The 243,793-nt window shown below is 37.4% G+C and overlaps 2 protein-coding genes, 1 long non-coding RNA gene and 1 pseudogene across 5 annotated transcripts; 2 read left to right on the top strand and 2 right to left on the bottom strand.

Annotated features, from left to right (window-relative positions):
- Positions 1 to 13,856: 13,856 nt before the first annotated feature.
- Positions 13,857 to 27,717, bottom strand: ENY2 (ENY2 transcription and export complex 2 subunit). The gene is made up of 5 exons (XM_020970321.2): positions 27,609 to 27,717; positions 25,171 to 25,247; positions 20,351 to 20,421; positions 17,499 to 17,573; positions 13,857 to 14,139 (listed from the first exon to the last, which is right to left on the bottom strand). The coding sequence occupies exons 2-5, from the start codon at positions 25,236 to 25,238 to the stop codon at positions 14,063 to 14,065; spliced, it is 291 nt and encodes a 96-aa protein (XP_020825980.1). The 5' UTR covers positions 25,239 to 25,247; positions 27,609 to 27,717; the 3' UTR covers positions 13,857 to 14,062.
- A 79-nt stretch (positions 27,718 to 27,796) lies between these two features.
- Positions 27,797 to 136,093, top strand: NUDCD1 (NudC domain containing 1). 3 transcript variants are annotated; one of them, XM_020970303.2, is made up of 10 exons: positions 27,797 to 28,141; positions 43,318 to 43,472; positions 53,213 to 53,398; positions 61,487 to 61,667; positions 64,113 to 64,295; positions 68,793 to 68,997; positions 78,662 to 78,806; positions 111,559 to 111,684; positions 129,437 to 129,596; positions 133,081 to 136,093. In XM_020970303.2, the coding sequence occupies exons 1-10, from the start codon at positions 28,024 to 28,026 to the stop codon at positions 133,371 to 133,373; spliced, it is 1,752 nt and encodes a 583-aa protein (XP_020825962.1). In that variant the 5' UTR covers positions 27,797 to 28,023; the 3' UTR covers positions 133,374 to 136,093. The 3 variants fall into 3 exon arrangements, with proteins under 3 accessions (XP_020825962.1, XP_020825954.1, XP_020825971.1); XM_020970295.2 differs by having other exon boundaries at positions 27,798 to 28,141; positions 68,790 to 68,997; XM_020970312.2 differs by lacking the exon at positions 27,797 to 28,141 and adding an exon at positions 36,166 to 37,045 and having other exon boundaries at positions 68,790 to 68,997.
- Positions 72,047 to 75,380, bottom strand: LOC110195209 (erlin-1 pseudogene; annotated as a pseudogene).
- Positions 136,094 to 196,757: 60,664 nt separating the features above from the next.
- On the top strand, positions 196,758 to 200,377 carry LOC144456716 (uncharacterized). The gene is made up of 2 exons (XR_013485747.1): positions 196,758 to 196,954; positions 199,487 to 200,377. It is a non-coding gene; the product is annotated as an uncharacterized LOC144456716 (long non-coding RNA).
- Positions 200,378 to 243,793: the final 43,416 nt, after the last annotated feature.

Raw genomic sequence — 243,793 nt, 5'->3', positions numbered from 1 at the left:
CTGATGATTTCCTACAGCTCTGTCTCACTTAAATCTAATTCACTTGCAAGTCAAGACATCACCATCCTGATGTCACTGGTCCTCTTCAAGAAGGACAAACAACAATTGGTTCTTCCTTCATTAGATTGTAAACTCCTGGAGGGCAAGGACTGTCTTCCTTTTTTGAATTGTATCTTCAGCACTTAACACTGTGCCTAGCACATAGGAGGCGAGTATAAATGCTTATTGATTTATTGAATGACTTTGCCTTAAGACCTCAAATGAGGGGGAATCCTCTATCTACTTAGGTAACACATTTTACTTTTGAGAAGTTCCAATTGAAAATAAGTGTTTACCTTACACTGAACCTAAATTTGCCTTTCTTCAAATTTCATCCTTTGTTCCCATTTCTGTCCTCTGGGGCCAAACAAAAACCATGTGACAGCCCTTCAAATTTCTGAAGATATCTATCATATCTCTCTTAAGTTTTCTCTTTTCTTCACCAAATATGCTCAACTCCTTCAAATGATATTGAATGTGTTTGAGGCTTTTCACCAACCTGGTTGCTCCCCTCTGTATACTTTCTAGTTTATTAATACACTTTTTAAACTATTGAAGCCCAAATTGATCAATACATCAGGCGTTGTCTGACTATGGCAGAGTGAAGTGAGACTATTATGTCTCTAGTTTTGGATACTATATTTATTTTAATGTAGACTAAGATCTCATTAGATTTCCTGGTTGCCATATCACACTGTTGACTCACTGCACTTGAAGTGCCCTAAAAGATCCAGATCTTGTTCAGACAAATTGCTGCCTATCCATACCGCCTCTATCTTGTAATTATGAAGTTTATTTTTTAACCCAAGTATAAGACTTCGCATTTATCTTGATTACAAGATTTGGTCCAATGTACTTGACCAATTGACATACTTTCAAACATGATTTTGTCATCCAGGTTAGTTATTCCTCATAGATTTATGTCATCTTCAAAGTTGATAAGAATGTCATTTACTTCTCCTACTCCAGCTCATGTGCTACTGAACAGTGCTAGAGGAAGTTTGCCATCCTATTGACTAGATCTACATTCATTGGCTCCATTACCTCTCCTCTCACTTCAACCCTTTGCAATCTGACTTATGACATCATTACTCAATTGAAACTGAACATCTTAGATTCTCTCTCTCTCTCTCTCTCTCTCTCTCTCTCTCTCTCTCTCTCTCTCTCTCTCTCTCTCTCTCTCTCCCTTTTCCTCTCTCTCTGTTTTTTCTTATTGATCTGACCATATCTGACCACTCCTTAGTCATATCATATCTCCTGACTGAGTGATTCCCCAAAGCTCTGTCCTGGGACATCTCTTTTGTTTTTACATTATCTTTCTTGGTTACCCCATCAACTCTCACTAGATCAGTTGTAACCTTTATGAAGATGACTTGCAAATTTATAATGTCCAGTACTATTCTCTCCTGATTTCCAGTTCTACATTACAAATTGCCCGCCAGATATTTTTATTGGATATCTTATAAGCATCTCAAACTCAACATATCAGAAACAGGATTCATTATTTTTTCTTAAAACTCACCCCTTTCCCATATTTCTTTTTTTGTTTGTTGTGAGGCAATTGGGGTTGTGACTTGGCCAGGGTCACACAGCTAGTAAGTGTTAAGTGTCTGAGGTCAGATTTGAACTCAGCTCTTCCTGACTCCAAGGCCAGAGCTCTATCTGCTGCGCCACCCAGCCACCCTACCCTTTCCCATATTTCTGTTGAGAGCAACATAAGATATCAGATACTATATATATATATATATATATATATATATATATATATATACATATAAACTTGTTGAACTTCCTCTCCTCTTTCATGTTTGTTACAAGAGAAGATTTGCTAGGTAGAGAGGAAAGAGAGGTTTATTAATCAATCAATAAGTATTTACTAAGTACTTGCTATGTACTAGGCATGGTACTAAGTGCTCGGGGTCCAAAGAAAGGAAAAAAAACCCCACAGTTCCTTACATCAAGGAGCTTACATTTTAAAAAGGAAGACATCATTTGTATATTTGCATGTACGTATTTTAGGTACACATGTATTCATACATATATGCAGTATGAATGGAAGATAATCTCAGAAGTAAGGGAGTAGCAGAATGAATGGATGGGTTCATTCAAAAATTAGTGTGATTAAAAATAAAACTTTAAAAATGTGATCCAATTGCTTTGAGAATTGTAGAATCTGAGATTTAAAAGGTACCTGAGAAGTAATTTATTCCAACCTGCACTTAGAGCAGGAATTTCCTCTACAATATTTCTAACTAACCTAGTACAGTGGAAAAAGCAGTGAAATCAAAGAAGAATTTATTGTGTGTGTCTTTATAGAAGGGGAATTGGAGCCAGAGAACTTGGCTTCAGATCCCATCTCTGATGCTTACTACCCATATAACCCTGGACAAGTCATCTAACCTCTCTTGACCTCAATTTTCTCAACCCTAAAAATGAAGGCATTGGACCAGATGGCCTCTGAATTCCTTTTTAAGCTCCATACCTATGATCCTATGACTCACTAATGCTTCATCTGAAATCCTCTAGTGATAGGTAGCTCATTATTTCCTAAGGAAACTCATTCTTGTGGACAGCTCCTAATTTTTAGAAAGTTTTTCTTACATTATGGCAAAATCTGAGTCTCTCTAACTTCCAGCTAAGGGACTAGAGGGCGAAGAAGATGTCTAATTATCTTTCACAGAACAACACTTCAACTATTTTAATGCAACACTTCCTAATATATGTCCCCTAAGTCCTTTCTTCTACGTGCTAAACATGACCAGTTCCTGAAACAAATACTCATGGGGCCTGATTTTGTCATTATCATCATTAAGCTTATTAATGCAGGTCATATAGGACAGTAATTTCTGGGGCACTTTTCTGAAGTTTGATCTCATTTTTAAGATCATTCCAGTGAGTTACGCTATGATATGATTTTTTTTGTGACTGGAATTACCTTCCTTCAACCTGTAAGCAAGCACACCAAAATGTCAGGTAGTCAAAGATTACTTGTGCTTCTTGTCAGTCTGTGCTCTAAGCTGACCTAGTTACCATTTTGGCTCCTTTGCTATGACTATCTGTCACACTGACATTGTTTTAGGAAAATATTTGTTGTTACAGTTGCTAACTGAAGATGCAGCTGTGATTTTACAAAAATCAAGAGAACCTTTGTAGTTTACCAAAGCACTTCACCAGCAACTTAAGTCCATAGGAGTTCATAATAACTGACATTTAATTACATAATCTCATTTAAGTCTCATAACCTCATGAGATTACAAATATAGGCATTATCTCCATTTTACAGATGAAGAAACTGAGACTTAGAAAGGTTAAGTCATTTGCACATGGTCACACAGTACCTAGTAAGACCTACTAAGTGTCAACAGCAGAATTTGGATCCAATTGTTCCTGAATCAAGACCAGCACTCAAGTCCAGACCAACTTTCTGCCTTTAGAGTTCAGAGAGATATTAGAGATCACCTAGTTCAACTTTCTGTTTTAATGATGTGGCAACTGAGACCCACAGATGTTAAGTGACTCGCTCAAGGTCATGCAGGTTAGCAAAATACCAGAGATGGAATTCAAATAGATGTCTTCCAGCTGCAAACCCAGCGTTCTTTCTACTTTTGCAGTGTTTATTGATGGAATAGATATAATTGGTAAAATTTTATGAATCTGGGGTTCTCTAACTACACAAAAGCAAACACACTCATACATTCCTATAGAAAAAACACAATGACAACACTTCTTTACTTATGATAAATGTATAATGTAAAATCTGAAAAATGTCAAAGAAACATATCCTAAAGAGAACATTGATTTGTCAGGGAACCCTGCAAGCTTGAATTTTCTATGCTTCGATCTTTCATACTTGAAGATAGCAGTTTTACACTTGAAGAAGCATCTGGGTAATGTAATACATAGGCACTGAACTTGTCATTAGGATGTTCTGAGTTCTGATCCAGACTCAGATATTTACTAGCTGTGTGACCCAGGGCAAGTCACTTAACCTCTTTTCCTCAGTTTTCTCTTCTGTAAAATTGAGATAATAACACCTAAGATCCTGGATTGCTGTGAGGATCAAATGAAATAATATTTACAGAACACTTTGTAAACTTTAGAGTGTTAGTTAAATGCTATGGTGATGATGATGATGACAATATTGTTATTGTTGTTGGTAGTAGTATCTGTGTGTAAGAAGCTAATTGTAAACCTGAGGTATGACTTACAATCCTTTCACCATAAGGAATTATGTGTGTATGTGTGTGTGTGTGTGTGTGTGTGTGTGTGTGTGTGTGTGTGTATCCACCGACTTCCAAAAATCATTTGACAAGACCTACAAAATTAAATGCAATGTAAAAGGAGAAAGTCTTGCGTCTTCCACATACTAGCTGTGTGGCCCTGGGCAAGCTGCTTAACCTTTGAGTGTCACAAGCTACTGTCTCTAAAACTACATGTTGTAGAAAAGTTGTCATGTGATTCGATAGTGAAAATTCCTCACTGGGAGCTCTATATACTGATAAAATCATACTTCCAGTTTAAAAAAAGAGGAAATTCGAAATAAGAACAGCATACACACACACACACACACACACACACACACACACACACGCACGCACACACTCAACAACAACAACCACCAACAGCTAAAAGGAGTGGAAAACAGGTGTTACAAAATAAGCAATGGATTTAACTCTGAGTTTCTTGGCAGCCAAAGCCTAGAGGGAAATGCATTGGGTTACAGAGTCTGATAAAAGACTTTAGCACTAAAATCCAGGCAGAATTTATTGTGTGCCTCTTCATATAAGAGACCCTGAGCAACATAACAGCCAATGATCATTCTGCAAAAGACATAGAGAAGCTTCTCAAATGAACTTTAAAAAATAACAGCCCTCCATAACAGTTGAGGGCATCACATTAAATTTTAATGTAGTTGAAGCTGAGTTCTTGGGAGAGCTGGGATAACATGGGTCGGTCAAATTGCTTTTTGATGATCTAACCATACGAAGAGAAGCTCACAGACTCCAGCTTGGGAGTAACAAGACAAGCTACAAGGGGAAGAAATGCTCCCTATCAGTTCCTTCTGGTGTTTCAGGATAAGTGATCTCCCATCCCAGGCTCAGAGCCAAAAATAGAGATCCATGAAGAGATGTATTTGTGGATGTGGTAGAATCTCCTCTAAGGGATTACATATGCCATTGAGGTAATGTCTTAATAGCATGCACTTAGGGATTTAGGACATGATACATGTCAATTTTCACCTGGTTATCAATTTTTATCTCTTACCTACACATACGCTGTCTTTTCTCCTGCCACCAAAAACTGAGACTCATGGAGTATCTGCAGGATATTCATTAATTGCAAGCTACCACATTGTACTCTACTTAAAATCATTGTTATCTATCATTGATATAGTTGTTTAAGACTTTCAAAGCACTTTACATATGTTAACTAATTTGATCCTCACAACGACCCTAGGAGGTAGGTTCTATTATTATTTCCATTTTACAAATGAGAAAACTGAGGCAGATAGAAGTTCAGTGACTTTACACTGTATGCCAAAGTCATACAACTAGTAAAGATCTGAGGCTGGATTTGAACTCGGATCTACCTAGCTCCAATGCTCTATCCACTGCACCACTTCCATTTGGACTATGAATATCATAAGAAAGGAGACAAAATCTTATTGATTATTATTATCTTTTGGAGTTACTCCTGGGATGACTCCATATCTGAGATAGAATATTTGAAGGAAGAAGGATATAAAATGCGTTGTTTTTATTTTATTAATAATTCACTATTTTTCTCAATAATAATAGCATTTATATAGTGCTTTAAGGTTTGTAAAGTGCTTTACAAATATTATATCATTTGATTCCCACAACAACCCTGGGAGGTTTCTGTTGTTCTGTTGTTTTTCAGTCATGTCTGACTCTTCGTGACCTTGTTTGGGGTTTTCTTGGCAGAAATACTAGAGTGGTTTGCCATTTCCTTCACTAATTTATTTTACAGGTGAGGAAACTGAAGCAAACAAGGTTAAATGACTTGCCCAGGGTCACACAGCTAGTATGTGTCTGAGGCCAGATTTGATCTTAGGAAGAAGAGTCTTCCTGACTCCATGACAGACACTTTATCTACTCTGCTACCTAGCTGCCCATGCTGGGAGGTAGGTGCTATAATTATCTCCATTTTACAGACAAGGAAACTAAGGTAGAGACTGAGGGATTTGCCTAGGGTCACATAACTAATAAATTATCTGAGGTTAGATTTGAACTTGTTTTCTTGACTCCAGGTCCAGCACTGTATGCACTAGGTTGTCCTAAACCAGCAGTCCTAATCATAAAAGGTTAGAATCAAAGGACTTAGCTTAGAGATCACTGGATTCTTTTTAGAGTTGGCACTGTAAAAATAACAACAACAACAAAACATTTCAATAAGCAGCTATTCCATTTAAAGCAACTTACTGACCTAATTTAACAGATCTGGGTGGATTAGTTGAATTACTTTTTTGGGGGGGGGAGCAGGGTCTGGTTAACATAAAGATCAAAATACGTTGCTTAGTCCTCCAAATTTATAGCAAATACGATCAGAAATCCCAAAGTTAGACTTGAATTCAATTACTCCTTCATCTTGAAAGAGGTAATTGAGCAGAACTGAAAAAAGAGGAGTACAATTTGCTTTCCACATATAGCAGCTAGTTCCAGAGGGCAATAAGAAAGGCTCCAGGTGCTCCCTGCTGGCCAATAACAAGAACAGCTAGATGGCCATTTGAATTTTGGAAAAAGCATACATGCTGTCAATTAATCCACATGTTTATTGAGTACTTGGTGAGTTAATAGCTGCAGCTTTGTATTTTGAAGGCTATACAGAACTATGAGATATACTTAAACAGCTTTCTCTCTTGCCTCAGAACTTGTCCTTCTGCTCTGTACCATTTCTATTCACAGTGCTTTTAGTTAAATCTCTTTAGACATGTTTTATGCTATTGTCCATGATCACATGATTAGTATTTGTGAGAAGCAGGCCTTCCTGATACAAGGGCCGGCCCTCTATATGTGACCTTTATCCTATTTGATATTTGTTATCCAATCAACATGATGTCAATTCAACAAACAAATACTAGGTACTTATTATTGCAGGCAACAATTTTATCTTTAACATTTCTGAAATTAAAATTCCAGGAAATGAATTCAACTTAATAAACATTTATTCAGCTCACCTATGTGCTGGTGACTATGCTATGCACAGTAGGTATGAAAAAATAAAAAGTGTAGAGGGATCATGGAGGTTGATGATGAAGGTAATTTCTTTCAGGCAAAATCCCTTTGCTCTCCTAAATTCTAGAAAGTCTATACCCCTTGCCATGAAAGAGGTCTTTCACATATTCATAGATTTTCACAGGATCTCAAGCTAGTAAAGTCCAACCCCTTCATTTATAAATAAGGAAACTGAGGTTCCAAGAGATGATTTGGCTAAGGTCATACAAGTAGTAAACAGCAAGCTGGGATTTGAACCAATCTTCTGACTCTAAATTCAGCTTTCTCTTCTTTATACTACTTTGCCTTTCTCTACTCGAGTTAGCATTTATTAAGCACTTATTATTTGCACAAAGCATATCAGAAACTCCACACTTGCTCTTTTGCCCATTCCAGTCTTAGTCATCTAACATTTCCTGAAAGGAAGATTAACATTATCAGATCCATTTTGCAGATGAAGAAATTAAGGGAGAGGGACTGTATCTTACTTGGCAATTCAGAGATGGGGACTAGAAACTAGAATTTTCTGATGCCTGTAACACAGGAGCTCTACTCCTGGCAGGTTTGCATTAGATTCAGCCAGACCGAAAAATGACATACCACTTTATTCTCGCAGCAGCTGGTCAAGATGAGGTGAGGGAACATCTGCACTCATCAGTCAGTACTCACTTGATATATAGAGAAACAAAGAAGGCAACATGCCAACAAGAAACTTCTAAGTTTACATCATTTATGTGTAAGTAAGGTGAATTTTAGTGTGTATTAAGTGATTTTTTGTTATGCTTTCTTAGAATTTTCTTCCCAGGATCCATAGCCATGACAGTCTTTACTTCCCAAGTGTTAGATATGAGTTCTCATGATCATGATTCAAAACATCTCTACCACGTTTGTGCAGTAGGTATAGGGTTGAAGTGATGTAAAATTGTGAGGCTGTTGCTGGCAATGTGCTTTCTTTGCCTGTTGCCCTCCCTATAAAACAAGTGGGCACTGGTCAGTGACTGGGGACCCCCTTAGTGAATGTGTAGGTCGAGTGCTGCGCATGCCTTAATCGACCTCCATCAGGGCTTGGGAGGAGGAATCTGTGTGTTTGCCTCAACCAGCCCCCATTGAGGTTTGAGGGGACTTAGGGTACAGCACAAGTTGTTCTGGTCTTGACTGATCCCATCAAGATGAGGGGTCGTTGCCTCCCCCCTTCACGCCAGCCCCTGTGAGAAGGGTTGTTAGGGAATGCTGTAGGATTTGGTACCCCATCATCAGCAAACTCCCTTTGAGAAGACTAGACTAGAATAAAGTAAGCTTATTTAATCCCTTATTATGACTCCATTCCTGTCTTCCTGTCTGACCAGATCAAAGCGAACCTGCTAGTGTAAGAGGTGCTAGAAGCCCTCCTGTATCTCTTTCCTAAGAAATGGCATAGTCAGTGTGTTTATTTGCTCAACACTATGGTTACATAATGATGTGTCAGCACAACACAAAATGCACTGTGAGTGTTTACAGGTCACAGATCTTGGCTGCCCATATCAAATTGGATCCATGCCACAACACTGCCCAAGTTCCAAGGCTTTTCTTATTACATTATACAGGACCTTTGGTGGTCATAGAAAGGAATTTTTAGAAGGTAACTCTAGATAACTATTTTTAAAAAGCTAATAAATAGACCCCAGGAAAAACCCTGGAATAGCTGAACCAGAAGAAAGATGGGATACAGCAGACCAGTAGCCCAGGTAGCTTGAGAGACTAATGGCAAAGGCCCCTCTTGCCCTGGATGAAGGGGAGCAGTACAGAACAGGAGGCATCCCAGCAAGCTAGCAGAAAGCCTCACCTAAGCATACCAGGAACAGAGCCTGAAACCCAGGAGGTAGAGCAGGCAAACATCAACACCAGGACCCCCAAGTGCCTCAAGTGAGGGTGGGGGAACCAGTGGAAACCAGCTTGCAAAACACCAGGTGCCTCAGCATTCTACAACAACCAGGTCTCCCAAGTGCCTCAGCAAAACTAAGGGAAGCAGCACTCCAAGGGACTCCAGGCGGATAAACATCCTGCAACATCCTTCTGAAAGGAGTTGAAGAAAGCAAAAGGAAGGAAAGGCCCAGGTGAGCAGGAAATCTCCAGGAGCCACACTACCCGATCCTACCCGTAGAGCTCTAGTGTTGCTGATTCCAGCCCAACACCAGGTAAGCTGCCAGAACCTTACAGCCTCCAACTGCCAGCATCAGAGGCCCCAGCACATAAAGCCAGTGACCAGGCCTTAGGCTCCCAACACAAGAAGCTTGGGTCAGTGCCCTCTGCTCCCCAGCAGAAGAGCTCAACCTCTTGAAAAGCCAGGAAATAAGCAAACATCATGAGCAACAAGAAACATACCATAGATTCTTCTTGTAGGAAGAGTGAAGATCAAGGCACAAATTCTGAAGAGGACAACAAACCCACATGTGGAACCTCAAAAGGGAATATGAACTGGTTTGAAGCCCAAAAAGCCTTCTTAGAAGAGCTCAAGAAGGATTTTAAAAGTCAAATGAGAGAGGTAGAAGAAAAAATGGGAAAAGAAATGAGACGTATGTAAGAGCGAGTCAATAGCTTAGGAAAGGAAGGACAAAAATTAACTGTAGAAAACAAGTCCTTAAAAAGTACAATTGGCCAACTAGAAAAAAGGTGCACTGAAGAAAACAAGTCCCTAAAAAATGCAACTGGCCAAATGGGGAAGGAGGTATAAAATCTAATAGAAGAAAATGATTTGTTAAAAATTAGAATCGGGCAAATGGAAGCTAATGACTATGAGAGAGCAAGAATCAGTCAAACAAAAACAAAAAAATGAAAAAATAGATGAAAATGTAAATTACCTCATTGGTAAAACAATTTACCTGGAAAATCAATCCAGGAGAGACAATTTTAAAATTATTGGTCTAACTGAAAATCATGATGAAAAAAAGAGCCTGGACAGTATCTTTCAGGAAATCATAAAAGAAAACTGCCCTGTGGACCTAGAACCAGAGGGTAAAATAGCCATATGAAGATCATCTCCTGAAAGAGATCCCAAATTGAAAACACCAAGGAATATAGTAGCCAAATTCCAAAATTACCAGGTCAAAGAGAAAATACAGCAGGCTGTGAGAAAGAAACAATTTAAATATCATGGAACCACAGTCAGGATCACACAGGACCTTGCAGCTTCTACATTAAAAGACCGTAGGGTGTGGAACATGATATTCCATAAGGCAAAGGAGCTTGGATTACAACTAAGCATCAACTACCCAGGGAAAATGAGCATGATCTTTCAGGGAGGAGATGGATATTCAACAAAATAGGGGACTTCCAAACCTTCCTGATAAAAAGACCAGAGCTCAACAGAAAAGTTGATCTTCAAATGCTAGACTCAAGAGAGACATAAAAAGGTAAATGGGACAGAAAGAAACAACATGTTATTAATAAGGGCAAACTGTTTAAATCCCTACAAGAGAAGATGACACTTGTAACCCCCGAGAACTGTATTGTTATTACACTATGTTAAAGGAGTATACATAAAGGGGGTGGGTATAAGTTGACTGGGTAAAATGAATCCAAGTAAGTGGATTAATCTGATCTAAGAAAATGTACTAAAAGAAAAGGAAAGAAGGAGGCAGACAAGGGTAAATTACATCACAGGAAAAGGCACAAAAACCTGTTATAGTGGAGGGAAAGAAGGGAGGGAGATGGGCATTGTTTGAACCTTACTCTCATCAGATTTGGCTCAAGAAGGGAATAACATAATCAGTTAAGGTACTAATATTGATAGACTTAACCCTTCTCAGCAATACAAGGATCTATGACATCTTCAAAGGCCTCATGATGGAAAATGCTATCCATATCCAAAGAAAGAACTATGGAGTTTGAATGCAGATTGAAGCATACTATTTGCTATTTTTTTTCCTTCTGTTGTGTTTTGTTTCCCCTTTCTGGTGGTTCCTCCTATTGGTTCTAATTCTTACAACATCACTAATGTGAAAATATGTTTAATAGTAATGTATATGTAGAGCCTATATCAGATTGTGTGCCATCCTGGGGAGGGAAGCAGTGAAGGAGGGAGAGAAAAATTCAAAACTCAAAAGCTTATGGAAGTGACCGTTGATTAAAAAAAAAGGTAATAAATAAACTGGGATCATTTCACAAGTTGGTTGGTGAGCACCTGTAACAATTCTCTTGAATTGGAATGAGGCCATTCACAGTTATGAAAAAAGCAATATCCAATTACCTACCACTCCTCCAAATCATCTGGTCCTTGCTTTGGCATTACTGGATAAAATGATATATTTACTATATCAAAGCAAAGGGACAATTTGAGTAATTTAGTTTGAACTCCTTTTACTCTAAAATACAGAAGTATATAGGAGTTGTAACTACTGCATTTACTTATGCAATAAATAGGAATCATTTTATAATCAGTTTCTAACACAGCTGACAGTCCAGTGGAAATAACATTAGCTCTGGAGTCAGAGGTTCAGCTATCTCTCCCTGGATACAGTGGCAGGACACATGTCAAGATGACCGGGTGGGATGAATGTTAAAAAAAATAGGGGGGCAGCTAGGTGGCACAGTGTATACAGCACTGGCCCTGGAGTCGGGAGGACCTGAGTTCAAATCCGGCCTCAGATACTTGACACTTCATAGCTGTATGACCCTGGGCAAGAAACAACCCAGATTGCCTCACAAAAAAAAAAGTGGGAATTATTGATTTTTAAAAATTGTCTGGATTTCCCTCATTATAATGAAGAATTCAATTTATGGGGAAAAAAAATTAAAGAGAAAAAAAATCAGCAAAATCAACCAACACATTGGAAAAATCTGACATTTTATACAATGTTCCACACCTGTGGACCCTTACTTCTGGAGAGGAGTAGGAGGAGGGGGCTTCTCATGTCTCTTCTTTGGGGACAGTATTCAGCTTCAATTGTTTTGTGGTGGTTGTTTTTTACATTTACATTGCTGTAGTTATTTTGTATGTTGTTTTCCTGGCGCTGCTTAATTTACTTTTCATCACTTCATAGAAATCCTTTTTCTGCATCTTTGAATTCATCATTTCTTACAGTACAGTAATATTCATTATATTCATGTTCCACAATTTATTTAGTCATCCCCCCTCATTAACAGGCATTTACTGTTTTCAGTTCTTTTATACCACAAGGTGCTGCTGTAAATATTTTACTTTATATGGAGCCTTTTTGCTCATGAACTCCTTAAGAGTGTAAGTCTAGCAATGGAAACTAAGTCAAAGAGAACGGACATTTAGTTACTTTTTGTTTGTCTCTAAGATATCTTCCAGCTCCAATGCCTGAGGAGGGCGGTCTCTTACAGGCCTTACCAATCTGTAAAGGAGACCTGGTGACATTACTTTCCTGCCATCTGAGGTTTAACCTGTCTAGATTGCCAAATTGCCACATCAGCAACAGGTAGTGAATTTCTATACCAAAGACCATCTACCAAACAGAAAAACTATTTTTGGGCTTGTTTCTTGATGTGTCAATCAAAGTGGTTCGACTAGATCAGAATATCTTAACCTTTTTTGTGTCAGACCCCTTTGGCTTCTAGTGAAGCCTAAACTACTGCAGTCTGTTGCCTAGATTCATAACTGACGGAAATGTTAATTTCAGTCAGAAGTTAGTGAAAATAAAGATGCAATTTTTTCCCCATTTGTTCAAAGACCACACTGACCCACATTAAGAACTCCTGGATGAGATGATCTCAAAAGTCCCTTCTAGCTTTGAGATCTTCTAAAACATCTATTTCAGTGGACCTTTTGCCCTCAGCGAGCAACACCCTATCATTATGCTTAATGAGTGAAGAGGTGAGCAAATATCTAAACAATTCTCAGTTATACTTGTACTTTACTCAAAAACAGGGACTTAAGGAATTTTACTTCACTTCTAGAGTATGAAAAGGTAATTTTTCTCCCTTCTTTAGATTAAGAACTTCATACAATTTAGCAGTTATCTTGATAGCTGACAAATCAAAGGTTTATAAAGAGTTCATAAAAAGAATGGCCTATGCTTAAAGGAGTACTTTATAGTACTTTACATATGAAAGCACAGCTCTGAAATGCAGAAATTCCTTAGTAGGGCTTAAGTAGGACTAATTAAAATGTGAGTAATTTTAAAATTTAGTAGAAAGATGTCCTATCATATACTAAATTATTACAAGTTTGTAAATGGAATTCCCTATGGGAGAGTACAACAATTATCAGTTGGTTACTTGTTCTCCAAGAAAAAGCTGCCTTCCTCCTAAGGTGTTGGCTGGGCACATATGGTGCTCTTTCATCTCAAGACTAGGGGTCTAGATGAGACAAAGAATACTCCCAGAATCATCTTCTTTGCCAACTTTCTTACTCCTAATAAAAAGGCCTTAAAGTACAGACCAAGGGAAAAGGACGGGATGCTTGGTCTATAAGCTCTCTGGAGTAGAATCTTATATTTAATTTTTAGTACAGTGCTTAATAAGCATATTTATTATTAAAGACATTTTTATAATAAAAGAGAATACCTGGAGAAAGATGACATTTCTAGTCAATGTTAAAAGTTGGAAAGAGAGAACATAAAATAATATAGTGGAAATATGTCATTTTCAAACATTTACATTTATTTTTATTATTAAAATAATCTTCAGGGAAAAAAAATATCAATACAACACATGGATCATTACCAAAACAGGTAAAATTCATCATACAAAAAAAGGACTAATTTAGAAAATGCACTCCAAATGTATGGCATGTTTTTTATGCATTAAAGAAATCAAAGTACAAGGTGGTAATGTTCCAGACCATCTTAAAGGCTAGCGTGCTGGGCAAGGAAAGTTCTTATTCTTTGTAAAAGTTCCTTCTTCACACTGTCAGGTACAAGTGCTGAAAAGAGTGAAACAAACGGTCAGAAATAAAATGGCATGTGGACACGGACTACTTCCAATTCATATACAGTAAAGTTTGCCATATAATTCATGCCTATGAAAAAGGATTCTACAAAGAAGCCAGGTTAACACCGCAAAAGGAGCTAAAAAAGTCTAGATTAAAAGTATGAAAGACATTAAAATACATCTACCAGAGAGCTGAGACTTCCTCAGCATATGTACAAATTCTCTACCTTAGCAGAGGATCTGAATTACTAAAGGTCATCTTTTTGTGGCCAACCTTCTTGCTGATGCTCTTTTATGGCAACCAAACCAACTTGCAATTCTAGGCTACCCTGTTCATCTCCTTTCCTCTTTCCAGGTTGTTGAATATCCCTGGAAAGACCTGTACTAACAACTCACTTTCTCTGCCCTTAGGTAGATCTATAATGCTACCTGGCAATTCATAACTGAAAAACTTTCACTAATTCATTTCCCTAAAGCCTAGAATATGAAATGTAACCTCTTAGCATTAAGGGCTTTCCAAGATCCACCTTCTTTATTTCAAGTCCATGTTTCAGCCAAATTAGATAACTTGCTGTTCTCTGATATTATCTTGTTTTCTCCTGTCTCTATGTATTTGTAGATGTGATTCCTCATGCCTTGGAGCCTCCTTCCTGGTGTTCACCTGTTAAAACGAGTGCTAGTGATACTTCCTCCAAAACTTTCCTTAAGCCTCTTGGCTAAATCTGGAGTTTTCACTCCTAAAATTTTCTTATAATTCTGTTAGACTCTCTCCTTTGCCTTTGTCACAGTCTACTCTGTCATGCTCATTTGTGTACATAGTGTATTTTTAGACTGAAAACTTAAGGGAAGAAACAATGAAGGACTTTGAAAAATTTTACTGATATCTTTTGTTTTTACATCACATTCATTTCCCTTCCTTCCCAACCCAGTGAGCCTTAATAAAAGATTAAAAAAAAAAAGCTTAACAAAACCAACCAATACAGCATGGTAGTGTAAAGAGTAATGGCTCTGGAGTCAGAAGATGTAGGTTCAAATTTCTCCTAACAATTATTCTCTGTGTAAAATGAGGAGTTTTGAGTTGGTCTCTGAGGTTTCTTTCAGCCTCAAGTCTATGCTCAATCATGTATGACAGCAGAGGATATTCTATACCCATAGCCCCCCACCTCTGTGACGAAAGGAGGGAAGGTGTATTTTTTCATCTCCAAAATCAAGCTTGGTCATTACAATCACACAGCATTGAACTTTTTTTTTCATTCAGTTTACATTGTAGTTCACCACACAGATTATTTTCTTAGTTTCACTCTGTATCTTTTTCCTTATTTTTCCTGAATTTCTCATATTTCTCATTTCTTAAGCACAGTACTATTCCATGAGGTTTATGTACGATAATTTGTTTAGCACCATTTTAAGTGATGGGTACATTGATCTCAATTCTTTGTCATCACAAAAAGTGTTATGAATACTTTGGTATATAAGGGACCCTCCTTTGTGTTTTGATTTCTTTGGTATATATAGACACATATACACACACACATATTACAAGATATATCTTTATCAATAATCTCATGATTTGGAATTATACTAAAACTGACTAAAATGTCTATATTCTTGTACCTTGAGATCCCACTTGTGTGTGTGTGTGTGTGTGTGAAATTAATGCTCTTGTCTTTCTACAGACCGTCCAATATTGACTACTCAAATTTCTGTCCTTCTCTGTCAATTTGCTGAGTGTGAGGTGAAATCATCATTTTAATTCACATTTTTTATTAGATATTTGGAGTAATCTTCTATATGGCTGTTAAAATTCTGCAATTCTCTTTCTGAGGACCGTTTATATTCTCTGACCACTTAATAATTGTGGAAAATCTCTTGGTCATTTATATTAATTTAATCTCTCTTCTCACACACCCGTATACATATTTTACACACACACACACACACACACACACACACACACACACACACACACACATATATATATATATATATATGTATATATATATATATACACACATATATATATACACACATATATATACATATATATATACACACATATATATACACACATATATATACATATATATATATATATATATATATATATATATGTAAAACATGTTCTAATGCTATCTCTTTCTCTGAAATCAAAACTTTATCAAAGATATTTGATAAAGAGATTTTTTTTGGGGGGGGGAAGAGGGTGTCATCTAGACCTACAGTTTTGTCCACATGGGAAACTCCAATATGTACAAACTCCTATAGATCAGCAACTACTTAGCAACTTAAAAGTCACCAAGCCAACTGACTAGGGAATGTCTAAACAAACTGTGGTATATGAATGGAATATTATGGTGCTATAAGAAATGATGATTACAAAGAAAACTCATGAACTTAATAGTGAAGTGGTCTAAAAAACAACACGACTACAAAAAAAAAGAAAAACAACAAAACAACAAAACCATTACATCTGAATGCTATAACTAAGCTTGGCCTTGAAGTAGAAATATGAGAATCAACTTCCCCCTGCATCTTTGCAGGCATGAGGCATTATGGGTGTCAAATATTGTATATAATGCCAGAATTTTTTCAAACTCTTCCATTCCCCCACCCCTTCATCTTCCCTCTTCTTTTTTGTTCTTTATTATAAGGCATAGATCTTTGAAAGGGAGAGGGGGGAGGAATACAGAGGGAAATGCAGGAAATACAAAGACAAAAGACATCAATAAAAATTAATTTTTAAAAAGAATCTCCAGTGGAATTGATAAATTAAGTAATCTTACTCATGATCACACAACCATTATGTTACTAAAGGTAACATTCGAACTTGGTCGTCCTAATTCCAAGACAGGCTGCCTCTGAGTCTTAAGGGCTCTGTGACTGCTTAAACATCACAAATAATTTACGCCACACACAAAAGCATAAATGCTATCATGGTATTAACTTCAAGAGAACAACATGACAAGATTTTGGAGATCACTGCTCTCCCATGGCTCCAGAGTTCAGATCAATTAATATTTCTTTCCTTTGAAACTTCTGGGTAAACAAAGCATCAGAGAAGGAGCTATGGATGAGGCCACACTTGCAAACTTTGCAGTCTAGCAGACTGTCATGTAGAATATACAACTGGTCAATTCTTGTCACATTTGGACATGATATAAATCAGGGGCTTGGAATAGACATAGTAAGCAAGGAAAGATATCCCAGAATAATGGCTTAAGAAATGAAGATAGACTGTTTAAGTGTCAAATAATCAATCTAGTCTATTAGACTTACAGTTAATCCAGAGTATTTACTTCTACAGAATTTAGATTCCTAAAAGGAGACTATTTCAAACAACTCATTTCTTACCTCTGCCTTTTGGAGTTATCTCTGCCACCAAGTCATCAACTGTAACGTGTTCTAATCCTTTTTCTTTAATCACATCTTTAAAAGTCCAAAGCAAAACACAAATACCAAAATTTTTAAAAGCCATATAATTAATTATAAGACTATATATTTTGTTGGACTAGACATTGTGATTCATATCAGGGAAAACACAATGGATATAATGCAACCGTGCAAATAAATTTTAAATGTTTACGAGTTCATAAAAAAAGCCTATCCCCTTGTAAAATATATAACTTATACATTTAACAAATACTAATCATAAAGCCCCAAATTAATAAAGTTACCATTTTATTATGATACTTAAATCCAGCATTTGTGAGGAGCTGGAATCTTCTCTCCAGTAAACAGCTTGTCTTAGCATAATCTCAGGTTAGTTCTCAAATACGAGGAAACCAAAATTTATTTTGTCTATGCTTAATTCACTTGGTTTGGCCAAAGTTAACATGTGGTATAACCACTCTGTTGTTAGCCCTGTGTTCCACTTTGGGCTGAAACGGCATTTGCCTACCCAACGTACCTTTAAATGTTGCTTGCTGCCTCTTAGAAGGAATGTACAGAAGGAAAAGGGAAGAAAAAAGAATAAAAACATGTACGTGCACCTACAGTGCCAGGTGCTGACCTAAACCACTTCTCATTTGATAATAAAAAGTAGTTAATGTGCAAGAGTGGGAGGGTAGGGGCAGCTAGGTGGTGCAGTGGACAGAGCACCGGCCCTACAGTCAGGAGGACCTGAATTCAAATCCAACCTCAGACCAAACACTTGACACTTACTAGCTGTGTGACCCTGGGCAAGTTACTTAACCTCAATTTCCTTTAAAAAAAAAAAGAGTGGGAGGGTACATGAGTAGGAGGATTAAAAAATAAGACACACTTGGCTATAGGCCATTCTAGATATATTAAAGCCCATAAGATACTGATATGCTACACAAAATACCTCCAAAAATTAGCATACTTATATACATACGTATCATTACAGGTTTCAGTGCCAACACTTCAAGTGAAGAGAATGAAGTGAATGACACAGCATACCCTATTAATGTGATCATAATGTGTGCAGGGGACATACCAAAAGGTCTTTATTATTGGGTGAGACTATATTGTAATGAGAGGCTGCCATGATGTAGTGCATGAAAACCTGGCTTCAAGTGGCATCCTGGATACACAGTAGTTCTGTGACCCTGGGCAAGTTATTTAATCCCTACTGCTTTAAATCAGTGGTGTCAAACCCAAATAGAAACGGATCCTTGCAGGCACACGTTGAATTAGAAAGCCACAAATTAGCATCATCTATGTTGTATTTTTATTTAATTTGTCAAACATTCTGAAATTACATTTTAATTTGCTTTGGGCCTCCCTGGGGAATTCTGCTGCCAGTACCCCTGAGTTTGACACCTCTGTTCTAGACTATTCGTTGCAGAGAACATGCTAACCTACAGCTGGTATAGGGAGTTTCCTTCTCCAGGCATTCTATCAATGATATCACAGGTACAGTCATTATCCCTATCCTATATTATGGGTTTTTTTGTTTGGTTGGGTTTTTTGGGTAACCAAATCTCATTCAAATTTTCATGCCTGGAACTATCTTCCACCTCATCTCTGCCTCTTGCTTCCTGGGCTTCCTTCAAGTCTCAGCCAAAGTCCCGCCTTCTGTAAAAAACCTTTCTCAGGCTTCCTTAATCTTAGTGCCTTTCCTAGGGGATTACCTCCAATCTATCCTGTCTTTATCTTGCTTTTACATAGCTGTTTGCATGTTGTCTCCCTCATTACAGTGTGAGCTCTCTGAGAGCAGAGACTGTTTATTTTCCTTTTTTTGTATCCCCAGGGCCTTAGCATAGTGCCTGGTACAGTGTAGGATCTTAATAAATGCTTCTTGATTTGACTTTGCTGAAAGGAATCCAAGGAGCACACAAAATGCTAATTTCCTGTTTCATATCTCTTATCTTTCAAGGTTTAGCTCAGGTGCTGCCTCTCTATGAAGACCTCTCTGATCCCTCTGTTGTTAACTCCTTAAATGACTTTCTTTCTTACTCATTTCTGTACATGCTGTAGTCCCTCCAATAAAGCATAATTAACTTAAAGGCAGAGACTTTTGTCTTTGTGATCACAGTGAGAGGTCACAGCTCTGCCTGAATTAAATATTTAGGCATTTCTAGTCCCCAGCAGGTTGACTTACACATAGCAGATACTTAATGAGTATAGGACCTATTGCAAATGATAAAAACTTGAATTGTAATAAATGACCAATCTACTTATTTCATATAGAACTGTTCTCTAAAAGAATTTTTATGTACTACATAACAAAATTCTTATGTTACGTATAAATAATCTGTTAGCTTCAAGAAGCTATGAAACATTTTGTAAATAAAAATGATGAAACTTATCCATTAGATACCCCAAGTCTAGTAGTATGAGCAGTCTTAAGAACCCTTTATATACAGAGAAATCCATTTTGTATATAAGTGAAGATTTTAGGTGAGAACATGATATCTGTTAATCTTTTGTACCATATTAAGTGTCTTATAAGGTTACTTTTAATGTCCTAACTTTCATAGTAAGAACATTTTTCTGAGTTTCTCTTGGAAAATAAGAACTATTTAGGAATGAAAAATCTCACTAGTAGCATTTCTTTGTCTTCTCAATCTGTAGAGAGGGATTGAGAGAGATCTGAGCATTATCAAGTTCCAATCTGCATTCATTTAAAAATAATCAGATAAGGACAAATTATCAAGTATCTCTCTAATAGCCAAAAAAATCAACAGACCTTGGTATAGAAAGACTAGCTTAGATTTCTGACCAAATTAAACACTGATTACCTTTACAATGAGCTTTTAATTGATCTTTCCAACCACATTCAATTAATTTAGCTCTTAGCAACTCTTTAAGTCTGAAAAAAAAAAAAAGAATGTTAAACATTCGCAGTATAGAGTGTTTTAATACAGATTTCATTTGTGAATCTTAGATTTTCCTTCTTTCATGACCACAAGTTCAAACCTCTTCCTTAGTAATCAACTCTGTTGATTAGCTCCACCTACCTTCTCCAAACCAAAGGATTATATAACTCCTATGGATCACACTGTGTTATGGTACATGAAGTTATAGTTCATTTCACATAGTCAAAGAAAGTCTGCTGAATTAAATGGTCACTTTTAAGGATGAGGGAGCTAGGTGGAACAGTGGATAGTGTGCTGAGCTTGGAATCAGGAAGACCTGAGTTCAAATATAACTTCCCAATCACCCCCTGACGTAAAAGTATTACATGAAATGTTTTCATTTTATGGAAGAACAAACTAAAGTTCAGAGAATAAGGTGAGATTTGAACTCAGGTTATACTATACTCCAAATCTATGCTATCAAAATATTGGCTGAACCTTGGTCTATTGATAAATACAGAAATTCTTCTGGAAATTAAAATATTCTCAATTTTTCTTAGTTACAAATGACCTTAATCAAGGAAGAAAAGCTACCTAAAACATACCCAGAGTCCAATTCATTAAATTTGTTAACTCCTTCTTTCCTGCTACCACCTAAAACTTTATATGCTTACCTTTCTAGCCTCAGTACATTTACTCCCTTTAGTATATTCTATCATCCAACCAAATGGACCTCCTTGATATTCCTCAGACACAACTGTCCATTTCCCATCTCCATGTCTTTGCTGTGGCTATCTCCCTGTTCATCTTCACCTCTTAGAATTCCTTGTTTACTTTAAGAGTCAATTCAAGCATTACCTTCTACGTGAAGCCTTTCCCGATCTTCCCTGACCACCTTACATTTATATATACCTTAAATAAGTATACACTTATATATGTATATAATTTTCCCCAGTAAAATATAAGCTCACTGAGGTTGAAGTATGTTTGATTTTTCTCTTTGAATCTCCAGCATCCACTGGCACTGCCTGGTACGTAGTAAGTGCTTAATGAATGCTTGGTGAGTTTTGAAATAATTAAGAGATCATGTAATCAAGTTTCCCATTTTTGCATTATGACAAAATCTAAGTCTCACTGAGGTTAAATGACCCTGCCAGTCTGTGGCAGAACTGTCCCTGCATATACTGTATTGCGTAAGCCTCATGCCTAGAAGATTCGCAAGAGTACGCTCGCTCTCTGACTCCAGAATCCTTAACTGCCTTCAAGGTGCTAACTACTATACAAAAGCCCTTTCAAAGAGGACTCCCAGGCTAGCACCCATCTCTTCATTTCCACTAGCTACACTGCTGTGGTGGACTGGACTTCCATTACGCCCCTAGGAAATTCGTCATCCTGGGAGATTTTATCAACCTTGGTACCCATACCCCATCAGTACCTTCAGTACCCTCTGCCCCTCTGATTTAGGGTTAGAGGGAGGAGCACAGAACTCATCCTAAAACTCCCATTTAAAGAGGACTTCCAGGACAGCCATCTCTTTATTTCTTAACAGTTGAATTCCTGATTCCATCTCTCCTCTACTCTCCTCCCTCCTCATTTCCCCCGTTAGCTTCCTTTTGTGTGCTGCCTTTCCCCGTTAGATTGTAAGCTCCTTGGGGACAAGGACTATTTTTATTTTCTGTATTTGTAAAATCCCTGGTGCTTATAAGGCACAGTGTTTGGCACATCAGGATGTTTATTAAATGTTTACTAAATGACAAGGCTTTTCTCTATACCTTCTATTGCTAATGTTCCCTGATGCCTTACCAAAATTTTGTGCACATTTTATATTGATTCATGTTTTGAATCCCTTGTGCCTTGTACACAGTAAGTGATGAATCAATATTTCAACTGGATAGACCAGATTTCTTAATTCCTTGTCCAGTGTCCTATGTATGTTACATTAATTGGTGATGTTTCCTTCTTTGTCACCTCAAACTCATAAGGTAGCATGCCATAATGGAAAGAGCACCTAAATGGAAATGGATCTATGTTCTACTTCCAGATCAACAACTAAGTAGACTTAACCTTTCTGGGCCTCTAGTTTTTTTTTTTAATCTACAAAATGAAGAAGTGGACTAGATGTCTAATAATTCTTTCCAATCTTTTATTATTTTATTCCTTAGCTTTTCTTCCCAACTACCCTCTTCAATAGACAAACTTAAGTCTGATAATGCTCCTAGATGGAGCTTAATGAATTAAGAACCGAAAGCTTTGGCAGAGGCAGAGATCTAGAAGTTGCATTAAAACGAGAGTAAAAAAACACCCTTTGGAAATTGTACTTTGCTACAGCTTCTCTTAGTGAAATAATTTTCTCAAGAAATCGGAAACAGATAAAAGACAGGCACTGACACACAATAAACATTTCTTTTAAGGAAATTTAACAAACATAAATCAGTCACTATAACAAAGCCCATAAAGGACCTCAAGAAAAAGTAAATACTTTTTCTCCTTGTCAAGCAGACACAGGACAGCACTACTTTAAAATACAAATGCACTTCTAAAAGCCTATGGAAAGGATGATGGATGATTTTGATTACTTATCTTATCACTTCATAAAACACTGACAATGAATGGAAGGCAAAATTTACAGAAAGCTTGGTAGAGACTTAATTAAGCTAGGACATCTAGAAAAAACAATGAAAAAGGAAACTGGATGAAGAAAAATGGGGGGGAAAGCTATCAATATTTCTGTAACAAACTTTTTTCCATCAATAAGTATTGATGATCATATCTGGATGCTAACACTGCAGTCTCCCATATATATTACACGAGGAAAGAGATAGGATGCTAAAGAAAACAAAAGTGGGAAGAGTTGCTGGACTAGATTAAGTACAGAAAGAACAAGGGGCTGTGAAAACAATATAACTTAGGATCCTGAGGGAATCCATTAATCAACAAGCATTCATTAAGTGCCTACTATGTGCCAGGCACTGTATTAGGGCAAGGGGATACAACAAGAATAAAATGGTCCCTGCCCTGAAGAAGCTTACATTCTATCCAAGGAAACAATCAGACGAATATCTAAGTACGTACAGAATAAATAAAAAACAGCACTTGGGGCTTGTGGGGTAGTTCTGCAAAGGCTTCTTGCAGCATTTGAACTGATTTTTGATGTGAATTATGGATTCAATAAGGTGGAGAGGAGAAAAGATTGAATCTTAGGCAAGAAGGGACTGCCTATACAAAGGGGGAAAAACAGTAGTGCTATCTGTGAGGAAAAGCAAGTTCAGTTTGGTACAACTACTAAGTATATGAGAAAGGAAGATACATCCTAGCAAAAGGTGTTTGTCACTGTAATGGAGACTGACACATAAAAGAGGGATTTCTTACAGATGGTGAGATACTTCTGATACAGGGGAGTTTTTTCTTTTTTCTTTTTTTTGATGATATGTATTGATTGCATCCTATATGAGATTCACAATCACCCAGGAGTTTGACATATTTACAAAGGTAAAACCAAATGGATGAAGAATGTTTATGGTCTAGTAGTGAATGGAGAAGCAAAGAGGTGATCCATCAGTATATATCTAACAGATATTGCAGACAGATAATGAATGAATGAATAAAGCACTTATTAAGTAAGCATTTACTACATGCCAAGCACTGAGAATAAAAATAGAAAAGTAAGACAGTCCCTGATCTCAAGAAGCCCATATCCTAATGAGATAGACAACACATTTTGGAAGAAATCAACTGCAGGTCAAATGGAAAATTCCCATGGTCTTTAAAGTGAATTGACAAAGCAGATAGTAATGCCTCTTCTTTAATGTCATTAGTTAATGTCACTATTCTCAGGGTTCAGTGTCCTAGGCTGTTGCTATTAAATGGCTCGGAGAGGAAATAGTGGTCAAGATGGTAGAGGTGTCTTGACTTGCCCGGTACAAGCTGCAGCCTCCTATTTCTCCCTCAGGGTGCCCTGCCTGCCCTTGAATGGCAACTTATTGACAGCTGGTGGGGATGGCTAACCCGTTCTCCACAGGAGTTGTTTTCCTTGATAATGGCTGTGAGGGCTGGGCTAGAAGCTGCTAGTTTGGGTTTGGGAGGAAGGGAGGGGTGACACAGGACTACCACTTCAAGAGCTATTGTGCCTATGCAGTAGGCCTAGAACTGAGTATCTAGAAAAGAATGGGGTGGGGTGTGATACTATGTGGTTGTGAGTCATGGAAGAATTTTCAGGAATCAAAATTCTGGTTCACCCAAAGGAAAAGGGAGAAACACATGGTGGTTATGTGTAGGCTGTAATATGTAACCCACATAGAATTTTATATGAGAAACAGTATAAAATACATCAGAGAGAAGTATGATCAGAAAAGGACTGACTCAGGTCATGTTTCAAAAATGAGGGATAAGCAATGGACAGCCTTTACTTACCACCACTGGTAACCAGGTAATAGTAAGAGAAGGCTCCCAGCATACTGCTTGGGCTCCTTGTAGGAATTTTATAGAAGGAGTGGACAAGAGTAGTACAAGATAAGGTATGGATGTGTTCTGATCTATAGCACCAGAAGGAGTATTTATATTTGATAAGATCCACCCAGGTATTGAAGTAAGATATCTTTAATTAAGTTCCCTTTACAAAAATTAAAAATGAAGTTCATAATTCAATTTTCTACAAACCATTCACATGTGGCCTGCTACTATCCTTGATGATATAAACATTTCTAAAGATTTATGTGTTATAGTAATATAAAAGTGCTTGACCAGTCAAGCAAAATATTACTTACCGTTCTCGTTCACCAGTTTCTATCAGTTTCTGGTTAATAGTTGCTCTCATCTGTGCGTCCTTGTTCATTTTGCCAATCTACATTTAAAAAAAAAAGTATGTTTTTATTTTACAAATCCATTAGGCAGGATCACATCTATTTCATATTTTGCCCACTGCTTGGAATGCTGTTTTAAAGACGATTTTCAACAGTATTTACTTGCAGAATCCCAGGAAGTAACACAGTGATAAACTTTTTAATCTCATCCAAACACTATTTTTTAATCTTTGGTTAACAATTTCAATTCTCGTACTTACATTGTACATTCCATGTTGATATCATAAAGCCAAAGGAAATACTAACCAATCAGCTTACACACAAGAGTGAGGCACCATGCCTGACAGCCAGTGGATTCTGCCAATTTCAGCTAATCACTTCTGGGAGATGTATAAATTACTTTTCTAGCCTAGGTCCTACTTTGACAACAGGGAAGTATATGAAAAAAATTAACTTCAAATTGTGTCCAAATTTTTGAATCTACCTAGAAATCATTTAAAGAATTATCACAGTTGCTGGAAAATTAAATTCAACAAATATAGAAGACTAGTTTAGTGGAAGGACTACTGGATTAGAAATCAAAGGACCTGTATTCAAATTCCAGCTTTGCCACTTAACCTGATGGGATAGTAGAAGTCAGTCATTTAACCTCTGTCTCTTCATCTGTACAACTAAGGAGTTGGGTTCAATGACATTTGAGCTCTCTTCTACATCTAAATCCAAGATACCCTCATATTAGATACTGGGGATACAAAGGCAAAAACTTAACAACCCCACAATTCAAGAAGCAGATAATCTACACTAAGGAAGTATAGTAGAACACACATTTAAACTGAGGAGGTAATTTGAGAAGTATTAACATCTAAAGATATCAGGGAAGGTTAATTACATTTTTAAAGCCATTTTAATATCAATTATACTATTTCTCTACACCTTCTACTTTGTGGTCCTTGTAGATTTTGGATGAAATTTCCTTCTGTTGTACTCAAATGGACTTCCACTAATGAAATGGTTTTTATTTTATCAAGTGGTTATACAGATGTTTCTTCCTGTGTCAGTTTACTGATAAGAAAAACACACAAAAATCCCAACAATTTGTTCCTTTTAAAAGGTTGCAGGACTATGTATAGAGAGAGGTGAGAGGACAGATTTAGATTTCACTTTAAAAATAAGCTGCCTGGCCTAGAGGAAGGCATTTAAAAAAAAACACCACCACCTGCAGAATGACAATAAATGCACTTAAAAAATACCTTTGCTAACTAACAAAATGAAGACACTATTTCTGATCATAGTTCTCATTCTTTTGGAAAATTTTCCAATACAATATATCTAAAATGATAAAAAAAAAATATGAAGCCATAAACCAGAGGATCTTGGCCATTTTTGTGTCATGGTTCCTTGGGTAGTCCAGTGAAAATGCATACAACCTATATCTACATGCTGAAGGCATTCTAAGCAAAGTTTCTGTAGAAAATTTTGGATTGGACTGAATGCTGTTTTCTCTTTAGTGAGAAACAGCTAGACTGAAACAGTGGGAAAAACACTAGCTTCAAACCTGGCTTTGCCACTTATATGCTCTTTGTGTCCCTGAGCAAACAACTTCATGTCTCTACACTTCAATTTCTTTATCTGTAAGAAGAGGAAGAACCCTCTGATCTGTAGACAGCTCTGAACACCCATATTCTTGGATCTACTGGTTTGCTGAGTTAAAACAGTGCAGGATTTCCGACACCGTAGCTCTATGTTTTGAAGGGCTGGGCAGGACAAGCAAAGACATTTATGCTTCCCAGGGGTCGGAGGTTAGCATGGGGGAATGTCTGTAAAGTCACAATATGAGGACGTAAAGTGACCTTAGATCAAGTCATGATGCATTAATTAATAGCCTAGCTACGTGCCACGCATTGTGCTAAGCCCTGCAAATCACCAAGTAATCATCTGATTTCCTTTCACTCCATTCTGGTTTTAACCTAGCCCAACCAGCTCCCTTTACACATGTTCCTTTTTCACTTGAAAGCTCCCCAGTCCAGTGAAGAGTTGACAGTTTCAGAACAGCCCGCGGGGCTGGTCTGTACCAGCCCCCTCATCCTGAAAGCTTAGCCCCGAAATGCTGGTGCAGGAGAAAGAAGAAATTTGGGGCTTCAGAGGATATGAAGTATTGGGGTCGGCATGACAAAGAAATTCAACAAGGAATTGGCTCCGGGCCCACCTCCCTTTCTCAAGCTCCAGCAGTAACACCACCGGCATAGGGTATGGCCGTTCAGCCGGGGGGACAAGGTAGCTCGGGGGTCCCTCTCTTGGTTGGTCCCAGGCCCTCGGCGGGGGGGGAAAGAATGTGCAACATCCTTCCCTATCTCTGTGGAAATAAGGAGGAGATAACCGAATCTAAGTAAACCGCGACCCACCTTACTCTTGCCCGCTTCAGACCTTTCTCGACAAACAACGACCTATACCAGCTGCTAGAGGAAGCGAGAAGAAATGTTTCCGGGGCATAGAGGGTCCTAAGAAACCTCACAGCACTCACGTGGCCGGCTTTCTATTTGCTTAGCCTTCCGGGTGAACGAGTCAACGAGCCAACGGAAGAGTTGCGTTGAGACCTCAAAAAAACTACTCTTCCCAGTGTGCGTTGCGGTTTAAGAACCGCCTTCCCCGTTGGCTTTTGCCTTCTTCGAAAACTACATTTCCCAGAAGCCCACCGACCCGCCGGAGCTCTCTGGGACAGAATAGTGCTACTCTCCAACCCTACAAAGGCAGTAGGAGACGCGGACCTTTTAACCGCTCTTTTAAAGTTGAGACCCGCGCTCAACGTGACGGGGAGTGATGGAGGTGGCGGCTAATTGCTCTTTGCGCGTAAAGCGGCCCCTGTTGGATCCACGCTTCGAGGGCTACAAACTCTCTCTGGAACCTCTGCCCTGTTACCAGCTGGAGCTGGACTCAGGTGAGTGGGTAGGACCCGGAGCCCTCCTCGCTCGCTGCCTTCCCGCGGCTTGGCCTCCCCCGGGACTGCAGTCTCGGCTGCCCGCCCTGCCCGGGAGATAACAGGCCCCTCGGTGCTCCTCCTGCCTTCCTTCCCTCGAATGTCGGGTCGGGGCTGGGCACGAGGCAGCCGGCCCAGAGTCTCCCTAGATACTCTCTCCTCCCTCTCTTCCCCGCCCTTCCCCCCCCGTCTCGCCGTACTCTGGCCTCTCGGCGGTCATTTCTACCCTCCTTGAGACTCCCCTTTGGCCTTTCCATCCCAGCCCCACAAGTTAGCCCAGGACCCCGGCCCAGGAATCCTACCATTAACGAGGCTTCCATAAGAAGCCTGTGTTGTGTTACTCTCACGTTTCCAGACAAACTGCCCTATCCCAGCTATACCTGCCCTCAACGTTTAGTTTCCCTCCTCTGTGCCTTTGCACAAGTATGTGCCCCATTCCTGGCACGCACGACTTCTCCACCTCTTCCTTTAGAACCCCTTATCTTCTTTCAGAGCTCAGTTCAGGGGCTCTTTCCACGCTAGGACCCCCTTTCTCTCCGTCCTCCGTTGGTAGCATTCTCTCGAATTGCCTTCATAGTACTTTGCATCGATCTATTTCAAGACCTAAGCTCCTAGAGGGTAGGGACAGTTTTTCCTTTTTGACTTTAGATCCTCTTCGCCTAATTCAGGGGCAGCCTCGTTCAGTGGTTAGAGATGGTCTAGATGGTTAGATGGTTAGAGTCAGAGAAACCAAGTTTCAGGTCGACAGTGAGTGAGTCACTTAACCTTTCCTGTGTATCCCAGGCAACTCTCACTGGAGTATAAAGGGCCGCTGATCTACTCGGGTAGGAGTTTACTGGATTTCTCCATCTTGATGGGAAGATGAGAGATAGAGAATGGAAATTTCCAGTGCCCTCTCTAAGCCTCAGTGCATACTGAATGCTGGGTTGCCTTGAACTACCTGTGACCTTCGGCCCTCTCCTCACCTCTCTCTTCCCCAGTGTAGTTAGTCATCTACGTTTGCTTGAAGATCAGTGTGCCAAGTTTTTCTTGAATGAAATCAAAACTACTTCCCTGTGTCTTCTGCCCCACTCTTCCTGATTCTGTCCTAGTATAATGGACAAGTTTTATCCTTCTTTCACACTTCTGTCTTTCAAATGCTGTTATATATACTTCCACCCCAAGGCACTAAAGGTCAGTTGTTTTCCTGAGTTTCTTTATTTGAAATTATTAGGAAACACCCACGTTGTTAACAGGCCAGTGACCACTTGCTTTAAAAAAATAAAATTTCCTGTAATAGTCAGTCAGCAAACATTTTATTAAGCTCCTTCACTGTTTGAGGCCCTGTACCAAGCACTAGAGACACAAAGAAAGCAAAAAAAAAATCTTTTAAAGGAGTCACAATCTACTTGAGGCAGCATGCAAATAATTGTGTACAAACAAAATATAATCATTAATAATCTCAGAGGGAACACCCTAAAATTAAGGGGGATGGGGAAAGGCACCCTGCAGAAGGTGGGACTTGGGGAGACTTGAAGGCAGTCAGGAGGCAGAGATGAGGATGGGGAGAGTTCCAGGCATGAGGGATGGTCAGTCAGTGTGAATGCTTGAGGGAGAGTTGTAGTTTGCTATGCCAGTATCACAGGATCCCAGAGTCATTGCAGGCAGTAAGATGTAAGAAAATTGGAAAAGTAGTAACAGGCCAGACTATGAAGTATAAAGATAATACCTTATATTTATTTATATAGTGCTTATTTTCTCACAAGTTCTCTTGAGTTAGGTAGTATAAGTAATAATACCCCCATTTTACTGATGATGAAACACGTTGAGCTGCTTTAATCAGCCAAAATGATTAAAGTGACTGAGCTGGTGACTAGCAGAGAGCAAGTGATCTGTATTCTTTACCTCATGCTATCTCTGAGTAATTATGCTGGTAGTACTGATCCGACATATCAGATTATTGACATATCATATTTTAGGCAAACTTTGTGGACATGTTCTGTTTAATAACAAAATTGATAACATCTGGAAAACTACAGCATTGCATCTCTGCCTCAGTGCTTTTTCATAGAATTGAAGGCTGTGCTCCCATTCCTGCAGTGCAGGCTCAAGTGCCACCTCCAGCAAGAGTTCTTTCCTAGTTTCAAAGTGAGCAGAACACTGGCTTCAAAGGCAGGAAGACTTGAATTCCTTTCCTCTGCCAGATACTTCCTAGCTGTGTGATCTTGGGCAGTTCACGTAACTTTTCTCAACTTCACTCAGTTACTTCATCTATAAAATAAGGATAATGCTCCATGAGGATCAGCCCACCTCACATGAATTGTTCTGAGGCTCAGATGAGTCTTTCTAAACCTTAAAGTGCTATAATAAGTTCACTATTATTATCATAACAAAAATTTATGAGTTAATAAAAGATGTCTGGCTTACTATTGATTTTAGTAAAGTTATTTTATCCATTTTTCTTTTTAAAATGATTAAGGTTTATTTTTAAATTAAAAACATTTTAAAAAATCTGTCCTTCCTCACCCTCCACTGAGCAAATAAAAAGAAAAACAAAAAATAAAACCACCAATACATAGCAGGAATGTCTCCCCAAATAAATTCTCGCATCAGCCTTGTCTGGAAATATATGTCATTTTCTGTATTTTAAGTTAATTACCCTTCTATTAAGAAGTGAATGGGTTTCTGTTAGGAAATGAATGAATGTTTCATTTTTATTCTTTTGGACTCGTGATTCTTTGCTTTGATCAGAGTTAAGTTTTTCTTTAAAATAGTCATATAATAACAGTTTTTGTTGTGCATGAAAAACTGTACTTGTAAATTTTGTGGCTTGATAGTTAATGAAAATTTCCATAACATTTGCTTAAAATGAGATAGATTTTGTCATCTAATAGCTTTGGTCTGAAATAAAAGCCTCTCCAATGGGGGATCTATATATCCTTTAGAAAGTCTTTACGGACAAACTAATTTTAGGCTTGTGTAAAGATCATTCCATCAGGCCTATTATGAGCAATTAGCATAGGGACCTTCCAGTGTAGAAACTCTTTCTACATTAACCCAGCAACAGTTGGTCTTTAACTTACAGTCTTAGAGAATGGCCTGGATTCCTGTAGTCTGAACTTAAATCCAAGTGTTTTTGACTCCAAAATGGACTGTCCTCAGAACCACGCTGCCTCTCAATCCAGTGATATGTCTGTAATAAGGAGAATGTTTAAATTGCTCAGAGATAAGGGTTTTTTTCCTAGTATTTTAGAAACAGCTTGAGAACTAATCCCATTTAATTTGCCATTCAAAACATTTGCTAGGTGGTGCAGTGGTTAGAGTACTGGCCCTGGAGTCTGGAGGACCTGAGTTCAAATGCGGTCTCAGACCAAACACTTGACACTTAACTAGCTGTGTGACACCTGGGCAAGTCACTTAATCCCAATTGCCTAAAAAAAAAATTTTTTTTAATTTGTAAAACATTTGTAAATAGTCTTAAGGAACCTCTCCTAGATAATACTTTGTGGCATTGTGGATATTGTACTGGCCTTGGAGGCAGAAGACCTAGGTTAATACTCCACCTCTGGCATGAATCAGTTAAGTTCTCAGAGCCTCAGTTTTCTCTTCTTTAAAATGAGGGGGTTGGTTTTTAGTTATTTATACATATTGCTTCTAAGCATGTTAGGCCTGTTATATATGTGCGCACTGCCCCTCATGAGGTATGACTATAAAATTAATGAAACTTATTTTTAAAAAATATGCCACATAGAGATGGGTGTTCTTCCAAGTTGTTAACACTGAAATACGGCCAATGTTATTGCCATCTCACGAAAAATGCGTTTGAAATTGTCTTCTGATGCAATGTGAAATATCTTTATCTATCTACCCAGAGCCAGTGTGAGACATAGACACAAACCCTAAAACAACAAAGCCTCCAATATCATTATATTATGGCCACACCTTGTGTTTTTATTCATTTTTTAAAAAATTAAATCAGTTTGCATGAAGTCAGTGATACCTTCACGTCCAACTGGTTCTTTACCTGATCAGGGTGCTTCGACAACAAAACTGGTGCACATCATGTGCATCATGCCACATACTCTGATTTCATATATAACATTTACTGTCATTCACTTTTACATTATGCCCAGCCATTCACAGGTATAGTCAGTAAGTACCTATCAAGAGTCTTTGCTTGATGGGGAGGGAAAAAAGTAAATAGAGAAGAGATTTGAGATGATTAAAGAAGAAACTACATAGAGTGTGATAACTATAGAAAGAATGTTGAATTTTGTCAATGGTGTTTTTGTGTGTCTGGATGAGACTGGGTGAGTTGAGGCAAGTAATTTGACTCCCAGCTTTCTCATCTATATAATGAGGAAATTGTAGAATCTCAGAGGTCAATCTAGTTCAACCCAAAGCTGAGGAAAAGGTCATAACTGACAAGTGGTCATCCAAATTTTGCTTGAATACCTCAAAGAAGGGAGGCTCCACTATCTTCTAAGGCAATCTATATCACATTTGGATAGCTTTGATTTGATCCTCATTCTCCCTCTCTACAGAGTTTATATCCATTGATTTAATTTTTATAGGTGCAGCATGAGAAATCTGATCCTTCTTTCACCTGAAAACACTCCAAGTAGCTCATCCTTAACATTGTAAGCCAGTATAAGGAAGTTGCCAGTGTCCTGTCCAGTTATCCCAGCAAGAGTTAACCCTGGGAATATTCAAAGTTTAGGAACGCTATAAATCAGCCATGTAAGGATAAAGGAGGGTGGCAGAATCCTTTTTCACTGAAGGTTGTGAATACAGCAACACATCATTTATCCTACATTCTCAGGAAATAGTGTCTCAGCCTAGAGAGGTAGTAGCCCTGGTTGTGCTTGGCATAGATCACATCTGAAGTGTTATGTTTAATTCTGGATACCACACTTTTTTCTTAATTTTAAGTTTTTTCTTAAATAAATTTTTTTGGTTATATTTTTGTTATATATTTGTTATATTTTAAGTTACAAAGTCTCTCCTCTCCCCATCCTGCAGTAGAGGCCACCATTTCTCATACATGCACACACACTCTCTCTCACACACACACATATGTTTGTATATGTATGAGTATGTATCTATATGACTGTATGTAAAACTATACTATGCATACTTCTATTTATTAGATCATTCTCTGGAGGTGGATAGCATCTTCCTTCATAGGTCCTTTGTTGTTGATTTGAGTATTTATAATATTCAGAATTTACAGTTGTTCTTTGAACAATATTGCTGTTACTATATACAACTTTAGTTCTCTTTGTTCTGCTCATTTCACTTTTCATTATTTCATGCAAGTTTTTCGACATTTTTTTTTCTGCAATGATATGGCTTATCATTTCTTATAGTATAATAGTATTCCATCACAGTCATTTGCCACAATTTGTTTAGCCATTCTCTGACTGCTGGGCATTACCTCAATTTCCAGTTCTGTGCCACCACAGAGAGAGCTCCTATAAATATTTTGGAACATGTAAGTTCTTTTCCTTTTTTCCCTGATCACCTTGGGAAACAGACCTAATAATGGTATTGCTGGATGGAAGGGTATACACAGTTTTCTAACTCTTTGGTTGTAGTTCCAGATTGTCCTCCAAAATGATTGGATCAGTTCCGCAAACAATGTATTAGTGTCCCAATTTTTCTACACCCCCTCCGACATTTGTCATTTTCCCCTTCTATCATTTTATCCAATCTGATAGGTGTGAAATGATATCACAAAGTTGTTTTAATTGCATTTCTCTAATCAGTAATGATGTAGAGCATTTTTTCATATGACTATATATAGCTTTGATTTCTTCATCCCAAAACTGCCTGTTCATATCCTTTGACCATTTATCAATTGGGGGATGACTTACATGCTTACAAAGTTGACAAAATTCTCTGTATATTTGAGATAAGAGACCTTTATCTGAGAATCTGTCTAAAAACTTTCCCCCAATTTTCTGCTTTTCTTCTAATCTTGGCTATATTGGTTTTATTTGTACAAAAACTTCAAGATTTAGTGTAGTAAAAAAAATAGCCATTTTATATCTCACAATATTCTCTTGTCTCTTGTTTATTCATAAAGTTTTCTCTTATCCATGAGTCTGAGAGGTAATGTGTTCTGTGTTCTTCTAATTATCCCTTTTTATGTCTAGGTAATGCATCCATTTTGACTTTTTCTTGGTAAATGTTTAAGATTTTGTCTATACATGCCCAAAAGTTTGATGATGGAAAATACTATCCACATCCAGAGAAAGAACTGTGGAGTTTGAATGCAGATCAAAGCATACTATTTGCTCTTTTTTTCTTTTATGTTTTGTTTTGTTTCTTCTTTCTTGTGGTTCCTGCTGTTGGTTTTAATTACAACATGACTAATGTGAAAATATGTTTAATAAGAATGTATATGTAGAGCCTATATCAGATTGCATGCCATCTTGGGGAGGGATTCCCGGAGGGAAGGGGAGAAACTTTAAAACTCAAAAGCTTATGGAAGTGAATGTTGAAAACTAAAAGTAAATTAATAATAAAAAAAAATTTGGTCTATACCCAATTTCTGCCAGACTACTTTCCAGTTTTCCCAACAATTTTTTTTTTACTAAGTAGTGAATTCTCATCCCAAAAGCTTAAATCTTTGTTAAATACAAGATTACTATAATAATTTATTACTGTGTACTATATGTCTACTCTGTTTAACTGACCTACCTATTTCTTAGCCACTACCAGATAGTTTTGATAATTACTGCCTTATAATATAGCTTAAGATCTAGTACTGTTAAACTTCCTTTCCATTTTTTTCCATTAATTCCTTTATTCTTGACCATTTGTTCTTCTAAATGAATTTTGTTATTTTTTCTAGTGTAATAATTTTTGGGGGTAATTTAATTGGTTGGTATTGAATAAGTAGAATAGTTGGGGTACAACTGTCATTTTTATAGGCTCTGCCCACCCATGAGCAATTAATATTTCTCCAATTATTTAAATCTGACTTTATTTGTATAGCACATGTTTTATAATTACATTCATATTATTCCTGGGTTTGTCTTGGCAGGTATATTTACTGTTTACAGCTATTATAAATAGAGTATCTCTTACTGTCTCTTCTTGCAGGGTTTTGTTGGTGACATGTAGAAATGCTAATGATTTATATGGATTTATGTCCTGCTACTTTGCTAAAATTATTGTTTCAACTAACTTTTTAGTTGAATCTCTAGGATTTTCCAAATATGTCGTCTGCAAAATAAATGGTTTTTATTACCTTGTTGCTCATTCTAATTCCTTCAGTTTATTTTTTCTTTTATTGCTATTGCTAGCATTTCCAATACAGTACTGAATAATATTGGTGATAGTGGGCATCCTTGTTTCATTCCAGGAAGGCTTCTTAGCTTATTTCCATAACAAATAATGCTTGCTGATGGTTTTAGGTAGGTGCTTTCTTCTAGCTTAAGGAAAAATCCATTTATACCTTTGCTTTCCAGTGTTTTTAATTGTTGTTGTATTTTGTTGGAAGCTTTTTCTGCACCGCTTCATATAATCATGATTTTTGTTGCTTTTGTTATTGATATAATCAATTATGTTAATCATTTTCCTTATCTTAAACCATTCCTGTGTTCTTGGTATAAATCCCACTTGGTCACAATGTATAATCTTTGTGATATAGTGTTGTCTCTAGTTAGCATTTTATTTAGGATTTTTGCATTCCTATTCATTAATGAAATTGGTCTATGATTTTCTTTCTCTGTTTTTGTTCTTCCAGGTTTTAGGTATCAGCACCATATTTGTTTCATAAAAGCAGTTTGGTAATTCTCCTTTGTCTATTATTTCAAATAACTTATTTAATATTAGAATTAGTTGATCTTTAAATGTTTGGTAGAATTCACTTAAATCCATCTGGTCTTGATGCTTTTTTCTTAGGAAGCTCGTTTATGTCCTGTTCAATTTCTTTTTCTAAAATAAGTTAATCTAGGCAGTTTATATTTTTCTAAGTATTCTTCCATTTTACCTAAATTGTTAAATTTTTTGGCATATAATTAGGCGACTCCTGGATGACACTTTTGGAAGGCCATTGATAAGCTTGAGAATGTCCGGGAAAGAGTGATTTGGATCAGGAAGGGTGAGTTCTTGCCATGTGAGGATCAGTTTATGGGAATGGGAATGTTCAATATGTAGGAGAGGTGCTAGGCATGAGAGGAGGGTGTTAATTTTCTTCAGGTTTTTGAAGAGCCATTAGGCTTGTTCTTTTTAACTATGAAGGCAGAATTAGGAGCAATTGGTGGAAGTTGATGAAAGGCAAATTTTGGCTTGGTGTAGGGAAAAACTTCTTAATAATTAGAGCTGTCCCAGATTGGACAGGGCTATGTTGGGAGGTAAGTACAATAAAACTTACTAGGGTACAAGCAAAAGCTAGATGACCACTTGCTAGCAGTGATGTAAGGGGATTCTTTTTCAGACATAAGTGATGGGTGGCCTCTGAGGTTCCTTCTAGTCATGAGATCCTGTTAAATACTTGAATAAAATTGTCATGATCCTCTCAAATCTCCTTTAGCATGATCACCCCATTTCCTTCAACTAATCTTCACATAGCATATAGGCTGTTAGTTTCTAGGTGTACTTCCAACAGTTATGATTCTTGAACATTTGATAATTTCAACACTTTACATTTCTCTACTTCTCTATTTCAAATATTATAAATTGACCAGGGAACACTCCCCCTTCACAATCAGTTTGACTTGGAGTTAATGTTACCCTGGGGCAGTGTTTGTAATTTCCTTTGACAAGGAGAATGGCATGACTGTTGTATGTGGAGGCTTAAGAAGCAAAGGCATCCATCTGAAGCACATGATTGAAGAGATTATTCATTAGGAGTAGAATAGAAGCTTCTTGAAGGTGGGTAGTTTCAGTTTTTTCCTTTGTATTCTTCTTGTCTAGCATTCCACTTAGTCAGTATTTAATATGTGATTGTTAAATTGAGGAGAAGTCATATAAATCATTTGACTAAATCTGTGATCCAGTTGATACAGGTATCACCTCCGTTGATGGAGATTGGTCAAGCTTTGATTCTTGTTTATGTCCTTCCTTATGTATACATCTGCCAAAGAGAGCCAGCCCAATAAACTAGAAAGACTTCCTCTAGGTCTTTTAACAGAAACAAAAAGCAAACTTTTTTTGTCTAGTAATATAGCACTCCTTGTCATCTCTTTTCTTTCACTTACTCTACATGGTAGCTTACCTCCTTTGATCCATGTTTGCTTAATGATATATATTCTTTTTGCCATAGTGTTGTAACACTGCTTTATACTTTGTGCTGTTATGTATGTATTTATAAGTTTCATCCACGCTGTAATGCTGCAGAACAAAGAATCACATTATTGAATGAGGCCTGTCCACAAAAATGTGATTAAATAAATGTTTTTTCTCCCTTGTAAAAGACTGCTTTTTTTGGAACTATTTAAAATGATTTTTTTTCAAGTTATCAAAACTGTTGAAAATTATTATACAGAAAAGATTACCAAATTTAACTATATAGGGTATCCCAAAAATCTTAGTGCATTTTTAGTCTTTAATAGTTTAAAGCTGCACTAAGACTTTTGAGGCACTGTATGTGGAAGTCTGGACATCTGGATAGGAAAGGCTTGGCTCAACCACAAATCAGATCTGTGCACAATACTGATATTGATGGATGCACTGTCAGGTTTAAAGTAATAAATTATATCACTTGTGAAAATTTATAAAGGTAAACAGGTTGAGGATTTAAATAATGAAACTAAGTATAATCAACCCAGCAACAAAAAAATAAAATTACATCTTTTCTTTTCTGCCCCATTAATGAAAAAACAACCTGTAGTGACAACAGTGGCCAGGAGAGGGAGACCTGGTACTATTGTTAAGGTCTCTCTAAATAGTGGTTTGATTTTTATTTATTTTTATTGAAAGCCATGAAATAGGTACTACTTAGTAAAGTAAATGAAAGAAAAAAAAGTTTCAATATCTGTTATATGAGGAAAAACCTTTTGTAATGATTTGTAATACTGGTATACTTTGATGCTATGATATACTGTGTGTTGTGATAAGAATGTTACTTTTCTCCTTGGTATATAGAATTATCACCTCCAGTTGTTTATTGTGATTAGGATGAATGCAAAAAAATACTATAGTTTAGTGTAGGTAGCTGATCCTTCAGTTTGGAGCCAGGGAACATGGGCTCTTGACTCAGCTCTGTGGCTAGTTATTCAATCTTAGGCAAGCCACTTTACCCTCCCGACCTCATTTTCCTTAAGTGTAAAATGAGCTGAGGTGGAGTGGAGGAACAATGGTCAGAGTTGCTGAGTAGATTGAGGGAATATCAGTAAGTATGATGAAGTCTCCTAGTATGAGGGTGTGAGTTGGGGTGGAGGAGAGGCTGTAAGCCAGCCACTGAATTCTTTGAGAAAGCTGAGGAAATGATCTGGATGACCACTAAATGATGGAGGGAATGATGACCACTAAACAGCAAGTCCTTATATTCTAATATTTATAATTTTAGTATTATAAAAGTAAATATTAAGTACCTGTTATATGCCAGGAATTGTAAAGTGCTAGAAATACAAAAAGAGGCAAAAGGCAGTCCCTGTCCTCAAGAAGCCCACAATCTAATAGAGACAACAAGCAAACAAATAATTACAAACTATATAAGGGTAAATAGGAAATAATTAATAGAGGGAAGGCATGAGAATTGAGAGGGATTGGAAAAAACTTCCTGTAAAGATAAGATTTTAGTTGGAACTTAAAGGAAGCCAGAGAAACCATTAGATAGATGAGGAAGGAGAGCGAGCATTCCATTTATAGGGGGCAGCCTGAGAAAATACCCAGAACTGAAGATGGAATGTCTTGTTTGTGGAATGGCCGGGAGGCTGGTGTCATTGGCTTGAAGATTGTATGGCAAGGAGTAAGGTATAAAAAGACTGGAAAGATAGGAGGCGAGTTGGCTAGGTTTTGAAGGGCTTTGAATGCCAAACAGCATTTTGTATTTGATCCTGGAGGTAATAGGGAGCCATTGGTAGTTTATTGAGTAAGGGGGTGACATAACTGGACCTGGATTTTAGGAAAATCACTCTAGTGTTTTTTGTAAGAATTAGAAATTGCCAGAATTTTTACAGTTTGCAAACTCAGTGCTTTCTCATAAATTCTGGTCTGGTGAATGTAAGTTCTTAAAATCAACTAGCAAAGCCTGCTTAAGCCAAATTGCTTAACTTGTGGTATCCTGAGTGCCAAGAAGTGTGGAGGAGAGACTGGACTTGGAATCAGAAGGCTTGGTCGCAAAGTCCCAGCGCTGGTACTTAGGTAATAGAACTGAGAGTTGGAGGTGATCTTAGAGATCATCTAATACAGAGTTTCTTAACCTTTCTTGTGTCATAGAGCTTTTGTAAAGTCTGGAGAAGCCTATATTTTTAGATGCATACTTAATATTACAAAGGAAACCAATTATATTGAATTATAGTTATCAAAATATAAAATTCATGGACCCCACTTTAAAATCTCTGAATCTAACCTGTCTTTTTTTCCACATGAGAAAATTAAACCAAGAGAAACTTAAATGATTTGCCCAAAGTTATAGGTGATAAGTACTAGAGTTAGAGTTTAAACTCAGGTCTTTAGTACCAAAGCCATTTCTTTCCACTGTACCACACTGATGTCTGTCTGAGTGATTTTGGACAGTCACTTTACCTCTCTCTTAGTTTTGTCATCTATAAAATAAAGAGTTTGGATCTGAAGGTCACTAATGTCCCCTTCCAGCTTTGACATTTTGTGATTCTGTAAGGTGAGTGATTTGGTTTAAGATAGGAGCTTCATGAATTAATCTTTTAAAAACTGTTTGGAGGAGGCAGAGCCAAGATGGTAGAGTAAAAGCAGTGACTTGCTTGAGCTGTCCCCCAGATCCCTCCAAATAACCTGTAAAAAATAGCTCTAAACAAATTTTAAAGCAGCAGAACCCACAAAAAGACAGTGAAACAAATTTCCAGCCCAAGACAACCTGGATGGTTGATTGGAAAGGTATTCGGCATGGGTGTGAAGGCAAAACAGGCATCAGAGAACCTGGAGCAGCCCTCAGAGGACTGAATCCCAGGTAGCTGTGGTGGTTTCTAGACTTCTCAACCCATGAACACCAAAGACAACTTTGAAGGTCACTAGGAAAAGTCTGTGACTGCAGCAAGAGAGAAGCTTGGTCCCAGCCCCAATCCCCAAGCGTGGCCCCAGGGCACTGACACAGGTAGCCGTGGTGGTTTCCAGACTTCTCAACCCATGAACACCAGAGACAGCTTTGAAGGTCAGTAGGAAAAGTCTGTGACTGCAGCAAGAGAGAAGCTTGGTCCCAGCCCCAGTCCTCAAGCGTGGCCCCAGGGAAGTGACTGCTTCCAGAGCTACTGGCCCAGAGAAGGGGAATCAAGTGGCATATCAGAGGGGCGGATTGCAGGGATCTCTTCACTGGTGCAGGATTCTCTTGTTTTGCCCGTGCTTGGATCTGGGTCACAGTTCTGGGTGGTGGTACTGGGGTGAGGAGGAGCGCTGGCATGGTGGAGCTTGTAGTGGTGGTGAGAAGAAATCCTCCTCACAGTTCCAAGGCAGAAAAGAGTGCTTGTGGTCACTCATAGACCAGAGCACAGGCCAGGAAAGTAGTAAACACCTTGCCCCTTATCATACCACTTTGGAAGAAATGAAAATGTATAGGTCCCTAGAAGTATCTCTGAAAACAGCTGCATAAAACCTCTGAAGCTTGGGACACTACATTCTCCACACTGGAAGCAGACCCCTACCTTAACAAAGAGTTTATAACTCAAGTAATTGGCTGGGATCATGAGCAAACCTCACAAAAAAAAAAAAAGTCAGACCATAGAATCTTTCTTTGGTGACAAAGAAGATCAAAACATACAACCAGAAGAAAACAACAAAGTCAAAGCTCCTACATCTAAAGCCTCCGAGAAAAATATGAATTGGTCCCAGGCCAAAAAAGATTTTGAGAAACAAGTAAGAAAAGTAGAGGAAAAACTGGGAAGAGAAATGAGAGTGATGTAAGAAAATTGTGAAAAACAAGTCAACAGCTTGCTAAAGGAGACCCAAAAAAATACTGAAGAAAATAACACCTTAAAAAATAGCCTAAGCCAAATGGCAAAAGAGGTCAAAAAGGCAATGAGGAGAAGAATGCCTTAAAAAGAAAAGTTGGGGGGCAGCTAGGTGGCGCAATAGATAGAGCACTGGCCCTGAAGTCAGGAGGACCTGAGTTCAAATCTGGCCTCAGACCAAACACTTTAACGCTTACTAGCTGTGTGACCCTGGGCAAGTTACTTAATCCCAACTGCCTAAAAATTAAAAAAATAAATAAATAAACTGGGAAAAAAAAAAAGAGGCAAAATTGGCCAAATGGAAAAGGAAGTCCAAAAGCTTACTGATGAAAATACTTCCTTAAAAGTTAGAATGGAGCAGTTGAAAGCTAGTGACCTTAAAAATTATTGGACTCTCTGAAAGACATGTTCAAAAAAAGAGCCTAGATATCATCTTTCAAGAAATTATCAAGGAAAACTGCCCTGATATTTTAGAACCAGAGGGCAGAATAGAAATTGAAAGAATCCACTGATCACCTCCTGAAGGAGATCCCCAGAGGAAAACTCCTAGGAATATTGTAGCCAAATTCCAGAGTTCCCAGGTCAGTGAGAAAATATTGGAAGCAGCCAGAAAGAAACAATTCAAGTATTGTGGAAACACAATCAGGGCAACACAAGATTTAGCATCTTCTACATTAAGGGACCGGAGGGGGAAATCCTTCAGGGGAAAAATGGACATTCAGTGAAAAAGATGACTTTCGAGCATTCTTGATGAAAAGACCAGAGCTGAATAGAAAATTTGACTTTCAAATACAAGACCCAAGAGAAACATGAAGAGGTAAACAGGAAAAGAGAAATCATAAGGGACTTACTAAGGTTGAACTGTTTACATTCCTGCATGGAAAGATGATATTTATAACTTATGAGACCTTCGTCAGTATTAGGGTAGTTGGAGGGGGAAAAAATTATATGTGGATGGATGGATGGATGGATAGATAGATAGATAGAGGGCACAGGGTGAGTTGAAGATGAAGGGGTGATATCTGGAGAATAAAATTAAGGGGCAAGAGGATTATACTGGGAGAAGGAGAAAGGGAGAGATAGAATGGGGTAAATTACCTCACATAAAACAGATAAGAAAAGGCTTTTACAGTGGAGGGGAAATGGGGGAAGTTGAGAGGGAATGAGTGAATCTTATTCTCATCAGATTTGGGTTAAGGAGGAAATACCATACACATTCAATTGGGTATGGAAATCTGTCTTACCCTACAGGAAAATGGGGGTAGGGGGAGAAGGACAAGAGCAACAGGGAATATAGAGGGAAGGGGAGATTGGGGGAGGTAATCAGAAGCAAACACTTCTAAGGAGGGACAGGGTCAAAAGAGAGAATAGAATAAAGGGGTGGCAGGATAGGATGAAGGGAAATATACTTAGTTTTTCACAACATGATTACTGTGGAAGTGTTTTACATGACTACCCATGTGTAACCTGTATCAAGTTGCTTGCCTTCTCAGTGAGGGTGGGTGGGGAGGGAGGAAGAAAATTTGCAACCCAAAGTTTTGAAAACAAATGTTAAAAAATATTATTTTCACATGAAACTGGGAAATAAGATATACAGGCAATGGGGTACAGGAATCTATCTTGCCCTATAGAAAAATTGAAGGGGAGGAGAGATATAAAGGAGGGCAGATTAGGGGAAGGGGTATTCAGAATGCGTTCCATTTTGAGGTGAGGGGAGGGTTAAGATGGGAAGAAAATTTAGAACTCAAAATCTTGTGGAAGTGAATGTTGAAAACTAAAAATAAATTCATAAAAAAGAAAAAATTTTGGGGAATTCCATTTTGTTTTCACAGTACAGTCATTTCTCGAAATTTTCATTTCCCTAGTGTTAAATGATAAAACACTTTACAACTACTGCTACTAACTTGGTAAAAGAGTGTACTTCTCAGAATTTCTCTGTCTTTCTTGACTGCACCTTTAGTGGTATGGAAGGCTATGTGCTTTGCTTTTGTCCATTTGGTGATTTCTGTGGCCTTGAAAGGAGTCTACTTACAAACAATTTTTCCTTTCTTTTTTTTCTAGCTGTGGCAGAAGTAAAGCTTAGAGATGATCAGTATACACTGGACCACATGCATGCCTTTGGCATGTTTAATTACCTGCACTGTGATTCATGGAATCAAGATAATATCTACTTTGTTGATCAGCTTGGAAGAATTATGAACTTAACAGTTACACTGGTAAGAATAAAGTCATTGAAAAAGAGAAATTAGACACATTTATATAGTAATCATTCAATAAATGAACATTTATTAAATGCCTACTATGTACCAGGCATTCTCCTATGCACTGGGGATGCAAAAAGAGACAAAAAACAGTCTCTCCCCTCAAGGAGCTTATAATCTATCAACCAGTGGGATTCTGTACTGTTTATAGCCCCTCTAGAATGTTCAAGTATCAAATCTGGTATCAAGCCTTATAAAAATAAGGCCCTGGAAGAAGGGGTATCTCAGATCATGAGGAAGATCTAAGGTCCACTTCCTTAGAGGAGAACATGGACCTTTTATTAAAGTACCATTGGCTCAGAGCTCTGCCTCTGTCTCTTTTATTATAGCTTGGACAGTTTTAATCCTCAGAGAGATACTGGAGTGGTTTGTCATTTCCTTCTTCAGCTCATTTTGCAGATTAGGAGACTGAGGCCAACAGGTTTAGGAGACTTGCTCAGGGTCACCCAGCTTAGTGTCTGAGGCCAGATTTGAACTCAGGTCTTCCTGACTCCAGGCCTTGCAACCTATCTACTGCGTAACTAGCTACTCTATATCTCCAGTACCTAAGAGATATGTCATTATGGACTAAGTCAGTGGGGCTGCCTCTTCAACTGCAGAGAAAGGCACATTAAAACAACTCTGAGGTACCACCTCACACCTATGAGATTGGCTAATATGACTACTTGATTATATTGGCTAATATAAAAAAGGAAAATGTTGGATGTTGGAGGGGATATGAGAAAACTGGAACACTAATGCGCTGTTGGTGGAGTTGTGAACTGATCCAGTCATTCTGGAGAGCAATTTGGAACTATGCCCAGAAGACTATAAAACTGTGCATACTCTTTGATCCAGTAATACTATTGCAAGGTCTATATCCCGAAGACATCCCAAAAAAGAGAAAAGGACCCATTTGTACAAAAATATTTATAGCAGGTTTTTTTTTTGTGGTGGCTAAGAATTGGAAATCAAAGGGATGCCCATCAATTGGGGGATGGCTAAGCAAGCTGTGTGATATGGTTGTAATGGAATATTATTGTGCTATAAGAAATGACAAGCAGGATGTTCTCAGAAAAACCTGGAAAGACTTACATGAACTGATGCATAGTGAAGTGAACAGAACCAGGAGAACTTTGTACTCAGTAGAAGTGATACTGTGTTCAGTGAAGAATTGCGAATGACTTAGCTATTCACTTAGCTATTCTCAGTAATGCAATGATCCCAGACAATCCCAAAGGACTGATAGAGCATACTATCTGCTTCCAGAGAAAGAACTGATATTGATTGAATATAGACTGAAGCATGCCATTTTTCACTTTCTTTCATTTTCTTTTCTTTTATTCTAGTCTTGTACAAAATGGCTAATATGGAAATGTTTTACCTAATTACACATGTATAACCTATATCTGATTGCTTACTGTCTCAGGGAGGGGAAGGAGGGAGGGATAGAATTTGGAACTCAAAACTTTAAATAAAAGTGTTTAGAAATGGGAAAAAAATGAGAAGCAAAAATTTTTTTATAAGAAATTATCCTTTGTAGAAAAATTTTATTGATACATTCATTTTTTCCTACCATTCTTCAATTTAAATATTATTCTATACTCCTATTATAAAAATTCATATTAATTTTAAAACATGTTATTGACACAACAATGTGGAGGTACTGTGTTGTAGAGGTTAAAACCAGCCTCATAGTTAAGAATACCTGGGTTCAAGTCCCACTTCCTGCCTTTTTGTGCTTTTGGGCAAATCACTTAATCTCTTGATGACTCCATTTAATTCTGTTAACACTCTTTTTTAAGCTGCAGAGCAGGTACTGATGTACACTAATAAGGGAAGTTTCATCGCTAGGAATTCCCTGTGCCAGGGAATCATGGGTATGTTTAAAACAAAGCAAATCACACCACTTCCCACCTCATATACATGTACATAATACACACACGTACATATATATACACACACACACAAACGATGGCTATTCAAAAATTGTCCTTAGTTTTAAGATACTAAAAATTGTGTGTGTATGGAGGGATGGCGTATTGTATCATTAGTGGTGTTCTGGTTTCAGACCTTCACCTTTAAGAGCTAAAACTCTTTTCCCCTAGACAAATATTTCTAAAATGTATTAATATTTCACTTCATCCTCAAATAGAGTACAATGGACATAACTCAACCTTTTCTTGATTATTTTGTCTTCCCATTATGGATAGCAGTTACATATAGCATGATACCTTATTGATTTTATTTCAGAAGTTCCTTTTTATATTCAGAACTCTATGATTATCTATGTTGTTGTCATTTTACTATCTTATTCCGGTAAGCTCATATCTAACCCCAAAGTAGAAGCCCATAATATATAATGTAGTCGGATAACTGAGTAGTTATAGATTATGGTTCATCACTGTTTATTTTAGAATTATACCTGTATTTGGACAGCTAGATGTCACTAGTGTTCCTCTAGTAGCTCATATTGTGGGTTTTAATTTGCACAGTAGATTCATATATATTATTGCCCCTTGCCTCTCATAAAATCTCTGTGAAGTAGATAGTAGTATCCTCATTTTATAGATGAAGGACCAGAAGACATCATACCATTTTCAGAAACAGTTAAGGGAAGGGAATTTTCATTATCCCCTATTTTAAGGTTTGGAGGGTAAGGAGATGCTATTAGTTCTTTTTTGAAGTGGACCAAGGAAAGAAAGAAGCCTAGTTTGCGAAGCAACAGTAAACTTATGGTGTATTTAAAAGAAAACAAATGTGGTATAGAATGTCAGTTTTAATTTTATATTGACAGGAGGCCCTAGTACATAAAAGTTCTTCACTCTTCCCTTACCCAGATAAAGCTCCTCTCTTCAGGTTATAGGGACTAACACTGATGATAATGAGTGTTCCATATGTTAGAACTACATCAGAGGAAAGATAAATTCCTAACGTTCCAAGTTGGAACTCTGAATATATTTTCCTCTAGAACACTGTGATTAAGTCCCTTAATATTGTTAGTATAGTGCTGAACTTAATGCAGATCATGAGTGAAATAGGTTTTGTGGTCTATTATGAGGACATAACTGTCATGTATAATATTGTTTCTATGGATTTATTCATTTTCAGTTTCAAACAAATTTGCAAATGTACTTTTGGAATATAACCTATTTGTAAGTAGATGACAACTGATACGGTTGGCATCTTGGGTACAAGGACTTATTTATGATACTGCTAATAACAGACATTTATATGTCAACCTTTAAAGTTTGCAAGGCACTTTACATATGGTTTTACATTTAATACTGTGACCCTGGGGACAGGGTAGTAGAAGAATGATTGTTACCTTTTTTAGCTGAGGAAGCTCAGATAGGTTAAGTGACTAGCCTATGTTCACATAGCTAGAAAGCATCAGAATCTGTAAATGTTTGTTAGTCATCCCGATTAATTTGTACTTTCTAATTTAGATCTAGTTGGTCCCAAAAGGCAGGCTGGAGCTTGTCTTGCATTTATTATCAGTCTGTAGTTTTATAGTTCTTTGTTTCTAATTAAAATGGCACTTAGCTCAAATCAGTTAGTTTTCTTCCCCCCTTAATATAGCTGATCTCATTATACTTGGACTTGCTACATATGAGCCAAACTTTACAATTATTAGGGAAGAATTCAAACCCAACAAACCAAAACCATGTGGTCTTTGTAATCAGCTTGGTCATGAAGTCAAGGACTGCCAGGGTTTGCCAAGGGAAAAACAGGGAGAGCATGATCAGTTTGAAGAAAGTCTTCCTCCTTCAGAAGGAGAGTTTATCTACATTCGGCTAAATGTGCTTCTTGAGTATTTAGAAAGAGGATTAACTATGGCCAGCCTGCCATTTACTTTTGATATTGAGAGGAGCATTGATGACTGGGTTTTCATGTGTTTCTTTGTGGGAAATGATTTCCTTCCACATTTGCCATCTTTAGAGATAAGGGAAGGAGCAATTGACTGTTTACCTAATATATACAAAATTGTGGTACATAAAACAGGGGGTTACCTAAACACTAGATCTAAAATATTAATAGGTAACTGAAGGTTGAAGAGGTCGTCTTGGTGAAGGGCCAGTAATCAGAGACTGCTGTTTTCTTATTAAGCTGCCCAATGCATTTGAAAGACCATATTCTATTTGTATTCTTTTCCTCAGACTTCATAGTTTATATTCACAAGTAGTATAATAGTTAGTAACTGATAGATTTTTTTATACCTCTTTGTAGGTTGTATAATTACAGTTTGAAATCTTAGAAGGGGAATCTGCATAACATTCATCTTAGCCAGGTAGGTCAATTTCCTGACATAGACACTTGTCTTATTAAATAAAAATGTTTATGGTTTTAGTGATTAAAGAGTGTCTGTACTAGGGAAAAGAATAAGTATTTTTATATAGCACCTACTGTGTGCCAGGCACTGTGCTAAATTCAATATTATCTCATTCAGTCCTCACAACATGTGAGGCAGGTGCTATTATTATCCCCATTTTATAGTTGAAGAAACTGAGACAGGTTAAAAGACTTGTCCTGGATCACACAGCTAATAAGTATCTGAAGCTGCATTTGAATTCAGATCTTCTTCACTTCAAGTCCCCATGACCTTCTGTGCACTGCATTGCCTATTTATCCACGACTGTCCCTTTAACTGTGATATTTTGAGGGATTGTTGATTTCGCTGGTGTAAATGATTTCTTTGGCTAATACAGATAAGAAGCCCTTCAGACTTCTTCATTCTATGTGATTTTCATCTTTGTACTTCAGTAAATTATCCTGTTTGCCCAGTGCACAGAATATGACTTTCTCTGATTCTTTTAATATCTTGAACTTCCTAGTGTAGCATATTTGAGTTGTCTTTCCATGGTCTTGCTTAGCTATCTAACTGACCCATCCAGTTTTCTGCATGTCTGATGGTTTTCATTCAGCTTCTGATATGCAGACCTAATAATATGCTGAAGCCATTGGGATCATCTTCAGTGTTGATTTTTTTGAGATTGTGATATTCCATGATTTGCAGCCATATGACATCATTGGGAAAATATTCGTTTTTAAAAGGTGGTCTTTTCTAGTATTGAGGAGCTTAGCATCAGTCAGTTTCATGCAGTTTCCTAAATGTAATCTAGTCCTAAGACCTAAATGATAGGAGCCCAGAGTTTGACTTAGGAAAACTAGGTTCAAATCTTGCTTCACATATTTATTAGCTGTGTGACCTTGAGTAAGTCATTTAACTCTCCATGCCTTAGTTTCCCCATATTTTAAATGAGGGAATTGAACTTAACAACCTCTAGGACCCTTCTTGCTCTAAATCTGTGTTCCTATGATTTCTAGTAGACTCCAAGCTTAATGTAATTCATCACTGTGATCTGTAAGTTAGAAAAGCTGTAATAGTGGATTGAATTGAGAGAGCTGTTTCATTACTGTGTAGTTAGGCAAGTAAATTTACCTTGAATTACAGCATCTAATTCTACATTCTGGCAGTACCATTATATTCCCATTCTTTGTCTTTGGACTGCTGGATTTCAGCTGATTGCCAACAGGTTACAGTTTATTAATGAGGAAAACCAAGGTTGGTGAAGTGGTGTGAAGAGGAGGAGGAAACTAATGTTTTACTTGTAGAGGAGAAAAAAGAAAGGACATAAAAATTCTAGAGATTATGTGCTTTAATTTTTTGTTGATGCCTTTATGTTTCATAAAAAATTATTAAATAAAAATTTTACTCAAGATAAAAATAGATTTCATTAAGCTTCTGAGATTTGTTTTTAAAGGAAAAAAGTATTAATAGTCATACAGCCAAATAAAAGCAGTGAATGTTACTGCTGAGAGCCTTTCCTCAGAACAGATTGCTTGTTTTAAAAGGGCAGAAATGTCTACTTTGATTTACACTTAGTGTAGTTGAGTGTTTTTATTTTTCACTCTGGAGATATATATATATATTTAAATTAACCTAACAAATTAAAGGTGAATGAATCTGCGTAAGGCTCTGCAAATAGAGATAAGCATTAAGATTAAGACTATTTTGTTCAACATTGAAATCTTGTCTAAGCTGCTAAGTAGATCCATCTGTTGAAAAACATTTATAATTGACTTATTAGAATATATTTCTTTATAAATACTGATTTATCACATATTGCTGTTATTGTTAGTTACCTTTATAGTAGTTTTAGTATTTTTCTACACAATTAAAGGCTTTTACATAGTTAAAATTGCTAAAATATGCTCATTTATTATATATTGAATGTAATTGGCCTGCTTGGGGAGAAAAACATTGATGCTTCACTTGAATAGTACAGTTTTTTGTCTTAGAAATATGTCTTTGATACTTTGGATCTGTAATTTTATGACTGTGAATATTCCTTTTATAAAAGTAGGTACATTTTCCAATCCTCAAAAGTCTTTTGATGTATGATTCTTGTTTATATATTCCACTAGCCTTGCATGGGAAAACTTGGTATGTTTTCCAAAGTTCCAGAAACATAAAACAAAAAACCCATTGCTTCTGTTTATTAGAGGAAAGATAGCTGAATCAACTTCTAGAATTTTAAATACCTACAAATCATCTATAGAGAATGCCTCTCAAGATATTAAACTGATTGCAGTGCTGGTTCATTAATTACCCTTAGATAAAGAGAAACTATTTTATGTATTTCATGAATAGAAATGAAAGAGAATGAATAACTATCTTTTGTGGAATATAAAGAAAAGGAGATAAAATTCCTGTCCTATTTTTAAAATCTATCTGTATTAAATAATTTAGGCAGAGATTTCAGTAGCTTAGAGAACCCACAATCACAGATTACTTATCTAGTTTGTTCCTCCATTATTAAGGGGACAGATAGCTTTGCATCTAGTTTATTCAGACGTCTAAAGGAGAATAAAATGATGATTTTGGGTTTATTATGTATATGTATAATATATGTCTATGTATTACATTTATGTATTACATATATCCTATGTATAATGTGTAATGAGACCACCTGATGTTAGTGGATAGAAAGCTGGCCTCAAGATGAGTCGACTGAGGTTCAGGGTCTAGTCACTTAACTTCTTAATGCTCCAAGCAGTTGATAGAAAGGTTGTCTGAGGTGCATTGGTAGAACAAATTTCCTTGCCAGAAGCCTCCTACACCAGTGAAATCACAGCTCTAGGTTAAAAAAAAAAGTACTTAATATATTTTAGAGATATTCTGTCATAAGTGGTTAATTTTTTTTGTTTTAATTAAATGTTGTAATTGGCAAGATTTGGGCATTTAGAAGATTTATTTATATGGAATACCTCCTTCCTTGACACATGGATAAATGAGACATTTTCCTCCCTCCGCAGTGGCAAAGGCAGTGATACTGATTTATGGTTGTATTCATGTCATTGATTCAGGTGTGCCATTAATAGTCAAGCACAGTGAGGTTGCCACGTGTGTCTTTGTTGGTCATTCGTTATGTACTTGAGGGCCAACAAATTGCATAACTCAATGTAGTTAATATTTAGGCATATATGATTAGATTAGTAAAGATTAAAGATGTATTGGGGTGGGAGAAGTAAAAACATGGACCAGTGCTTATACCTGGTGGTTTAGATAACCTGCCAAATTGTATCTTGAACTGAAAGAAATGGTTGATGCTGTTGGATCAATCAACACATGTTTATTAAGCACCTCTTATAGTTTAGGCACTGGATATACAAAGGCAAAAGGTGAACCAGGCCTGGCTCTTTAGGAGCTTATATGCTATGAGGAATGAAGCAGCACGTACCCAGAGGGTGTTTTGGTGTGTTTAAGCTATTAAAGCTTAAAACTTCACCAAGGCTTTTAGGACCTTATGTATATGAGTATATACAGAATAAATGTGATAGTTAAGGAAGTTAAGGGGATGAGGGTGGGGACCAGGGTAAAGTCCAAAATCTTGGTTCCAGTGCATGGAGTGTCTTATGCCACCTTGGTAGCATGCAAAAGCTTGGAAAGGGTAGTGATGATTGGCTATACAGGTTTAGGCCAGGGTGAAAGGCTTTAAAAGCAAAACATGATTTTGCATTTGATCTTAGAGTGATAGGGAGCCACTGGAGTTTATTTAATAGAGCAGTGACATGGTCAGATCATAAGAAAAATCATTTTGTCAGATATGTAGAGTGTGTTTTAGAGTGGAGAGAGAGTTGAGTCAGGGAAACCAATTATAAATTCATTGTAGTAAGCCAAATGAGAGATGCTGAGGTGTTGAGTGAAAGTGGTGGCTATGTATGTAGGGAGAAAGAAAAAGATGCTGAGGTGCTGTGGTGGTACAAACAGCAAGAATTGGTAACTGATTGGGTATGTCTGGTCGGGGAGAGGGAGGAGTTCAGAAAAACACTGAGATTGTGAACCTGAGAGATTAGAGGGGTGACTGTACCCTGAAGAGAAAGGGAAGTTTGAAAGAATGGTTTGGGTTTGGGAGGGTGTGTTTCATGTCTTTCACAATCTTTAAATGATGATTCTTGGTAATAATGTGGACACAGAACACAGTTAGAAGCTTTTAGGAAAAAATACAAAGTGACCAGTAGTTTGAGTGAATTTTCCTTGTAATTCAAATTTGAAAACGTTTTCTGATAATGGCATGGAATGTACAGACACATCCCACTTAACCTTTTGAATTGGTTCTAAGAAAGCATTACTTTAGAAGAAATAGCTTTACTGGGGGCAGTTCTTTCCATGGCAGCTGTATCATAGATGGAAGAAAAAAGTTTCTTGGACAGTCAAGCTTCAGACTATAAAAACTTAAAATGTGCCTTTACAGAAACAAGAGACTCTTAATAACTCTGGTCTGGTTTGGCTTTGTGAATGACAGTAAAGGACATGTGTTTAGAATTTTCACAGTCCCAAAATATGAAGACCTCTTCTGCCAAGGGACCCCCTGAGACTTTTGACTGGACTTAGTGCCAAGGTATGTGTGTGCATTTGCACCTAGGGCTAGCTGACTGAATGACAACAGAGAAGATAGAGGAGGTGGAAAGAGTGAGTAGCTCTGTGTTCCTTAGTTTAGGATTTCGTTTAAAGTGTAAAGTTTTAACCAGGTGACAACTTGCATCTGAGTTCAGATGTGGGAAGCCATGTGTTATAGTAGAAAATGCTGAATTGGGAGTCATAGGACTTGGGTTCAGATGCTTGTTCTTGTGCATACCACCTGTGTACAACCTCTGGGCTTCAGTGCCCCTCATTTATAAAATGAGAGGGCTAGAATGGGTGACTGATTCCTCTTTCTTTCCCTGTCCTTCCTTCACTCTTCTTAAAGTGTTGGAGGATAAGGAGCTTAAACTTTGGATTTTCAGAAGTTGATTTAAAAACCAAAACATTCAGCCTAACCCTTTTTTATGTTTTCTTATGTGTTCTAGAAGCAGCTATATAGAGCAATTAATTAAGACTTCTTTTAGGGTGATGTTCAAAGAGATTCAGCATTGTAGTAGATTATATCAGTAAGCATTCCCGTTGAAAACAGATTAAAACTGGGTAACTAGGCTTAGCTGGGATAGCCTCTTGGGATTAGCTGAAGAACAGCCTGGGCACTTTAGGGTGAGGCTAGTCAGTTAAGTTGTATCAAGCCAACTTTATTTAGGTTAGGATTCTATATAAATGTATAAATTCTTATCCATAAAACTTTAAAATGAAAAATCGAAACATGATTACTTATTCATCTATATATATCTATGAAAGATGTTGATATATAGTATTTCTTTCTTTTTTTTTTTCCTCCTAGGACACTGCCTTAGGAAAACCAAGAGAGGTTTTCAGACTCCCTACAGATTTAGCAGCTTATGACAACCGCCTTTGTGCATCTCTTCATTTTACATCTTCTACATGGGTTACACTGTCAGATGGAACTGGTAGATTGTATCTTATTGGAACAGGGGAACGTGGAAATGGTACTTCTGAAAAATGGGAGGTAAGATGTGAATAAACCACTGTGTCCAAATTAAGATAAATGGAGACTTTAAAAGATAATTTTTTTTTCCTGCAAGGGGAAGCTGTTAGAATATTTTTTATCATATAGTCCACTAAACTAAATAAATAACTTGATCAAGAAATTGTCTTTAGCCTTGACATATTGCTTTGCAGGCATTGGATTGACATTATTGAATCCTGCCTGTGGAAAGAAAGTGCTGACAAAACAAAAACAATGGGTGTATGAAAAGGGGGAAAAGCTTAAGTGTTATTTAATGCATTTTTCTCTCACTGGTACCCAAGTTCCTTTCCTTCTAAAGCACTTTCCTGGCTCTAACATTGTTTCTTACTTTCAGGTATATATAGTAGAGTCCTCTCTGACTCTGCCCCTTTTTGTTCATCCTCGTCTTCTATACTCATTTAAATTGAATATTTTGCAGATTTGGTTTCAAGAAATGTTTATTGGATTTAGCTTAGGTTTTTTCCAACTTTGCATTCCCTTTCCTATACTCACCATTGTTTCGGATAGTGTGGTATAGTAGAAAGAACATTGGATTTGGAGTCAGGGTCTGAATTCAACCCTTGATTACTTGTGAAGTTAAGTATAATAAACTCTGATTTGGGGGTGTTGGTGTTGAAAAATTAAATTTATCACTCTTTGATACCTTAATGTTAATTGTTCCAAGCCAGTCAGACAATACTTATCTGTTGTCTTTGTGTGCTTAAGGAAGTCAGTTAACTTCTCTAGGCCTTGGTTTTCTCAACCATAAGTAAGAGTGTTGAGCTATGTGAATTCCTAAGGTCTTTTCCAGCTCCTGATTTGTGATGCTGTGCTTATCTAGTGTAACATTAGTGAATGATATTTTGGATGCTTATGGTATATAGCTGGAGAAAGGCAGAGAATGAGAGGCATTTGATATCTTAGAACATTTCCAGAGACTTTCATGCCGGGCATAAATTGAAGGTCTCTGTAAGGATGCATGAGGGCAGTGGGTACTTAAGAGAAAGGAGGCTAAAATGAAAGATATAAGACTTTTGACCTTTAGAAGTTTGAAAAGTATTAATATGTCATACTTTAACCATTCTTTTTTTGTTAAGGGTTGTTTGTTTTTTGCATTTACAAATAATGCTTATCTTAACTTTTTAAAAATGATGTTTTCAGAGTAAATTCCAAACATTGAAATTACTGAGTAAAAGGATAGAATTATTTTTTTTAACTTTTGCTATCTACTACTTGATTGTTCTCCAAAAGATTCAAGTAATTTGCCATTTCAGCAGAATCCATCTGAGATACAAGGCAATGAGATGATCCATCAGCACTCAAAGTAGCTTTCTCTCTTTTCTTCTTCCCCCATTTCTGTATCACACAACTTGTATGAGGTGGGAATCACTAGTTCTATTTCTTCTGGTGAGGTCAGTCCTTACCAGTTGCCCTAACACTGCCTCCTAGGGTCTTACAGGAAATAACCTGCTTCTAAGCCTTGCTGACCCCTGGCCCTTGCTATCTACCTTGCAGCTGAAGTTTCTGTTATGTTTATCTTCCTCGATTGAAGGTTGAGCTCCTTTGAGAGCAGAGACTATATTGATTTTTCTGTTTGCAACACAACTCTTAGCTTACTGCTTGGCTGATAGAAAACACTTGGTAAATACTTTTTCATTCATTCAATAACAGTGAATGAGTATACCTTTTCTCTACAATCTCAACCACATTTATTTTAACTATTTTTTACTGCTTGATGGATGTGGGGTGCTGCTGATGAGGTGCTTGGGCCCCAGCCCTAAGATCATGTCTCTGGAAGCCTACCAATTTCTCAGTAGTCCCCTGTCCTGTGAGAAAATTTTCTCTTGTTGCAGAACATATTCTGTTATCAGAACAGAGGGGTGCCTAACTCAAGGATTTTTGTCCCTGGCTGGCCCGAGGACTCTTCCTCCCGCGAAATCCCTAAGGTCCATGTCTCTTGCAACTACGTCATTGTCTGGCATACTCCCTACACTTTCCCATCCATAGCTCCCAAAGACACCTGGACCCTTAGATTTACCTAATTAGTATCCCTGGCATTCCCTTTTCATGCCCTTTTTCCATATAAACCCCAGCACCATCGCAGTCTCTCATAGGTTCCCATAAGGACTCTTGCCCACTTTTGCTAAAGTGTTAAAATAAACTCTTTGCCACTTGATTAAGAGAAGACTTGAGCGTGTGAATTCATTCCAGGTGACTCTTTCTTGGCGTTCTTGGGGTCCCAGCAGCCCCAAAACCTTGTCACTACCTTATCTACTGGCTGCCTCTCTACTGCCCACAAACATGTTCTTCTTTCCTCCATCCTCAAAACATTTTAACTTGATCCATCCATTCCTGCTAGCTATCATTCTACATATTTCCTACATATATTCATGGCTAAATTGAGAAGGCTTTCAGTGTCTTCACTTTGTTTCCTCTCAGTCTCTCATTTAAGGCTCTAGTCTGGCTTCCATAGTCATTATTCAACTAAAACTGGCAGCTCTGAAGTTGCCAGTGATGTTTAATTGCCTAATCTAATGGCCTTTTCTCAATCTTCATCCTTCTTGATTAGTCTCTTACAGTCTCGGACACTTTCAGTCATCCTCTTCTCACTGATACTGTCCTTTCTCTGTATTATTTTACATTGTTCTGTCTTGATTTTCTTCCCACCTGTCTGATTTTCTTCTTACCTGTTTCTTCTTTGTCTAACTGTGAAGGTCCCCCAGAGTTGTGTCCCTGACCCTCTTCTTATCTCCCTTTATTATACTATTTCACTTGTGTATCTTATCAGCTTCCATGGATTCAACTATCATCTCTATGCAGATGATTCACAGATTGAGTTATTCAACCCTAACCTCTTGGCTCTGTGGACAGCTAGGTAGTGAAATGGATAGAAACCTGAGTTCAAGTCTGGAGACCTGAGTTCAAATCTGGCTCATATACTTACTAGCTGTGTGATCCTGGGCAAGTCGATTAATTCTGTTTGCCTCAGTTTCTCATCTGTAAAGTGATCTGAAGAAGAAATGGCAAATCATTTTCAGTGTCTTTGCCAAGAAAACCTCAAATGGGGTCATGAGGGGTCGTACACGACTGAAAGCACTGAACAATTCCAACAAACCTTCTCTCACATCTCCAACTACTTATTAGATATCTTGAATTGGATGTCCTAGAGACATCTTAAACTTAACATGTCCAAAACTGAACTTAGCATCTTTCCCCTGAAACTCTTCCTTCTTCCTGTCCTAAGTCAGAGGGATCACCATTGACATAGTCTCAGCCAGGCTCAACACCTAGGCATCGTCCTTGACTCCTCACTTTCAGTCATTCTCAACATCCAATCATTTGTCAAGTCTTGTCATTTTTACCTTTGTAACATCTCTCGAATATGTTTGTTTCTCTCCTGATACTACAGTAACCCATCTCATGCCTGGACTATTGCAGCAGCCTTCTAATTGATCTCTCTGCCTTACATGTCTTCCCACTCCAGTACATCCTACACTTAGCTGTCAAATTAATCTTAAGAAAATGCAGGTCTAACCATGTCACACCACCCTCCCTCCACTCAATATATGCCAATACCACCCTGTTATATCTCAGATCAAATATAAAATTCTGTTTGCCTTTTAAAACCCTTCATAATCTGTCCCCTTCCTACTTTTCTAGTCATCTTTTTTTTAATTTAATTTTTAATTTGTAGAATAAAACAAGCAGTCTTTCCCAGTCTTCTTAAACCACACTTTCCTCTTTCCTGTCCTTCCTGTACTCTGTGACCCAGTGACCTTGGCATCCTTGCTCTTCCTTTCACAAGACACTCCATCACTCAAATCCATACATATCCATTGTTTCCCATGCCTGGAGCTCTTGCTTTTCTTTCATATTCATCTTCTGGCTTCCTTCAAGACTCAGCTAAAGTCCTGCTTTGATAAGAAGTCATTCCCAACCATCCTTCATCTTAGTGCCTTCCCTCTGATTATATCAATTTACCCTGTATGTACTGTTTGTACATGGTTGTTTGTATGTTGTCTCCCACTTTAGATTGATTTCTTAAGACTAGGGACTGTCTCTTTCCTTTCTTCATATCTTCAGTGTTTAGCTCAGTGCCTGGCACAAGGTGGGCTTTATTCATTGTTTATTGATTTGACTTGACGTGACTTGACTTAGAGGAATCAGTAAAGGCTTTGTGTAGTAGACAGTGGTTGAGCTATCTCTCAGAAGGGTTGAGGTGAAAAAGGAGTAAATTCCAGGCATGAGTGGTAACTAGTACAAAGGCATAGAGATTGGAGATAGCCTATTATGCATGAGTTTCTGAGAGAAGTCCATTTTGCCTGGACAGTAGGGTATGGAAAGGGAAGTATAATGAGTCTGGATGGTATGGACCCAGGTTGTGAAGGGTTTTGGAAGACAGGTGTTTATATTTTATTCTAGAGGAATGATTGGAGTTTGAGTAGAAAGAAGGAAATACTCAGATTTTCACTTAAGGAAAATCACTTCACAGCTATGTGGAAGATGGATTGGAGCTAGGTAGGAAGTCCTGTTTAGGACAGGGAGAATATTTAGGAGGGCATTACAATAGTCTAGGTGAGAGATGATAAGAACCTGGACTTTTAGGCTGTGTGAGTAAAGAGATGGGGGGATATGTTGTTTGATGCGATATGTTGAGTAATAATGAGATTAGGATAATCAGATTGCAAAGGGTTTAAGAATGAGTGGAAGGGAGAGGGAGAGAAGGCAATGAGTGTAGACAGCTTTTCTCTTGGAGCTTTTTTTGACTGACAAAATGGAGTGATATAGTTTAAGAATGGAGAATAGTTTAAGAAAAAAAGACCGTCAGATAGTGAGGATTTTTTAAAGATAGTTGAAACTTGAGTTTCATAATTTAGTCCCTTCCTACTTTTCTAATCATTTTTTTTAATTTAATTTTTAATTTATGGAATAAAACAAGCTTACTTACTAGCTGTGTGACCCTGGGCAAGTCACTTAATTCTGTTTTCCAGATCATGAGAAAATGGCAAATCATTTCAGTATCTTTGCCAAGAAAACCTCTTATTGGGGAGGTTAGAGGGAGGGGTTGAAGCGTAGATAAGGACCGTAGATGTTTAAGAGGATAAGACCTGAGAGGAATTGGTATCCAGTACACATGTAGAGTATTGGCCTTAGTAAGAGGGGCTACCTTATTATCTAAGTCTGGAGGAAAGGAGGAGAAAGCAGGTGAAGATGTCAAAGTGTTTTGAGATAAAGAGAGAGGAAAAGGTCCTCGTTTGAGAATGAGAAGGTAAGTGAGAGGTGTAGAAGGCTTTAAGAAAGAGGAGAATGTTTGGAATAATTTCTGTGGAGTGATTAAGATAAAAATCCATCAGGGAAGAATAAAGACTTCCCTGCGCTGAGGTTCTGGTTAAAGCCGGAAAATTTTCCCGTGGACCCAGTCAACACAGTTATATGATTTCCTCCAATTTCAGTTAGCTGCACATAAATAAGAGTGGAGGAAATGGATGGTGAGAATAATCCAGGTCTTTCATTTAGCTAGGAATGAAAGTTGAAAGTGTTCTTGATTTTAAGGAAGTTGCACTCTACTAGACTCAGGGGGAATAGTATGTACAGTTAAGTAAATAAAGAGTAAATTAAGGGAGGGTGCTGTAACAACTAGGAGGATAGTGGAGGTGGCACCTGGGAGAAGATCAGGATTTGGAGAGGCAGACCTGAGGAGGGTGAATATTTCAGGCATGTAGGATAACTTCTAGGCACAGAGACAAGAGATGGACTTCTGGGCTCTGGGACCAAATAGTTTAGGTGAAACTTAGGATGCAGGAAGAAGAGTACATTAAACATGGCAAAGGTAGATTTTAGAAGTCTTTTAAATGCCAAACAGAAGGTTTTATAATTTACCTTAGAGGCACTTGGGTGTCCTTGGGTTTCCGAGCAGACGAGTGAAATGATTAGACATTTTATTCAGCAACAATATTTTGGCGGTTCCATAGAGGAAGTATTGGTGAGGGGAGAGACTGAAGACAGGGAAATAGGCCAGACAAGGAGTGAGGAATGTTTGAATTAGTGCTATAGCCATGTGAGTAGAGAGAAGGGAACAAATGCCAGAGCTGTTTTGGAGGAAGAATTGTCAGTACTTGGATCCTGGTTGTATATAGGCTATAATGGAGAGGAAAACTGTGAGATCACTGTGGGTACAAACCTGCATATCTGGAGAGGTGATGGTACCATGAACAAAAATACCCACAGAAAAAGTGCTTTGTTCTAGCAAAATCAGTCTATAACATAACTATTCTACACTCTGTTTATGTAATAATTACTGTGTATTTTAAGCAACAGCCAACTAGTTAACAAAAAACAGCTTGATTATGTGCTTTTTTCTATTGTGGACAAGAAGAGGAAAGTTAATGAGATTTTTTTTTTTACCTGAGCCCTTTATTTGAAATAGTGTGGCATGATAGTTCATAGAACTTTGGACTTGGGAATCAAAGAAGTCCTGAGTTCACACCCCGCTTCAGACCACTTTATGGCCCTTGGCAAGTCACTTAACTACTTTCTCAGCCTTAGCTTCTTCATCTTTAAAATGGAGATGATAGTAGCTGCGCATTTAACTCACAGAGTTGTTGTGGGATTCAAGTGAGCTAATGCATGTGAAGTCTTTTCAAACCTTAAAGCATTATAGAATATCAGTAATTATTATTAAAATATCCCAGCCCTATAATTCCAAAGCCAGCCATTGAAACAACATAGAAAAATAAAATCTAAGGACCTAGGACAGACCTGCACAACTCGGCAGTAGGTTAGGGGCCAAAATTAAAACAAGCTAAACTTCTTTGGGCTGCTGATAGGTTAGACTAGAGATAGTAGACTGATGATGATTGGTTGCCATGGGTCACATGACAAGCAGGAGAGAGGGAGCAGTGGCAACCCTACGTTTTTTGTGGACTGCCGGAAATCCTTTGGTGGGCCACAAGCTGCCTGCAGGCCATATGTTGTGCAGGCCTGACCTAGGAGAAAGAATGGTTTGTCTAAAAGATGGAAGAAATGGGAGAAAGGGGTGGGTCCTTAGGCAGCATTATATCTCTCTGCTTCCCATGCCAAGTTCAGAGTTCTTCTTTTCACTTGCTAATTCATATCTAGAGCCTAGTGTCAACTCAGTTTCATATCTGGATCCTGGTATTTAGGAATATGATTTCAAGCAGTGTGCTCATTTGAACATAATCCATTTCCAAGGAGAATTTTAGATGTTGCATCACTTTCATTTCCTCTTATTATTAAATCAAGGATACTTGTTATTGCTTCTGAATTGTCCGTATCTTTATTGTTATTATATCTTATTGTTGTGTCGAGGTTCCCAAACTTATTTGGCCTACCACTACCTTTAAAAAAAATTACTTAGTGTGCCCTGGAGCTCTATTTTCTTTAATTCTTTAATGTTTTTTTTGAAATTTGCATCATTTAAAAAAACATTAAATATATTTTTTAAAAAGATACATCTTAAATTTAATCATTTATTGTAAATTTCTGGTGTTTTTTCCTGCATTGAAATTTTGATGACATATAACATATTGTAAACAAGTCATTACACACACATACTCCTGCTGATGCTTGTTGGACTTCTGACAACAAGCTTGCCTGCCAACACTGTTGACGGACTTGACCACTGATCAGTTATAACTTGCATTTTGTGTGTTTATTTGGAAAATAATGCAGTCACTACTGCATTAATTCTTATTACACAACAGATGAAACGTACAAATGGTTTTTTCAAAATTTTCTCCTTTTCTTTCCTTTTACTTCCACTGCCTCCTTGTTTTTATGCAATGCCTTCCACTTGCACCTGAGGCTACTACCTCCCCCACCCCCCACCCCAGGTGGATCATTCCAGTGCTCCCCAGGGGGTGGTGTCACCCACTTTGGGAGCCTCTGGTTATATCTTTATATTCAAAAGTGTTATTTTGTTCAAAACTAGCAGTTTAAACTGCCAAGTCACAATAGTAGTGGATTGACCTTTTGTGTCATTTCCTTCTGTTGTCAAAATGAACCTTAGCCCATGTGTCAGAATTTGTCACTTAAACATGTTAATTTCTCACTTTATTTTTCTTATAGATTGTGTTTAATGAAGATCTTGGAGATCCATTTATTATACTTCACAGTATTTCCATTATAAAATCTGAGGACCATTCAATAGCTACCATACTTCTTCGAGTTGAGAAAGAAGAATTAGATCGGAAAGGAAGTGGCTTCTATGTTTCTTTGGAGTGGGTTACTCTCAGTAAGATAAATAAAGGTAAAATGAGAAAAGTTTTAAAATGTTTGAATCTCTCTGACATGTGTATTCGTTATATAGTTTAGCATTGTGAACCCTTTCCTATGAATGCCAGTTATTTCTCAGATTTGAGTACCAGCAAACTGGAATTGTTGATTTTTGTTTCTGGGTACATAATTGAGAGAGGCAAGAATAATGCATCTTTCTACATTTGATTTTACTATTTATTTAATAGAATTCTTATTAAAAGGATAGCCTATACTAAAATTCAGTATTTACTCTTGGGTATTAAGAATGATACAATATGGAAAAAAATTAAGTACATTGATATGGACTGTAATCTCCCTTCACTAAACCTTAGCTCTTAGAGATTCAATTAAATATTGCATTTCCTTTCTACTCTCAGTAAAATCTCTTATTCTCACTAACAATGCTTGAAAATGGGCGACCCTTTTTCCTTTTGCCTATATGTTGAGACTCGTTGAATTTGCTACTAGTCATGTTTCAATTCTCCTTGCCTTTTTAACAATATTCTATGAGTGGGTAAGAGTAGTAGTCCATGAGAACAGGGAATATTGTTCTATGTGAAGAGGACTTCTGTCCTCATTTCTTCCAGTATTTTCCTGTTTATAAGACTTTCATAATGGTTCACTACTTTAGAAAAGGTCTTTACTTTAGGTTTTCAAGTTTAACTTACTTTTTTTTTTCTCTTAACAAGTTAACTTTTTTTTTGGGAGGGGGAGCTTTTTTTTTTAAAACCAGAACTATTAAGTTGATTTGTAGTACAGTTATTTTATTTGAGCCCTGTAGGCCCAGCTTCACTTTGCATGATTTATTGATTTTTGGGCTCTGTGTTTGAATCTTTTAGCTCGACGCAATCTGTTGAATATCCAGTTTCCTCTTTCTGGTGGTTCCTCTTACTGGTTCTAATTCTTACTTATAACATCACTAATGTGAAAATGTTTAATAGGAATGTATATATATAGCCTATATCAGATTGTGTGCTGTCTTGGGGAGGGAGGAGGAGAAAAATTTAAAACTCAAAAGCTTATGGAAGTGATTGTTGATAAATCAACATAAATTAATAATAATAAAAAAGATCATGTGGAAGAACAAAAAGTCAGTAATTTCAAAGAAACCAGAGAAAAAAGATGTAAAGAAAGGAAATTCAGCAGCATCAGACCTTAACTTATATTGTAAAGTGAGAGCATTGTTGAAGTGTAAAATGTATAATTTCATTTATTTTAGATTAAAATATTCCTGTATAAATAAAACCAATTTAGCCAATAATAGAAGGAAAGCAAAAAATTGCTCGAAAAAAACCTTTTGTAGCCAGTCTTTCAGATAGGATGTGATTGTGTTGGAATATTGCTGTGGTATAGGAAATGATGAACTTGCTAATTTTGAAAAACATGGAAAGACTTGGACTTATGAAGGAAGATGCTATCCACCTTCAGAGAAAGAGATCACAAGTGGAAATATGCATAGTATATTGTGTATATGTGTATGTTTGTAGATATTTATGTATATGTAAAAAATAAATATCTATTTAGAGGATTTTTTTTTCTGTTAAGGTAAAGAGTCAGTAAAGTTGGCAAAGAACTTTAGGTTCTGGATAAATGCCTTACTTTTGGAAATTATCAGGTAGTATGTCTCTTCTGTACAAATAAATCACATTATTAAAAATGCCTCATTTTAAGTCAGTCATCAGCCATTTATTAAGGGCTTACTACTTACCACTTAATATAAGTTTTATATTTACTCTGGAGGTAATAAGTAGGGGAGCCACTGTAGTTTATTGAGTTGGTGGTGGTGACATGATCAGATCTGTACTTTAGGGAAATCACTTTGGTAGCTGAGTAAAGATGGGCTGGAGTGGAAAGAGACAGGTAGGGAGACCAATCAGCAGGCTTTTATAATAGTCCAAATGTGAGCTGATAAGGGGTAAGAGAGTGAGGAACAGAAGATAACACCTAAGTTTTGAGCCAAATTGACTGGGAAGATGGTGAGGGCCTTGACAATAATTGAAAATCAGAGTTTTTTACATAAAAATAGTTATTAGGTGAACAATTAGCTTTACAAAATCATTTTGGAATTTCTTTAGGAGGATGCCTTAAAACATTTTGAGTATTTGTTGTTGTTCAGTCACTTCTGACTCGTTGTGACTCTGTGGGCCATACTATCCTTGTTTCTTGACAAAGATACTGGAGTGGTTTGCCATTTTATTTCTTCAGGAAGGCTAAAATGTTTAGCCCACATAAATTGATTTACATATAACTGTGAGAAATGCATGTTGACATAAGTGAGGCAAACTTTTTTGTTGTTGTGAGAACACTATCATAATTAACAACTCATTCTTTTAATGTGTATATTCATGTAAAAACCTAGTTTTAAGAAATATTTCCAAAGATTTTTTTTAAAGTTTTTTTATATTTAATTAAAAATTACTTTTTTCTTTTTCTATAGAGATTCAAAAATATGAAATTACTGAGCGTAAAGTGCTCCATGGTAAATCAGTTCCACATTATGCTGCTATTGAGCCTGGTGGCAATGGTCTAATGATTGCTTCCTGCAAATCCTTCAGGTTTGTTCATGATGAGAAGCAAGATGAAGAAAATAAAGATGAGAAACTGACAGATAACAATAAAGGTAATGGTACTTTTAATCTATTTTTGGCAGAACTATTTTGCACTTGGCTAATGTGTATCTTTGTAAATAGAGTCCTTCTGTTTGTGTTTGTTTTTCCTGCTTCCCTAATTAGATTATTAATTCTTATTAGTTCTTTGAGCACAATGGTCTTTTTACTTCCTACATTCTTATGTTATTTATACTTAATGCCTAGTATGATGTTCCACATAGACAATACTTGGTAAACATAGTTTCACTTATTCAAAGTAACTTATAAAATATTCTTAATACATCCATCCAAATCATCAAAGCATATTGGTATAGTAAAAAAAACTACCTTTCTCTTAATATAAAAAAAAAGGTAAAGGAATTTATAGGAGAGAGAGAGAGAAGAGGAAGAAGGATCCAGGGGCATCAGCGTTACATGGGCTGCCTTATGCTGTCCAGTGTCACCTGGGAATTTAGAAGCTTCTCTCTGCTGCTACCAAAATACTCTTCATTTGTCAGCTTTTCTCTGCATTTGCTACCAGCTGCTTTGGTTGGTTTCAACTCCTTTGTCATCCTCATCCATCCCCTAGGGTGTGGGGGTATACCCCTTCTCAATATAAGCTCATCATCAGAAAACTCTTCATTTTGGAGATTGCTTCAGTTTTTCTATTCACATCTACTACCCTTAGTTGCTTCTGCCTCTGAATGGATATCATAAAATACCAAAGTGAAATATGTGATTTCAACCTCAAGCTTTTTTTAACCCTACTTGAATCTGTATAGCTAGAGATTGAGGAAATTTATACCTTTGGTCTTTTTTTAACCTCATTTATTTTTGTTTTTTTAAGGCAGTTGGGGTTAAATTAAATGACTTGCCCAGGGTCACACGGCTAGTAAGTGTCAAGTGTTTGGTGTAAGGCCAGATTTGACCTTAGGTCCCCCTGACTTCAGGGCTGATGCTCTATCCACTGTGTCACCTAGCTGCCCCTAACCTCATGAACTCTGAGCTCTATATGCATTCGTAGCTTCAGAGGTAGAACAGATGCCAAAGGTCTGAGCAAGAATACTTGAACAAGAATCCCCAATACAACATTTCTGGCAAGTATTTGTATAACCTCTGCTTCAAGATCCCTAGTAATAGGAATTGACAGCTTATGAAACTACCTAGCTTGTGCTGATTCTGGGTAGTTATAACTGGTAGGAAATTTTCCTTATAGTCATACTGGCTCTCTTTAGCTTGCATTTATCACTCTTATCCCTGTTTTGTCAGGCCACACAAAACAAGTTTGATTGCTTTGCCATATACAACCTTTAAAGTACTTTACAGTCACAGAATATCAGAGGTGAAAAGGGTATTAGAAGTTTTCCAGTCCAGTCTGTACTTTATGGCACATCCAACAAATGGTTATCTGGCCTATGTTTTACAATTCATTATGTACCGTGACAGCCATTTCTTCTCTTTTCCCTAATTATTCCTTTTTCAGGCTAACCACCCTTAGTTTCCTCTACTCATTTTATTTTGCTAGAGTCCTTTCATTCATATTGGTTTTCTTCCTTGGGACATAGTCAGGTTTATGAGCACCCTTCCTTAACTATGGCACCTGAACACAAACCCTGAATGTGATATGGAAAGCTGGGTTTCGCCAGACTATAATTCCTCATTTTGGCCATTATATATCTCTTAATTCATTCTAAGAACATGTTCACTTTTTTGGTTGCCATATTACCAACATTATAAGTGCCTTTGAGCTGTGATATTCTGAATCAACATTCTTTTTTCTGCTGTTTTAATCAATATTTATTGCAAAACTGAAGTGTTATTAGTTTGATTTTAAAATAGATTTGCAGTGTCATTGTAGCTGGTACTTTCTACGTCGGCACAAATTACATCCCTTCCATTTCTACTCATGTTACATTATTCTTTATATCTTAGATTAAATCTTCACAGGAATCTACAGAGGTCCTTTCTCTAGATCTCTTGACATTACATAGATGCTAGTGCTACATGTCTAGCTTATCATTTTTTAAAAATTGTCTGATTGGTATTGTTGTCAGTTCTTTTATCTGTTTCCTATTTGTTCACTTCAATAGTTTGTTTAAATAAACCTGGAGCTTTTATTACATGTAATATAGTTTCCTTTATTACTTTTTCTGATGTGATATTGAATTTTATCTTTGTTATAACATATCCTGGACCTGACTATATACAGTTGGCTGATCCAGAAATGATTTCCATGTTGATCATCATTCATTTCCTGTGTGTTAGGATATAGCCAGTTTTTAAAGTGTTATATTGTTCTTGCTTTGTCTTGTGCATTCTGATTCCCTTTTTTGAACAAAATATCATTGATTAAAGGGATAAGATCTTCATATAGACCATATGCTTTTAGTATCTCTTATTTCTTATTCCTGAACCATATCTTTCAACATTGTTTTTTCTGTACTGCTGTAGGGGCATTGAAATACCCCATTGAAACCTTTGCATTGGCATCCCCAGATACATCTTGAGTTAAAAAGAAAATCCATATCAATTTCTTCATAAAATTTCTCTGCCTTAACATCCTCTGCCACAGATGTTATGCAGTTATTTTCTTGATGATCTTTTTGGAAATGCTTACTGTAAATACTGTGACATGAAATGACAATGAAATTATATTTCCTGTTGCCTTTTGGTGAGTGATAAAATTGAGTATGCCGATTCCAGTGAGAACTTGGAGGTCATTTGTCCATTTAACTTCACTTTCCTTTTGTCTTGTTGTTTCATTTATAGTGAAAATGTTGAGGTTGATGAGATGCACTTCCTTCCATATTATTTGTCTATTCATTGAACACTAGCCAGGATCTCAGCAGTAGTTAAGGTGATAGTTAAGTTTATAGACAATCTAAAAATTGTGTGATTCATAACAACTTACATGTCATTTTTTTCCACTGTCACTGTCGAAATGGAAGTTCTCTTGGAACTGAGTGACATTTTGAATTTTTCTGTTTCATATGTTGTCATGGTTGTACCGCTCATGACCTGATGGCCATCCTACTGGTGTAGAACTTTTCCTTAATTAGCTAAGTTGGTCTAAGCAAGAGAGCAGTTTGTCTAGTCCAATGCTTTGGCACATAGCAGTAACTCAGCAAATGTTTGTTGATTGATTGATTACTCAAAAAGGATCTTTGGGTTTTACTGGCTTCCTACAAGTAGCTCACTATGAGTGAACAGTGTAATGTGGCAGCCCCTCCACCCCACCTCCCACCCCCCAAAAAATAGGTGATCTTAGCTTGCATTCATTTCATAAGGATCTCAGATGGATGTGGCCCAGAAAAGGTAAGTGACGTACTAAAGATCATAGTACACAGTGGCAGAAGCAGCATTTGAACACAGATCTCACTTCAAATCCAGTGCTCTTTCAACTGCCCTACCTGCCTTAGAAGCAGAATTAAGTGTGAGGCCCACTGTACTCCACCCTGGTCAGACTTTATCTGGAGGACTATTTTCAATTATGGGAGTCACATTTAGGAAGAACAGGCTGAAAAGTACCCAGAGATGGGTCACCCAGAATTGAGAAGGATCCAGAGATTGTGCCACATGAATATCAGTTGAAGGAACCAAATCTGTCAGCTTGGAAAGAGAAGGGAAGAGGTAGAGGTGGTAGTAGGGACATGACTTTTAAGGTCCCTTCAGTTTTGAGGTTGTGTGGATCTGTGGTCCTCATAAAGCAGATGTGGTCTCTGACATGGGACTATACTTGAAACCTTTTCAGCAAGGGAGAACCTGATGAAACTTTGCCTTCTACTGGCACAACCATTGAAAATTTAGTCATCTCTGTGCTGTGATAAAGGCTTGAGGTTTGACTTTGTGGAAAATTTCCTTTATTGATGAGATTAAATTATGGTGAGTTTGATAGTAGTCTGACTTCCTAAAGGACTTCTACAAACCATAGAATGGGAAGAGAGAAAATATTATCTGGTCGCATAGGTGAATTGTCAGCCTGACTTATTGCTTCTTCCAAGTCAGAGATTACCTAGCTAGAGTCCTCATCAAATTATTGGTAGAAATGATTTGTTATTTTGTTTACTTTTAAGTTCTTTTAGATAGATTGGGGGTTGGCAGGATCTGGACCTGTGATTTTGCTGGTATGAGGAGCTCCTGCTGTTGAATCTGCCTCCACTGATAGAGATTAGCAACTCATGGATTATTTATGATTTTAGAGAGCTACCTAGGGCACAGATTGTATCGACTTGCCTGTGGTGACACAGAATCCAAAGAAAGAAAAGGAAGTGAAGTTGATGAAATTCATATTTTTCTGAGACTGAAATTCCTTGTTCTGTGGAGTATTAATTAGGAAAAAGAAAAATGTTTAATGCATTTGCCAGAATTCTATAACTGAAGGCCCTCGTAAGAAAGTTTGGAATGATTTGAGATCTGTAGTCAAACTTGCTTGAGATGATCATCTGTAATGATTTCAGAACGTGTATTTTTTGTTTTGAGTGTTTGGGTATATAATTTTAATTATTTGGGATATTTTCTTCCTACAGTAGAACCTTTGTATTACTGGCAGCAGACTGAAGAAGACTTGACAATAACAATACATCTTTCAGAAGATGTTTCTAAAGAGGACATTGAAGTACGGTTTTCCCCTGATCATATCAGTATTGCCCTAAAAAAGCAGCCATATTTGGAAGGAAAACTCTATTCATCTATTGATCATGAAAGTAGTACATGGATAATTAAAGAGAATAAAAGGTATTTTTATATGACATTATATTTTTATTTTATTGTCCATTATTGCTATTGTTTCCTACCTGATTTTAAGGGATAATAATACTTAATATAATATTTGTTACCTGTGTAACCTGTGGTTTTAAAGAAAAAAAATCTGTTGATGTATGTTGTATATCTGTGTCATTTCAGGTTTTTTGGGTTGTCCCTTGATAGTTTTTTGTGCATTGTCTCTTGATAGTTTACTTAATTCCATTTATTAATTTACTATCTCATGCCATAAAAGAGGGGTTTTTTTGTTTGTTTTTAGAGAGGCAATCAGAATTAAGTGACTTGCCCAGGAAAGAGTTTTACCAAAAAGTCAGTCTTGTCATTTATTCTTCTTATGGCGTGGAATAATTTGTACCTTTTTTTGGGAGGAGGGAGGTGTTAACACTTTTTTCCAGCAAAGTGGATAAATGCATTAAATTGGCAGTTGAATTCATGGTACTTTGAGTGACTTGAAGTTTTTGTGTTTATCTATGTTTTCAGGACTTGGTGTCAAGAATACATGTGTTCAAGTGCCTCTGACACTTACTAGTTTTGTTACCATGGACAAGTAACTTGACCACTCTGAGTGGTTTCGTCATCTGAAAAATGAGGGGGGTTGGATTAGATGATATCTTAGTCTCTTCTCTTATTCTATGATCCTGTGATCTAACAGGGGGAAAAAAATGATTCATGCTAGAGAACTACTACTGATTTGGAGAAGAATGTATTCTGAGAGAAATGCCTGGGTAAACATTGTCCTATCTCTCACATTCTAGAGTTTGCTATGACCCCTACACAGTTCCATTGGTATAGATGGCCTTCCAAGCAATAGAGAGATTAGGCAGCATTTTTGCATATATTCCTTCTGTTAGACATAGCTCTGTAATTGTCCTCTTCTCTCTGCGTTCATAAACTTATGGTGAGAAAAATAAAGTATATGGGGTGGGGGGGAATGAAAGGAATTAGCATTAGATTGTCGACAGAACTAAAGATCATGGAATTCTCTAGTACTTGAATTAGTATATGAGTCTTCAGACTGATTGGCATCTATAGAAATCAGGTTAGTCAAGAAAACAATAACAAAAATAAACAAAACAAAAGGATATGTGCAAAAAATCCACTAGTAAGTGGCCTTGAAGGAAAATATGCCTTTTCTTTGTAGTTAAAGGGATAATTAATTTTTTAGTTGGGTCCAGCTCATATTCTAATCTAGGAGTAGGGTACCTGTGGCCTCGAGGCCACATGTATTTCCAGAGCTGCAGAGCAGGAGTTTTTCATTGTCAGAACTAAAATCAATAATAGATATATGAAATATATGAATTTATGAAATAGCTCTGAGAAAAATATTAAAATTGCATATTCATTTTTATCCCTTACATGGTATCTTGCAGAATTGTTCTGATTTGATTGTAGTCAAGTCAAATCAACAAACATTTATTAGCATTGGGCAAATACAAGCAAAAAGAAAGAATTCTTACCCTCAAGGAGTTTACATTCTAATGGGAGAAACAACATATAAAAGGAAAGTTGAAAAGCAGGGAGGATGAAGGGAGAGGAAAAAGTACCCATGCTGGTGGGACATGGTGGAGAAAGAAGTCTAGAGGGTCAGGAAAAGAGGCCCAGAAGGAATTGAAGGAGTAATGTGGCTGTCCTGGACACTTTCCCAAAAGTGTCACCTCCCTAAAGTGAAGCCGGGAGGAACCAGTCAGTCAGAGGAAGGGGCTACACAGTGGAGTGAAATCTTCCAGGGTGAGAAGAAATGTATTCAGAAAAAAGCAAATCAGTAGTATTTCAAAGAGCTGCAATCAATAATCATTATTCTTCAAGAAACATAAGTCCTTTAAGTTAACCTTATTCTTTTTAATATTTCTTAACACTTTAAATTTTTCATATTCTTTCTACAAGTTAGTTGAATTATGAAATGGGGATGGTTTATAAATACATAAAAGGGAAGTATAATCACTATACCATAGCATGAGGTTCACTAATAACAGGTCATGACAGACTAACTTTGTTTCTTTGGTTTTTTTTAGTTTGTTTTTGTTAAGAAAAGTACTAGACTAGTAAATTAGGAAGATGTTGTAGTGATACGCTGTAGTTGTTTTTGAGAAATTTGACAAAGTGGTGTCATCTTTGCGGTTACTTGGGTTTGATAATGGTAATCATTTTACGTGTGTATATATAGTCCTTTATAGTTTTCAAAATGCTTTCCTCATAGTAGTTTTGTGAGGTTAGAAACAAGATCCCCAAAGGAGTATGGTTAATAAATTAAAGTCAGTCTGATAACGTTTTTGAAGTTTTTTGTTTTTAACTTACAAAAGAAATATAATTAGTTTTGATTATCACTCTATAGTTCAGTACTAGAACATGTCAATTAGACATCAGTCTATCAGTCAATAAATATTAACTGCCTACTTTGTGTTAAGCACACGGGGGTTGATTATACAAATATAATCAATGAGGCAAGGAAGAGAAAATAAGGCCATGTATAAATATAGACAGAATACCTATAAAGTGAATAAATATGGAGCCTACAAAATACTTAAATGATTGGTTTGAGAGGAAGAACGTTACTTCAGTGCAAGCTTCAATTTTTGCTTAAATTGTTAAATTATATAAATTTGTAAAGGAAGAAACCAATTGAAAATATTTCAAGAGTTATGACCCACTTTAAAAAATAAAGCTGCTATCTATCTAGGCATCAGTGTTTCCCAGTGTCAGATAAACTGGCCTGTTAACTGTCCCCCACACATGGCATTCCTTCTCCCTTCTGTGTGCTTTTGCACCAAAGCTCTAGGATGTATTCCCTCCTTATTGCCACTTCATTCATTTCTTTCTTTCTTTCTTTCTTTCTTTTTTTTTTTGCCATGTGGATTGCCGAGTTTATTTTTATGAATTTAGCAAGAAATTTTACAGGTATAGTAGGCACAAAGGATGCAAAATTGAATTTATAGCATAAGCAAAGAATAAAAACAAATTTCAAATTGCATCGCCCCCACAGTGTACAGCCCAGGAAAGAGATTTTAAGAACAAATGTTCTATTTCAGGTTTGGTCTTTCCCCTCTTGGTGCAATGGATTCTCAGTTGGAGCATCTTCTACCACCCCCTACAAGAGCAGAAAAATGATTTTTTTGTCTGGTTCCCTTGTCCAATAAGAGACATCTTCAGAAGCTGCACACTCGGTTACTGTTGTTTTTGGGAGAGCCAATTTCAGGGTCTTGAGAGATGTGGGTAATAATCTTCTAGACAAATATGTGTCAATTCAGAAACTTTCTTTCTATAGCACTTCCCAAAAAGTACTCTTTTCTTTTTAGGCACCATTGGCAGGATGATAGCCTCCCAGTGACAGTTTGGAAAGGACAAACAAGCTGACCACTTTAGCCTCCTAAGATTAGGCATTTACCTAATTAGGCATTTTCTGTGAGGACACAGAAAATAAGGGATGTCAAAGTGCATTAACTAATACTTGTTGACTGTATTTGGGTTTTTAATGAACAGTAGCAAGAATTATTGTGCTTCAGAGTTAGCAGAGCAGCGTAGGGCTTGACCCTATCAGAAGTAGGTAGAGGTGCTGGGCCATACATCTATAAATGTATCCCAGATCCAGTTTTAAGAACAAAACTTGTTTCATTTAGGATGAAAGTTTATAGTGGATGGCAGAGGCTTACTCCCTTCTTAGGCAGCTGCTGAGCTGAGAACAAGCAATACCCAAGTCAGATTCTTGAGGCAGCTTGCTACAAACCTCCCTGGATAGGGATAAAGCACAACAGTTATCCAAATGAGGGGAAATCAGGAACATTACTCATTTGATTTTATAGGAGAGTATTAGTTTAATGACCTAAGAATCAGGAGCACCCTGTCGATGAACCTGTTGCTGTGAAATCTCCTTGCCTGTATGCAACCTCTACACCCCTAAGATGTGGCAACAAGCAATTTTCAGGAGTTTCTGGTTGGATGGCAAGATCTATGAACCAACTGACTGCAAACTTTGCTGTTGAACAATAGAATCCACTCACTTAAAAGGTCCTTTCTCAAAGAACCTCAATGGGGTAGATGTCAGTCACTTCTGTGAATTCTGGTTCTGGACCCCAAAGGGAAAAATAATGAGCCCTGGAACCCAGTCATTTGTAGAGTTTATCTTTACTGTACTTAACTATATTCTGGAATTTCTAAGGTCTTATGTAAACATTTGCAGATTGCCACTTAGAACAATAACTCATTACATATTTTTGTGTTTAACATTCCAGTTCAGGCATTGTCTTGGCATTAGTCTTTTCCTTATATACAAGAACATGGCTTATAAAGGAACACAGAGGAAGCTTGAAAGAATTGTGGTTGAAGAAAACCATCTGACTGCCAGGGAGCTGTGTCCTGCAGTCAGTGGATAAACCAGGCCTATCTCAGGAGGGTAGAATAGACTGAGCAATATTTCTGTGAATTAATTTGCAGAATCATTGTAACCTTTGTACTGATTATTGCTCCCACCCCAACCTCTTCTCTGCTGTATCTTGGTATAGACAGATTTTTCCAGCTCTTTACATCAACCTGTGCTTCTTTGTTTCCAAAGGGTCTTTTTTTTTTAATTTGTTTATTTGTAGTTTTCAACATTTACTTCCACAAGATTTTGAGTTCCAGATTTTTACCCCATCTCACCTCTCCCCCCGCCCCAAGATGGCATGCATTCTGAATAGCCCTTCCCCTAGTCTGCCCTCCCTTCTTTCTCTCCCCCCCCTTCTCTTATCCCCTTCCCCTTCCGCTTTCCTCTAGGGCAGGATAGATTTCTGTACCCCATTTCCTGTATTTCTTGTTTCCCAGTTGCATGTGAAAACATTTTTTTTAAATGTGTTTTTAAAACTTTGGGTTCCAAATTTTCTCCCTTCCTCCCTCCCCACCCACTGTCACTGAAAAGGCAAGCAAGTCAATATAGGTTATACACGTGCAGTTATGCAAAACACTTCCGTAGTAGTCATGTAGTGAAAAACTAACTCTGTTTCCCTTAATCCTATCCCAGCCCCCCCCATTTATTCTATTCTTTCTTTTAACCCTGCCCCTCCTCAGAAGTGTTTGCTTCTAATTACCCCCTTTCCAATCTTCCCTCCTCTCTATCATCCACCTGCTCTCTTGTCCTCTTCTCCCCTTAGTTTTCTGTAGGGTAAGACAGCTTTCCATACCCAGTTGAGTGTGTATGTTATTCTGTCCTTAAGCCAAATACTGTGCGAATAAGATTCACTTATTCCCTCTCACCTTCCTGTTTCCCCTCCATTGTAAGAGCCTTTTCTTTTCTGTTTTTTTGTGAGATAATTTATCCCGTTCTACTTCTCCTGGTAACCCCTTATTTTTATTCTGCAGATATGACCCCTTCATCTTCAGCTCACCCTGTGCCCTCTATCTATCTATATCTGTTCTCTCTCTCTCTCTCTCTCTCTTTCTCTCCAACACACACACACACACACACACTTTTTTCCCTCCAACTACCCTGATACTGCCAGTGAATCTTTTCTTACAGGGCTCTGGGGCCTCCTTAGAGAAGAGAGAGATATCTGTCCCAGTACTGGCATCTGGATATTTGAAAGCAGTGGCCTGGTACTTTTTAAGCCCCAAATATTCTGAAGTTAGTTTGAGCTTTTGTTTGAAATGGAATGTTTGTGTTCACTATAGTGTTCTGCATCTGCTCTTGCCTTCTCTCAGGCCAGGAATGCAGCATATTCAGTTTCAGAAATGCATTCTCAGTTTCTTTATCATCTGCTGAAACTGGGTTTTTGCCACCTGTACAGTTTTTCCTGCCTCTATGATAGCTGTTTCCCTCTCTGTTTGTGCTTCTTTCTCCACCACCTTTTGTTTCTGTGCAGCTATAAGGAGTTTGGTCTTCTCAGCTTCCATTAGCTCAAAATTTCTTCTTAGGGCTTCTGGGATTTGGGATTTTGAAATATACACAGCCTGTATAGTGACACTGGGGGCCATGATGTTCAGATCTTGTATGGCTTGCTTCACATTTCCTATTATCTGATCAGACAATTCAATATAAACTTCCTGAAGAGTGTAGGCACTGCAAAACTGGTTCAACTCATAGTTTATTTTATTGAAGATTAAAGTTTGATCATAATCTGCAATGTAGTTCCTCATGATACCAAATAGTACCAGAGGAACCAGCATATTAACTTCTCATGACCCTACCACTTGTTCCGCAAGGCACATTTTTAACTTCATCTGTTTGTGATGTTGTCTGCACAGAACTGTAGGTGATAATAAAAGGCAAATAATAGGATTGCCTGTTCCACTAAGTAAAGCTCCCCCATCTTGTGGGTGAAGGCATAAAGGAGAACAACCACCAGCCCTGCAGCGGCAGCCCCCACATCTCTGGCTTAAGTCAGATTCATCCTGGCTCTTCCTGCTCTCTACCCAGTGGAAGGAAGCCCTGCCTCTCTCTGACATTGCCTCTGCTCTTTAACAGCCTTTCCCCTCAGTGACAACCCATGGGTCAGCCCCTTTGGGCCCAAGCCGGAAGCGCTGCCACTCATTTCTTTCAAAGTATAGATCAAGTGACAATTTCAGTGTAAGGCCTTTCCTGATCTTACCCCTGATATTGCTATTCTTCACACACAATACTCCATCTATCTCTTTGCCATTTCAGTGGCTACCTTCATGCCTAGAGTGCACTCTCTCACCTTCTTCTCTTAGAATCCTTTGTTTCCTTCAAAATTCAGCTCAGGTGCTACTTCCAACATGAAGCCTTTCTTGATTTCAAAACTGCTAATGCCCAACTTCCCTAAATTTATCTGAATTTTTTTTTACATGTGTTCTCTCTGTATTTATATGTGTTCATATAGGTCCTTTAGGAGTCTTTTATCTCCAATGTTTAGCACAGTGCCTATCATAATAAGTATTTAATAAATGATTGAATGTTGAGGAAAAGACTTGGGGGATTTAGTGAACTGAAAATTATATTACAGTAAAGTAATACAGCAGTCAAAAAAACCTAACTTAATCTTAAAGCTTCATTAAAAAAGACACAGTGTCCAGAACTGTGGAGATGATATCATGCTGTATTTTCCCTTTGTCAAACTGTATGTGAATTATTGTGGTCAATTTGGAACTCTGCATTTTAGGAAGAATGTTGACAAACTAGAGGAGGTTCAGAAAAGTGTGACCCAGATGGTGAGGAGGATGGAGACCAAGTTGTTAGAGCATTGTTTAAAGGAACTGGATAAGTTTAGCTTTGAGAAAAGAGGACTTAGGAACACATGTTATCTTAAATACTTTAGGATTGCCACATGGAAGAGGGATTCAAATTTTGTTGCTTGAACTCCAAGGGCAGAGCCAAGAGTGAAGGATGTAAATTGCAGAGGGCCAGATTTTGTGCTTGATGCAAGGGAAAAATTTCCTAATAGTTATATTGTCCTAAAGAGCAACCTTGAGAGTGTTGAATTCCCCTTTGCTGGAGGTCTTTAGGTTGAAACTTGGATGACCACTTGTTAAAATGTGCTAAAGAGGTGCCTTGGGATTGTTAGGCTTCGCTTTACTAGAGGGCTTCAAGTTGGGTCTGCATGACTATTTGTTAAGATGAGCTCTGCTGTAGTGATACCTCAAAATTTCCATATTCTTTTTCAAGTCATATCCAGGTCTTCATTTTCCACTTTGCATTTCCTTAGAGAATGTTTAGAGTATGGGTCATAGGTTGGTTTTCTTAGTGTATCTGGCTCAGTTCTCTTGTATGCTACTAACATAGCCGTATACTGTGTTATGGCTTAATTTTCTGCTGTAGACTGCTACATTATACCTCAGTGTGGAATTATCTGAATCTGGTGTTCTTTAGGATGCTATTGAAGTACACCAGATTTGGTTTACTCCTTCATCGAATGCTTTAGACTGCTATCATGTAGTTATATGTCTCAAGATTACTAGTAATAATTCACATTTTTGTAGCAATTTATTGCTTACAAAACACAGTACCCCTCTGCAGATATTTTTGCAGTTTTACAGGTTTGCAGGTTTAAGTGACTTGTCCATGAAGGCATCTAAAGGGCTTCTTCAGATTAAGATTTTCTGTGTCTAGGTCTAATATTTTCATCAAGTAAGAGAATTATCATAGATTTCTGTGTAGTTCTAGTTGGTATTTTTTCTGTTCTCTCACCTCAACTCCTTTGGCAGAGTGGCTCTTCTCTGCTGTCACTACTTACCTCTACTTCCAGCTACTCTAAATAATTTCTTTTTTGTATAGCTGCATCAAATAGTTTGTGTATTTGTTTGTTTTTGCTGCTTGAACCAGTGATTTCTTTTGGTTCCTTCCAGTATTGTGATTATTCTAGTTGCTTGAGAATGCTATCAGCTGACCAGATGAAGGGAGTTTTAGTAGATATAACTAAAGAGAGTTTTTTATTAGTCAGCATTATGGGTACTAAAATATCATATTTAGTTAATTGAAAGAGTTAGGGATGAGAGATTTAACTTTTTCAAATCATTTGGCATGAGTACTATTTATCCTAAGTGCAGAGGCAGCTGTCACAGATGGTGTAATAGAGAACTGGCCTTGTAGTCAGGAAGATGTGGAGTTAAGCCATGCCTCTGACACATACCAGGGAAGATGATGCTTGTAACTCCTAAGAACTTTATTATTTTTAGGGCAGTTAGAAGGAGTATACATAGACAGAGGGCATGGGTGTGAGTTGACTATGATGGAATGATTTCAGAAAAATAAAATGGTGAGAGAAGGGAAGGAAGAGGTAAAAATGGAAAAATTCTCTTACATAAAAGAGGCCCAAAATGAAGAGCTTTTACAGTGGAGGGGAAGATCAGAGGTGGCAGGCAATGCTTGAACATTGGAATTGGCTCAAAGATGGAGTAACATATGCACTCAGTTGAGTATAAAAATCTATCTTACCTTTCTTGGAGGGGCCAGTCATCTTGACCTTTGTCTTGCCACTGGACTCTGATGACTTTGGAGGAGAGAGCAAGGCTGATGACTTTGCTCAGCTCTGCCTCACTTAAATCCAATTCACACACAAGTCAGGACATCACACTCATGATTGTCATCGGTCCTCTTTGAGAACAAAGGTTGAAGAACAACTTTTTGTACCACTGTCTTTTGGGTCTGTCAGGCTTTTAACCTTTGGATTTTTTCCCTTTTTAATTTTGTTCTACTCTTTTAGTCTGTGGGGTGTATGAGCGTAATTGTTTTTGGAGCTAACTGACATTTCTCAGCAGCCTTTCATAGATTTTCCCCTTCCCCACCTACATCACTAGTTCTTTTGCACATCACTTTGTACTTTGATGATAATCTTCTACTTTTTTTTAAATGCAGTTCATTCTACAAAGTTGTTACAATAAGCTTTTTCAAACATTATTTGCTAACTTGTTAGCTCCTGAAAAATCTTTCATGTCAAATATGATATTATACACATAGTAGGTACTTAATGTTTGTGAATGAAGAAAGCACTTAATCATTCCCCTTTTCAAGAATGTGTGACTGTTTATTGCCTATTTTATCAAATCCAAATTCCTTAAACCAGTTTCTTTATCTGATTGTTTTAGCCTAAAACTCTTGGGAATATCTCTAATAGATATTTTAGATGACTTTCTCCTGTGTGTTTTAGTATTTTATGAATAATTTATTTCTAGACCAGCTTGTAGTAATAAAACTTTTTCTCCATTAATCTTTTAGTTTGGAGGTGTCTTTGATTAAGAAGGATGAAGGACTAACATGGCCAGAGTTAGTATTAGGTGATGAGCAAGGAGAATTCATAAGAGATTCAGCCCAGTGTGCTGCCATAGCTGAACGTTTGATGCATCTGACGTCTGAAGAACTGGTAAGCAATTTAAACAGCTCTTCTGAATTTAAAACAGTCTTAGGTTATCTGTGGGCTATTATCAGCTTTTTGCTGATGGTATAATGTTCTTTGTTTTAAAAATATTTCTGATTGGTTTACTAACCTTGAATATATGAATGTGACTTAAAATTCCTATATGACGCTTGTGTCTCTGTACTGTGTTAAGTTTTCTTTCCTTGTCAAGTAGAGTGACTGCTGACTATAATTTGTGATTGCTGCTAAAATTATATTTTCACATAGTTCAAGTTACTAATAAACCACTACCAGTTCTGGAAGTTGCATAACCCTAGATTGTAGTATAATTTGTGTTGAATTAACATTCAATAGATTTTTTAGGTTAAAAGGTCACGATATTAGTTCATTAGATGCTTGCTTCATAAAAATAGAGTTAATTTAAAATGCAATGCCATATTCACATAGTGATGACTTGTGAAATTTTATTTTAATTTTTTTCAGATAGTCACAGAATTACAGTGATTAAAAATATGCTAATAATCTAGTAATGTCAATTGCTATAATGATTTCTTTAATTACACTGAATGGTGATAGATGACCTAGAGAGCAGAACACCATCTAGATATATAGGAAGTTTGTGGTTAGGTAACTTCTAAGATAGAAAGAAAATAGTTGACTATTGACAGTAATTAGAGAAGAAAAGAAAGACAAATTTAGTAGTATGATTTCATTATCTTGTTATAGCTAACTAGAAATTTTGTTCGTCAGAACTAACATCTGTAAGATGTAGGACCAACCAAACATCAAATCCGTAATTAAATAAGCTAAATAAACTATTCAAAGACAGCTCAGTGCTACTAAAGTAATGATAATAAGTGGGGGTGATTTTGCACATTGTAAATAATAATGTGGGGCAAATGCTGTACTATGATGAACCTTTGATCTCATTGGTGTGGGTACCCCCTCCACTGGTACAGTTTTCAGTCCATCTGTGCATTCATATCCTTTGTGATTCATGTCCATGTCCTTTTATAAACTCTCTGCAGAAGATCTATTCAACAGGCTGGAGGCCATCCTCCTAGTATTCATTGGATATCAGTGCAACACTGTAGACTCTACATCTGTTATTCTACCCCTTCACTTCTCCCTTTTCTTTACCCTTCTTCCTAATCACTCTTCTTTTGGGATTGCTCTTGAGGCCTTTTACAAACATCCTGCTTGTCTTTTTTTGGATGCTGTTCAGTATTTGATATCTGTATTAAAATGTGTTACCCAGAACTGAACATGGTATTTCAGGTATGATTTGGTTACAGGTAGTATATTTCCTTCCTCATCCTGGATACTATTCTTCTCTTGTTGTTGTTGAGTTATTTATTCATGTCCAGCTCTTCATGACCCCATGGACTATACTGTCCATGGTATTTTCATAGCAAAGATACTGCAGTGGTTTGCTATTTCCTTCTCCAGTGGATTAAGGCAAACAGAGGTTAAGTAGCTTGCTCAGGGTCACATAGCTAGTAGTAAGTGTCTGAGGCTGGATTTGAACGTAGGTCTTCCTGACTTCAGGCACAGTGCTTTATCCACTGAGCCACTTAGCTGCCTCCTGTCCTTCCCTTTGTGCAGCCTAAGTTCGCTTTAGCTTTTTTGGCTGCCATATTAAATTATTGCACTCTCGTCCTATGCTGCCTTTCACACAAACCTTCCCCCTGCTCAGCATTTGAGTGACCATTTTACTATCCTGTTTAAGCAGCTTGGGTGATTCCCCATTGCCTCTAGGATGAACTATAAATTTCTTAGTTTGTCATTTAAAGCTCCCTCTTTTCCTTATCTCACAACCCCTTGACATCATCTCCCACCATCTCATCATTTACCACAGTCTCTGATGAAGCAGTGGCCCTTCTCTTTGCTAAGGCTAACCTTTCTACATGGACCTTTGATATAATAATTCCTTTTCATCTTTTCCAGAAGGTTCCCTCTCTCAATTATTTCCTTCTCTCTAATCTTCAGTCTTTTTTCTTGCTAGTGGTTCCTTCCCTGATGATCTCCCCAATCCTTAAACCCTATTTCCCCTAACTGCCATCCCCATAAGCCTTCCCCCCCAACCATGCTATATTCCCCTCCATTCCCATAAGCTAAAAAATCTATTGTTTCTCCTCCATTTCTTAGCCAAAATCCTAGAAAAAGCTATCTGCACTCATTGCCTCAACTTCCTCATCTTTTCTAAATCCTCTGCAGTATGGTTTCAAACCTTATCAAATTCAACTGAAACTTCTCTTTTCAAAGTTGCTAGTGATTTGGCAATTAAGAGAGCTAACATACTTTTGTCAGGCCTGATCCTTCTTACTCTCTCTGCAGAGGGGGTGTGTGTGTGTGTGTGTGTGTGTGTGTGTGTGTGTGTGTGTGTGTGTGTGTGTAGTTTGCAAATGATCTTATATGCCATATACCCTTGTTGCCCTTAGCTGCCTTGACTCTCTCTTATTGAAATGCTTTTTGGCCTTTCTATGGGTAATTATTTTATGTCAGTTAAATTTCTCATGAGTCAATTCTGCTTTCATTTTTTTTTTCATTATCAGTGAACTGTTTTAGTAGTTTGATGTGGAGCTTATAGTTGTGTAAAGTGTCTTCACATTTTAGCCTTTCTTCACATTTAGTGTTGATCATGACTGTTCTGATGAGGCTGTGATCTGATTTGCACACACAGATCCACTTCTGAAATAGCTGCTGTGGCAGTTTTGAGGTGTTTTCTGTTGAAGGTCCAGCCAGTTTCATTTTGGTTATAATGTTTGATTTTACCTCCTAGCCTTAGCCTAGCTCTCTTCTTTAGTTATTCATTGTGTTCAAGTGTGAAGTTTCTGAATGTTCTACATTTACTCAAACTTACAGAAGTAAGCTTTGGCAATTAAGAGAGCTAACATACTTTTGTCAGGCCTGATCCTTCTTGCTCTCTCTGCAGAGGGGGTGTGTGTGTGTGTGTGTGTGTGTGTGTGTGTGTGTGTGAAGTTTGCAAATGATCTTATATTCCATATACCCTTGTTGCCCTTAGCTGCCATACTCATAAGCTATATTTCTGAATCCTTTATCTCTTTTGGCAAGTCCCACACACTCCCATACACCTGTACATGGTAGTTGCTGAGTATTGAGGGAAACGTTGACTGGGTTTGGAAGATCTTGCCTGGTTTTTTGGTATAATTTTTCAAGTACTTCATCCTCTACAAACAGATGTTGACCCATAAACTGTAATGTAAATTAGCTTATGGCTGTTTGTTTGCTTGTGCTCATTGTGAGCCCTGCAGGGCAGAATGACTAAATGTCCTGTGAAATAATGTTTCTTTTTGCATTTTGGTACATGAAACCAAATCCACAAATGTCTCTCAGGAGAAATTGTAGTTACCTTTACATTAAGCTACACTTTAATTTCCTTTTTAGCAACGATTCCAGTATGTATTTCACTCGGTTCCCCCAGTAGTCAGCTCTTTGTTCATATTTAAAGTAGCAGCTAGAGGCAGCTAGGTGGCGCAGTGGATAGAGTACCCAGCCTGAAGTCTGGAGGACCTGAGTTCAAATCCAGCTTCAGACACATACACATAACACTCACTAGTAGTGTGACCATGGGCAAGTCACTTAACCCCAATTGCCTCACCAAAACAAAATAAATAAAGTAGCATCTAAAGTTAATGTTTGCAGATAAAAGTGTGATTCTTAGTGTCATCTGCCTCCCTGTCACATTGTCACTACAGAAGCAGAAAGAAATCACTACATAATGGTAATTAGGGAAAAAATATATTTTATTGACTGAATAGCAATTATATTTTTTTTCCAAATTTTTCAAGTCATTTTTAAAGCAAGGATTCTTAATGTATGGTCCATAAACTTTTTTTTTAAAGTGTATTTTGATACTTGTATTTCAGTATCATTGGTTTCCTTTGTAATTCTTTGTATTTTGTTTTATGCATTTAAAAACATTTTAAGAAGGGATTCCCTAGGTTTCACCAGACTGCCAGAGGGGGTCTATGACACATAAAGGTTAAGAACTTTTTAAAGACATCCTCCATTCTCAATTTTTCCTAGGCAATTGGGGAGGACTTTGTGAAATAGAGGTAGCTTTAGAGGATTTTTGAATAATGAGAGGAAGAAGCCTGTTGTTAAAGAGAATTGCTGAGTGCCCACTCACCCTCAGTGGACATGTAAGCATGATGAAATTGCATACGGGGAAAAAAGAAAAAATAAAGATTTGTGATACACACACTGGATAATAGATGACCTTTTGGTATTGACTAAATAATGCATTTTTATAATGAACAAACTAAATTTTATAATATTACCCTTCCAACATTATCTGTATGGTCTTCTCCACATATTTTTTACTCTGTAGAAGTTGAACCATTTGTTGTCCCACATACATGTCCCATGCTTCCTGCCTTTATACTGTTGCTCACATTGCTTACAATGCCTGGAAAACTTTTCTCATACCCAAACATTTCTGCTTGTTGAAATCCTAATAATCCTCTAAAATTCAGCTTAACTGCAATCTCCATGACACTTCATTTGATTTCCCTTGAGACCAAATTGGTAGAGTCCAAGAATTTCAGTACTGGAAAGGACTGATAATTCTGAAGCTCTCTAGTCAGCTGTGTGATGGGGTAACCAATAACTGAGGAAACAGTTGGAACAAAAGAGATTTATTGGCTAGGCAGTCAGAATGAATGGGTCAGTAGACTATCCAGTAATTTCAAAGATCCTGAATACAGAGTAAAGCAGATTTTTATATGTTAAAAAAAATTATACAAAAAAAAATCAAATAAGGCCAAATTAATTATAATAAAAACAATCAGGTTACAGAATTAGGTAATCTACCTTCTAATTGGAGGAAAGATTAGGGACTTTCTAAGTTTGAAGGGTGAAGGAATGAGTTTCAGTTGAGTTGGGAGGGGCACATGTAGGTTTTGGGGTCTTCTATTAATGAAATGAAAAGATGTTGATTAGTTGCATCCACCTGCATATATAAACAATAGATGGCTTATGTAGTCCAGTTTCCCATTCATGACTTACAGAAAAACAACAAAATGGAGGAGAATACATATGGCAGCACAAAATGGAATCATTGTTAATAATGTAGAATCTGTTAGGTTCTTTTGATTCCCACATGAAACCAACTCCATTTTGTAACTAGTCTTCATTTTATAATAACAATTAATAAGAATTATCGTTATTATTATAATTATAGCTAATACTTATGTAGTCCCTACTGTGTGCCAGGGACGGTGTTAAATACTGAACAAGATTTATGTTGTCGTCTCATTTGATCCTCACATCAACCCTGGGAGGTAAGTACTGTTACGATTCCAATTGTACAGATGAGGAAACTGAGGCAAACAGAGAGTAAGTGACTTGCCCAGCTTATAAGTGTCTGAAGCCAGATTTGTATTCAGTGATCAGAAGTAACAGGACTGGGCCACCTACTTGCCACTCTGCAACATCCCTGACAAATAATATGAAGACAACATAGACATTAGTTGAAGACTGCAGGCAAACAGGATTCTGCCACATCTTGATGCATGCTGTTCCACTTTAGGGAAGTTCTGATTGTTAGGAAGTTTTTGTACATAAAGCCCATATTTGCTTTTACGTAGCTAGGTAGTGTAGTGTAGAGGTGTTGAACAAATAGAAATGGGGCCCATTAAACCATACATAAGGATCCCACATATTGCCTTAGTTTTAAAATGCATTATAATCTATGTTTTATTTTAGTTTCATTCATTTTGTTAAATATTTTCCAATTATATTAAATCCAGTTCAGGTAGCACTTGGGAGTATTGTGGATGGTGATGTGTTTGACACCTCTGGTGTCGTGGAGATAAAGTGTCAGACTTAGAGTCACAAAGACGTGAGCCCAAATCTTCAGACAGTAATTCTGTCACTTAGCCTGTATATGCTTCAGTTTTCTCATCTTTAAAATGGGGATAATAACAGCACCTACTTCCCAGGGTGGTTGTGATCAAAAGAGATATCTGAAGTGTTTGGTAAACCTTAAAGTGCTATATAATAGCTAACTATTACTTTACTTTCTATTCATTGATCCTTGTCTTGCTCCAATATTTTTTCTTTAAACCTCTTTTAAACACTTGATTTGCATTTTAGTCATTCAATCAACAAATGTTTGATGCTCACCATGGCACTACGCACTGTGCGAGGTGCTTGGGGATACTGAGACCAAAATAATATTGTCTATCAGAGGAAACAGTATGTGTGTGTGTACAGAATACAATTTGGTAGACATTAATTAAGTGCCTACTATTTTCCAGGCACTGTGCTAAGCTTCAGGGATACAAACAAGAAAAAGACACTCATTTACAATCTAATGAAGAAAGATAACACATAAAAGGAAGCTGAAAAGGGGAGTGGGGAGAAAGAAGGCACTAGTGAAATCAAAGGAGTATACTTGGTAGGAAATGAAGAACTAGCTGGACTTCTAAGCCCTCTTTAAATTGGGGCATTAGGAAGAGTTGTGGTTTTTGTTTCTTTGTTTGGTATTTTGTTTTGTTTTTTTGGTGGTTGTTGTTGTTGTTCTGCCTTCCAGCTCTCCAGTCAGAGGGGCTGAGGCAACTGATTACCAAAGCTGATAGAATCTTAGTGGTGATGATTTCCTCCTGGTGAGATATAATGGTGGTAGAGTCAATCAATCCTAGCAGTGAAACTGATGGGAAATAAAGAATAAATGTAATGTTAATTTTATACAAGGCATTTGGGAAGGGAGGGATTAGCAGTGGACAACTATCAGGACAGCTTTCTTGTAGAAGGTGGTGTTTAAATTGCATTTTGAAGAAAGTAAGAAATTTTATGAGGGTATATATGAGGAGTAAACGTGTTTCAGGCATTAGGGATGGTCAATACAAAAATCTTGGTGATGGGAGATGAAATGCCATTTATGAAGAACAAAGAAAGCCAGCTTGACTGGACTGTAATATGAGAAAGGGAATAATATGTACTCAAGCTGGAGAGATAAGTTGAGGCCAAATTGTAAGGGATTTTATTTTATTTTTAAAATAATTAAACTTTATTTTAACATTCATTTTGAAAATTTTGACTTACAAATTCTCTCCCACCCTCCAGTCCCTCTTCCCCCTGTGGAAAGGCAAGCAGTATATCACTTATACACATGAAATTATGCAAAACATTTCCATATTTGCCGTGTTGCAAGCCCTCCCCTCTCCCCCCAAAAAGGCAAGAAAATAAAGTGAAAAAAGTATGTTCCAGTTTGTACTCAGAGTTCATCACTTCTCTCTCTGGAGGTGGATAAAATTTTTCATCTTGAGTCCTTTGGAATTGTCTTGGCTCATTGTATTGATGAGAGTAGCTAAGTCTTTCACAGTTGATCATTACAATATTGCTGTTACTGTCTGTGTACACTGTTTTTCTGGTTCTTCTCACTTTGTATCAGTTGTGAAGGATTTTGAAAGTCAAGCAAAGGAGTTTATAATAGGGAACTACTAGAATTTGAGAAAGGGTGTAAGAGGGTTTGACCTGTAGTTAATGGAAATGACTTTGAGTGCTTTGTGGAGGATGGACTGAAATGGGGAGACAGTTGGATCTGGGAGACCAGTTAGAAGGCCACTGCATTAGTCTGGATAAGAGGTGATGAGGGGCTGAACTTAGTGGTAGCTATGTGAGTAGAGAAGGGGTTACATGGGAGAGATGTTGTGCAGGTAGAAATAGTATATTCAAAGACTGCTGCCCTTGCTAGGAAAGTTCGGTAGAGAGGGGAAGGGTTTGCCTCTTATACATTTGTATATTAATTGGTGTACAATCTGTGTCTCTGTATGTGTGTCTGTGTGTGTCTGTGTGACAGAAAGAGAGAACCTTACCAGATTGGGCAGGGATCTGGTCTTTTAAAAACTTTGCCTCTCCCTTAGTACTAATCACAATATTCTCAAAGATTTATGGAGCTTAATGTAGGCTTAAGGATTTGAGTTGACCTTTCAGTGAAGCCTCTAGACATTGTAAAATAATAACACTCAAATTTATGTAAATAAAAAGACAGTAGCTAAGCAAAATCCCATGGTTGCTGTCCTTGCACAGTGTATGATGAAAGAATCCAGTTATCTCTTGAAAAACTGTTATGTATAGTGTTCAAAAGGGCAGACTGTAGGAATATCCTAAAAATTATTAACCTGCAAGCTTTGTAACATTTTAGTGCCTGGTGTGGCATGTTGTTGAAGGCTTATGTTTTAGAGAGAAAGACTTGTTGTTGTATATCATTTTAAAGATTTTGTAAGGCTTTTTTAAGCTTCAATAAAAAAATAATGATGTATTCCTAGGAAAAAAGAAATAACCACATCAGACTGGTAGGGGGTGTAGCAAACTATATTTTCTTTGATGTAAATTGTTTTCTTGTAGTAAATCTTTAAAGTGTTAATCTAAAAATCATAAGGTATGTATTATAATCGCAACAATGTAGGGTTAGTAATAGTGCACCCTAAGACATATGGATAGAGTGTGTCTAGAAGAGGATGTTTAGAATAATGAGAAGACTGGAGAATATTCTACTCAATGATCAGCTGATGGTAATAGAGATATTAAGCTTGAAGAGATAACGGTTTGAATGATAACTTCTTAAAGTGTGTGAATGGCTTTCATGTGGTAGAGTAATTAAACTTGTTAGCGTGCTCCCAGTCAGGAAAACTAAGAGCAGTGAATGGGTAGAAGCTTTAGAGATTCAGAGTTCAGTTGATATAAGGATAATTTTACTAACAATTGTAACTGTCTGTAGTTCAACAAACATTAAGTATTTACCATGTGCAAGGTTCTGGGGATACAAAGATAAAACTAAAAGCAGCCCCTGTCTTCAAGTAATTTAAATTATGGTTAGAGAAATACAACATGTAAACAGAAATATAGATACATAATAATTTGGTGCAGATGGAGAAAGTATTTACTAATAGGATTAGGAAATTGTTCTAGAGATGATACATGTTTTTTTTAATTTTATTAATTTATTTTGATTTATCAACAATCACTTCCATATGCTTTTGAGTTGAAAATTTTTCTCCCCCTTCCTCCCCCCCACCCTCCCCAAGACGGCACACAATCTGATATAGGCTTTGCATTTACATTCCTATTAAACATATTTTCACATTAATGAAGTTGTAAGTAAAAATTAAAACCAATAGGAGGAACCATCAGAACGATGAAACAAAGCTCAACAGAAGGTAAAAAAGTGATAGCGATTCGACTTCTATAGTTCTTTCTTTGGATGTGGACAGCATTTTCCATCCCGAGGCCTCTGGAGATGTCTTAGATCCTTGTAATGCTGTGAAGGGTTCAGTTTAACAATCTTAGTCATTGCATAACGTGGCTGTTATTGTGTACAAAGTCCTCTTGGTTCTGCTCACTTCACTCAGCATCAGACCGTATAAGTCTTTCCATGTTTTTCTGAAATCAGCCTGTTCATCATTTCTTATAGCACCATAGTATTCCATTACGTTCATATACCACAACTTGCTCAGCCATTCCTCAATTGATGGGCATCCTCTCAATTTCCAATTCTTTGCCACCACAAAAAGAGCTGCTATAATATTTTTGTACATGTGGGTCCTTTTCCCATTTGTTTGATCTCTTTGGGATATAGCCCTAGAAGTGCTACTGCTGGATCAAAGGGTATGCATGTTTTTGTAGCCCTTTGGCAATAGTTCCAAAATGGTTGGGTCATTTCACAACTGTACCAACAATGTATTAGTGTTCCAGTTTTCCCATGTTTTCTCCAACATTTATTATTTTCCTGTTTTGTCATGTTGGCCAATCTGATAGGTGTGATGTGGTACCTCAGATTGTTTTGATTTGCATTTCTCTAATCAATAATGATTTAGAGCATTTTTTCATATGACTATAGATGGCTTTAATTTCTTCATCTGAGAACTGTCTGTTCATATCCTTTGACCATTTATCAATTGGGGAATGGCTTGTGTTCTTATAAATTTGTCTTAATTCTCTATATATTTTAGAAATGACCTTTATCAGAAGAACGTTGTAAAAATTCTTTCCCAATTTTCTACCTTCCTTCTAATCTTAGTTGCATTGGCTTTGTTTGTGCAAAAACTTTTCAATTTAATGTAATCAAAATTTATCCATTTTGCTTTTCATGATGTTCTCTATCTCCGGTTTGGTCATGAATTCTTCTGTTCTCCATAGATCTGATAGGTAAACTATTCCTTGTTCTCCCAGTTTACTTATGGTATCAGCCTTTATATCTAAGTCATGAACCCATTTTGACTTTATTTTGGTATATGGTGTGAGATTTGGGTCTATGCCTAGTTTCTGCCATACTTTTCCAGTTTTCCCAGCAGTTTTTTTCAAAGAGTGGGTTCTTATCCCAGAAGCTGGGTCTTTGGGTTTATCAAATAATAGATTACTATAGTCATTGACTACTGTGTCTTGCATATTTAACCTATTCCACTGATCCACCTCCCTTTCTTAGCCAGTACCAAGCAGTTCTGATGATTGCTGCTTTATAATACAATTTAAGATCTGGAATTGCTAGGCCACCTTCCCCTGCATTTCTTTTCATTAGTTCCTTTGATATTCTGGACCTTTTGTTTTTCCAAATGAATCTTGTTATTATTTTTTCTAACTCTATAAAATAATTTTTGGTAGTTTGATTGGTATGGCACTGAATAAGTAAATTAGCTTAGGTAGGATTGTCATTTTTATTATATTAGCTCGGCCTACCCATGAGCAACTGATGTTTTTCCAATTATTTAGATCTGATTTTATTTGTGTGAAAAGTGTTTTGTAATTGTGTTCATAGAGTTCCTGGGTTTGTTTCAAGAGGTAGACTCCTAAATATTTTATAATGTCTACAGTAGGTTTAAATGGGATTTCTCTTTCTGTCTCTTGCTTTTGGGCTTTTTTGGTAATATATAGAAATGCTGATGATTTATGTGGGTTTATTTTATAGCCTGCAACTTTGCTAAAGTTGTTTATTATTTCAAGTAGTTTTTTACTTGATTCTCTAGGATTCTCTAAGTTTATCATCATGTCATCTGCAAAGAGGGATAGCTTTGTTTTTCTTTGCCTATTCCAATGCCTTCAATTTCTTTTTCTTCTCTTATTGCTAAAGCTAACGTTTCCAGTACAATATTGTATAACAGTGGTGATAATGGACATCCTTGTTTCACCCCCGATCTTATTGGAAATGCTTCTAGCCTGTCCCCATTACATATAATGCTAGATACGTGCTATTTATTATTTTAAGAAAGACTCCATTTATACCTATGCTTTCTAGTGTTTTTTAATAGGAATAGGTATTGTATTTTATCAAAAGCTTTTTCTGCATCTGTTGAGATGATCATGTGGTTTATGTTGGTTTTGGTGTTGATATGCTCAATGATGCTGATAGTTTTCCTAATATTGAACCAACCCTGCATTCCTGGTATAAATCCTACCTGGTCATAGTGTATTATTCTTGTGATAAGTTGCTGCAATCTATTTGCTAGTATTTTGTTTAAAATTTTTGCATCTATATTCATTAGGGAAATTGGTCTATAATTTTCTTTCTCTATTTTGACTCTTCCTGGTTTACGTACAACACCATATTTGTATCATAAAATGAATTTGGTAAGACTCCTTCACCTATTTTCCCAAATAGTCTATATAGTGTTGGAATTAATTGTTCTTTAAATGTTAGATAGAATTCGCATGTAAATCCATCTGGCCCTGGAGATTTTTTCCTAGGGAGTTCATCAATGGCTTGTTCAATTTCTTTTTCTGAGATGGGGTTATTTAAGTATTTTAATTCCTCTTCTGTTAATCTACGCAATTTATATTTTTGTAAATATGTATCCATTACACTAAGACTGTCAAATTTGTTGTCATATAGTTGGGCAAAATAATTATTGTTTTAATTTCCTCTTCCTTGGTGGTAGCTTTGCCCTTTTCATTCTTGATACTAGTAATTTGGTTTTCTTCTTTCTTTTTTTAAATTAACCAAAGGTTTATCTATTTTATTGGTTTTTTCATAAAACCAGCCCTTAGTTTTATTTATTAGTTCAATAGTTTTCTTAATTTCAATTTTATTGATTATTCCTTTGGTTTTCAATATTTCTAATTTAGTGTTTAATTGAGGATTTTTAAGTTGTTCTTTTTCTCGTTTTTTAGTTGTATGCCCAATTCATTAATCTCCTCTTTTTCTATTTTATTTATGTAAGCATTTAGAGATATAAAACTTCCCCTAAGAACTGCTTTCTCTGCATCCCATAGGTTTTGGTATGTTGTCTTATTATTGTCATTCTCTTGAATGAAATTATTGATTGTTTCTATGATTTGTTGTTTGACCCAATCATTTTTTAGGATTAGATTATTTAGTTTCCAATTATTTTTTAGTTTATCCTTCCATGGCCCTTTATTACATATGGTTTTTATTGCATCATGATCTGAAAAGGATGCATTTAATATTTCTGCCTTTCTGCATTGGATTGTGAGGTTTTTATGCCCTAGTACATGGTCAATTTTTGTGTATGTGCCATGTACTGCCGAGTAAAAAGTGTATTCCTTTCTATCCCCATTCAGTTTTCTCCAGAGGTCTATCATACCTAACTTTTCTAATGTTCTATTCACCTCCTTAACTTCTTTCTTGTTTATTTTGTGGTTAGATTTATCTAGTATAGAAAGGGGGAGGTTCAGGTCCCCCACTAGTATAGTTTTGCTGTCTATTTCTTCCTGTAACTCCCTGAACTTCTTCTCTAAGAATTTGGATGCTATACCATTTGGTGCATATATGTTTAGTAATGATATTACTTCATTGTCTATGGTGCCTTTTAGCAGGATGTAGTTTCCTTCCTGATCTCTTTTGATTAGCTCTATTTTTGCTCTTGCTTTGTCTGAGATCAGGATTGCTACCCCAGCTTTTTTTTACTTCAGCTGAAGCATAATGTATTGTGCTCCAGCCTTTTACCTTTACCCTGTATGTGTCACTCTTTTTCAGATGTGTTTCCTGTAAACAACATATTGTAGGATTATAGTTTTTAATCCATTCCACTATCCACTTCTGTTTTATGGGAGAGTTCATCCCATTCACATTCATAGTTATGATTACTATCTGTGTCTTTTTCTCCATCCTTTTTTCTCCATTTATGCTTTTCTTTCTCCTTTCTCCCCCCCCACTAGTGTTTTGCTTTTGACCACTGCCTCCTTCAGCCTCTCCTCCTTCTGCTATCCCTTTCCCTTTTCTTCCCCTTTACCGTTACTGCTTGTTCCCTTCCTTCTGTCCCCCCTCCCTTTTCTTCCCCCTTCTGCCTATAGGGCAAGTTAGATTTCTATACCTAACTGATTATGTTATTCCCTTCTTGAAACAAATCTGATGAGAATAAAGTTCAAACAATGTTCACCCCCCCCCTTTTTTCCCTCTGCTGTAATAGGATTTTGTGTCTTTTCCTGTAATTTAATTTACCCTTGTCTGCTTCCTTCTTTCTCAGTACCTTTTCTAAGATCAGACTAATCCACTTACTTGGATACATTTAACCCACTTGATTAGGTTTTTTTTTTTTATCATTACATCAGAGTCAACTAATATCCACCCCCTTTATGTATACTCCTTTAATATGGTGAAATAACAATACAGTTCTCAAGAGCTACAAGTGTCATCTTCCCTTGTAGGGATGTAAACAATCCACCCTTATTAACTACATATTGTATCTTTCTGTCTCATTTACCTTTTTATGTCTTTCTTGAATCTTGTACTTGAAGATCAAATTTTTTGTTGAGCTCTGGTCTTTTTATCAGGAAGGTTTGGAAGTCTCCTATTTCATTGAATATCCTCCTCCCTTGAAAAATCATGCTCATTTTTGCTGAGTAATTGATCTTTGGCTGCATTCCAAGCTCCTTTGCTTTAAGGAATATCATGTTCCACGCCCTGCGGTCTTTTAATGTAGAAGCTGCAAGGTCCTGTGTAATCCTTACTGTGGTTCCATATTTAAACTGTTTCTTTCTGGCTGCTTGCAGCACCTTCTCTTTCATCTGGTAATTTTGGAATTTTGCTATTATATTCCTTGGCATCTTCAATTTGGGATCTCTTTCGGATGGGGAGCGGTGTATTCTTTCTATAGTTATTTTACCTTCTGGTTCTGGGACTTTAGGGCAGTTTTCCTTTATGATTTCCTGAAAGATACTGTCCAGGCTCTTTTTTTTCATTGTGATTTTCAGGTAGTCCAATAATTTTTAAATTGTCTCTCCTGAATCGATTTTCCAGGTCAGTTGTTTTACCAGTGAGGTATTTTATATTTTCGTCTGTTTTTTTTTTCATTTTTTTGTTTCTGTTTGACTGATTCTTGCTCTCTCATAGAGACATTAGTTTCCATTTGTCCAATACTAGTTTTTAACAGATTGTTTACTTCTGTTAGTTTTTGTACTTCCTTCTTCAATTGGCCAATTGTCTTTTTTAGGGACTTGTTTTCTTCAGTGTATTTTTTTTTCCTATTGGCCAATTTTATTTTTGAAGGACTCTTCTACCTCTCTCATTTGACTATTAAAATCCTTCTTGAGCTCTTCTAAGAAGGCTTTTTGGGCTTCAGACCAGTTCATATTCCCTTTTGTTGTTGCAGATGTGGGTTTGTTGACAATGTTGTCCTCTTCAGAATTTCTGTCTTGATCTTCACTCTTCTCATAATATGAATCTGTGATACGTTTCGTTTTACTTATGGTGTTTCTTTATTCCCTGGCCTTTAAAAAGATTGAGTTCTCCTGCTAGGGAACACAGGGCACTGACCCAAGCTTCTTGTGTTGGGAGCCTAGGTCTTGGTCACTGACTTTGTGTGCTGGGGCCTCTTATGTTGGCAATTGGAGGCTGTAGGTTTCTGGCAGCTTACCTTGTGTTGGGCCATCCCAATCAGGAAGACTGGAACTTTCAGGCAATTCTAGGTTGCCTGCTGTTCCTTTCCTTTAGCTTTCTACAGCTCCTTTTAGATGGCTGCTGCAGGATGTTTATCTGCCTGGGGCCCCCTGCAGTGTTGTCTCCCTCTTTCTGCTAATTCACTGGGAGATTCCTTTGTGGTAGAGTGCAGAGGCACCTGGTGGTTTTCTGAGCTGGTTTCCACCGGTTCCCCCTGCCCTCACTGAGGCACTCGGAGGTCCAGGTGTTGGTGTTTGCTTGTTCTACCACCTGGGCTTCAGGATTTCTTCACAGTTGGAGACTGCAGGGCTCTGACAGCTCATCTGGTGTTGGGCTGGAACCAGCAGAACTGGAGCTCTAGGAAGCCTTTAGGTTGTTTTCTTCACCTCCTTTCAGATGAATGCCGAAGGGTACTTTATCTGCCTGGGGCCCCTTGTAGTTCTGCCTCCCTTATTTTTGCTGAGGCACTGGGAGAGCCGTTTGCTGGGCTGCTGCACTGCTGCTCCCTGTCTTCCTTCTAGTTCAGCTGTTCCAGGGTTTTTTTCTGGGGTGATATTTTCTGCGTTTTCGGAGGTTGATAGGGGAGAGTGAGAGTGACTACCTTTCCACTCTGCCATCTTGGCTTCCAGAAACGGAAGTCTTGATGATAACACTTTTTAAAACCTGAAGGAGGGTAGGAATTCTGAGTGGTGAAGGTGAGGAGGAAAGTGTTCTAACTATTCGTGGGTGGAAAGCCAAACATCCATTATAACAGTTTGGCTTAACAGTAGATAGTGTGAAGTTCTGGCACAGATATACAGTCTGGAAAAGTAGGTTAGAGGTAAGTGGTGAAGGTGTTCAAATGGCAAGCTAAAGCGCTTGTATTTTGTTTTTTAGGCAAAAGGGAACCATTGAAGCTTCTTGAGCGGGTAAATGACATGGCCAGATCTGGGCTTTTTCAATCAGACATTCAATGAATAATCATTTATTAAATGTCTCCTATGTGTCAAAATATTGTGTGAAGAATAGGTTGAAGAGGTTGAGACTGATAGCCTGGCGTCCAATTAGAAGTCTGTTTCGTGAATCCAAGCAAGAGGTCATGAGAGCATGAACTCTGTTGATGGCTGGTGTGAGTGGTGGCAAGAAGAGAACAGATTCAAGAAATGTGTAGAGGTAAAATTGAAAGATTTCCTTATTTGTTTGCAGTCTGATTTCTTTGGGAGCATTGCTGAAACCTTCAGAAAGGTCAAGAATGTGGGCTGAGAGAAGACCAAAGCCACTGGATTTAGCTGTTAAGAAATGATCACAAATTTGAGGCCAGTTGATCCCTCCCCTCATTTTACAGAGGAGGAAACTGAAGCTTAGGGAGGTTAAGTAACTTGCCCAAGGTTGCCCAGATTTGACTCAGACCTTCTAACTCTAGCACCACTGCTCTTGCCACTGCACCTGACAGAAGGGCCTGTGTTGGACAATATAAATGGATTGAATGCACCTCAAGGAAGTTGATGATGCTGAGTGGCAGTGTTATAAACACATCTAAAAATATCTCTAGGAGGAGCAAAACATATCAGCTCTTCCTCTGATGCTCTGTGTTATTGAACAGGAAAAAAGGAGCAACCAGAACTGGTAAGGGTTCTCCAAGTAATAGCTGGATTTCACTGATTGAAGAAGTAATTTAAAGCCTTCATTTTATAGATGTTGTGGGAGTCAAATTGACAAGACAGTTAATTGAATATGGTGGATGGGGATGATGAAAAAATGACCAGCCATAATTCCAAGGTTGCAAACCTGGAAACTGGATGGAAAGTATTTCCACTGAAAAACATAGGGAAGTTAGGAGGAATGGAGAGTTTATAGGGAAAAGATAGTGAGATCTGTTTTGAACATATTGAGATTGAGATAACAAGTCCAAGAGTATAAAGAGTGTGGACCCCAATTTATTTATTCTGAGAGACAAATGAAATTAGAGTGCATTTGCCACGGTTTTAATTTCTCTCAAGCTGACTTGACATCCATTGTGTAGGAGTTCAGTCCAAAACTGGGCCCACCTAAGGAGGCCAGTTCAGAACTGGTTTGGTCTGGGATTTGGGGGTACAACATTATATAAATACCCTTTCAACCCAGGCTCATATCAGCCATTCCAGACCAGTCCCAGCCTCCTTCTATCTGGGCAGTAGTATCTGTCTCCACCCAAGCCTGAGTAGGATAAAATCAATTCAGATTTTGGTCTGGTTTGACCAGGATAAGAAGCTTCAATGCAATCTCATTATCAGTAATGTACTTCTGAAGAACTTTAAAGCAGGAGGCTGGCAGGGTGCAGCTCTGAGTCTCCAAGACACAGATTACCAAGAAAAATCATTTTTCACAAGAGAAAAGAGATAGTCTTGGTAGACATCCACAGTTAGTGGGCATGAGCTGAATGAAGAGCCACCATAGAAGATCAAGAAGGGAGGGATCAGAAAAGAAGGAAAAGAACCAAGAAACACTGTCACAAAAACTCGGATACCTAGGAGGAGATCGTTTTCAATATATAGTGTTGTTAGATGCTGCTGAGAGATCATGAAAGATTAGGATTGAAGGGGGAAAAAGTCATTGGATTTGGATTTTTAAATTCCAGCTTTTTGCCTGGCCTCAAAGCATATTACTTAAGCTCCCTGGGCTTGTTTCTACACCATTAAATTAAGGGAAGTTGGACTAGATAACCGTAGGTTTTCTTCACGTCTAAATAAGTTATGTTTTATGATTTGTCAGTTAAGAGATCATTGGTAGCTAGAGAACAGTTTTCAATGGAATGCTGAGGGTCAGAAGCCAAATTATAAAGGGTTAAAAAGTGAGTGAAAAGAGAAAATTGATGTAACCAGCATAAACAGCTTTGTTTAGAAGTTTGTCTAAGAAAGGGAAAAGAGACGCAAGATGATATTTGAGATGGCAGGGTCTTGTGAAGTTTGTTGTTGTTGTTGTTTTAAGGATTTTTCAGGCAGTAAGGAAGGAACCAGTAGATAGGTAGAGGTTGTCAATAGTTAATAAATAATTATTGATTTCCCCATTGTGTGCCAGGCACTGGTGCTAAGCCCTGGGGATACAAATAAGAAAAAGAAAGGTAGTCCCTGCCCTCAGAAAGTTTATAACCTAAAAGAGAAGGACTAAACACAAGAGGAGCTGACAGGGTATGGGAGGGAAGGTTACTCCGCTTGGGAACATGATCTTCTTGAAGTTCAAACCACGCAGAACAGCTGGAGGGAAATGAAGAGCTGGAATGATATTGGGGGCAGTTTCTTGAAGATAGGAGGGAGTAAGATCAAGAGTATTTGTAGAAGGGTTGACCTTTTCTTTCATCAAGAGAGGAAAAAATGTAGAAAGAAAGGAAGAGTTCCTAGGTCCGTGCCCTGAGGCACAGTCACATAGAGCAGGCAGGACATGAATGATGATCCAGCGAAGGAGACTGGGAAGGAATAAGCTATACATGTAGAAGGAGATAGCCATAACAAGAAAATCCACAGAGGAAAAGAGGTGCCCAACAGTGTAAATAGCTACAGAAAAGTAAAGAAATGACAATTGGCACAATAGGTGATAGGACAAGGTAGCAAGAGATTAGTTTAAGGAAAATACTATAAGTCTTTAGGAGATTAATAATAAAATTGTATTTTCATTTTAGTGTAATTGATACAGTTCCTATAGAATAGTTCAGTGAAGAGTCCAGACAGAATATGGAATCCCACCTCTGACACTTATGAGTTGTGTGACCATGAGCAAATCACTTAGCCCCTATAAGCCTCAATTTCCTCATTTGTAAGATGGAAATAATAATACCTGTAGTGCTTACTTTATAATGCTAAAGTGAGGAGGAACTGAAAATGTGTATGTAGAGCATACTGCAAACCTCAAAGCCGTATGTAAATGACTGTTGTTTTATTTTATTCTTCTCATCTTTATGCCCCTTCTGGCTCAGATAGAAATGGTCCTGGGACAAGTTGCTATTCTGCCTTTTCTTTGATATATAGTGTTTGGCAAACTGGAGTAGGTAGATGGAATGTTGTAATTCAGTGAAAGAATTGGGATCTAAAGACTCTCAGCAGTGATTTTCAGGACAGCTCTAATAGTAGCAGACAGGATGATTGGGATGAAGATAAGTATTTTTTTCCTATTCCCCCAATCAATCAATCAACCAAATGACAAGTCCTTTCTAAGCTTCAAATCTGTGCCAGCCACTGTGTTTGCAGTGAGCTGGGGATACTGATACAAAAAATAAAATAAAAGTAATCTCTCCTTACAAAAAGCTTTTGACTTACTCTGCTGTGTCTGCTTTTAAATTTTTCTCATTCCACATAAGTTGGAGGCTATAAATTTTTGATTTAGAAACATCTATTGAAAACATTGTTCTAAAATTTGCATCAAGCATTGTAATATTTGAGTCATTGTATTGCTTTATCCTTGATGATGATGCTCCAGTTCCAGTGCAATCTCTCTGCTGAATTTTCAAGAATATCTTAAGGTTTGTATTTGTGGTACAGGGATTTGTCGCTTGTTAAATTTAGGAGGAATAGCAAAAATCTAGTCAGTTATTCTGGCCTCTTTGTTATTCTGGTCACTTGAAAATCTTACTGCTATTGTTATTGTCATCTTATAGTTGTTGAAATTCAGCTAGAAATAGTCCAGGGACATCTTACCATTATTCTTTGATGTTTTGTGTTTGGTGGACTATTGTGCAGGTGGATTAAATGATTGTTCTTTGTGTCAGAATAAAAATATTAAGTTGTAAATTCATCTTCTGTAGAATCACTGAAAGCGTCTGACACAGCTCAGATAGCAGACAGGATGAAAGGGGTGATTTTGGTTTCTTCTGTGAGGTCTGTATTTGTTGTTTTCTATTTTTTATAGTTTGGAGATTAGGAGTTTTCAGTGTGGCAACATTTTTTAGAAATGCTGTTCTTAAATTTTTATGTGTTAGTGTTTTTCCTGGTATGCTATGGTTCAAATATAGTTATTTGTTGAGTTATAAAGAATATAGTGGGGTTATGTGTATCTAAAGGATGGCAAATTTCTGTATGATTCTTGACAATTGATCATCACGGCTTTTTAGTTATTCACTATGTATTACTTTTGTCAAAATTTGGTTGCCTGGAGAAGTTCAACACTATTGTATATCAGTTTCATGATGACTTGCTTGCCTGGGTTCTGGATAATGGAGAATGCTCTCACACTTTCCCAGTTACCAGTGAAGTGAAGCAAGACTGTGTGCTTGCAGCCATGCTTTTTAGCCTAGTATTTTCAGCAATGATGTCAGATGCCTTCAATGAAGAATCTACAACATCAAGGTCAGTTTACTGCACTGATGGCAAATTATTTAACTTGAAAAGACTACAAGCTAAGACTAAAGTAGAGGGAGAGTTAGTGCATGATTTTTTGTTTGCAGATTACTGTGCACTCAATGCAGCCTCTGAAGCTGAGATACAACGAAGTGTGGATCAGTTCTATGCTGCTTGTGCTAATTCTGGCCTAACAATTAACACCAGGAAAACACAGGTTCTCCACCAGCCGGCATCACGCTGTCTATACATGATAAGTTCACTTACTCTGGCAGTATAATTCCCAGAGATGTACATATAAATGATGAAGTTGGTGCATTCATTAGAAAGTGTGGGAAAGAAGAAGTATTAGATTGCCCACCAAATGGAAGGTCTACAGAGCCGTTGTGCTGATCTCACTGTTGTGTGCCTATGAAACTTGGACAGTACCAGTGCTATGCCAGGAAACTGAAACGTTTCCATTTGAATTGTCTTAGGAAGATTCTGAAGATCATCTAGCAGGATAAGGGCTGGCACACTAAGGTCATTTCTCGAGCTAAACTACCAAGCACTCAAACTCTGTTGCAGAGAGCACAGCTCTAATGGGCTGGTCATGCTGTTCTAATGCGAAACATAAATAAAAGACTATTTTACAGAGAACTCACACAAGGAAGGTGCTTACATGTGGTCAGAAGAAGTGATACAAGGATGTTCTTAAGGTCTCTGTGAAGATCTTTAGAATTGATTGCATGACATGGGAGATGCTGGCAAAGGATGCATGGCATGCCCACATCAAAGAAAGCGCTGTGCTCTGTGAGTGAAACAGAATTGGAGTAGCTCAAAAGAAATGAGATGTACAAATTTAGAGACATTTCTGCTCCGAATGTTCATATGAGCTAATTGTGTATGGCCTGTGATAGAGCATTCTAAGCTTGTATTAGTCTGATGAGCCACAGTTAGGCACACTGTACCTTGACTCCAGCTGAATGTTGTCATTTTGGTCCTCTTCTAAGAATGAAGGACAACAGCCAACCAACTTTTGGTAATCTGTAGTAATACATTACACTGTTTCTACCAATTCTTTGGAAAACCTGCATTGATTGATGTCTGGGCTCTATAAGGATGACCTTTCCATAATTTTTTGTGACTAATGTTATTGTTGTTGGTATTATTATTATTATTATTGATAAACTTTGTTTTAATTTCTTCCCCCATTATTACCATTGTTGAGATGAGAGGGAAAGAGTAGTTTGGAAACCTGACAGACTTGGAATAAATAATGTGTGTAGTGAGGAAATAAAGATGTTGTGGGAAAAAAAGAAAATTTTCTAGTGATAGTATTAGAAATCTAATTTTTTGCTGAAGGGAATATTTTAGAAACCTCATTTGAAGTAATTGAAAATGAATTTGCCAAATAATTGAAGAATGTACTGTAAGAGAGAAGAGCAAATTATTAACCTTACTCTTCTTTTGTAGCTTTTTGTGAACATTTTAATACTTTCCTCCCTGTTATAAATTTCTTGGATATCATTTTAAATAGACTTAAAAGAATTGCTCTGTATTAAATGTTTTACTACGTAAAATTATAGTCATTACAATAAAAATGAGATTAGGTTACATTGAGAAAGAAACTGATTCTGTATTTGAAAAGTAATTAAATTTTAATAGATTATATTTTACATTCTTAGCACATAGTCTTATTTTATGAGAAACAAAGTATCAACCTATAGTCACAACTGGAGTAACAACCTATTTTATTAGAAGAAGAAGCAGAAGACATGAATGTCAGGTACACTTTATACAAAGTACGAAGGAGCCCAACAGGAGGCAGGTAAAGCCTTGGATATTTATGGGTTACAGCCAAAATAGGAAGTTTTATGGGAATAAAAAGGGGCAGTCCCCTCCCAAATGTGAGGTTAGGTGAGAGGAAGGGGCAGGAGTAGGAGGAGAGACAGCCCCCTCTGGGAATTGCTAGATCATAGAGGCAGGATGCCCTTGCTTATCTGAAAACTGCCACCTGCACAATTTATCAGTCTGGTGCAAAATGGCTGGAGTTTGTCTCATAGGTGACTCTACTTCAAAGGGCACTGAGAGTTCAGTTAGAATTGAGATTGCAAAAGATCACTGTTAATGTCAGCTCAGGGAACTTCATCATTGGCTTGTTCTAAGCTTCCCGTATGCCCTGGGTTCAGTACCTCTGGAAAATAGGGCAACTCAAGAAAACAAGTTAAGTTAGCTTTAGGGACATATTCACAAGTAATGTAACCATTGTGCTTTCAAAAATTTAAGTAAGGTGGAAGCAGAGCCAAGATGGCAGAGTAGGGGCAGAGAATTGCCATACCTTTCTCCAATTCACCTCAAAACAGGTTCTTGAGTAGCAGAACCAACAAAAAGATGGGGTCAAACAGTTTTGGAGCCTAAGAAAACTTAAAAGTTTGGCAGGAAGGGTCTGGCTCAGTGGGGAGGTAGTGCAGTGCAGTCCAGTGTAGGTTGCCCCCCAGCAAGCCAGCAGCAGGCCTGGGGGATTAGTGAATCAGCAGCAGTGGCTTCTGAAACAGCCCACAAAGGATAAGGGGGTCAGCAATTGGTCAAAATGAAATTACAGGAGATGCTTCACTGGTACTTGGTGCAGGACTCTGTTGCATTGCCCATAGTTGGTTCTGGGTCACAGTCCCAGGGTGAGAACAAGGATTAGCAGGAATAGGGACCGCAGTCACAGTTCTAGGGTAGAAAAGAATGCTTGTGGTCTCTCACAGACAAGATCACAGGCCAGGAGAGCATTGACCACACCTTTTCCTATATCATAACAGCAGGGATGCACTAGGAGAAATGGGAAGGGTAGAATGGGTTAAATTATCACACATAAAAAAAAAGGCATGAAGGATCTTTTACATTGGAGAGAGATACAAGGAATGGTGGGCAACTCTTGAACCATACTCTTGTCAGAATTGGCTGAAAAGGGGAATAACACACACACTCAGTTGGGTATAGAAATCTATCTTACCTGCAGGAAAGTAGTAGGGGAAAGGGACAAGGGAAGGAAAAGAGACTGATAGAAGGGAGTGTAAATTGGGGGAGGTGGTCAGAAACAAAACAATTTTGAGGACGGACAGGGTGAAGTAGAGAAAGAAAAGGATTTAAACGGGAAAAAAAGCAGGATAGAGGGAAATAAACAGTAATCATAACTGTAAATGTGAATGGGATGAACTCACCCATAAAATGAAATTAGATAGCAGAGTAGATTAAAAACCAGAATCCTACAATACATTGTTTACTTAAAACTCACTTGAAGCAGAGAGACATACATACAGTAAAGGTAAGGGGCTGGAGGAGAATCTATTTAGCTGAAGTAAAAAAATAAAGCAGGGGTAGCAATCATGATCTCAAACAAAGCAAAAGGAAAAATAGATCTAATTAAAAGAGATAGTAGGGAAACTACATTTTGCTAAAAGTACCATAAACACTGAAATAATGTCAGTACTAAATACATATGCATCAAGTGGTATAGCATCTAGATTGTTAAAGGAAAAGTTAAATGAGTTACAGGAGGAAATGGACCATAAAACTGTACCAGTGGGGGACCTCAGCTTGGCCCTTTCAGAACTAGATACGTCTAACCAAAAAATAAACAAGAAAGAAGTTAAGGAAATGAATTAGAATTTTAGAAAGTTGGAGATGATAGACCTCTGAAGAAAATTGAATAGGAATAGAAAGGAATATACTATTTCTCAGCAGCACATGGCACCTACACAAAAATTGACCCTGTATTAGGGCTTTAAAACTTCACCACCAAATGCATAAATATTAAATGCTTCCTTTTCAGAGGCATTTGATGGCCTATGGAAACACAGATTAAAAATTAATTGAAAACTGAACAATCTAATCCTAAAAAATGGGTCAAAGAACAAATCATAGAAACAATTTCATTAAAGAGAATGACAACATTGAGACAACTTATCAAAATTTCTGGGATGCAGCCAAAGTAGTACTTAAGGGAAAATTTATACCTCTGCTTACTCAGTAAAAGAAAGAAAGAACAGATCAATGAATTGGTCATAGAACTTTAATTAAACATAGAACAAATTAAAAATCCCCAGTTGAACACTAAATTGGAAATCTTGAAAGTCAAAGGAGAAATTAATAAAATAGAAAGTGAGAAAACCATTAAACTAATAAATAAAACAAGGAGCTGGTTTTATGGGGGGGGGGAACAGTAAGGTAGACAAACCATTGGTTACTTTGATTTAAAAAAGGAAAGAAGAAAACCACATTGCGACATCAGAAATGAAAAGGGTGAATTTCTCACCAGTGAAGGTGAAATTAAAGCATTAAGGAGCTGTTTTGCCCAGTTATATGCCAATAAAATCTAACAATCTCAGTAAAATGGATGATTATGTACAAAAATATAAATTGCCCAGATTTACAAAAGAGGAAATTGAATACTTAAATAACCTGATCTTAGGAAAAGAAATTGAACAAGCTGTCAATGAATTCCCTAAGAAAAAATCGCCATGATCAGATGGATTCACAAATGAATTCTACCAAACATTTTAAGAAAATTGATTCCAATTATAAATCATATAAACTATTTGGAAAAACAGGCAAAGAAGGAGTCCTGCCAGATTCTTTTTACATACAAATATGGTTTTGATACCCAAACCAGGAATAGCAAAATCAGAGTAAGAAACTATAGACCAATTTCCCAAATGAATATTAATGCAAAAATTTTAAATAAAACACTAGCAAGGAGATTATAGTAATATATCAGAAAGATCATAACTTTGGCCAGGTGGGATTTATACCAGGAATGTAGAGTTGGTTCAGTATTAGGAAAAATATTGGTATAATTGACTGTATCATTAAGAAAACCAACATAAATCATATGATTATCTCAAACAAAAGCTTTTGACAAAATACAACATCCATTCCTATTAAAAAACAGTCAAAAGCATAGGAATAAATGGAACTTTCCTTCAAATGATAAGTAGTATCTATGTAAAACCACTGGGAAGCATTATCTGTAATGAGGATAAGCTAGGAAGCCTTTCCAATAAGATCTGGCTGAAGCAAGGATGTCCATTATCATCACTATAATTCAATATTATACTAGAAATGCTGGCTATAGCAATAAGAGAAGAAAAATTTGAAGAAATTAGAATAGGCAATGAGGAAACAAAACTACCACTTTTTGAAGATGATATGGTGATGTACTTAAAGAAACAACTAAAAAACTCATTGAAATAATTAACTTTAGCAAAGTTGCAGGATATAAAATAAAGCCACATAAATCATCGGAATTTCTATGTATTACTAACAAAGACCAGCAGCAAGAGATAGAGAAATTTCATTTAAAATACCTATAAACAATATAAAATATTTGGGAGTCTACCTGCCAAGACAAACCCAGGAACTATATTAACATAATTGCAAAGCGTTTTTCACGGAAATAGAACAGTTAGAAACATATTAGTTGTTCATGAGTAAGCCAAGACAATATAATGAAAATGTCAGTCTACCCAAACTAATTAACTTATTCAGTGCCTTACCAATCAGACTAACAAAAATTTATTTTATTGAGCTAGAAAAAATATCTGGAAGAACAAAAGGTCAAGAATATCAAGGGAATTAATGAAAAAAAAATGTGAAAGAAGATGGCTTAGCCATAACATATCTCAAACTATATTATAAAGTGGTAGTCATCAAAATAGTCTGGTACTGACTGAGAAATAGAGTGGTGGATCAGTAAAATAATTACATAATACACAATATTAGTGTTTGATAAACCCGAAGATCCAAGCTTTTGGGATGAGATCTCAGTATCTGATAAAAACTGCTATGAATACTGGAAAGCAATTTGACAGAAACTAGGTATAGACAAATACCTCACAGTGTATACCTAGATAAGGTCAAAATGGATACATGTTTTAGATATGAAGGGTGATACCATATCCAAATTGGAAGAACTTAGAATAGTTTACCTGTCATATATATGGATAAGGAAAGAATTTATTATCAAACAGAGATAGAGAGAGCATTATGAGATATAAAATGGATGCTTTTGATTATTTTAAATTTAAAAGTTTTTGCACAAACAAAACCAGTGCAGCTACAATTGGAAGGAAAGTATTAAGGCTGGCATTTTTTTTTCATAGCAAGTATCTCTGATAAAGGCCTCATTTCTCAAATAGGTAGAGGACTGAGTCAAATTTATAAGAATGCAAATCATTCCCCAATTGACAAAGGATGTAAACAGGCAGTTTTCAGATAAAAAAATCAAAGCCATCTATAGTCATTTGAAAAAATGCTCTAAATTGCTGTTAACTAGAGAAAGGCACATTAAAACAACTCAGAGATATCACCTCAAACCTATCAGATTGGCTGATATAACAGAAAAGGAAAATGATAATTTTGGAAGGGCTGTGGGAAAATTGGGACACTAATGTACTATTGGTAGAATTGTGAACTAATCCAACCTTTATGGAGAGCAATTTGGAAGGGTTATAAAGCTGTACATTCCCTTTGACCAGCACTACTAGGTTTGTATCCCAAAGAGATTTTAAAAAAAAGGGGGAAAGGACCCATATATACAAAAATATTTACAGCAGCTCTTTTTGTGGTAGAAATTGAGGGTATGCCTATCAGTTGAGGAATGGCTGAATGAGTTGTGGTATATGATTATAATGGCATACTATTGTGGTATAAGAAAAGACAAGCAAAATGTCTTCAGAAAAACCTGGAACTACTTACATGAACTGATGCAGATTTAAGTGAGCAGAAGCAGGAGAATAGCGTACACAATTATAGCAATGTTCATTATAGCAATGTTGTATAATGATCAACTATGAGTGACTTAGCTATTCTCAGCAATTGAAATTGAAAAATGCTGTCCACCTCCAGAGAAAGAATTGATGGAGTCTGAATGCATATTGAAGTATACTATTTTTCACTTTCTTCGTGTGTGTGTGTGTGTGTGTGTGTGTGTGTGTGTGTGTGTGGTCTGTGTTTTCTTTCACAGCATGACTAATATGGAAATGTTTTTCATGATAGTGCATGTATAACCCATATCAAATTGCTTGCCATCAGGAAGAGAGGAAGGATGGGAGGGTGGAAGAGAATTTGGAATACAAAATTAAAAAAAATGTTTAAAATTGCTTTTACATGTAATTGGAAAAAATAAAACATTTAAATTGTGAATAAAACCTAAAGTAAGCAATTGTACCTGTTAAGCATTAATTTAAATTTGTCCCTGATATTTCTTGGCAATCTCTTTTTTAATTTTTTCTTTGTTTTTGACTGTTCAGTGTGATATAGTCAACATAAAAATTGGGTTATACTGCCTTCATGTCTTTATCATGAATAAACTGAAACCGCTTAATGCTTAATTTTAACTATCTTTCATCAAATTTTTCACTTTTATTGCAGAGTCAGGAACTTAGATTCTTGGTTTGAACATATGTAGACTAACAAGAAAATGAATTAAGCATACTTGCCAGGCCTGGTGCTAGGTTGTTGTTGTTGAGTCTTATCTGCCTCTTTGTGACCCCATTTGGGGTTTTCTTGGCAGCAATACTGGAATGATTTGCCATTTTCTTCTCCAGCTCATTTTACACATGAGGAAACTGAGGCAAATAGAATTAAGTGTCTTGCTCAGAGCCACACAGCTAGTAAGTGGCTTAGGCCAGATTTGAACTTAGGAATATGATTCTTCCTGACCCCAAGCCTGGCACCCTGGCCTTCCTAGTTGCCTTGTGCTAGGTACTAGGGATACAAAGACACAAAATACTCCGAAGTCTTTATCTTCAAGGAGCTTAAGCAGGTGTAATTTTCATTGATGATGGAAATCTTCCTAGGAAACTAATGCAATCAGTACTATTAGTTTTGTATACAAAAGCTATTTTCTGATTTTATAACCTTATATAAGCATAAGAGTTAAATGGCTTTCCAAGCTGTATTTATGCAAATTGCACAGAACTCACTTCTTTAACAGCTGGTAGTTTGGAGTAGTCATAATACCCTGGCAAAGTCAATGAATGTTTTGGTTTTTCTTATAAATTGCTGTTAGTTTTGTAAACTTTTATGTTTATTGACATGCAAGTGTTCTAGACTTCAAATCTTAGAAAATAGCTGAATTTGTAGAATTAAGTACTTTTATTTCCCATTATCATAGGTACTTCTGCAGACTGTAGTGTTTTTCAACTAGGGAAGGTTTAGACTGATGCAAAGCCCATTAGGAATTACTTTCCTATCCCATGGATTCACGTAAAAAATGAATCAGACCAGATACTCCTCAGTAAAATTCTAATCCATTAAAGTTTAATAAAACATTTATCTACATGTGCATCTTTCAACTGAATGACTGAACCTGTAGGTAAAGCCCTTTTTAAAGTCAGTAATTTTTACTTCGTTATATTTTTTAAAGTTCATCAATGACATTACAATTTTCTTTCCACATTTCCCCCCTTTTTAAATTAAAATTTGAATCACTCTGTAATAAAAATGCTCTGTAATTCCTTTGGTAATTGAATGAGCAGTTTTCCTATTTTTTTAGCATCTAATTCTCCAATTTGTGATACGTTAAGTGATAAGTTAAGCTTATCTTTTTTTTTCCCCTTCCTTATCATCAGCGTTTCCATCTAAGTGAAGCAAGAAGAGAAAGTGTAAAATACTTGCATTGGTTGGGATAAAAAATAGAGTGGACAGAGAGCAGCATTGAGGTATTATAGCCTAGGGGAGAGAGGGCTGACCTTAGAGCCAGGAAGACATGTTTTAAGTTCCTCTTCTTACATTTATTGGCTGTGCAACCCTGGACAAGTCATTTAACCTCTTGGTGCTCTGGGAAAGTCTCTGAGACCACAAGTTGTAGAGATGATGCTGACCTGAATTGGGAGAGAAAGTTTCCTGACTCAAGAGTACCCTATACCTGGTAACAGCAGGTTCAGTCTCTATCCTCTATGTTAAATATCAAATTGTTGATTTATAATGAGATTTGGTGATTTAATTATTTGTGACTGTAACAACTTTGCATTATTATGAAAATTAATTATTTCAAATTGAATTTTGAGTTTAGCATTCTAAAAGCATTCTCTTAGACAGCAAGCTTTTGTTGTCTTTATATTCCTGTTTGCTTGCTTTCCTCCCAGAAGAATTAATTTCAATTTAAACTTAATTTGAAAAAGAAAAATTCTTCCCTAACAAGGATTAAGGCTTCTCTTTTAAATACTTTCATTCTGTGATACCTAAAGGGCTATAAAACCATGCATATACTCTTTGACCCAGCAATACCGCTACTAGATTTGTATCCACAAAGAGATCAAAGAAAAAGGAGAAGGACCTATTTGTGCAAAAATATTTTATCAACTAAATGTTATTTCCTGAATTTTATTCAGGTCAGCTTAGGAAGATAAATAGAGAAGTTTTTGAATGGTGGGGTGGAGGCCAAGCAGGAATAGGAGACATCTAGCAGCTCTTTCACCTGTTATCCACTTCTGGTTGCAGATCCATGGGCTTCTACGAACTGTGTTGTTGTTATTCAGTCATTTCAGTTGTGTTCAATTCTTTATGACCCCATTTTGTTTGCCAGTGATAACTAGAGAGGTTTGCCATTTCCTTCTCTTGCTCCTTTTACAGATGAAAAAACTGAGGCATACCGGGCTGAATGATTTGCCCAGAGTCACGCAGCTAATTACGTATCTAAGGCCAGATTTGAATTCAAGAAAATAAGTCTTCCTGACTCCAGGCCCATCGCTCTGTCCACTGTACCACCTAGCTGCGTACTGAACACAGAACAAATTCCAGAAACTTAGCTATGTGGTTTTGAATATAAGAGCAGAACAGTGACTCAGTTTTCTAACTCCACTACACACATAACAGACCCAAACTTGGATCATAAACAGAGCATAGAGCAGGAGGGCTATGAACAGACCTCTCCCCAGCAGGCTATGGCAATACCCTAAGCATGAGGTGATGAGGACCCTAGCATGAGGTGATGAGGACCCTCATCACATGAGAAACTGAGGCAAACAGGGTTAAGTGACTTGCCCAGGGTCCCTCATCATGTTATAGCACAGTAATATTCCATTCATGTAACACAATTCAGTCATTTCCTAAGCAGAGAGCATCTATTTTGTTTCAAGTTCTTTGCTATCACCAAAGGTGCTACCATGAATATTTTCAACCCCCTTATTTTAAAGCGTTTATCAGGACTATTGTGTAAAAATAATAATAAAATAAAATAAAAAATTTCAAATTACAGGATCACTAAATTAGAAGTTTGAAGAGACCTCAGAGCTTTTACTAAAACTGGTGCCTGATAATTCTTTCTACAACATCATGAAGTGTTCATCTTTGTTTGAAGATTTACAGTTGTGAGGGGTGGATAAGGATGGTAGATGCCTCGCTGATTCCTTCTCCTGGGCTAATCTCTTCCACTTGTGTATAACTCCAGTTGTTAGAAGTGTTTTCATCAGTTCTAAATTTGCACCTTTGTAACTTTCTTCCCTTTTTCTTAGTTCTGCACTCTTGGACAAACAGAATAATGTAGTCCTCCTTTGACTAATGAGCCCATCAAATATTTGAATATAGTTATCCTGTTCCACCAAAATATTCTCTTCTCCAGGCTAAATATCCTAACTTCTTTGAACTTATTTTGTGTGGTGTGACTTAAAGGGCCTTCACCATCATGGTTGCCAGCTTTATTAGTGTCCTTTCTAGAAATTCATTACCAAGAACTTGACAAAAGTACTCCAGATTTTGCTTGGCCTAAGCAGAGTACAAAACAACTATCACTTCTTTATTAATAAATATTTATTAACTGTTTTTCTTAACATACAAGATTAGTTGTCTTGACTACTGTATTACACATTAGCTTTTTTTTTTTTAGTAAGAAGATTAGCATTGTTTCTTTCATTATTAAAGTTTATTTTTAATTTATGGAGTACAATAAGCATTTCCATAATATAGTACAACAGAAAAGATGATTGTACATGAAACTGCAGATTATTGTGCACAACTTGCTATTCCTTTAAATAGACAACAAAATTATTGTATGGCTGCCATTAGACACAGATGGGTGTGTGTGTGTGTGTGTGTGTATACATATGTGTGTATGTAAAATTATTCTATGCATACTTCTATTTATCAGTTCTTTCTCTGGATGCAAATAATGTCTTTTTTCATATATCCTTTATGGTTAATTTGTGAGTTTATAATAATCAAATAACTTATTCAAAGTCTCCCGAAACAACATTGCTGTTACTCTTGGTTCTGCTCATTTCACTCTTCATTATTTCGTGTCTATCCATGTTTTTCTAACATCAAGTTCATAGCACAGTAATATTTAATCACAGTCATATACCACAATTTATTCAGCCATTCCCCAATAGATGGGCATCTCCACAATTTCCAGTTCTTTGCCACCACAAAAAGCTGCTATAAACATTTTAGAACATATAGGTTCTTTTCCTTTTTCCCTAATTATCTTCAGAAATAGATCAAGTAGTGTATTGCTGGGTCAAAGGGTATAAGTAGTTTAATAACTCTTTGGGCATAATTCCAGATTGCTTTCAACATGGTTGGATGAATTCACAATTCTACCAACCATGCATTAGTGTGTCCCAATTTTTCCACATCCCCTCCAACATTTGTCACTTTCCTTTTCTATCATTTTAACTAATATGGTAGTATACTATTGATTCCTATGGAGTTACATTCTACAAAAATACTGCAGTCTTTTTTTTTTGTGACCTGCTGTCCAGCCAGGCCTTCCATGTCTTCTACTCTTGAAATTGTTGTTTTGGAACCCAATGTTAACTTTAAGTTTTAAGACTTAACATTTATCTCTATCCGTTTTCAACTTTGGTTATCTTGGGCAGCTAGGTAGAGCACCAGGCCTGGAGTCAGGAAGACCTGAGTTCAAATTTGGCCCCAGACACTTAGCTGTGTGACCCTGGGCAAGTCACTTAACCCTGTTTGCCTCAGTTTCCTCATCTGTAAAATGAGCTGGAGAAGGAAGTGGTAAACCACTCCAGTATCTTTGCCAAGAAAATCCCAAATGGGGGTCATGAAGAGTTGGACATGACTGAAATGACTGAACAACAACAAATTTCATCTTACTTGATTTCACCCAATATTCTATTCCAGGGATGGGGAGTCTGCGGCCTCAAGGCCACAGGTTTCCCACCCATGTCCTAATCTGTCAAGATTGTGAATCCTTTCTTTTGTGCAGTATTTTGACTCATGTTACCAGCCTTTGGCATTTGCCAGTTTGACAAGCATGCTAACATGGCCATTGGCCAACTCCTTGATAAACATATTAAATAGTACAGGGCCAATTATAATAAAAACTAAAGCAAATATCCTCCTAATTTTGAGGCATCTGTTTAGACTACATTTCATTTTTTGTTAAGGTTTTCATTTCTGGTGTGTTTATGTATATCTTCATGTTGGTTATAATTAAATAACTAATAAAATTTAGATCTCTATAATAGTCAAGTAATGGTCACATAACATCCTATTTTAGCACAACTGTATATTGAAATTAATATTTAATCAATAAATATTATTGAGCTATACATTTTATAACATGACAGTATTGTTTAAGTGCCTAATGTTGGTTTTGATTATTTTCTGGTTTAAGAATCCAGATCCAGATAAAGAAAAACCGCCATGTAATGCTCAAGAATTAGAAGAGTGTGATATTTTCTTTGAAGAGAGCTCCAGTTTATGCAGATTTGATGGCAATACTTTGAAGACCACTCATGTGGTAAGTAATTTATGTTTATTTGTGTTTCCAGAAAATAAAACTAGTCAAGCATGAAAAAGCTATATAGCCAGGTGATTAACTGGAACTAAGGAGCTAAAGATTCAGCACTTTGCTGATTACTAGATAATCATGTCACTTAAAAACAGTGACCCGAAAGGGAGAGGATTTGTATGAAATGACTAATGACTAATTATTAAGTATTTAAAAATAAAGGAATAGGAAAAGTTTAATATTTTACTTCATTGCTATTTAAACTTTTATTAATCCACATGTACAATTATATAGACTCTGGGCTAATGGTAATATCTGATTTGTGCCCTGGTACATTGCTAAAATCACATTTCTTTAAAAGGGAAAAAAAGCTTGTAAGTATGTGCTGGAAAATAATTAACTTCTAAAAATCAACTCACTGTTTGAGAGAAATTTGCTATTTTTTTCCCTGAAAGTAAATATATATGATTCAGTCACACAACACACTAAAATAAGGCATTGTAGCAAATTAAAAGATACCTGGTGTCAACAGGTAATCACAGTGTCACTAGACATATGTGAAACCAGGTTTATTACAAGAGAAATGAACATGCTTCTGGAACCCAAAGAGATCCCAGCCCTTACAGAAGTTTGCATATTTATGACTGTATTACAACAAAAGCAGGAGTAGAAAAGAGGAAGAGGCATGGCATCGGAAGGAAAAGGTACAGTAACCTCTCTGAAAGGGGAGGAGCAAGATGATGGCAAAATCTGCATTCTTTTCCCTTGGAAATGGTTAGACTATGAAGATAGGAGGGTCTGCTTATCTACAGAGGATCCTGCACAAGCATTTTTCCAAGCCTGGCACAGACTGGCTGGCACTTGTCTTGCCTCCCAAGGACACACAGGGAGGTGCAAACAACAAATTATGTCAGCTCAGGGCAGGGCTTTATCTTTAACACATTAAAGGCCTCCTACATGCTCTGGGTCCCCTGTTTCTAGAAAATATGTCAACTCAAAAAGACAAATTCAAAAGACTCCTTGGCAGCCCTTAACACCAGAAAATCAAGGACATTTAGAATAGTAAAGAAAATTGGAAATCAGGTTTGAAAATATGAAAGATAAAATTTTAAAAATTCAGAACATAAAATTTATATTAAAATATATGTTTACTTGATGCTTTGAATTTTAAAATAATTTTTTTTGTTAAAACTTCATCAAATATGCAACAACTGCCAGTTTCTTTTTGTAATTCATTTATATTGAGCCTTATTCACCAAAAACCTGCAGTTTTATTAAGCAAACAAATTGTTAGAGTTTTAGGGTTTCCAAATTCTAGCACATTTTGATCAAACTACTATCTGGTGGCAGGACCAAGTGATACTCAGTTTAAAAAAAAACAATTTTCTAGGTAACTTTTAACTTGCCTTATTTTAATAATGCCTTTTTTTTGTGCGTTACGTGATTGCCACACAGCAGTCTAGCTATCAACTAATCAGTAACATTTATTAAAAGTACCTACTATGTGTTCGGCATTGTTGGTGTTGGAGATAAAAAGGCAAAAATAAAATACTGCTTGCCTTCAAGGAGCTTCCATTTTTTGTGGAAAATAGATATATACATAGATTAACAGATTAAAAATGTATGTATAGAAAACAGATACAACCTGTATGTATTTTTTTGAGTGGGTAGCATTAGCCATTGGAAAGATGAGAAAAGACCTCATGTCGGAGGTTGGCTCTTTAGCCTAAGACACAAAAGTGGAAAGAGAAAGCATACTAGGCATGTGACACAGATTGGGCAAAGGCACAGAGATAGGCTATCTGATGTCATGTTTGAGAAAAGCAAGAAGGCTTATTTGCCTGGAAAAGAGTTTGTGAGGAGGAGTTAGGTATAATTATAAAGGTAGTGCAGAGCCAGATTGTGAAAGGCTTTATCTGCTAAACAGAGGAGTTTATGCTTGAGCCATTAGTTTCTTAAAGTTATATAATCATCCCTATGCTTTAGACGTATTGTGTATGATGAATTAGAGAGGGAAGAGGCTGGAGGCAAGGAGACCAGTTAGGGTGCTGTGACAAGGAGAGAGGTGTTGAGAGTCTGAAGCTGGAAGGTGGGCTTGTGAGTGGAGATACTGGATGGGAGAGATAATGTAGAGACAGGACAGATAAGACTTGGTAACTTAATTGGCTTTGAGAATTAGGGAGAATGAACAGATAAAGAGGACTTGGAGATTGCAGACTCTTAGATGACTGAATAGATGGTATTGCCCATCAATGGAAAGTTAAAATAAGGGAAGGTTGGGAGGGAAAAGGGGGAATGAGTTCTATTTTGGATGAGATTGAGTGGTTCTTTCTAAGAAGCAGTATATCAAAATGGATAGAGGGGTGGCCTCAGAGCCAAGAATGTGAGCTCAGACTTCCCTGCCACATATATTGACTTTGTGACCCTGTGGATGATATTCCAACAAAGGATACTTAAAAGGATCAAGTTGGCATTTATTTGGTCCTGGTTTACCAGTTAGGGAGATAAAAAGAATCATGCAATGAACACTTTCAGCATACTCAGTACACCTGAGATTAAGCCTTACATTCTGACTCTGAACATGATGATATTTTTTCTCCTGGAGGGAAAATTTCTGGGTTTTTTTTTTGGTTTGGTGGGTTTTTTTGTGATGCCACAGGTGCAGAATTTTAATTTTCAGGGCTAACTTATTTAGAGAGATACTGTGATACAGCTGATAAAAAGACTTTCTAGGTGAAGAAACTGTGTGCTCCCAACGTAGACCAAAATCATCTCTGCAACTTTTAGTCTTAAAGAGTTGCCTAGAGTACTGAGAATTATTTACTCAGGGTCACACAGCAACTGTGTATCAGAAGCAGGATTGGAACCCAGGTCTGCCTGGCTCCGGGATTGGCACTGTATTTGCTACGCTGTGCTGCCTAAACAGTAAAAGGAAGGAATGTCTGTTTTTGCCTTTGCTCCTTAGAGTTTTGATTTTAAATAATTCTTTATTCTTCATTCTTGACAAAATTGTAGGAGCACTAGACTTTATATCATAAGACCTGAATTTGAATCCCAGCACTGACACATTAGGTGTGTGAACCTGGGGAAGACATTTAATGTCTATGAGCTGAGCCTCTGTTTCCTCAACTCTGAAATGGGAATAGTAATAATACTTTCATTACCTACATCAAAGATTTTCGTGAGTCTTATAAATCTTAAAGAGCTATGTAAATATGGCATTATCATTATTCATATTATTTGTTCACAAATATTTTGGTGGTGTCTGTAAACATAACTTGATGCAGCTAGATGGCTCAGTGGATAGAACACTGGGCCTAGAGTCAGGGAGACCTGAGTTAAAATCTGGCCTCATACACTTACTATTGTGTGATCCTGGGAAAGTTACTTAACTTCTGTTTGCCTTAATCTGTTGAAGAAGGAAATGGCAAACCACTCCAGTATCTTTGCCAAGAAACCCCCTTGGGCAGTATTGGCATGCTGTGGTCCACTGGGTCACAAAGAGTTGGACATGACTGAATGAATAAACATAACTTATATGTATATTCTGTTGGGTTGGTATTTGGATTTGATTTTTCTTGCAATCATCTGCTACTGAGGGTGATTACCTCAGGTGTTTCCGTGCTCTAATCCATATTCCATTCTGCCACCAAAGTGATTTTCCTAAAGTTCAGGTCTGACTATGCATTCCCCCCACCCCCCTTTCTCAATAAACTCCACTGGCTTCTTATTGCCTGTCTCCAAGAATACATACAAAATCCTCTGCTTGGCATTCAAAACCCTTCATAAATAAGCCCCCCCTCCTACCTTTCCAGTTTTCTTATACCTTAGTCCCTGCCATGTACTCTTCAATCCAGTGACACTGGCCTCTTGGCTGTTTTGCAAACAAGACATGCCAACTCTTCCTTCCAGGCATTTTCTATGGCTATCTCCCATGCATGAAATGCTTCTCCTTCTTCAACTCTTATTATTGACTTCCTTGGCATCCTTTAAGCCCCAACTAAAATCCCACCTTCTACGGGAAGCCTTTCCTACTCGCTTTTAATTCTAGTGCCTTCCCTCTGTTATTATTTCTTATGTACTGTGTACGCTTTATTTGTAGATTTGCTTATGTGTTGCATTAGATCGTGAGCGTCTTTGTGAGCAGAGACTATGTCTTATCTCTTTTTGTATCCCCAGCATTTAGTACAGTGTCTGGCATGTAATCAGCACTTAATAAATGTTTTAATTGATTTACTTTTATAATTTTAGTTTAGGAAAAAATCACTCTTAAGAAAAATATTTTTCTCCCAACCCCCAAGCTTAATAGGAAGAAGGCTCAAGGGTGGTTAAATCCTATTTAGTTTTTAGTTATTCTGAGAAAGAAATAAAGAAATAGGAAAGAAAGAGCAAGGGGGCTAGGATTAAATCTTGCATCCATCTTAATGGTATCGTCAATTAAATATAATTATTCTTTAGATTTTGGGGGGTATGATTATATTTTTTAAACTTATCTACATTCAGAATAATTAAATTGCTAATTGAACTAGCTAGGGAGAGACAAAAAAATACATTCAATTTTATATTCAGTAGATGATAAGTAGCATGATTTTTTTTTACAAAATTAAAGTAGTATAATGTATAATAAAAAGAAAGTTGTGTTCAGAAATAAAATCTGTACATAAAATGCATAATAAATAAGGGAGCATCTTAGAGGCACAGGCTCCAGATACCTGCATTTATGCAATCAACGTGGTCTTTTACCAGTGGACGTGTTAGTTGTGTTACTATTTATCTTTCTTTAGTTTTTTGGTCATTGAACTGGTAGCTAATTGTATACATGTGTATACATGATTGGTGGTCATAGGTATTTAAGAAAACTACAAAAATTTTTATTAATGTTGGTAGTGAAAATATTTCCTCCATAAAGAGAAGACTATATGGTGCGAACATAACCTGACATGAATTCGTATATATTTATTGAGCAGTAATTCTTCATATTCTGTACTTTCTTTGTAGATAAAAATAGATTCACAATTTCAAAATGCTACTTAACAACTATTGACATTTTTAGAAGTTGTCATACAAATGGTCTTTAAGAGAAAAGATTGAAGGTCCCCTGAATAGGCCTGAAGATGAGTTGAAAAGATTGACTAAATCAGTTTGAATATTTTTAACTTGCTTATTCTGATTATTCTGCATAGCCTACTGCTTTACGATCAGAAAATCTAAGGAAGGAACTTTAACATCTAAGAAGCCTAACTGCCTCCCAAAAGAATAAACTACAATATAGCTGACTGGGCGCAAGCCTCTGTTGAAAGACCCCTAATTAGAGGGAGCCCACTTTGTACTGAGGCAGCACATTCCATTATGGAATAGCTGTGAAGTCTTTCTTGATTTCAACCCTTTATATTCTAAATTTACCTCTGTGAAACTTCCGTCTTCTGCTCTTGGTCCTGCACTTAAGGGCCAAGTAGAACAAGTCTCTCCAACTGCTCTTCAGTGTGATAATCCTTTACTTAAAGGCAGCTTTCACGTTCTCCCCCATGCTCTACCCTTCCCTTCTCCTGCTCCTAATCTCTCCTCTTCTTCAGAATAATCATCCCTAGTTTTTGAACCATTTCTTATTTGACATTCCCCAAAGCCATTTTCCGATCCTGGTTACCCTTTCTCCTAAATATTCTTTGGTTTATCAGTGTCTTTTTTGGTGTGGTGCCTAGAGCTGAGCTCAGTACTTCCATTTGTGGTTGTGGAGTATAGCAGAATTGTCACTTCCTCAGTCTTATAAGCAATGCTTTTTTTAAGAAGGCTGTGATCCCCTTAACTTTTTGGATGCTGTATCACAGTATGAGTCACTCATGACTCATGTTGAGCATGTTATTCACTAATTTTTTTTCAAATGACTTAGATGGGAGTGGATAGAGTCAGGTGGGCCTGAATTCAAGTATGATTTCAGATACTTACTAGCTGTATGATCCTGGGCAAGTTACTTGGCCTCTTCTGCCTCAGTTTCCTCACTTGTAAGATGGGGATAATAGCAGTACTTACCTCAATCAACAAACATTTATTAAGTGTCTACGATTTGCCAGGACCTTCCAGGGTTGTTGTGAGTATCAAATGAGATAGTATGTATAAAGTGCTTTTCTTGGCACATTGTAGGTACTTAATAAGTGCTTGTTACCTCACCTGCCCCTTTTCTGAATGTGTCCCCCATCTTGTCCTTCTGAAGCTAATGTCTGGAACTCAGGTGCAACACTTTTTGGATATTAGAGTCATTAGACTCATTAGAGTCAACCTCATCTTGTTTTGATTTACTTGTACCTGACATCCATTGTGTTAGCTATATACCTTAACTTTCTGTCATTTGCCAGTTTGATAAGAGCACCGTTTATACTTTTTAGGAATGATTTTTAAAAATGTTTAACAACACAAGTCTTAAGTACAGATTCCTGAGGCTTTTCACTGGAGATCTTCCAGGGTGGTATAGAATCAGTAGTGATTCCTTCTTGTGCCCAGTCATTCAGCCAGTTCCAAATTCATCCAGTTGAACTATCAAGTCACCCACATTTGTTCATCTTTTCCACAAGGTAAAAAGAAATCAATTGGTACTGCTTCAGTATATAATTTTATAATAGTTTGGGAAGTGTTTATTTTAAGTTAATGAAGTTTCTTGAAATATAAAAGTTTAGGGCAGCTAGGTGGCACAGTGGATAAAGTCAGGAGCACTAGAGTTCAAATGCGGTCTCAGACCAAATACTTGACACTCACTAGCTTTGTGACCCTGGGCAAGTCACTTAACCCCAATTGCCAAAAAAGAAAAAAAAGAAATATGAAAGGTTCAGAGAGTGAGATTTTATACTGAAAAGTGTAAGAAAGAATTAATAAATATTAACCAGGTAATTTTGCCTTGCTTCCCAAAGCATCAAAAATTTTATGTCTCTTTTTTCTAATTTGAGCCAAAATGTCTTGTAGCTCATAAAATAGAAAGACAAAAACCACAGTAAATTTCTCACACCTGAGATTTAAAGGGGAGCAGTTGATAAACGGTCAGAGGATATGAACAGGCAGTTTTCAGATGAAGAAATTAAAGCTATCTATAGTCACATGAAAAAATGCCCTAGATCACTATTGATTAGAGAAATGCAAACTAAAACAACTCTGAGGTACCACCTCACAGCTATCAGCTTGGTTAATGTGACGAAACAGGAAAATTATAAGTGTTAGAGAAGTTTGGGAAAATTGGAACACTAATGCATTGTTGGTGGAATTGTGAACTGATCCAACCATTCTGGAGAGTAATTTGGAACTGTGCTCAAAGGGCTGTAAAACTATGCATATCCTTTGATCCAGCAATACCACTACTAGGTCTATATCCCAGAGAGATCTAAAAAAGGGAAAAGGAGCCGCATGTACAAAAACACTTATAGCAGCTCTTTCTGTGATGGCAAAGAATTGGAAATTGAGGTGATGCAACTTAGACCAATTTAGCTCTTCACAGCAAATGCAATTATCTCAGACAATTCCAAAAGACTCTTGATAAAAAATGCTATCCATATCCAGAGAAAGAACTATGGAGTCTGAATGCAGATTAAAGCATACTATTCATTCTCTCTCTCTCTTTTCTTGGTTTTTTCTTTCTTGTAGTTTTCCCCTTTTGCATTCCCTCTTGAGGAGGGGGGAGAAGGAAAGGGGAAAGTTTGGAAATCAAAATCTTATGAAAGTGAATGTTGGAAGCTACAAATAAGTAATATTTTACACACAAAAAGTAAAATAAAATTGAAGAACCTAAAAAAAATTTAAAGGAGAGAAGATTGAGCCTGTAGGAAATGTTAAACTCAGATTTTTATTTTTAGGAAAGAAAAATGAGAGGGATGTGGGGGAGTAAAAGTTCATATCTATAAGGACAGCCTACCTGCTGTTCTTCATACATGACCTTTCCTGTCCTGGCCCTGTGCTTTTGCACTGGCTGTCACACATGCCTTTAATTTTTATCTTTCTTACTTCCCAACTCCTAGCTTCCCTGGCTCAAAGACTTAGCTGAAATGCTGCTTTCTGCAGAAAGGTTTTTATATCTTCCCTCTCCCCTCCACTTGTTACTGCTTAGCTTCTAAGATTACTTTCCACTTATGTTGTAGATTTGCTGTGTATCCGTAGTTGTTTGCATGTTGTCTTTAGCTTGTGAACTCCTTAAGAATAGGGGTCGTGTTTTTACCTTTCTTTGTGTCCTTAGTGCTTAGCACAATTCCTGACACAATTGATGTACTGAGTGTGACTTTTCATCACTTAGGTAATAACAAATTTAGGTGGCTGTACTGTCTAAGAATGAGGAGAGAAATCAGAAGTTCAGAATTCTTGTCTAATGGTAGGATTCCCAAAAAATAATAATCTTTTTAAAAGGAAAATCAAATATGTAGCATGGCCTTTAGGCAATAGGTATTAAAAGAAAAATAAAATGTAGTAGAAAAATAAATATTAACAGAATTATCCAGCACAAAATAAATATAAAATCAGGTCTAGAAAATCACTGGGGTGGTACAAAGTTCAACTCAGGAAAGAGAAGGCAAGTACGGAATAGATTAATGATTTATTTGCATCAATCTGAACTCTGGAAGATATGAAATACTTTATTAAATGTACTGTCAAAAAAGAAAGCAGTATCAAAAATAGAAGTGATGGAACAGCTAAAAAAATTGCCAGAAATAATGATTTTCACCTGAGAGTTCTAAAGAAAACAGTGATAGAAGCAAGAGAGTATAACTAATAAAAAATTGTAATTTATCATTTTAAATCAGTATAGTGCCTGGAATTGGAAAGACATAATTTTACCCATTTTCTTAAGTTATATTTGAAGGAAAGGTCTGAAGTCACCAACTAGCTAAACCTTTTTAAAAGAAAGTTTTGGAAGTAATTAAATAGAATTAGAACTTACCTATGTTGGTACATAAAAATAAAGCACCACAGTTTTAATGGTATCACTATTAATATTGAAGCTTTTTAATACTTTGGCTATATGATTTTATCAGTGTAATTACTTGCTCCAATTCTGTAGATAGCCATAAACTCCTCCTTGCTTCTTCATCCTATTTGACTTTTGCCAATGTCTTCCATAAATATTCGTACTTGAGTCTTTTCTCTCTTCCTTTTAAATATTGAACCAATTTAATGTATATTGAATGCCTTCTACATAAAAGCCATTTAATTAAAAAAATAAAACAACCCCTAGTCATATTCTACTGTGTATGTTAATAGAGCAGCCTGTTCATCTAGTGTGTCTTATCCTTTGTTATTTTGATTCTAACAAGAAATGATGGTTTATGATTTTTTTGCTCTATTGTATCATGAGGAAAATATTTTTAGACATTGAATTTAGCAAAAGAGACCGTTTTAGGATCACTGAAAAGATTAAGTACTTTCCCAAATTAAACTCTTCTTATTCAGATCAGGGCCCAGTCTGATATTAGTACACTTGTCTCTTTTGCTAAATTCAGTGTCTAAGAATATTTTCCTTATGATGCAATATAGCTAAGAATTGAAGACCATCATTTCTTGTTGGAATCAAAATTACTAATAGACTAACACAGTGGGCTGCCTAGTCAGCACAGACCACATTGCAACATGCATTTTTCATACACTCCTGTCTGATCTCTGATTTCTATGTGAAGAGGTAAGGTGAGGTACACTTTAATCTCCGACCACCTTACACCTTTCATGCTATGCTATGTCTCCTGCCTGATCTCCAGTCTACAGAGAGAAAAGGAAAGGAGAAATTGGGGCCTTCTATTTGACTGTAAGCCTTCTGTCTTGTGCTACAAGTGTCTCCTGCTTGATGTCCAGCCTTTGCTAGGAAGAGGAGAAGCACCTTTCATTATATGATTAATTATATTCACTCATGGACATACCCTATACATCCCAGAGATTCTGAACCCCTGTAGGTCATCATCTAAATCCCATCCTCTACAATCTGATTCTTTATTCCCATCCCCTTCAATCCTGTCACCCCAAAGTCCCAGCCAAACCTACTTACTTCTTCCACTGAGCCCTCTGGAATGCCAGTTCCATAAGCAATAAACTTGCCTTCATGATAAATCTTTTCCTATTCCACTCCTGTCTTCTCACAGTTACTGAGATCCGATTCTTCTCTTTTTCTTTCAGCGCACTGGTCAAGACAAGGGAATTAGAATACTCCTTGCTCTCAATTGCCACTTCTAGGTTCTCCCTCTGCCTCCATTACTTAGTAACTTCTCCTCCTTTGAAGTTCATGCAGTTCACATCTTCTACTTTGTGGCTATGGTCTACTGACCTCTAGGATACTCCCCTGCCTTCCTCAATGAGTTTGGTACATAGTTTACTGTCTTTCACTCCTCCCCAGCTCCTGCCTGCAAAATAGGGGATTTCAACATACCTACTGACACTTTCTATACCTCCCTTTTCAAGTCAGTATCCCATTCTCCACAGCAGCTTTTCAAAACCTTTTCATCCCTCCTCAGACATTATGTGGCTTATTCTCTTTCCACTTTCTCAACTGAAAATGTTACCTTATATTTTACTGAAAAAATTGAGACCATTTGCCAAGATCTCTCTTTTGCCCACCTCCTCTCATTACTCAGATGCCTTCCGTCACTATGTCTTCCTTCACCTCCATCTCACACCTTGCTAAGTCAAACCCCATTACTGGTAGAAGCATTTCTGTTCCACACGATCTCCTCACTCTCATTTATCTTCAGTCTGTCAATCCCTGTTGCCTACACGCATGCCTACACACATCTACCCCATTCTCAAAAAAACCTTTCACTTGATCTTCCATCCCCTCTAATCATCATTCTCTATCTCTTCTGTTTTTGTCGATAAACTCATTGGGCCTCTAGGATAAAATACAAGTTCCACTATTTGGCATTTTAAAGTCCTACATAATTTGGTTTCAATAAGTTTTTCCAGATATTTCACATTTCTATCTTGTTCACCCCCATAAAACTGTGTTCCAGCCATATGGCCTGCTTGTTGTTGTTCTCCATTCAGGAAGCATAGCATACCCTGTCTGCATGCCTTTCCACAAACTGTTCCCCATGTTTGGAAGGCAGTCTGAGGGAGGTATCGTAAATGTGCGTAAAAAACTTTTTAAAGAAAGTGTGGCCTAACATTGGACAGTGAATTTACAAATAAAAAACCTACTGCCAAGAATGTGACATGCTTTTAGGTTTGCAGTTTACTCTGTGTGTGTGTGTGTGTGTGTGTGTGTGTGTGTGTGTGTGTGAGAGAGAGAGAGAGAGACAGAGAAAGAGACAGAGACACTAGATAGACAATGAACTGAGCCCAGAAACAAGAGAATATTGGGTTGATATTACATTTGAATAATATGTACAATACTTCTGGTAATTCCTCAAAAATTTGTCTCTAGCACCAGTAACTCCCATTAATGCTATATGACTGTGATTCAAGGAGCATGATCTCAAATGATTGGCCACACATGCTATCAGAGATAACTTGTCCAAGATGAGGGGAATAAAAGACCATTTCTGATAAATAGATCAGAAAAGAAGATGTAATGGTCATGGAAAGAATAAATGACAATAGAGAGACATTGATACATTGATACATGTTAGATTCTCTATGGAGAATTTACCCAGAGACATGGATAAGAATTTCACAAGATAAAAAATGAAGTTGTGATCAATATAAATAGAGGTAATAACCATACTAATGAAATCACAGTTCTAAATTGACCTAGGACACTGTGGTTCAGTCTTTATTTTTAATAGTTGTGTGTTCATATACACATTATAAATGTGTGTATACATACACATGTATGTATGAACACATAGGTTTATATATGTGTCATAATTTCAGGGGAAGTAAATATCAATGGAAATAAATTTGGATGATTCCTGTTGTTATGTGGGTGACCATGTATATAGGTTGTCCTGGGTTCTCTTGCCATATGTCTGTGAATAATTAAAATTTGACAGTGAATTTTAGAAGATGAACATGGAATTGAAAATTTTCTTTTCCTAAGATTCTAACTTTCTGGCTGTCTTCTGCTCCTGGAAAATCTACAACAAGAATACTTTAATTTTATATACACAAAGAAATTATACCATTTCACATTTTGTGAAACTGGAACACTTTTTGTGTTTAATTTTAATTTGATAGTAGCAATGAACAAAAGAAAGGTTGGCAAAATGTCTTTACTTTGACATTTAATCTTCTTAGTCCTTAATTGTTAAGTAGGCTACAAAAAGAACATTGACAACTTGAAATGAATTTTCCAAATCTTTTCTAGGAATATTTTATTGTAATCATATTCTGTGGTCCTTAAATCATTGATGACTATGTCTGTAACAAGTACCAGTATAGAAATGATGAAATATTTGTTTTTGCACTGGAAAATGGTAAATTTTGAAATTTTGGAAACTTCTTGGCAACATGTTTTTTAAAAAAGCTCAACAAATATGAGAAATCTGCTGATTGGTTTAAATTATTGTAGTCAGTAAGCATTGAGACACTACTCTGTGCCAGGCACTGTTAAATACTGGCAATACAAACAAAAAATAAATCACTCCCTTTCGTAAAGAAACAGACACAGAGCAGTCAATACAGAATAAATATATAAAGTAGACTAGGGTGGAGAATCTGAAGAGGCCTAGTAAAGGAAGTGATACTTGAGCTTAGCTTTGAATGGATCAAGGGATTCTAAGAGATAGAAGTGGGTAAAGAGAAGCCACGAGTGAGTGACAGGCTGTGCACAGGAAGTAGAAAAAGAATTTATAGAGAAGTGTCCTAGTGTGGAGGAAAGAGCATTGGACTTGGTCACTAGAGTCCTGGCCATGTTTGAACATTGGCTCTGAACCTTCAGTTATGTGACCTTGGGCAAGGCATTTAACTACTTGGAAACCCTTTTCCTCATCTATAAAAAAATGGTGGTAGTGGAAGGGGTTTGTAATATTAATTTGTAAAGCTGTATAAATGTGTCATTACACAGCATAGTGTATGGGACAGCTATTCTCAGTGTTAGGAAAACTTACCTTGAAGTCCTGCCTTTGAGATACTCTGCTGTAACTCTGGACAAGTTGATGAACTTCTCAGGGCTCTAGATAACTAAGACTCCAAGGTGTAGAAACAGTGTCTATCTTCATCTGTAGGGGAAGTCTTTCACTGGGAGTTCTCAAACTAGTGTAATTATAAATCTGCTTTTAAAAGAGAGAGAGTGAGAGAGAGAGAGAGAGAGACAGAGAGAGATGCTTATTTGGCATTGGACAATATTATTATATATAAGTGAACTTTGCTTAAATTTAGTCCTTGAAATCCAAAAACTTTATTTTAACCATTTTTGATGGAAATCATCTTACTCATATATTATGTAATCTTTTCTTCTTAAATCAAATAATTCAAAATGAAATTTAGCCTTTCCTTGATAGGTCAAGGTTATTTCTATGTACATTAACAATATTTTCTTAGGTCCTTTTTAGAAATATATGTCTCTTTTCCCCTACCTTCAGTGACCAAAAACTGCCTTTTTTTTTTGAATAGTTTTGCCCTTCTCCTTCCTGTCTTCCTTATCTGCCAAGCTGTTACTTCCTTGCTAGAACAAACCTCTAATAAAGCAGAACTCTTTACTTTCCCAGGTAGTTTATTTCAGTTCTGGATAACTCTAGAAGTTAGGACGTTTTCCCTAACATCCACCCAAAATTTTCCTTTTTTACCATTTCTGACCATTGCTCCTGGTTCTGCCTACCCAAATAAAACATACTCAGTAGTCATTTAGCTTGTGCTTGAAGACCTCCATTGAAGCAGAATCTGTTACCTCTCATGGCAGCCTATTTAATTTCTGGATGACTGTAATTGTTAGAAAGTTTTTCAAGCTTAAATTTTCCTCTTTGCGTCTTCCACTCATTGAACATAGTTTGGCCCTCTACCACCTATTACAATAAGTTTAATCCTTTTTCCATATCATGACAATACCTCTTGATTCAGTCCACGTGAGCTTTTTTTGCTGACAGGTCACACTGCTGACTTGTGTTTGGTAGAGCAAAATGCTGCCTTATTTATATGCTTCCCTCTTCTAACAGAGTGTCTCCCAGCCATACATCAAAACCGCTATTGATTTTTTGACCCTGTTAACTACTCTCCGATCATAAATATGAAGTAAAACATTAAACAAGAGAATGTATGCTCACAAAATGTGTTTGCAGTTGTAATAGAGAAGATCCAAGCAGAAACTCCATGACTGCTTTTTGAGATACTGTAGAAGTTTTCTTATTTAGGTATGGATTGAACCATAGAGCCTCTATGATCTTTTCCAACTCTAAGGTGCAATATGTCTCTGTGTGCTTCTTAAATTTTCATTGGTCCTTAACAATTGAGTATTACAGAACCAAAGAAATTCAGAGTTGGAGGAGATCTTAGCACCATCTGTTGTATCTCGTAACTGAGATATTATTCTCCTATACATTAGACTTGATGAGATCATCCTCCAGACTTTGCTTAAATGAGGCAGAGCTCACTGCCTCTTAAGACAATCCATTCTTCTTTTGCATAATATTATGATTTTATATCATATTAATTATGTAATTTTCCTTACCTCAGACCTAAATTTGCTCCTTCACCATTTCCATTTGTTGCTTCTAGTTCTGCCCTCTAGAACCAAATAGAATAATTCTATCCCCTTTCCACATCTTAGTCCTTCAAATACTTTAACAGCTATTATTCTCCTGATAAGTTACATATTGCTACTGTCCTTTGAAAATCTGACAAATTTATTAACCATTTACAAATTTTCCCTTAAAAACCTAGAAGATTCTTCTCTGAATGAAATGGCCACAACAGCACATTAAGGGAGGATTTAATCTTTGAACTGTAGCAGCGGGAGAAAAGGGCTTTATGAGTAATCTTAGCGGCTGAATGATATCAAGCCAAGAATGAGAATGTCCATGAGATATGTTGAAAGAATCTAAATCTTAATTGAAACATAATTGTATTCCTCTTCTTCCCTCCCACTTTCATCCTTAAAGTTACATCCTTTTTTTTTAAAGGGAAAAAATAAATTGTATATGTGTACCTTTGAAACTCTTTGTGATATGAACACTACACTAAAACTGTACACTAAATAGCATGTACCTTGTCTGTTTGTGGAGGAAGTTTGGAGAGCTTGGAATTTTCTGACCCACTCTGCCATCTGGAGTCTGCAATTTTTGGTGCTTCTAAGGTGGTGTATTATGGGAGAGATATAGTCAGTGCTCTGGTTTTACCCAGGAAAGGCCCCTGCTCCACAAATACTTGTTTTCCTCTTGGCTCTGAAATTCTGACCAGTGCTCTTGTTCCCTTGTGACTGATTACAAATGCTCCTCTCCTTCCTGGAACTGCAATCTAGGAATATTTATAGGTAATAAAGTTGCCGATCAGCACCAGCTGTACCTTGTAATCTCTTTCTGAACAGTTATTTGAGCCCCTTACCATCTCTGGGCTAAAAGCTCCCAAAGCTGCTGCTGCTGCTGCTGCTGCTGCTGCTGTCGCTGTCTCAGCCACCTTCAAGTCCTGCCTTGCTCCTGACCTCTGCCTGCCCTGGCATTACAGACTTCTCCTTTGGACTTCTTAAGTTGTCTGAGCCTGGGAAAAATGTCTCCTTCTGACCTTTTTTTGGCTGTGCCACTCCAAAATTTGATTTGATGTGTTATTTTAAAGTCCTTTGGAGGGGAATGTTGGGGGAATTCAGCTGAGTCCCAGCTTGCACTCTGCTATCTTGGCTCCATCTGATTTCTACATGTTTTAAGTAATAATTTTTTACTACCAGATCATTTATAATCTGAATTTCCTGAAGAGAGGAGCAGAAAGGTAGAAGAGCCATCTCTTTTACTTGGTCTGTAAACTTTCCCAGTAGCTAATTCTCTACTGATTTGTTTTTGTTTTTTTCTGGAGAACTTACCAGATTTTTACCTTACAAATTCCTCAGCTACTTAGAAGATATTAAAATAGCCCCAGAGACCAAATTTCATAGCAGATTAGTTTTTGTAGAAATAGCAAAAAAAAATTAATAGTCCATGTAACATATTTTTACTTTTCTTATACCAAATAGTTCATCTAGTCATTAAGGAACTTTGAAATATGCATATAATAATATCTCATAGGAAAGTCTTTAGTCTTAAATGTCACCTCCTTCATTAAACCTCTGATTCTATAAACTCTTCAGCATAGAAGCAATATTTTTATTTAAATTTGATGCCTCAGCTCCTAACATCATTGGCACTTAATATTTTTGCATGTTTTCATTTTATTTTATTTCATAAACCATGCAGTATACAGGTTTTGTAATGATGTGATAGGGCCAGGGCCTGGCCCTGTGATTTCATTGATAAAGGGTACTCCCAAATGAAAATATAGATCTTCACTTTTTCTGAAGCTTCTGGTTGTAGGAAGTTGCCTGGAGCACTGACTAGTAAGGTGACTTGTCTAGGGTCATTCAAAGCCTAGCTTTTGCCTGTCAGGCTGCCTCTCCATTTTTGTGGCCTTGTGCAAACCCAGCAGCACAGATTCATTTTAACTGTACCCTTTTAAAAGCAAGTAATAGGTCCAGCCAGCTATAGGCAAAATTGTGAAGTCTCTATACTTTTCTGTCTTGATCCTTAGCCTCTTTTTTCTGTGCCCTTCTCTTCAGCATTAACTTTTCTCGCCAAATCCAAGTTTAAGTGCTTAATGCCTGTAGTTGCAGGAATTTTTAATCTAGGGTCTGTGAACTTAAAAAAAGATTTTTCTTTTGTAAATAACTGCGTCAGTATAGGGGATGGTAGGAGAGGGAAACAAGCATTTATATAGTTGTCTACTATGTACCAGGCACTATGCTAAGTGCTTTACAACTATTTTTTCATTTGATCCTCAAAACAATCTTGAGAGGTAGATGCTATTATTGTTATCCCCATTTTATAGTTGAGGAAACTGAGGCAAAAGGAGTCACACAGCTAGTGTGCTGTGTGTGAGACCAAATTTGAACTCAACTCTTTCTGACTCTAGGTCCAGCACTCTATCCACTGTGCCACCTAGCTGGTTGGTTTCCTTCATAACTTTTGTATTAAGGGGTCTGTAGGTTTCACCAGACTGCCAAAAGGGTCCTTGATACAAACATCTCCCCATTCCCACTTCCCTCACCCCTAGAGATTAACCAACAACCTATCCTTCTTGTGGCCTGTTCTCAGGAGCTACTGAGGCAGAGAAGCTTGTTTTCCTCGATCAATGACATTTTCCAAGCCTTAGAGCCCAAAGATCTACAAACAAACTTCCTTAACCAAGACCCTTTTTTCTTATCCCACTCACCACTAAATTTTCCTAACAGATACAGGGAACAGCCCTTTATCCAAACCTTCCCAGTGCTACCCAGATGAAAATTTTATATTTTCTAGCACATCTGATCTTGTCTGTTCTCAAATGTTTATCAGTGCCACCTATTTAGTCCTGCTTCTGATAGTGAAGTTTTTGAGAAAGTGTATAATCAACCTATCATTTTTTATAATAGAAGTATTAATGCAGTTAGATTCTTCTAAAATTTAATGGTGATATCACATATATTAATACATAAATTATTATTTTGGCAAATAAACTTGATTGGATTATAAATATTACTACTTAGAATATGTATTCTATATGCTTAAAGAATATATGTTATGATTACAAAAAAATCAAATTATTTTGAGGAAATTATCATGTATTGATGAGGGTTATGTTGCTACTGTTATCTTTCTTTTTTCTTACGTTTTGCTTTCAGATCAAATAATTGCCATTATTTTTGGGGTTTTTTTAGGTGAATCTTGGAAGCAACCAGTACCTTTTTTCAGTCTTAGTGGACCCCAAAGAAATGCCCTGTTTCTGTTTGCGTCATGACGTAGATGCCCTACTTTGGCAACCTCACTCCAGCCAGCAAGATGAAATGTGGGAGCATATTGCAACTTTCAATGCTTTAGGTATGAAATGAGCAGTTTGATAATATTTTCCATTCTATCAGAAATCATACTCATCAATATTTTTATTTTATTTTATGTCATTTCTTTTTTTAACCTTTCTTGGACTGTACTAATTATATTTCAATTGATCTGTACTATAATTTGGTTTATTGTAAAATGGTAAATGATTTTTAACATTATAACAGTAGGAATAACCTCTATGCTTGTACACAAGATAAATTTAAGTAGAAATCTTAACTAATCACATGAATCATTCTAGTTATTCATTCAGTTATTCCAGTGAAATGATATAATTTACGTAATATAGAATAAAAGAATTGTTACTCCTCTATATGATTTTTATTTAGGGTCCTTAGGAGTAATATTAGAGATTATAGAGATGCCCTAGCATGATAAATATCATGAATCGCCCCCCTTTCTTTTTCCTGTGACAAGTACTGAAACAATGAAGGCACTTATAGGGCCATGATGTCATTGATATGCAGAACTCTTGATAGGGAAATTCCCATCACCATTGTAGAACTGCAATTCATCTGGGATTTACAGTCTTAGAGAGTCTCTCAAGGATTAAGTGACTAGCCCATGGTCGTACAGCTAGTATGTGACAGAAGCAGCACTTCAACCCAAATCTTCTTGATCCTAAAGTTAGCCCTCTCTGTCCCATACTGTCTCTCATAATCATAATAAAATCAGTTGACCAAAATAGAAATTAAATTTAAGCTGTACATTAAATGAAAATGTAATCTTTTAAATTAGGACTTAGAAATATTGTCACATACATTATTTTAGAACTTTAAAATAATTGACTTTCTTTTGAAATATAGTGACATTTTTGGAGGAGAAAGTTTTTTATTAATTACCTACATTTATTTGTTGAAATAACTTAATATTATTTCACAGAATCTCTGACTTCAAAGAGACTTGTAAGACCTTTTAGTTCAAGCCATACTTGGAAAAGAATCTGCTCTACAAGATACCCAAGAAGTGGTCATCTAGCTTTGTTCTGAAGACTTTTGGTGAAAGAGAATTAACTGTCTAGAGGCTATCCATTCCATCTTTCTATACTTTAAATTATTTAGGAAATTTTTCTTAAATCAAGGCTAAATCTGCCTCTTTGTCACTTCTGCTCATGCTCTTAGTTTTTTACTCTGAGAACAATCAGAATGTCTGATCCTTTCTCCATCTGTCAACACCAGATACCCGAGGAAAACTGTCTTGCTCTTTTCCCCAAAACCTGCTTCCTTAAAAAAAGATAATGGGCTGAAAACCCCCAGTTCCTTCTGCTGATCCTCAGGTGGCATAATTCAATGCTTTTTACCACCCTATTTGGCCCTTCTCTGGGCACTCTATCAAAGTCCTTCCTAAAATGTGGTACCTAGAATTGAACACAATACGCTGACTAGGTCATAATGCAGTGGGACTATCACCTCCTTAATCTTCTATAATATGATTCTCTGACCACAGTCTAGTTAGCTTGTTGAGATACAGAAGCATATTGCAATAGGAAATTAGGCCACAGCATGTATACATTTTGAATTTTGTGTTAGACTTAGTTTCACAGCTTCAGGTTGAAATCTTCCAACTCTAACTCTTCCGTATGCACACTTCCATTGTACCTCACTCTCCCTAATTTAGGGTTGGCTAATTCATATTATAACTTTTAAATAGAAATAGGTAGCAAGTATTCATCTCTCTAGAGTATTTATTTCACTTCTTCATACCTTGGCGAGACCTCTTTTCTACCAATCTTCATATTTTTAATCTGCAGTGTTGAGGACTCCAGTAATTATATTCTAATTGAGAATTCCTACTTCTTGTTTTTGAGAGTAAATACAAATAAATGTTGAGTATTTTGTCTGTTCATCTGAATGTGTTCTTTTAACATATTCAGATGAATAAATAGCAACATTTTAAGTATTTCCTTTTCAGTTGTTATGCTAATTGGTTATAATTTTGAAATTGAGTATATAGTTTCTGCATTGATCTGGGTTCAGATCCTACCTCAGACACTAGCATGTGACCCAGAGGAAGCCATTTAACCTCCCTCAGCCTCAGTTTCTTCATCAGTAAAATGGAACTCCACCTGCCAAATCAATCAAAAAGCATTTATTAATTTCTTACTTTGTATTAGGTATTGTGCTAAGAACTGGGTACATAAAAAAAGGGTAAAAAGTAGCCCCTGACGTCAAGGAACTCACATTTTACAAGATATATACAATGTGGATATGAGGCTGTCTTAGAGAGTGAGGCACTGACATCTGAGGAGACTGGGAAAAGTCCTAAGAGGGTGGGATTTGAGCTGAGACTTGCAAGGAAGCAGGGGTGAAACTAAAATGCAGCATCTATGTTACAGTGTTGTGATGACCACATGAGATAAGATATGTGAAGTACTTTCCAAAACTTAAAGTTCTACATAAATGTTAACTTATTATTAGCTCTTAACAGTTTGTTAATATTATTTTGCTTTGTAGTAAATTGCATTATGACGTTGATTTTACTTATAAGTAGAACACCATTTTAGGCATATAAAAAGGTATACTGTATATTACTACATATCTGGGGGCCATATTTCATACATATGCACGCACATCCCTGGCACAGTTTTACATTGTGGTCTTATGGAATTATGAGAAATAAAGGATATGAGTAAATTTGCCAGTTATTTGATGGGAGAGGTGTATTTTGAGATTACTGAATATAATCGTAGTGAAATTTGTTAGGTTACTTTCCTGTTTAACAAATGAATTTTGAATGTATATCTGGAGATAAAGGGCTTAGATAATATAGGATCATAAATCATATGTTAAGCAATCTCATAACTCATCTAGCCCAACCTCCACATTTTGTGGATAAAGAAACTGGGGCCTGAAGAGGTCAAATAACTTGGCCGAAGTCATGCCAAAACTGGGCTGGTAGAAGGCTGATCCTTTGCCTCCAAACCTAATGTTCTTTCAGTAGAAAGAAAGCTCAGGAAGCTTGGTAATTTTATTTAAGTGAACAACAGATTGTAAGATTTTGAGCAAGACTGTGATTCTTATTAAAAGTAACATACTTGTACTGAATATAAACATATTAGGTAGACATTTTAATGTCAGACTTATCTCTAGTGGATTTAGACTGTCCCTACCTCTGTCATTTATGGATAACTCACTTATGTATAACTCACAACTTTCTTTTAATTATAATACTCTTTGTATCAAATTTACTTTTGTCCTCTACAGATTTTAAAATAATTAGCAATTTTAAAAACAAAACTGACTTCACTTAGTGGGTTAAGGCTTCCTGTTTGGGGAGCTGAAACTTTGTTTTTCAGCTGAGTTGAGGAGGTGAGCTTGCTGCAGTGACTGTAGAGTGAAGTAAAGCTCGGTTGTCATGTGTTTGTGCCTTTTGCCCATTATTTCAGCATTTTGTATTTTAATTTGTGGACAAAATTTTAAAGCTCTCGTATACAATTTTTTTATTTGTCTGCGTTTGATTTTGGCAGGCTATGTCCAAGCATCGAAGAGAGACAAGAAGTTTTTTGCTTGTGCCCCCAATTACTCCTACGCTGCCCTTTGTGAGTGCCTGCGTCGAGTGTTCATCTATCGTCAGCCCACAGCCATGTCCACTGTGTTGTATAACAGAAAGGAGGGAAGGCAAGTTGGGCAGGTTGCTAAGCAGCAGGTAGCCAGCCTGGAAACTAACGATCCTATTTTGGGGTTTCAAGCTACAAATGAGAGATTATTTGTCCTTACTACAAAAAACCTCTTTTTAATAAAGGTAAATATAGATAATTAATGATGCCAACATGCTAACTTCTCTATACTTGAGAGAAGTTGAGAAGTATCTACAAGGCTGAGAAGTTAAACTGAATACTGTTGATTTTAATGTAAAAAAATTATACTGTATCTAGTTTTATTTTTTAAAAGGATTTCTTCACTGTAATCAGTAGATTTTTAGCTATCTGAAAATTGTATCTAGTGTTTCAGCTCCAGTGTTAGTTACAACTTTAAAGAGAAATGACCTTAATAGAAAATGCAAGAATATGAATAATATATACATATATATTTTTGTTGTTTTGATTTGTTTAAAAAAAAAACTGAGGCCAAAATCAGATCTTTTTGTATGCAGTTGTACCAGGCAGTATTTACCCAATAAAAATATTTACTACATTCCCTTTGTATATTGGTACAATTTGCTACATTCTGGAATATAGGCATTAACATTTGTTTAAAGGTTTGAATATAATACTTGAATCTGCGAAGATGAGGGGAAAGAAAATACTGCGTCTGGGTAGTCATTAACTCATTGATAGAAGAACTTAAGACCTGTTTTTGGTTTCTCCTTTGTCTTTTTTTTTTTGCCTCAGATTACTTTATTATCCCCTTTTATTTTTAGAAAATCATCTTTCTTTTGGCTATATGTTTCACTGTGCATAAAGACCTACTATGACATTACATATTTATACAGGTAAAATAATATCATTACATGTGTTAAGTTTGTTAGCCTCGTTTGAACATATAAGCCTGTATAAGCCTGTTAAAATTAAAATAAAAATATTTTCAGAATAATTATTTTGACCTTTTAAATTAATATAGTGTTTCCCTTATGTTACACAGGTACTTGTAAGATACTTAACAAATTAATTTCATATATATTTATACGTGTGGATTAAGTACATTCGTATTTATAGTTTTTTTCAGATCTTAATTGATTTTCTTCTTTTAATAAATTTTTTTATAAATTGACTGAAATTCAGTTGAAAACTTCTAGTCATGCCAGTTATGTTTTAGGGAAAAAACTTAGTATCAAATGTGAAGTATTTGTTGTCCTTGTACATACAGAACCACAGAATCTTTGAATTGAAAGGGACATCAGAGATATTCTAGAATACCCCACACTTAAGCAAGAATCCTTTCTACAACATGCCCAAGAAGTCCATACTTCCAGCCTAAATCTCTCCCTCTACAACTTCTGTTCATTCTTCCTTCTGCCCCAATGATAGTCAGAAGAGTTTAATATTTATCCCCAGATGGTTTTACAAATGCTTGAAGCCGTTCTTTTAATACTGACTAGTCTTATTTAGTTGATCATATTTTATGCATTGCAGTGATTTGGTTCTCCTTTCCCTTTATTGTGTTCTCAAACCTACTGTCACTGACCCTTAATCCCTAACATAGAACCATAGATGTAACTTTACTATATTAAATACACTAGCAAATACAAATAATGTTGTTAACTGATCTGGTATTTGGAATTTATTAAATAGTGGTGACAGAAGGAATTGTCTTCCTTCTGTGTCACATCTTTCCTATATATTTGTCTTTTTGTACCTATTGCCATCCCAAGTGACAGTTTAATATGATTTTTTTCTTGATAATTTTATAGTTCAGTAATGGCCTAATGATAGGGAAATAATAAATGAGACCAAAATCTATTTCCAATTTATGCTGGGTCAAAGAATACAAACAAAACATCTCAAAAGAATTGAAAACTACCAACCGCTGTATGAAAGATTGCTACTAAGCATTAATAAGAGAAATACTCATCAAGCAACTCTGAATTTACTTCATGGCCAGAAAATTGGCAGAGTTGATAAAAGATGGAGTAGTCAGTGTCGGAGGGACTATAGTGACAGGTACACTGTGGAGCTTTCTGTTGGTCTAAACATTCTGGAAAGCAGTTTAGAATTATGCTAAAAAGAAGTGACTAAAATGTCTACACCCTTTGACAGAAAGATCCTACAAGTGGGTGTATACACGACTCTATGTGTGTGTTTGTGTTTGTGTGTTTTACACATACTCCAAGGAGGTTAGAAACAGAAAAGAAGGCCCTATATACACCAAAGTATTTATAGGATCACGTTTTGCTAAAGCAAAAATAAGCAAACAAATTGAAAAAACCTATACAGTTTGTGGTATATGCAAATAATGGGATATTACTGCACCATAAGAAGTGATGAATATGAAGAATTCAAAGAAGCATGGAAGGACTGTAGGAACTCATGCAAAATGAGGTGAACAGAACTGAGAAAACAGTGTACACATAACTATTAAAGTGTAAATGGAAAGAACATAAATGAAAAAGAAACCGAATACTATGTAATTACACTGACCAAACAAACCCTAAAGAAGGAATGTGAAAATTCGCCTCCTTCCCTATCTTTCTTCTTTCTTTGTAGAAATGGTCTATTATGTATGGAATAATGCATAATCTCTCAGGCTTGGTTGATGTGTTAATTGGTTTATTGAACTGCTTTATTTTTCCCCTCTCTTTTTTATTCTTTGTTACAAGGCATGGTTCTGTGGCACTGAGGGGAGAGGGATATCAGGAAGAAAGGTGATGTAAAACCAAAACATCAGTAAATATTAACATTTTTTTAAAATATTAAAAAATCTGATCCTCAATTTTGTGACTGCATAAAAACATGAAAAAATGAACTGTCAGCTTCTTAAATGAAAGAATTATTGCTGTAACAAATAAATATAGTTTAATAAATTCTTCATTTCAACTTTAAACTATCCTCCCTGACTTTTTCTGATTTAAAAAAATGTATGTGTGTGTGTGTGTGTGTGTGTGTGTGTGTAAACTAAAAAGAGTTGAGCGTCAACTCATGACTAAAAGCCAGTAGTTTATCTGCTTGATTCAGTTGTACAGTGTGTGGGGGCCTACCTTATACAATTATTAGGTCATTAACAATATAGCCAAATTATGAAGGGAAATATAAGTGTGGCTGTATGTACATGTCTGGGTGTATTTCTTTTTCCGTATTTCAAATCCACGGAAAACTTATTTACTAAATAAGCATTTTATTTTGTTCCTCCTCCTTCAATACTAGATGTTATATTGCTTTGTAAGCTAAAAATTTGTCTCTATGCTAAGGCAAATTAGAAATTGATTTTTAAAGAAAACTTGTATTTATAAATAATAGTAACAACTCACATTTAAAGCTAGGTGGCTCAGTAGATAGAGTGGGCCTGGAGTCAGGAAGACCTGAGTTCAAATCCAGTCTGAGAAACTTACTAGCTGTGTAACCCTGGGAAAGTCACTTAACCTCTTTTTACTTCTTTTTCCTTAACTGTAAACTGGGGACCCTGGAGAAGGAAATGACAAACTACTCCAGCATCTTTGCCAAGAAAACCCCACTGGGGTCATGAAAAGTCAGCATGACTAAAAGCAACAATAACAAAAAAGTGCCAATACCTTCACAGTGGGGACAGTCAGATTAGCTTTGTTTCCATACTACTGATAGATAATGTAAATATTATTATCTCCATTTCCAGATGTGTAAACTGAAGCTCAGAGTTACATGACTGGCAAGAGTAGAGTTAGAAATCAAACCTTGTTCTCCTAACTATGCCCATCAGTTGCTACTCCCACTCTGCTTGCTGGTTCCAGGAACCCACCAAATAGGTAACAGAAGGAAAACACTAGATAACTCTGTATAGTATACGTTTGTCACAAAACACTCAAAGGATTTCATAAGGTACTACTGGTAAGACACTGCTTTTGTTATAACAAATTACTTTATGTCCATTTCAAAATCTTTTTACCACCTTTAAAAATCTTTTTTAAATTACTGTAAAAAGGAATTATCACCACTTCAAATTGTGTATTAGGGAAGTTTATATTTCAGGGGTTAATTCTATGTGATGTGTAAGTGTGTAAGAATTCTTGATAATAGGACCAATTTATAGTTTTCCAAATGATTAATAGAAGAAAATTTGGAACAAGTTAGTAAAGTACCTGAGAATGTCATATTTGATTAGAAAAAGATGGGTTTTAAAAAGGCCACCTTCTGCATGCTTAATCCCCACCACCCTGCTTTCTCTGCTAGCCAATGAGGAAAGAAAAGAAGCATAGGTAAAGGAAATAAGGAAGTCTTTGTCTCCATAAGATGTAAGTGGGAAGTTGTCAGGTTTTTTCTTTCAAGATAAAAAGTTTAAGGTAAAGTGGATGCCAGAAGAAAAGCTTCAATCAAGGGTTTTAATGGGACAAATGGGATATCTAGGAGTAAGGAAAGAACTAAGCATTTATTAAGTACCTTGTATGTGCCACACACTGTGCTAAGAGCTTTACAAGTATGTTTGTTCCTCAGCCCAGGGAGGTAGGTGATATTTCCATTTTACAGTTGAGGAAATTGAGGCAGGCAGAGGTTAAGTGGCTTGCCCAGAGTCACATAGTAAATGTCTGAGGCTGGATATGAACTCAGGTCTTTCTGACTCCAGGCCCAGCACCCAGCACATATGTTCTATGTATGGTAAGCAAAAACTTTGACTTTATACATGGATAAGACAAATTAGAATCTGAATAGTGGAATCAGGAATGATCTGCTATTAGTTCTACTTAACACCTAAGGGAAAACAAATATAGACTAAAGATTAATTTACAAATCAAAGATTAGTAAGGAAGATATCCAGTTGTACCTAGATGTTTATAATTTGTACTTTTGATAAACATTTTTGAATGGTCAAATTTGTTTACCTTTTTCTCAGTTAGACCTGTAAGAAGTTTGGCTGTTTGAATGACATCTTCTCATTTACTCTTTGGAGGCTAATTACCCAAATTGCAGGGATTTTATATCTAAAAGAAAATATTAACTTGTAAAATACTAGCCTTGAAAACTCAAACCTTAAGTAATGATAAACACCATTTATTCATAACATTATCTGTGTATTCAGAAAATTATCCCAATAGTGCTTCAGAGAAAATCAGATACTCAGACACACAGATGGATCTATGATCTCATTAATTCAGGAGTCCCTTCTAATGATACATGTCACTACCCATCCCTATGTGTCTCTTCTATATGTCACTTCCGTATCATCCAAAGAGTTTAGCACAAGGGGTCTAACTGGCATGCTCAAGGCCCTTCTTTGATTTCTCTAGACATTTTGAGGGTATCTTCAGTTTTTATCCAACCCTTAAACTTCACTTATTAATGTTGATGGAGGACAAACTACTAAGGACTTCAAGCTACTAAGTGACTTCAATGTTAAATTAGTATCTTAAATTTTTGTTTGTATATTTAAGGTTGGTGTAAGCAAATTGTATTATACTGGTCTTACTCCCACAGCTTCTTTAATAATCATTGTGGGTATCTAACTTGCTGAGGGCCTTCATCTGTATCTCTTGATACATGAGTAATGGGCATATACTGCCTATCCAGTGATAATCCCTTGGGCTTGCCCACCCCTTCTTCTGGTCCTACATTTCTCTAATGATCTCTTTTAGGCCACTCTTCATTTTTTAATGTGTTGCAACCTGCTCACAGTCAATATTGTATCTCTCCATTACCTCATTGTTCCCCTTTGGTAGTACAGAAATTTGATGGAAATCATTATACTTGAGCCTGTAAAACACGTAAAGAATGAGAAGACTTCATTGGAGGCTTTAATGAATTTAAGATTGGCTTCTATTACAAAATGAACATTTTTCATTTTCCATTGTACAAATAAGGAGGGAATTTTAACATGATTAGACCCTATTTCCTAGTCTCACTTTTATTATGTTAGCAGATCGACCTTAAACCACTAGGCTGAACGACAGATTTGCCATTTCTTGGTTCTGGGGTCAGGAATCCCCAAACTTCTGCTCAACATGGTCTACCAATATAATCACTATGAAAATTGCTTATTGTACTTGAAATTTGCCATTAGTGAGATTAGCACTACATACGATCGATTCGTTTGTTAGGTTTGGTAAACATTTGAACAAACAATCTCATAATTTAGGAGAAAAGAGGGATAGACCTTGAAATAACTGGCCCTCTTCCTCGCATCTAACAAGACATGCTATAGCTCTCCAGCCCTTTTAGTTTAGTTTAGTTTAGTTTTGAAATCTTGAACTGTGTGTCTGCTGATTTACAATCAACACAACTTAGCTTTAAATCAAGTACATCAGGAGCATGATTATGCCTTTTAAGTGACATTTCTGATAATTTATAATTGTTTAAAGTGTTACAGGTGTAAAACTGTTTTAATTTTTATTCAGCCGAAACCTCATTTGAACATTTTTAGTAATCAAAAATAGCAACCAGCAGTGAAAATAGGGACTTGCTGAACCTGACCAGGACCAGACAGTTATCATGGCAGGTCCAATTGGAATTTAGAAGTTGGGCCTAAAAGAACTGATCTTGGCCTCTTTTTATTTGAAAGGCCTGGGAAATTAGGTATATTTTTCATAGGCAGGGGAGAGATGAACAAGGAAGAAAAAATTGTGTGTGTGTGTATGTGTAAAGCCATGAAGAATGGAGGCCAGTGTGCTACAATTTGCTTATACCAAGCCTAAACATACAAAGAAAAATTTAAAACACTAGTTTAACATTAAACTAAAGTCAGTTAGTAGCTTGTGGTCCTTCCCAAATAGTTGCTTGTACGCTCATGCTCACACTCTCTCACTTGCTGTCCATATACATGTGTGTATACATATACACACATATATATGTATATATGTGTGTATATGAAGAAGCAGTCTTGAAAGAACCAATGTAAATTTTGTAGTCCCGGGTTTTTAGTCGTTCTTAATTATATGAGGCTGACTTTACTAACTATTAAATCATTTATATTCAAATAAATATGAATGTACTTTTTTGGTTTTATATTTTGTGAAAAGTTGGATTTGGCTTAAGTTTATTTATTATGTTTTGTGTCCTGTACTGAATTGTCTTACTGTTAGCCATGGGAAGGGGACTGTCAGTTCCCATATTTTCTTTATTGATCCTTTAATTCACACCTATTTATAGAAATGAAAGCAAAGGTCAGTAGTATTCGTGTGTGTGTGTGTGTGTGTGTGTGTGTGTGTGTGTGTGTGTGTGAGTGTGTAGTGCAGTAGAAAGTGCTAGAGTTGGAATCAGAAGACTTTCATTATTTGGTTCTGAAACTTACTTGGCTTGTGATCATGAGCAAGTCACTTGACATTCGCCTCAGTTTCTTCATTTGAAGAAGTTACTACTTACAGAGTCTTGAGGAAAGTGCTTTGTAAATCTTAACATGCTTGTAGAAATATGAGCTGCTGCTGGTATGAATACATATAATTAGTTTATAAGGACATTATACACATGAGATCAAGGTTATATATTTAATACTCATATGACCTAGTCATTTTCACTCTCATCCCCTATATTGGTTATAAATTGCAATCCTAATCCCAGAAAGTTGTCTATGAATCAGGTAGACCAGATGAAAGTTGATAGGTTGATCAGTAGATATCTTGGGACTTCAGGAAGGACCTCAGGGTTCTGAGTTAGTAAGTACACCATACATGGCAAGGTCAGTAGTGCCATCTCCACAATATAAAGGATAGGATATGCACAGTAATTGTAAACATCAATGACAATAAAATATTTCAATAACATGCTTTGGTTGTTTATACTGGTGGGCATAGAAGACCATCAAATTCTTTCCAGTCTTAATAAGTATATCATTTTAGCATACAGATTGTAGGCACCAGAAAGAACAAGGAAAAAAAGATTTGAAAAAATGAGGCTTGGAGACACTAAAGATAAGCATCTGATTTTACAATTTCCTCATTTCCTGTTTACCTTTCAAAATGGACGAATCAAAGGTGTGGAAGAAAGTATCCCCCCAGCAGTTGTTATATACACTGTTACTGAAACATCAACTATTCTGCTTCTAATTTATGAAGGAATATGAAGTTTGGTGGTGTTTTGGGTTTTTTTAACAGTTAATTTTCTTAGGTGCTTTATTCCTAGGGCATGTGTTAATTGAGCCACCACTTTGGACATGGCATGAGTTGTCATTTTAAGGACATAGGACATGGCTCATCTTAGGGAAATGCAAATCATTAAGAAATAATGGTTATCAAATAATTTTAATGGTTTTCCCAACGTAATGAGTCTGTTTTGGGCTTGATTCTTTGTATAACATTATACTTATAAGAGAAATTAGTTTCCAAAAGTAGAATTTCCGAACAAACCATGTTCAGATACTGCCTTTATTGTTTTCTCAGTTCTCATTTTTTGAAATCCTCTCCATTTAGTAACTACTTCATAATTTTACGACTTAGGCAAAAACATGGACTTAACAATACCTTAAATGTATTTATCCAAAAACTTGGCTATGATCCCTTCCCAATTTCTTGCAACAAGAAAATGCTTTTTTTTCCTTGAAGAGCTTATCTTTTCCAGTTTGCTTTGTGCGCTGTTACAAGCAAATGTTAAATAAATCATAGCTTGTTTTAGTTTAATATCTCTTACTGTAAGAACAAATATAAATATTGATGGAAATTTATCAATAATTCACAGTACCCCTTTTGAGTCCTTATGCATGTACATTTAAATGTGGGTTTCAGGTAGTACATTTGTTATTTCCACTTTTTAGTTTGCATTATTTCATGTAATTATTAACATTTTCTTTCTATTTTCTTTCTATTTGTTGTGATATGTAGTGATTCCATTTCATTGATACAATACAGTCTGTTTGGCTCCTCAACTACTGGCCACTTAATTTGTTTCCAGTTTTTTGGCTATTCCACAGATAGAAACTTAGCTTATTAAAAATTCTTTATTCTGATTTATTTCATTTATATATATTCCCAATAATGAAATTGCCAGGTCAAAAATATCAAAAGATTTGTGGCTCTCACTGGATGTTGCCAGATGCCTTTTCAAAGGAAAAATATACCAATTTCCGTCATGACTAGCGGTATATGCTGAGTGTAATGGAATATTATTGTGCAATAAGTAACCGTGAAGATGCAAAATTCAGAGGAAAATGGAGATCTCTGTAGGAACCAATATAGAGAAAGAAATAGAGACAAAAGTATGAAATGCTCGATGACTACAATGTAAATGTAAAAGAAAGCTGGGCTCTGTGTAATTGAGAAACCATTGAACCACTTCTTAGAGAACAGATAATGAAACATATCTCCCTCAAATCAGAGTCAGGGTTTCAACTCTGGAATGATGTTTGCCTTGTCAGATGTGGACACTATATCATATTTTTTTTTCTTAGTTATTTGTTATAAGGAAGGGTTTAATCTACAGTGGCAAGGACATTGATTGCTGTTCCCCTTCTCTGGAAATGACTGCTATAATGACCTAAGCCAGCAATACTACAGACACATATACATATAACTAGTACATCAAAATGCCAGGAGTCAAGAGATGGAGTGTTTCATTCATGGAACAGTCAGGATCACTAGCATCACTGGGTTGAAAAATATGTGGAGGGTTGTAAGGTGTAAGAAAACTAGAAAGTTGGGGTTTAAGTTATAAATGGCTATAAATGCTAGAGGATTTTGTATTTGATCCTGGAGATGATTGGGAGCCACTGGAGTTTGTTGAGTTGGGGGTGGGCGTGGGAAGCAGCAACATGATTGAACTTACACTGTAGGAAAATCTCTGGTGACTGACTAGAGTGAGACTGACAGATTGATCAACCAGCAGCTGTTGCAATAGTACAGAGGTGACGTGAGGAGGCCCTGCACCGTTATAGTGGCAATATCAGAGATAAGGAGGCATATTTGAGAGAGATTGCAAGGGTGAATTCAATAGTCCTTGGCAACAGATTAGATATGGAGGATGAAAGATAGTGAAGAATTGAGAATGGCACTTACTTGCAAGCCTGGGGGACAGGAAGGAAGCTAGTAACAGGCTTCCTAAGTAATATGGAAGCTCGGAATAGGAAGAGATTTTTTGGGGGGGAGATAGTTTCAATTTTCAACATGTTAATTTTAAGATGTTTACAGAATATCCAGTTCATGATGTCTAATAGGCAGTTGAAGATGCAAGTGTTGAGGTCAACAGAGAGGATAAGTAGGTTTAAGAATCATTAGCATAAAGATGAGAATTGATTTTGTGGGAGCTATTGAGTTCAACAATTGAAACTATAGAGGAAGAAAAGCCATTCCAATTAAATTACCAAAAATTATTTTACTGAATTAGAAAAAAATAACAAAATTCACTTGGAAGAACAAAAAGTCAATAGTATCAAAGGAACAAATGAAAAAATGTAAAGGAAGAAGGTTTAGTAGTACCAGATCTTAAACTATAATACAAGACAGTAATTATCAAAGCTATTTACTACTGGCTGAGAAATAAAAATGTAGATTAATGGAACAGAGTAGACATGCAATTTACAGCTGCAAATAAATATAGTAACCTTGTATTTGACAAGTGTAAAGACTTGGGATAAGAATTCATTATTTGATAAAAAAAATTGTTGGGAAAACTGGAAAGCAGTATGTAGAGATTGGGCATAGACCAATATCTTACACCATTTACCAAAATGAAGTCAAAATAGATACATGACCTAGGTATGAAGACAGATATTATGAGAGAATTGGAAGAATATGGAACACATTACTTATCAAATTTATGGATAGGCAACCAACTTATGAATAAAGAGATGGAGGGCAGAGTGAGGTGTAAAATGGAAAATTTCAATTATATTACATTCAAAAGGTTTTGTACAAATAAAACGAATGTAGCCAGGATCAGAAAGCAAAGAGTTGGGGGTGGGGAGATTTATAGACAGTTTCTCAGATAAAGGTCTCATATCTAAAATATATAAAGAACTTTGTAAAATCCAGAAGAATGTGAGTCATTCCCAAATTGATAGCCAAAGGATATGAACGGGCAGTTTTTAGATAAAAAAGTCAAAACAATTTAGAGTCATATAAAAATGCTCTAAATCATTATTGATTAGAGAAATGCAAATTAAAACAACCTTGAGATGTCATCTCAAACCTGTCAGATTGGCTAAAATGATAGAAGGGGAAAACAACAAATGTTGGAGGGTATGTGGAAAAATTAGGACACATTCACTGTTAGTGGAATTGTGAACTGATACAACCATTTTGGAGAGTAATCTGGAATTATGCCCAAAGAGTTATTAAACTACATACATACATATACATATGTATATGTATGTATATACACAGACATATATATGTATATGTATGTATGTATGCAGACATATGTTATGTATGTATATACACAGACATATATGTATGTATATACAGACATATACACACAAATATACATATACATATGTATGTGTATACATACATATACATGCATATATACATATATACACATATGTATATACACATATATATGTATACAGACATGTATACGTATATATGTATACACACACACTCTTTGACCCAGCAATACCACTACAAGGGCTATTTCCAGAGATGATTAAGAGAAAAGAGAAAATATTTATGGCAGCTCTCTTTGTGGTGGCAAAGAACTGAAGATTGCAGGGATGCCCATCAATTGACGAATAGCTAAACGAGTTGTGGTATATGATCATGATGGAATGTTACTATGCTATAATAAATGATGAGCTCTATGATTTTAGAAAAACATGATTGAAATAAGAACAAAATGAGGAGAACCAAGAGAATATTGTATACGGTAACAACAATATTGTTTCAAGAACTTTGAGCAGCCAAGTAATTTTGACTATTATAAATACTCAAATTAACTACAAATGACCTATGAAGGAAAATACTATCTACTTCCAGAGAAAGAACTGATAAATAGAAATATGTATAGTATGGATATGCATATATATACATATATATTTATACATATTTGTGTCTAACAGTAGCCATTTCTATATTGGAGGGGGAGTGTAAGAGAAGAGGAAAAAAAGTTACATGATAGCTTTATTATATATGTATATATATATCATATATATATTGTTATATATTTATATTGTTACTATATCTTTTAAAGGATGCCCATCAGTTCTATGAGCTCTATGATGGCTGAACATGTTGTGGTATATGATTGTGATGGGATATTATTATGCTATGAGAAATGATGAAAGCGATGATCTTAGAAAAACATGGATAGACTTGTACAAAATAATGAATAGCAAAACAAGTAGAACCAAAAGAACACTGTATACAGCAGCAGTATTATAGTTTAAAGAACAACTTTGAGCAATTAAGTTATTTTAACTATTATAAATACCCAAATTAACTACAAAGGACATATAAAGGAAGATACTATCTACATCCAGGAAAAGAACTGAAGAATAGAAGTATGTATAGAATAAACATGTTTGTGTCTAATGGTTGCCATCCCTAGGGTGGGGGGGAGGGGAAATAAATGAAGTCAGCCTGGAATGGTGGATAGAGAGTTAGCCTCAAAGAAGACCTGCATTCAAGTCCTACCTCTAACACCTAATGGCTATGTGCCCCTGGGCTAGCCACTTAACTTCTCAGTGTTCTAGGCGAGCAGAGAGGGTGACAGAAGGACTAAGCATATACCAATCCAGTCAAACCACCACCATCAATTCTCCTTCCACCTTTTCTTCAGACTCTGAAAACAGAGCTCAGAAACTGAAAACCAAGAGCCTTGGAGATAGCACCACTACCCAGACCACAAGTTTTGCTTCCAATTTTGCCCTCATGACAATTTTTGAGGGGAAAAAACAATCTCTGTGAAGGGGCCCACCTTCCTCACCCACATCAACCATTGGCCAATTGCCATTGATGAGCAGATAAATCCGAGAATCCCAAGAATAGGCAGTGTTCCCTAGGCTGCCTGGTCATGGCCTCTTCAGGTGCCAAGAGGTTCAAAATAAGAAACAGATATGATTTCATCAGTGAAGACAACATTAAAGAAGATGTATCACCATCTGTTTTGCTATTTTGCCTCAAGGACCACGATACCTTTCCATGTGTCTTGCAGAGAGTCTACCACTCCCTGCTTCCACCTCACAACCAGTTTTCTGAAGTCTATGACTGTGCCATAATGCAGTCATCCTTTGTCTCCCTGCAACAAGGTGTACCTGGGAAACCAACCAAAGAAAACCAAACAAAAAGTTCCCACATAAAGATGGAAATCTCATGAGAGATTTTCCTGATCATGACCTTCAACTATAGCCATTTCTTTTGTCACTTCCACCCCAATCTACTTAGAACTCCACAGAGTGGGCACCAAAATATGCACCTCCAACAGAAGCCACTGTGTTCCCTCCAAGCTCCACCCCCTCAGATATAAATGGGCATGCTCTGTGCATGCCAGTCCCTTTCAGCCATGAAAGTAGAGTCATGCTGCTCCATTGTAGAGAGTTTTTTTATACAGAGACATATCTGCGAGACCCTTGGGTACTCTCTTTACCTGCAGTATTTCTTCCTAGACAAGAGGTAAGAGCATGTCTTTGTTAAACAGCTTGTGGTATTACTTGGGATAAGCAGTGGTTGTACATGTGTAATTTTATTGACCTGAGGCTGACACCTTTTTTTTTTAATTGTGTGATTTTTAAAAAATGGACATTTCTGCAGTGAAATGTATAAAAGTTATAGTTCTTAAAGAGTATACTTCAATAACTTTTAGGGATATTGCAAAAGCTTTTGGTATGGCTAAGTTAAGTGTTTCAAAGAATCATTCAAGAGCACAATGAAACAAGATCAATGTCCTCAAAGTGCAGAGGTAAGTGTGGCAGAAAAAGGAAAATAACACCAAGTATTGACAACCTTTTTGGCAAAATAGCCTAATTCATCCTCAGAAAACAGGTAAAGCCTTTCAGAAGGACTTGGCAGCTAAAGGAGTTACAACTGATTTTTTGACAGAATAGCATAGGCTCCTCGAAATTGTCAGAATATTTACAAGACCAGTAAGAAAACGGCTGCTAACCACAGTATGAAGAAAAAATGCCTGTTGTGAACATGACAGTACAGAGACTGGAATGCTGAAGATTGGACAAAGGTAATTTTTACTGATGAAACTCACTTTTTCATTCAAGTTTATATGGAAATGTTTTGGAGATTTTTCACTTCCTATGGGCCTGGAAGTCTTGTCTCCATTTAGAGACTGATGAACTCTGATAGATTTATTGATATATTGAGAAGCGCAATTATTCCAGACTTACAGAAAATCTCAAGTAGAGATAGAGTGTTATAATATTGTCTTGCACCACAAAACTTATTAACCAAAAGGTTAATAAATTTGTTCAAGACATGGAGATAAACATGCTTCAGTGGTCTGGGAATCCATCTGATTTAAATCTCATTGAAAATCTATGGGACAGAGTCAAAACTAGACTTGGAGAAATGGACTGCTCATCAAAGGCCCACTTGATAGCTAATGTGAAAAAAGTGTGGTTACATGATAAAGAATTACAGAATGTGTGTCAAAAATCTTGTCAATTCCATACCAAACCACATAAAACAAGTGATTGCAGCAGGACATGTATTTAAAAAAAAACTTGTATATTAATTATGTGAAAAGCTATAGGGCTTATTGTGAAAAGAAATTTTATGATTTTACTTGTACTCCTCCCCCACCCCCACCCCCAAAAATTAACTGTAGAAACTTTAGGTAACTACAGAGTAATGCAGAGTAATAGGAATAAAGCCTTGTATTGTAGCCTAGAATGATCATAATTTCATTACCAAGGTTGGTAGCACCAGTTTAAAATTACCCTCAGCTATATAATTTTTCATGGATTTCCAGGTGATCTACTGGAGTGACTGGCTCCTGCTGTTTGATAATCCTTGTACATGTAATCAAGAATTACCAGTACTCAGTAAAATAAGAAAAATCGACATTCAGTAGTGTAGTCCCTGGAACAGCTAGGTGGCACAGTGGATAGAGTGCCTGGCCTGGAGTCAGGAAGACCTGTAATTCAAATCTTTCCTCAAACATTATCTGTGTGATCCTGGGCAAGTCACTTAAACCTATTTGCCTCAGTTTCCTCATCTATAAAATGAGCTGGAGAAGAAAATGACAAACCACTCCAGTGTCTTTGCCAAGAAAACCCCAAATGGGATCATTAAGAGTCAGACACAACTGAAACCAATCAACAACAAATACTGTAGTCCCTGAACCATCTTCCTTCAGGCAAAATTTCCCAGTATTCCTTTGAAGCTTTTCTCAGTATTATGGCTGATGTTTACTGCCCTTCTTGCCTTTTTTTTTTTTTTGCCTTCAAAATATGTTTCCAGCTTGTAGAAAATACTGGCCCGACAGCTTCTCTTTTGTTTATCCAAAACTCATGTTTAACACAGAAAGCTAAGTAAGCTTCCCATACCACCTTACGTTAATGTGCCCTAAGCAATCTTTGCATGGATCATTAATAGCTATAAAGCCTGTTGACCTGTTTGCCAAGTCTGCCAACTGTGACAACAATTATAATGACAGATTTGTACAACATGGGTACTTCTCCAGTAGGAATTACATTGACAATTTCCACTCTGCTCATAGATTTTTGGATACCCTTTAAATGATGACTCATAAGAGTAGGACCAAATCATCTCTAAGGTCCTTTTTAACTCTAAAATTCTATGAGTCAACTTAATTGGCAGTGGGAGAAGGGGATAGAGTTGTAGACTGTCATCTGCCCTTTGCAAATATTCTCTTTTTGGATATAAATACCACGAGAGTCTAAAAGCAAGAAAAACAAGCATTTCAAAGCAGAAATAGTTCAGTTCAGACAAGAAGTATTGATATAAGAAAGATATGGAAATTGCTTAAATTTTGAAAAGTGATTAAGCTGTCCATCCTTGGCTCAACAATCCTGCTACTGGGCACATGCCCACTCTTAGGAAGTCAAAGACAAAAAGAAAGATCTGATGCATAACAATATTTTTGTCAGCAATTTTTGGTAGCAAAAGTCTGGAAACAAAGTAGTTGCCTTTCTACTGGGGAATGGCTTTCAAAAAAAAAACATGCTATGTGACTGTAATGGAATATTATTGTGCTATGAGAAATTTTGAAATGAGTATTATTGAGAAAACGGGAAGATTTATATGAACTGATGCAGAGTGAAATAAGACTACAATAATAAAAATGAACACATTACTAAAAGAAAATTGAACTCCTGAGTAATGAAGAAACCAATATCCCCAAGCATTGGGGATACAAAACCCTCCAATGTGCTGACAATCTGACAGAGAAAGACAACACCGAGAGGAGAATGATAGCCAAAGAGGGACGCTTTGTTCTGGAAAGTTACAGGGATGGCAAAACCTGGAAATGAAAAGAGAACTCCACATCTCAAGCTGAGTAGGATAGCACCTGACAGCAGTCATGAGACAAGAAGAGCAGTGGACAGTAGGGACAGTATCCAGCAGAAAATACTGTCCAGGGATACCAGCAAGGAGCAGTATGTGGGAGGAGTATGAAGCTATCACCAAAAGACATCTAAAGTCCTGCAGCCTCAAAGGGATGAGCTTTCTTTCACATGTGCATCCTTGCCTTGTGTTCCCTACCTGTGTCCCTCTCCATATATATTTACAAAGTGTATCTTTTCTTTCCACTGATGATAGCATATCTGTGGGGGAGTGTACCATAGATTTATGGGAGCAATGTTTTATTGCTTTTTTGTTTTCTATGCCATTTCAATAAATGCCTTTGCTTTGAACTAATATGTACTCTGGCTGACTAGTAAATGTAAATACATTAGGTGAGGGCCTCTTAGCTATAGCTCTGGGCTGATGAAGACTTACATGGAGTCTTAAATGTGGAGTACCCTTGTCTGAAGGAAACCCTGTGAGTCAGGAAGTGCTCTAGTTTACTGTTAGTTAACTGGTATTTGTTAAGCACCTACTGTATGTCAGGCAATGTGCTGTGTGTGTGTGTGTGTGTGTTGTGTATGTATATATATATAACATACATGTACACATACATATAAAATACCTATTATATGATAGGTCTACTTTTTAAATCAGTTTAACCTTTTGACCTGAACTCATTTCAAACTACTCTTAATTTCATGGAATGAATCACTAGACTGTATATAAGTATAAAGCTGTTTGGAGGTTTTCTTTTTTGTTGAGCTGAAACCTACCTCTGTATTTTTTACTCATTGGTTCTAGCTCTACATCTGGGGCCAAGCAGAATAATTCAATTCAATTAATAAACATTTGTTAAGCATCTACTGTATGTTAAAGACTGTGCTGAGCCCTGGGAATACAAATTAAAAAAAAAAACAGTCCGTGCTCTCAAGGAGCTTACAATCCAATGGGGGAAGAGAACACACAAAGGAAACTGGAAGGGGAGAATTTCTGGGGGTCATCTTGTTCCATGGAGTTGAAATCAAGCAGAAATGCAAATAGAAAGTGGAGGGGGGTAGAAGTCCAATTTCTGCTTTCTATAAAGAAAGGGAAACAACAAAATGTCCCAAGTTGCTGACATGAAGAAAAAATCAGGAAACAGAATTAAAGAGAGTAACTAAACTAGGTGTCCTTTAAACCTCATGAACTGTATTCAGGAAAATGAGGAAACAATTTCATTGTTCTTCTAAATCCAGGTTTTCAAATAAAGGACTTTGCAGAATGCTCTTTGTTCTATTTGCCAAGTATTTTAAATCATTTCTATGATTTAATTAGATTATCTAGAACTACTTGTGTAGTTTTCAACCTTGGTCATCACTTTATTATCACATATCGATCCCAAGCCCTCAGCACCACTACCATCACCACCTTTATTCTCCATCTTTATGTGACCCTCTTTTTCTCCAAAGAATTTTGCTTGGTGACTGTGTTTTCTTCCACATTTTAACAAAAGAGCCTCAAACAAAGAGTGTATATACTCTAACCTTTTATTAACCTTCCTAAGCAGCTCAGTAGTTAATGAATTGCAGCATTTGCATTTCCTTTGTTAATGTAAAAAAAATTTGAGTCAGAATGTGTACATCTTTCACTCAGAAACCAAACTAAAGATGGCATCTGCTTCTAATAAGTGGTGTGTGAATGTGTTCATTTGCGTGTTCTGAGTTAACTAAGTAAAGTCCAAGCATCATTCAGTGCAGCCACAGACGTTAATCACATACATAGCTTATTCTTGGTGGATTCCCAAAATTGAAATGGGGATCTGGACTGAAAAAGAAAAAAATAGCAAGCACTAAAACTACAACAAATGATTGAAATATCCACAGGTGAATTATGTTGGGGTTTTTGGTTTTGTTTCGTTTTCAGATGATTCAAGGAAATGTAGCACTTCCCACTTCCTTTGTTTTCGATTACTTCCTGGGTCACTGAGATTGGATAGGAAAGAGTGGCAACTGGATATGCCAAGGAGGTGTTTCTCAGTGGCTAATCATATGTGTGTGGTGTGGGGGCAAATTAGAAGAGAAGAAAAGGCCTTTTTCAGATTCCTTTGATATTTCATGACTAGCAGCACTATACTTAGTCTCTCCAAATCTGACATTTTCTGATGCTGGCAATAAGCTGCATCTTACTAATATCCTTTATGTATCTTTCCATTGCTCTGTGGGTCACCTGAAGAAATGGCTATAATAGAAAATAAGCCATTAAAGTAGGTAAAAGAAGATCAAGTATTCTATGAATCCAAGGAGGGAAAGGTCCGAGTCACGAATTTCAGAATTAGATGGGACGTCAATGGCTTTCAAGTCCAACCTGTACCAAAAAAATAAAAAAGAAGTACACTGTACATCTTACTCGTATTCATCATCCAGCCTTTGTTCGAAGACCTCAAGTCAGGGAAAACTGCTATCATCTTAGGTAGACCATCAGCTTTTGGATGGTTCAGATCTTAGGAAGCTTTTTTGTACATCAAACCTGAATTTGTCTCTGTATAACTCTCACTCATTGCTCCTAATTTTCTCACCTGGTACCAAACAGAACGTGTTTAACCCCACTTCCACGTACCATCCATTCAATTACTTGATGACAGTTATTCTTTTCCTTCCCCCTAAGTCTTATTGAATTTTTTTTTTAATTTTTAGGCAATTGGGGTTAAATGACTTGCCTAGGGTCACACAGCTAGTAAGTGTCAAGTGTTTGGTCTGAGGTCACATTTGAACTCAGGTCCTCCTGACTTCAGGGCCAGTGCTTTACCCACTGCGCCACCTACCTGCCCCCCTTAAGTCTTATTTATTTTAGGCTGATCATCCCAATTCTAATAGATCCCCATGAAACATAGACCCAAGACCCTTTGCTGTGGTTGACATCTTAGTCAGGAGGCAGTGTGGATAGAATGGATAGAATGCTGGGTTTAGAGTCAGGAAGAAATGGAGTTGAATCCTGCCTCAGTCACTTAATTAACTGAGTGACCCTGGACAAGGGTCTCATGGTGTCATCTAGGTTGCCTGATCTTTAGGATGAGCACAATAATAACACTTCCTTCAAAAGGTTGTCATGGTGTTCAAATGAGGTAAAATTTTGAAAGCTTTAAATATGAGACTACTCTCCTTCTCTGGATGCCCTTTATCTTGTTAATGTCCTTTCTAACATGTTGTATCCTGTTTTTGGCAGAAAGAAATCTTCAGCAGATGTCCCATATAAAGTAAAGAGCTTTGAATGTCCACTGGACTCCCAGAAGTCTTCTCTAGCACCACAACTGGAAAGCATTGATTCTGCAGTGCTTAGATTTCCTTATAGTTCAATTCTCTCACTACTGGAAAAATCATAGCTTTAACTATACAGACTTGTCAACAAGGTGATATATCTGCTTTTTAGCATGCTGTCCAGATTTGCTCCAACTTTTCTTTCAAGAAGCAAACATTTTAATGTCATGGCTGCAGTCACTGTCTATAATGATCTTTGAGCCCAAGAATATAAAATCTGACATTGCTTCCATTTCTTCTCCTTCTATTTGCCAGGAAGTGATGGGACCAGTTACCATGATCTTAGTTCTTTTCTTGTAAAGTTTCAAGCCAGCTTTTACACTGCCCTCCTTCACCCTCATTAGGAAGCTTTTTAATTCCTCTGTACTTTCTGCCATCAGAGTGTATTATCTGCATACCTGAGATTTTTAATATTTCCCTCAGCAACCTTAATTTTGGCCTTTTATTCATCCAACCTGGCATTTCATATGATATTCTTAGCATGTAAATTAAATAAATAAGGTGACAATATACAGCCTTGTCATATTCCTTTTCCAATCTTAAGTAAATCAGTTGTTCCATGTTTGGTTCTAAGTGTTGCTTCTTGATCCACATGCAAGTTCCTCAGGAAACAAGTATGATGATCTGGTACTGTCATCTTTTTGAGGACTTGCCACATTTTGTTGTGATCCACACAGTCAAAGGTTTAAGTGTAGTATAGTCAATGAAGCAGAAGTAAAAATTTTTTTTTTTGGAACTTTGTTGCTTTCTCCATAATCCAGTGAATATTGGCAATTTGGTTTCTAATTCCTCTGCCTCTTTGAAAACCAATCTATTCTGGTAATTCTTAGTTTACATATTGCTGAAGCCTAGTTTACAAAATCTTAAGCATAACCCTGCTGGCATGTGAAATAAGTGCAATTGTTCAGTAATTAGAACATTGTTTGGCATTGCCCTTCTCTAGCATTAGGATATAAACTGTTCTTTTCCACTCTAGCAGCCACTGTTGAATTTCCCAAATTTGTGGCATGTTGAATGTATCACTTTAACAGAATGATCACTTAAATTAAATTCACACATTCCTGTCCATTTAGTTTAATGACTCCTTGTTTTCTCTACAGTCATCTACTTTGAACTTCTAGTTATTTAGAACACAGAAAATTATGGGCATTTACAAATAACATACAGCCAGAAAATGTGATTGTGTAAATCCTGCTCATGACAAAAAGGAAATTCGAGAATTCAATGACAGTGGGGAGGAGGTTTTCCTCACTGGGGATAGAAAGTCAAACTTTAGATCAATAGAAGGAAGAATTATTAATGATTAGAAATGACAAAAATGAAGTTGTGATGGAATGAGCTCCCCATCACTTAATGAATATTTGTCAGGGATGTTGGAGAGGGCATTCTTCTTTGGGATGGGAGGCTTGTCAACCTAGCTTTAAGATTCCCTTACTAGTTATTGTGAAGGTCCTTCCTAGTCCTAAATTTCTAGGATAAGAAACAACTTTAATAGGGAAAGATTGAAAGAAAAATGAACAAACTCTACTGATAGAAGGATATTAAGTGAGAAAGAAAAATGTTCCTTAGAAAAAAAGAAAAGTGATGAGCTAATAGAAGAAAAATTCCTCCTTTGTTAATCTAATGGCAAAAATACAGAAAGATTCCTTTTATTTCAGCTTCCCAGTATCTGTTGAATTGCTTGTTACTGAGGAAATAAACTGAGAACCAAATCTATTTAGAACAGTTTGTCCTCTGAATCAGTGAAATGAGGTGTTTTTTTTAATCTCCCATATCAGAGTATCTCTCCCCATTTTATATTTGCTTTAAAGAAATGTGTTAAAAATCATGGCACCTATATGAGACTGCTTAAGGTGTGTGTGAAAGATCTGTAGAGTCAGTAAAATAAAGGTTAACTTATGTTGGTTGGAATTGATTTTTCTAAATAATTTCATGGAATTTCATAGAAAAGTATGGAAAGAGAAAATAAAAGACTTTACTGGTGAGGAATTGGAAAGGCAAAAATGAAGGCTTTCAAGGCAGTTAAACATCATATATCCTTTTGGAAAGTTGATTTGTTCATATTTAATTACTTTAAAAGTAGCACAAAGGTAAACATTTAAAAAACAAGAGGGATAGAAAATAAGTAAGAAAATATGTTTTTCTCTGAGGTGTATTACCAAATTATTTTCATTTCTTTTCATCTTTAAGGAAGATTTCTGTAGTTTTGGCATAATCCCAAAAGTATTGTGGCGCTGTGACCATTGTAAGGCAGGTGGAGCTACCAATTTAAAATTGGAATCAAGATTATAGTCAATTGATTACAGAAAAAACTCCATGTGTGCTAGATTGATGCTAAATAATGAGAAGCAGGGGGTTGCATGATGTCAGAAAATTGCATATCTTTGTTTAATAGATCCAAATTATAGTCATTTTTCTTTTCATAGATTTAATAACAGTTATAGAATTAAGTGCAAGTAATTCTTAAGAAACTTTCAAAAAGCTGCCTTTAGCATTAATACTTTTCATGAAGACAATGAATATTTCCATTTGGGGCCCCAAGAGCATCCCTGTGCATACTCATTTCACTTTGACCTTGTCAGAGTAGAATGGAGAACATGGGGTGGGAATAGGATGTATTCAGAGAACTCTATATATTATCTTTCAAGAGCTTCATGGCTAAATCAGTAAATCTAGGCTCATTTCTTTCATTGGAATCCCCACCCATTTCTTTTCAGGTATTTCAGGCCCTCAGGCAATAGTTTCATGTTAAGTGCTTAGTGTAACAATTGGCAGTGGGGTGCCAAGTTACTCTGTGACCACTGTACTATGGGAGTGTTAAGGAACAGGGGTGAGAGCACACAAGGGAAGGCCAAACGGTAGCAAGAAAGCCCTGCTCTAAGACTTAAGAGTCTGATTTGAGTAATCAAGCCTCTCATTTAAAACAGAATGTAAGTAGAGATTTTTCAGTTTTTCAACTTTGTATACTCAGTACCTATGCAGTGACTGGTACTTTTTGTTGCTCAGTCATTTCAGTCAATTCTGACTCTTCATGACCCCATTTGGTTGGGTTTTTTCCCCCCTTGGCAAAGTTACTGGCATGGTTTGCCATTTCTTGCTCTAGCTCATTTTATAGATGAGGGAGCTGGGGCAATGCTCAGACACTTGGTCACACAGCTAGTAAATATTCGAGGCCACATTTGAACTCGGGTCTTCCTGACTCTGGGCCAGGCCCTCTAACCATTGTGTCACCTAGTTTCCCTGACTGGCACATAGTAGGTTCTAAATAAATACTTACAGATTGATTTTAAAATGCAGATATCACCAGAGAGATTTGTACTTTCAGGTGAACTAATTAATCATAAAGTTACTCACATCTAGTTGTCTTCTCAAAATTAAGGGAAGAAAGACTTTTTGTTTTAGTAGGGAGGGGAAAAGAAGAAGAGTAATTGCATTTTAGGTGACAGGTCTTGATGGAGTAAGGGTAGGGAGAGAGGTAGAAGAAGCAGAGGTCAGTGAACATCTGGAAATCAGGGAAAGGGACTAAGTGCCAGGAAGTAGGAAAGGGGTAAAAATAATAGAGGGATAAGGATATTAAAGACATATCTACTTTACAAAAATTCCAAGGATTCTGATGTTACAGTGCCACTGCATGAAACTAAAAATCATCTCCAGCTAGGTGGTGCAGTGGATAGAGCACCAGCTCTGGAATCAGAGCTTGACAGGTACTAGCTGTGTGACCCTGGGCAAGTCACTTAACCCCATTGCCTAGGGCCCCCCCCTCCCCCCCCGGGCTATCATAGTCATCTGCTAGAGGTTGCAGATCAATTATTTACTAAGCGAAGCTCGAGGTCAATTTTCACAGCCCTGGTGTTTGTCAGGGGCATGATGGGAATTGAAAGGAGTGGATTGAGTGCAGCCCATGTATCAAGTGGGCCTAGGAAGTCTACACTGTGTGGGTAGGTAGGGAGTGGTGAGTGAGTTAAAACTAACAAACAAACAGACTAGAGCTGAGGGCTTTTGCTGCTGAAACAGTCCTAAGGCCTTGTGGTGATTACAAAAAGCCTCTGAGAGGAAAAAGGTACCCATTAATAGCAATGCCATGGAGAAGCAACAGGAGACACTAAAATCTCTGTGGAGAAGCAGCAGATAGCAGCTCAAAGGACAAAATAGCCCAGCAAATGACCCCAGCATCTGCATGCTAAAGCAGAAAGTTTCAGAGGCAGAGAGGAAGAGGAGGGGAGGAAGGGAATAGGCATTTATATAGCTCTTGCTATGTGCCAGGCATGGTATTAAGTGCTTTTTACAGACATCTCATTTGATCCTCACCCCAATTCTGTGATGTAGGTGCTGTTATTATCCCCATTTTACAGTTGAGGAAATGGAGGTAAATAGAGGCTAAATAATTTGCCATGGTTCATACAGCTACTAAGTGTCTGAGGTCACATTTGAACTCAGGTCCTTGTGACTCCAGGCCCAATGCTCTAGCCACTGCACCACCTAGCTGCATTCCAGTTGAGATAGAATCATGGAAATATGTTTCTGGTCAATAAGAGTTATTTCTACTATCAATAGTGAAGGAATCTATGGGAGAATGTGCTAATGAAAGTTTATCCTTTGTCTTTTGTCCTGAATTTTCTTTGAAATAAAAAATATTTTTCCTTTAAGAACTTAAGTAGTAACTATAGGTACAATAGAGTTACTCCCGGGATCCTGAGGGAAAGATGATGGTGATCTCTCTCTAAAAACCTAGGCCTGTGTGAGAGCAGGTTGGAATGAGTGAGCCAGTTCAGAGATTGGAATTCACACTCCCATATGAGAGGTCTGAGATACACATAATGGACACCTAGTGCAAGTGCTAATAAGTGGTAATAAGTAGAAGTAAGTAAATGTCTTTTACCATAATATCACAGGTTTTATGGTAAGGGAGACTGTATCATATTTGGTCAAAGAGATTCTATAGAAATGGCTTTAGTTGTGGATTAATATAGATAATTACCTCGAGTACTACTGACCTAGGAGTATCTAATAGGGGGCCATATTAGAGGAGTCCTTGGTTGTTACATTAATTGTTATTTGGATCTCTTTGGTCTTTTCAGTTAGCTGGGGATCAATTTGCCAAGAACTGAAATGGAATGGATTAACACCCCACATCTTTGTAGCCACAGTTCATCTCAGAAAGAAATTCAAAAATTAGACCTTTGAAAAACCAGCAAAGACCTCAAGTCCTCATTGTCTGAGAACACAAAGATTCTGTGAAGATACTTTGCAAAGAGAGCCTGGAGGTTCCTGGACCTTTGCAAAATGAAAACAGCAACTTTGAATCTTCCTTCATGAAAACAATAAAGGCATGGGCAGGAACTACGCCTTAGTCAACTATTGGATGTAAGGGCTTTTACTAAAATTCTCCAGTCTTCTTAGATTTATAGCACTGAACAGACCTACTATTAACTAAAGAGCTTTTAATTGTGTTGATAATAGTAGCTAATATTTGCATATTAAGATTTGTGGAAGTGCTTTGCGTACATTATCCTATTTGAGCCTCACAACAACCTTGTGAAATGCTATTATTGTCCCCATTTTGGAGATAAGGAAACTGGGGCTTAGATAGGCTGAGGATTCCACAACTGAATAACATTTGAGGCAAGACTGAACACCTCACTTCCTTGTATTGTTTGCTATATCTTTCTATGACAAATGTCAAAATATGATTTCTAAATGGAGGTTCAATTAGTTTCACAACCTTTCCGAAGGGAGCTTGACTAGCTAAGGTTATTTAGTTCACCAAAAATTAAATTGCCAAGGCTTAACTCCTGGTTGGTGAGAAAACACTCTCCTAATTACAATATTTATTTTCTATCTTAAATTTATAGTTTTTATTTTGGATACAGACACTACTAAAGTTTTCTGTGGAGAAAGGGTATTATTTAATGTCTTCTTTAAAAGCTCAAGAGAAAACTATTATCTTCAGTCACTTTTAGTCATTTTCAGAGGCTTCCCCATCTTCTATCTGTTGTAACAAACCAAGGGACTGTTTACCTTTTCACCAAGCACAAAAAGAAGCAAATCAGAATTTGTTTGAACCCTTCACATGACAACATCTGAAGTTTTCTGGCTTTAGAGTAGAGACATAGGTATTTACAAATGAGTCACAGCAATGATTCAAAAATTGGCAAATAAAATATGTAATAATAAGTTAAAACAATTGAGATTTATTTTAATCTGAAAAAAACACAAAAAGAGGAGTAAATTTAGGAACATGATAGCTAACTATGCCCTATTTTTGACTGGAATAAAAAGAAATTATCCTAAATTATAGCAGGAGAGACATAAGTTGGACAGAGCACTGGATTTATAGTCAGAAGACCTGAGTTAGAATAGTGGTTCTGCCATTTTATTACCTCTGTGACCTTGAGTAACTTACTTATCCTCTCTAGATTTGTTTCCTTATCTATAAAATGAGAAGGTTGGATTTTAACATCTAAGACTACTTGTAGCTTGAGGTGCTTATATAAACTGAAGAATGGGGTCTACCATAGCGGGTTAGAGAATTTCCTTATACATCAGTATTTAACACCCAGATCCCCATGCTCCAGAGACAAATCTAGCAGAAATGAACCTTCCTCCACAAGGTATAGGGACAATGAGCCCATCTTGGTGACCAATAGAATCCTTCTTAATTGACCTCCAGCCAAAGGTCATTTGGATGCCTTGGATGACAAAACCCACATTCTGATTAAGACTCTAGCTGTTCTTTCTGATATTGACCCAATCTCCACCTTTACCATCTCTTGGCTTCTCAATTTCAACGACTTGACTGACTGATCACTTATTACTCTGCATGTTTTACTGTCTGCCTAGGATCGGTTTTTGTCTATCAATTCCTCCCACCTCATCTACTTTATTTGCTCCCATTACTTCCCCTTGCTGACTCCAGTTCCTTGACCTTCCCTTGGCCCCCTATTCTGTGCAGATTCTTAGTTATCAATTATCAGGGTATCACAGTATCAACCTCCAGTTGATCTGAATACATGCCTTTATACATGCCTTTATACATGCCTTTCTTTCTTGAGGGATTGGGCCTAATGATTATAGACTAGCTTTAACTGGTAACCTATTCTTACCATTTGATAGTGATATCACTCTTAAGTTTCAATTTATATTGATAGCACTTGGGATCATAGGGTAGAGATTTAGGAAGTGAAACAGTTCTTAGATCTCTTTCAAAAATAATTTATTCTTATCTTTTCATCAATGATCCATTGGCGAGTGTGTATAAGTTCCTTGCAGATATTGTTATTTGATATATATGTACTACAAATACTTTTCTCAGTCTTTTTTTTTTAACTTTACAAGATTTGTGTTGTTCAAATCTTTTTATCTTTGTGGAAATCAAACCAACTGATTTTCTTTACAATGGTTTCATCTATTTGGTTGATTAAAAATATGTTCTAGTTCAAAAAAGATGTTGCTCCTTTTTCTTCTAATTGTAAACATGATTTTAAATAGATAAAATCACTTATTTCATTTTATAATGTTTTCAAGGAAATAGGTTTTTCAAATCTCTTTTTTTCTTAAGTTGTATTTCTGGGTTCTCTATTCTGTTCTATAATTCTACATGTGACCTTGGATAAATTTTTTTACCTCTCTGGGAGCCCCTTTCTTCAAAATTAGAAGATTATTATAGAGAACAGCTGTTACATGATCATGCCCTGAAGAAAATATTTCTTCTACTTCTATGCTTTGGAGAATTTAAATACCCAAATCAACAAAGTATTACTGTTGTAGCTTATAGTACTTTGAGCCACAAATAAGGACTCTGAGAAGTCTTAGTTATAAATAATGTTTTATTGTAATTGTTAAGAAAGATTCTTTATTGGGAAGTAAGGAGACCCATATTTTGGTTCTTATAACACAACTTACTAGACCTTGGACCCACTTAACCTTCCAAGTGCTTTTCTTGACTCATTGTAAAAAGAGGATGAAAATAATACCCAAACTACCTGAGGGCAAGGAATAAACTGGGTGATTTCCAAAGGTCTTATGATTAGTCAGAGTTTTAACAGAAATCAATGTCTACCAATTCATGTCTTTTTTTGTGTGTATTAGTAGAAGAAAAAAAGCTGAGAAATTGAAGGCTGCAATCACTTACCCAAGGTCACTCAACCAGTAAGTGGCTAAACTGGGAACTGAACTCAGGTGCTTAATTGGTCATGTGGTCCAACTTCTCATTTCAGAGATGTTAAGTTACTTACTCAACATCCTATAGGTAATAAATGGCACTCAGAATTTGAACTGAGGTCCCTTGACTCCAATCCTAATGTTCTTTCTATTGCAACATGCTATGTCCTTTCTTTTTTTAACTTTTTAATTTTTTTTAGGCAATTGGGGTTAAGTGACTTGCCCAGGGTCACACAGCTAGTAAGTGTCAAGTGTTTGGTCTGAGGCCAGATTTGAACTCATATCCTCCTGACTTCAGGGCCAGTGCTCTATCCACTGCGCCACCTAGCTGCCCCGATGCCCTTTCTACTTAAGCATCACAATCCCTGTCAGTCCATTCTTACCTTTGGGAGACTTCCTGGAATACATCCTTATTAATTGTGGAAGAATCCATTCTATTTTGGGTAAGAATGAGGCGAATTCTCCTTCTCCTTAGGTGTGGTTCTGCCTGAAAATATAAGTACATTAGATAGGTTATATCCAGAAAAATTTCAAAAGATTTCTTTCAATCTTAAGAACTCATAATTTGGTTTTAAGTATACCTATTTCATAGATTCATCTGTAGGTTTAAACTATAATAAGTCAGGCTACTTTTACCCTTTTTAATGATGTGTTGTTGACATAGTAATCCTTCTTGGTACTAGAGGAACCTTGGGTTTAGATATTTGGTGTCTGCCTAGCTGCAGAGCCAATGGGGTGAGGCTACCATTTAAATCTCTCTATGTCAAAATTTTCTGTAAGCCTAATGATAACAGCAACAAACCCCTTCAGAGCTTTGGTGACCTTCTTCCTTTGCCTTGCAGCAGGTCCCTTCTCAGGGACCTATAGGAGTTGTTGTTCATTTGGGTTGAGGCATAAACTGAAGATTCAAGGGAACCTGAAGATAGATTGTTTGAGAGAATCTAATTCTGGGTACAACTTTCTTACACAATGGAGTTCGCACCTGATTAAGATTTATTGAGACTCAGCACTCTTTAAGCAAGCCTAGTCTTCCTCCTCTCTGACACATTCAGTGCTCAAGGGATCTGTCTGGGGGCTGTTTCACATGTTTTATCAGTGACTTGGATTGAGCTATAGATGGCATGCTGTATAAATACAGGTGACGCAGAGATAGAAGTGAAGAATAGATGTCATTGGATGACAAAGTCAGGATCCAAAAAGATCTTTACAGGCTAGAGCCCTGGACTGAATCTCATCAAATGGCATTTAAAGGAGGCAGTTGATTTCCAGAAATGGGAGAGGCATGGTTAGACAAGAGTTTATTTTGAAGAGATCTGGAAGTTGTATGTAGAGGATTATCGAGTCAGCTGAGTGATAAGGCAGCCAAAACAAAAAAGTAATGATATTTTGAGGTGATAGTTCTTCTGAACTCACTCTCATCAGACCCTGGAAATATTGTGTTCGGTTGTGGGCACCACAGTTTAAGAAAAGTCTTGATGAAATGGAGAAAATTGAGAGGGACAAAATCAGAATGCTAGAGGGTACTGAGTTCACACTACATGAGGATCACTTGAAAGAACTGTGAATCTTCAGCCTGGAAAAGAGAAGACTCAAAGGGGAAAAATACCGCTATCTTTTAGTATTTGAAGAACTGTCACATGGAAGAAGGATTAGACTTAATCTGTTTGTCCCAAGAAAGTAGAACTAGGAGCTATGTATAGAAGTTGCAAAGATCTATGTTTTAGCTTTATTTCAGGGGGGAAAATTCTTTCTAACAATTAGAGCTATTGAAAAGTAGAACACGCTCCTTCAAAAAGTAGTGGTTCCTCATTCTTGAAACTCTTTAAGCAAAATCTGGATGACTACTCATCAGGTATGTGGAAGAGAGTGTTGTTTTGTGGGGAAGAGTTGAACTAGACGACAAAGTCCTTTTCAACTCTGAAATTCTTGAGCACATTTTCAACATTAAAACAAACAAAAAAATTAAGGTAAATCAAATAGGGTTCATCAAAAAGTTAATACCTATAGCAAGCTATCTTGGGCAATCAACTAAAAGGATCTTTCACAAACTGATGGCATTTGAATATTGATCATGCTGTGAATTCCCCCCCCCATCTTCTGAAGATAACATTAAGTTACCAAGGAGAAATAGTTTATTGGCCTGCTGCTGTTGTAGGCTGAGGATTAATTTCTTTAATTATCTGATAGACCAAAAAGTTCCTTTGAGAATCATTAGGTCAACAGGAAAAGTACCTTTAGATTTCTCTAGGTAATCTCAGCAGGGGTGCTTTGTGAACTGATTTTGATTGATTTTTTTTCCTAAATGAAAAGAGCTTAGAAGTTGATTTTTAATTAAATGTTTTATTAAGGGCAATATTAGCATCAATATAACCAACTAACTTTGTTTAGTGACTATTTACATTTAAACTAATCTCAATTCATAAAGTATCATAACTTTTCAATCATTATTTTTAATCCCTATCAGAAATTCCTCTTTCACTGCCATCCCTTTTGCCTCTTTTATGGTTGTATCCATTCTTCTGGTTCTGAATTAAAGAAAATAAAAACTTGACGTTATTTTATAAAGATATTTCCAGATTTCCTCGTACTTACTTTTTTTGGCCTTAATTGCACTATAGGATTTAATTACATTAGTGAATCACAGTTCATTTAACTATTCCTCTATTTGTTGCACATTTAGAGTACTGCCAGCTTTTTGGAGTTATATGTAATGATGTTATAAAAATCATCCAATAGATTGTGAGCCAACAAGCATTTATTAAGAACCTACTAAGTGGGTGGAGTCAAGATGGGGGAGTGGTAGTCATCATTTTTGCTCAACTTATCCAATACATCCCCTCCATAACAACTTACAAAACATACCAGAACAAATTCTGTCAGGAATACACACATATGTACGTACATACACACACACACACACACACACACACACACATATATCATATATATATATATATAAAATACTTTAGAAATTATTGGATGTTTTTTATTGCTTGAATAGCCATTTCTATATAGTGAGTGTAATTCTGCATGGAAGTGATTTTCTTCCCATTACTTTAGTAAGGTTAAGACCATCTTTAAAGAAGGGTGAGGTGATATTCTGACACCTCCCCGCTTCCCTCGCATACCTTTGTCCCCTATGTTGCCAGTCTTGAATTGAAGTAAGCTATCCAAGGAGGTGATTTGTTACAAGGGCTAGTCTGATTTCTCAGCTGCATTTTTTGGTGTTTGAAGAGGTAGGTAGCCCATAGAACTGAAAAGAGTCCTAGCGTAAAGAGGTCTGATACAGAGTAAAGGCTATGGAAAACGGAGGAGGAAATTATGAGTGAGCATCCAAGCAGATGAAAAAGAACAGTAGAAATTTCATCTGGGCCATAAAAATTTGGAAAATATGCTAAAGATAGATGTGTAGCAGATGGGGAAGAATCCAGATCAATTTTACCTTTTTGTTCTAGTGATATCTGGAGGAAAGTTTATCTGGCTCACTTCAGAAAATCTAACATTTGTTACTTGCAATAATAAGAAAAATAGCTTGAATGTAAACGAGGACCTTATTTTCCCAAAAAGTCCAAAGTGCTTTCAAATATCTTGAGACTGAGTCTTGATAGGCTCTCAAGTCAGTTCTTAGGTATATTATGATATCAGTAAGGTCATAGAATCATGGAATTTCATTGCTGGAAAAGTCTTTAGAAAAATATAATCCATCTTCATTGTGGTGTCTTTGCATGATGTCTCATATTTCCTTCACTAGTAAAGTGGACCCTAGGGCTTGGCTTTCTGTTTTCTCAGCTAATTTTCCACTGCCATAGCCCCCTTAACAATATTTATTCATTTAGTAAGTGCTCACAGATATGCAAAGCACTGTTCTAGGTGCTAGATGAGAAGCTTTTATGAGGAGGGCAGTAATTGTTTTGGACAAAGAACTAGGTCAACAAAGGTCACCAGATCTGCCCAGCGCCTTTAAGTCTTTGGTTGATTTATATCAACCACAATTGGCATAATGGATGTTGAAAAGAAATTTCTAATCCCAACTCAAAGAATAGATTGGGGTCAGGTAATAGATGGCACCTTCTCATTTTCCTTTGCTGGAAATACCCATATCACACTCTTTGTATGTATTCCTCAAGGCTCTGTCCTGAGATCCCTCCCTCCCTCCCTCCCTCTCTCTCTCTCCCTCCCCTCTCTCTCTCTCTCTCTCTCTCTCTCTCTCTCTCTCTCTCTCTCTCTCTCTCTCTCCCTCTCTCTCTCCCTCCCTCCCTCCCTCCCTCCCTCCCTCTCTCTCTCCCTCTCTCTCTCTCTCTCTCTCTCTCTCTCTCTCTCTCTCTCTCTCTCTCTCTCTCTCTCTCCCCCCTCCCTCCCTCCCTCCCTCTCTCTCTCCCTCCCTCTCTCTCTCCCTCTCTCTCTCTCTCCCTCTCTCTCTCTCTCTCTCTCTCTCTCTCTGTGTCTCTCTGTCTCTCTGTCTCTCTCTCTCTCTCTGTCTCTCTCTCTCTCTCTCTCTCTCTCTCTCTCTCTCTCTCTCTCTCTCTCTGTCTCTCTCTCTCTCTCTTTCTCTTATCATCAAGCCCCATGGGCTCAACTGTCATTGCCAAGCATGTGATTTCCATGTCTATATGTATAGCCCTCCTCTCTTCTGAGCTCCTGCTAGTCCACATCACCAACATTGGATATTTCTTATTGGATGTCCCGTAAGCATTTCAAACTCAACGTATCCAAAACAGGACTCATTATCATTCCTCCCAATCCTACTCCTCTTCGGAACTGCCCCATTAATATCAAAGCACTAAGCTTGATGTTTTCTTCACCTCTTAACTGTCACTTCTCCCACATATACAATTAGCTGCTAAATCTTGTCATTTCTATTGCCACAACATTCTCATAAAATCCCTTTCTCTTTATTCTCATAGCCATCACTTTAGGTTCTCATCACCTATCAGCTGGGTTATTGTAATAGCCTATTAATTGGTCTCTCTGCCTCAAGCCTCTCCCTATTTCAATCCATCCTACACAATTGCCAAAGTGAATTTCCTAAAGCACAGGCCTATCCATGTCACTCTCCTACTCAATAAACTCTGATGGCTCTCTATTACCTCTGAGATCCAGGATAAACTCTTCTGTTTAACATTTAAAGCTCTTCACAAACCAAATCCTTTCACATTTTTGGTCTTACGTATTAACTCTTCCATGCATTTTAAAATCCAACTATACTGGCCTACTTGCTGTTCTTCATAAATAATATTCTATCTTGTCCCCTCTGTGCTTCCTCATGACTGGAATAGTCTCCTCCTGACTTCTCCCTCTTTGTATGCCTGGATTCCTCCAAGACTCAGTTCTAACAACTCCAGGAGGCCTTTCTGCATTCCCTTGAGCTGCTATTGTATTAGCCTCTTTAGTTACCATCCGTCTATTCTGTATATACCTTGTATAAATCTGTCTTATGTGAAAGTAGGGACTGTCTTATTTTCTTATATATATTTTCTTATATTTCTTAGCACAGTCCCTGGTACATAATAAGTACTTAATGAGTTCTCTCTCTCTCTCTCTCTCTCTCTCTCTCTCTCTCTCTCTCTCTCTCTCTCTCTCTCTCTCTCTCTTTCATCCTCTCCTCCTCTCTCCCTGTCTTTCCCACTAGAATATAAGTTTCTTGAGGGAGGCCTGTATTTACTTTCTTTTTAGTATCCTGGGATATAATAAGCACTTAATAAGTACCTGATAATTGATTGATGAATTCAAAAGAAAAATTTAACCCGAGTTTGAGAACTCCTGCAGATTGACCTGTGCCTCTGGAGTTTAAAATCACAAAAATACAAGATAGTCATTGAGTCCATGTGCTGAAAGAACTAAAATTCATCCCAAATGAAAATAGAAAAAGCCAAATAAAGGATCAATTCAGCTAAATCTGGTATGATGACATCAGAGAACAGCAGAGGCCACACAGAGAGCAGCCAAGCTGTGATAGAGTAACAGATGGCACCAATAGGGACAGAAGAGCAGAGAAATGCACTACAATCAGCTTAGCACAGCAGTCCTCAGGCTGATGGCATCACCAGACCAGCAGATGACATCAGGGACTATGAAGAAGTGGCGACAGCTGCAAAGATTGGTTAGTTTCAGCTGGGAAATAACTTTAGACACCCAGACTGATAACACCGTGAACGCTCTCCACCACTGCATCACAGTGATGACATCAGTCAGTCAACAAGCATTTATTAAGCACTTACTATATTCCAGCCACCGTGATAGTCACTGGAAATAACAAGACAGCAGTGAAACAGTCCCTTCCCTCAAGGAGCTTACTTTCCAATGGAGGAGGCAACATACATACATAAGTATATGCACAATATATGCAAAATAAATACATTTTAGTTATAGATGGGAGGGGTCTTATATATATATGCATGTATATATGTATATATATGTATATATATGTATATATATATATACACATATACATATACATATACATATACAGTTGGGGAGAATCAAGAAAAACTTCATGTAGAAGGTAGCATAGGTAGGAGTAGTAACAGTAACAATTTCTTCCTCAGTTTTTCTCATCCATAAATGGAAATATGCATTACATACCTCACAGTATTTGCAGGAAGAAAGTGTTTTGAAAACTGGAAAATGAGATATGACTGGAAAGCTGTTATTGAAGAAAAGGAGTGGTTGAAGATGAATATGAGAGAACCTTTTATTTTAACCTATTTATCACTCTATGATTCTTTTGGTTTCATGCTTTGCTTTATTTGAGTATACAGAAAGTGAGAATGTTTAGAGATGGAAAGCAGTGGGACATTTTAGGAGAAAATAGCATCAAGTAATGAAGGGCAGCCAGAGGAGAAAAAAAGAGGGAAGGAAAGAACACGGACTTTGGGTAGGGAAAAAGAATGATAAATCTTAAAAAGAAGAAATAAGGGCGCAAATTCAGTGCTCCCTCAAAGGTTGGAAACAACATTATGCTACCCTTCCTTCCCTTCCACAATTTCTCCACACACTCCCCAAACCCATCCTATGCCACTGTCATCATATCTAATCTCCAAATATCATTCTGCAAAAACTTGACTATAGAATTGAAAATGGATCACAAATGGTTTGAATGCATCCAACAGAGTATAACCTGAATGAGATAATTAACTCAGAGCATTTTATTGTTCATTTTCTATCTTTAATTTATATGCCCCTACTGTTCCTTCTGAGCCCTAAATATAGTCAGCTTATCTGTTCCATAATTTCTTCGCTAACAAATATGCATTTTTCTCTGTGAGGCAACAGTAGCAGCTGGTTCCGTTAGACCCCTTGTGGAGAAGTATATTCAGTTTATGCAGGGGTGGAGAATATCATGCAAATAACAAGTTGCAGAGGGATGGGAGGTCATGCAAATGTTAAAATGCTGCAAAGCTGAGAAAAATCCTAGTTTCTTCATTGCTTCTCACTTTGGGTATTGGGTAGCTATTTTCACTGTAAAAATAATTCTGTTATAAAAGAATGCATTACAAATGAAAATGTAGGTTGAATAGTTCTATCTCTTTTATGTTAATTGTGCTAAAGGAGCTTGGCTGTACTTTATTTACCATTTGTTTTGTGAATAGGGACCATGAGAGGCAGAGAGAAAGAGAGAGAAAGAGAGAGAGAGAGAGAGAGAGAGAGAGAGAGAGAAGAGAGAGAGAGCGCGAGAGCGCTGACCTTTGAACCAAGAAGTTCAACTTCTGACTCTGACACACATATATGATACTGAGAGAATGACTTCTCAATGTTCTAGGCCAAAGGTGTCAAATGTGCAGAATGTCTCCAGCAACACTTTTAGCAGAACCAGATTAAAATGTAATCAGGAAATATTTGATGAAATAAATAAAAATATAATAGGACATAGATAACATTACTATGTGGTTTTCTAAGTCAACAAGGCAGGGATCATTATGCATGGTTTAATAGTCCTTGTTTCTGCTTGCACTAGATACTCCTGCTTTAGGGCAACCCTCTGAAACTGTAAATTGAAAGTGCTGACATTCATTGGCATAGGAAGTTTCCTCTTCTGGGGATACCCTATACTAATAAAAATAAAGTTCCTATCACTATTCTTTATATCAAAGTGTAAAAGCTCTAAGGACAAGGTTTTTCAGCATCATAGAGCTCAATTCATTGCTGACCAAGTCAGCAAGATGGCCCTGCAAATAGAGAGCTTTTACTAGTTATGTGTAGAGACATTTACTAGCTATATGACCTCTCTGTGCTTCCGTTCTTCCTCATTTGTAGAACGGGTAGAACAACCTCATAGGATTGTTGTTGTGAAATAATGAGATAACATCTGTAAAGCTTTTTGCAAACTTTCAAGTGTTATATAAATGTTAGCTATTATTATTATTAAGATGAAATATTAAAAGACACATAAATTTCAGTGTTGGTATTTTAAGTTCTAAGGTGCTTCCCAAGCCCTTGAAATTTCCATGACATGTCATATTTGAAATCGATTGTGCACGCTAAAAAAAAATTAATTTGCTCTGGTGACTCCAAGGGCAGAAAATGTTTTCTCAAAATTGGTTATCTTTCAACCATCATACTTTATGGTACTAAATCCTCTGCCCACTGATATCATTCCTCCTTCTAATCAATCTGTCTATTGCCACAACACCCAACACTTTTCACATTGCCACTCCCCACCTTATGGCCCCATCCTCCTTGTCTTGTTCCTTGTCTTCCTTACTTTGACAAGCCCAGATGCCCATACTGTTTCCTCTCCACATCCTGGACCTTCTCCAAGTTTGGAACATATGGCAGCAGAGAGGGAGTGATGAGTCCAGGGGGAGGAGAGAATGATACGCTATGTAAGGAAGTGTTCACTGTCTCCTAACCTTTGACTCACTTTCCTTCTTGCTCAATTTGTGTCCTTTCCAGATACCAGCCTTTCACATTCCCACTATCAACCCTCTCTACTCCTATACCCATATTGCTAAACCCTAATGGAGGAAGTCATACAACCACACTGATTGGGTCCACTACAAATTCATGTAGTGAATGACTGAGCCTTCTTTGCTGCACACTAATCTTTTTACTGTCTCATGATCAACTTTCTATCACATTCCCCACAGTATATCTTTTCTGAAGTCTCCTATACCACCTCTCTCTTTTGTTTCATACCTTTAAAAGTCTTTAACTCCCACAACTCTCTCCTCTTTTATGTTAGACTCAGAGGAAGAGTTGGCTCTTCTTCCACATACCAAAACTTCTACTTTTACTCTTAATCTTACCAGGGTCTTATCCTTTATATTATTCCTACTTCCTAATTTACATTTTTTTTATTTGTTGGCTTATTCCCTACTACTTAAAACATGCCCTGATTGCCCACATGGTTAAAAAACAAAACAAAACACCTCCACTAGATCTTCCTAGTAACATCATCTTATATGTTTTCTCTTTTTCTCAGCTAAATATAATGTATACTCATTGCTTCTACTTTCTCACCTCCCACTCCTCAACTCATTCCAATCTGTCTTTGGAGCACCCAGTTGACACTTAATAAATATTGATTGATTAGCTGACATTAAATAAAATTGCTCTCTCCATGGATACCAATAATCCTTTACCCATCTGAGTTTTCTCAGTCCTTATCCCTTTTGACCACAACTGCTACTGTTAACCATCAGTACATAATAGACACCTATTTCTGCCTGAGTTTTTGTGACACTGCTTTCTCTTGGTTCTCCTAACTGCTTATCCATTCTTTATTCTCTATTTTTGGGGGTGTCATCATCAATACCCTAATTATTCCTCTGTGTGGGTTAATTATAGAACTTTTTCCCTGGGCTCTCTCTTCTCTTCTCTTCTCTTCTCTTCTCTCTCTCTCTTCTCTTCTCTTCTCTTCTCTTCTCTTCTCTTCTCTTCTCTTCTCTTCTCTCTTCTCTTCTCTTCTCTTCTCTTCTCTCTCTCTCTCTCTCTCTCTCTCTCTCTCTCTCTCTCTCATTCAAATCAACTTCCATTAGTTCAGTTATAATCACAATATGGATTACTCCCAGATTCATAGATTCATGCCCTCATTCTGTTTCACTCTCTCTGTCTTTACATCTCTGTCTCTGCTTTTCTGTCAGTCTTTTTCTCCCTCCCTGCCCGCCCCCCCAGTCTTAGTTACTCCTAGTTTCCATTCTTAACTCATCGATTGCTACTGCATATTTTTTTTTTTACATATAGGTATTTCACACTCTACGTGTACAAAACAGAATTCATTATTTTCCTTCCCAAATGCTCCCATTTTCTTAATTTCATTATTTCTTTTAAGAGTACAACCATTCTTCCAGTCACTCAGGTTTACAATGTCATTTCAATGTCATTCTCCCTCACCCTATATATTTAACTAATTGTCAAAGTTCGTTAATTCTACCTCTGTCAGATCTGTCCACTTTCTCCACTTATGCCACAAACACCTATTACAATAGGTTCATAATTGGAATTCCTGAATCTAGCCTCTGCCCTCTATAGTGAACCATCCATACACTTTTTTTTTTAAGGCAATTGGGGTTAAGTGACTTGCCCAGGGTCACACAGCTAGTAAGTGTCAAGTGTTTGGTCTGTGGCTGGATTTGAACTCGGGTCCTCCTGACTTCAGGGCCGATGCTCTATTCAATTAGCTGCCCCATCATCCATATACTTTTCAATGTGATATTACTACAGTATAGGTCTGGCCGTGTTGCTTCCCTACTCAGAAAGGTCCCTTCTGCCTCTAGGGTTAGATACAGACTTCTCTGTACTTAAAGTCCTTCACAATCTAGTTCCAGCCTACTTTTTCAGGCTTATTACAGCCAAATTCCCTTTATAGACTATATATACCAGGCAGACTAGCCCACTTGCTATTTCCTTTGCACAATATCCTTTCTTATATCTCTCTGCCTTTACACAAGTGATCTTCTAGTACCTGGGCTGCATTCTCTCCTCATCTTTGCCACATAGAACCTCTTGTCCCATTTAAGGTTCATTTCAAGTGCCACTCTCAGCTTCTACATTAAGGGACCAGAGAGCTTGGAATGTAATATTCTGGAAGTCAAAGGAGATGGGGATTACAACCAAGAATCACCTACCCAGAAAAACAGAGTATAATCCTTCAGGAGAAAAAATGGAAATTCAGTGAAACAGAGGACTTTCAAGAATTCTTGATGAAAAGCTCAGAGCTGAATAAAAAATTTGACTTTCAAGTGCTACCCTCAACATGAAGCCTATTTCAACCCATCTCCACCCCCATATGTTAATGTCCTTTGTAATTACTTCACATATATTTAATAGGGGTTTTTTTGTATCATTGGCTTATGTTTCTAACCAATAGAGTATAAATTTATTGAGGGTCAAGGCTTTAATTTTTGTTTTTGTATCCTAACTAAGCTCAGTGATTTGTACAATATCTTACACATTTTGAATTTTTGATGAGCTCGTTGAATTAATGAATGAATGAATAGCATGATGAGAATGGGAAAAAAAGGTAAATGTTTATTGAATGAATGCTTGTTGTTGTTGTTGTTCAGTTGTTTTAGTAGTGTCTGACTTTTTGTGACCCTAGGCAAGTCACTTAACCCTGTTTGCCTCAGTCTCCTCATCTGTAAAATGAGCTGCAGAAGGAAATGGCAAGCCACTCCAGTATCTTTGTCAAGAAAACCGCTAATGGAGTCACAGAAAGTTGGATGACTGAAATGACTCAGCAGCAAGAAAATACATTAACAAATGTGGGACAAGAAGGAAATTTTGAGGAGAAGAATTATAGGAAAAAGAGACAGAGAGACAGAGAAACACACACACAGACAGGGGGAGAGATAGAGAGAGAGACAGACAGACAGAGAAACAGACAGAGACAGAGGGACAGAGAAAGTTCTCTTGGTCCATAAAGCATAGCTTATGTGTAATGTGTTGTAGTCTTCATATGCCCATAGCTATGCTCCCAAATATGCATTTGTGAGTCCCCTAGGGTCGCTATTTTGATTTCTATTGTGGGATCCTTGGGCATTTTCTCAGAGAGATTTTGCTTTGGGGAGGATTCCCTGTCTCTCTTTATGAACTGATGATAGTTCTTATTTCATGTCCAAATTCTTTAGTCATCATTATTTGGGGAATGAGGGGAGGAATGGTTTCTGTACCAGAGCTGTTACTAGCAATTTTTGCCCCTGAAACACGCACCAAAAAGCATGCCTTGGACAAATCATATGGAAGCTACCCTTAACTGTGAAATTATGAGGGAGGGAAGATTAGTTGACAATTCTCCATGGTGGAGAATAAGAAATACCAGAATACTATCAGGCTGCTGCCATGGAAGGCTACCTAAGATCAGCAATTTTTTCACATAGCACCCCAAAACCCTGATAACCAGGGTAAAGAGGAGAGAGGAGATCTGAGTTGGGGTTGAAACTCTTATAGCAAACATAGATGGTTTGGGGGAGGGGTTTGAAAGAGGCCAGCACCCTCACACACACACACACACACACACACACACACACACACACATATCAAAAGCCCACAAAGTATTATGTTAACACTGGAAGGATCTTGTGGATCATCTAAACCAACTCCTTGATTTTACAGAAGAGAAAAGCGAGGCTCCAGGGAGAGGAATTGACTTGCCCAATGTCACAGAGAAGAAGGTTGATTCAACACAATGAAACTGAAGCTGAGCTGAGTCAAATGGAGCCCACTTAGAGGTAGGTAGAAGTGGCCTTAGAGACCACCTTCTCCAAATTCTTATTTTCTATAGGCCCAGAGCTAATTAACACAGAGACCAACACACAAATGGCCTAATTTAGTCCATAACTATCAAAAATTGACCTCCTTCTGTATCTAGGGATACAAGAGCACTGGTCCTTCAGAGAAACAATCTGTGGTAGCATGATTCAATTATGAAGGGAGGGGGACCCTTTGTACCTTCAAGTGTATCTGTGGTGCCACAAGTTGACCACATAGTCATCTCCCCTTGCCGGCTTAGGAGGGCAAAACTTTTAGGGAAAGAAAGGCCCAGAGTTGGAGGAAGCCCTCCAATGGTAATTGAAGGAATTATGCCCTTTCCTGCCTTGCCCCACCTGAAATAATCCCACCCCTACTACTCTTCTTATGGAGCAAGCCAATATCTGGAGAAGAATTTCTCCTTCTTAGTAGTAGCCAGTCTCCAACAAAACCCAGGGATCTCTGAAATATTACCTTCTACACTCTTACAATAGGGCCACCACACTTTTAACCCATTCTTTCAGCCCAAACCTTCAGGTCATGGGTCTTGAAAAAGAAAAGCAGAGAAGGACAAAATTTGGTGGGAGAGAAAGGGAGGGGCATGTGTGTGTGTGTGTGCGTGTGTGTGTGTGTATGCATTATGTGTGTGTATGTGTGTTCAGCACACAGATACTCATATAAGTAAGTAATTTTCCAAGCAGTACAAATTACAGAATGCTGGTTTTCCTTCCTAGCTCAGCAGACCTTTCATGCTTCCAGCACTTAAATGCTTGTAAATCAGGTCTTGAATATCTAGGGAGCCACAGGAACACACTCAGTTCCAATTATTCTGCCAAGTGTAAAAGCCAGTCTCCCTCCAAGCATCCAGACAGCTACAACTTCGCTTAACTACCCATGCATGAGTCTTATAGCTTTTTTTATTTAGCTAGTTGCAAAAAATTCCTAACTCGAAAAAACCTGAAAATGGCAGAGGTAGCCAAACTATGTGTTTAACCCAGGCAGAGAATAACTTGGACAAGTTTTTCACATGGAGTCTGATCACCTAGGACAGTACTGTGCAGACTGTGGGTCCACAGTAATTACTCACCAATGCAGCAATCCAGAAAAGGAAATTTGCCCAGCCATAAAGGTTGTAGAAACAAATCCTTGAGGGGTGGGATTGTGAAGTCATTTTTGTTGAAGAATTTGATAAATAGAACTAGTACCTGTGAGGCTGACTTGGTACAGGTGGAGTGCTCCACAGAATATCTGGAGGGTCCTTGTTGATTCCATGGTCATCAAGGAGATATTTTCTGATATAATGACAACATCTAGATGTTCATGGCACAGCTGAAATCAAATATATGAAATGAAACAGACATGCTCCCTTTTTTCTAGGTCATTATGTTTTAGGAGGTCATCAAAAACGCCTCACTGATCATCAAAGGTCATCAGATAGGTACATGGTGGGCATAAGAAGACTACAATACATTACACATAAGGAATTAATCAAGAGAAGTGTATAAAGGCTATCATTAGGGAATTAGATGACCTGGAAAAAATAGATGGGTTCATCACTTAGTGAGAACAAAGAACAATTAATAGACATTGCATGTGCTCTATTGATATCTGTACGTGTGAAGGAAAAACCCCAGACATATTGGATGGATTTATGGGAAGACACAAATGAGAACTTCAAAGAATGGGCTGGCATTTGGTGAGCTGCAGGCCGCATCACTGGATTGAATGTTCATATTCATGAGATTCCAGATCGTTTGACACATTGTGGTATCACTGATGCTAACACAGAAACAAAATATGACTATTTTACAAGCAAAATTGGCAACAAGTTATTCTAATCATGTCCTGAGATATAGGGCAATGTTCACTATGTTGGCATTTGGGGTGAAAGAGGGAGGAATAAGAAAAGGAGAGAGCTTGGAAAATCTAAGAAAGAAGAAAACAAACATTTATTAAGTGCCTACCATGTGATAGGCATGTACTGTTCTGGTTTATAAATATCTCCTTTGATCCTCACAATAACTCTGGCAGGGAGGTGCTACTATTATCCCCATTTTATAGTTAAGGAAACTGAGGCAGACAGAAATTAAGTATCTTGCCCAGGGTCATACAGCTAGTAAGTGTCTGAAGCCAGATTTGAACTCAGTACTTCCTGACTCCAAACCCAGTGCTCTATCCACGGCACCATCTAGCTGCCTCTATTATGGGCATGAGTTATGGAATGTAAAGATTAGAAATTTTAGGTAACAAAGAAGGAAAAATTGGCTGACGGGAGAACTTAAAGAGATCTCCTAAAGAAGAAATTATCAACAATTAAAAGAGGAACTTTTACTCTCTTTTAAGTAATGTTTAAAATGGACCAGTAATCTCATCTGTTTGGATAGTCTGTCCAGCAGTATGGATTAGAGGTGTCAAACTCATGGCCTGCCAGAAGTGTAGCCCAAGCAAGATTCAAATGTAATTGGGAAATATTTAATAAAATAAATAAAAATCCATATGAAATAGATGTTAATTTGTGGTTCTTCAGGGATCCATTTCTGTTTAAGTTTGCTACCACTAATATAGATCATAATCCATCTATACCTGCCCATCCCATGGGACTTTTCTTGTTCATATCTTCCCATAAGTCCCCTACAAGAGGTTCACTCAAAATTCTGGAAGTTTTCCTTGCTTCTACTGGCAGGGGAAGGATGCCAGTAGAGCAGCCAACTTGGTATTTTTTTATTATGACCATGTGATTAGTCTATCTTCTCTTATCATATATTTCTCTGATGATAACTGAAATCCTATTCTTCAAAGTTCCTGTTTGGTTATGTGTTACAGCCTGCTTATATGGACCACGATATTCATTTTTAATTCTTCAAAGATCATCGAACTCTATTCCTCATTTTCGGATGTCAATATCAGTAGAATATTGGCATTAGAAAGATAGGACTTTGAGGCAAAGCAAAGATGGCAGAGTAGAAGGAGCAACCCGGCTAACCCCTGCCAACACTTTGCTCCTAACAACTTTAAAATAACTCCTCAAATCATATTTTGAAGAAAAGAACTCTTAAACAGCAGAATAGGCTAAATGGAAAAAAAGGTATAAAGGCTTTTTTTTTGAAGAAAATCACTCTTTAAAAATTAGAATTGGACAAGTGGAAGTTAATGACTCCATGAGACATCAAGAAACCAGAAAACAAAGTCAAAAGAATACAAAATAGAAGAAAATGAGAAATATCTCATTGGAAAAACAACTGACCTAGAAAACAAATTGAGGAAAGATAATTTAAGAATTATTAGACTACCTGAAAGCCATAATAAAAAGAGCCTAGACATCATATTTCAAGAAATTATCAAGGAAAGCTGCCTTGATATCTCAGACTCAAAGGGCCAAATAGAAATTGAAATAATACCCCAATCACCTCCTTAAAGAGATCCCAAAATGAAAATTCCCAGAAATATTATGGCCAAATTTCAGAGAAGAAACCATTCAAATATCATGGAAGCATAGGTAGAATCACAGAAGATAAAGTAGCTACCATGTTAAGGAGTGGAGGGCTTGAAATATGATTTTCCAGAAGACAAAAGAGTTCGGATTACAAGTAAGAATTATCCACCCAGCAAAGCTGAGTATATTCCTTTAGAAGGGAAAAGATGAACATTTTAAGAGTACTTTCAAGCATTCCTGTTGAAAAGAACAGAACAGAATAGAACATTTGACTTTCAAATACAAGACTCAAGAGAAGCATAAAAAGGTAAACATGAAAGAGACATAATAACCTTGGTGGAGTGTGAACTAGCCCAACCATTCTGCAGAACAATTTGGAACTATGTCCAAGGGGCTATAAAACCGTGCATGCCCTTTGACCTAGCAATACCACTAGTAGGTCTGTACACCAAAGAGATCAAAGAAAAAGGAAAATGACTTATATGTATACAAATATTTATAGCAGCTTTTTTTGTGGTGGCACAGAATTAGAAATTGAGGGGATGCTTCTTAATTGGGGGATGGCTGAACAAGTTGTGGCATATAGCTGTGATGGAGTACTATTGTGTTATAAGAAATGTTGAGGAAGTAGTTTAGAAAAAGCATGGCAAGAACTATATGAACTAATGCAAAATGAAGTGAGAAGAACTGGGAGATCATTGTGCACAGTAACAGCAATGTTGTAATGATGATCAACTGTGAAAGACTTGGTGACTTTGATACGATGATCCAAGGCAATTCCAAAGGACTCATGATGAATAAATTCTATCTACCTCCAGAGAGAGAACTGAGTGTAAGTTGAAGTATAATTTTCTCACTTTATTTTTCTGCAATATATTTAATATGGAAATATGTTTTGCATGATTTCACATGTATAATTAACATATCATTATGCTTGCTTTCTCAGTGGTTGGGAGGTAGGGAGAGAATATGGAACTCAAATTTTAAAAAGAAAACAATGTAATAAATAAAACATTTAAAAGGTGGAACTTTGTTTTCATGAGAAGCTTGACATTATTAAAGAACTTTTCCAGTTTCCTGAAGGGAATTCAGCCTGGTTTCTGTTTCCTGTTTAACTCTCAAGCCTACTTGTACATTTGAGATGGCTATGTGGTGGGAAGAGAAACAACCACTGAAGATGTTTTTGCCGCTTGCCTTTTTCCTTTGCTTCCTGGCATGGACCACCCAGCTGAGAGGCAAGAAGAGCCACACCACTGTGGATGTTTTCCTCCTTTAATTTCCTACATTTCCTTCTCCCTTGGCAGGGACCACCTGGTTAAGAAGGAAGAAGACCCATCACTACTAAGGCACTATCTGCTTTTCTTTCTCCTTTGACCTCCTTTCTGTTCCCACCTGAGGGCTGATCAGAACCCATATAGGCTACTTGGCTGTTCAGTTTGCTTAGATGAGACAGGTGGGAGTCACCAACTCTATTCTTCTATTCCTTCCAGTAAAATGGAGTTCCACCAGATCTTACCATCTGTCCTGTCATCTGACCTACCAATATAGCCTAAGAACTCTGGACCTTGTTATCCTCTCAATCCCTTTCTGCATCTTTAGAACTTCTGATCTTTTCATCTTTGCTGTGTCTGAACATTTCTTTATGTATTATCTCCCTCAAATAAAGTGTAGCTTCCTCAAATCAAGGACTGTCTCATTTCTTCTATGTGTATCCCCAGTACTTGGTACATTGCAAATACTTAATAAATGGGGATTTTTTTGCTCATTTGTTTGTTCACCTGTGCTATCTATCCCAAATAGATTTGCTAAAGGATAAGTTCTATAGATTGTCTATCCAAATGCATGTTATAATATGGGCAATAGACATTCTTAATCCATTTGGACTTTCCTGTGCTAAACTCCTTTGAGTCATTTCATCTCTCTTCCAGGAGACTCTGCAATGTTCTAGGGTTGATAGATACAATCAGAATATCATTTGTAAACAGGAACATCTTGCCTTTGGAAAAGATAAATCTCACTGTTTTGTGCCTCACTTTATGTTTGTGATCACGGGGTAATTAAAAAGGGTCATTCCTGTTGTTTTATTTTTCAAAGAACCTTGAAAACATAGATTGGTAATACCTTGTTTTAAAGAGCTTGAAAAATAGATTTGTGATTGATCTAATCACAAATTGTAATCAACAAATGATCATGGTGGGATCTTATGCTCTCTAAATATTTCAGATAATTGTGAATGATAAAGATGTGATTAATTGTTAAATAATGTTTATACAAGCTTATTATCTACTGAAATCTTCATCAAGGATGCCCTGAATTCATATGTAGATGACTCATGAAGATTTTGTATAGAAGGGAGGTGAAGCATACAGATAGGTAATTATGAAGGTAATCTATGTTGCCTTCTTTCTATGAATAAGGTCCAAGACCCCCCTCCCCCAATATATTTTGTTATCTCTCTCAATGCACTTTATTACCATGTTGATTCCAGTATGGAGCCTTCATATAAATTTGCTCCAATCCAGGTATTTTTCCCATTTTCTTTAGGGTCATTTCTACTTCTATAAACACATCTGGAATTGTGATGTGAAGGCCCAGGTATGATAGTTCCACTGTCATTTATGGAGTTTGTTCTTCTATTTTCATTCTTAAAGGAAAACAGAATGACTTTACTTAATTTGATGTTTTATCAGGCTTTCTTTAATCTATTTTGGCCCTCCATAACATCTCTCTGTTTTATGCAATGATAATGATAGTAATTATTTATCATTCTCCTAAGATTTTACCAAATCTTTTATATTCCAACCAGGTGTTAAGTTTGGCAGCCATCTCCTTTTGTTTGGCAACTTAGATATTTATTGATTTTTCTGGGTGCTTTGACCTTACCATGTGCGCAGCCCATCTTTTCTTCATATCATATGTTTTCCTGATGACAATGTTTATTTCAATTCTTTGAAATTGTTCAATAGGTGTATGCCTTAGTCTTCTTGTACAAACTGTGGGTCTCTCCACTGCTTTCTGTGTACTCTTTATTTTCAGTTCTCCAGAGAAAATTATGTTTCATGTCTTGCTGCCATACAGTATAGACTTTTCTTATAAAAACATCAATATCAGTGACCAAGGGATATTTTTTTCTTAAAACAAGATTGAGGCAGGTGTGTACCTTATAGTGTTATTGTGATGAACATTCTCTGTAAACCTTAAAATACTCTGTAAATGTGAATTATTTTATTTTTATTTCTATGTTGCTTAAATCATAAACAATTAAATTATATTGGATTATTTATGGATAAAATTTGTAGATGGCTTTTTTGGTCTCATAGTTGAGTGTTTTAGGCCATGCCCTTATCAGCTTAGCATTTTCTTATTGTACTATATATTTTGGCATTCACAAAATTTTTTTCTATTTTTTTAATAGAAAGAGAAATAATGAACCATTGGTGTTGATGGAAGTGGGGGGGGTGGAGGATTGATGTGGTTAGACTTGCATTTTAGGAAGATAGCTTTGACCGCTGAGTAGAAAATGGACTGGAGCAGGAATGGACTTGAGAGGCAGGGAGACCAGCCCACCGTGGAGTCAGGAGGACCTGAGTTCAAATCCGACCTCAGACAAGTAATGCTTACTAGCTGTGTGACCCTGGGCAAGTCACTTAACCCCATTGCCTGGCCAAAACAAACAAAAAGAGATGGAATTGGACCCTGAAGTTCTTTCCAGGTCTGGACTTTTTTTCTGTAGCTATGTCAACATGACCTTAGTATTTCATTACTCTGAAATTTCTCATGTGAAAATTCTAGGAAATTAGGTTTCATTTTCCTTCACTAAAATTCCTTAAGTTTGAGGAGGTATCTGTGATACTTTGGATATTTTATCAAATTTTGATGTAGTCATTCAATAAACATTTTTTTTTGTTTTGTTTTTGTTGCTAGGCAATGGGGTTAAGTGACTTGCCCAGGGTCACATGGCTAGAAAGCATCAAGTGTTTGAGGATGGATTTGAACTCAGGTCCTCCTAACTCCAGGGCGGGTGCTCTATTCACTGCACCACCTAGCTACCCCTTGATAGACATTTTTAAAGTACCTTCTATGTGCGAGGTACTGAGCAAAGTAGCAGCGATACAAAAAGAGGTAAAAGAGAGCCCCTGGTCTCAAAGAGTTTACAATCTGATGAGGGAGACAATAAGCAAAAAGAATATGTACAAACAAGTTATATACTGGATAAATGGGAAATAATTAACAGAGGGAAGGCATTAGAATTAAAGGCGCTGGGAAAGGTTTCCATTAGAGGATGGGATTTTAGATGAGTTTTGAAGGAAGTCAGGAAGCCAGGAGGCAAAAATGAGGAAGGAGAACATTCCAGGCATAGGGAACAGGTAAAATGCACAGAGCCAAGAGATTGTAGGATTCAAGACAAAATTTACCCGACATATCTGTATGTGGAATATAGCAGAGGGCACCTGCTTCTAGCTCCCTAATTAAGAATGCAACATATTTGTCATTTTCTTTTACTAAAAATCTTCATTTTATTCTTGGAAAATAGAATCTAGGGAGAATCATTGTCTGTGTTGTGTGAAAATGTGAAAATAGAGTGCTTATTCCAGGAACACTTTGAAAATAATCTGTTGCAATATCTGTACATTTTCCAGATTTTCAAGATTTGTATGTGTGTTCTTGTATTCCACTGAATTCTAACCCTTTCTTGAGTGATCAGAATTATAAAAATACCCTAGGGTATAATCCCAGGAAAATGAGGACTCCTCTGAAATTTTAGAGTTATGAAAGAGAGAGGCAGGATTTTCTTGTCTCCCCGAAGGCTATTTTGCTTTTAAATTGATGAGATGGGGTTGGGGGAAGGTGGACTTTCTTCTCCAGGGAGAAAGACTCTAAGTCTTTCTGCAAATCAGACTGCAAAGAATCCAGGTAGTGTCTCTCATAATGATAGAATTGAAAGATGTCTGTTTTGGAACCTCTGATTGATTGATTGCAAATTGTTCCTGTTATTCAGTCAGCCTTATCTGACTCTTCATGACCTCATATAGATGATAGCATCCCAGGCCCTTCTATCCTCCAGTATCTCTTCATGGTCTATCCAAGTTCATGTTCATTGTTTCCATGACACTATCAATCCATCTCATCCTCTTCCATCCCCTTTTCCTTTTACCTTCAATCTTTCCCACCATCAGAGTCTTTTCCAATGAGTCCTGTCTACTCATCATGTGGCCAAATTATTTAAGCTTCAGATTCAATATTTTACTTTCCAGTGAATAGCCCGAATCAATCTCTTTCAGTATTGACTGATTTGATCTCCTTCCTGTCCAAGGAACTCTCAAAAGTCTTCTCCAGCACCACGATTCAGAAGTGTCTATTCCGCAGGGCTTAGCTTTCCTTGTAGTCCAACTCTCACAGTTATACATGCTACTGGGGGAAAAAAAAGACACAAAACCAAAAACAAAACATACCTTTTACTATGCAGACCTTTGTTGGCAAGGTGAGGTCTCTGCTTTTCAGTATGCTATCCAGCTTTCCCTGCAAGGAGCAAGCATGTTTTAATTTTATGGCTTCAGTCACTGTCTGCCGCTATCTGTGACCCCAAGAAAACAACATCTGACACTGCTTCCATTTCTTCTCCCTCTATTTGCCAGAAAGTGTTGGGGCCAGTTGTCAAGGTCTCAGATTTTTTTTCTGAGGTTAAGCTTCAAGTCAGCTTTTATTCTCTCCCTCTTTCACCCTCATCAAGAGGCTTCTTAAGGCCTCTTCGTTTTTTACCGTCAGTGTGGTATCATCTGCGTGTCTGAAATTATTGGTACTTCTCTTGGCAACCTTGACTCTGGCTTTTGATTCATCCAATCTGGCATTTCATCTGATGTACTCTGCCTAAAAGTTAAATTAATAAGGTGGCAATATACAGCCCTGTCATATTCCTTTTCCAATCTTAAGCTGATCAGTTGATCCATTTTTGGTACTAACTGTTGCTTATTGGCCCACATGTAGGTTCTTCAGGAGACAAGTAAGATGACGGTGATGCCATTTCTTTGAGAACTTGCCATGTTTTGATGTGATCCACAGAGTCAAAGGTTTTAGTATATAGTCAATGAACCAGAAGTGGATGTTTTTCTGGATAATGTTGGCAATTTGGTCTTTAGTTCCTATGCCTCTTCAAAAACCAGTCCACTCTTCTGATAATTCTCAGTTTGCAGAATTTTAAGCATAACATTGCTGACATGTGAAATGAACACAATTGTTTGATAACTTGAGCATTCCTTGGCATTGCTCTTTTTTAGGATTGGAATATAAATGGATCCAGTGGCCACTGTTGAGTTTTCCACATTTGCTGACATATTGAGTGCATCATTTTAGTATTTTAATAGCTGTCTTCTAGGATTTTAAATAGCTTAGCTGGAATTCCATCACCTCCACTAGCTTTATTGCTGTCAGTACTTCCTAAGGCCCACATGAATTTGTTCTCTAGGACATTTGCCTCTGGATAAGTAACCACACCACATTGATCATCAGGGAAGTGAAGATCTTTCATGTATAGTTGTTTTTTTTTTTTTTTTGTGAGGCAATTGGGGTTAAGTGACTTGCCCAGAGTCACACAGCTAGTGAGTGTTACGTGTCTGAGGCTGGATTTGTACTCAGGTCCTCCTCACTCCAGGGCTGGTGCTCTATCCACTATGCCACCTAGCTGCTTCCTTTCCTGTATAGTTCTTCTGTATATTCTTGCCACCTTTTCTTAATCTCTTCTGCTTCTGTTAAGTGCCTATCATTTTTTTTTCTTTTATCATGCCCATTTTTGCATGAAATGTTCCCTTGGTGTCTCTAATTTTCTTGATGAGATCTCTTGTCTTTCCCATTCTATTGTTTTCTTCTATTTCTTTGCATTGCTCATCTAAGAAAATCTTCTTGTCTCTCCTTGCTGTTTTCTGAAATTCTGCATTCAGTTGCGTATATCTTTCCCTGTCTCCTTTACCTTTCACTTTCCTTCTTTCTGAAGATATTTGTCATGGTTGTGGTTTGTTCATCATTCTTAAAGAGGACCATGATGACATGCCTTGTAATTGACTTTGATATGAGTGAGGGAGGGCTGTGCAAAATCACCAGCCTCACTTTCTCCTCCCAAGCCATCTGGGTCCACTGGCCAGATATGGATCAGGACGGCTAGAGATGGCCCAGGATGCAGAGGGAGACCTTGGCCTTTTTAAGCTAAAGTATTTTCAAGTTCTCACTTTGAGTGAGGCAAGGTCCATTCAGTGAATAGGCCTCTTTAAGAAAGAGTCAAGGGATGGCCCCTTTAATTAAAAAAAAAAATATCAAACTGGGAGGGGAAGACCCTCAGAGCTACTGGCCAAAAGAGAAACAGTTACTATTTACATTCACTCTGAGCCAGGAGGGCTCAAAAATAACCATTAAGCAGTGCTTGGGTAGGGCAGGGATAATTGTTCTCCAGTAAATGAGAGCCAAAGTGAATTGGGTTTCAGGCTTGGTTTTTGAGAAAAACATCTAGCCAGTAGATCCCAAGTTAACCCTTAGGGTCTTCCCCTCTTTTTTTTTTTAACTTTTTGGTGAAGCAATCAGGGTTAAGTGACTTGCCCAGAGTCACACAGCTAGTGAGTGCCAATTGTCTGAGGCTGGATTTGAACTCAGGTCCTCCTGACTCCAAGGTCAGTGCTCTATCCACTGTGCCACCTAGCTGCCCCAAGCACCACTTAATGGTTGTTTTGGGGCCCTCCTGGCTCAGAAGATACTTGTAAAGCCTCATCAATAACCGTTTTGCTTTCTTGCTCTTCTTTTTCTTTGGAATGTCTTGTTGGTGGTGGTGTTGTGGCAGCTGCTGCTGCCTCCTATACAACATTGCAAACCCCTACCCGTAATCTTTTAGGCACTCTATTTAACAGATTTAATCCCTTAAATCTATTTACCTATACTTCACATTCATTAGGGATTTTATTTATACCAACTGGTCTGATGGTTTTCTCTTCTTTCTTCAATTTAAGTCTGAATTTTGCAATAAGAAGTTCATGATCAGAGTCACAGTCAGCTCCAGATCTTGTTTTAACTTACTGTGTAGAGTTTCTCCACTTTGGCTGCAAAGTATATAATCAGTCTAATTTCAATATTGACCTTCTGGTGATGTCCATGTACAGAGGTGCTTTTTGTATTGTTGTGTTTGCTATGACAAGTAAGTTATTTTGATAAAACTCCATTTGTCTCTGTCCTGCTTCATTTTGTATTCCAAGTCAAACTTGCTTGTTATTCTAATTTTCTTTTGATTTCCTACTTTAGCATTCCAAATCCTTATGATGAATGTGACATGTTTTTTGGGGGTTATTTCTAGTAGATGTTATAGATCACCTAGGTGTCTCATTTTGGTGTTATTTCTAGGTGCTGGGTCTTCATAGAACTATCAACTTTGGCCTCTTCAGCATCAGTGATTGGAGCATAGACTTGTGTTGCTGTGATGTTGAATGGTTTGCCTCAGATTCAAACAGGTATCATTCTGTCATTTTTGAGATTATACCCCAATACTGCTTGTCTCATCCTTTTATTGAATATGAGGGCTGCTCTATCTCTTCTAAGGGATTCTTGCCCACAACAGTTTATGTAGTGATCATTAGAATTAAATTCACCCATTTCCATCCATTGAAGTTCACCAATACCCAAGATGTTGGTGTTTAATCTTTCCATCTCCTTTTTTTTTTTAAACTACATCCAGCTTACCTTGATTCATGGATCTTGCATTGCAGGTTCCTATGCAAAATTCATCTTTACAGCATCAGACTTTTCTTTCATCACAAGATGCATCTGCAGCTGAGATACCTTTTGGCTTTGGACCAGATGCTTCATTAGTGTTAGAGCTACTTCTTGTGGTTTTCCATTCTTCTCCAGGAGCTAGCTTATTGGACACTTTCCAACCTGAGGGTCTCATCTTCCAATGTCATCTCTTTTGTCATGTTAGTACAGTTCATGGGGTTTTCTTGGCAAAGATACTGGAGTGGTTTACCATTTCCTTTTCTAGTGGACCACCTTTTCTCACTATGACCTGTCCATCTTGGAAAACCTTTCACATCATAACTCATTATTTCATTGAGTGATGCAATCCCCTGCACTACCACAAAGGAGTGATCCAGGTGGGGATTGATTGCAAAAGATGAACATTATGCTAGTTTAGAATGGGAGGAACTCAACCTTCCTGTGCGCTCTTCAATTCTTTCTCAATCTTAAAATCCCACAAGGCCCTTTAGTGCACCAACATAGATAACTCTATTTGACAACCTTATAATTATCGTGTTAAGTGAGGCATAAAATAGGGAGGTATCATTTATAACCTAAACTGCTAAGATCCTTCAGGTACTTCAATTTGTGAATCACACTAAATTGCATGCATCAAGTCCTAGAGCATTGCAGAGCTTCCTGACTCAAGAGAGTATCCACACAAGAAAAACAAAGTGGATAGGGAATCCCTGTTATCCAGATTATGATATAGAGAGGTGTTCCATCAGTACCCTATTTCATGGATAGACACTGAACTTGGACAATTAACTGGGATCAGAATTAAATAAAATGAAAACAGTGGGCTTGATTACATTTGGGACAGTGTGTAATGCTTTTAATGAACTCACACTTCTCCCTGGAAAAGAAGGTCCATCTTTTTTTCCTGTGATACTTTATGACTGCAAATCATAGAATAAAAGTTGTGGGTCACCTAAAATGTAGTGAAGTATGTAATAGATAGAAATAGGGTGGAAGGGGAGGCAAACTAATTTTGTCATGAGAGCAAGCAATAACAGTGTGCTCCAGTATACTTAACATTACGTCAAAAAGGAAGGCCTCAGGATTCAGTATGGACCCCCTTTAGAGTATTTACAAGAAGGAACAAATGGGACTCCCATAGGATGCAGCATAATCCTCATTCCTGGAGGCTAGAGGAAGTACTAAATGTATGAGTTCCAAGACTCATTACATTTATAGAACTAATGCATATACAGTTATGTGCAAAACAATATCATTCAGTTTATAGGAAGTTTGTTTGCTTTTTTATTTCACTGAGTCATCTAATGAAATGCCTGTTGGAAGACTGTTAAGTTAAAGAAGATATCCTTAGAACTATAATCAGAAATCTCTTACACACAAATCCATTAAGCATTGATGTTAGTGGCTTTAAGATTCTCTCAAGTGCATTTAGGATAGATATCCTTCTAATAAAAAAAAAATTCTATATATAATCAAGGCAGCAGTTAAAGTGCTGGAGTCAGGAAGACCTGAGTTCAAATCTGGCCTCAGACATTTACTAGCTGTATGACCCTGGCAACTCACTTAACCTTGTTTGCCTCAGTTTCTTTATCTGTAAAATGAGCTAGAGAAGGAAATGGTAAACCACTTTACTATCTTTGCCAAGAAAACCCCAATTGGGGTCATGAAGAGTTGGATGCAATTGAAATGACTCGATAACAACAATATATAATCAAGTATCATAAGAGGAAAATATTTTTACAACTACTCATGTATTTTTCATTTTATTCGTGCTGTTTTTTGCTATAAATACATTTCCTGAATTTGCTGGCACCATTTAGCATTGGGCCGTGGAAAAAAAGTGTTAAATTTGGAGTCAGACAACCTGAATTCATATCCTGACACTGCTGTTCACTACCTATGTGCTCTTGGGAAAATCATTGAACCTTTGTGGGTCTTTATTTCTTCATCTGCACAATAAGTGGATTGGACTTTTAAAGTTCTTTCTGCTTCTGTATATGGGGTCCTATTACTTTGGAGGTTAGGTCTTTCAAATATGTAAAGGCTGAGTCTTCCCTCTGCATGAGGGTAAGTGGACTGTTGTATAATCTTTTCATGTTATTTTGAATCTATAATAATATTAAGTATCATTTATATGAAGTTTGCAAAGTGCTTTATAGTGTATGTAATCTCACTTAAACATTATGATAGGCCTGAGTTAGGTATTACAGATATTATTATTATCCCTATTTTCCAGATGAGGAAATTGAGGATCAAAGAGGTTAAATGACTTAAATGAGGCTAGCCAAAGAGGTTAAAGGATAAAACTCAGCTTAAGAGCTTATATATGTGTGTGTGTGTGTGTGTGTGTGTGTGAATGGAGAAGAACTGAGTTTAAGTCCTGGCTTTGTGACCTTAGATAAGTCACTTAACCTCTTAGTTTCTTTGGGCAACTAAAACTAAGTTTCTGAGATAGTGCTGACCTGCATTAGTTAAAGGGAGTTCTCTTTGCCGATAAAATCACAGGTCTAGTTCCTATTTCCTAATTTATTTATTACATCCTGTCTCTGCTGATTGAATGAAAGCTCCTTGAATAAAGGGGCTGTTGCATTTTTGTCTTTGTGCCCCTAGGAGTTTGTACGTAATGATTGCTTAATAAATGCTTGTTAGTTGATTGATTGCCTTGTTCATAATCATCACATAGCCTGTGTCAAAGGTGAAATTCACACCGAGGCATTTTCCAGCTCTAATTCTAGTGCTCCTTCCACTCTGTCATATTGCTTGTTTGTCATATGGATGGAGATGGGGATGAGAGGTTAGAACTATCCGGCTTCAATGCCAGGCACAAACAATAGAGTGCCATTCATGGCTCACTCCAGAATCACTGTGTCATACAGGATCATGGCCAACAATGTGGGGTGGATGGATAGTTTCTATGTGCCTATACCAGTTCTCAAGTGTAGAAAGAATAATAAAACCCTTCCAGAGATACTCTTTTAATCTAATATTGATAGAAAGCTATGACTTTCTATCTCTTAGTACCAGTATGACTAAAAAGAAGACTGCAAGGATGTACAAAGATCTTTAAAAAAAAAGCTAGCAACTAACATTTATACAGTGCTTTAAAGTTTGCAAAATAATTTCTGCATTTTACCTCATTTGATCCTAATAAACCTGTGAAGTATGTTCTATTATTACCCCCATTTTACATATAAAGAAACTGAGTCAGAGAGGAGTTAAATTGCCCAGGGTCACATAGTCACTTAAGTGTCAGGATAAAAGGGTAGGATTGGAACTCAAGTCTTCCTGACTCCAGGCCTAGCATTTAATCCACTATGCAGCTTCTAATATCTTCAAATACAGCTTGAAAAATATCTAAATTCAAACAGAGAGAAAACATACCCCACAGTTCTAGTGAATCAGAAATTGCATATGAGTCAGCATATTTAGTTAGTATTTAAGGAAAAAACATGACACTAGGCTGTATTACTAGCCATATATAGTGTAATAACTGGGAATTTATTTTTCAGTCTCTACATTATAAAGAAGTTTTGGAGAGGAGTCTGTTGGCCTGCTTGGTAGGTGGTCCTGGATTCTTGAAATCTACCTTTGGTAGAGCCCAAATTCTACTATGCTGGAAAAGCTTTGACTACAATCCCAGCGATGGACTGTATGTCTGGTATATGAGGACCAATCTAGCTAAATACAGAGAAGTTCAACACCAGTAGGCTGGCCATTACAGGATGAATTCTGTAGTCATGGCAACCTAGGTAACTGCAAAACAAACCAAAAAAAGCAATGCCAAATACTATATAGCTCTTTTCTTATGCAATGACAGTAGCAGGCTGGAAGAAAAGGAGACAGAAGCACTGAGTCATATAAGGGGCAGTGGTAAATATGAAATGATAAAAGATTGTTGTTATTCAGTTATGTCCAACTCTTTGTGACCCCATTTATTATTTTTTTTCCTTGGTAAAGATGCTGGAGTGGTTTGCCATTTCTTTCTCCAGATCATTTTCCATATGAGGAAACTGAGGTAAACAGGGTTAAGTGTGTTGCCTAGGGCCACACAGCTAATAAGTATCTGAGGCTGGATTTGAATTCAGGTCTTCTTGACTCCAGGGCTGGCATTTTATCTACTGTGCCACCTAGCTGCCCTGATAAAAGATTGTGCTCAGATAAAAGAATTTCAGAATTCATGAACATGGAGGTAGAATAGTTGTAAAAGATGATAAGATTAAAGATATGATCATTTTGTGTAGATGAGGAGGGTGGTTGAGTAGATCATGGAAAATTAGTAGATTGGGGGGCAGCTAGGTGGCGCAGTGGATAGAGCACCGGCCTTGGAGTCAGGAGGACCTGAGTTCAAATCCGCTCTCAGACACATAATACTTCCTAGCTGTGTGACTCTGGGCAAGTCACTTAACCCCAATTGCTTCATAAAACAACAACAACAACAACAACAAAAACAAAAAAAAAAGTGAGTAGATTGAGGAACTGAGAAGTTAGAGGGAACATTAGCATCAATGTTGAAGCCCTCAGGTAAAGGGAAAGAGCTAGAATGGCAAGAAAGACTGATCCAGGCACAGAACTCATTGAGAAAGGAAGAAGAATGGACTGGAAGTGGGTGGATAACAGCTCTCAGAATCTTGACTGGGTTATAAGTTTGGACTGAATGAATCTCAGAGGAGGAGAGGTTGCTGAGTAATGGTGGTAGAGGAAGAATCTGGCAAAGTGGCAATGGAGAGCAAAGAGTATTCTGACTGACCAGGCCTTCTGATGCCAGCTCCAGTGCTCTATCCATGCTGCCTTTCATAGTGACCCATGCTCGCAAAAGATGTTGCCACTGTCATGGAAGATGGCCAGACTAGAGACCAGAAGGAAGGAGAATTTCCTGTAAATGGGAAGGTTCTCCAGATGCTCCTATTTGCACATGACAATGCTTCAGACCTTTGAATGTTACAAAGCCTTCTAAATGAAATCCTCAACTGTTCAAGGCCTAATAATCTACATTGTTTGAGAAGTTGGACAGTGCTTTCAGTAGTCCTGAGGTGCTTCCCCAAATAAGAACCCATCTTTTAGATATCATTATTATTTTTAAAAAAATAAATTAATTTTGGGGTTACATTTTAAATTTTGAGTTATCTCCTCTCCCTACCCCACACTAGAGAGGGCTACCATTTCTCTCTCTCTCTCTCTCTCTCTCTCTCTCTCTCTTGTATGTGTGTATATATATACATATATAAAATATATGTATGTACATATACATGCATACATATAAATCCACATTATGTAAGCATCTATTTATCAATTCTCTTTCTGGAAGTGGATAGGATCTTCCTTCATATGTCCTTCGTAGTTGATTTGAGTATTTATAATGCTCAGAATAGCTTAGTCATTCACTGTTGTTTTTTAGCCAATATTGCTATTACTATATCCAATGTTTTCTTGGTTCTATTCATTTCACTCTTCATTACTTTATGCAAATCTTTCCATGTTTTTTCTAAAACTAACCTGCTCATCATTTCTTATGCACAATAATATTCCATCACAAGCACATATCACAACCTGTTTAGCCATTCCCCAATTAATGGACATCCCCTCAATTTCCAGTTCTTTGCCATCACAAAGAGTTGCTATAAACATTTTAGAACATATATGTTCTTTCTGGCTTCTTACAATATTTTCTCCTTGATCCAGAAACATAAAAATGTGTTCTAGAATCTAGGTCTGCGTTATTATCTTGCCAAGTACCTGTCGATTGAAACATAAAAACAAGTAAAAAAACCTTAATTTGGAAAAAATATATAGATTCTTTTCCTTTTTCCCTGATCACCTTGGGAAACAGACCTAATAATGGTATTTCTGGGTCAAAGTGTATATACAGTTTTATAACTCTTTGGGCATAATTCCAGATTTTTTCCAAAATGGTTGGATCAGTTCACAGTTCCACTAACAGAGTATTAGTGTTCTAATTTTTCCACATCCCCTCATTTTCACCTTCGATCATTTTAGCCAGTCTGATAGGTATAAGATGATATCTCAAAGTTGTTTTAATTTTCATTTATAAATTAATAATGCTTTAGAGCATTTTTTCATATGGCTATATATAACTTTGATTTCTTCATCCAAAAACTGCCTGTTCATATCCCTTGACCATTTATCAATTGAGAAATGACTTATATTCCTGCAAATTTAACAAAGTTGACCTCCTTCCTTTACATTTTTTCATTCGTTTAATATTCTTGATCTTTTGTTCTTCCAAATGAATTTTATTATTTTTTCTAGTTCAACAAACTATTAGTTTTGGTAATTTGATTGAGATGGCATTGAATCAAGAAATTAATTTAGGTAGAATTAATACTTTTATTATATTGGCTCCACCCACTCAGCAATTAATATTTCTCCAATTATTTAAATCTGACTTTATTTGTACAAGAAGTATTTTATAATTATATTCCTGTAGTTCTTGGATTTGTCTTGGCAGGTATACTCCCAGATATTTTATTCTGTCTATGGTTATTTTAAATGGAATATCTCTTACTACCTTTTCTTTTTTTTTTAATATAAATTTAGTTATTTTTAATTTTGAACATTTACTTCCACAAGATTTTGAGTTCCAAATTTTCACCCCATCTCACCCCTTCCCCCACCGCAAGATGGCATGCATTCTGAATGCTCCTTCCCCATGTCTGTCCTCTCTTCTATCTCTCCCCCCCTTCTCTTATCCCCTTCCCCTTCTATTTTCCTATAGGGCAGGATAGACTTCTGTACCCCATTTCCTGTATTTCTTATTTCCCAGTTGCATGTGAAAACATTTTTTTTAAACATATGTTTTTAAAACTTTGGGTTCCAAATTTTCTCCCTTTCTCCCTCCCCACCCACCGTCATTGAAAAGGCAAGCAACTCAACATAGATTATACATGTGCAGTTATGCAAAACACTTCCATAGTAGACATGTTGTGAAAAACTAACTCCATTTTCCTTAATACTATCCTGCCCCCCAATTTATTCTATTCTTTCTTTTGACCCTGTTCCTCCTCAGAAGTATTTGCTTCTGATTACCCCTTTCCCAATCTGCCCTCCTCTCTATCATCCCTGCTCTCTTGTCCCCTTCTCTCCCTATTTTCCTGTAGGGTAAGACAGATTTCCATACCCAATTGAATGTGTATGTTATTCCCTCCTTAAGCCAAATCCTATGAGAATAAGATTCACTCATTCCTTCTCACCTTCCCCCATTTCCCCTCCACTGTAACAGTCTTTTCTTTTCTGTGTTTTTGTGAGATAATTTACCCCATTCTACCTCTCCCTTTCTTCCTCTCCTAGAATAATCCTCTCTCATCCCTTAATTTTATTCTCCAGATATGACCCCTTAATCTTCAACTCACACTGTGCCCTCTATCTATCTATCTATCTATCTATCTATCTATCTATCTATCTATCTATCTATCTACATACATATATCCCCCCAACTACCCTAATACTGACAAAGGTCTCATGAGTTATAAATATCATCTTTCCATGCAGGAATGTAAACAGTTCAACCTTAATAAGTCTCTTATGATTTCTCTTTCCTGTTTACCTCTTCATGTTCCACTTGAGTCTTGTATTTGAAAGTCAAATTTTCTATTCAGCTCTGGTCTTTTCATCAAGAATGCTTGAAAGTCCTCTATTTCACTGAATGACCATTTTTTCCCTGAAGGATTATACTCAGTTTTGCTGGGTAGGTGATTCTTGGTTGTAATCCTATCTCCTTTGCCCTCCTGAATATTATATTCCATGCCCTGCAGTCCTTTAATGTAGAAGCTGCTAAATCTTGTGTTATCCTGATTGTGTTTCCACAATACTTGAATTGTTTCTTTCTGGCAGCTTGTAATATTTTCTCCTTGACCTGGGAACTCTGGAATTTGGCTACAATATTCCTAGGAGTTTTCCTTTGGGGATCTCTTTCAGGAGGAGATTGGTGGATTCTTTCAATTTCTATTTTGCCCTCTGGTTCTAAAATATCAGGGCAGTTTTCCTTGATAATTTCTTGAAAGATGATGTCTAGGCTCTTTTTTTGATCATGGCTTTCAGATAGTCCAATAATTTTTAAATTCTCTCTCCTGGATCTATTTTCCAGGTCAGTTGTTTTTCCAATGAGATATTTCACATTGTCTTCTATTTTTCCATTCTTTTGGATTTGTTTTATAGTGTCTTGATTTCTCATAAAGTCACTATCTTCCAATTGCTCTATTCTAATTTTTAAGGAAGTATTTTCTTCAGTAATCTTTTGGACTTCCTTTTCTATTTGGCCAATTTTTCTTTTTAGGGCATTCTTCTCCTCATTGGCTTTTTGGACCTCTTTTGCTATTTGGGTTAGGCTATTTTTTAAGGTGTTATTTTCTTCAGTATTTTTGACTTGTTTTTCATTATTTTCTTGCATCACTCTCATTTCTGTTCCCAGCTGTTCCTCTACTTCTCTGACTTGCTTCTCAAAATTCCTTTTGACTCTTCCAAGGCCTGGGACTGATTCATATTGGAGGCTTTGGATGTAGGAGCTTTGGCTTTGTTGTCTTCTTCTGGTTGTGTGTTTTGGTCTTCTTTGTCACCAAAGTAAGATAATATAGTCTGACTCTTTTTGTGCTGCTTGCTTGTGATCGTGGCCAATTACTTGAGTTTTAAACTCTTTGTTAAGGTAACAGTCTGCTTCACATGTGGAGAATGTACTGTCCCAAGCTTCAGGGGTTTGTACAGCTGTTTTCAGAGATACTTATAGGGACCTGTAAATTTTCAGTTCTTGCAAGGTGGTATGATAAGGGGTGAGGTGTTTACTCCTTTCCTGGCCTGTGCTCTGGTCTATTAGTGACCACAAGTACTCCTTTCTGTCCTGGAACTGTGATTAGGGTTTCCTTTTCACATCCACTACAAGCTCCACCACGCCAGCACTCCTCCTCATCCCAGGACCACCGCCCAGAACTGTGACCCAGATCCAAGCACGGGCAATGCAAGAGATTCCTGCCTCAGTACTGGCAAAGAGATCCCTGCAGTCCCACTGTGATCAGTCACTCAATTCCCCCTCAGTCTTTGGGCGGGAAGCTTAGGACACAGCCACTGCCCAGGCACTCTGCACTCTGGAACTGGCTCTGAGACCTATCTCCTCTCTCACTGCAGAAACAGACTTTTCCCACTGACCTTCCAAGTTGTCTTTGGCTTTCCTGGGTTGAGAGGTCTGGAAACCACCACAGCTGCCTGCTCTGAGGCCCGCTCCAGGTTCACTGCAGTCTGCGCATTCAGGCCGCACTGTGCTCCCCTACCAGCCCTGCATGATATACCTTTCTGAACAACCATCCAGGTTGTCTTGGGCTGGAAATTTGCTTTGCTCTGGGTTTTTGTGGGTTCTGCTGCTTCAGAATTTGTTTAGAGCCATTTTTTATAGGTATTTGGAGGGGTTTGGGGGAGAGCTCAAGCAAGTCACTGCTTTCACTCCACATCTTGGCTCCGCCTCCTCTTACTACCTTTTCTTGTAGTGTTTTGTTGGAGATATATAGACATGCTGATGATTTATGTCGATTTATTTTATATCCTGCTACTTTGCCAAAATTATTAATTGTTTCAACTAGTTTTTTAGTTGAATCTCTAGGATTTTCCAAGTATTTCATCATATCATTTACAAAAAGAGATAGTTTTATCACATCATTGCCCACTCTGATTTCTTCAATTACTTTTTCTTCTCTTATTGCTATTGCTAGCATTTCTAATACAATATTGTATAATATTGTTGATAAGGTTGTGAAACCTATGACCCTCTCTTGCTCAAAGAGTTGACAACCAGGTGTGATGAAGAAAACATCTATGAAGCCTGGACTATGGAGACAGAGAGCAGAGCAATGAGCACAGCAGAGGATGTTACCCTGTCAGCTGTTTTCACAACTTAATAATATTTTAAATATTATGTGTGCTTGTAACTGCAAGGCATGTGCCCACTCTTAATATAAAGAAGCATATAAACTAAGCATAGTTGTAACTTCAAAAGCATAGTTACGCTCTTAGGCATAAGTTTCATATAGATAATTTCAGCTGGTGCCTAGGCGCTAGCTGAGCTCACCATGTGTGTACCTCAGATGTGCCTTTCAATCCCTCTCCTTACACAGTTACATCCTTTTAAAATAGTATAAAAACCCACGGCTTTGTTCACTGGTCAGCCAGCCTTAGTCAGAGGAAGCCAGACAGTTTGGTCACAGAGATTAACTCACTGGGAGGATGGGAAAGCCCACCTGACTCTGCCCAAAGGGAGCCACAGTACTACCATTAAGTAGCCTTAATGGAATGATCTCATACCCTTGCCATATAGTCTGTGGCTTTCCCTCCTAAAGAGCAAACTCCACCCAAGGGGAGCAAGGACACAGCTTTGCTGGCAGCTTGGTGGCACCATGTCATGCTCAACAATGGGTGTCCTTGTTTCACTCTTGATATCATTAGGAAGGCTTCTAGCTTATCTTTGTTACAAATAATGCTTCCTGGGGGTTTTAGGTAGATACTTCTTATCATTTTAAGGAAAAATCCACCTATACCTGTAGAGGACCAGCCCTGGGGAGTTGGAGGGCTTAGGCCAGCCCAGATCTTACCTGCAGCCTGTACTAAGCCTGACAGCTGTGAAACTCAGGATATCAGCTCACCACCCCCCTGTTCTGTCTCTTGAGAACAGGATGCAGGAAGGGAGGAAACGGATGGGGTACAGGACAGGGAGCAGGAAAGAATGTAACAGACAAGGTACAAGGAAGTAAGGAAATCACTCAATTAGATTTGTACTTTTCATGAATAATAGTGTTACTGTTGCTTGATCCAGTACTATATGAGCCTGAGCCCTCAGATCAATAAACGAAGTTTGTTCTTCACTCTCTCACCTGGCCCGTGATTCTCTCTTCACACTCTGCCGGCATCAGACCACAGCCGGGACACAGGCGCTCTCGGCATTTGGCGCCTAGACAGGGACCTGAAAGGAAGGCTTCCCCCGGCAGAGTGGCCCTGGACAAGGTGGGCTGTTTGGCCAACAGCCCTAGAAACGGAGCTCCGGTTGTCAAGAGAAAGCGGCTAACAAGGTAGGGCGATAATTTTCCTATATAGTTTTTTATTTTCACCAGGTTAAGCAGGGATTAAAAAGAGACGAGACCGCCGCTTTTCGGTGTCTCTTAAAGTGAAAGTAAACTTCAGAGTGAGACTGCGGCTTTTTGGAGTCTCCGATTTAAAGTGAAAGCAAACCGCACAGGCGATAAAGTAAAAGCAAACCGCACAGGCAGATAAAGTGAAAGTAAACCGCAGAGGCAGACAAACGAAACTGTTGCTTTTCAGCGTCTCCAAAAGCAAAAGTAAACTTAAGAACGAGACTGCCCTTTTCGGCATCTCCAATTTAAAGTGAAAGTAAACCGCACCAGCTAAGTAGTGTCCTGTAAGATAGTTAGCTAATTTGGGGCAGAGCTCGTGGGCAGAACAGAGAGACAGAGAATATTATTTGAAAGTATTCGAATATAGGAGACACAACTAGAATTTCAGCATGCAAATAAGAACATTGTCTTTCTTTAAATTGTCAACTGCATCTTTGTCATTTCTATTGAGAACAAACCAAGTGCCATTCTGCTACTGAAATCTCTGCATAAGATACCTGTACTATCCAACCATTGCATTGCAAGTCATAGCTGAAATCAGTCCAGTGTATCACCAAGATTCAATCTGCTGACTATTTTGCTCGCCTATTCCAAGACTGTACTAATACCAACACTGATTACACTAGGAAATGGCAGTGCTCAGTCTTTGTGGTGTTGCAATTTCACATATTTGCTATTTTATTGATTATTGTTTAAAAATAATAGTACTGTATGAGAACTTAATGATTATATCTTGGAATTATTTTGTATAGAAAATACACTTAGAAAAGTGGTTACCATGCTGCTGTCCTGTTCTTGTTAAAAAGTCCCATGTGTATAAGTAGAGTTTCCTCACGTACAAGAGTCCTTTTTTCAGGTGAATATTAATTATTCTTCAAATAACATTAAAACAGCAGCATAATTCTGGTAATTTTTAGTTGTTTAAATAGAAACTACCAGTAGTTCTGGAAAGCCTTTTTTGGTTTCCTGGGTACAATTTTATGCAACATGTATAAAAACTAAAGTGAGATTCATAAATATTCAGGCAATAATTAGAAAACAAATCAACTTGTTTTCTTAATCAGTCGGGGAGGAAACTTCAAGGGTAGGAGTAAATAAACTCTCTGCTTTAGAAATTTGACATGACCAGTTTGTATGTTAAACACAGTATGTATACTAAAATTTACAGTAAAATGTAGCTTGTAAATTTTCTGAATCAGCTCCTTAGTACTAGTTACAATATAGCTAAAATCTTAATATATTTTGCAGTATATAAAAGGCTATAACTTCATAAGTCCTTTTTAACATATCTTTGATAGAACTTTTTGATTTAAAAAATTATTCATTCTGACTTTGTTAGAATATTAATAGCAATATTTTTAGGCTTTCATTTGTCCTGGTGGTTGTTTGGGAGGGTTTGCAAGCAAATTAAACAAGTGAAGTGGGAAAGGGGACATTTATTTGTCTTTGAATATTTAGAAATAGATTTTTACCCTTGCCCAGCAAAACCCTCTTGAATTCAGTAGATAACTAAAGAAATTCTTTTTCTTTGCTGCAGAGTTCTACTGCCTAACTCCCCTCTTGTATTAGAAAATCCAGCATAAATTTGTCATAGCCCAGTCAGTAGTTAAAACAACATTTCAGAGTTGAAAATAATTTTTATCAATTAAACCATTAGGGAATCTTTTTTTTAACTACAGATAGGAAACTTAGTTATTTCTGTGTTTTCTGCCAAGAAGCATAGCCTTAAACACATTTCTATACATACCTGATTTCTTAGCTACTTAAACTTATGCTGTTCTAAACATTACTTAATCATATTTAGTTGGCTATTTTTCTACTGAACAATTACACAATGTTAGGGAGAGTCTTATTCTAAAATTCCTTTATTTCATATCAATGTGTGATTCATGTTTTTTAAGTGTAATTACAATGTATGTGTCAAAGTATGTGCAAAAAAAAAAGTGGGGGAAGGTTGAATATCATATGAAGACAAGCAGATACTTTGGATTAGTTACATGTTTTAAGAAGGACATAAGCAATATCATTTCTTGTTTTGCTTTAGTATTCTTGGCAATCCAAGACACCTCAAGACTGACAATGGTCCTGCCTATGCTGGCAGGAATTTTGCATAATTTTGTCTCACCTATAATATCACTCACTCTACTGGCATCCCATACAATCTTAATGGACAAGCCATTGTTGAAAGGTGCAACAAGGATATTAAAATCCTCCTTGACAAACAGAAAAAAGAGGGAATAGAAAATAGGGTAAGAAGGAGATTGGATCAGGTAGTATATACCATAAATTTTTTGACACCAGATGATCAGGGATGTACTCCTGCACAAAAACATTTTGCAGGACAAAAGAACAGGTTGATAGATGAGCAACCAGATGTCATGGTTATGTTGAAGGATCCAAAGATGGGTAATTGGGATGGTCCAGTAAAATTACTAACCTGGGGTTGAGGTTATGCTTGTGTTGTTCCAGAACATGCAGGAGAACCGGTCTGGGTCCCCGAGAGGAACATTCGCTCCTGTCAGCATACTGACCAGAGGAATAGAGACCCTGAGCATCAAAGGAAAAACTGGTCAGAGAGACAAGTGGAGGAGGAAGGCGAGACCAAGAAGACGAAGAGCCAGTAATAAGATGTTGACTGTCCTTTTTGTAATGATGACTGCTGCAGGTGTCTCCGGGATGGAGTCATGATTACGTTGGACTTATATGCCTTACACTCCTTGGGTTAAACCTGTAACTTGAAATGTGATTACCACTATACTTTTGTTTGTCTAACTCCCTATTTGCTTTCTAATACTACCAATGTAACTGCTGATCAGATATTGAATAAGCTTCAGGGTGCTTGGCATTCCAAAAATATAACATGGATGGTATTGATCCTCAAGATATTGCTTATAAGCTGTTGCACTATATCAAGCAACTTAACAAATTTCCAGAATATTTCAAGTTTGCTGTTGCATTTTGTACCCTGATGGTATTCTTGTTACTCTTGAGTTTTCTCCTGATGTGCATCCCACGTTCTCAAGCTAGAACAGAAGAAAGGGGGAGATATAGAAGGCCGGCTCTGGGGAGTTGGAGGGCCTTACCTGTAGATTGTACTAAGCCCGACAGCTGTGAAACTCAAGATGTCGGCTCACCACCCCCCTGTTCCGTCTCTTGAGAATAGGATGTAGGAAGGGAGGAAACGGAAAGGGTACAGGACAGGACGCAGGAAAGAAAGTAACAGACAAGGTACAAGGAAGTAAGGAAATCACTTAATTAGGTTTGTGCTTTTCATGGAAAATAATGTTACCATTGCTTGATCCAGTACTATATAAGCCTGAGCCCTCAGATCAATAAACGAAGTTTGTTCTTCACATCTTCCGCCTGGCCCATGATTCTTTCTCTTTTCACACTCTGCTGGCATCAGACCACAGCCATAGACGCAGGCGCTCGCGGCATATGCATATGCTTTCAAGTGTTTTTAGTAGGAATGAGTATTGTATTTTATCAAAAGCTTTTCCTGCATTTATTGATATAATCATATGATTTTCATTACTTTTGTTATTGATATAATCAATTATGTTAATAGTTTTCCTATGTTAAATCACCCCTGAATTCCAAGTATAAAGCCCATGTAGTTTCAATGTATAATCTTTCCTATATACAGCTGTAGTTTCCTAGCTAGTATTTTATTTAGGATTTTTACCTCCATATTCATCAGTGAAATTGGTCAATACTTTTCTTTATTTTTGTTCTACCTGGTTTAGGTATCAGGTAGGACTCCTTCTTTGCTTATTATACCAAATAATCTATTTAATAATGGAAAAAAGCACCATTATTCTTCAGATGATGATAAGATGGTTGCAAGTTTTGGATCACTAACAGCTCCAAAAAATCAAAATTGTGGAGAGACGTTGAAAGGCAAAACAGATTACAGCATATTATCAGACAAGACTTACATACATGAAGTGGCGTAAATGATATCCAGGAAATGGATTATAGGAAAAGGAGGTGAGATGTTCATATAGTTAGCGTCCGTGACAACAGAAGGACAATGTGAGTGCTGCAGATCTGATATCAGTGAAATGAATGAGTAAATGAAGCGTTTATTAAGCAATTACTGTGCACAAAGCACTATGCTAAGTACCTGGGATACATGTGGAAAAGTATGACAGTCCCTGCTCTCAAAGGTCTCACATTCTGATGGGAGAGATAGCACATATGGAAGGCTTTAGCTGCAAGTCAGATGGAAAGTTCATATAGAAACTTAGAATGAAGAGTCAAAGCAGGCGAGAATGCCTCTTCTTTAATGTCATTTGCAGTGATGAAATCCTACCAGTTTCTGATGCTGAATCATTCAACGGGGCCAAGGACTTTGGTGGCAAGAACTTTGTTTTTGAGATCTCCATAGATATGGAGGAGGTTGTGTCTCCACAATGAACGCATCCCAAGATGAGGGGTAAGGGCAATGAGCTGGGAGCATTGCTCTTCCAAAGGCTTTTGGGTTCAGGGCTGTCTCCTTCAGGATGTGAGGGGAGATAAGGGTCAAGATTGGGGAATGTTAAAAGACTTTGAAGACTAACTTGTTGATTTATGGGAAGACGTGAACAAGAGTCACACATGATGAGAAAGGTAGATGGGTTTCAAGCCAAAACATTGGAGAGAATGCCCATGTTAATGAGATCACATTGAACTATTAGGTTCTTTAGAGCAGGTCCAGAGAAAAGCCCCAAACCTATTGAGGGAGTTTAAAATGGGCCCTATTAGGGAAAGCGAAAAGAGCTGAGGTTGTTTAACCTGGAGAAAAGTAAATCTAAGGGGTGATTTAACGACCATTTTCTACTATATGCCAGAACATAGACCAATTATTCTCTATTTGCATAGAGGTTTTAATGAAGAGAAATGAGCTTAAACTCTTGCAACAGGGTTTGATCAGACATATAAAAAACCTTGTTGACCACATAGGTGAGTAAACAAAGGAAACAGAATTGTAGAATTTGTATCCCCTGAGAGCTATCACAGCAGATCACATAACCATTTGCCTTGGCTTGTTAAAGCACTCTCCTACCCAGAAGCAAGGGGTTGGATGAGATGGTTCCTGGGAGTTCCTTCAAGCTTTATGATTCTGTGAGAAAAGAAAAACTTCCTCCTGATGTCTCTCATCATATTCTGGAGAGAACATTGATAGGTATGAATTTAAGATGTGAAGGGGACAGTCAAATTCAGTCTTGTCTTAGCTATGTCTGCTCCTTTAATGTAAAGGAGGTCTTATTCATCATGATAATAATTTAACATCTGAGTGATATTTTTATACCGTTATTTTTGATTAAGTATTCTAGCGTGACAGGAAGAGAAAGATATATGTGTTCTTGATGCAGACCTTGTCATAATAATTAGATTTTTAATTCTCTGTGGAAGATAGTGTATAACATATTTCTTCGACCTTTCCAAGGTTGTATAATTAACTACTAGGCAAATTTCAGCTTTCATACTTTCACTTTTAATCTCATTTTTATTTTTCTCACTTATCACCTTTCCTTTTCCATTGGATTAATCTCACCCTAGGAAAAGAAAAGGGATAAAAGAAGAAAACCCTTTGTTTTCATAGCAAAGCAGAAAATGTTTTGCCTCCAAGTCAGCAGAAAGTGTTCAACTTGTGTATATTTTGTTCACAATGGCTAACCTCCAAATTTTATCCAGTAGTTTTTGATCATTTGTAAGCATAGCCTATTGCTGTGTTGACACAATGTCAAAACGTTTAAAGTAAAGAGTTCCATCAATCATCTGGATGTTTAATCCTGATGAAGCCAATCAATCAATCAATCAATTAATCAATCAATCTACTATTGGTACCTATCTATTAGTACCTACTATGTGCCAGGCACTGAGGATAGAAAGATAAAAATGAAGCAGGCCTCACTCTCAATGGGATTATATTTTTACAGGGAAGACAAATATGATGTTACATATATATATATATATATATATATATATATATATATATAATATGTGTATGTATGTATGTGTATTTATATACATACATATGGAGAGAGAGAGAATAGATTTTTGCCCCCCCCTTTTTTATACTACATTGTGTGTCTTATCATATTCACTATTTATTGTTTCTGTAATTTTATTGTTCGTTAAAAGTAGATGAATTTGTCAACACCAAATGAAATAAATTCCTGAAACAGGAGATACCATTTATATACAAATGACAAGATAATGAGTATGAATGGACGTGTGGATGAGAATAGTACACAATATAAGTTGATTTGTTGCTTGCTATGTATGGCAGGGGATGTGTTGCCAGTTTTTCAAGATGATATTAGAGACGGACAGAAGTATTGATTACTTTATTCTTAGAAAATAGAAGTCAAAGTCCAGCTGTACTAGCATCTGAAGATAAGATGGATTGAGCTGAAGAAAATCTCAGATCCACTCTGAGGTAAACAAGACTCTAGAAGAGTAACAAAAAAGACCACTGGGACAATTGTAAAGATACAAATATATGGAATGAGAAACTGCTATGTCATGTGGCATGATGCTAAAGAAAAGGTGTTTCTTAGTTCTCTAAAAAAAAAATGGAAAAGGCCATTAGAAGACAGTTTGAAAAATTTGAAACAATTTTAAATTTTTTAGAAGATGAAGAGAGGGGAAAATGCATAGTTTTATAGTGACTTGTCCAGGATCACATAGCTAGTAAGTGTCAAGTGTCTGAGGTTAAATTTGAACTCAGGTTCTCCTGACTCCAGGACTGGTGCTCTATCCACTGTGCCACTAGCCACTCCTAATTTTTTTTTTTATTAGCAAAAATCTGTTTTCCTTCCTCTCCCCTCCCACTATCAACAAATGAAAACAAGAACTTTGTAACAAATATGCATAATCAAACCAAACTAATTTCTGCATAGATCATGCCCAAAATGTTTTGGTACTTTCTTAGGGGGGGGAGGAGAGTACCATAGATGCTCCTTTGACCACTCAAATAAGTCCTCCCTGACCCTCCCACACAACAGAGAGAGGAAAAATCAGACTGACTGTGAAATAAATTAAGAATGCAAATAGATTGAAATCCTATCTGAGGTCAGTTAGAAAATGAGGTTATTCTGAGAGAGTTAAATACTGAAGGAAACAAAAAAAAACCATTCTGGAAATTAGCTTGCCAAAGAATCTACTTCACAAAGCACAAAGAAAAATAAAAGCATAAATAAATCCAACATGCAAACAGTAAATGGTATTTTATAGTTCTGTGTTTAAGTTCCTTTTTAGAGTCATAGATAAGATTGGGAAATGTCTTTAAAATTTTATCAGTAAGAATAATAAGTAGACAATAGATGAGTATATGACTATGAAAGGGAGCAAATTGAAAACATGAAATTAAACTATCCAAATTACTGTGGTCCCCAGTCACTGTCAGGAGCATGGATGGTAATGATTTTGTACATCCCAGCTCCACAGCCTCAGAATCCATACAAAAGGTAAGATAAATAGCAGTTCCCAAGACAGCCCTTTAATTCTGTACAAGCAAACCCTCTGAAGGATTTTCATAAAATACAAATGACGACTGTAGAAATTGGAAGTTATTTAGAATCCATCCAGGGAGCTAAATGAAATTAAATGAAACAGCCTCAGAAGTTATATAAAGAGGTAGCAGAGAAGAGGGAGGGGGAGAAAGGGATGCTTGGCAACATTTTCCTTTGGTAATGGCCTGGGTAAGAAACTGGATTTTTCCTCTTATTCTTACCAGCTCTATGACATTAAGCAAGATATTTAACCTGTCTGTATCTCATTTTCTTATCTGTAGAATTTAGGGATTAGACTAGATGATGGTCTGCATTCAGGGAGACCTGATTTCTTGTTAGCTATGTGACCCTGGATGAGTCACTTAACATCTGTTTGACTCAGTTTCCTCATCTGTAAATGGAGATAATAAAAGCACCTACTTCTCAGGTGCTTATAAGGATTAAATTAGATAATATTTGTAAAGCATTCAGCACAGTGTCTAGGACATAGAAGATACCTAATAAATGCACTTTCTCTCTCTCTCTCTCTCTTTCCTTCCTTCCTTCCTTCCTTCCTTCCTTCCTTCCTTCCTTCCTTCCTTCCTTCCTTCCTTCCTTCCAAAAAGCTGTTTGTAAATATAAATATTTATACCTGGGACAGGCACCACAAACCAATCCTGTGGTATATGGCATGAAAGTCATTCTCAGTTGAGATGACATACACTGTTTTGTGGGTGAAGATGCAAATTCTGAATTGCACCGTGGCAGGGGTGGGGAACCTGTGGCCTTGAGGCCACATGCGGCCCTCTAGGTCCTCAAGTGTGGTGCTTTGAGTGAATCCAAACTTCACAGATTCTTGCTCCTAGCAAGAATATTTCCCCTTCCATAGTCCTGCCTTAGAGTTCTGTTGAAAAGGCTTCCCATCCAGAGGAAGGGATTGACTTGGTAACTTCCTATTTAATTATTTTTGATATCTAGGTGTTAGTGCAATGGAGAGAGTGTTCCAAGGCAGGAAGGCCTGAGTTTGAATCCTTCCTCACATACTGACTAGTTGATGACCCTGAGCAAGTCACTTAACCTCTGTCTCCCTGTTTTCTCATCTACAAAGTGGAGATAATAATGGTACTTACCTCTTAGGGCTGTTGTGAGGATCAAATGAGATAATATTTGAAAAGTACTTGGCAAACCTTAAAACACTATGTAAATGATAGTTATTACTGTTAATAAAATTCAGTTATTAAAAAAATTCAGTTATTTATTCATAACTTACATTCAAGAAACCTGATTACTGGGGTGGGGGTAGAATGGTAACCTTCATAGGAAATAGGTGCTTTTGTAGAGGGGGAGGGAGCCACACTTCTCCCTCCTACTCTCCAGTTCCAAGTATCAGAGCTAGAAGGGACTTTAGGAGATACCTAATGCAACTCCTTGATTGTACAGAGGAGGAAACTGAGGTCCCAGAGATCAGTAAAGACTTATCTAATGCTACCAAAAAAAAAAAAAGGCTGATTCTACTTTTACTGAAACTGAGGCCAAACTGAAACATAGTTAAATGGAGCCTGAATATAGAGTCACAAACATATCTAGAAGGGATTTCATAGGCCACCTTGTCCAACCCTCTAGTTTTATACGGAAAACAGAAATTTAGAGTTAGTAACATAGAAAGGACTAGAATCCTGATCTCTTGATTCCAAGTTCAATGTTCTTTCAATCAGGTTATTGAAATTTGCCCTTCTTTGGAAGGATGGGACTGGGAAGAGGAGACACTAGCCCCCAGAATAGTGGCCCCTTAGTCTCATGTGACTTAGGACAAATAGATGAGAAGAAGACTTTTGAGTACTTTCAGGTGTAGTTTGACTTCAAGCTCTTCCTTACTTCATCCCAATTGCTTCTGTGCCATGGAAGAGTTTAAGCAACTTAATGTGGCAAAGTTTAGAGGAAAAGCCCAGGTACTTAGGAAGGGAGGCAACATCATCCTTGGTAAGGCATGGCCCTCCACCAAGGGCTGAGGGGTTAGCTTGCTACCTGCCTTTTCCCATTTGAGGTGCTCCTTCCCCTCACCATCTTACTCCTGAGATAGAATGTACTTCGAAGTAGCAATGTAAAAGAATTCCAAGGATTTGGGAATCACTCCCACCTCTTCAGAGTAGTCACCACCCTTGTTCTGGGGTTGGGCTGGGGGGCCCTTAAGTGCACTGTGCTCAACTCCCAGGGCTGCCCACTATACTTTACACAAAGCTTTCCTCCCTCCCACATCCACCCCAGTTCCAGCCCATGGAAAAATTTGAGAAGCCAAGGAAGATATAACTTTGAGGGAAAGAAAAAGCCTTCTGGGAACTGGGAAAGTGTGCTGTCCAAAATGGACCAAGGCCTTGTGTCTCTTCCTCTGCCTTGCCGTGATTCAGGTTGCAGTTGTAGGCAGGGTCCCTCTTCCCAGTTTGCTGCTAGTGTCCAAGCTGTCTACTGTAGAAGCCAGAGGTAAAGTAATCAGTGCTGAGAGTTTATGGGACCAGGGCTGGGCTTACTTCCTGAGAGGAGATCAGAACAGAATTTGGACAGTTCTCTCTTTCTTCCCACACTGAAGAAACTGAGCTGCTTCTCTAGTGGCAACACTATCCTGTCACTGTCTCTGCTTGACCCCACATGCTCTGCCCCCATAGTATAATGCTACCACTAGTTGTCCTTTAAATCTTCCTTCTCCAAGGCAAATTTACTTCCTTTGGGCAAATTCCCATTCAGGAAAATATCTCAGGTAGCTCTATCCTAGTTATGAAATTCAGTGACTTCCCAGGATGAACCTAAATCTATGGCTAGTGTCTTCCTTTTATACTGCTGTAAAGATGCCACATGGAGATGTGCAAGCCTAGGAAATTGCTATGTACTTATGACTAGTTGGCTGTGTTCTTGGGTCAGTTTTCAAGAGCTGCCTTTTTCTTTCTCAGTCCTGATTCTGATGTGCTTGTGCACTGGATAACATACTAACAATGTTAAGTCCTTGTTTTTTTAGGTGTTAATGATATCTCCTTAATAGGTATGAATTCTCCATCAAATCTCCTTGATAAGGTATAAATTCTCTATCAACCCACAATTCATTAAAGACTGTTGATTGGAGACTACTCATATGTCTGAGCTACACCTTTTGACATTTTTTTTTTATTGAGGTTAATTGCTGAAACAGGGAGAGAACCAAAATTTAGTGTCATGGAGAGAAGAGGAGCTAACATAGGTACTCTGTTTCAGTTCCCTGTAGGGAAGCCTGAGCATCTGTGAGGAACCTTCCCCCACAAAAGAGCAGAAGAAGGCAAAAAATAGTGATTAGGAGTTCCGGGGCTAAGCTGGGAGTTAGAGGAACCAGAGCCAGAAACACTGGAAGAGTGGAGGAGGGTTTCTGGATAATATTTCTAAACATTAAAACCTTCTCCCATAGCCACCATGCCCTACTCTGGGCGATATGAGACGGAGTTTTTAAAGTAGCAAATATATGGACCCAAATGCTTAGTCGAACCCCTTCCTCAGGACCAAAACTGAGCAATTAGGGATGAAACAGATCTTCCCTGGTCCTCGCTATCCCTCAATGTTGTAGGACCAAGCCTCCTCGAAAGAAAATGGAAGGTTCTTGGACAGATCAGTAGCCAGAGCCAAGGAGGAGCAAATTTTAGTATTGTGAGTTGTATAGACTGCCAGGTTTGAGGGAAAGAGCTCAACTCTGTTAACCCCATGTTCTTTCCCCTATGGGGTTGCTAGATCCTCTATGGAACTTGTTCTTCTAGTTCGGGGGGGGGGGGTTAACCCTTTTTTCTGTCATGGATACATCCTGCAAGATTGAATCAAACTTGATATTCACATCTTCTCAGTATATTCTGCCCCTGTGATTGGATCTCTGACTGGAAGACTAAGCAATAGGTTCCAGGGTTTCTGTTAAGGAGGGCCAAGAGAGTCTTCTTCCTATCCAGAACTTTGGACTTTTCCATCACATCCCAGTGTATGACCTTGCCACTTGCCGTGCCATAGTAAGCACATAGCAGGGGTTTTAAAAATGCTTGTTGGGGGGGGCAGCTAGGTGGCACAGTGGATAGAGCACCGGCCCTGGAGCCATCAAGAGAACCTGAGTTCAAATCTGGCCTCAGACACATAACACGTACTAGCTGTGTGACCCTGGGCAAGTCACTTAACCCCACTGCCTAACCAAAAATAAACAAACAAACAAACAAATAAATAAATAAATAAATAAGCAAATAAATGAAAATGCTCGTTGGTTAATCACTTGGTGCTTAATTGCATGTCTGTGAATGCAATTGAATCATGACACTGTCCACCTTTAAAACAACTTCTGAGTCTTCCTTCCTTCTTGAAAAAGTGGCTAATTAGAAAAGAGTTGATCATCATCCATACCTTTAGTATGCAGAAATTATGCAGTTCAACATAATTCTCCATCATTTGCCATTCCTTAACTTAATCTGTAATTATTTAACTTACAGACATGTTTATTTAATGCTTTTTATTTAATGCTTTCCTCCCTCCCACATCCACCCCAGTTCCAGCCCATGGAAAAATTTGAGAAGCCAAGGAAGATATAACTTTGAGGGAAAGAAAAAGCCTTCTGGGAACTGGGAAAGCATGGCTGTCCAAAATGGACCAAGGCCTTGTGTCTCTTCCTCTGCCTTGCCCTGATTCAGGTTGCAGTTGTAGGCAGGGTCCCTCTTCCCAGTTTGCTGCTAGTGTCCAGGCTGTCTACTGTAGAAGCCAGAGGTAAAGTAATCAGTGCTGAGAGTTTATGGGACCAGGAGGAACAGGTCTTATTCCTCCTTCAGACTTAACCACTCTGAGATTTTTGCTTCTCCAAGTTAAACAACCACAGTGCCTTCAACAAATCCCAATATGGCATACGTTTGAGAACTTTTTTTTAACCATTCTAGCAGCCCTCCTCTGTGCCTTTGTCAGCTCATCTATGCTTTTCCTAAAATGTGGTACCCAGAACCAAACTTAGTACTTGAGATGTGACCTGAATAGGGAAGGACTATTACCTCCTTATTACTAGGTGTCAGATTCGGGATTCAAAGTCATGGCTCCTGCTTCCCATTACAATGTTCTTATAAGTATTTGAGTGATGTGAATGGTTAGAAGCTACCTGATGTCTCAAAGTGTTAAACAACATAAACATATAGTAACTCTCTTCAATACCAGCAGTGTTTTTATGGAAGAAATAATATAAATGCTTTGATGATAAACTATTTTTGTTTTGTTTTGGCTAGGCAATGGGGTTAAGTGACTTGCCCCGGGTCACACAGCTAGTAAGCGTCAAGTATCTGAGGCTAGATTTGAACTCAGGTCCTCCTGACTCCCGGACTGGTGCTCTATCCACTTCGCCATCTAGCTGCCCCAATAAACTATATTTAATACTGGAAAAATATCCTCCCCATGGGATGTAAGAAACTTAAAACCATAGATTGTTTCATTCTTATCATTATAATACCAGCAACCAGCACCCAGCGGGTGATTACTAAGTGATTGTTGAATTGAATAGAATGTAGAGAATGAGAACCTGAGTGCTGTACTGGAATACACCAAGTATTAAAAGACTCAGAGAAAGGTCATAAGTTTTTTTGAGGCAAATGAATATTTCATAGGTAGATCCAGGTGTGAGAGATGATCTCTCAGAAGTGAAGTCTCTTCTGGGGATCAACGGTTCTTGTTAATATTTCTTGATTGAAACCCGCCCCGCTCAGACCCTGTTTTTCTAAATGCTTAGCAGAAAGAATAGCCCCGCCCTCTACCTGAACTGGTTGCCCTTTGAAAAGCTTCCCGCCTCTTCCTGTCTCTGGGATAAGGGGGAAGGGTGTTAGGGAGGGGAAATTGCAGAAAATTTCAGTTTCCTAGGAATTACCTAACTCTTGGGAATTCGACCCCAAACCTCTTCCTGATCGCCACACCACTGCTACGTCAGCATTAGGATTACTAAATAAGGAGATGTATGTTTGGATTGGCTATACCCTGTTTCGCCTAGAATGTAAGCCTGCCTCCCAGCTAATGGGATAGGAAGATTTTCGAGCCCTTTTTGTCCTTGGTGCTGGGGAAGTTTCCTCTCTTAGCCAGTGAGCTCTGAAGCCCAGCCAATGGGAAGAAGAGCCAGCAGGTGGGCAGGGGGTGGGGTGGGGGGAAATTGTGGTTAGGATCTATATGATCTGCTGAGCTGAACACACTCCCCGCTCTCTTTGGGTTCGATCCCCGCACGATCTTGTGGGTTCTCTGAGGGAGCCCTTTCTCGAGAAAGCCAATAAATGAACTATTTTTTTTTGCTATTATCACTGAGTATCCAACTTATTGGTAAGGGTCTTCGTACCCCACACAGGGATATGTTAGTGAATGTTTAACAACCAGCTCCAAAAAAAAATAAAGTGCCCAAAACACTTTTAAGTTTAATTTGCATGATTAATATTTCTCTATCATTTTCTTAATCAATAATCAATAAAACAACAAATCAAATCCTGATTTCTTGTGTTTGATGATTTTCTGTGGTGTAAATCCTCACTCTAAAAATTCAACAATCAGCTCATAAGTCAGTTAAAGGAAGGGAATAAATATTTATAGTGCTCCTACTATGTGCCAGTCATATCCAATTCTTAGTGACTCCATGGACCATACTGTCCTTGGGGTTTTCTTAACAAAAATATGGAGTGGTTTGTGGTTTTCTTTTTTGGTGAATTAAAGCAAATAGAGGTTAAGTGACTTACCCAGGGTCACATAGCTATAAGTGTCTGAGGTGGAGTTTGAACTCAGATCTTCCTGACTCCAGGACCAATGCTGTATCCACTGAGCCATCTAGGGGGCTCTCCATTGTGCTAAATGCTTTACAAATATTATCTGGATTGATTCTCACAACAACCCTGCTGGGAAAGTGCTGTTATTATCCCATTTTGCAGTTGAGGAAACCGAGGCTGAAGCTGTTACTTGCCCAGGGTCACATAGCTACTGAGTTACTGAGACTGAAGAGGAACTCAGGCTTTACTGACTACCTCCAGGCTCAATGTTCTATCCTCTGCACCATCTAGTTGCCTAAAGCTGGCTTCTGCACACCCAGGACTAGATCCTTTTCTTTGCTGAAAATATTTGGTTCATAACCCCTGTGTTTGTGGGCTTTAAATAAGTCATTGATTCAAGGCTATTCTGGATGTGTGTATGTGGGGTGGGGAGGGATGGGGCAGGATTTCTAAGTAGGTGAAATTCTGTTCCTTCCCATCTCCATTTCTTCAAACCTTTCTAAACCTCTGCACACTATTTTTGGAAATTTGGAATTTGGAAATTTGGTCATGCCTCCTCTAGGCTTGACCTTTTCCAAATGCCCCAATCTCTCAAAATTACCTATCAACTCCTATAGCCTAAAACTCCTATTCAGCGTATAGATCTTAGTTTGGCTGTAGGAGGATGGCAATTTAGTTAAACTCTTTTTTTTGGTTACAATATAAATGTGTTACTGATTATGCTGATGACAGACCTGATTGACCTTCCCAGGGAAATTTACATTTTATGAGGGTGTTGTTGAGTGTAAATGAACTTCTAATGAATGGGATGTCAGGCAATGTCATTGAGACATTTGGGTGTAAGTTGATTCCTGGGGCTTCTTTTAGCACACTACCTAGGTGAGAGCTCCACTTATAAAAAACAAACAACTGGCTATGTGTTGTGCTTATGGAAATAGTAATGTATATTTAAGCTTATGTTTTCAGAGCTTAAAAAAAAGGACTACATTTCCATAGTCCTTGCTGAGACTTTTAAGAGCTGCTCTTAAGTTTTGTTTTGTTTTGTGTTCTCCAACCACCACTGGGTTCTAGCTGTGAGAAATTGGGTGGCAGAGCTAGGAACTTTTTAACCAGTGGGGGAAAATACCTCAGATCCTTAACTCATTTTGTCTTCCTTAACATGACTGAATTCTTTGCTTTTAGTGAAATGTTTGGGGTTTCTTCATGACTAAGTGATAGCCAGTTTCGCTATTTTGTCCTTTCTTCAAAATGTTTTTGGGATCATTGTTTATTTAGATTGAGTCTCTCATATAGATTAGTACCAGGTAGCACAGTCGATGTAGCACTGGGCCTGGAGTCAGGAAGATCTGAGTTCAAATATGACTTTAGATTCTTATTAGCTTTAACTTGTATCTGCCTCAGTTTCCTCAAGTATAAAAATGGGATAAAAATAACACCAATCCCCTAAGGTTGTTGCGAGGATCAAATGAGATAATATTTATAAAGGGGTTAGCACAGAGCCTGATACATAATAGGCACTATACAACTGTTAAATATTATTGTTACATGTGATAATATTTATAAAAGGCTTGGTACTATGCTAAATATTTGTTGCCTTCCCTGATGGGGTGCTTGGGTGCTTATGTTTGGGTGCTTGTACTTGGACCCCAATTTCTCCCTAGCCTCAGAAATACTATCCCTGACAGTTTCTCCCCAGCCCAAGGACACTGTGCCTAGCAATTACTCATGAGTGGGCCCCAGCAAGACCCTTATGTCTTTCTGTGGTGCAGTTCCAAACAGCACCTGAAGGAATTATTAGTTTGAACTGGCTTTGCACTGGGTCATAAAGACATTTTTACCCACTGGACTATCTCCTACCACCCTACCTCATTATCTACATCCTGGACTCCTCATTATTTGTGTTCTAGACTTAGGACATAGGTATACTGCCTACATCTATCTTGTCAAACAAGACATTGATTGGTGGCAGACTGGACAACTCTCAGTTACCCCTGAACTCTAGTTAACTTAGTGATGGTAGCAGGCCTAAAACCATACCTCCATGTGGCTGCCCTTGTGGGCTTTTCCTAGTGAACTCTGGGTAAAATGCCTGCACAGTAGATACAAGAAGTGCATGTTCTTTTAAGAACTGACCACTCCTTAACCACTCCCTAATCCCACCCCGAATCACCTAGTTAGCATATTTGGCACATGTTTTACTGTATTTTATCCTACATTAACTTTAACTGTACCCTTTTAAGATTGCAGGATCCTTAAGAGTCCTTGCCCACTGAAAAGTGTAATAATAAACTTTTTCTCTGGCTGAAAGAAGATTTGAGTTGAATTCATTCAGACAAGGCCCGGTGCTGCGATCTTGGGGTGTCCCTCAGGAGCATCTCTTCATTCCTCACCTCATTTCTTATTCTTGAGCCATTTTTTCCAAAATATTTTTCACCATTCTCCCCTATATGTACCCATCCATTGAAGTCACCAAGTATTAAATTAACATTATTGCTTTAATTGGTATGGTCTTATTGAATTCTTCATTGAGTCTACCTGCTCATACTCTGTATTCAATGTTGGCACATAGCTGTAATTAGTTTTCATGGTGATCTTTTTGCAAATGCTTAACCATGAGCACAGTAATATGGGGTAAATGGAATGCAGTGGAAGGGAGAAGCACTTTTTAAGTGCGTGCTGGGTGACAAGCCCTTCCTTAAGATTAGGGAAACAAATAGACCATTTAGACAGTCCTGGTTTTTAAGGAGCTTGAATTCTAATTGAAAGAGACAACACATAAAGGAAAATTCATATGTATGTTCATTCATGACAGATGGAAATGCCAAACAGTACTTATTTAGGGAAAAGAGCAAGGCAGATGGAAAGATACAGAGCATATTAGGGAGCAACAGGAAGGCAGATGGTCAGTCCTCAATCAAAAGGATGGTAAGATTAAAGATTAGATTGAAATGTGGCTCTTGGATATCTCTAGCAAAGGTAAGGATTTAGGGCCAGCAGCTAGCTGACATTCTGTAGACGTTGGGAAGTAGGCAGTGGAGAAATGGAAGTTGGTTGAGACAGGCAAAAACCTATGGTTCCACTCATTGGAAACAGCCGTTTCTGGTCTCTCTGCTGCCTGTTGGTAGATTGGGTGCATATGTGACCAAATATCTATTAAGTGATGTTTCTTCCTGTCTTTGGATGTACTTTAATTAAACTAACTCTTTTGTTTGTCTCTTTAAGCAGAATCTGTGAGTCATCCTTCCATTTAGCTGAAAATCCCTTTTATCTTCTGGTTTCATTACACAGAGAATGTCAAGACTGTTATTATTTAATTCCTCCAATAGTATTCTCACTCACTATTTTCTTGACAAGGATTTCATATTTAGAGCATATTTAGAGTAAGGTAATGTGTTAAGATCTAAAAATTGTTCACCTTTGCATCATCTGTCCCCTGGTTTTGCTTTTTTTATTTCAGGAAAAAAAAAAAGAAAGAAGGCCAGCAGGTAAATCTCCTGGGTCTCAGTTTTCTCATCCATCAAATGTAAGAGTTGTACTAGATGGCCTTTGAGAGTTATTCTAGCTCCAGATCTATGGTTCTATGACCCTTTGACTGAGGGCCACTTTTTTCTCTTCTTTTCTGGGTTTAATGGGTTGTCATGGCAAAAGGATTCATCACTAAGCAGCTAGATTACTGATGGGCAATCTCTCTGTAGGATGGTCCTTGAGAAGCAGACACAGTCTGTTAAGACTATATTTGAAGTCTTTTCACCTAGAATCTGGCAAAGCTGACATCTTTCAAGAACCAAGAGCCATATCCATACAACAATGAGCCATTATAGGAGCACTTTGAGGAGCTTTTTCATTTCTAACAACCATATAATTATGATGTATTGTTTCTAGACTCAATGATCTTCAAGGTTTTTTTTCAACTCTAAAGTTTTGACTCTATGACCTCACAGAGTGACTTCAAATTGATGCCCAAATGACCCAATCTCATTCTGCCAGATTGTGGTTTCTTTGCATAGTTTTCACTCTCCCACCTCTTTAAATCAAAAGATCAAATCTAAAGAGATTGACTCCCCTCCTTTTACCATGGCCCCACTGCCATCAAGGAACTTTTTCTTGGCTTTCTCCAAAAGATAGTTTATGTCACAATGAGAAATTTCATTCTTAAATGATTTCCTTTGCTCAGTCGGTCCAATAAAAGCCACAAATCTACAGTGAGTAGAAATTGATTCATATGAATCACCTAAGAAGCATAGGCTGAGAAGATCAGTAGGTTGGTGGTAAGTATTCATATCTCATCTTCGTTATGTTGCTGGTTGTTATGAAAGCAAATTTGCCCAGCTAGTGTGGTGCTATAATTCTAAGCAGATGGAAGTACCCAGTCTGCCCCCAAAACAGCAACTCCCAAACAGCTGAACCATGACTGTGGCTTTGCCATATTTTAGAGGACTTTGATAGCACTTGTATTCCCTCAACAATTAGAAACAACTGAGCTCAGCAAGAATAACAGCCAGAATAATTAAAATTGGAAGCTGTCAGATGGGTTTCTCTTTCCTTAGTAACCACAATCCAGGCGAACTGTTCCCAATTAAGAATTTCTCTGTCCTACTTTCTATTGGTAGCCTTCCCAGAAGCAATCTCATGGTGTCCATGTGGTCTCTGCTTATTGGCACTGGTGCCCCAGAGATTCTTTATTTCTCCCTACCCTCATCCTCAGGTGAGGTGTCCGGGGGTTTTCCGTCTAAGAGAGACTGGTGTCATGAGGTCTGAAGTCTGCCATCTACTGTGTTTTCCCTGGATACATTTTGTGGATTGTACCCTGGGTAGTAGAACTGTTGGTAACAATTTTGCTAAGCAACTTCATTATAGAAAATATTACATGAATATATACATATGTGTATATAAAATTACATATATAATGGCATAACTATCTATCTATATATCAACTTACCTATAGCTGGCAATATTTGTGAGTTCATTGATTCAAGGAGTTCTTGTGGAAGAAAGTCTCTACCAATGCAGATCAGCACCTGCTCTACAGTGTACAGCTTTGGAGATTTGCTTGAGATATACTAAGAGGTTATGACCTCACCAGGGCTAAACAGCTAGTTTATGTCAGAGGTGGGACTTCAACCCACTTCTTCCTGACAATGAAGCCAACTCTCTATTCAGGTAACTATGCCACACTCCCTCTCTCCTATGAGTTAATCCTAATCCAATGCTGACAATACATTTTAGCATTTGGGCAACTTCTCTCATTCTCTAAGGATGAAGTGATATCCAAGCAAATCAAGAAGGTAGCACGTCTTTCAGGCCATGTGAGGCATCCAGTTTCACCCTAAATTCCAGCCATCACTCTCCACAGAATTGGAAATAAATGAAGAACAAAATTTCTATTTTCTTTTTTATCTAAAAGACAGGAACTTCTATCTTGCTTTATTCCTTTATTCCCCTCCCTTTATTCACCACACTTCTCTTTGCCTCTGTTTCTGTCTGTTTCTATCTGTTTCTCTTTCTATGTCTCTCTCTTTTCTGTTTCTATCTACATATATATTCCTTTTCCTTTTTCTCTTACCTTCTTACCTCTTCTCTCTTCTCTGTCACCCTCTCCTATCTCCTCCATCTCTTTCCTTCCTCTCTTTTCTCTTTTCTTCAAACCTCTTCCCAACTTACTATCTCTAAAGGCTAGATGTACTAAGTTTAAAAAGAGTCCTGGACTTAGAGTGAGAAGATCCATGTCTGAATCCTATAGCAGGGCTGTATTACTAAAATTCCTCTGTGACTTTGGACTAAGACCTTTCTTACCTTCTCAGAACTTTTCTTTAAACCTAAAAGCCATTCTTAGTAGAAAAAATTAAACAACAGTAATGACTCACATTTTTAGAGTACCTTAAGATTTTCAAATGTATGTTCTGTATACATAAAGAATGGCCAACTATGCTCATTCCCAGGAAAAGAAAAAAAGGACTAGGTTACACACATCTGTAAGCATGTACACATAAAAGCAGTTTGGCATGGTAGAGTGCAGCTAGGTAGCACAGTGGATGGAGCACGAAGCCTGGGGTCAGGAAGACCGGAGTTCAAATCTGGCCTTAGAAATTTACTAGCTATGTGACCCTAGGCAAGTCACTTAATCCTGCTTGCCTCTGTTTCCTTAGATGTAAAATGAGCTGGAAAAGGAAATGACAAAACACTCCAGTATCTTTGCCAAGAAAACCCAAATGGAATCATGAAGAGTTAGATACAACTGAAATGACTGAACAACAACAACATGGTGGATAGAGTATTGGTCTTGGAATTAAAAAGGCCAGGGGTCAAATCATGCCTCTGACACTAGCTGATTCTGGATCAAAAGCTAGCTCCAGCATACTCCTGCTCAGATACTTCCCTAGGACCTATTAACTTAAGTATTAAGTCATAGAATGTTGGGGCTATCTGTGCAGAGTACCTATGTCTGGAGTTACCCACGCTAAAGAAATCGCTTATTCTTAAAGTCTTTGTACACACGCATACACACACACATATACACATGCACACACATACTTGGGCACCTATGAGAATTTTATGTGTTTAATATACATATTAAGCATACATATATATCTATTAAAAGTTTCTTTGAAGGGGAGAAGGGAATAAGCATTTATAAGTGAGTGAGATAGATGAAGTTTCCTCAGCACTAAAACTCATAAATTCCCTTTGTACCCCCAAAGCAGTAAAACTTGATGAATCTGCAAACATTTGCTATGCATTAAGCAAGAGCTAACCTGTGCTCCAATTCCTCTAGCAAGGTAAAAATTGTGAAAGACTGCTAGTTTAAACACCAGGGGCTTCCTGCTTATCTGTCTCTAGGCAGAACTTCAACGTTATTGAAAGTCTTGCCGATCTTTTGCCTCTGGGCAGAACTTCTAAGTAGATTATCAAAAGTCTTCCGAGCCTTTGCCTCTAGGCAAATATTTCCAAATAAGGATATTATTTTACTAAGGGTCTTAGACAGCTGTGTTTAGATTGTGCACCCTGAAACCCAACCAGTGGGAAGAAGGGTTCAGGAATGGGGAGGGGGTGTTGAGTTAAGGCTATAAAACTTTGTTCCTCACTAATAGACTTTGCATTCCCTGGCTGTTGCCATGTGCTTTCTCATGAAGAATAAAACCTTTTCTGCTCTCTGACTCAGCCTCTGAATTTTTAATTCTAGTGTGGCCATTGTCCCACACATAAGTATCTACTGTTCATTCAGTTTAGGGTTCTGGGTTCTGGAATGCTGGGGCCCCAAAATCACAACACTCAGGTCCTGTTTAAAAGAATTCAACCCGAGCCTTCTTTCAGCCAAAGACAAGGTTTATTAGAACATCTGCCATATTAGGCAGACTCTTAAGGAATCTTAACATTGGTAAGCTATTGGCTAGATTTTAAGAATCTAAGCAGTGGCTAGGTTATAAGAATCTGAGCAGTGGCTGGATTTTAAGAATCTAAGCATCTTAATGGAGACAAGGAGTACCTTATATACAGAAAGCCTGTGGGAGGGATCTAGGAGTGGCCAAGTAGTTTGGGGTGATGGGAGGAGGGGCCTAAAGAAATCTGGATGGGAGGGGAAATGGCCAGGGGCCATAGGGTGGTAAGACAATGGAGGGGAGATTGGGTATAGCCACGATGAAAGGCTGGTTGATGGGATTATAGCCTCAGGCAAAAGCCAGAGATTTGGCCATGTGGGAAAGCCCAGGGTTTTTTCTTTCTGGGGCCCAGATCCCAACCTCATCACTATGTGTCAGACACTATATTAAATGTCTTTACAAACGTTATTCTTTGATGCTTACAATAGCTAATAAGCATCAGAAGTCAGATTTGAAATCGGGTTTGTCCTGTTTCGAGGTCCAACATTCTTTCCACTGTACCACCTCGATGCCTCAGGGTATGCAAAATGCTTTACAACTATTATCTCACTTTGTTCTCACAAAACCCTAAGAGGTAAGTATCTCCATTTTACAGTTGAAAAAACTGAAGCACACAGAGGTTAAGTGACTTGCCCAGGGTCATACCACTAGTAAGTGTTTGAGAGTAAAACACCAGTTCTAAAACCACCAATTTTTAGTTTTCATACATTAGTAAGTGTTTGAGAGTAAAATGCCAGTAAAAATTCACCAGTTTGGAGAATTCCCAGTGTGAGAATTTCCTTCAGTGATACCTCTCTCCTACATCTCTTTCCTTCCCTCTTCCTCTCTGGCCCTGATTGAAACTTAAACACTAGCAATGAAACCTTACTTATCCTACAAGATAATGCAGCATTCCAAGAACTAAGAATAAGAAATGAAGAGCTTTTGCATGCAGGTTATTAGAATACTGTATGTCAGGAGACTACATAATTGTAAATAAAAGACACTACAACCAAATTAGCCTTGGAAGACTATATCCCAGTACCTTGCTTTGAACTCACAGAGGAGAAAAATAAAAATATTTTGACATTTCCAATATAAAAAGTATTGTTGATGGGGTGCTTGTGTTTGGGTGCTTGTGCTTGTACTTGGACCCCACCACTTTCTCCCTAGCCTCAGAAACACTCTCTCTGACAATTTCTCCCCAGCCCAAAGACACTGTGCCTAGCAATTACTCATGAGTGGGCCCCAGCAAGACCCTTATCTCTCTCCTTGGTGCAGTTCCAAACAGCACCTGAAGGAATTATTAGTTTGAACTGGCTTTGCACTGGTTCACAAAGATATTCTTACCCAATGGACTATCTATACTACCTCCTTACCTACATCCTGGGCTCCTCATTATTTGTATTCTAGACTTAAGACATATGTATACTCCTGAATGGAATGTGGTGAAAACCCCTCATAAAATCTAAACTCAAAATACAGGCCTTTTGCCCAACTGTGTGAACAAATGGTTGTATCGAGTCTGCAGGGGACCCTGGGGGAGGGTGGGAACAGGAATTTTGCAGGGATTTGCAGAATTCCAACTTTCAAGATAACCACATCTGTTTGTTTGTCACTGTCTCCGGGAAGATTTACCTTCAAGGCTTGGGGGGTGGGGAGATGAACTGTGGGGGAGGGCCTTATAAAAACCTGCTGTATCTATGTTCGGTGCTCCCTGACACTGAGACGTTTTTCAGTGCGGGTCACCCTTCCTCATGAGATTGTAATAAAAATTCCTTTCTGCCTTCTACCTGGAAAAGCCTCTGAATTTATTGGAAATAAGAATAGCTGTCCCACACACTTCCTACATCTATCTCGTCAAACAAGACATTGATTGGTGGCAGAGTGGACAACTCTCAGTTACCCCTGAACTCTAGTTAACTTAGTGATGGTAGCAGGCCTAAAACCATACCTCCATGTGGCCCCCTTTGTGGGCTTTTCCTAGTGAACTCTGAGTAAAATGCCTGCATAGTAGATACAAGAAGTGCATATTCTTTTAAGAACTGACCACTCCTTAACCACACCCTAATCCCACCCTGAATCACCTAGTTAGCATATTTGGCACATGTTTTACTAAATTTTATCCTATATTAACTTTAACTGTACCCCTTTAAGATTGCAGGATCCTTAAGAATCCTTGCCTGATGAAAAGCGTAAGAATAAACTTTTTGCCAACTTGACTTAAAGAATGCTTGAGTCTGTGAATTCATTCCAGACTACCGTTGTGTACTTCAGTCTTTGAGGGGTCACAACCTCTCAGACCGCAACATTGTGACACAAGAATGTTAGCGTTTTCACTCATCTTTTAAAAATGTTGCCATCTAAAGTACTGGGATGCAGTCTCACAAGCCTCAGTACCATCACTTTCCATAGCATTGTAAGTAAATAAAGAACAAAATTTCTATTTTCTTTTTTTATCCAAGATGGGAAACTTCTATGTGCTTGCTTTATTCTTTTATTTACCCTTATTTACTGTGCCTCTCTCTGCCTCAGTTTCTCTCTTTCTCTCTATTTACCTTTCTGTGTTTGTCTTTTTCTGTCTCTATATCTTCTTTCTCCTCTTTCTCTCTTCTTATTATCTTCTCTCTCTTCTCGGTCACCTTTTCCTCTCTCCTACATCCCTTTCCTTCCCTTTCTCCCTCCTTCCTCTTCCCAACATACTACCTCTAGAGGTTAGCTGTATTGCTGTTCAGTCCTTTTAGTCGTTTCTGACTCTTTGTGATTCCATTTGGGGTTTACTTGGTAAGAATACTGGAATGGTTTACCATTTCCTTCTCCAGCTCACTTGACAGATGAGAAACTGAGGCAAATAGGGTTCACTGACTTGCTCAGGGTCCTGCAACTAGTGAGTGTCTGAAGCCAGATTTGAAATCAAGAAGATGACTCTTCCTAATTCCAAGCTCAGTGCTCCATCCACTGCACCACCTACCTGCCTAAGATAAGATGTATTAACTTTAAAAGGGCATTGTGCTTAGAGCCAGAGTTATGGATGTCTGAATCCTGACTCTAACACATACTATATGTTTGACTTCAGTCAAGTCACTGGATTTCTTTAGGCCCTAGGTTCCTAAGCTGTAAATTGATGGGGAAGTTAGGCTACAAGATCTCTAAGATCACTTCCATTTCCTTATCCTATTAAAGTCCTTTGAAGAGTGTTAGTTATTGAAATAGTTCAGCAAAAAGGAATGAAGAATTTCCTCTAGAGGGCCTTATTGAATGGAGAAAATTATCATGTCTCAGAAATAAAGAGTAACGTCTCCTATAGAGATTCAATATATACTGAAGATTAAGGTCACTCTCCCAAACAGTGAGGAAAATATCCTTTCTGGGGAAAGACGTAGCCTCTAAACTGAGATACAAGTGAGAGCACAAAGCCAAGGTTAAGCTCAATCAAGAGCCAGAATTGTGCCAAAGACCAAAGGGTGACGCAGATGAAGGAAGCTGGAAGCAGTTGGAGAGTTTCAAGCCAAATATTTCATTCTGCATGGAAATTGGGAGGCATTCTACCCAGTATGTCCTGAAATGACTGGTGGTATAATTTGCCTTCTAGAGGCTTTACTTTTTTATGACAGTGATGTGAGCTCACTTCCCCTGCCTTGATGTGATGTGTCTGTGTCCCTCAGCTTAGGCCAACGGACAAGCTGTACTTTTTCCTGATTCAGTTGTACCATTGAGGCTGTGGAGTTGGCTATGAAATCCTACTAAATCCGAGGGAATGGACTAAATGTCATCTTGAGGCATCCATTAGTCTTTGATTTTTATAATTTTTTGACACTAGGGAAAAGAATTCCTTCTCATTTGATGGAGAGTTTTAGAAGAATTTAAGGTGGCAGATATAACTATACTCATACTTTCCAGTGAATCCATGATTTCATCACTATGGGGAGTGCCTTCTGTGATTCAGATAGCAACCTATCCATTCCTGCCCATTTTGTGCTATTCTTGTTCACGTCCTCCCAAAAGTTCTCTGTGGGGGTGGGGAACCTCAACTTTCTGAGATCCTTCCTGCTTTCTCTCTCTCTTTCTTTTTATTTATTTATTTATTTTTTTTGGTAAGACAATTGGGGTTAAGTGACTTGTCCAGAGTTACACAATTAGTAAGTGTTATGTGTCTGAGGCTGAATTTGAACTCAGATTCTCCTGATTCCAGGGCACATGCTCTATCCACTGCGCAGCCTAGTTACCCACATGGCTTCCCCTTGATATACTGAAGTTATCAACAGAGATCATAGGCTGTCCATTGGTCGTTATTCCATTAAAAAGTAAATAGTCTATCTTCTTTTTCACTCATATATTTCTTGCATGGAAAGGAATCTTGAGAGGCAGCTAAGTAGCTCAGTGCATAGAGCACCGGCAATCTGGTCTCAGACACTTACTAGTTGTGTGACCCTGGGCAAGTCACTTAGGCCCGATTGCCTCCAAGAAAGAAAGAAAGAAAAAAGGGATGTTGGTATAATGGATAGATAACTGGCCTTGGAGCTAGGAAGAGGTCAGTCTCTACCTTTACCATGGTCTGTGGGACCTGGGGCATTTACTTAACTTCTTTTTTTTGTTGTTGTTGAGGTGATTGGGGTTAAGTGCCTTGCCCAGGGTCACACAGCTAGTAAGTGTTAAGTGTCTGAAGCTGGATTTGAACTCAGGTCCTCCTGACTCCAAGGCCAGAGCTCTATTCACTGTGCCACCTAACTGCCCCCAGTTACTTAACTTCTCAATGCTCAAGGCAACTCTCTAGGTCTGTAAGTTGTAGTGAAGGAGCTAATCTGCCTCAGTAGATGAAATTTCCTCATCCAGTAGTTGCCTGTGCCAATGAAATCACAGGTTCAGCCTGTATACCTTTTTTTTTGATGACACTCCTAGTTTCCCTTCTCTTCTGGAATTAGTTGTTTGCAGTGTATAATAAGTAGCCTGCTATACCCACAATAAAAATTTCCTGATCCAAATATATAAAAAAGCAATGCATTTTTCATTATAGTTCCCTGGGATCAAGTCCTCAAACTTTCATATGTATTGAACTTTTTTATTTAAAAAAATAATCACACTCATTTGCTCTAAAATTTTTATACAGTTACCAATCTGTAGCATCCTGTGTAATTTCATGGACTGAAAGAGACTAATGTTTATTCTGCTGAGTATGAAGAGCAGTTCATGGGAGTTCAGCAGTGGAAGCCAAGGCACTCCACGGCTCACTTCAATCTGTTGCCTACAACAGCAGAAGCAGTGATAAGAAGGGCCAAGCTGTGTCTATCTATCTATCATCCTGTCACTGTAATGAAATGGCCAGGCAATGCTTATCTATCCATTGAGTTCCCTCATGGATCAATAAACTTTCACAGGAAAGAAGAGTCTACCTAATTTGTCTCACAAGCAGGCTGTCAGGCCATCTTTTTCTAAGCTGAGGAGAGGTGTAGACAACATGTCAGAAATCAGGGAGTTGTCAGATTTGTCCAGAAGAGACCCCTTCCATAGAGCTGAATAAAATCAAACTAAATCAATCTAAGTACCCCATATGGAATTGAGTTATGCCACGCCAAGGAGACAGTGAAGTGCTTTCAAACCTCAATTATTCAGACCTCATTGAAGCAAAGGTTTATAAGATCATAGATTTAGTGCTAGAAAGGACCTTAGGGGACCAGCATTAACAACCACAGGGGAAGCAACTGCCAGCATAGAATGATTTGAGGGGAATCGAAAGAGCTGCCTGCCCAAAAATATCTCTTTAATCAGCCTTACATGGTGTCTAAATAATACTGGATGCCTGGGCAAGACCCTTTCCTATCAAGGAAAGAAGGGGGTCATGTAGATAGAAGAACCTAGAATGACAGATGAATTCATGTTACAGATCCTGACACAAAGGATTTTGTTTTGTTTTTAAACAACTTCTGACCTTATGTTTTTGGGCTTATTCATGTTGCATTCTAAGGAGCCTGATGTCCAATTGTGGTTGTAAATGCATTTGTAAAGGCTCTAGCTCCCTAGATTCTACCCAAATTTGACTGTTCAGAATTAGTCTGCATTTCTGGGCAGGACTGGTTGCCAAGTCTATCACATACTACTTCATTTCTCCAAACCATGACCAATATTGAGACCCAGTTGACAGTGAGATAGTTAAAGAATATTTATCCTCAATATTCTGAGACCACCTCTAATTTACCCTGTATATATTGTATATGTACATAGTTGCTTGCATGTTGTCTTCCACCACTGGACTGTGAGCTCCTTGAGAGCTAAGACTGTTTCATTTTTCCTTTCTTTGTATCCTCAGTGCTTAACATAGTGCCTGGCAAATAATAAGCACTTAATAAATGCTTATTAACTTGACTTTGTCTACTAGATCCATTTGTATATTATCAATAAGCCTCATAATTATGCCCACTGAGCAGAAGGCTTTGTCTTTGTGGATTAAAATTCTGGACTGGACTGTCTGATTGAAATTCCCAATAGAGGTCATCCTTTGAGGTACGGCAGTCTTAAAATGAAAAATCTTTATTACTATACTCATTAGCCTAGATTGATTTATCACATTAAATACCCAGTTCACCTAGAGACATAATAAGTTCATGAGGGAATGGGAGAGAGGAAAGCAAATCATAATTTAGAAAAGTATACCAAGAAATGTCTGGAAGATGAGGAATATATTGTCAAGGGAGGATCGACCTCAGGGGCAGCTACAGTGGGTGGTCACGGACAGTCAAGGAGAAACCATTGATCTGCTGAACAGGAAAGGGAGAGATCCTAAAAGGGAAAAAAATGGTTTCAGATGCAGGAAATTGAGAGAGAAGATGATCAAAGCAAACCTCACCTGCTTCTTGATTTATCAAATGAGATGACAGATGGAAAGTACCTTGCAAACCTACTTATCTTGTTGTTGTTGTTGTTGTCAGTGTTGATGTTTTAATAAAGGGCTGACCTGAGAGGGCTGACTCTGAGAGTAATCAGGTCTTATTTTTGTGCCTCCAGCTGCTGTCTTTTCAGCTCTTTCATGGCCTATTTGTGCCTCCTTCATAGGGTATTTGATGAGATGAAACACAAATCAATACACCTGGCAACCCCTCAGCCTTAGGGACAAAGGGTTTGTCAGAGGAAATGATCCAAAATTCTTGGTTCAAACAAGGCCTTTGGATTACCTTCGGATTTCAATTATCCATGCTTTCCCTGTGCCTGGTTGGCAGGAGGTTCTCAGGTTCAATGAATATTATTTTAAGCTAACATACCTAGAAATGGGCATTAGACAATGAACATTTGTAAGGATTTCTAAACTGATTATCATTGACCGGCACTATATAGCTGTTGGAAAATGGGCATTTTGAATTTGCTTTTTAACTAAGCTTTGATGAAATAGGGTCAGATCTTACTATTGAGGTGAGAAGTATTTGGGCCTAAGCAAACAAACATTTTCACTAGCCCTTGTTAAGATGAGTTGTTTACCTATGGATCTGAAGTAGTATCCATACTAAGTCCCACTAGTAACTATTGTACCTTTAGTGGCCTTAATGGAAGATAACACTTTAAGGCTCTGTAGGGCTTTTTAACATGGATTCATAACCCCAGGCTGTGATTGGATAGATTTGAGGATGTCTATGAACTTAGATGGTGTTGGAGGAGCTCTAAAACTGTACTCTACTCTCTTAGTTCAGGTTTGATGATGGAATGACATGTCATTGAACAGTTAAAAGGAAGTTTTCTTTGTCCTAACACAGCGCTTCGATTCTCTGGTCAGGTCCTGTTCATCTCTGCATGGAAACAAATCTGATTATAGTGGTGAATGACATTGTGACTCCTGTGGTCTTCAGAAATCCACCAAGTCAGAGAGTTTCTGACTGTTCATGGCTGGGACTTTTATGTTTTTAGGTGACCAGAATGATATTTAGGGAAATCCAGGATTAATCATATTCCAGAGACAGATTTGTTTCCTTTTAAGGAAAGCTAATCCCTGTCAAATGAGGCTATGAGGAAGGGCCTCATGTTATGTCTAAGGGGAAAGAGGTCTGGTCATGGAAATGCTATTATAGATGAGGGGGAAAATTCATCTTTATTTCAATATAATTGGTTTCCTTTGTAATCCTATGTTTTTTAAAATTTTTATCCATTTAAAATATTATTCTGAGAAGGGTCAACAGGCTTCACCAGATTGACAGAGGGATGCATGACACAAAGAAATGTAGAGAACAAACTCTTTCACTAGACCTTGCTTACATAACAGCAATTCCCTCTAATAGCTGGAAGAAGACTCATTACTTTTTGCTGTTTCAGGGCTATGGCCCCTTTGGACTTCTAATTAACTTTCTAACTGAATCTGTTGAGAACAAGTTTCTATCAAGATTTGCCTATATGGTAGGCATTCTGATTTTGTTTTCTTAATGCTGAAGAGTGAAGTACCAGTTAGTTCAGAGGGTCACCATTAAAATCACAGATTTACAGTTAAAAGAAACCTGAAAGATCACTTAAAATGTCTCCTCTCATTTTATGGATGAGGAAAAACCAAGGGCTAGAAAGAAGTGATGTGCCTAAAGACATGCCAGCAATAAGCAGCAGAGCCAGGATTCAAATCCAGGTCCTCAGACTCCAAATATAGACGTGTGGTGTGCAGAAAAAATTTGAAAAGTTCAAGGGATGGGTAGCAGAATTGCAAGGGAATAGATTAACATGTCCCTAGTTATGTCCACCAAGACCAATGGCAGAATTGATTTGATTATGGTTCATGCTTTTAGAATTGGAGATGGAAGGAAGGAAAGAGTAGAATTCCAGGTTATCTGTTTGGGAGAAAGTGAAATGAGGCATGGTTGAGGCTTTTCCAAAATAATAATCCTGGAGAGGCAGTCATCAATCAGCAGACTAGGACACTAAGGAGAAAGTTCCTCCAGGAGGCAACTTGCCTCACTTTCCTCAACTGTAAAATGGGAATGGTAGTAGCACATACGTCACTGGGTTGTTATGAGGATCAAATAAGATGATATTTGAAACACACTTAGCGACAGTGCCTGTCACATGATAGGTGCTTAATAAATACTTGTTCCCTTCTCCTCTTCTACCCCTTCACCCCCATTAGTCTTGGTAGACTATGGACACTGAAGAATTTAAATAGAGGATTGCCCAAAGAACAATCAAGAGGTTTATGACAAACACAAGTTGCTGAAACATGAAATTTTGGAGGACATTTGGAATAAAAGATGTCATTAAAGAAATGTATGGGGAAAAAAAGTTCAGCTGTTATTGTGGTAAGAATGGGTGGTAACGGATAGAGAGACCATGCGCTGTAGTGGTGTCCTTGTGATGTCAAGAGAAAGCAAGGAAGGTCTCCAGGCTGGTGGATCCTTTCTGGTGAACTTATGGAAAGGAATGGACAACATGGCTTGTGATCTTTATCTTTGGAAGGAATAGCCACATTGATGAAAGTAGCATAGCAGAAAAAAATGTTGGATTTGGGGTCAGGAGCTCTAGATTTGAATCTTGGTCCTGTTACTTTACTTGTGTGACCTTAGACAAATCACTTCCCCTTTCTGGGACTTAATTTTTTCATCTGAAAAACTGATTTAACAATTTGGTTGGGTAAGATGGCCCTAGAGGTCCTTTCCAGTTCAAAAACTATGATTTTCTAAAAAATTCCAAGTGTTGGTATATAGTGATCTTTTTTTTTTCTGGAAGAAAGACATAACTTAGTTTGCTCTTATATAGATCAGTCTATCAACAGCATTCATCAGATACTACATGCAGAACATGATGTTTCACAATGTCCTGGGTCATATTCATCCTTAAGGTTCTGTGTTTTATTAATTTGTTCCTGAGCTAGGGTAACATTTCAGTGTTCGCACCTGTAGCTATTGTTTCTATCCAGCTGTGGGTCTGACACTCCCTCAAAAGCTCTTTGCTGAACTCTATCATGTTGCCTGTGTTTTGATGAAAGGCATTCACTGAAGCTCCAGTCCTTGCCGATAACCTCTGAGATCTCTCATAGGATCTGGGAGCCTTGTTTGCATCAGGTTGTCTTGGTAATGGAAAGGTCGTATTGCTCAGCCATCTATTCAATCATTCATATTCACAGAAAAGCAGAAAGACAATTTTCTTAATTACAGTACTTGCTGCTGCTGTGTTTTTCTCAATTTTGTGCCTGACATCTCATCCGGTCGACCCACAGGCTGAATGAATGCAGTACCTCAAAATTGTTAGGAACTTTCTCCAGGAATTTCTTCAGGGCAAAAATGGAGAGTAGTTTGCTAAGGGATGTCTCCCCTGAACTTTCTGGGATTGGTTTCAGGCTTCCAGTTTCGGCAACCCCCTTGAGATTGGCTAATACATGCTAGATCGTGTCTCCGAATTTCTCCCTTCATTTGCTAAGGAAAATTTTGTAATTCATTTACCTCTAGGTGAGGATTCAGACCTAAGCCTTTCTGGGCAGCTCATAATGAACAAAAGCAATGGATAATTTGAAATTCATGGATACCTGGAGCAGACAACTTGTAGCACTGACTTGAATGACTGAATCCTTCTTATGTGGAAGTATGGTATGGTAGAGACAGAAAACTTGGGTTCAAATCCCTGATATGCCATTTATTAGCTATAAGACCAACCTTTCTGAGCCTCATCTTCCAAAGATCTTTGTCACAAGGTTGCTATAAGGACCAAATAAGATAGTGCATGTAACAAAATCATCTTGCAATTGCACAGTGCTATACAAATGTAATGTTTTGATTAGCATGATAATGATATTAAGTACTCAGAACAGCATCTCTAGGATTCTTTCAAAGTGTGCAAAAAAACTCAGGTGGATTTTAAAAAAACTATACAAAGACCAGTTATGTGATGAGAAATGAAGAGTCAGAAAGGGAGAAAAAAAGGCTATAGAGTCAATTTGCCTTTCAGTGTCTTAATACAATGCATTCTACTGTTTGATATTGTATTTCCGTTTTTAACATGTGCCCGCTGAATGAACTCAGTGGTTCATTAAAACAGATGAATCAGCTCACCTCTCACCCTTGCCCTAGTTTATACCCTTTTAGCTTTTAATTATTCAATTAAAGTTAACAAAAATTCACCAAGTTCTTACTGTATGCAAAGTATTCTATCATGTCCTGGGGATGCATAGATGAAATATGATATAATCCCTTCCCTTGAGGAGCTTATGGTCTGTTAGGATACTATATGGACACAAAAAAGCATAATAAAAGATAAAATGTGATACAGGCAAAGGAGGGATCCAAAATTGGGGGTCTACAGCTATTTGGCACAGTGGAGAAAATGCTGGATTTGTAATCAGGAAGGCCTTCATTCTAATCTATCTTACCTATTTGGTAGCTGTGCAATGTTGAGGAAGTCACAGGTTTGTTGTGAGCGCTAAAATAAGATGAGACATACAACATGCTTTGCAAACCTTACTGTACTAAGCAAATCCTATCTATTGTTGTTCTCATTATTAGGCTATCAGGGAATGAGTCATGGATGAAATGGTTTCTTGTCAGGGACTTGAAGGAAGAGGATTTCCATAGTCGGAGATAAAGGGAAAGCATTCCAAGTTTATGGAACATTCTATCTGAATGTTCCCACTCCAGAGAAAGCAGGATAAGCTCAGTATTCCTGTTTGGTTGGAGCATAGAGTGTGTAAAGGGAGTCCTGTGAAATAAAGATGAAAAGGTAGGGTTGGACTTAGGACACAGAGGATTTTAAATGGAAATTCCAGGCTTTAGAGTTTGTGTTTTATTTTGTAGGCAATAGGGAACCACTCAAGATTTTTTTTTTGAGGGGGAAAAGGAGGGAAAGAAAAAGGAAATTATGAGATTTATGCATTAACAAGATTATTTTTGTCAGTCATGTGAACCAATAATCACAGACAGATAAAACTCATGATGAATGTCTAAGAAACATGGATTATAACTGGCTTTTATAACACTCAGCACATTTCTTCTTTCCAAAGATGGCCTTTCTCCTGACTTTCTTCTATTTTTGTTTATTCATGCATCATCTGTAACAAAATCTCCACATGAAAATTAGAGATGGAGTCTACAGATGATTTAGAGTGTCAGGAAGAGGGGATCATGAAAGTCTCTGACTTTTACCAGGTTTCCAGTCAAATGCACTAGCTAGGAGAAACTTCTCAATCCATCAACAATTGTTTATTTAGTGCCTTGTTAAGTTCCTCTTAAGGACAGAGCCTTCCCTCTGAGGTAATCTGGGATATGCCAACTCCCTGTCACATAAGCATACGCTAAAAAGATATAAAGAGAATATATACAAATAAATGCAATGTAATTAAATACAAGGTAGTTGTGCTGAGGACACAAATGTTTAGGGGAGAGATCAAGAAAGACTTCATGTAGATAGGTGCTTGAACTCTGTCATAAAAGAAGAGAGGGATTTTATAAAGTGTTGTGGAAGAAAGAATACATTCCAAGCAAGGGGGATAGGCAGTGCATGGAGATGGAAGAGTGTGAGGTGTGAGGAATGGAGAAAAGGCCATTTTGGTTTCATCATTGAGTGGGACTTACATGTATTAAGTCTGGAAAGATAAGGAATGGGCTAGATTAGATTAGGAAAGACTTTAAAAGCCAGACAAAAGACTTTCTCCTAGAAGTAACAGAGAGCTATTAGAGTTTATTGCGTATTATGATATGCCCAGACCTGATTTTTAGAAAAATAATTTGTCAGCTTTGTGGGGAGTGGATTAGAATGTGAAGAGACTTGAGGTAAGTCCAAATAGGAGGCTGCTGCAGTTGCCTAGGAAAGAGGGGAGAAGGGCCACAATTTAAGAGAGGCTGTGTGAGTATAGAGAATGGGCCATATGCCAGAGAAGTTGTGGAGGTGGGAATGGCAGGATTTGTGAAGGGGCTGGATATGCACTGTAAAGGAGAGTTAGGAGAAGAAAGAGCCCCTGAAGTTAGGAATCTGGAACACAGGAGGAATGATGGTGCCTTTATCAGAAATATGAAAATTTGGAAGAGAGTCCAGTCTTGGAGGAGACATAAGTTTTGTTTTGAATACATTAGGAGCAATCAGAGAAACAGGAGAAGAATCAGGAGAGAAGTGTTATAAAAAAACCCAAAGAAGAGACAGTATTCAGATGGAAAGGTTGATCAATAATAAGAAGTATAGCAGAGAGGTCAAAAAGGGTGAGACCTGAGGAAAAAACCATCAGATTCAGCAATTGAGAGATCATTGGTAACTTGAAGAAAGCAGTATCATTTGAGCAACTGGTTGGGAAGCCAGATTACAAAAGATTTTGGGAGTCAGTGAAAGGTAAGGAAGAATAAGTGATGAGGATAGACAGACTTTTATTTCATTTATTTATTCATTTGGAGTTTGATTGCAAAATGAAGTAGAAATGTGGTATGATAGCTTGAGGGGATGGTAGGATTTAGTCAAAGCTTTTCAAGAATAGGGGAGACTTGGACATGTTTGAAAGCAATAGGGAAGAAACCGACAGGGAAAAAGTTGAGATTGAAGATCAGAGTGAAGCAGTGATTGTCAGGGCAATCTTTTGGAGAAGATGGGAGGTGATGAGATCAAGGACATATGTAAGGGGATTACTTTTGGCAAGGAAAAGAGTCTCTTCATTACCAGGGAGTGAGAGATGACTTCAAGAGATTTAGTTGAAGAGAAGGGGACAAGGGGGAATCTCATACTGAATGGCCTTGGTAAAGTAAGAGATGAGGTGTTTAACTTGATCCCATTCCCCAGATAATGATAATAGCTAATATTTATATTGTGCTTTAATGTTTGTAAAATAATAACTCATTTGATCCTCACAAACACATGTTAATTTTACAAATACATAATATGCTCTGAGAATTTCCCATCACTACTTTGGATTTGATATTTCTCATATTTAGAGAAGTACTGTGGTACCTTTGAACCAGTGTTGGAAAACTAATTGAAACAGCAGTGACTCTGGAGTCAAATGACCTTGGTTCAGATACTACTTCTGACATTATTTGTATGACTTTGTGCAAGCAATATATCTGCCTTGGGCCCAAAATGAGGAAAGTAGATTACATGGCCTCCAAAGCTCCTTCCACATCTAGGCCTATGAGCCTGTAGTGCTACTGTCAGGATAGAGCCATCGAATCCCATAACTAGAAGGTACTTGAGAGATGATCTATTCTGACCCACTAATCTCACTTTATAAAAGGGTCCCGGTAAGGTTAAGTGATATGCCCAGATTCACACAGCTAGCAAGTTCTAGGTCTGAGCCTTCAAATCAGACCTCCTGATTTCAAGTACAGGCAGGACTCATTCTGTTAAGCCCAGCTGCCTATCCTAAGACCAGGCTACCCTCCCTCAAGGCAAATATATAGATTGATATATCCCAGCATGTCAAGAACCTTTAAGAGTTAGTTATGACCAATGTGGATGTGCAGGGCAGTGCAGATTTTAGGAATTGGTTGAATTAGATGACTTTTGAGGTCTCTTCCAACCATCTGGTTCTTTGATCTGTGACCATTTCTTGCCTTAAGCTTGTTTGTTTGCCTCTGTCTCAGTGGTCACCAAAGAATTGTATGGAACCCTAGAGAATAATTCACTTGCAAATAGCAACACTGAGTGGACTTGGCTTTAAGGCAGCAGGAATTTAATACCAAATCATTAGCAGAGCAGATTGTTATTTCCATTGCATTTGCATCATCTCTGCAATTTGCATATTGATTACTTTCTCTCAAATCTGCCTCAGTGGATTAGCAAAATTTTTCCCTTTGCACTAGACGTAGAGAGATGACAGAAGTTTACGTCCTCTAGGTGTGATAAAAACAAACGTGAAGAATTTTTGCCAAGCTGTTGGCTTGTACGGACATGTGGCTGCAATAATGAGCTGGTTGGTTTCTATTCCTCTCTCTCTTTAGATGATAGTGGCAGCAGATTATGAGAATTTGGGAGGGGACTCCTGGAAAAGTCACCTTGTGAAATGAGGAGTGGGAGGGTGAACAGCAGGGAGAATGATACCAGGATTATTTTGAGTTTAATAACTTATCAATGAATGCCTTTAATAGGAACATTACAAGCATATTTTTCAACTTACAAGAAACTAAGAATGTGGAGAAATAGATTTCTGTTACCAGATGTCAAGTTATAGCCTCCGCCCAGAGTCTTTTTGTGAGTTTGTCTTCCCCAGTCATAATCACAGGATGGTATAGCCACAATTGAAGGCTGGCCTCAGATTGAGTTGTTCTGCTGCTTTGGCATGTAATGATGGTAAATACCATTACTGTGACTATTGATGTTCTTTAACTTCCTTCTGTCATTAAGAAAGACATGTTTGTTTGACTGACTGACATCCTTCAAGATTCAGTTCAAGTTCCTTCTACAGGGACACTTTTTGGGTTTAACCCCATCTTCTTGTACTTTCTTCCCCTCTTAGATTACCTTATATTTACTTTGTACATATATTGTATAAACCTGCTTAAGTACAACTTGTCTCTTCTATTAGAATGTAACATCCTTGAAATTAGGGGAAGGGAGTTGCTGATTGATATTTTACTCTCTATCTAAGTAGTAATGACAGCAACCAGGTAACTGAAAAGTAGAGAGTAAAACGATTTTTGTTCCATCATTTCTGACTCTTCCTGACCCCCTTTGGGTTTCTCTTCGCATAGATACTGAAGTGTTTTACCATTTCCTTCTCCAGCTCATTTTACAGATGAGGAAATGGAGGCTAGCAGGGTTAAATGGTTTGCCCAGGGTCACACAGCTAGTAAGTGTCTGAGGGCAGATTTGAACTCATTTTACTGATTCCAGGCCCAGCTCTATCCACTGTGCCATCTAGCTGCCCCAAGTAAAATAATAAATGAAAACAAACATGTCCTAGAGAGATGGTTCCTTTTTTCCCCCCTTCATGGCTTCTAGATTAATTTTTTTTTCTGTTTCTGGATTTTCAAACTTTCCTCTCTTGGATTGCAGGCCTTATATCTCCTTCATTCTCCTTCTGGAGATCTTGCTGCTTTTTTCATTGCAAGGTTTAACTCTCCCTGGCTTTCAACCTATCTTCTCTATTTCTTTTTGTTCAAGTGAATTATCACCATAATCATTGCCCTAAATTAGTCTTGTCCCTATTATTCTAGACAATAAGACTAGTTCTTCATTAATTCAACTTCCCTATGTTGTTCACAGCATGAAGTGGCACCTCATTCTCAAGGTCTATTCTAGTTCTATCCTGTACTCATTTCACTGGATTAACCAAAAGGAAAAGCTTCCTCTAGGGGCAATGGACAACTGTTGTAGCTTTCTAAAGCTGGCCCTTTCCTAGTTCTGTTTCAAGGTTGGAATGACATGAGGCATTCTCAAGGCAATGAACATTTAACAAAAGAGGAGGTTTACTTTGCACACAGACAGCAAGATTATACAGCAAGGATACATCAGTTCTTGACTTCCTTGGATTAGACTCCCCTCGTTTTCATCTGGAAATGAGTCAGGTCTGTCAGTTATCAAGCATAGCAACTTTCACACTCTCTGGTACTACCAAGTCGGAGAAGCCTGGAGCCCACAAGGCTTGGGCTTTTTCTTGGCCAGGAAGCTCATGTTGGAGAACCTGGGGCTACTCAGTTTTCATGAGAGGAGGGAGCCTCATCAGAGAAGCCACGAGGGAAGCTGGAACCAAAGGAAGTAGTGTGGAGAAAGCTGTGTCAGGGTAAGGACAGCTGTGTCAGTGCTATCTATTACCATACCAAATACAATCCCTATCATTAGCTAACTGCCTGTACTACTTTATTGATCTTAGAGGTTACACATGACTCGAGTGTTCCCAATGCCAAGGACCTCCTGAAGGGGGTGGTTAACTTGGTCTTTGCTTACAACTAGAAAAATATTCCTAAACAGACAATATTCATTAGTGGATAATCCCCTTTGTCCACAGAGCTAGAGCCTGATGTTAAAGCCTCTTTTCTAGAGGTTTCAGGTTACCATCTGGCAATGGAAATCTGTTTTCCTAAATTCTTAACTTATTGGGAATTTTAAAAAAATGAATGTAATGTTCCCATCAAGTACATTAGCTTTTTTGGCTGTCTCAGTTTCACTTGCTAGCCAGTTTAATGTCATTCAGAGAAAATGAATGCTTTTAAAGGGATATTTTAGATAAGCCACAAAACAAAAACACTTTCCTATCATCAATTCCAAAAGATGTTGGCAGTCTCTTGGTCTTGGTCCTTGGTCCACTCCCTCCACCCGAAAGCAATTAAAAATTAAAACATAAATAAATACAAAATCTGAACTAAAAACTGAAAATCAAAGTCTCCAAGATTTTTTGTTTTTAATAATATCTTATTATTTTCCCCAATTATATAAAAACAATTTTTTAACATTCATTATTTATTTGTTTTTAGTTTTCAACATTCACTTTTATAAAATTTTGAGTTCCAAATTCCCTCTCTCTTCCTTATCCCTTTGTTGAGACACTAATTAATTTGATATAGGTTATACATGTTCAATCATGCAAAACATATTTACATATTAGTCATATTATAAAAGAAAAACACAGACAAAAAAACAACTGTGAAAAAAATAAAGTTAAAAATAGCATGTTTTTCTCTGCATTCAGACTCCATTAGTTCTTTCTCTGACGTGGCTAGCATTTTTCATCATGACTATTTTAGAATTGTCTTAGATCATTGTATTGCCGAGAATAGCTAAGTTATTCACAGTTGATCATCATACAACATCTTTAGTACTATGTACAATGTTCTCCTGGTTCTACTCACTTCACTCAGTATCAGTTCATGTAAGTGTTTCCAGGTTTTTCTGAAGTCTGCTTCCCCATCATTTCTTATAGCACAATACTATTTCATTACATTCATATACCACAACTTGTTCAGCCATTCTCCAATTGATAGACATCCCCTCAATTTTCAGTTCTTGGCCACTACAAAAATAGCTGCTACAAATATTTTTGTACAGATCTCTCTCTCTCTCTCTCTCTCTCTCTCTCTCTCTCTCTCTCCCCCACCTTTTCTTTGTGATGTGCACCTATTGCTGGATCAATGGGTATGCACAATTTTATAACCCTTTAGACATAGTTCCAGAATGGTTGGACCAAGTCACAGTTCCACTAACAGTGCACCAGTGTCCCAATTTTCCCACATCTCTTTCAATATTTACCATTTTCTTTTTCTGTCATATTAGCCAATCTGATAGGTGTGAGGTAGTATCTCAGAGCTGTTTTAATTTGTATTTCTCTAATCAATAATGCTTTACAGCATTTTTTAAAATATGACTATAGATAGCTTTGATTACTTTGTCTGAAAACTGCCTGTTCATATCCTTTGACCATTTATCAATTGGGGAATGACTTATAAATTTGGCTTAGTTCTCTATCTATTTGATAAATGAGGCATTCATGAGTTGCTTGTTATAAAAAATCCCTTATGAATGTAATTTTTATTTCTTATGATCTGGAAAAGGTGCATTTAATATTTCTGCTTTTCTGCATTTGACTGTCAGTTTTTTATGACCTGTTACCTGGTCAATTTTTGTGTAGGTGCAATGAATATTCCTTTCTATTCCCATTCAATTTTCTCCAGAGGTCTAATACATCTAACTTTTCTTAAGTTATTTACAATTTGAGGCCTTACTTCTGGCCTATGCTGGGCATCAGGGACTGCAGGACCTCATTGGTATGCTGCAATGGAGGCTGCAGGGCCTAACTACTAAGCTGCACTAGAGGCCAAGGGCTATGGGTCCTCACTGCTGGTCTTCTCCAGGTGCTATGGGCCTTACTGCTTGGCTGTTCCTGAGCTCAGGGCCTGGCTGCAGACTTGCCTGGATGCTGCCTGCACTGGACTGTGTTACACTTTTACTCCAGTAAGACAAAACTATCCTGACAACCTTCCAAGTTGTCTTGGGTTAGAAAATTATTTCACCCCTTCCTTTTGTTGATTCTGTTACCCCAGAATTAATTTTGAGGTCACTTTTTATAGTTGTTTGGAGGTGAATTTGGAGAGTTCAGGTAAGTTCCTTCCTTACTCTGCCATCTTGACTTCATAACCCATCTTCCCAGGCTTTTAAAACTGTGTTAGCTCCTTCTGTAGCTGCAGGTGGGTATGTGGAGAAGACAGTGTTTTATGCAGATCTTAGCGGGCCAGTACCTAACCTGAAATCAGACTATTGTCCTTTTCTGCTACAATTTGCATGACTTCATTCAATAAACCACAGCAAGATGCCCAGATAGATATGGCTCATTTTTCTCAAACCTCCTCTCCTCACCTCTAAACTGGCATAGATTAAAGACATGGTGAGACATGGAGAAGGATATTGAAGAGAAGGAAGTAAAGAGAGGTGAGAAATAAAAGCAGAACTCAATAGTCACAGGGAAGAGACTGACAAGGAATGTTCATCCTTTTTCTTAGCTAATAATACCTATCACTTTCATAACAATTTAAGGTTTGCAGATCACTTTAAATATGCTATCTCATTTGTTCTTCACAAAAACCCTTTCAAGTGAGTAATGTTATCCCATTTTCACAGAGGGGGAAACTGAATCTGAGAAAGGTTAAATGATTTGCTTGGCCACTCAGGTAGTAAGGATGTGAGGCAGGATTTGAATTGAGGGCTCCCTGACTCCAAGAACAGTGCTCTAATCACCATGCCACCCAGTTTGCACATCCCTGATATAATTTATTACTTATAGACCTACAAACCTATAAAGATAAATAATTAAAACTTCTTGGACCATGAAAGGCTAACAGTACTCTGGCTTGGATCAAATGTATTAGCATATGACAATTTTTCAGTTTGAAAATAGGCTTAATTTCCTCCATTTACCTGGTTTCCCACATTTGTAACCTTGAACATTCTATTTCATGAACAGAACACTGAAGACAGTGTTTTGACCTGTCTTTTAATTTTTTTTGTTTTTCCAGCAGGTGAGGGTAAGGGGTAAATAATGATTAGGGAATAATGTGGGCTGAAGACTTGCAAGCTCACCTTACGACAAGTAGCCTTCTTCATAGGGATGAGATTAAGTCCAGGATTATACAATGGATAGCCCAACTAGCCTTGCTGTGCTCTATAAATGACATTCCATTCCCTCCTATGTTCCACCTTCACCACCTCTCAATTCATGGTTGTAGGCTGTCCTGTTTGCCTGGAATGTTCCCCCTCTTCATATATATGTCTCAGAATCCCTGGTTTCCTGGTAAATAAATAGATGGCAAAACCCCATTAGTGTGGACCCAGTATTGACTAGACCACGTGGTTATCATCCAAGGTCCAGGTTAATAAAATTTGGAAACACTTGGCACTTAAGGTTGGTTATAGGGTATCAATAGAGATTGGACTTGTTATGTCATTGTTATAGGGAATTCCTTGATGAAGAAAATCCCTCTACCAATTAAGGTTGGCACCTTTTCCACAATTTATAGTATTAAAGCATTGCTTCTAGCCTTTAGAAGTTACATGATTTACCCAGGGTCACAAGCCAGTATCTCTCAGACAAAGGATTTGAACACAGATTTTTCTGGCTCCAAGTCTAGCTCATTATCTATTACTGAACTCTGACTCTTAGATTTGGTTGTGGAATGAAGAATATTGTCAGCTTCAGAGACTCATGAATACTGACAACTAAGTCTTTGAGGAGATGAAGGCTATACAAGTCAAGCCATGTCAAGGATATCCACAATGTGATATTCCATTAATTCATATATGAAATGTGCATTTCAAATTCTTGAGGTAATGAAGTATCTTAAAGTACAAAGACCTATAATGCAATAAAAACAATTTTAAAGTGTTCTGAGGACCCCTGAAGTCCCTGAATCTCCTTTGGGGGCTCTGTGAGATAAAACATATTTTCACAGGAATACTAAGATATTATCTGCCTATTAAAATACTCCTCCCTTTTCTAGCTACTTATCTGTGTGAGGCTGGATTTTCTTTATATACTTCACCCAAAACAACATATCACAAGAGACCTGATGCAGAAGCAAATATGAAAATCCAATTTATTCTATTAAATCAGACTTTAAAGAGATTTGGAAAAAGTATTTTAAGCCCTGACACTTTTCTCACTAAGTTTTTGAAAATAAAGTTATTTTTATAAATTATTAATTATTTTAAACATATAATGGGTTTTATTATTGCTATTTAAAATGAGTTAAATAAATATTTTAAAATTCACTTTTTAATATAGCAAATATGGGTAGATATCACTCAGTTAAACAAAAGCTCTTTGGGGGTCCTCAATGATTTTTAAGAGTGTAAAGGGGGCTTGAGACTAAAATGTTTGAGAACTGCTACAGAATCCCATACACAATTTGTCATTGTTTAGTCATTTTTCAGTCATGTCCAACCCTTCCTGATCCCCTTTAGAGTTTTCTTGCCAATGATAGTGGAGTAGTTTGCCATTTCCTTCTCCAGTTCATTTTACAGATGAGGAAACTGAGGCAAACAGGGTTTAGTAAGTGGCCTAGGGTCACATAGCTAGCAAGTGTCTGAGGCCAGATTTAAACTCAAATCTTCCTGACTTCAGGCCTGGCATTCCAACTACTGTACCACCTGGCTGCTCTATGCACAATTAGGTCTTAGTAAAAGCTTACAAAGAAGACAGTAAGTTGAATGATACCATTATCATTATCAAAGTGTCAGAACACTCACAGGCATTGGCTATTTTCACTTTTAATTTAAAATGGCCCTTTCCCAGTCTGTTTTAAGTTAAGTCTTCTTTGCTGTGTTTCCCTTAGGGGCTCACCTTTTCTGCTTAAGCTGTTTGGAAATGTTCACAGATGCTTTCATTGGGAACAAATGGATCTGGCTAGCTCAAGATGAAGCAGGCTCAAAACATCCCTCTATGAATATGCAAGAAACTATTGGTGTTCTAAATATGTTTCTGCAGCCCAGCTAGTTTTCAATTCTATTCAGTTCTAACCACTCCATTCTGACCCACTAAATAAGCATGATTTAAAAAATGTATTTTATCTATTTTGTTAAATATTTCCCAATTACATGTAAATTTTTTAAATATTCATTAAAAAAATTTTTGAGTTCTGAATTTTTTCTCTCCTTTCTGCCCCTTCCTCTCCTTGAGAAGGCAAGCAGTTCAATATCAATTATATATGTGAAGTCATGCAAAACATATTCCCATATTAGCCATAAAAACAAGGGTTATCTTAAAGTCCTACTAGTACCAGGGGAGGGACAGTATGGTGTAGTTATTCCATGACTTTGGAGTTAGGAAGATGGGTTAAAGTTATGCCTTTGACTTACACTAATTATGTGACCACAGACAAATAACTTAACCTCTCCGAGTTCTAGATAACACTCTAAGGCTACAGATAAATTTAAAATAAGTTGGTGATCCCCCTTGTTGCTTGTATCCTTGTCCCTGGACCCATCTATTTTTAAAAATATATACATGTTTACATACATATTGATTTTCCCTGTAGGATATTCCATATTTGTCTCCCCAGTGCTTGCTATAGTGCCTGGCATGTAGTAGGCACTAAATATATGCTTATTGATTACTTGATTGGTTATATATCTTTCTGATGACATCATTTGCCCTCTTATATTGAACAAATCAGTCCAAAAAAATAAAGGTTAGTTGGAAGAGCAATCCAACAGATTTTGTTACTAGGCACATTTTTGATGGACTCCACTAACCTAACTATTCTGGCAGAAATATTCTGCCTTGAGCTGGTAATGTGTTTAGGAACAGACTACATCATCTCTAGTATATAATTTTGTTCTTCAGAAAATAAATCCTAACATAAGACACACAGTACAATCAGTGATAACTCTTTGAGTTATTGTTTCTGAATTTGGAAGTATGATATTTATCTAGTCGCTATTCAGCTAATTTTCCCTTTTGCCTACCCCCAACCTAACTGCTCACCTTTCTGAGCCTTTCATTCTGTCAGCTCTTTTTCATCATGGAAAGCTCAAGAACTAAAAAGCACGTTGGGTGCATCTTAGTATAGGGGTATAAAAAGAACAGGTAGATGGGATGTACTAGGAGATTTCTTATTGTGAGGAAATGGAGGTCCAAAGAGTTTATGTGATTATCCCCAAGATTACATAGCTGTAATGTTACTGAGTCATGTCTGACTCTTCATGACCCTATGTGGGGTTTTCTTGGCAGAGATACTGGGATGATTTGCCATTTCCTTCTCTAGCTCATTTTACAGGTGAAGAACTGAGGCAAACAGGGTTAAGTGACTTGCCCAGGGTCACAGAGCTAGTAAATGTCTGAGGCCAGGTTTGAACTCAGAAAGATGAGACTTTCTGACTTCAGGCCTGGCACTCTATCCACTCTGCCACCTAGCTACCCTTAGGCATTAGGTAGCAGAACTCAGAATTGAACTCAGTTCTAAACCCAGATATTTGAAATCCATGCCCATTGACTGATTAGTCCCAAAAGCCCTATATTTTTGTACTGCTTCAGTGATTGTGTGAACAGTATGGAAAGAACACTATATTTGGTAAAAGATCACTTTGGTTTAAATCTTGATTCTGTCTTTTTGACTTAGGGAAAGTCACTTTCCATTTCTGAGCCTCAGTTTTGAGGAAATTAAAATTATTCTGGATCATTTAATACTTGATTCTATTTTGTAATTGACCATACTCTGTATTACTGCCTCATTTTGAATGATTACTTGTGTCATATTTCTCTGTCCTTGAGTTAGACTCAAGAATGCAGTTTTCCCTCCTGGAACATCTACTTGTTGTCTGTAAGTCCCAACCTGCTTAACCTGGTGCCATCCCCCAAAAGACATGCTGTCTTTCCTTGCCTGTCTTTGTGCAATTAGGGGAGATCTGTTCTCCTCCAAGGGGACGGCAAACCTGGGAAGACTTATCTCCTAGCAAACATTACAAGAGGCAGATGAGTCCTATAAAACAATTAACGTTCCTTAATTGTCAGAGAGGGGTGTGATTAGCTACATCTGAGTGTCAACTCACTTTTCTTAGTATAGCTAATTATAATGTTTCCCAACTCCTCGACCCCCTCCTTTCCTGTGTGTCAATAATGAGGGTCCTATCCTTCTAGTTGGTATCACCATTTTTGCTGAGGTTGTCAGTGTGACCTACTTTGTTACCAGCTTTGTGTGTTGTAAATAAACTTATTTTGCTCAGAGTCTGTACCTCAGTCTAACTTTACTACATTAACTCATGACAATTTCCTCATTCATGAAAATGAGTGACTTGGTTTTGGTAATATCTATGATCCCTTCCAACTCTTAATTCTATGATCAGAAATTCCACCCATCTAGAATGCTCTTCTTCCTCCAACTCCCTACTCTCCCAGCCTCTCCAATTCCTATCCATCCTTTAATCCCTACTTGAAGCCCCACTTTCATAAAATATTCTCTGACTGATTGACTCCCTTTTCCTTCATAAAATTGTCTATAGAATTTATGTAGTAATCACCATCTTTTACTTCTTTTATTGTTGTCTTGACCTGTAATTTACAACTTTTATTGTTATTTCATTTTTCCTGTATTTTTGTACTGGCTCCCAAAATAGCTTGTAAAGGCAATAACTGCTCTTTATAGGGTACCTTGCCATTAAAAAGTCCTTTCACATATATTAAATCTTTTGGTCCTTACAACAACCCTTTGAGGTAAGGAGTGCAATTATTACTGTATTTTATAGATAAAGAGATGGAGGCTCAGAGGTTAATTGAATTAGTAAAGATTATGCAGATGGGAAGTGGCAGAATTGGGACTCCAATCCAAGATGTCTAATGCCAAGTTCATTGCTCTTTCCATTACCACATACCGAAAAATCTCAGTATCTTAGAGCTGGAATGGATTTTATAGATCCCTGGGAATCTCCTCAGTTTTCCTGTGAGAAAGCAGAGGTGCTGTGAAGACAAATGGCTCACCCACTATCACTCAGATATTGTCTCAGAGTAGGACTTAACTCAGGTATTGTGACCTATAGGTTATTACTTTGTTCGGTATACTACATGATTAACCATTATAAGTTCCTTCAATATAGGAGACTTTTTTTTACTTCCACAACACCTAACAAAATGCCTCATATAATAGGAGCTCAATAAATATATATTAACTTAATATAATAACAATAGCTAGCATTTAAATAGCATCTACTACAGTACCAGGCACTGTGAATAACAGTTTACAAACAACTCATTTGAGTTTCACAACAGTGCTGAGAGGTAAGTGCTATTATTATCACCTTTTTATAATTGAAGAAATTGATGGGAAAAGAGGCTAAGTG

Source organism: Phascolarctos cinereus, unplaced genomic scaffold (genome assembly GCF_003287225.1).
Source record: "Phascolarctos cinereus isolate Bilbo 61053 unplaced genomic scaffold, phaCin_HiC Scaffold_4;HRSCAF=312, whole genome shotgun sequence".
NCBI lineage: Eukaryota > Metazoa > Chordata > Mammalia > Diprotodontia > Phascolarctidae > Phascolarctos > Phascolarctos cinereus.
This window is presented reverse-complemented; position numbering and strand designations above follow the sequence as displayed.

Coding starts and splice junctions, on each gene's coding strand:
- ENY2 (XM_020970321.2), bottom strand. CDS start 25,238: ATGAACAAGGACGCACAGATGAGAGCAACTATTAACCAGAAACTGATA. Junction 20,422..25,170: donor GAAACTGGTGAACGAGAACG/GTAAGTAATATT, acceptor TTTTTTTTTCAG/ACTTAAAGAGTTGCTAAGAG. Junction 14,140..17,498: donor GATAACTCCAAAAGGCAGAG/GTAAGAAATGAG, acceptor CACTCTTTTCAG/CACTTGTACCTGACAGTGTG.
- NUDCD1 (XM_020970295.2), top strand. CDS start 28,024: ATGGAGGTGGCGGCTAATTGCTCTTTGCGCGTAAAGCGGCCCCTGTTG. Junction 61,668..64,112: donor TCTCAGTAAGATAAATAAAG/GTAAAATGAGAA, acceptor CTTTTTCTATAG/AGATTCAAAAATATGAAATT. Junction 78,807..111,558: donor ATCTGACGTCTGAAGAACTG/GTAAGCAATTTA, acceptor TTCTGGTTTAAG/AATCCAGATCCAGATAAAGA.